Source organism: Carcharhinus amblyrhynchos, chromosome 3, assembly GCF_965287045.1.
Source record: "Carcharhinus amblyrhynchos chromosome 3, sCarAmb.v2.hapA, whole genome shotgun sequence".
NCBI classification, from domain to species: Eukaryota; Metazoa; Chordata; class Chondrichthyes; order Carcharhiniformes; family Carcharhinidae; genus Carcharhinus; species Carcharhinus amblyrhynchos.
In genome coordinates, this window is record NC_137326.1 from 94,883,605 (window position 1) to 95,112,721 (window position 229,117).

At 42.4% G+C, this 229,117-nt stretch overlaps 1 protein-coding gene across 4 annotated transcripts; it reads right to left on the minus strand.

Moving 5' to 3' along the window:
• Positions 1–10,195: 10,195 nt before the first annotated feature.
• pxylp1 (2-phosphoxylose phosphatase 1) lies at positions 10,196–176,634 on the minus strand. Of its 4 annotated transcripts, XM_080186414.1 has the most exons (8): positions 176,527–176,581; positions 169,424–169,517; positions 166,516–166,648; positions 92,569–92,691; positions 57,569–57,730; positions 39,936–40,062; positions 16,047–16,186; positions 10,196–11,723 (listed from the first exon to the last, which is right to left on the minus strand). In XM_080186414.1, exons 2-8 carry the CDS (start codon positions 169,454–169,456, stop codon positions 10,792–10,794), a joined length of 1,650 nt encoding a protein of 549 aa, XP_080042540.1. In that variant the 5' UTR covers positions 169,457–169,517; positions 176,527–176,581; the 3' UTR covers positions 10,196–10,791. The 4 variants fall into 4 exon arrangements, with proteins under 4 accessions (XP_080042540.1, XP_080042541.1, XP_080042543.1 ...); XM_080186415.1 differs by lacking the exon at positions 169,424–169,517 and having other exon boundaries at positions 176,527–176,634; XM_080186417.1 differs by lacking the exon at positions 92,569–92,691.
• Positions 176,635–229,117: the final 52,483 nt, after the last annotated feature.

Genomic DNA, 229,117 nt, shown 5'->3' on the forward strand with positions numbered 1-229,117 from the left:
CACGGGCTTATCTCTAATTCCTATACAACGCACACACACACAAGAAAGACGCAGTGAAAAAATTTCACTTTGATAAATATTAAAACCAAACAGAATAGCTGGTAGTTCACATCTTTGTAAGAGTCCAGTGAGAGGGACTTTTACACTCGGGAGCTGAATTTCAGAGGAGTGCAGAAAGTTGAAGTCAGGATCCTGTAGAGTTCCTTCAATATAAAAAATGCACAGCAAGAAGACAGCATTATCAATACTCGTAGCCAGAGGACCAATTTCCTTTTTCCAGGTAAACGCAGAAACTTTCAGAAACATGTTTTAAAATTTTAAGCCTTGTAGCTTGGTAGAAGGCTAGATGTTGTAGTCTGATTTCAGCAGCATTCATAGAATCACTACAGTGCAGAAAGAGGCCATTCGGCCCATTGAGTCTGTACTGATAGTAATCCCACCCAGGCTGTATCTCCATAACCCCATGTATTTACCCTGCTAATCCCCCTGACATAACATAAGAACATAAGAACATAAGAAATAGGAGCAGGAGTAGGCCATCTAGCCCTTCGAGCCTGCCCCGCCATTCAATAAGATCATGGCTGATCTGTCGTGGCTCAGTTCCACTTTCCCGCCCTCTCCCCATAACCCTTAATCCCCTCTCTTATCAAGAACCCATCAACCCGCTTCTTAAAAATATTTAGCGAGGCAGCCTCCACCACTTCAACGGGCAGAGAATTCCAGAGATTCACCACCCTTTGAGTGAAGAAGTTCCTCCTCAACTCCGTTCTAAACCGCCTCCCCTTTATCTTGACACCAATGGTCAATTTAGCATGGCCAATCAACCTAACTCACACATCTTTGGAGTGTGGGAGGAAACTGGAGCACCCAGAGGAAACCCATGCAGACACAGAGAGAATGTGCAAACTCCACACAGACAGTGACCTGCGGCCAGAATTGAACCCGGGTCCCTTGCACTGTGAGGCAGCAGTGCTAACCACCGTGCCACCGTGATGCCTTGTATTCCTTCTGATGTTACTCCTGAATCCTGCAGTCTGCTGTTTTGGCCACGTAATTGCTACACAATGACAAACAATCAATAGCCTATTCAACAACAAAAACAGAAAATGCTGGGAAATCTCAGCAGGTCTGACAGCATTTACGGGGAGAGAATAGAGCCAATGTTTCAAGCCTAGATGACCCTTCATCAGAGCTGAATAGCCTATTCACATTAACAAAGGACTTTCTCCCTCCCTTAGACAAAAACCATCAACCATAAAAGCGGATAGGGATCCTCAGAACTTCCCTTGTGCGTAATCAATTTTAGTGATTCTTCTTTGTTACCTGGTAGCCCTGAAGACAGAAAGTCTGAGGCTTTATTGTCCTTGTTTTGGGAAAATATTGCACAAAAACAGGTGCAACATTTTACCAGGATATGATCTATGCACTTTCATTATAATCCACCTTTCAGAAGCTTGGTCATCTTTCAGTACCAAAATTCAGGTGATTTGTAGAATCATAGAATACCTACAGTGCAGAAGGAGACCATTCAGCCTGCACTGTCAACAATCCCACTCAGGGCCTATCCCCGTAACACCATTACTTGTGGTAGACATCTTATAGATCAGCAGTGGGCTTTTAGTATAAACAGGCATACAAGTTATTATAATTGCAGTGGCCTTATACCTGCTCACATGACAGTCTTTACCACCCCAGTGAAAAGAAAGAAATTACATTTCAATTTTTCATTGTTCCTTTGCAAAGTAAAAACAAAGATGTATATATTAAATTTTCCATTGCGCTGAAATGTAAATGCATGTATAATTGGCAGATGCTTCCTGGTGCTTTAGAACCATTGAATCCTACAGTGCAGAAGGAGGCTGTTCAGCCCATCGAGTCTACACTGACTCTCCAAAAGAAAATCTTATCCAGGCCACTGCCACACTGCCACCCAACACTACCAATCGCCCCCACCACCACCTCCTCCCTCCTCCCCCGCAACCCACCCACCCACCATAATGCCATAATCCCATGCATTTACCATGGATATTCTACCTAACCTACACATCTTTGGACACTAAGGCAATTTAACGTGGCCAATCTGCCCAGTCCGCACATCTCTGGACCGTGGGAGGAAACTGGAGAACCCGGAGGAAAACCACACAGACATGGGGAGAATGTGCAAACTCCACACAGACAGTCACCCAAAGCTGGAATCGAATCTGGCTGGGTCCATGTGCCACCATGCTGCCCTCAGAATAGGTCTTCAGCAATGACATTATTCTTTCTTGTAATGTGGGTGACCTTTAGACTGAAGACTTATACAAGCAAACTCTGGCATTGGTCACTTTGAACTTTTTCTGAAACCTTCAATGAGTTATGTATGACCTGTGTTCATTAGAGCCACTCAGTGCCCATGGTTAACATAGACCTTGAAATGCTCGAGAACTAACAAGAAACCTAAGGTTATTTTTTTCTCAACTGTGGAGTCAGCTTTTCTGGTGCATGTTGAGATTTTTTTGGAAAAACAGTCAATTAGATGCTTAATTCTTGAATCATTTTTCTAGATATGGATAGCTCTTACCCCTAGATCAGTGGTGCTGGTGGCCACCCTGAACCATTCACTGCATTTTGGGGCCAGTAGCATTTACCAGTAGCTTTTAACGTCTCAAAAATCTTTTGGTACATCATAATCTATGTTACCTTGGAGTTCTTCTTTAGTTCACTTGTTAGTAGGGCATCTAGGTTGCTAAAGTTCAGAACAACCTTTTGGTAAAACACATAAACCCTAAAAAACCATTTGATTTGCCTCTGGGTTTTGGAATCAGGAAATCAGTTAGGGCTTCAGGGAAAGCACCTTCTCTTGTTCCACTGAGTGCCCCAGGTGAGTCATCTTGGTCTCAGCAAATCTCCCTTTATCCAAGTTCACTGTCCTTTGCAGCTCCTGGAACCACTGCTTCCAGATGATCTTAATGATTTCCCCCCTTCCCCTGTCCAATCCCACACCACCACCCGTAACCGAAGGTATGCTATTATGCCGAACAGGCACTGGTGTGTGGCGACTAGGGGAATTTCACTGTAACTTAATTGCAGCGTTAATGTAAGCCTTACTTGTAACGAATAAATAAACTTTACTTCATGCTGTAAACTAACAGTTCACCCATACCGCTGTAAACTAACAATTCATCTACAAATTCACGATTATTGAGTCTGCCACTGCCTGGTTCAGCAACCTCTGAAAGGCTACCATGACATTTTTAAGACTGCATGCCATATCTTACACTGGTTTAAGCCGTCATTTTCTCACTGTGGGTATCATGGGGACTTGCCAGTACCCTTTTAAGAGGTTGGCTTTGCTGAAGTAGACAGCAAGATCCATCTTGGCTATACAATTCTCAATGCAAGGGATTAGATAAGAGTTGGTCCTGGTCACTGCATTTACTTTCCGGTCATCAATGCCAAGCTATTTGGATCCATCTTGTTTTGAGATGAGAACATTGAGGGAGCCCAATTGCCCTGGCTGAGTTTGAGTTTGGGTTGATCTTGGGTTCATGTCACACTATCAGTAACCCCGACAAGTTGCCTGGACTTGCAAAATCTCACTGACTGTCCTGGCTGGAGACAATAAACATCTCTTTAACCTGTGCTTAACGCTCTCTCCAGTCACATTGTCTGTACCTTTAAGACTTGATTACCTGTAAAGACTCGCATTCCGATCATTATTCTGTAAAGTGAATTTGTGTCTTTATATGCCCTGTTTGTGAACAGAATTCCCACTTACCTGGCGAAGGGGCAGCACTCCGAAAGCTAATGGTGTTTGCTACCAAATAAACCTGTTGGATTTAACCTGGTGTTGTGAGACTTCTTACTGTGTTTACCCCATTCCAGCATCAGCATCTCCACATCATGAATTTGATTATGCCATTGTTCAGCATGTGCTAGATTTCCAGGGCACAGAGCCATCTTGTTAGGGCTCAGCCTATAGGTGTTATAACCTCTACATCCACATCATTGTTTGTTAAATGGGATTAAATCCTGGCTGATTTCAGCAGATTTCTTTAAATTTCTTGAGCAGAGTTGGCTACATCCTTCCACTGCTGTTTTGTCAGGTATGTTAATTGACCATCTAAATCGTCCAGAATATCAGTGCTTGCCAGCTTGATAGTCAGGGTTTTATCTAGTCTCCACCCTGCAACTCCCCTCAACCCCCTTCTCATCTGACACCTCCTGGCTGCCCTTGGAATTTTCTACCCTCCAGTAAACGCTTGCTGGTTGACTGAGCTCTCAGCTGTCATGTCTCTTCAGCATGTTTAGGTGACATAATTGGTGCTGTCCTCCTCCTGTCAGGAGTTTGAATCAAGTAGTTGACTCCAATAACTTTGGGAATTTTGTTTGATTCTACCAAATATAAGGCAATATTTGTAAAGGGGCTAATTTCTGCAGCCTGGGCCACCTCCTGGTCTATTGCATCATTTACAGGTGTATCCTCGTCGGAACGAATCTCGTGGTATCCTATAATGCCCATAAGTTTCCCATTGAGCTTCCAGCATTCAGACCTGGAGTGTCCTATTTATTGCACATGGGTCTCTGTGTCATTTTGATTCCCTATGCTCTCTATTTGAACTTGAGAAGGATTTCTCACACCTTTGTTTTTAATCTCCCTTCCAGCGGGCAAACCATTTCTTCCCATCCTAGCTGCAAAACTCCTGGGGATGATTTTGGAAGCTTTTGCTTGTGTTACCAGACCCATGGGTGAAAACAAACCCAGCAACAATGACTGCTGCAGCCCTGACTATGGTGGCTGTTTCCTCCCCCAGGTATATCCATACATTGGTGGGAAGGCAGTTTTTAAACTCCTCCAGCAATACAGTTCCCTACATTCCCAGTGATGTGATCTATTTTTAAAATGTGGAGGCAATGTTCAGAAGATATTTGGCTTAGTCTTTCAAAATCTAAATAGGTCTGCATAGGTTTCTTATGGGTATTCTGGAAACGCTGATGATGTACCTCCAAGACCAACTTGTAAGCACTAAGGATGGCAACCCTGCGTCTGTTCTGTTACCTGGCAGGCATTCACAAGATAGCAGAGAATAGACTCGGTCAGTAGATCCTCCACCATAAAAATTCATGCTTCTTGTGGCCATTGTAGCTGATCTGCTACCTTCTCAAAAGAGGTTAAAAAAAACAGGATATTCTATATCACCCTCTTCAAATTTGTGAACAAACATGGAGAATTTCAGGCTGCCATACTGGTTTCTGAAGATTTAGACTCTTCGGTAGAGTGAAATTTTCCTTAGCAGCCTCAAGCTGAGATCACAAAAAGATCAGCCACGATTTTACTGAATGGCAGAACTCAAGGGGCCGAATGGCATACTCCTGCTTCTAATTCTTTTGTACTTATGGCTTAGGTCTCTTTACTTCTGTACCTGTTACAATATTTCCGATTTTCAGAACAGGAAAACCCTCTCTTGCTTTTTGGTTTGGTCCTCTCTTACTTGTTCTACCTGTTCCTCCCTTTCTCTCCGGGCCTGAAACTCTAGCTCTATTTTCAGCTTTCCCAGTTTTATTTTGGCGAGAGTAATCCAATTGATTTCAAGTTCTCATTTCTCCTCTATCTATTTTCGATCTTGTCTGAGACCTAGATGCTCATCCAGCCTCTGGATTAACTCAGATATCTTTGTTGTACTGGGTAATTTTAGCTCTACTTGCTTAGCTTTCAGCTGCTCAATGATAAGGGCCATTGGCCAGAACTCTACCATCTTGCCCACCATGGAATTGGCACAGGGCAAGGGTCCAACAATGGAAATCTTTGTTGAACCTCGGGCAGGAATTTTCAGTCTTGCCCATGCAAGGTTGTAAAATCCCACCCTAATAATTTTTTCCCCAGTCAAGTCCTCTTGTTCTACAAATATCTTTGCATCAAAACGTTACTTTTAGAATTAGTTCAGAAAAATCGGTAGTTGGTTTGTTTTAAAAACAATTTTAAACACTAAACTTTTTGATTTTATCTTTCAATTGATTCCTTTTATATTAGATTCAGCTTGTTTTAGTGCGATGGGTTCAAATTTGGTTAATTTGCAATAGATCAAACCCTGAGGCAACACTTAATTTCTGTTATGGACAAGGGAGAGCGGCAAACTAAAATCGGATAACTTTCTAATCTGGATCAGGCTAAGGTGTGTTTCCAAACCCCTGTTTGTGTGTTGTCAGATTTTACAAAGTCTCGAACAGCAGTCTTCAAGGATTTTAAAACCAGGCACATTATTTATTCATACAGATTTCAGTTGGAAATACTTATCACTGCTCCACACAGACCACATACTCACAAGTTACAGTAAAGGAGTTTTACTTCAATGAATATTAAAACCAAACAGAATAGTCTTTGGTTCAAGTATTTGTAGGAGTCCAGTGAGAGAGGCTTTTCACTCAGGGAGCTGAAGTTCAGATGGATCTAGTTTGAAAATAGGATTTTGTGGAGTTCTTTCGGAATAAGAGATGTACAGAAAGTAGGCAGTTTTGATAACACTTGTAGCCAGAGGACCAGTTTGCCTTTTCTAGTCAAACACAGGAAATTTCAGACATAGACTTTCAAAGGAGACCATAAAATATATAGGCGGTAACTCTTCCAAAAAAACTCAAAGTGTCAAATTCATGGGGAAACTGGAGCACTTCATGTTGGCTTGTTCAGTGGGAATTCAGAGGCCATCAGCATGAATATCATTAAAAACTAGGCCTATCCCCACTGGAAAGGCTGAAATCAGTGTGCTGAGTGAGCCACTGGGCATATGCCGGTGCTGAATCAGTGCACTTGCAGTGGCCCCGCACCGCTGGCCTCCCAATAGCTCCCAACCCTGCAACCCCCACATTGATGGCTCTCAGGTCCCCCACAGCCCAATTGCTAGATCCCAACCATTCCCAGCCTGCCCAATCTCCAGCCCCCACCACCTCCCTCTCCCTCAGCCCCCACAGTCCCAACTATCCCTCATAGTCTCGACCACCCCCAGCAGGCTGCCCCCCCCCCCACCTCTCTAGCGCACCCTGATTGCTGGCCTCCCTCCTCCCCAACTGATCCCTATGCAGAGTGAGACCTCCAACCGATCCCCCTAGGTCACACCCCTTGGAAATGCCCTGTGCCCAATGGGAAATGCCAAGATGCCCCCTGGACATTTGCACTTTGCCCCTTGGGCAGTGATGGAGGTCCAGGCTGACTCTGGCCAGGGCCCAGGGTGCCAATATCAAGGGGGCACCTCCCCCAATCCCAATCATCTCAGGGGAGGGGTCACAATTGCCATCCTGTTCACTCCAGCAGTGTTGGGGTGCTAGCTCCCTGAAAATGAGGAGCTTCATCCCACTGGAGTGAAACACTCTGGCAGGGAGGAGGGAGATGCAAGCAGGCCCAGAGACCTCAGTCCAGAGACTGCTAATCACATTTAAATAACATTAAAATCTCCCCATATACATGATGCAACTCCCTGCGCTGACGGCACCAGAAATCTGGCACTGAGAGAAGCGCTTGGGGCCAGACACCCAGCGCAGATTGCACTAATCCAGCCCGCTGAAATCTCCTGGCCTGCTGCACTAGAATAACAGGCTTTCAAATATCAAAGAGTTTTGGCCATGAGACAACTGGCCATTGGTACATAATGGAAAAAAATCTATACCATTCATATTAATGAAACAGTTTCCACCGCCAGTGGTCAAAAGCCATCGACATACAAAAGATGCAGAAAGAGGTCCTTAGCACTTATTTTGTATGTAATCACTTTTGTTTTGTCCTAGGTCCATCCATCTTCAGCAACTTTATCAAAAACTTTCTTTCCATCCTAATGTCAGAGATGGTAATGTTTGTTGATTCTTGCACAATGTTTAGCACCATCCGTGACTCCTAAAACACTGAAGCAGTCCATGTCCAAACACAGAAAGATCCAGACAATATCTAAGCTTGGGCTGATAAGTGGCAAGTAATAGTCAAGTGCCAAGCAATGACCATCACCCCTTGATAATCAATGGTGTTACCATCACGAATCCTCACTATCAAAATCCTGAGGGTACCATTGATCAAAAACTGAATTGGTTGAGCATATAATTCCTATGGCTACAAGAGCAGGTCAGGGGCTAGGAATCCTGCAATGAGTAACTCACCAAAGCCTGTCCACCATCTACAAGACACTGGTCAGGAATGTTATGGAATACTCTCCATTTGCTTGAAAGTGCAGTTCCAAAACAGCCAAGAATCCTAACAACATCCAGGACAAAGCAGCCTGCTCGATTGGCACCCCATCCAGAAACATTCACTCTCTCCATCACTGATGCACAGTAGCAACAGTGTGTACCATCTACAAGGTGCCCTGCAGAACTCACCAATACTCCTTAGGCAGCACCTCTATTCTGCAATGATCGTCATACCACAAAAGGTCCGGTCCTATAATTCTTTGTGTCCTCTTCACAGGTTTCATCACTACCTGGTTTTGTATCACCTACAAATTTAGATACATTACCCTGTCTCTTCAGCTAAGAATAGATTAAAATAGATTGAAAATAGCCAAGGCCCCAGAATTGATTCTTCCGGCACTCCACTATTTATTGTCTGTCAACTTGAAAATGTCCTATTAGATTCCCACTCAATTGTAAGTTGAAAAAAATCGCTTAACTAAATCACTTGAAACTTACAATTCAATCTTTTCCTTGTATTTCAAAGGAAAACTTTCCAACATATTTCCACATAAGGTCCATAATTTTACTTTCATGAATGATGTCTGTATAATTAGGAAGTCTTGAAATTTATTCCAGTTTACTTGTGTGTTATGTAACAGCTCATTGTACCATGGAATATTTCAAGCTCAACTTCATTTGAGATTTAACTGTTGAGATGCCTATTTCTCTTCCAAATGGTGTAAATCATGCAAGTCTCTTTGGACCATCAGATACCAAATTATTTGAAATTAGCCACCAATTGACTCAGAGCTCAAAGTTAAAGGAGACCACAACTGAACAAAGAACAAAGAAAATTACAGCACAGGAACAGGCCCTTCGGCCCCCCAAGCCTGCACTGACTACGTTGCCTGACTTAAAAGCCCCTACCTTTCCTGGGACCATATCCCTCTATTCCCATCCTATTCATGTATTTGTCAAGATGCCCCTTAAAAGTCATTACCGTTTACAGTACTTCTACCAGCAATGAGTTCCAGGTACCCATCACCCTCTGGGTAAAACAACTGCCTCATACATCTCCTTTAAACCTTGCCCCTCGCACATTAAACCTGTGCCCCCTAGTAATTGTCTCTTCCACCCTGGGAAAAAACTTTTGACTATCCGCTTTGTCCATGCCTCTCATAATTTTGTGAAGCTAAGCAAAAACACAAATCTAAACAACACAATCACTAAAGCGCTCTGGGTCATAGCTTTCTGATTAATGCCACCATCGGACTCTCCATGTCACTCTCATCAAATACATCAAATAATTCAATGGGTTTGTCATGCAAGGCTTTTCCTTCTAAAATCATGTTGACTATTCATTACACTCTTACTTTACAGATATTCTTCTATTTTGTTCTTTAATAGAGGTTTAATTCTTTTTCCCTTATCACTGTTGAGTTGCCTAGTTTATAGTTCACCTGGGCACGATCTATCTCCCTGCTTAAATAAAACCAGCTCGCTGAAGATTATCTGAACCTACACCTTTTCCTCAAAAATTTTCCTAAAATAAATCTAAGTGCTTAAATAAAACCAGCTAGCTGAAGGTTATCTGAAACTACACCTTTTCCTCAAAAATATGGGGTGCAGTTTTCCTAAAATAAATTTAAGTGCCGAACGGATGGGAAAATGGAGGTTTTCCCACCTGTTTTTTGGACTAGCTGAGATAAATGAATTTACAGTACTTTGTGCAATCAGTAATACAGGGGCTGTCAAGAGATTCACACCAGTATGGAGGGGACAAAGCCTAAACTCACTGGAGAGGCTGGCAGCTGCGTGCTCAGGGGCTATCAGGCTTCCGATGGCTGGCCCTGATCCTATCTCAGTCCCAACCCCCTGATGCAGAATCCCCCTTTTCCCTCCCCATCCTTCCTCTGCTACCTCTCCCTTTCCTTCCTCTGCTACCTCCCCCCAATGTGGCTCCGCCCCCATCTATTACCCCCCTCACGCTCCGCCCCTCCCTTGTCACTGCCCATAGCAGTGTAGCACTGCCCCCGCTCTCCCCCCCCACCCCGATCTCCCACGGGGCCTCAATGGCCTCCAGTCCCACCAGCTAAGCCATCACATCTGATCTCCTTTGCTGGGGACCAGGTGTGATCCCCACTGGTATGGACCTCCTGCAGCAAGGTCGAAAATCCAAGTCAGCCCGTACAATACTGCCTGGAGCTCGCTAAACAGTGTGACGCTGATAACGTCATAGAGAATGGCCTGGGAAGATCACAACCGGCCTCCTGCTGGCATTTCCCATCCCGCTACGCAAACAGCGAAGCAAGGTGGAAAAATCGTGCCCATGAAAAATGTGTAATAGTGCCTCTATCTTGTCCCTGGATTATTTTAGAAAGCTTTAAAACTATTGGGCCTATGCTTATTGCAATGGAATTTGTAATCCAGAACATGATGATGTCGTCCCTTGAACACAGTATTATATGATTGGATTACACATGATTGGATCATGAAATTCGTACAATCCACATTATAATTTATTGTCATTGGAAATAAAACAACTCTGCTTTTGGGAAAGGAATGTTCTCATCAAAATATAACATCAGCAGTTCAAATCCACAATATTTAAGACACACAAAACACAGCTTAACACTGAGGCTGCAGCAGCTGACATATTCAAAATACCCTCCTGTGGCATGCATCATAATAATTTGTGCTGTTAAAAACTGCAAACATGTCCTTTCTCACAAAATTCAGGAAACTCTCCAAAGGACAGAGGAGTTGTTTGGAATATCCTTTTCGCCGAGAGCAGAATGAGGTTTGGAATGTGACATCATCGCCATTATAAAGAATGCGAATAAAATTCTGTCTTTTGTCTCTTCCATTTTTCCAGAGTTCAAAGATTATTCGGGCACCAAATCGTGGAAAACTGGCATCAGGAATGCCCAACGCATTTAGCAGGGGTGCCACAGTAACATCATGAGCAGAGTACAGAGCAAAAATCTCTTCCTTTTTTCCTTGAGCAATTTGTTGCATGCGAGTGACAGTCTGGTTTAAAATAGGATGGGTTGCAAGTAGTGCGTATTTATAATACAGCTTCTTCCTCTGCCGGTCTCGTTCATCCTCCAGCTGATGCGTCTTGATGACTTTAAAGTGGTTCAAGTTAATGCAGCCATTTTCTGTGCATGGGAATGAGACATTGTGACAGAAATGGCACAGTAGGGAGTCAATGGGATTAGCTGCTCTTAACCGTCTTGTAGGAATCCCCACGATTTTTGCCATGTCTATGTATGTCTGCTCCAGTAGGCCATTCTTAACCCGCAAGTTGTACTGGCGTCGCTGTTCCTCCTCCAGATAGTGATTACGCATTGGGCAATCACAGCTGTTTGAGCAGAAAATGGTGCTCCACTGGTACCGGATGTGTATCTTTCCCCAATCAAATTTTGGCAATAGACTGTACAGCAGAGCTAGTCCACTCTGTAGCGTCCGGCTTTTCCCTGTTGATTCCACGTACAGTTGTTTTGCTGTCCAGTTGTCAGGCAGCAGTTTGTGTTTCTTAACATAAGTGTCACGCAAATGTTCACCATTGAGCAGATGCTGGACAACACCTGCAAGCACAAAACAGAGACTGAAATAAGCCATGCATGGTTTGTTTTTTTTTAGACTTTGCCATGTTCTACTGGCAGCCAGCAAGCAACAATAACAAACAACAAATCTGAATGGCGGAAAGTATGTATACGTACTCTGCATGGTAATCATTCATTAGGACATGGCCTAACCATCATGTATCTGAGTAATCAAACTTCTAAATGTTTGCAAAACTACCAAAATTAATGGAATGGATTGCAGCCATAGAATCATTCAGCACAGAGAAGGCCACTCAACCCGCAGTGTTTGTACTAGTTCTTTGGAGTAGCTAGCAAATTAGTCATACTTCTCTGCTCTTTCCCCATTGTCCACCTTCTGTCTCACACACACAAACACACACACACACATTATCATACTCATCTAATTTTCTAACACAATAAGATACTCCAACAACACACAGAATTTATGTTGAATAGATGATAACTAGTCCCAATGTGCATTTTCTCCTCTCCTTGAGCAAGGCATAAGCTGTTAAAAGTGCCTGAAGGCAGTGAATTCAATTCTGTGCTTCAATAAATCATGTGTTGCTTCAAACATTTATTTTTGTCTTTTGCTGTCCAGGTAACAGGATATCAGCAAATAAATTCAATTCACAAGACTCGACTCAACACATTCCCTCCATTTTCAAATGATATATCGGCAGTTTGAAGTGATGACTGTCACAAACAGACCTTTAAAAGCACGATGATCCAAACAATGTTTCCAAATCAATCTCTGTTTCCTCATCATCACACACAACACAAATAGAAAATGAAGTATCCATACATCTCCTACAATGACAGCAAAGCAATGTCAGAAACATGTCAGTCCATCCACAGAATCAATCTTTCCTCTTTTGGAATTTTATGGATTGCAGCATTTCTCAGTTATAAAAGGATAACTGCTAATTATCTGTTTTTTCATGACAGAATGTTTTTGGAGTGCTCCTGCATCAGCATTTTCCTATTATCATCGGTAATGAATCACTCCACAATGCATACATGCCCCATGGATTAAAGGTAGAAGCTGTAACCCTCCAATTCAAGAAAGCAGGGAGAGCCTCTTCTGTGCTGCCATCAGATGTTTGAATGGATCCACTTCATATTAAGTTGGTCTTTCTTTACACCCTCGCTATGACTGTAACACTACATTCTGCACCCTCTCCTTTTCTTCCCTATGAATGATATGCTTTGTACAGCGCGCAAGAAACAATGTATACTAATACATGTAACAAATCAAATAATAAAAACAGTAAACTGGATCAGTTAGCCTGATATTGGTAGTAAGAAAAATGCTAGAACTTATTATTAGGAACAAGGGAGCAGGGCCATTCGAAAATCATGATATAATTGGACAAAGTCAACATGGTTTTATAAAATGGAAATTATGTTGACAAATCTGTTACGGGTTTTTGAGAATGTAACAAGGGCGGATAAGGGAAAACCGATGAATATAATGTATTTGGAATCTCAAAAATCAATCTCTATAGTGAAAGGGCTTGATACACAAAATTGAGGCAGCACGGTGGCTAGCACTGCTGCCTCACAGAGCCAGGGACCCGGGTTTGATTCCCGGCTTGGGTGACTGTCTGTGTGGAGTTTGCACATTCTCTCCACGTCTGCATGGGCTTCCTTTGGGTGCTCCAGTTTCCTCCGACAGCCCAAAGATGTGCAGGTTAGATTGATTGATTGTACTGAGTTGCTCTTTCATGTTAGAGGGATGTCGGGGGAATTATTGGCGTAAATATCTGGGGTTACAGGGATAGGGCTAGAGTGGGATTGTTATCGGTACAGGTTTGATGGGCCGAATGGCCTCCTTCTGTACTGTAGGGATTCTATGATTCTAGAAGGCTCATGGGTTGTTTAAAACACAGAATAAGAAGTCTTATTTAAAACACAGAATAATAAATACAGTAAGAAGTCTCAACACCAGGTTAAAGCCACAGGTGGCTTTTGCTACCAAATAAGTCTGTTGGACTTTAACCTGGTGTTGAGACTTCTTACTGTATTTATCCCAGTCCAACGCCAGCATCTCCACATCATAAAAGATAGAAGACAGACAGTAGAAACAAATGTGTCATTTTTGAATTGGTGACCTGTAACTAAAGTAAAAGTTTATTTATTAGTCACAAGTGGGCTTATATTAAATACTGCAATGAAGTTACTGTGAAATACCCCTAGTCACCACACTCCGATGCCTGTTCAGATTGACACACCTATCTAGCATGACTTTCACATTGTGGGAGGAAATCGGAGCACCCAGAGGAAACCCACGCAGACACAGAGAGAATGTGCGAACTCTATATAGACAGTGGCCCAAGCGGGGAATCAAACCCAGATCCCTGGTGCTGTGAGGCAGCAGTGCTAACCACTGTACTACCGTGCCACGCAAGGTGGAAATCAATAAGGATCGTTGCTTAGACTTCAGTTATTATACTTTATATCAATGATTTAGATGAGGGAGTGTAATGTATTTTCAACATTTGCCGATGATATCAAATAGACTGTGAGGAAACAAAGGTTGCAAAAACATAAATAGATTGAGTGAGTGGGTAATAAAGTCCCATGCTCTTGATTTCGAAATCTGAACCACAAAGTGACTTACTGATTACAAGGTGTAGTTTACTGAATGGCACTTTTCACTCAACTCCATGCCATTAGGTGAAGCAAATAAACACCATTTATTTCAGTGTTTATTTATTTCACCTGAGACACACCCATTTTAAACTTGGCTGTCTTTATGAGTTCAAATCATGTTAACATTTCCCTTGGGTCGAAGTATGCAAATAAATAATTTCTTTTTATGCTGATAAATATGCACAATTATTCGATACCAGAACAACAGGATAAAAATACATTTATATAAAAAAGAGATTATTAGATGGCTAAAGTGAGGAAAACATGTATAACAATATATGAATACTCTCTTTCCACATTATTTACTCAAAGCCAACTTTACTTTGAGGTCAATTCAACAATGTGCAAATATCAATTACTCCCAGAATGTTATATCATGTTGGATCTGTTACAATAATTGATATTTAGATTATAAGACATAGGAGCAGAATTAGGCCACTCAGCCTATCGAGTCTACTGTGCCTTTCAATCATGGCTGATTTTTTTTCTCATCCCCATTCTCCTGCCTTTTCCCCTTAACCCCTGATCTCCTTATTAATCAAGAACCTATCTATCTCTGTCTTAAAGACACTCAATGACCTGACCCCCACAGCCTTCTGCGGCAAAGAGTTCCACAGATTCACCACTCTCTGGCTGAAGAAATTCCTCCTCATCTCTGTTTTAAACGATTGTTCCTTTATCCTGAGGTTGTGCCCTCTGGTTCTAGTTTTTTCTACTAGTGGAAAAATCCTCTCCACGTCCACTCTATCCAGGCCTCGCAGTATCCTGTAAGTTTCAATAAGATCCCCTATCATCCTTCTAAACTCCAACAAATACAGACCCAGAGTCCTCAACCATTCCTTCTATGACAAGCTCTTCATTCCAGGGATCATTCTTGTGATCCTCCTCTGGACCCTTTCCAAGGCCAGTAGATGCTTTTTTAGATATGGGGCCCAAAACTGTTCTCAATACTCCAAATGGGGTCTAACCAGAGCCTTGTATAGCCTCAGAAGTACATCCCTGCTCTTGTATTCTATCCCTCTCAACACAAATGCTAACATTGTATTTGCTTTCCAAACTGCTGACCGAACCTGCATGTTAACCTTAACAGAATCTCGAACAATGACTCCCAAGTCCCTTTGTGTTTCTGATTTCCAAAACATATTCCCATTTAGAAAATAGTCTATGCCTCCATTCCTCCTTCCAAAGTGCATAACCTCACACTTTTCCATGTTGTATCCCATCTGCTACTTCATTGCCCGCTCTCCTAATCTGTCCAAGACCTTCTGCAGCCCCCCTGCTTCCTCAATACTACCTGTCCCTCTACATATCTTTGTATCATCTGCAAACTTAGCAACAGTGCCTCCAGTTCCTTCCTCCAAATCCAAATATATAGAATAATTGTGCATATTTATCAGCTCCAAAATTTAGAAAGAGAAATTTGTAAAAATATAAATGAACTATGCCACTGAAAGCAGTTCTCAAACTCATACTTTTGCACCAAAATGGCATCAAGTGCCCTTCATAGACACACATTTTACACATTTTTACACAGCAGTTTGCACCTCTCTCCCTTATACAATTGGGACAGCACATGCACACTTCCACACTGAGACAAGGTTTGCTGCTTGCCCTATTAGAAAATTCAGTTTAATCTAAAACAGGCTCACAATTTGTTTGGTGCTTTACCTATTTGTGTCAGCTCCCCCATCTCGCACACTGTGTGACTGGGGAGGAGTGCAATATTGTTCAAGGGGCCATCCAGTTGACACGCAGAAGCAATGTTCTTGTTCTTGATAAAGTTTTCCAGCAGCCTGTGAGAAGGTTCCCTTACAACAGAGGAAGAAAAATGAAGTTCAATACTGGATGTGAATGGAGATTTTAATAAGCAGTAACATTTTAATTCACAGGCACGTGCTCTGAAAAAGCTCATCTTCCCTCCCCTACTCTACAGTAATTAGCTCTCACGTTGCTGGTAAAGCAGAGAATTTCTCAGTTTTAAAACTAATTATCTCCCTCTCCATTCTCCAAAAGAGAATCTGCTTCCCTCAATCTTTTAGTCATGCATTCCACATCACCGCAACTCACTGCTTGATTGGTTTTTCCCCGTGTTGCCCAATTATTTTGCCAATTACCCAAAATTGGTATAGTTACTGATCCGTCTTCCATCAAAATCAGTTTTTCTTTATTTACTCTACCAAAACCCTTCACAATTTTAAACACCTCTATTAAATCTCCCGTTAACCTTATACACAAATGAAACATGGCAGAGGCTGGAAATACAAAATTTAAAAAAAATATTGGAAAATGTAAATGTCTGGTTGAATCTTTGGAGAGAGAAGCAGGGTTAACTTTTCAGGTCAATGGCCTCTCAATGAAACCCTGATGAAGCATTAACTCTGTTTCTCACACTCTACAGGTTGCTTGCTGTATATTTCTGTTTTTATTTCAGATTTGCAGCATGCACAGTATTTTATTTCTTCACCATTATGTCTGGATTTGCAGTCCAGGAGAGAAATGAAAATATTTCTGAGATCACAGAATCAAGAGCATATCAGTTATTGAAAGCCAACTAAACTGCTGTCCAATTAGTTTGTGAACCCATCCATTCATCATGACCGATTGTGGAGTGCGATGTATTTTAACAAGAACAGTCTAATTCCGTTGATTTGAAATAATCAGTATTGTTAATTATATATCAGTTGTGTTTAATCATAAGCAGATGGAGGGCATTAATTGAGTTTTCATTTGAGCGCATACAAAGAAACATTTTATGGTGCGGTTCAGTTTGGAGATGTACGTTTGTAATGTTGCACTCTGCAAATATGTATATTTGTCTAATAACTCAGGAAGCCAACTGGAAAGGAACAGTGTTTTATTTTATAAAGCAAAAGTTAAACCACAACACTGTGGTACATGTGCACAAGTCCCTTTGGGACAATAGAATATGGGACCCACTCAGGGGCCTGTCTCTAAAGGACTCAGGATACAAATTCCACTTGTTTAGGTAATTACTTATTACCAGGGAGCTCATATTCTATGAATCCTACTGGGAGGCCAATCAGGAATTTTGCATTTAAGTTCTGACGGTTGTCACAAATACTGAGTGAAAAATGGCTCCAGGACTAACCTTTAGCACTTAGCCTTCTGGAATAGAACAAATATCAATTTCAAGTATATTTAGGTTTATGCAAGGTGTGCACGTTTATCATTCAGCTGCAGCCTACTCAACCCATCTGCATTTATAATGAACCCTTATCAGATAATGGCCGGAACATTACCACCCTGCCCGCCACAGGAATTGGAGTGGTAAGGGGGTGGCACAGTGGTTAGCACTGCTGCCTCACAGGTCCAGGGACTTACGTTTGATTCCAGCCTTGGGTGACTGTCTGCATAGAGTTTGCACTTCCTCCCCTTGTCTGCATGGGTTTGCTCTGGGTAATCCGGCTTCCTCCCAAGTCCAAAGATCTGCCAGTTAGGTTGATTGGCCATGCTAAATTGTCCCTTAGTGTCAGGGGGATTAGCAAAAGTAAATACATAAGGTTACGGAGATTGAACCTGGGTGCGATTGTGGTTGAGGTGGACTCAATGGCAGTTCTGCCATTTTAATTTTAATGGGAAGGTCCGTTGGCCTTGGGTGGGATTTTACAGTTTTGGGACAAGCAAGGCTGTAAAATCCCATCCACTGTGTTATTCTTGGTGAAACTGTCAAATGACAGATTTTTAGGTGTTGAATTGTTTATTAAATAACCAGTTTTAAGTGAAGCAAGATGATTCACCATCTTACTTGATGTAAGACTGATTCACTGAAGTGGGCTGTTGTAGCATAATCATACGTAAAAATAATTTGTATTCATGAGAATAATTGAATCCACTGTAATTGTTTTGTATGTCCACCCAATGGGAAATAAAGCAGATTATCAATTCATAACAATGCTTCCAATGTTCTCTTGGCCTGTCTTCAGAGATACTGAAGAAACACAAGTACAAAAGACATGAGCATCTGTTCCAGATCGTAAGGGGATGTTGTTTAAAAGTCTACTTAAAAGTAAATATAGGCCATGGGAGTCAACTTTCAGAAAATTAAAATACTCAGACAATTTAAGTGAGTGATTGGTAACAATTAAACTAAGAAGATATCTATGGCAAACCCAAACTGATGAAAGCATTCTTTACTGACACTATTTCCTTATTGATGCAAAATCAGAGAAGTGCAGTAGCTTTGTGTCAGAATATATTTTAAAAATTGCCAAATAGGGTTCTTGGTGGAATTTATCTTAATGTTTTGTTTTGATTTGCTGGTTCCCAAGTTAGGTCACATTTTTGAAAAAGACAGGACAATTTCACATATGGAGTTGGTAGTTCTTGGCAATAATCAGTCTCAGCCTTTGATGAACCTGTTTTTTTGTCTGTGGCTTTGTTACCTATTATCTCAGCCTTTAAGCAGTGATATTCCCATGGAAACCCTGAGGTTTTTTCACACTGTTTTCCGTGGGTGAACTACACTATATACTACTTGTCGGCGACATTAGGCATATTAAATCCTTATGCAAATTAAATGGATAATAATCACTGTCATTAAGGCACAGTATTTGACAATTGCATTGATAATAATGACAAAACTTGCACCAGTAATAGAATTATCATGCTTCTTGAACTCCTCTCTCGAATGTTCTAGGATTCTTTACACCCTGACTTCTTGTGTTGTGTCTTGTTTGCAAAAGCTAGACTGCCTGTGACAGTGTCTATCTTTATTCATAGCACACTCTAAAGGAGATGAGAAATCTTCCCTCACATTTTGCGTGAAGCCATTATCAATCAGTGAGAAAAGCTACTGAGTGCTTCAGTCAGCAAGGCAACAAAATGAAAGCTGGCTCAATAGCACCTGAACTACCTTGCATCTCAGGCTTAACTTTTTTTTTATTCACCTGGATATGCTGAGGCTTTAAAAACAACTAAAAGATCCCAAACTGCAAGAGTTATTTCAGGGACTTTAAATAAAAGAAACACAATTCATGGAGTGGCAACAGTTTTAGATTAAATCAGGCCATTCACAACCTTGGTGTCACATTTGATCATGAAATGAACATTTGGTCTCACGCTTGTGCTATCACTAAGACCACCTATTTTCATCTCTGTAACAGTGGCCTGACTTCTCCACTGCTTCAGCTCATCTGCTCTTCTTAACAGTGGACCTGATTCTTCCAACAAACTCCCGGCTCGTCTCCCACATTCTACCCTCTGTAACCTTGAGGTCTTGACTGTCTGTGTGCTGAATGGCTGAATGTCCATCCTGGCCTGGGCTCGCAGATCTAAATTGACTCCCTGTCAAGCAATGTCTCGATGATAAAATTCTCATCCTCATTTTCAAATACTTCTGTGGCCTCACCCGTTCCTACGTCAAAAATCTCTACCAGCCCTATAATCCCCTGAGACATCTGTGCTCGTCTAATTAAAGTGTCTTGTGCACCCTCAATTTTAATTGTTTTGACATTGGTGGCCATGCCTTCAACTGCGTATAGCTTAGATTCTGGAATCACCTCCTTACTCCTCTTTGCTCCTCCACCTCAATTTCCTCTTTTAATACATACCTTAAAATCTACTTCACAGAATCCCCACTGTGCAGAAGAGGCCACTCAGCCCATCAAGTCAGCACCGACTTGATGATAGATTGAGTGGAGATGGGATAATTTGTTTTAACTGCAGGATTATAATCTTCATGACAGGATCTCAACCACAATTTCACCTGTAAAGGCCAGAAGCTGTGAACCTCCTTTATCTTTAGTGAACCAAGAGATAATCCTTTAGGTCGGCTGCATTTCAACCACCATCTGAATAACTGTTTGAAGAAGTGACCTTTTTATTAACCTTCTCATTTATGTGCATGTTAAATCTTTCAATATGATCTTTTCTTGCCTGTGTGTCTGAGAAATGGATGTTTGTTGTGTTTAGATTTGAAGTATTGTGAAAAATCAATGTTGACTTTGATTTAAACTGAAGAAAGTGTGTTTTGCCGCCCTCTCTTTAGAGGCACAGCTCTCAAGGAGTTAAAACACTCCTTCCACACAATGCATAATGTTATGGTCAGTTGAGAGATGAGAAAAGGGGAAAATTATCCACATTTCTCTCGTCCATAATAAAGTAAAGAAAATAAAGTGAGGGTCACTGACCACCCCATGCCTTACTAAAACTAATTTACAAAAGTAACACCTCTCTTGGGATTTTATATGATTTTTTCTCATTTCATAATAAATAGAATTCTACATCTATAAATTTAATTTTGTATACTAGTGTTCCCAGTTGCTTAGCAGCATAATAAATGGCCAATTTATGACTTTGGAAAATGTTTAGAAAATACATTTTTTTTTTGGATTTCAGTCCTGACTGGATGTTGCTCTGTTGGCAACAATGAGGTCAGGCATCTCATTACAGTTCTTTGCACCCACTGACATTCTTTGGGATGTTGATTTAGAATTTAGCATCGACATTATGAAACCAAAATAGTTTGTGCCCTTTATAGGGATCTTTGTAACAAGACAAGAGACTATGTATCTCCTCAATCAATCGAATTAGAAAACTATTAAACAGTAGCACAGCGTTTGAACTAATGAACTGTCATTTAGAATATTTAATTAAATTTCAAATCTGGGACAGAAATCAAAATGGATGAAATGGAAGCTGGGATTGAGACAGAGAGGGTCATAGGACAGAAACTTGCTATTGTTATACCTCCAACAATGAGTAAAACCTAAAAGAATGAGACTTCACACAGGTGGCACTGTGGTTAGCACTGCTGCCTCACAGCACCAGGGATCCGAGTTCGATTCTCGGTTTGAGTCATTGTCTGTGTGGAGTTTGCTCGTTCTCCCTGTGTCTGTGTGGATTTCCTTTGGGGGTTCCGGTTTCCTCTCACATTCCAAAAAGATGTACGGGTTAGGTTCATTGGCCATGTTAAATTCTCCCTCAGTGTACCCAAACAAGCACTGGAGTGGGCGACTAGGGGATTTTCACATTACATTACATAATGTAAGCCTACATTATGTTGAAACCATAGAATTAACATAATGTTTGCTCAAAGAACTAGAGGCGAAATGAAGAGAAATTTCTTTATGTAGGATGTTCTTAACATCTGGAACACACCACCTGAAAGAATGATAATATAACACTCTATAAGGTCTTTTAAAAGACAATTAGATGTTTGTTTCATAGAATCAACAGTACAGAAGGAGGCCATTCGGTCCATTGAGTATGCACCGCCCACAATCCTACCATGCCCCTACTCCTGTAACCCCGCATATTTACCCTTCTAATCCTCCTGACACTAAGGTCAATTTTAGCATGGCCAATCAACCTAACCCGCACATCTATGGTCTGTGGGAGGAAACCAGAGCACCCGGAGGAAACCCACACAGACACAGGATGATCATGCAAACTCCACACAACACCTGAGGCCAGAATTGAACCCCGGTCCCTGGTGCTGTGAGGCAGCAGTGCTAATCACTGTGCCACCGTGCCATGAAAAGGGCTAATTTACAGAGAAAAAAAGCTGCAGTGTGGGAGAAAATTGAACAGTTCTTTGAAAGAGCTAGTGCAGATATGGAGTTGAATGGCCTCATCTTATGCTGTAAGATTGTATGATTCCACACTGTTCTAGTGTTTTCATGTATAAATCTTTACAATTTGTGAAATAATAGCACAGGAAGATGTATGCAATGTTTGACAGGAACAGCGAGAGAGAGAGAGAGAGAGAGACTAAGAAAGGAAGAGAATTGTTGATACATGTAGTAAAAAGAGACATAACAGAATGTGCACTGCTAATGTCATTCCTCCATGCAGAAGTAGCTCGGAGGGACCCACATGGAAATTCACAGCAGTTATAATTTGTTAATGTAAACGGTGCATGGATGAGTAGCACTTCTATGAAATTTCTCCAGTGGAAATCTTGCAGAAATAGCACAAACAGCCACTTATGCCATATCTCGGATGTTTTGCCTGAAGTTACAGTGGGAGAACAGAACAGCTGCTGAAATTCCCCAATCTGTAACAAAACACTTTGCAGGACAATTTTGTACAACCACCAGGGGGCAATCTACTGCTGCAGATTCATCGGAGCCAACCCAAATGCTAGAATTTATTTAAGTTCACAGCTATCGACCCAACTAAAATAGCTAGTGATAGCATTATGTCCCAAAAATTCTTCATCATTGCTACTGTCTTTTAAATTTTAATTAACTGGCTCAATGGCATGTCTTTTAAACTTCATAGAGATAAGGTGTCCACGATGGCTGATAGGTAAAGATGCCACCCTTTCTCACAACTGTGGCACTGCCCAAGGGTCAAGCTCACATGTGAAGTCCTCCACAGTCAAATTTCTGAATGACATTCATAGGCAAGATCCAGAGATGAATAAAGAATATGTGGATGTGAGATAGTCGAGAGATCCCTCAGAGTAAAGCTGTACACGAGCAGTGAATCAGTACTTGAGGAAAGGAGAAAGGAACTGGAGAGAGGAATTTGAGATGGATTTAAGAGTAACACTGCAAGATCCTGTCACTACATCACCTATTGTAATTCTGATAAAATAATTCACTAACTCTGCAGTTCCCGTTAGAACAAGAGCAGAAGGACCAAAGAATCTACTTGAACTGATATAAATAACACAAATATAGTAGCCATTAATGTTAAAATAAATCAATAAAACCAAGCAGAGATGGAATGCAGGTTCAAGCGGACAGCTTTTAAGATGTTGAATGAGTAGAGTCAGAGTCAGAAACAGGTAAAGGTGACTAGAAAAGAAAAGCATCCGAATTTGGAGCAGAAAATGAGAAACAAATAAATGGCAGCTCAAAGTGAGATCTGTTTTTGCTCATCTTCTCATCCTTACATTCTCCAAACAATTTCACACTTCAATTGTCTTGCTTTCCCCATGGCACTTCGGAAGCAAATATTAAAATGGAAAGGTCCATTTAACAAAATAGTGAGTGCCTCCCTTTGTCTCAGATTCATGAGTAAGTATCTTCCTCTGTCTCAGATCTTTCAGTGGATCTGAAAACAATGATCCCCATTGAAGTACCCTATCAAAGTCCTCATCTGAGTTGTCTGCAGCAGAACCCCTGAGTGTCATCAAGTGACGGTACTTCATCTGTCTCTTGTTCCTCTTGCACTCCATATTGTCTCATGAGGACTTGACCAGGTGACAATTCTGGGGCAAGTTAATGATAACCAGAACCGTCCCCTTCATGAGGGTGAGGATATCGAGCCATGCTTGTTTCCTGCTGGCTACCTGCTGCTATTGCCTATTACAGACCATTGTGCTCTGCAACATAGAGGGAAGTGTGCTACTGAGTGGTGCAATCTGTTGCAGTGATGTGCCTTTCATATTTGAACAGCTTGCATTGTGAGCAAGCTATGAGATGTAAATATGGGGCTTTAGAACATAAGAACATAAGAAATAGGAGCAGGAGTAGGCCATCTAGCCCTTCGAGCCTGCCCCGCCTCGAAGGGCTAGATGGCCTACTCCTGCTCCTATTTCTTATGTTCTTATGTTCTAAAGCCCCATATTTACATCTCATAGCTTGCTCACAATGCAAGCTGTTCAAATATGAAAGGCACATCACTGCAACAGATTGCACCACTCAGTAGCACACTTCCCTCTATGTTGCAGAGCACAATGGTCTGTAATAGGCAATAGCAGCAGGTAGCCAGCAGGAAACAAGCATGGCTTGATATCCTCACCCTCATGAAGGGGACGGTTCTGGTTATCATTAACTTGCCCCAGAATTGTCACCTGGTCAAGTCCTCATGAGACAATATGGAGTGCAAGAGGAACAAGAGACAGATGAAGTACCGTCACTTGATGACACTCAGGGGTTCTGCTGCAGACAACTCAGATGAGGACTTTGATAGGGTACTTCAGAGAAAAAGGTTTGGTGGGTATGCAAATGAATGCTTGGCACATTAGCAGGCCTGCCAGGAAGCTTGATATAATTGTCAAGAAGCATGGGGTACTTGCCTTGTGCATTGTTATGCACAGAGTTTGGAGCCCATCTTGTTCAGCACGCAAGTGTTGGCAAACTCCATTAGAACATTTGCAGATCAGATCATGATCAGTTGTGATGGCCACTGTCTCAGCTTCCATTGGAGTACAACCAGAGGTCACCCACCCTCTGAATGCTGCAGTGATGAGGTACTGAAATCACTGCATGCCCAGCTTCATATCTTGCAGGCTCAGATTACTGCCATCCTAACTGTGGACACAAGAGCTCAAGTGGTCCTGCAGGGTTTCAGCAGTCTGTGTTCCAGTAGGTTACTAACATTGCTGAGGAATGGTAGTGGCTCTGTGCAACACAACCCTAATGTCCTTCCTCAGGGAGACACCATTTGCCTTCCCACGAAAGCCACATGGTCCTTGCCCTTGCTGTTTTCTGTCAACCAGCCAGAGCAAAGTGCTGCATTCTAGGCTGAGGTGTCGTAACCTGAAGCCGGGCCTTCTAGCCCACAACTGCTCAAAGGCATCCAGCAAGGTCATTTGCTGTCTCCCCCACTGAAAGGTAGCAGGTTTTCACCAGCTATGTAGAAGCCCATAGGAGAACTAGATCAGGCAAATATACTCACAACACAGACAACTCGACCATTGTAAGGAATATTAAGATGGTTAGTTAGCTATAAATGTTTCTGAATGATTATTGCATGACTTTTATATTCCAGATGAAGTGGAAATGCACAACAACTTCAAATTTCCAAGTGTCCAGATCACCAACAACCTGCTCTGGTCCATCCACGCCAAAGCTATAGTTAAGAAAGCCCAGCAACACCTCAGCTTTCCCAGGATGCTAACAAAATTTGGCATGTCCACTCTGACTCTCATTAGTTTTTACAGATGCAGTACAGAAAGCATACTTTCTGGTTGTATCACAGTTTGGTATGACTCCTGCTCTGTCCAAAAATCACAAGGGACTACAAAAGCTTGTGAACAAAGCTGAGTCCATGACACAAATCAGCTTCTCATTCATTGACTCCACTACATTTCCTGCTGCCTCAGATAAACAGCTTGCATAATCAAGGAGCTCACACACCCTGGACATACTCTCTTCCACAGCAGAAAGATACAAAATTCTGAGATCACGTTCTAACCAATTCAAGAACCATCTTCCCTGCTACCATCACATCAGACTTTTGAATGGACCTATCTTATATCAAGTTGATCTTTCTCTACACCCTAGCTATGACTGCAACACTACATTCTGCACCCTTTCCTTTCCTTCTTCACTATGTACTTTATGAATGGTACGCTTTGTCTATATAGCGCTCAAGAAATAATAGTTTTTACTTTATTCCAATACATGTGACAGTAATAAATCAAATCAAGAATTGTGGTCAAGAGCCAATGTGATGGTCCATACAGCATAGAGTAGGTAAGGTGTGGGTCTGTTGTACAATGGAGATTTGGGATTCTGTTCACAGGAACTGTCTGAGGTGATCATGGACATCCTGATCAGAAAGTGAATATATTGCTTTTCTCATTCTTCTCCTGGTTCTGAACCGGTGGCACAGCTTGTGCACTCATGGTGACTGGTTGTGAAGGACACAGCAAATCGTCAGGAATCGAGACACGTACTCCCGTGAGTACTGGAGAGTACCTGCCCATGTGGTGACCCAATCAGCAGAATAATTGCTTCAGTGCTCCATCAGTCTGCTTCTGACTGTGTGTGTTTGGGTTTCAGAGTAGTGTAATGAGGTGATACGTGGAGAGCCCTTGTCATTCAGCAGCCATCCTTATGTTTGGCTTAATGGCTAATAGTCTGAGAGACAATTGTTGAAAAATGAAAGCATGATGACTGTTGTTGGGATAGTCGGTATCTACCGGCACGATAACATGTGGAGCGTGGTCGCATACTAGCTGATATTCAGCAAGTTGGAACTTTTGTGGTTCTCATACATCTCAGAACTTAGGTGCATTTTCTGCAAAGGTATATGTTTATAGTCAATGACACCTTGTCTCATAAAGAAGTATACCACCCTGACAAAGTCATGTGTATACTCCATCTGCTTCTCCCTATTCAGATAGAACGCAATGAACACTTCTATCCTTGCACAAAGATTGACTGTCACCTCACTGATGCAGCAGTAGACAACAAACTGGGACATGTCGCAGATATTGCACGGTGGTACAGTGTGGTTAACACTGCTGCTTCACAGTGTCAGGGACCTGGATTCAATTCTAGCTTTGGGTGACTGTCTGTGTGAAGTTTGCATGTTCTTTGCATGTCTGCGTGGGTTTCCTCCAGGTCTCCAATTTGCCCCCACAGTCCAAAGCTGTGTAGGTTAGATGGACTAGCCACGGCAAGTGTGTGGATTAGAGGATAGGGTGCGGGAGAGGGCCTGGATAAGATACTCTGTCAGAGAATCAGTGCAAACTCAATAGGCCAAACGGCTTCCTTCTGCACTGTAGGGATTCTATGTTGCCTGCTTCAGCCTGGAAGGATCCCAGCACAAATTCACAACCACAATCACTTTCATAACTGCAGTCTTCACCTCGCTCTGTGGCCACAGCTCTGCAAGAGGTAGTAGAGTTCTGTGAGCACCTCCTTCATAAAGCAATAATGACATGCAAACTGGCTCTGGCTGAGGTGGACTACGAAAATTGTTTAATGTGGATAAAGATGCCGGCTGACAGCCCTCCTCTCTTTCCTCCTTCCAACTCTTTGAACAGCTTGTCTTCATCTTTACTGTCTCTGTTCCAACTCCCTGGGTGTCCTTTTTCACAAGTCAATGAAAAGTAACATGCAGGTGCAACAAGGAATTAAAAAGGCAAATAGTATATTGGCCTTCACTGCAAGAGGATTTGAGAACATGAGTTGTGTAGTGCTGTAGCACAGTTTTACTCTCCTTACCCAAGGAGAAATATACTTGCTATAGATGGAGCGCAACAATGGTGCACGACTGATCCCTGGGACAGTGAGACGTCACGATGTGGAGATGCCGGCATTGGACTGGGGTAAGCACAATAAGATGTCTCACAACACCAGGTTAAAGTTCCACAGGTTTATTTGGTAGCACAAGCCACAAGCTTTCAGAGCATTGCCCCTTCATCAGATGCGTGGGAGTTGTGTTCACAAACAGGGCATATATAGACACAAACTCAATTTACAAGATAATGGTTGGAATGTAAGTCTTTACACGTAATCAAGTCTTAAAGGTACAGACAATGCGAGCGGAGAGAAGGTTAAGTGCAGATTAAAGAGGTGTGTATTGTCTCCAGCCAGGTCAGTTAGTGAGATTTTGCAAACCCAGGCCAGTCGTGGGGGTCATAGATAGTGTGACATGAATCCAAGATCCCGGTGGAGGCCATCCTCATATGTGTGGAACTTGGCTATCAGTCTTTGCTCAGCGATTCTACATCGTCGTGTCTTGTGAAGGCCGCCTTGGAGGCCAATGCAGAGAATGGAGGTTGAGGGTAAGTCAGAAAGAGAGGCTGGGTCATGGAAGTTCAGATGGTCAGAGAGAAGTCAGAGGTCAGCAGCAGAGTGGATAGAGCTTCAGGAAGTCAAAGTTCCTGAGGAAATCATGGATGCATGGTCAGTTTGTGGGTAAGTGCGTGGCAAAGGATGTCTGTGCAGTGGGATATGATTGCAGAAAAGGACACAAATTAGTTTGGAGGGCCAGGGGCCTTCAATCTGCTCAACCGCTTCAAAATCTGGCCATTTTATTGACGCAGTGAATTTTTCCATTTTTACCATCTGTAGTTCTTCCACACTTTAATTGTATCACACTGTCATCCAGTGCGTTTCGTATGTGTACTGCAATGCTCAGTTCAACAAGAAATTCCTTTTTTTTAAGTATGTTTTTCATCAATGTTTCCTTCTGATTTCAATTGCAGGTTGTCTGGATATGTAACAAAATATGATACATCAACCTTTTCTTATCAAAGTTAGTTAGAAGTGCCTGAATCCTTAACAGTGTAGAAAAGCAGCCTTAAATCCAGGTTTGCACTGTGTATATCTCCTCTGAAGACAGGATCAAAAACAAAAGCTTCTGTAAATTCATACTAAACATCCTAGCTGCACAGTTATTGTAAAAATACAGTTGTCTCTCAGCAAAACAATCTTTGATCTTATACAGGACATACATTGACCCACTGTGCATAGATACCTTTTTATAACATGCCTCTCACTACAGCAGACTTCCACAGATAGCCTTACAGACTAAACTCACTCCATACATCTTGGATGGGATTTTCCATGCAACTCATTGTGAAACAGAGGTAGCCTGCCATTGGCCGGCGGGGGGATCATTTTGCATGTTCCACAGTTGTCAACGGGGTCTCCTTCTGAACGCAAACCCACTCTCCCCAACCCCACCACTGGGAAGCCCATTACTCAGGTGGGCCATTAGTGGAACTGGAAGATGCCGTGGCCAGTCGGAAGTTCCAGCCATAGGTAGAATAAGGATTATCAGCCACAGAAAACTAAGTGGCTGAGCCTTGTTTGATGTACATTTTCCATATCCTAAATGGTGAGCAGAAACATTGAGACAGGCAACCAGAAATGGAGAAGGATGCATCAGATTAAGGAGAGAAAAAGAATGGGAAAAGGCAATGTGAAAAAGGAGAACAAATGAAGTGTGAGGCAGTGGGAAAGGAGGGGATGGTAATAGTTAAGAACATAAGAACATAAGAAATAGGAGCAGGAGTAGGCCATCTAGCCCTTCGAGCCTGCCCCGCCATTCAATAAGATCATGGCTGATCTGTTGTGGCTCAGTTCCACTTTCCCGCCCTCTCCCCATAACCCTTAATCCCCTCTCTTATCAAGAACCCATCAACCCGCTTCTTAAAAATATTTAGCGAGGCAGCCTCCACCACTTCAACGGGCAGAGAATTCCAGAGATTCACCACCCTTTGAGTGAAGAAGTTCCTCCTCAACTCCGTTCTAAACCGCCTCCCCTTTATCTTGAGGCTGTGCCCCCTAGTCCTACTGTCTTTTTTGAGCGGGAAGAGTCTCTCCACCTCTATCCTATCCATCCCATTCATCATCTTATACGTCTCAATGAGATCTCCCCTCATTCTTCTAAACTCTAACGAGTACAAGCCTAGTTTATTCAGCCTCTCCTCATAGCTCAATCCCCTCAACTCCGGTATCAGCCTAGTAAACCTCCTCTGCACTCCCTCCAGGGCCAAAATATCCTTGCGCAGGTGCGGCGCCCAAAACTGCACACAGTACTCCAGCTGCGGCCTCACCAATGCCCTATACAGCTGCAGCAAGAGTAACATAGAGTAAATGTAAAGTTTATTTATAAGGCTTACTTATAGGCTTATATCAACACTGCAATGAAGGTACTGTGAAAATCCCCTAGTCACCACACTCTGGCACCTATTCGAGTATACCGAGGGAGAATTTTGCACGGCCAATACAGCTAACCAGCACATCTTTGGACTGTGGGAGGAAACCAGAGCACCCGGAGGAAATCCGCGCAGACACAGGGAGAACGTGCAAACTCCACAAAGACAGTGACCTAAGCTGGGAATCAAACCCAAGTCCATAGAGCTGTGAGGCAGCAGTGCTAACCACTGTGCCACAATGCCGCCCCTCCAAAACCAAAGCTTTGGTTTTGAATCCTGTCTTTGGAGGAGACACACACACACTACAAAACTGGATTACAGCTGCTTTTTCACACTATAAGCGTTCAGGCACTTCTAACTAGCTTTGATAAGAAAATGTTGATGCATAATAGGGCATGTAAAAGGAAACAGAGCTTAAAGAGAGCACAAAGAGAACAGTGTGGTCAGAAACGAAAAGAAGTGAATAGATTGAAAATTCATTTTATAGCAACATTCCTCTGAGTTATGCTGCCAGTTCTGTTTACCTAGAGCTCACAGTGACCTCGAGCTCTAATCCTGCATGGCTGCTAAAAGAGCATTGTGCAAAATGTTGCATCCTTGTTCTAAGTTAATGTTTAAGTTTATTTATTAGTGTCACATGTAAGCTCCCATTATTACTGCAATGAAGTTACTGCGAAAATCCCTTAGTCGCCACAGTCCGATGCCTGTTCATCTAAGCAGCATGTCTTTTGGACTATTGTGAACATTAAGGGGACCTGGAAATTAGTTCTAAATATACACAGTTGCTGACTCCTGTTAGGAAAGTTTCCACATTCTAGTTTGTTCTGCACAGCATTCGAGTACAGTCACGCTGGCAAACAAAAATAGACATTACCAGCTTCCGATCTCAAACATTCTGTAATGCACATAGTTGGAGCAACGCATGAAAGAAGAAGTCACATTACATGGACAGAATTATTTTACCCAAAACATTGTAACTAATGCCTTGACTTGGTGCGGGTAATGTGTCAGGCTGGCACTAAAGCCTGGCTCAGGCCACAATGTCATAGCAAGTCAGTGCAGTTGTACCTGTTCCTCTGAAAATGCGTTAAAGTCTACAATACCATAATGGATCAAGAAATTCCTTTCTTTTAAGAATGTGTACATGTTGATGCATGGGATTCAATCCACAAGTTCTCCTTGTCTCTCTTCCTCACCTTTTTATCTTACAGAGCTCAGTACAGTTGGTGACTTAGTGTCTTGGCCCCCTGTTAAATCTGTATAATTACCAGCAAACAGTTGTGTAACCGCCATTTAGAATGTTGGCAAAAGTCCACTTATACATCAAGGATATGGAGGCATCATTACACATTGACAGATTATTTTGAAAACACTGTGTCTGCAGTGTATGAATTTCAAAATACTTTTTACACCATCTGGTAGGTGGATTTAACATCTCCTGCCAAGTTTTTCTCTTGCTTTAGGATAGATTTTTTAAATTTATTTTGTGATATTGCTTGCCAAACTGTTCCCATGGTGGTGTGGAGATACGTTACTGGATTAGTAATCCAATGAATGTCAGTTCAAATCCCACAATAGTATTTTGAGAGTTCTGATTTAGAGGCTGTGCAAAGTACCAGCAGAGTTGAACTCCCCCAACACTCAGGTTCTGTTACAGTTAATGTTCTAACTTTCCCCAAGTCACTTACATACGAACCCTCAAATTCCCAACTCTTTAATTTTTGGCCATTCATCCTTCATGTCAGCTATTGATTTGCAATTTGCACCTCTAGCTATGTTCTATATCTCCCCTCATTCCCTCTCTTGAGTTCAATCTGTTGAAAAGACCCACCTCTTGCTCACTGGGCCCTATTCCTATTGACCACTTCCCTTCATGGCTGCTATGTGATGTTACTCTTGTCTTTCTAGTGGTGTGCCTCAGGGATCAGCGTTGGGACCGCAATTGTTTATGATTTACATAGCTGATTTGGAGTTGGGGACTAAGTGTTGTGTGTCAAAATTCACGGATGACACTAAGATAAGTGGCAGAGAAAAGTGTGCAGAGAATGCTGAAAGTCTGCAAAGGGATATAGATAGTCTAAGCGAGTGGGTGAGGGTCTGGCAGATGGGGTACAATGTTGGTAAACGTGACATCATCCATTTTGGTAGGAATAACAGCAAAATAGACTATTAATTAAATGGTAAAAAATTGCAGCACGCTGCTGCACAGAGGGACCTGTGTGTCCTTGTGCAAGAATCACAAGGAGTTGGTTTGCAGGTGCAGCAGGTAATTAAGAAGGCAAATGGAATTTTGTCCTTTATTGCTAGAGGGATGGAGTTTAAAAACAGTGAGGTTACGTCTCAGCTGTATAAAGTGCTGGACCACACCTGGAGTACTGTGTACAGTTTTGGTCTCCTTACTTGAGAAAGGATATACTGGCACTGGAGGGCATGCACAGGAGATTCACCAGATTGATTCTGGAGTTGAAAGGGTTGGCTTATGAGAAGACATTGAGTAGGCTGGGGCTATACTTATTGGAATTCAGAAGAATGAGGGGAGATCTTAAAGAATCATATAAAATTATGAAGGGAATAGATAAGATAGAAGCAGGTAAGTTGTTTCCATTGGCAGGTGAAACTAGAACTAGGGGGCTTGGCCTCAAAATAAGGGGAAGCAGACTTAGGACTGAGTTGAGGAGGAATTTCTTCAAACAAAGTGTTGTGAATTTGTGGAATTCCATGCCCAGTGAAGCAGGTGAGGCTACATAGAACATAACAGCGCAGTACAGGCCCTTCGGCCCTCGATGTTGCGCTGACCAGTGGAACCAATCCAATGACCCTCTAACCTAAACTATTCCAATGTTATCCATATGCCTATCCACAGACCATTTGAACGCCCTTAAAGTTGGCGAGTCCACAACTGCTGCAGGCAGGGCATTCCACGACCTTACTGCCCTCTGAGTAAAGAACCTACTTCTGACATCCGTCCTATAATTACCACCCCTTAATTTAAAGCTATGTCCCCTTGTGTTAGCCATCACCATCCGAGGTAAAAGGCTCTCACTGTCCACCTTATCCAATCCTTTGATCATCTTGTATGCTTCAATCAGGTCACCTTGTAACCTTCTTCTCTCCAATGAAAATAACCTCAAGTCCCTCAGCCTTTCCTCATAAGTCCTTCCCACCATACCAGGCAACATCCTGGTAAACCTCCTCTGCGCCCTTTCCAATGCCTCCACATCCTTCTTATAATGTGGCGACCAGAACTGTACACAATACTCCAAGTGCGGCCGCACCAGAGTTTTGTACAGTTGTAACATGACCTCACGGCACCGAAATTCAATCCCTCTACCAATAAAAGCTGACACACCGTACGCCTTCTTAACAACCTTATCAACCTGGGTGCCCACTTTCAGGGAGCTATGCACAAGTACCCCGAGATCCCTCTGCTCGTCCACACTACTAAGAGTCCTTCCATTAGCCCTATATTCTGTACCCCTGTTATTCTTACCAAAGTGAATCACCTCACACTTTTCCGTATTAAACTCCATCTGCCACCTCTCGGCCCAGCTCTGCAGCTTATCTATGTCCCTCTGCAAACTATAACATCCATCCTCACTGTCTACAACTCCTCCAACTTTGGTGTCGTCAGCAAATTTACTAATCCATCCTTCTACACCCTCATCCAGGTCATTTATAAAAATGACAAACAGCAGTGGCCCCAAAACAGATCCTTGAGGTACACCACTTGTAACTGCACTCCAGTTTGAATATTTCCCATCAACTACCACCCTCTGTCTTCTATCAGCTAGCCAATTCCCGATCCAAACTGCTAAATCACCCTCAATCCCATGCATCTGCATTTTCTGCAATAGCCTACCATGGGGAACCCTACCAAACGCTTTGCTAAAATCCATATACACCACGTCAACTGTCTTACCCTTATCCATCTCATTGAATGTTTTTAAGGCAAGGATAGATAAATTTTTGAACAATAAAGGAATTAAGGGTTATGGTGTGCGGGTGGGTAAGTGGAGCTGAGTCCATGAAAAGACCAGCCATGATCTTACTGAATGACGGAGCAGGCTCAAGGAGCCAGATGGCCTACTCCTGCTCCTGGTTCTTATGTTCTTTCAAAGATCACAATTAAATCAGCTAGAATCTTGTTGAATCAAGAGGTTTCTATGAGTCAAAGGCCTACTCCTGCGCTTATTTCTTAGGATCATACATTCACTGGGCAGGCAGTCCTCTCTGTACTCTTGCCTGGTTGAATTTGATGAGTTTCACACAGCTCAAGAAACCCATGTTCTGGCTGTGAGTGCTAACATTTTAGCAGAAATAATTGCTTCGTTGACTATTTCAGATACTTGCCCAACTGATCCATGGGGATTCCTCACTCACCTCCAAATCATTCTGTTGGAGACTGTAAATGGGTGGGCTCATGTCAGCTTTCCAATCCAACATCACTTTTGAGGCTTTAGTAAATGCCACAACCACACCCATGCCCCAACATCAACAGTTTAGATTCTGCCCTAGATTTCCGTACCTCTCTACCTCTCTGTGCACATTTAAGACACTCTTTAAGACATAAGAACGTAAGAACTAAGAGCAGGAGTAGGCCATCTGACCTCTCAACAGCTCTGCTATTCAATAAGATCATGAATGATCTTTTTGTGTATTTAGCTCCACTTACATGCTCACTCACCATAACCCTTAATTCCTTTACTGTTCAAAAATGTATCTATCCTTGACTTAAAAACATTCAATGAGGTAGCCTCAACTGCTTCACTGGGCAGGGAATTCAACAGATTCACAACCTTTGTGTGACGAAGTTCTTCCTCAACTCAGTCCTATATCTGCTTCCCCTTATTTTGAGGCCATGTCCCTAGTTCTAATTTCATCTGTCAGTGGAAACAACTTCCCTGCTTCCATTTTAGCTATTCCCTTCATAATCTTATACATTTCTGTAAGATCTCACCTCATTTTTCTGAATTCCAAGAGTATAATCCCAGTCTACTCAGTCTCTACTCATACGCCAACCCACTCAACTCTAGAATCAACCTAGTGAATCTCCTCTGTAACCCCTCCAGTGCCAATATATCCTTTCTAAAGTAAGGAGACCAAAACTGTGCACAGTAGTCAATATGTTTTTAAACTCCATCTCTCTAGCAATGAAGGACAAAATTCCATTTGCAAGACCAACTTCTTCGAGCTAGTCATTTGGCCTAATATCACCTTTTGTTCCATAATGTTCCTGTAAAACATCTTGGGACAATTTATTATGTTAATAGTAATGGATGCAAATTATTCCTGTTGTTTTTGATCAATAGAATTGGGAAAGTTTCTTGGGAAATTATGGCTAAGTAGGAATTTCTGTGGCAGGTCAGTAAAAAATGCCAATTGTTGGACTTGCCCTTCCATCCATTCAATTTATTCTGCAAGTGACCGAAAATGTTCTGGCACCCTCAGCAGGACATAATGGATCAGAGTGTGGGTAGTGCAAGCAACTGCATGTTGTCTTAACCAATCATGCTGAAAGATTTGGAAATGAATGGCAGAATGGCAAAGGAAGTGTAAGTTAGAATGGTACAAAGAGAGTAATCGAGAGAAGGGAAGAAAGATTGGGTTAAAAGGGAAAGAAATGAGAATTTTATTTTTAAAAAATCTCCTATACCAGTTAAAACGTGAAAGAATGAGACTCTACATTTATAATAGATAATTTGCAGTGCCAGAGTTGTTGACTGGCAGTAATTAGCACTTATCACAGTGTTAAATGGTACCTCGACTTGGAATGACTTTACTTTCTCTTAAATCATATCCAATGTTAAAGTAAAGGAATTTCACACATTTCAATGCATTTGAATGTAGGGCCAGGGAGTGAGGTGCCACTTTATACAGTTAATTTCAGAGATGTGCATCTTTAACTGTAACTTCAAAACCTCTACATTTATTCACCTATCTGCCCTTGACTTAAGTTGCTGTGGCATTCATACTTAAATAACAGTCAACACTATTCTTCTCACCATTATTTTGACATTAATATTTGGTCAATGTTTTTGACATTAAAGTTCAGTGTTCAGTTCACTTGTTATTTTAGGGGATTTTGTAGTATTATTTACGAAGAGCCAGGAACTAATACTTATGTGAATATATATCCAAAGGTGCCACATTTAGTGTTGTATGCAGGCATCTGTTGAGTGAGTTTATCAGTCCACCAGCCATATAGAAAGTTAAAAGAAATACACTCAATGAGCATTTTGAATTTAAAGTGTGAATATTTCTAACTTATGGGAACCAGAAGACACAATATGGTGGCACTAGGTTGTAAAAACACAAACGTTTTAAATGAATTTAATGCTGAGTTAGATAGAAAAATCAAACTGAATTAGTGCCAGAGAGAGAAAACAGAATGACTATTTCAGCAACAAAAACACAGTTCCAGTCCAAGTTTAAGTTTATTTGTGAAACAAGTAGGCTTACATTAACACTGCAATAAAGTTACTGTGAAAGTCCCCTAGTTGCCATTCTGTGGCACCTGCTCAGGGACACTGAAGGAGAAATTAGCATGCACCTATCCTGCATGTCTTTCGGACTGTGGGAAGAAACCAGAGCACCCAGAGGACACAGAGAGAACATGCAGACTCCACATAGTCAGTGACCCAAGCCGGGAATCGAACCCTGGTCCCTGGCACTGTAAGGCAGCAGTGCTGACAGCTATGATACACTGGGAGGCTGCTAATGTTGTAGAGAGATTTGAGAAGTATTGAATGACATTCAGTAGCTTTCTAAAAGACACAAGTGAAGAGGAACGCGTCAGCGACAGCCTTTTGTGGGCAAGAGAAAAAAGTCATTAAATTTGTTTAATGGCTGGGAGCTGAGTAAAGATAACAGTAAAAACCTACACGGTATCTCTGAGAAATTCAGCATACATCTCCAGCCAAATTCAAATCATCACATCTATTGGTGTGAATTCCAAGACCTGAGGCAGGAATCAGGTGAGCCTGTTGACAATTTCAGAACAGGATTCAAAAATGCTGCCAGAAAATGTAAAGTTAAGGAAATAGTTGACAAGCTGCTAGATCAGCTGACATGGGGCTCTGTGCACCCTGAAGCAAGGACAAGGTTGCATTATCACAGTCTGTAGACATTGCCAGGGCACACAAAGCGCCAAGCTGACCGATGAAGATGCTAATTGCACACATGGCTAACTTTCAGTTAGGTTAAGAGAAAGACAGAAGGATTGATGCAATGAAAAAAGAAACAACAAAGCAATGAACACCAGACAGAGGCAGATATGTGCAAGAGCTACGGATGATCACGTGTGCTCACAAACAGAAGAAAGTATCCAGCATATAGCTAAAAAGGAAGAGCTTGTGGAAAGCCAAATCACTGGGAAAAGTTGTCCAGAACAAAGAAAGAAAATGGCAATGGAATCATCAGAGACAGAGCAACAGGATGAGTGAGAAGCAAAAAAAAACAAGACATCTATACCCAGGAAGATGACAATATTGAGTACACGATAGGCATAGCAACCACACAGCAACATGAAATGTCTGGATGTGACAGTTCCCAAAGAAAAGAAATTGACACAAACATTCAGATCAAAAAGAGTGAGAAATAAACCTATGATCATAAATCTGAAGCTGAAGTTTAACGTTGGAGCATAGAGTAAGATCACTGCTCAGGTTCTAGTCGAACTTTTGAGAAAATTTGAAGAAAAAGGGTTACCCAAAGAAATCTGCTTTGACACTGTGCAATATCTTGCTAATGGAACAAGGGGGAGATTTGACAGCTAAAGGAACCCAAGTCAGAGGGACACACAAAGGAATATAATGCTGAAGTATCACCCAGACCTCGGTACAGTGTGGGAGATAATTTATTCACAGACAATCAAGAATGGTATCTTATATTGCAGACTAATATACAAAGTTTCTATTTTTCTTAAAGGTGAAGGATCTGAATGTTACAACAATGGTCACAGCAGTAATTGTTCTGTTCAGTGAACAAAGGATCTCTGAAAGAATAAGAAGTGACAATGGATCTTCCAGATAATTTAAGAGCTTTGCTGAACAGTATGGCGTCAACATCATCACCTCATCACCTCTTCCTGGGTATAGATGTCTTGTTTTTTTTACCCATTACCCATATGGATTGTAGAAAGACACGTCCAAACAGGTGAGCAAGCCCTTAAGGAATGCCAAGATATAGAAGAAGACAAACCTTGAATTGTTGTCACTCCAATCTGTACTTCTCAAAGTTGACATGAACTCATCTGCAGAGCTGTTGAATGGAATAAAGTATAAAACTCTGCCAGGCAAAATGCTCTCTCTCAGTGACCACGGGAAAGCAAGAAAACAATTCATTGATGTACTGGTGGAAGATCAGCACTTCATCAAATGTGCTAAAACCCCTGCCTGAGTTGTTGAAAGAACAACTTATCCATGTCCAGGATGCAGTCAGAAAAACTGCGAGCCCAGATAAGTATGTTGGTGAAGCTGAGACTTTAAGATCATACATCATCTAGGCAAAAACATGGAAGCAAATAAGAAGGAACAGAGTCCATATTCAACCTACACTTGAGCTGGAAAAGCAGAAAGGATCATCAACAACATCAGCGACATCACCAACAGGCAGTGAAACATCAAAATGTCCCCAGCAAGTGACACAATATTTATTACATCAAACAAGACTCCTACAACATCAGGAGCAACATACACAACATTGCCTGTGCAGTATGCCAACTCACCACTGAGAGGAATGAATGAAATATCTATGAGATGGAGAAGCATAACATTCTTCCACCTAAGTGACACTGAGTCATACTTTGAGAACAGGAAACCAGTTATAAAATGCACTTACTTGAGATGTTCAGTTTACTTATAAAAGTAGATTTTTAGTTTAGAAAAAAAAGTTAGTGACCGGAATAATTATAGAAATCATAGAAATCATAGAAATCATAGAAACCCTACAGTACAGAAAGAGGCCATTCGGCCCATCGAGTCTGATTATATTGATATATTGATATAGAGACATCATATATTTTTAAAGATAGAAGGAAGCGATATTGTTATTTTATTTGTAAAGAGCTAGGAATTAATTGTTATTGAATGTATATCCACATATGTGTATGTGTGCATAAATCATTGAAGATATCAGGACAGGTTGAGAGCATGATGAATAAAGTTTACAGCATACTAGGCGCTATTAACAGGGAGAATATTAATATAAAGGCAAATAAGCTATGTTAAACTTGTACAGAACAATAGTTATGCCTCATATGTAGCATTATGTCCAGTTCTGGGTGCCATGCTTTAAAAAGATAGACCAAGTTCAGAAAAGATTCATGAGAATAGTCCCAGAGATGAGGAACTTCAGTTATAAATGTAGATTGGAGAAGTTAGCTGGGTAAATTGAATTAAAGTGTATTTTGATTTGTGTGAATCACATTCCTGATTTAATTCCCTTTTCCTTTCCAACATCCACTCCCCGATGCCAATATTTTTCTATTTCCTGACCTTGTTTATTTTTCATTCACCTTTCCCGCACTGCTAGTTACTGTCTATGAGGACATTGGCCCTGAAGATCATCTGTCTTGTGCAGACAAATTCCCAAGAGTCTGACCTCCCACACCACCAAGTATTTATTTGCTTATTCCTGCATTGATTACGTTGTGATACTGAGGGTTCTGGGTAAGTCCCAAGATTGCTACCCATGATACCCTGCTAACATCCTTCTAATCCTCAGAATTCTCTTTGTCAGACCTCAGTGACTTACTAATACCTTTGGCTTCAAATTAATCATGACTTCTAGCTGTTTTACTTCCCTTTCCAAAATATTTTGCACTGATTCTGTGCTACAATATTGCCTCTTCCTCAGTACTCTAATGTCTGCAATTCATTACCCACAGGACAAATGTTCAATGCTGTACCATCACGGGCTGTACCTTTGAGAGGACATGTCTGCTGCTGTCATGTAATAAATCAAGTGTTTGCTGTTGCCAAATTGACCAAGAGTCTCTTCTAGGTTGCAAACATTTCCATTTGCTTTTCAAAATGAAGCTCTATTGGAAAGTTCCCATTAACCATAGTTTTTTTGTCATACTAAGTCTTTCATGTTTTCTAAAACTTCTAAATAATGATCTCAGCGTTGTATTTTTAGGGGAATCCCCTCTATTTTAATCTGGTGGCATTTCTTTCAATCACAAACACAATTCCTCCATCACAGTCTAATATTATATAAAGATGTTCTGCAAATGAACTTACCTATTGGGGATCAGTGTACAGTCAATGGGTGGTGGCTTTGTTTTCGGAATGGCATACAGGGGGTATCTGTCACCATGGCGAATCATAACATGCACCGACAGCAATTTATAGTCTGGTGGTGCATGGCCTAAGAACACAGGAATAAGTTACCAGTTAGTACATAAAAATTTGAGTAGATTAAAGTTGTCATAACAAAGAACCAATATATAGTATAATTTCATAGTCAACTTATTAAAATAGAAAACAAGGTAGATGGATTCCAGCAGCTTCTAGTACTTTATGACTACTCTATTACCACCACTGACCATCGCTTGTCCTCTAATTGCTTGCCAGGAAACCCAAACAATCCTGCATAAACCAGGAGACCAATGCAGCCAGTGATGTAGGGTGCATCAGCTTCCAGAAGGGTGCAAATGAATCCTTTGAAGGAAGTCCAGAAGTGAAAGTGGCTGGGATGCTTGATACAGGAATTTTTTTCAAAAGTTTCACAGGTGGTAGGGGTGGAGATGGGGAGAGATGCAGATATTCTCCATAGACGGTGGCCACAGAATTTTGGAAGCCCATTTTCACTCTTTTCCAACCTCACTCCATAACATAAAGACTTGCATAAACAACTCGCTATATGGTTTGCTTTTGCCCAATTATATTGAATTAAGCACATTAACCAGGAGGAAGTCTTCCAGGCAATCTTTTTGGGAATTTTCTGAGCTCCTTGACTGAAATGTTACAGAATGTATTGGTCTGGTAGCTGTGCAGATACGCAAGAAGGTTTAGGAAAATTTATGGTGTGTGGTAACTTCAAGCTTCCAAAAAATAGGCGGCCATTACATAGTTGCAGTTCTCCTAATTACCGCTTTGTATGTCATTACTGAGACTTGAGCTCCAGTATATAAAATCAAGAATCCTTACAGTGCAGAAGGATGCTATTTGTCCCATTGAGTCTGCACCGACAACTATCCCTGTAATGCCACATGTTTACCCTGGTAATCCCCCTGACACTCTGGGGCTACATAGCATGGTCAATCAATCTACATCTTTGGCATGTGGTAGGAAATTGGAGGAAACCCATGTAGACACAAAACGTGCAAACTCTACACAGTAACCCTGGGTCCTTGGCACTGTAAAGCAGCAGTGTTAACCACCATGCCACCCTATTGATGTCCCAGGTTTGACACCAGAACAAGAATCTTGTGGGAACAAACTGATGCAACAGTGTTCTTAGTTAGAGCTATACCAAGATTTACTGATGGTCAGTTTGTTTTTGGTAGCATTCTAGGCTGGACCACTGGTTCCCAAACAGTGATTCCCAAGGTAAGACATGCCAAAAGAATCTGCAATTACATTGAAAATTCATTTAACACATTGTAAATGAGAACTAAGTTTCATGATGGGCTGAGCGAGTCTTTTACTTCTGGTTGACAGAGTTTAAGGTTGGTTTGAGAACATCTTGATAGCAGGCATCATGCTCTATAGTTCTGGCTGAGGGTTTGTCCCAACATTTGAGGGTTTGTCCCCTGTTGAGCCACAGGGAAAACCAATAGCTGAATAAATGGAGAGAAAGACAGAGGCAAAGACATCACCTTACAGGTTAAGGGCACATCCAATCCTCCAAGTTACTCTCCTTAGAAGATTATACAAGAAAGAGTGAAGCTCAACAGCAGCCAAGCAGACAAAGTGGAAGTGCTGGCAGTAAAAGGCATTCACCATGGATAAGTCATGGGGACTCCAATGAAAAGTGGCACTGTGCCATGATGTTGTTCCTTTCATTGTGAGGATGAATAGAAGATGTAGATAAGTAATGCATACCTACACTAATGCCAAGAGAAGCACAGATTTATGTATAGATATACGTGGAGTACATGCGTAAACTGATGGCACCTCCTTGGGAATAGTTGAAAAAATATATGAGTGTTGGCACTGGGGGCCCACATTTAAGGATGGTGGTGAAGGCATGGGGTAGCTGGAATACAGAGGCATACATGGTTGCTTAAATCAGGGGCTGAAGACTTGCTTTTAAAGTGACAGCATGCAACAGACTTCCAACTCAAGACAAGTATTGGAATGCCAAACTGAATGCCAATTTAACTTCTGTGATTGGAGCTCCTGGGCAAAAATAATGTCAGCAAGATGGTTACCAAGCCAGTGTTTAACTAAAGGAAAAAGTAGTCAGAAAATTATGCACCAACCTCAGCTTGTTGAGTTAAAACGAGCATGGCATGGTGGAATAGTGGTTAGCACTGTTGCCTCACAGGGCCAGGGACCTGGGTTTGATTCCAGCCTTGGATGACTGTGTGGAGCTTGCATGGCTTCCCATGTCCATATGGATTTCATCCCACACTCCAAAGACGTGCAGGTCGAGTTGATTGGCTATAATTGATGTGTGGGATTGCGGGGATAGGGTGTGGAAGTGAGCCTGGGTGAAATGCTCTTTTGGATGATCGGTGCTGACTCGATGGGCCTAATGGCCCCCTTCTGCATTGTCAGGATTCTATGGATTAGGACGCATGGCTCAAAAATTTGGCAATCTAACACTAAGTTTTAACAGCTTGCCATTTTTCCAATGACTATTTGATACAGGCACATAACAAATGAAGAATCCTCCATCAAAAACATTTGGGTGTCAGGCATCAGACCAATTTATGTTAATTAACATTGTTAAGTGGAATAGTAAGGCCAGTGTTGCCTCAAAAAACAAAGTTTGTTTTCTCCAAATTCACAGTTACATAACTGGCTTTCCTATATTTGGGGTCCTTTAAATTTTGTTTGGAACAATTATCATTATGATTTTCCAAAATATGGAACAAACTCTCTATTTAAAATAACACAATTATAAAACAGTGCAAAACAAAACTGTTGTAAGTTCTCCTAAGACCTTTGATAGTTCCCTTCCCAAATATTTCGTCAGGGTAAAAGAGCAAAGCAGGCTAACATATCATTAGATTTGTATTTGGCAGTCAGATAAATATTTAAATAATAAGTATTTCTTTCACATGTTTTCTTTCCGATGCAACTGCTTTGTCTCTGTACATTTCTTTTGTAATTCTGCCAACTTTCCTGAAATAAAGGTTTCTCCTTCATTCTCCACCTGCTCTTCTTCTTTATTTACCACCTTGTCAAAGTTTGTTTCTGATAACTGAACCTCAGCCTCCTAACCTTTACTCCTTGGATTCTCCTCCTCCTGTTTCAACCTGTGGCTTTCTGATCTTGTTTTCACACAGTCCAGAAAGGTCCTAGGATACGCTTCTGATTTTCCACTAGCTTTCCAACCACCATATTTATTACTCCCCCTTGTAATTGAGCTATATCCATACCCAGGATAAACTGTAACCCAGAAAAAGGTAATTCCTCCATTACTCCTCCCACCACTTCACCACTTTTCACCAGACTCTCCAACCATCCTTACATAATGGAACACTAATATGTTCATCATTAATTTCACATATTTCCACTTGTTCTGGCAATATTTCTTCAGAACTACATAAGTCCTCAACTCTCACCATTAAATTTTGACTTGTTCCAGTATTTTGCAATATCTTAACATCTTTATCTACTCATCCTCGTAGACATGAGCAAACCATACCACGTAAATAAATTCTTTTAACAGACCTGATGCTTGCTTATCAACCAACCCCTGATCAGGCTAAACACTCTTTTGTACTTCTTTTGCTTCAACCGTGATTTCCTTTGCCACTTTAACAAACCCCATTGGCTTATCTTGCTTTATCATGTCTATCTTCCCAGTGTTTTTCTTAAGCCACCATCAATGGCTAACCAGCAGTGGATAGCACTACTGCCTCACAGTGCTAGTGACCCAGTTTCAATTCTGGCCTTGGATGACTGTGAGGAGTTTTCATGTTCTCCTTCTGTTTGCATGGGTTTTCTTTGGGTGCTCCAGTTTCCCCTTACGGTCCAAAAATGTGCAGGTCAGGGTGATTGGCCATGCCCCTTAGGGTCTCAAGTTATATAGGTTAGTGGGGTAAATACGTGGGGTTACGGGATAAGCCTTGGTAGGAGTTGGTGCAGACTCAATGGCCTCCTTCTGCACTGCAGATATTCTATGAAATCTATGAAATTGCTGTGACTTTATTAATGAAGCTAAATGAGCATTTCAGGTCACCATTCAGAGGTGTGCGAGCTACAGCCGAGAGGTAATTTGGTGTAGAGGCCAGCCTCCTTCCCACTGTACTATCATGCACCTGTTTCCCTCACATACAGAAGTCCAAAATCTGCTCTTTAGTATGAGTGAAGCACGGTCTATTTCAGACATGTACATCACTGTACATACCAATACATTAAACCATTTCCAATTCATTCCAGTTGTGCATAGTTCCTGATATAATTACACCACTTAAATAAAATAATTTCATTCTTGAGTTTAAAATACTGAGCAGATTCAATACAATCAATCTGCTTCCATGGCAAGACAGCCACATATTTTACAAATCTAACCACAGTTTATAAAACGCTTTTTAATTGTACTGTCCATTCATTCGCTCTGAAATCCTGACGACTGCCTCATTTATGGTTTTCTTTTAAACATGAGAATGGTCAAGGCCTCTGCAGGGATCTCAAACATCAAATATACACTCAGAAAAAATCTCGCCTTTGTTCTGCTGCATTAGGAAAGTACAACCTGCAATTATTTTTAAAGAATGTGTATGTGGAGTAATCAATGGCTCAGGGTGTCACAGTTTAACTAGGCCAAGGCCAAAGCTGAATGGAGATGAGGGTGAAAAAAGAAGATGGATAATGCCTAGAGTTCCGAGGTATTCCTGGCTGTTAATGGATCTTGTTAGAACACCGTGATAACTAATGTATCAATAATGCAAAATGCTAAATAAAAGAGAGAAAACAAAATGTTATTTTAAAAAATTATTTCACTAATAAATGTGAGGGCTGCAGTCAAATCAGAGCCTCATGGGTCAGATCAGGGCTTCAAACTGGCTACATCAGTGGCTTGGAAAATCATCCCATTTCTGGTTTGTATTTGAGAAATTTCCAGACAGCTTCCATCAACAAACATAAAATCCACCCTTCAGCACATAACGTCTGCAGACTCACAGGAAGATCTGCTAATTATAGCTTGAACAGAGCAAGATAAAATGGTGTCTCTAGAGGCAAGTTACTGTCACTATGCCTGAAAGAATACATATTCAAACAATGCAGGTTTCTCTGAAAAATGATGATGACTTCGTGCATAATTGTTGTACTGTCCTTTCCAGACTAGCTTCATCTTAGATTCAACCTTTGGTTTGCACTGAGTTACCTCACAAACTGAAGATTTCTACTGCTTAGCCAGGAGGTGCAAGGAGTCACCATTAACTCCAGCATTCCTGCAAGTCACACACCTGATTTGAATATATATTGCTATTCTTTAATTATTGCTGAGTTAAATTTTGAAACCCTTTGCCTAAGGCATTTGGCTTTACCAAATGGACTACAGCAGTTCAAATAGTACTGAGCGACATGGTGGTACAGAGGTTAGCACTGCTGCTTCACAGGCACCCAGGTTCAATTCCAGCCTTGGGTCACTGTTTGTGTGGATTTCTTCCAGGTGCTCCGGTTTCCTCCCACACTTCAATGATGTGCGGGTTAGCTTGCTTGGCCATGATAAATTGACCCATAGTATCAGGGGGACTAGGAGGATTAATATGTAGGGTTATGGAGATAGGACCAAAGTTGGATTGTTGTTGGTGCAGGCTCGATAGGCCAAATGGCCTCCTTCTGCATTGCAGGTTCTATGATTCTATGAAATCACGTTCCTGAGAGCAATTAGGGATGGACAATAGCACTGTTAGCAAAGCCCACATGGGTGATGGGGAGAATTTTAACCCTAATAAAATGTGTTGTTGTTGGAACAGATGTTATAACTTTGAAAATCTTCAACCCGATTACAACCTGCCTAAACAGTCCAGCTCTCTCAAGATTCAGCCCATGTATTTCAATATAAGTTACTCAAAATGCAGAGGCCCCACAGGATGAAAAGCTGCTTTGACATTGTTTGAACTAATTCTGGCAGATCATGAACTGCAAGGTTTGTGCAGCTGGGTAAAAACCAAAGGAAATAGACAAAGGTTTTTTTGAGGTTTGCAAGACTGTGGCATTTCCGGGAATTGGTGGCATGAATATTGTGGGTCTTGTACAACCCTACAAAGCAGCTTAAGAGCCACATTGTTTTGGACCTTTGCAAGCTGCAGTCAGATCTTTAGTTTGAATTAGAGAGCCACATTCTTCCCTTTTATAAACAGGAATCATCACAGATCTCCAGCCTTTAAGCGCATGACGAGACAAAATGAGAACATTAGGACAATCAGAAAATGGAAATCATGATTTTGCATGAGGACAGCTTCCCCAGGATGCACGCCTATAGCATAGGATTTCCTGTATTTATGTAAAATAGACTCATATTTCCCTGCTCAATGAATATGCATTCCTGATGTAAATTTGCCTGAACACTGCAATAAGCATTTCAGACCTGCCATGTTGTCAAGGTAATAGGATCAAGCACGAGCTGGAAGGCTGAACTGCACTCAAGGAGCTATTCAGCTAATGTTTAGAAATAAATTCAATATTAAAAACAGAATAAACACAATATTTAAACTCCTGAACTTGCAATTTCAATGCTACAAAAAGTGAAAATGACGAGTAATATGTGCAAATTTTGTAACCTTCAATGTCAGGAAAGTACTTCAGAAATATTGGTTTTAAATGTATCATATCACTTCAGAATCTAGTGCCATTCTTAATGCTTAATGTTCTAATTCTGGCCTGTTTGAATCACACTGTGAATTCAGTTGAAATATCATGTACGCAACAGCATCTGTGCTAAGTGCATGAATGATCTGCATCAAGCTTGAAACTCTTCTGAAAGAAAGGTCAGGCAAGGAATGCAGCGTTTTTTGGGTTTTAGCAGATCAGTATTCTAAATAACTGAATATTCAAGGTTACTAATTTTCAAAGACACAAAAGACTACAGACAGTACATACAAGGGCAGCACAGTGGCACAGTGGTTAGCACAGCTACTCGGGTTCGATTCCTGGCTTGGGTCACTATCTGTGTGGTGTTTGCACATTCTCTCTGTGTCTGTGTGGATTTCCTCTGGATGCTTCGGTTTTGTATCGCACTCTAAAGATGAGTGGGTTAGGTTGATTGGCATGATAAATTGCCCCTTAGTGTCAGGAGGACTAAGAGGGTGAATATGTGGGCTTACAGGGATAGGACCTGGGTGGGATTATTGTCAATGCAGGCTCGATGGGCCGAATGGCCTCCTTCTGCATTGTAGATTCTATGATTTTATGAATTCTCATCCCAGGTAGTGCCTTATGTATCAAAATCTCCCTGACATGTGAACTCTGGATGGGTTCCACAGCCAGTAGCCATTTCTTTAAATGTGGGCAAGCTTCACAATGGATTGTCAATTTACCAACTAAAACCTCAGGGTAACTGGTAATCATATTTAAATTGAACTCATGCTATTATTATTTAGAGTACCAATATCATTACATCACAAGAAATAAAGGAGGTATTGTTTCTAAACCAACAGACTGTAACAAAGTATGATTCTCTTAATTAATCATCATGAACTGCAGCCAGGAATGCCACTAGCAGATTCCAGTTCAAAATGGTCTCACTCAAAGTTTGAAAGAATATCTAATTATACTGCTGGATAGGTTTTACACTTTGCTCCCAGCATCAGTTTATCTCACAGTCAGAGAATGTTTTGCAATTCAAATGAATGCAGCATAAAAATTTCATCTATCCAGCCATCAGTCCACTCTATTGAAATCCAAGTGACTACAAATACAGCTTACCACTGATGGACAGCCTTGCTAAGAATTATATGGTGCACACATGAGCATGGTGTAAAACCAAGCGATTTTGCTGCCAGTACAGCATTTACAGTCATTTTGCCAACTTCATAACAGAGCATTTATGTTGCTATTCAAATAGACATGAAACAAGTAAATTATCCCCTTCTCTCAGAATCACTGACTCACGTTGGAACACAGTTCCACAGACCTTCTTCAATGTTAATCCTGCCAGAACTGGCAGAGTGAACACGGCCCCAGCCCATTCCTCATCCTGCTGACTGGAGTGGATTTTTCCTGGTTTGGCTAATTTACAAATTGCTCAGTAAGTCCTGGTGGCCGTCCATCGTAGTCATGATGTGGGTATGCCGGCGTTGGACTGGCGTAAACACAGTGAAAAGTCTGACAACACCAGGTTTTAGTCCAACCTATTTATTTGATAATATACTCACAAGCTTTCGGGGTTAGCCCCTGCGTCAGGTGAATGGAGAGTTCTGGCCTCAGACAGAACATATAAAGCACAGACAGTTTAGAGATTACTGATTAGAATGCGAATCCTTACACCTAACCTGCTGTTCAAGACCTGAAGTGGCTGATAATGTGAGTGGAAGGAGCACTGATCACAGTTTAAAGAGATGTGTATTGTCTCCAGACAGTACAGTAAGTGAGGTTTTGCAAACCCAGGCAAGTCACGGGGGTTACAGATAGTGCGACATGAACCCAAGATCCCTGTTGAGACCGTCCTCATGTGTGCGGAACTTGGCTATCAGTCTCTGTTCAGCGACTCTGCGCTGTCGTGTGTCGTGAAGGCCACCTTGGAGAATGCTTACCCGAAGGTCAGAGGCTGAATGCCCGTGACCACTGAAGTGTTCGCCAACAGGAAGGGAACAGTCTTGCCTGGTGACTGTCGAGCGATGTTCATTCATCCGTTGTCGTAATGAACATCGCTCAACAGTCACCAGGCAAGACTGTTCCCTTCCTGTTGGCGAACACTTCAGTGGTCATGGGCATTCAGCCTCTGACCTTCGGGTAAGCATTCTCCAAGGTGGCCTTCACGACACACGACAGCGCAGAGTCGCTGAACAGAGACTGATAGCCAAGATCCGCACACATAAGGACGGTCTCAACAGGGATCTTGGGTTCATGTCGCACTATCTGTAACCCCCGTGACTTGCCTGGGTTTGCAAAACCTCACTTACTGTACTGTCTGGAGACAATACACATCTCTTTAAACTGTGATCAGTGCTCCTTCCACTCACATTATCAGCCACTTCAGGTCTTGAACAGCAGGTTAGGTGTAAGGATTCGCATTCTAATCAGTAATCTCTAAACTGTCTGTGCTTTATATGTTCTGTCTGAGGCCAGAACTCTCCATTCACCTGACGAAGGGGCTAACCCCGAAAGCTTGTGAGTATATTATCAAATAAATAGGTTGGACTAAAACCTGGTGTTGTCAGACTTTTCACGGCCCTCCATCAGACAGCCCATCTCTGGCAAAGGCTGGACACCTACACAAATGTAGCAGCAAAGTGAATGGAGTTGGATCAATTGCTTCTGGACAGCTGAGGAATGAAGAAAATGTTTTGCAAATTTAAAATTTGGCATGCTTGTTGAGTGCAAACAATTGCATTAAAGATTGGCTGCACTCAACTTTCAAGCTAAGTTAAATTGAAACCTGCACAACCCCACCATGGTTTTGAGGTTATGTTGAACACTGTTGGGTGATAGCATTGCTGATGCTGCACTATCAAGAGACACCAATGAAAGCAAATGCACTAGATGATGCCTTTTCATGCCATGGGATGTGAGAGATACTGGCAATGCCACACTTATTCGTGATCATTAATAGTTTCCCGAGAGGTTGGTGAGCCTATTCCTTCAATGCCTGAAGATCCCTTGGTTACCCTCACAATGGCAATTTTGCAACATGTATTCTATTTTATAACTGGACATTAAGAGTTAACCACATATAGTAGGATACCATGCAGAGGTGCAGGTGAAGAACATTAAAGACTTGATTCAGAGAAGCAGGTGGACTGAGCATGCCGCATTACAAGGATCACAGAATTTGTCATGGTGCAGGGTGGTATTGACTGCAAGCATCTCTCTCCTACATCCACTTCCCCTCAACTCACCACTAGACCACAACTGAAAGGCAATCCTTTCCCTCAACGGCTAGCTGGCATGTTAGCCTGTGTAGCATTTCAGATTATTGCATCATGTACATGCACGGGTGGCATGGTGGCACAGTGGTTAGCACTGCTGCTCACAGTGCCACAGACCCGGGTTCAGTTCCAGCCTTGGGTGACTGTGTGGAGTTTACACGTTCTCCCTATGTCTGCATGGATTTCTTCCAGTTTCCTCCTGCAGTCCAAAGATGCACGGGGTAGGTGGATAGAATATGGTAAATTTCCCCTTAGTGTCAGGGGGATTAGCGGACTAAATATGAGGGGTTTCATGGATAGGGTTTGGATGGGATTGTTGCTGGTATGGGCTCCATGGGCTGAATGGTCTCCATCTGCACTGTAGGGATTCTATGATTCCTTCATTCTGCAGCAGCCCACTGTGAAACTCTATTTCAGCCACGATGACAAACCACAGGGTGGATACAGGGCAACAAGGGCTATTCCCTAGGCATTGACTCATAACACCAAAGCACAACACACCCACGTGCAGACAGCTTGCACGTAATGAAAGCCCTGCAGGCACAGAAAATGTGACAGAGCAGATTGTTTGCATCCTTAAACAGTGCTGCTGCTCTGGAGGAACTTTGCACTACTTGCCAAAAACTTTGCCAAGATTTGTGGTAGTCTACTGCACAACCTCATTATGATGCAGACCTTGCCACCAACTATATGGAAACCAGCTGAGCAGGAAGTTGGGGGGGGGGGGGTGGAGGGTTGGAAATATCATGACCAACTCATGCTACTGCATTATCAGTAAACTCCATTCACCAGCAGTTCCAAAATCTTATTTCTCTGGCCATGACCATCACAGCATCATCTCCTATGTGAAGAATGGTTACTTCAAAACCTACTAAGTGCACCTACACAATACTACCCAATGGCTGCAGCATAGCTGATGGAAAGCTGCTAACCTATGCTGAAAGCGACTATAGATGGTTTTGGAATGACCTTAAAAGTCCCAGCTTTGGATTGCACCATCTCAGCAAGGGAGGCAGCAACCTGGATTGGCTGCCCGTCAGAGGACAGCAAGGACATTTGTGGATAGGCACCATGGATACAGCCATCCTGATTACAGTAAGTTTGTGCCTATAGTGCCACTATCATTACTCCTGCCCCTGGATGGCACCACAATAATCCAAGAAGTGTCTTGGATCACAGATTACTGGGTCTCTATGAGGCACTGCCAGCATCTTTGTACAATTGTATCCATATGGAGGCAGCAAGCTGAGCTTTGCATGACTTCAGCCTGAGCTTCCATTGCAGCACCCAGATATTGGGCGGCTTTTGCTCAACGAAAGCTGAGACATCAGCCAAGAGACACTGGATCAAGTATGTGAATGGAGTTGGCCACCATTTCCACACTGGAAATGTCCATGCTAATATATGAAGAATGGAACAGAAGCAAGCTTTTGATGTATTGCTAGCACAAGTGCCACAATACTGAAATAAGTGTTTGGCCTTTATCAAAAACTCTCTCCTAGAGAATCAAAGAAAAGAATGACTTTGGTTTTGAAAAAAAGAATTGGGAAAATGGGCCAGAATATTACATTGCTCAGGTTGGCATGGGCCTGACCTGGGAGTCCATGAGATCGTGGGAGAAGACATCAGACATTCACACAATATTTTTGTTGGCGGGTGTGTGTGAGATTTGGAAGTGTACCTGCTGATAACAGACCGGGCAATTTAGCCATTAAAGGGCCAATGGAACACAATTTAACATGGCCTGATGTTACAATTCGTGGGCAGGCCGATCGGTCAGGTGACCTTTATGTTTAATCTGCAACCTCGATCCAGGGCAGGATGAATTGTTCGGCCTGAAATATAATTAAGTGAGGTGTCCAGGGACTGAGGTTTGTGTTCAAAAGTGCTACCTAGACACACTTATGTCAAAAGTGCTACCTAGGCACACTTATGTCAAAAGAACTACCTAGACACACTTATCGTAGCTTTTCCATCACAATTTACTTTTTTATAAGTCTGCAGCTCCCTAAGAGAGTTCCACAATGGTTGCCTATGAGGCAGCATGCTGGAAGCACCAGTCAGCACTCTCTCTTTTCTTAGCACCCACCCTTTCCAGTACCTCTCAGCCTTTTCTAGAGCATACTCCATGCTAGCTGCTTGTTAACTGGCCAGTCAGCATGAAGTTGAATCCAGGTGCTGCTCACTGATTGAAGAATGTTTTAGAATTTTACAGCAGATTCATCGAATTCCTACAATGCAGAAGGATGATATCTTGGGGTGTTAAGGGGCAATTTGGCATGGCCAATCAACCTAATCTGTGCACCTTTGGACTGTGGGAGGAAACCGGAGCACCTTTAGGAACAGTGAGAACTCCATACAGAGAGTGACCCGAGGCCGGAATTGAACCCGGTCCCTGGTGCTGTGAGGCAGCAATGCTAATCGTTGTGCCACCATGCTGCCCTTGCGCCTGCTTCTGGGCTCGACAAGTGTATGCTTCCAATGGACAAAAAATTCAGGCCATGAGTAATTTGTCTGCTCCCCAGTTGCAGGTGACGAAATAACAATGAATACTTAGCTAAAGAGATGCCATTAGATTTGCTATTCCTGTACTGCAACAGCTGGGAAACAGTTGTATTAAATTGAATGTAAGAATGCACACCTGCTGCATTATTAATATGCCTTTAGAAGTTCTGCTTGGGGACCAAGCTGCTTTAGGTTCTATATGGGCCTCCACACACATTACAAGTCTGGATATCTTCAAACTCATTTTATTTTAGTCAAGTAAGAATTACCTCCAAAAAACTCTGGCATTGCCAAGTATCCAAATTGCAATTCAGAATCACTTAAGTATTATTAACAACATTAAAATCTTGTTTCATAATTGTTTAAGGTTATAAAGGCAAATCTGTACAGACCTTTGGATTCAAAAGAAACCTTTCATGGGATGTGGTTGTCACTGGCAAGGCCAATATTTCTTGCTCATGCCCCCATTTAGCCTGAATTGAATAGCTTGCTGGGCCAGAGTGCCTTTCACACTGCTATGAATCTGGAGACACATGTAGGCCAGAGCTGGTAACATTAATGAACCAAATGAGTTTTTACAATTGATAGCTTCATGGTCACCATTACTGAAATCAGCTTTACATTCCAGGTTTTATTAACTGAATTTAAATTCCACCAGTTGCCCTGCTGAGATTTGAACTCATATCTCCAGAGCACTAGGCTGGGTCTCAGAAATGCTAGTGTAGCAACATTACCACAATGCCACCATCAGCCCATAAATTAAATTTGAGAACAGAGCAGCTTGTACTGAAGAGTTACTGCAACAAAACAGTCTATTTAAAGCTCCAATTAGCATGCAAATCAAATTACTCATGACCATTATTCTCTGAAGAATTGACTGCCCCAAATGGTTTTGCACCAGTAACCAGTAAACTGAAGCTTTACTTTGTATTGAATGGGTGGGTAGCTCTTATGTAAGAATCTGTGTAATGTTCTTAAGTTTATTTTTCAGGAGAACACTCACCCCACATGCTGTGTATTATCATCCAGGATTTCCAAAATGTAGGAAATATATTCAATAATTTGTAGGTGTTCACAATGCACATAGCACACAGTTCATTTATGCAAAGGGAACTAGCAGGTGAGTGGAAGGATACCATTGTAAGCAAATGTAGTCACCATAGAAATCAGAGGAAATCACAGAACTATTGAGACAGTGTAGGAGAGTAAAACTAACTGGGCAATTATTTTTCAATGAGTTGACACAGGCACAATGGGCCAAAAGGTTACGATAAGACCATAAGATATAGGAGCAGCATTAGGCCATTTGCCCACTGAGTCTGCTCTGCCATTCAATCGTGGCTGATATGATTCTCATTCCCCATTCTCCTGTCTTCTCCCTGTAACCCTTGATCCCATTATTGCTCAAGAACGTATCTATCTCTTGTCTTAAAGGCACTCAATGATCTGGCCTCCACAGCCCTCTGTGGCAATGAGTTCCACAGATTCACCATCATTTGGCTGAAGAAATCCTCCTCATCTCAGTTTTAAAGGAGCGTCCCTTCATTCTGAGGTTATGCCCTTGAGTTCTAGTCTCTCCCACTAGTGGAAACATCCTCTCCATGTCCATTCTATTTAGGCCTCTCAATATTCCGTAAATTTCAATTTGATCCCTGCACATCCTTCTAAACTCCATCGAGCATAGTTCCAGATTCCTCAACTGCTCCTCATATGGCAAACCTTTCATTCTCTTCTAGACCCCCTCCATGGCCAGCACATCCTTCCTTCGGTATGAGGCCTAATATAGTATGATATTTTACAATTCTGTGAGTCTATTGTTACATTGGTGAGGTTATAAAATAACTTTGCTTTCAGGTTGTATCACTTTATTTATAAGATTATTATATTTTCTAACTGTGTAGATGAAAGGGGTCATGTGACTGATGCTGGCATCTCTCTGCCCCCAGGGCCTCTCATGTTTTCAGTGATAACGTATGTTCTTTTGCCTACGACCGAAGATCCCTCAAACACCCATGCCAGCTAATGCCCTTCACCCACCCCATGCCCCAATTAGATCTCTAATTATCAGAGATCTGAGGAATACTTAAAACTGTTTTATTGAGAGGGAGGTGCACGGTATTTACACTTGGAAAGAATGCCAGCAGTTACTGGGTATATCATGAAGAGACCCTAGGCTCAGATTTCCAGGCAAGGCCAAAATGGTGTTGAGACCCTGAAGTCACCCAACCCTCCACCCAGTTTAGACTCCCTACAATGCAGAGGGAGACCATTCAGTCCATCAAGTCTATACCAACCATTATCCCACCCAGGCCTGCTAGTCCCTCTGACACTAGGGTCAATTTAGCATGGCCAATCAGTCTAACCCACTCGTCTTAATTTCTGACAGATCCCATTCTCACAGGTGGGAAGTTGGGATGGGATGTGAATCAATTTGAAATGAATAAAGAAGTTGTCCAGGGGTTTTATGTGTAAAGGCCTGACAGCAATGAGATCTCAGGATGATGCAGCCTCAGTAAGAACAGCACTATTAGCCTTGCCAATCCCTGATTCAGAAAGTAATTATAATGTCTAACATTCCCGAGACTCGTGCTCGTCAAACCAATTGGCTATTATGAGTTAACCCTTAATAATGTCAACCGCCCATAGTCTCAAAGTCAATGGGTGAAAATTTATGTTTCAATCGAACAAGGTTGGGTGCAGGGGATCGAGAGGGAATATGTAAGCATTATTGCGGGACCCCAGGCCCTGCCATAGAGGATCCATAATCCCTCAAGGTACACATAAGCATCCAGTTGACCATGCCCATGAGGGAAACAGCCTGTCAGGAACTCCAGTGATGTTGATATTAGGAGAGGGACCAACAGACAAGAAGATACAGGTTACTGTGAAGGGACAAGGGCATTGATTTGGGCCAATCAAGCGGTGAAGCTGCAAGGTATGTGAGTGATTGCTGGTCACCAGATAAGGCGAGGGATGGCAGCTTCTAGGACTGGGATCCCATTATTCTGGCCGGCAGGAAAGTCTCAACTGAAGCTGTCCATCACCACACTTAGTCTCAAAGTGGGAGAATTCCGCCCGTTACATGATCTCACTCCACAGGTTTGGTCTGACTGCTGAATATTCCAATGCTTTTTGTTTCTACATAACTATGCCTTTTAACAGAACTATTATGAACATGATTCTTTAACAAGTGAGTCAAAAACAAATCAATAAGACTAAGAGAAAAAGCAGTACTAATAAAAATAATTTGAACCTAAACATCCACTTCACATCCTCAATATATTAAAAGGTCTTTAATAGGCAATGCGTTACTTATTTTAACTGGGCAATCCCTGTTTATTTTGTAAGCAAATCCAGCAGCTAATTTGCACACAGCAAGACCCCATAAATATATGATCAATTTCTGGTGCCATTATTTGAGAGATGGTTACTAGCCGGAGCCTTATGAGAACCCCACTAATCTTCTTTAGGTACAGCCATGAAGTATTTTGTATCTAGATGAGAGGACAGATAGCAGCATTAGAAGGTGATAATAGGGGGAAGCACTATGGTGATGGTCTCATGTTCAAATAGTTTTATTCTGAAATTCCTGTGGTCTCACTCTGGATCATTGAGTGAGGAAGTCTTGTGACAAAGTGGTAGCGTCCCTACCACTGGCCCAGAAGCTCCAGGTTTGAGTCCAGTGCCAAGACTTGTTTGCCATGGAAGGAATGTTCATAACTTTGTTCATGGGCTGATAATCAGTTTGAGATTCATTCCACCACTTCCCACTATTCCACCCAAAAAAGTGTGGGTGTGAAGATACATAAGAAAAAAAAAACCTCTGGATCTTAGCAGCCGTGAAGCAGAAATTCTACCCACCATATCACAAGGCTGAAGGACAAATCCTAAGTCGCAGGAATGGTGTCATTCACAATGCCAGGAAAGTTCTTGGTTCCTGCCAGAAAATACCAGTAGGGTCTATTCCAACTTGCTTCAATCAACTTTTACTGAGAGTACCCACAGCCACTCCACCTGCTATTCTTCCTGATGCCCAAAGTATTTTGTTTCTTTGATTCCCAGCTCGAGTCACTGTCTGTGCAGAGTTTGCACATTCTCTCCACGTCTGTGTGGGTTTCCTCTGTGTGCTCCGGTTTCCTCCCATGCTCTAAAGATGTGCAGGTTATGTTGATTGGCCATGCTAAATTGCCCCTTGGTGTCAGGGGCATTAGCTAAGGTAAATACATGGGATTATGAGCAAAGAGCCTGGATGGGACTGCAGTTGGTGCAGACTCGATGGGACGAATGGCCTCCTTCTGCACTATAGGATTCTATGATTCAGTATTCTGCTCCAAAAGGAGCCATTTACCCTCCGCACTTGGTAGTTTATTGCCGGTTTACTTATTCCACACAGGCAATCCAATATCTCTAAAATCTGTCATAAAATATGCCCTTCACCTGCCTATGCAAAAGGCATTTTTTAAAGTTTATTTATTTATTATTCACAACTAGGCTTACATTAAAATTGCAATGAAGTTACTGTGAAAATCCCTTAGTCACCACACTCCAATGCCTATTCAGGTATACTGAGGGAGAATTTAGCATGGCCCATTTTAGAAGGCCACATGGAAGACTTCAAAAATAGCCCAATGCATTTTTTCAGGCACATAATGCTGAAACCTGTATAGGATTATTGCACCTTTTCACATCCATAAAATGGACACATGAGACCTAATTTCTCTCCCAAGGAATCACTTAAAGAAGCTGCGCAACTTAAAGATTTCACTTTGAAGTTTCGCCTAAAACACATCTCAGTAAGTTTTTTATGCTTTCAATTATTCTGTGCTAAGGAGCTGTTATTGCACATCCTGAATTATAAATGCAATCCTAATTGAGCATCATCGACTGACAGGTCCACTGAGGAATCTGGTGGATCTACGTTGGAGCTCAGACTATTAACATTTACTCAATTATTACCATGCGCTTAAATTAGTTCTCTCTCCCTTTGCAGCACTGTGCTCGATAAGTAATGACCAATATGACCTAATCTCTCTCTTGGTTCATCTATACAGATAGAATAATATGTTTTAAAGTAATTTGATCAAGAAATTTCAAAATTCATTATTAATCTATCATTCGGCTTTACTAAGTTGCAGGCTCTCTTTAATATCATACCTTCCAGGCCACGGTCAGTTTTATTTGGCACATTGCAATATTGATAGGCCTCATAAATCGGGTCCAATCTTGGTGGGGCAGTGTACAGATCGACCAATATTCGTTTTCGGGTTTTAGCAACCATTCCATCCTCCTTTGGTTGAGTCACAGGAATCAAGTGCACTGGAATAAAGTATCAAAAGATAACTTAGTTGCTTTTCAATTCAAATGTCACAAAATTTGAAGAAATCTGAGAAAGAATGGATTAATTCTGGTTTAGCAACAGAACAATGCCATTTTTACTGGTAGAGTACAAGCATGTACTCCGATGTTATAGCAAAGATGTGTTTCTCTATTTATTAAGTATGGGAAAGCTAATTTTCGCTGTTGACTATTCTTCTTTCCCAATTGGCAGGTGTTCTTCCCGGAACTCAATTCCTCAGGCATTTACACTCATTAATAGATGCTTCAGTCAAGTAGCTGTCTGCAAGTCTGAACAAGATTCTAAACATTGATAGAGTATTAAAATGTTAGGAATACCACAGTTATATAAGTCCCTGTTCTCACTTGACATTTAACAACATCTGCAGGATATTGATTGGAAAGAGGAACTGGGGTTGATTTTCTACCTTCTAGCCAAGGCCTGTGAGAATGATTGTCCTTCACTGTGCTGAGAGACACAGTGGCACAGTATTTAGCACGGCTGCCTCACAGCACCAGGGACCCGGGTTCAATCCCCTGTTTGGGTCACTGTCTGTTTGGAGTTTGCACATTCTCCCCATGTCTGTGTGGGTTTCCTCCAGGTGCTCTGGTTTCCTCCCACAGTCCAAAAATGTGTGGGGTAGGCGGATTGGCTGTGTTAAATTGTCCCTTAGTGTTATGGGTACTAGCTAGGGTAAATGCATGGGGTTATGGGGATAGGTCCTGGATGGGATTGTGGTTGGTGCAGACTCGATGGGCTGAATGTTCTCCTTCTGCACTTCTGTGTTTCTCTATTTATTTAGTATGGGAAAGCTAATTTTCACTGTTGACTATACTTCTTTCCCAATTGGCAGGTGCTCTTCTTGGAACTCAATTCCTCAGGCACTTACACTCATTAACAGATGCAGAATTAATTGTGCCCCTGGATAAGCAATTCCAGTGTAGCTACAGAAGTAGTATCTACACAACAATGTGGGAAATTGCCCAAGTATGTCCTATCCATTTTTTAAAAATTTGATTTATTATTGTCATATGTATTGGTATACAATGAAAGCATTATTTCTTGCATACTGTACAGACAAGGCATACCATTCATAGAGTACATAGGAGACAAGGAAAGAAGGGGGAATAGAATGTAGTGTTACAGTCATAGCTAAGGGTGTAGAGAAAGATCAGCTTAATACGAGATAGGTCCATTCAAAAGTCTGATGGCAACAGGCAAGACATCTAATTGGATGTGGATTGTAAACTGTTCTTGAATCAGTTAGTGTAAGATGTCAGACATTTTGTACCTTTTTCCCAATGGAAGACATTGGAAGAGAGATCGTCCAGGATGTGTGGGGCCCTTAATTATGTTGGCAGCTTTGCCGAGGCAGTGCGAAGTGTAGACAGAGTCAATGGATGGGAGGCTGGTTTGAGTGCTGGACTGGGTTTTGTTCACAGCCCTTTATAATTTCTTGCGGTCTTGGTCAGAGCAGGAGCCATAACAAGTTGTGATACATTAGGAAAGGATGTTTTCTATCGTGCATCTATAAAAGTTGATGAGAGTCATAGCACACCTCTACTTTCTCAGGAGGCGAAAGAAATGTCCACTAAAGCAAGTTATATCCAACCTAGTCAAATACTGTTCCATAAGCTTACTCTCTATCAGCAAATGATGGACAGAGTTGTTGACGGTGCTGTCAAGTAACACATACTAAATTAAACCCTCAATCTGGTTTCCAACGTGGAGTTCCATAAGCGTAGACAAAGGTTATGGGTGGAAGAGGGAACTCACAATGTTAAAATGGCGGCACGGGCTCATTGGGCCGAAGGGCCTGTTTCCCGTGCTGTGTTGTTCTTTGTTCTTTGTTCTTTATACTCACCAATAACCTGCTCACTAACGCTCAGTTTGGAATCCAATTCTTGAGTTTAAACAATTGAACTAAATTAAATAAATTGAGGGAGGAAGCAAGAAGGGCAGCCCCAAGTACACCAGTTCCAAATAAAACCATACAGCTGGGAATTGGCACTTTGCATCTTTAGCAGTCCCAAGCTGGCACTGCCATAGTGACAATACCCAGGCGGAACCCCCCACAGCGCCCAACCCTCTGGGGGCCTCGATGGCCCCCCTGTTCACTCCAGCTGGATTGGGCTAACAGCTCCCTGCAAGTGGGGAACAATACTAAAGCCCACTGGATTGAACCACTCCTGGCAGCAGGGGAGACGCTTCAGTCCCAGGCCCATTAATAATATTTAAATTGCATTAAAATTATAATTTAAATAATATATGCAGCTCCGCACTGGTTTCCAACGTACAGCTGATGGCACTGGAAACCCAGCTGTCGAAGATATGCGGAGGCCGTGGCACTGAGCGGGGAGCCATTGAAATGGCCTCTGCTAGATTCTCCCAGCCGATGCACGACAAAAGTAGCGCATCAGGCTGGGACAATCGCCCCCACAATCTCCACATGACTATAGGTTGAGTGAGATTTTCAATTTCTCTCAGTTTTCCCTGAGTTTTTGAAACTCAACTTGAACTCGTTCACCTTCATGGCATCTGCAAACTACTGGCTTCCCTTTATCTGTTCCATTTTTACTGCTTATTTAATACCTTCCAAATTAGAGTGACAGCTACTTAAACAGTTGTGTTTACTGTCTGTCCGTTATGACAGCACTTAGTGGCAATATGATTAAAATGGTGCTTTGGTTTTACTTTGCCCCTTAGATTTCTGAGTGGTGGACATGCCATATATTTGTTAGCATTTGGTAGTAGGTTGTTGTAGGTTCATCCAAACTTCTTAAAGACTACAGATCAAACTCAATCCGAGACATGGGGCCCGATTTTACCATTGTGTTGCGCCGGTTTTTGGGTGCAAAACTTGTTAAAGTCGGGCGTGAGGTGATTCTGCGCCAGTTCCCCTTTACTAAGGCCCAAAAATGGCCGCAATCTGGACCATGCCCAAAACAAGCATGCCAACCATTTAAATGCATTTGTTTATTAGAACTACTGTTTATTAGAAATAACGGAGCTATGGGGAGGTGGGGAGAAGGAAATCTGAATACCTAATCCATGGGCTCTATTTTATCATTTTGATTCTAAGTACTGGGTGGAGTTGAAAGTGGGAGTGTTTCAGATTCAACTTTTAGACCCGTTCTCAGGCGCCTTCATACGCACTCTGCCTGCAAAAATATCAGCAATTCCAAAACGCCCTGCAGAAGCCTCTGGGAGGGGTTTAATGTGCTCAAAACCTGTAGATGCGATTGGCGCCTCCAACTGCGCATGTGTACAAAAAGATAGAATGCTGTTCCCCTGTCACATCCCTCCCAGGCCACATAATGCATGCCACTTGCCCCCACAGACATTGCCCCACCCCTATAATATTACTGATCCCCTTTTTCCACCATCACCCAGATCAAACGTGGGTCCCTCCTCCCCCTTCCCCCCCTCCCACTGACTTCAGACAGACTGGCAGCAGACCCCATTCCCTTCTATTGATCTCAGGTAGAGTGGCAGTGGACTCCCCTTTCCCTCTACCAATCTCAAGCAGCGTAGCACCTGACCCACCTTCCCAACACCACCCCCCCACTCCCCCACCCTCCGCCACCCACTGATCTTAAGCAGAGAGCCGTTGGACACTAGACACCTACCTCCTCACTAAATGGAGCACCTGAATTGGATTTGTATGGTCTGTTTAGCGCCGATTTTGGATGGGTGAATGCGGTGGTAAAGGGGGAAGTACCGGCAAAGTTGGGCGTGCAGCCCATTAAGTCAAATTAAATGCACACAAATGATTTAATTGGTTGGCACGCCTGTTTCGGGCATGGTCCAGATTGCAGCCATTTTTGGGCCTCAGCAAAGGTGAACCGGCACAAAGTCACCTCACGCCTGACTTTAACAAGTTTTTACGCCTGAAAGCCAGTGCAACACAATGGTAAAATTGGGCCCCATGTCTCGGATTGAGTTTGATCTGTATTCTTTAAGAAGTTTGGATTAACCTACAGCAACCTACTACAAAATGCTAACAAACATATGGCGTGTACACCACTCAGGAATCTAAGGGGCAAAGTAAAACTAAAGCATCATTTTAATCATATTGCCACTAAGTGCCGTTATAATGGATAATAAACAACTGTTTAAGTAGCTGTCGCTCTAATATAGAAAATATTAAATAAGCAGCAAAAATGGAACAGATAAAGGGAAGCCAGAATACGGAAGGAAATGCATAATATATGTGTTTAAATTAAAAATAGGACATGGTTGCTTGAATATCATTAACATGAAATAATGCAAAGCTTAATAAAATAAATTAAAGGCATTGACGAGACAGAGGGAAGGTGTGAAGACAAGAGCTGATGGGCATAGAGAAGGCAGGTTTATTATAAGAAATGCTGGCAAAATGGAGTAAAATCCTACATCCAGAGGAGAAAGAAAAAGCAGACCAAGCTTCAGGCTAAAGGCTGCACTTACTGGCATTGTGTTCTGACCATGTTCTGTTAACTTAAGGACAGAAATTTGTGTTTGATTCGTTCACAGTGACTGAATACTACTGAAGGAGGCAAAAGACATGTCAACTGCTCATTTCCCTAAACCAATTTTAACTGGAAAGAAATGTAAATATATATATATATATTTCCTTCTAGCTAAAATAGGATTAGGGGAATCAGCAGTTGATATCTGTTTAAGTATAATTAGACTTGCGTATATTGCAGTAAGCCTACTTCAGGACAAATGTGGAGTCAGGAACAAATGGGAAATTATTAATGATTTGCTTGAGTGGTGAACTGACTAATGATGAATTTACCAGACTTGCGTACAATGGATTACAATGGATTGAAGGGCTCTATTTCTCATAACTAATAACCCCTTTGAAAAGATTTTCAGCTCCAGTTATCAGTTCAGCTGGGTATAAGATTGAATCACACATGGATTTCAGCATTAATATAAACTAAGAAAATGTTGCTTTTCAAATGGGTTAACTGCCAGATTTGTTACCATTCTATCCACCACAGGCTGATGACAGAATGGTCTGTGTGGATCTGGGTAAAACAGAGATTTCATCATTAAAGGAAGTCAATTGCTGTAGACTTCACTGGTAATCTGTTGATCTGAATGCCACATAGAAAATTGGTTCAAAATGGAGCAATTCTTAAAAGATTCTGAACTGTAAAATATGGGTATTTCTACAATCTTTGAAGCCACACTAGATAGATTCATTATAGTTTATTGCAGGTATTTCATGCTCCTGTTGTTCACTACACATTAGTGGGGAGGTGATGACATAAGAACATAAGAAATAGGAGCAGGAGTAGGCCATCTAGCCCTTTGAGCCTGCCCCGCCATTCAATAAGATCATGGCTGATCTGTCGCTGCTCAGTTCCACTTTCCCGCCCTCTCCCCATAACCCTTAATCCCCTCTCTTATCAAAAACCCATCAACCCGCGTCTTAAAAATATTTAGCGAGGCAGCCTCCACCACTTCAACGGGCAGAGAATTCCAGAGATTCACCACCCTTTGAGTGAAGAAGTTCCTCCTCAACTCCGTTCTGAACCGCCCCCCTTTTATCTTGAGGCTGTGCCCCCTAGTCCTACTGTCTTTTTTGAGCGGGAAGAGTCTTTCCACCTCTATCCTATCCATCCCATTCATCATCTTATACGTCTCAATGAGATCTCCCCTCATTCTTCTAAACTCTAACGAGTACAAGCCCAGTTTATTCAGCCTCTCCTCATAGCTCAACCCCCTCAACTCCGGTATCAGCCTAGTAAACCTCCTCTGCACTCCCTCCAAGGCCAAAATATCTTTGCGCAGGTGCGGCGCCCAAAACTGCACACAGTACTCCAGCTGCAGCCTCACCAATGCCCTATACAGCTGCAGCAAGACCTCCTTACTTTTATATTCAATCCCCCTCGCTATGAAGGCCAGCATCCCATTCGCCTTCCTGACCACCTGCTGCACCAGCAAGCTGGGTTTTTGCGACTCATGCACAAGGACCCCGAGGTCCCTCTGCACCGTCGCCTGCTGCAGTTTTTCGCCCCGTAAGTAATAGTCCTTCCTACCATTCTTCCTACCAAAGTGGACCACCTCACACTTGCCAACATTAAATTCCATTTGCCATTTCCTGGCCCATTCGCCCAGCCTATCTAGATCCTTCTGTAGACTCTCCACACCCTCCGCACAGTTTGCCGTTCCCCCAATCTTGGTGTCATCAGCAAATTTCGACACCCTACACTCGGTTCCCTCCTCCAGATCATCTATATAAATGGTAAAAAGCTGAGGCCCCAGCACCGACCCCTGGGGCACTCCACTAGTCACCATCCGCCAATCCGAATAGCACCCGTTGACCCCCACTCTCTGCCTCCTATTTGACAACCAATCCTCTATCCACGCTAACACCCTACCCCCAACTCCATGTCCCTCGACCTTCTGCAATAACCTCTTGTGAGGTACTTTGTCAAACGCCTTCTGAAAATCTAGAAAGACCACATCCACCGGCTCTCCTCTATCCACCGCCCTAGACACATCCTCATAGAACTCCAGTAAATTTGTCAGACACGACTTCCCTTTAATGAAACCGTGCTGCGTCTGCTCTATCAAGCAATTCCCTTCAAGATGCCTCGCAATTTCCTCCTTAATGACAGATTCTAACATTTTACCTACCACAGAAGTTAAACTAACCGGCCTATAATTCCCCGCCTTTTGCCTGGCACCCTTCTTAAACAACGGCGTAATATTAGCCGTTTTCCAATCATCCGGCACTTCCCCGGAATCCAGCGACGTCTGGAAAATAACCACCAAGGCATCCACTATCACCTCCGCCATTTCTTTCAGAACCCTCGGATGCATTCCATCCGGTCCTGGGGACTTGTCCACAATCAGCCCCTCCAGTCTGTCGAGCACCGCCTCTCTAGTTACAGTAATGTCATTAAGACCCTCCAGTCCTACCACCTTTCCATCGCTAACACCCGGCAAATTATTCACGTCCTCCTCCGTGAAGACAGAAACAAAAAAGTTATTCAATACCTTAGCCATATCCCCATCCCCTACCACTAGGTCCCCTTTCTCATCCTCTAAAGGACCAACATTCACCCTAGCCAGCCTCTTCCTTTTTATATATTTATAAAAACTCTTGCTATCCTTTTTTATATTAAGCGCCAGCCCAGCTTCATAGTTTCTCCTACCCTTCTTTATCAACTTCTTTGTCAATCTTTGTTGACATTTAAACCTCTCCCAATCCTCTTCTCGCCCACTACTCTTAGCTACTCTAAATTCCTCCGCTTTTAGTTTAACACTTTCCTTCACCTCCTTCGTTATCCATGGCTTATTACCTTTCCTCCTACTATCCTTTTTGACCATCGGAATAAATTTCCGCTGAGCACCAAGATCTCCTTAAAGATCCTCCACTGCTCCTCAACAGACCCTCCCTCCAACGCGCTCCCCCAGTCCACATTCGCCAATTCTTCTCTCATCCTACCGTACTCCCCTCTATTCAAACAAAGGACGCGTGTCCGGGAACCCACTTTCTCCTCCTCCATCTGCACCAGAAACTCCACCATACAATGATCACTCTCCCCAAGAGGATCCTTCACCACAAGGTCCCTAATTCCAGGCTATTAATCCAGAAACTCAGCTGCTGTTCTGGGGACCCAGGTTTGAATCCAACTATGGCAGGTGGCTGAATTTGAATAAATTTTTTTTAAAAATCTGCTGATGGCTATGATATCATTGTTGATTGTGGGAAAAACCCATCTGGTTCAACAATGTCCTTTAGGGAAGCAAATCTACTGTCCATATCTGGTCTGGCCTACATGTGACTCCGAAGCCACAGTGATGTGGTTGACTCTCAACTGCCCTCTAAAGTGGCTGAGCAAGCCTGTCAATTTCATTGGCAACTAGGAATGGTCAATTGGCTAAGATCAAATGTGGTATCGACAGGCTGTGCTTGGTTGAGGTCATTAGGTTACATTTTAACTTCATTTGAAGCAATTTTTAAATGTGGCATCTCGGCCTTTTGGCTAAGATGCAAATGAGATAAAGCCTTGGAGGGGGAGCTATGCCTACTCCAATCAGCTTGGATCATGTAGATCAAGCCCAGGTGAAAGCCCTGTCTTGTCAGCTTGGATCGGGAATGTCTCAACATGTTGAGACTCTGAATTGGACTTGATTTGATTGAATTGGAATAAACAAAAAATGTGCTGGCCATGTTTTACGAATAAAACAAATGTTATTCCAGATATAGGGAATGTGTTTTAAAGTGTAATGCAAGTGACTGGCAGGGTAAAGTGGCTGATGGTGGTGAACTCACACATTAACTTTGCTGATCTTGTTAACTGATACAGATGACCTTTAATTGGAACTTGCACCATAGCACCATTTTTCAAGGTTTTCATATGCACAAAACAGTAGATTTTATGAACTTGCATTTGAGAGCTTTGTGCACCAGAAGTGCAGATTGAGAACTCAGGTATGCAGGTCAGCAAGCCTCTCAGGATTTTCTGTCAATTAAAAGTTAATAAATGGAAAATCATGTGGGGCCAAGTGCTCAGCGTACAAATTCATTAAATCTACCTTGTGCTTCCCTACTTAAAACTAGCGCTACAATAAAGTATGTAGGCTACAGACTTCAATCACAGGTGATTTGCTACAGAACAGAACTGGAAACGTTAACAGTATCTTCATGGCAACTGGTTATTGGATTCAGTATTCAATTTACAATGCACAATGAAAGTAAGAAATGTGATGTCAAAAACAACCAATTTGCCCATGATCTATGTGTGCCTGAGTGTGCCATATTATTAAGAACTACTCCCTAATTGTGATATTGATCGCTGGATATCATAAGGGCTAACAGCCACATTCTTCTTAGTCTCTTGAAAGGGAGAAAAAGATGTGCTGTCAGATCAATGTGCGCAGGCCAAAACTAATAGCTTTATTTATAGGCAGAACATGGAGCCATTGGGAAGGCAATGTACTTAAAGTGCAATACTTGATGTCAATAGAAGATACTATCAATCCGCAAGGAGATACTAAGCTGTTTGGTAGAAAGGTGTTTCTTGTAGATTTTTCTCATCAAACTTTTAAAGTGAGATTCTGTGAGAACAGATGCTAGGGAAGTAGATCTAGTGATTTGCAGATCCATGACACCTCAGCAAAGACAATTGCTTTGATTTTGCAGGGGGTCTTTGACAATAACATTTCAGTGTTCGCTGTCACTCTATCTCCAAAACTGACTGCAACTTTGGGATTTAATGCGGGTAAGGTCAGTACAAAAATCCCAAAGTTTTGGTCTGTCGCTCATTGCCCAACCCAGACCTGATGAATCAGTTACTGCAACAAAGACCTTCCCTTTTCACTCTGATTGCTCTTTGAAGTTCCATAAAAAGTGATACTTGGTCAATCAGATGTAACCTATCTTTGCACAATAAGTGTAAATATTCTTGTGAAGTAAACATCAGCCAGCCAGCGACACCATGTCCCACAAATGAATAAAAATAAATACGTTTCTATGATGAGAACTTTGTCTCAATCTGCAATTTAATGTAGCATTTTTTAATAGAAATTTTGAACATGGAGTTGCAGTAATAGCATCAAACTGTCCCCAAGCAGCCAACCACATTAAATAATTTTATGGATATGCAATCAAGAAAAGAAACAACAAATGTGGTCCTGAAAAGGTAGTTTTATATTTCACAAGTGTTGCTAGCTACATGTTTCCACTATGATTAATTACTGGAGTATTTAAAGTAAATTTTTAAAATAATTTTCAAAAAAATATTTTTCATGATATTTCAGGTTCTACCTTCTACCCGATGTGTCTATCCCATTTTTATTCTGCTCCATGTATTTTTTTTTGAAAAGTGATTTGATTTCATTGTCTGTCTGTGAGAATTATTTGATGTAATTGGCTGCTTAACGCTATTACTGCAGCTCCATGCTGGAAATTCCCATTAAGGAATACTACAGTCAGTTGCACAATGGGACAGTTAAAATCACAGATCATGAGATCTCTTGGTCAGTTGTTCTTTGAGGTCACTGGGAAGCCCCCTTGCTTTGGCATTGATCTTAAAATCCATGTGTACTATCTTATGGACAGTCCTTGACTCCTTTTATTGGTCCTCCACAGCCAATTGCAGTACTCAGAGACTACTGAAATGTTTATTGGCATACATTAAGAGCAGATTAAATTGGAAACTGCTGACCATTGTTTTTGAATTATATTGGGTGCTCTTCCTTTGATATAAATTAAAATCCTTTTAAGAATCAATTTCTTCTCCTCAGCTAAGCCATTCCAATTTATTACTTTTTAAGCATTTAAGAAAACTAAGTGTTTGTTGTAGTTTCCTTGTTTCTGAGCAGATATGTTAAACACAGGCAGTGTAGGACATGTATTTCTTAATAAATTTACTGAATAGACTTCCAGCAAAATTGGATAATCCCTGAAGACAGGTGTAAGTAAACACCATGCAAGCTTCATGCTACGTGTTTAAAGTTAAAGTTTATTTATTAGTCACAAGTAAGGCTTACATTATTGCAATGAAGTTACTGTGGAATTCCCTTAGTCACCACATTCCGGTGTCTGTTCAGGTCAATGCGCCTAATCAGCATGTTTTTCAAACTATGGGAGGAAACCAGAGCACCCAGAGGAAATCCACACGGACGTGTGGAGAACGTGCAGCACTAAATGAACTGTTGATTATCTGCAAGCTTGTCGGGGGCTCAGGTTTATGCACATTAAAGCTTGCCTGCGCTACTTTGTACACCTCGGAAAACAGGAAGAGCACTCTACTTGCAACAGATGCTGGAAGTGGCTAAAAAGACTGTCCAAGCAGGAGAAACATTTACCTAATAGCACAACAGGACAAAGAGAGGGCTTCAAGTTTCTTTGACACAGAATTAGAGCCTTGGTGCAGGAGGCAGATAGGAGCTTGGAGGTTCTCTTTCCTCAGAGGACAAACAGGCCCTCTGCATGGGTACTGTGAAATCTGTGCCAGCATAGATGTCATGGTCAGTGTCAACATTGCAGTGCCAAGGACTTGAATACAGATGCTGAAGAAGTTCAATGATATCACATGAATAGGCAAGGTCAGCACATGATTTTCCAATATCATTTTATTACAATGAGCCACTAGATCACACACTGTGTATCTCAGACTTAACACTTACACTCACCTGTCAACAATCTCCATCAACCATGACTCATACCTCACGCACTGCCAGTTATTCAACCAAATCAGCCAAATACATCGCACCTTCTTGCAGAAACAAGTAGTTCATAACGGGAGGCAGCAAGGGCTAACCTGCAGGGGACTTGGATAGTTGTATGTCCTCACCCCTAGAAGATAGCATTCACCATCACTGGAACGGCCATCACTGAGGTCAGCAGCAGGGCTGAAGCATTCAGGATGACAGTATGATTATACTTAAGATAAAAGCAAAATACTGCAGATGCTGGAATCTAACAAGAACAGAAAATGCTGGAAAAACTCAGCAGGTCTGACAGCAACTATAGAGAGAGAATAAAGCCAATGTATCAAGTCTGGATGACCCTTTGTCAGAGTTGACGATCATACCTAATCTGTCTTCCCACATTGCATTTTCTGGGCAGCAGCATTGCTGCTTCACAGCACTAAGGACCCAGGTTCGATTCCTGGCTTGGATCACTGTCTGTATGGACTTCACATGATTTTCCCGTGTGTGCGTGGGTTTCCTCTGGATGCTCTGGTTTCCTCCCACAATCTGACAGGCGTGTTGGTGAGGTGCATTGACCCAAACAGGCACTGGAGTGTGGCGACTAGGGGAATTTCACAGTAACTTCATTGCAGTAAGCCTTACTTGTGCCTAATAAATAAACATTACTTTTAATCTTTTCTGCTTTAGAAGCTGTGGATAGTACAAACATGCTCTTCTCACTTTCCCACTCCTCCATCCTCTAGCCTCTCCTCACCATAACCCTACCTTTGCTCCTTTCCCCTTCCAGAAACCAAGAAATACTACCTGGCCTGGTGCAAATGCAAGTGGAAGGAGCAGAAGAGATTGATGTTGAAGGAACACCATCACTAAATCTTCACTTACAGCTAACTGTTCAGACACCAGCATACTTCAGAAAATAAATGATACAGGACCTACATATGATGATATACGAGACATGAGTAGGCTGCAGTTAGAACAGAGGGAAAAAGTAGCACAGTTGTCAACTCATCAGAGGGTTTCTTTATTCTTTAGTAAAATGTGGATGTTGCTGGCAAGATTTGCATTTGTTGCCATCCCTAATTGCCCTTGAATTGAGTGACATACTAAGCCATTTCAGAGGGTCGTTAAGAGTCAACCATATTGCTGAGGTCTGGAGTCAAAAAATATGCCAGACCAGGATAAAAATGGCAAATTTTCTTCTCTATACCAGATGGGCTTTCACAACAATCGATGAGAGTTTCAAGGTGACCATAATGGAAGGCTGCTTTATATTCCCAATTTAGTAACGGAATTAAAATTCCACCAGTTGCCAGGATGGGATTTGAATCTGCTGTCCTCAGAGCGTTAGTCTGGGCCCCTGAATTACTCGTCCAGTGACAATACCATTACATCATTATCTCCCCCTCAGGTGAAGCGCTATATGACTTCTGATGCAAAGGGCTTAAATTAAGACATGGATGGATCAGTGTATGAAGAAAGCTGATAGATGTGCACACAGCAATGTTAGGTGTGTTAGGAAATTATCAAATAACCTGCTGTCACTGTAAATACACTAGTCTTGCACAGACCTTTGTGTAGTATTTGGATCTCATTTTTTCCATCACAGAAAAGATGGCCAACTCCATGAGAACACTTGTGGATCCAACCATGATGCACTGTCTGGTGGCTGATGTCTCACTTTTCTCACCAACAGACCCAAACATCTGAACACTGCATCATATTGTTCCATATCTTTCTTTTTTACTTTCATTGAAAGCCCAGATTAAAGTCATGCAAACTCATCTTGCTGCCATGTGACTATGGATACCAGTGCTCAAAGGACTTGCAGTGTCTCACATCAATCTGCTTGCTGACCCTGGTGGAATTGTAGTGGCGCCAGGGAGCTTGAATCTGCTGTTCTCTCTAAAGGATGAATAATCACATAAGTTTAAAATCACATAAACTGCTTTGAAAGAAAAGGGTCTTATCCAAGTCTTCCCAGAGAAGCACCAAGGCCATTAGTCTGAGAAAATTCATTAAATCAGACATCTGGAACTGGAAAAAAGGGAGTGATATCCACAGACACAGGAAGAAGCTAGGCTAGTGAAAACTTGTAACAATAATGGATTAAGTATTCATGCCAATTGGATATTAAAATTTAGCAAGTGTAATGTTTTACTATCTGAATGGTGTAACCTTAATCAATAATTCTGAATGGGTAGAGATAATTCCTAAAATGTGATTGGTATATGCTAATTATTTGTAATCAAATTTGAAACTAATTGCTTGTGTATTTCTGAATTCTGCACTCTGGCCAGTTACAGACTGTGACCAGTGACTTTCCAGGGTCCAAACTTTATAGTTTGATTAAAACAGCTGTTTAAGGGAACTTTGTGACTTGGTTTGGTTACTTGAACGGTAAAGTTATAAAAATGACATTAAAGCCCACAGCACCCTCTGTGGATGACAACATTTCTCACCCCAACATAACCACTCTACCAGTGCCTTTGTTGTTGCCTGTCAGCAAACCAAACCAGACTGCTATCACCCTTTCAAGATGGTGTTGTTCAAAGCATAGACTTGCAGAGTCAAAGTTATGTGAGGTTGTTCTAATGACAATATTCCCTGGAGGAGAGTCAACTATCCAACCCCCAGCCAAACTGCTGCCAATGGGTAGAAACAACTGGACAGTCAAAAGCACACAGACAATAAGCCAACATGGCGACATGGTGGCACAGTAGTGAGCAATGCTGCCTCACAGTGCCAGGGACTCAGTTCTCCCTGTGTCTGCGTGGGTATCCTCTGGGTGCTCCAGTTTCCTCCTACAGTTTGAAAGATGTGCTGGTTGGGTGCACTGACCTGAACAGATGTCAGACTATGGCAACTAGGGGAATTTCACAGTAACTTCATTGCAGTGTTAATGTAAGCCTTACTCGTGGCTAATAAATAAATTTCAACTTTAACTTTTTAATGTACGAGGGTGATTAGTTAACCTTTGTGTTGAATATTGATTTGTTTGACAAAATTAGTTTGGAGTGATTTTTTGTGGTGGATTTTGTTTCACCAGAAGTGTGTGGGTGGCATGGACTTTCTCTTTGATGCCAAATAGCAGCTCCTGCTGCAAAAATTCAGGCTCTATATTCCTTAACATCAAAGTAAGTTGAGGGGATTGAGCTATGAGGAGAGGCTGAATAAACTAGGCTTGTACTCGTTAGAGTTTAGAAGAATGAGGGGAGATCTCATTGAGACGTATAAGATGATGAATGGGATGGATAGGATAGAGGTGGAGAGACTCTTCCCGCTCAAAAAAGACAGTAGGACTAGGGGGCACAGCCTCAAGATAAAGGGGGGGCGGTTTAGAACGGAGTTGAGGAGGAACTTCTTCACTCAAAGGGTGGTGAATCTCTGGAATTCTCTGCCCGTTGAAGTGGTGGAGGCTGCCTCGCTAAATATTTTTAAGAAGCGGGTTGATGGGTTTTTGATAAGAGAGGGGATTAAGGGTTATGGGGAGAGGGCGGGAAAGTGGAACTGAGCCACAACAGATCAGCCATGATCTTATTGAATGGCGGGGCAGGCTCGAAGGGCTAGATGGCCTACTCCTGCTCCTATTTCTTATGTTCTTATGTTCTTATGTTCATATGATGAAAAGAAGAGGACAGGTATAAATCCCTGGGGAACTTCACTAGACACATCTCACCAATCAGAGTAATCTCTTGACTCCTATCTTCCAACCAATTACCAGCCCACAACTTTATCACAAGGTTACCTCCAATTCCATATACTCTCATTTTTGCTGACAATCTCTGCAAACTCTCATCTAATTCCTCTTGCAATCTAGTTAGACAACACCCACAGACACTCCTCTGTCCACTATATTTACGGCCTCCTCAATAAAGCCTCAACTCACTTTGTCAAACATGACCAACCCTTCGCAATCCATGCAAACTCTCTTTGCTGTCTCTCATACTTCTCTGAATGTTCAGTCACTCTGGACTCCAGTGACCTCCACACAACTCGTGTTAAACTGAGGGAGCTGCAGTTTCTTGGTTCCTCTCTCCCCCTATTTTAAATTAAACAGAGGTAAAGGATTGATTAACGTCTTTAAATAATTTAGACTGTGCTGATCAAACAGAAAAACACAAGATTCTATGTCTGTACAACCTCAATTTTCTATTGTCCCAGGTTTTCAAGTTTTATAATGTCACAAATTCCCGGGCATTGTTTTATTCTGTATCCAAGATTGTTGCCAGTTTTTCAGTTTGAACTAAAAATTTTCTGAAGGTAAAATAATCATAATCTCCTTTTAAGGGTTTCAGATTTTAAAATACCCACTTTAAGATGATGGCACCAACATATTGTAGCTCGTTTGGTAACACTGAGTCAGAATGTTATGGATTCATGCCCTATTCCTTCAGCACAAAAATCTAGGCTGACATTCGACTGCAAAACTGAACAAGTGGTAGTCTGTTTAAGATGCGATATTTTGGATGAAGCATTATACTGAAGCCCATCTGCTCTCTCAGATAAAAGATTCATTGCCATGATTTTGAAGAGGAACAGGGGAGTTATCCCAAAAATTGATCCATCATTAAACAGCATACTAATGTAGATTATGTTGCTTTTGTCACATTGCTGTCTGTGGCAACTTGCTTTATGCAAATTGCTGCTTAAGTTACAACAGTGATGACATTTCAATAGGCCTTGAGACATCCTGAGGTCGTACAAGGCACAATCTTTCCATCTTACTTTCATTGTCACTGGCCCGCATCACAAACTCCATACCTTCACAAACAGCATCCTTTCATGGCTAAAGTAGACTGTTTACAACCTCGGTCCTACTCAACTCCAAGTTAAACTTTAGGCCTGATATTTTCTCCGTTACAAAACCTGTCAGCATCCACCCATGTCTCAGCCCATCTGTTACTGAGACCATAATTTTAACATTTGTCACCAGTTTCAAACACAAACTGCTCTCCCATCATGCACCCTCCATAAACACCAACTCATCCGAAGTTCTGCTGCACAAAAACTCATCTGTAACAAGTCCAATTACCCATCACACTCACCTTTGTTGATCTATGGTACCTCTTGTTTCCAAAAGGGCTCAAAGTTCAAACATTTATTAGTGCTTAGATCTCTTCACAGCCTTGCCACTCCCTTTGTCTATAATCTTCTTCAGCCCTTTTATTTTCCAAACGTTGCTGGATTCCGGGGAAGTGCCGGAAGATTGGAAAACGACTAATGTTACACCGTTGTTTAAGAAGGGTGGCAGGCAAAAGGCGGGGAATTATAGGCCGGTTAGTTTAACGTCTGTTGTAGGAAAGATGTTAGAATCCATGATCAAGGAGAAAATAGCGAGGCATCTTGAGGAGAATTGTTTGGTAGAGCAGACGCAGCATGGTTTCGTTAAGGGGAAGTCGTGTCTGACAAATTTATTGGAGTTCTATGAGGATATGTCGAGGGCGGTGGATAGAGGAGAGCCGGTGGATGTGGTCTTTCTTGATTTTCAGAAGGCGTTTGACAAGGTGCCTCACAAGAGGTTATTGCAGAAGGTCAGGGGGCATGGAGTTGGGGGTAGGGTGTTAGCGTGGATAGGGGATTGGCTGTCAAATAGGAGGCAGAGAGTGGGGGTCAATGGGTGCTATTCGGATTGGCGGATGGTGACTAGTGGAGTGCCCCAGGGGTCAGTGCTGGGGCCTCAGCTATTTACCATTTATATAGATGATCTGGAGGAGGGAACCGAGTGTAGGGTGTCGAAATTTGCTGATGACACCAAGATTGGTGGAACAGCAAATTGTGCGGAGGGTGTGGAGAGTCTGCAGAAGGATCTAGATAGGCTGGGCGAATGGGCCAGGAACTGGCAAATGGAATTTAATGTTGGCAAATGTGAGGTTGTCCACTTTGGTAGGAATAATGGTAGGAAGGACTATTACTTACGTGGCGAAAAACTGCAGCATGCAACGGTGCAGAGGGACCTCGGGGTCCTTGTGCATGAGTCGCAAAAACCCAGCCTGAAGACGCAGCAGGTGGTCAGGAAGGCGAATGGGATGCTGGCCTTCATAGCGAGGGGGATTGAATATAAAAGTAGGGAGGTCTTGCTGCAGCTGTATAAGGGCACTGGTGAGGCCACAGCTGGAGTACTGTGTGCAGTTTTGGGCGCCGCACTTACGCAAGGATATTTTGGCCTTGGAGGGAGTGCAGAGGAGGTTTACTCGGCTGATTCCGGAGTTGAGGGGGTTGAACTATGAGGAGAGGCTGAATAAACTAGGCTTGTACTCGTTAGAGTTTAGAAGAATGAGGGGAGATCTCATTGAGACGTATAAGATGTTGAATGGGATGGATAGGATAGAGGTGGAGAGGCTCTTCCCACTCAGAAAGGACAGTAGGACTAGAGGGCACAGCCTCAAGATAAAGGGGGGGCGGTTTAGAACGGAGTTGAGGAGGAACTTCTTTACTCAAAGGGTGGTGAATCTCTGGAATTCTCTGCCCGTTGAAGTGGTGGAGGCTGCCTCGCTAAATATTTTTAAGACGCAGGTTGATAGGTTTTTGATAGGCAAGGGGATTAAGGGTTATGGGGAGAGGGCGGGAATGTGGAACTGAGCCACGACAGATCAGCCATGATCTTATTGAATGGTGGGGCAGGCTCGAAGGGCTAGATGGCCTACTCCTGCTCCTATTTCTTATGTTCTTATGTTCCTTCAATCACTCTTTTACTTACCAATTCACAAATATTTGCATTTTTTCATCCTTAAGCCCCATCCTGAAAGGTCCTGCTCTCTGGAATCCCCTCCACATCAAATCCTTTGCTTTCTCCACATTTCTTTTCTCCTTTAAGACCTTTCTTAAAGTCCGCTCTTTGACCAAGCTTTTGCTCTGCCCTTCTAATCATTTTTTCTTTGGGTTAGTGTCCACTTCCCTCACATTTCTGTGAAGGATATTGAGATATTTTTCTCAGTTGGAGGTGCTGTATGAGACAAGTTGTTATTGTGAGTGAGAGGATACTGAGATGCTCAAAGCAGGTTCAGAAAACAAAGTTTTATTTTAAAGGTAAAGGCATAAAGACAGACCAGTCATGTCACCAACAACAGAAACATAAAACTGGAAACTCATTATTATGAGCTGCAATATGATGCCAGATTACTATGATTGCCTGTAAACAGTGAAAGGTTTCCTTTTAAGACATCGTAACATCCAGTAAGGGGCAATGATATACAAAAGTCAAGAGGAACATTGTTTGCCTGCGACCATCTACTTCATGTGAACCGTCTCAGGATGCTCCTAAGATTTCAAGCTCTAAGCTATATGGCAGAAGATTCCAGAACAGAACTTGGTGCAATGGTTTTGATTGAGCTTTATTTGTTCCTTGATTTCCAACACCATTATCCTCCTTGTATCATGATTGATAGAAACCTGAAATTCTTCTCGCAGAGAATTTCCAATCTTAGCCATGTGTCATTTACAATACTCCAGGTATCACTCTTCAAGCTTGGTAATTATTCATTCTGGATTTTAAAAAGCGGTATATTTTGATGCATGTCAATCTGAAGAACAAAATAGCTCGATACATTTACATTGTCTGTATTCTGTGTCACTTTTGTTCATAATTACTCTGATCAAGTTTAAATTTTCTTTACGTTCCTACTGTCCTGAAGCATAATTCCTGGGCACCCTCCAATATTTTCCCCAAATACATCTCTTCAAGAATAAGACTTGATAGCAGCAAGCTCTTTCACTACTGGGGAAGGCACCTCACACTCTTGCTTAATCTTGCACTCATTTAATATCCATTGTGTTAAGTAAGAGTAATTAGAAAGTGATTAGGGTGATAATGCTGTTCGTTTCTAATCCAGAGTTTGAGGTTATTATTACATACCTGCCTCATGTTATCTGAGATATGTTAACTCAGAACAGGGTAGCAATTAAAGTTCATATTTTTCTGCTCTCATTGAACAATTGCAGAGTTGTAAGTGTCATCCAGAATATTTCTACAATTCACAGAGTTTGTGCGCAACCACAAATACACAAGCGGATGAGCCGGCAAATCAGCGCAGTCTCTTGCAGCTAACTCCTTGTTTAGTGAGTGAGAGGCAGGGATGAATATTCTCCACAGCAAATAAGAGTCTGTCCCTGCATAAACCTCCCTTAGTACCCAACACAGCAAATGTTGAGAGCTGTTTATGAAACTGTTCAATAGCCTGACCAATACTGCCAAGTGTAATAACATGGCTCCAACTTGTTTTTGCAACAGATGTTGCCATATATTCAAGGCAGAGTACCAGTTCATTCATAGTACCAGGGACTAAGAGAAATTCCACATCTATTGGACTACATATGCTGCATTGTTACTGGAATTATACTGATACTGACCTTAAACTGTGTTAAGCATTAAACCAGATGTCTTCACTCTTTCACAGTCCCTTCTTACAATACTTGTCTGGACTAGCCATAGAAATAACAAAATACAAGAGCCGTTCAGTTGCTGGCAATGGTAATTCACCTTCTGACTCCTCAAATCTTGTCCAGCATCTACAAGGCTCACGTCAGGAGTAGAATGGAATATTCTCCAGTGCCTGGATAAGCACAGCTCAGGTAAGACTCGAAAGCTTGACATCATCCAGGGCAAAGCAACCCACTTGACTGGCACCTCATTTATCACCTTACTCCATCACTAATGCATAGAAGCAGCAGTGTGTACTGTCAACAAGATGCAATGCACCAAGGCTCCTTCAGTAGCACCCTTAATATCCACCACCTAGAATGGCAAGGACAGCAGATGCATGGAAACACCACTAATTGAAAGTTTCTCTCCAAGCCAAACACCATACTGACTTGGAACAATGGGCAGAATTTTATGGTCTCACTTGTTCCCAAAAGCCACCCAAGATCAACAGACCTTTCCATGGTATGGCCCTCGTATGCTCTGATCGGTGTGGTGGGCTGTACGGTAAGATTCCAGCTTATATTATTAATTTTTCACTGTCACTGGATCAAAATTCTAGAACTCCCTTCTGAACACTTTGGGTGTACCTATACCAGATGGACTGCAATGGTTCAACAAGGCAGCTCACCATCACCTTCTGAAGGGCAATTACAAATGGGCAACAAATGATGGCCTGGCCAGCCATGGTCACACCTCATGAGAGAAAACAAACAAAATCCTATTGTTTCAAAACTAATAAAGTGGGAATCAACAAACCTCAATATTAGAGATATATATATATCATACAGTTTTGCACAGAAAGAGGCCCTTTGACCCATCGTGTCTGCACAGGCCATCAAGCACCTATCCATTCCAAGCCCATTTTCCAGGACTTGGTTTGTAGTCTTGTGGGCTATGGCATTTCGAATGCTCACCTTAAGGCTTCTTAAATATTGCGAAGGCCTCTACCACCCATTCAGACAGTAAGTTGCAGATTCCCACAGCTTTCTGGGTGAAAAAAGTTTTTCCTCAAATGCCCTTATTCAGGACAACCTTAGTGCTCTGTTACCTTTCTTAGGATACACCGTCACAAGGATAAAAGGACCAATATTAAAGTTACAGTAATATTTGCCTTGCATTCCTGATATTGTTATTTTAGAACAATTCGGGTTTTGCCTCAAGGACTATTCATGATTTTCCATCCTTCTTTCCTCCGTGGAGCATACAGGTCTTAACCATGAAAAGGAATTTAAATGTTTGATTACTAAAGGAGGTTATTGTAAATGTTTAATATACATTCACCCAATGCTATCTTGTCAGGAAATCTATTGATTTATCTCTTTGGTGAATTCCAAGCAGAAACTTTGGATCTCCAAGATTTGTCAACATTGATCCAATTGCATTTTTCATGGTTAAAAGAACTTAAATATTTTTGACACAACTGAAGTGAGGTTCCCACCTGTACCAGAAAGCCAGTTTTAGTGCTGCGGTTGGCTAAGATGATGAAGGAACGGCTGTCTGTATCAGTCCTCTGGAGTCTGTAGATTTGGAGTGGGGATGCTTCTGACTGATGAACTGAAGAGAAGTCTGAATTTTTCAAATATTTTGGAATTTCAGGGAGTCCTAAAATTGTTTATATTCACGATGCAAGCTTTATAAAACTTAAATGCCATAGTAGCACTTGACACCAGTAATATGCTGATATCCCCATTGTTACTCCAACACTAATAATAGGGGGTACAATGCCATAATACGATATTAAATAGGGCTGATAGGAAACTGCTCTGTGCTGAATTGGATTTCACCATTTGATAAAATAGAATCTTAGAATCCCTACAGAGCAGAAGGAGGTCATTTGGTCCATCAAGCCTGCAACAACAATGATCCCATCTAGGCCCCATCACCATAACCCTACATATCTACACCGCTGGTCCCCCCGACACTAAGAGGCAATTTTGCATGGCTAATCAACCCAACCTAATCTTTGGAGTGTGGAAGGAAACTGGGGCATCCAGGGGAAACATGCACAGACATGGGGAGAATGTGCAAACTCTACACAGACAGTGACACGAGGCCAGAATTGAACCCAGGCCTCTGGCACTGTGAGGCAGCAGTGCTAACCACTGTGCCACATGTTTACAATGAACATAAGCAACACACTGTTTATATGAAACATTCCTCCATTTGCTGGATTTAGGAAGTATAGAAATGTTTTTCCCAAGAATGGCTGAAAGGTTTGATTGTCATATTTGCACTTTCTAGACCCAACAATTGTTGTCTCCACCTTTTGATTTCTTCAAGCAACTTGAGTTCAATATTAAGAGGTATCTGTTCACAACTTCAGTTTGCTGACATTTTTAATGGTTTCAGTATATTCGAGGTTTCTGGAGGCACTGCACTGGAATTCTATGACCTCTTTCATAGAAATGCCTCAAGTGCAACCACTGAAGGTTACTTCTTCGGTGCAGGTCTGAGCTTTATGACTGTGGTAATGTTTCCCACACCACACTGTGTCGTTGCCAAAGCCTGAGCTGCTTTTGCAGGGTGCTGTAATATAAAAAACCCTTTCAGTCCTGTTTTTTCTTGTTTTTACTGATTTAAAATTATCTCAGTCATCTATTTGCCTTCAGTAACTCATCTATGTGCGCCTTATTTCTGTGAGTGACAGGGTTCATGTGCCATTCAATTAAGTGGAAGCACCCTGGTCTTAACCAATATCCACTGGATAGCAATTTATCCACAAACTGATTTCTCCCATCATCCATAAACATTGGGACCAATTGTAACACTCACACCACCAACTCAGCTACATCAGATAAGGATGCTCAGACTGGATTTAGGGCTTTGCAATCTGTACAGCCCACTCAATAAACTCATTAAGCTATTATGGAAATTTACTGCAGCTTTTCCAGAACAACAGTAAACATTATTCAGTTTGCAGTGCAGAAAAATTGTATTTCCATCAGATTTCCTGGCAGACATGCGTATTTTTACAAGTCAATGAATCTTGGTTGCTTCTTTGAACTCTGACGATGCCATGAGGAAGAAACAGGCGGCACAGCGACATAATGGTTAGCACTGCTGCCTCACAACGCCAGGGACCCAGGTTCAATTCTGGTCTTGACTGACTGTGTGGAGTTTCTCCCCGTGTCTATATGATTTTCCTCCAGATGCTCCGGTTTCCTCCTACACTTCAAAGATGTGCTGGTTAGGTTGATTGGCCTTGCTAAATTGTCCCTTAGTGTCAGGGGGACTATCTGGGTAAATATGTGGGGTTACAGTATTAGGGCTTGGGTGGGATTTTTGTCGGTGCAGACTCAATGGGTCAAATGGCCTCGTTCCATACTATAGGAATTCTGTGATTTTATGAATTTGTGCAGTTTGCATATCTTTGCTGTGCTGCTTAATGCCATGGAGATGGAAGAAGCTGCTATAGACATAAAAATACATATGAAATGCATTTCCACTCCAACAATGTCCCAGTTGAGAAACAAGCTGAGTCTCACAGACCGAGAAGTAAATTGCTGAGTTAATTGACATCAGGAAGTGTACCAGTCGGACTACGAAACCTGATCGGAATTTCCACGCGTGAGGGAAGGGAGACAGAAAATCAGACAGTCTCCATTGGAAAATGTACACTTGTTAAGGCAGATGAGAACAGGATTTCACCGAGTTGTGATGCCTTTTGTCAGGTAAACTGTCAATGCTCACTGACCGAATTTACACATAAAGAATTTCCATTAGCATAAGGCGCTTAGCTGATTGACATCTACGGAGTTATACCCAAACAAGCACCTTCAGGAGAGGAATAAACATTTTTCATTTGAAGGCAGACTGTAGATTGGTGAAAGACATGTTGAATTTTATGCAAACACAATGCTTTGGTACTAATGGAACTACATACTATTCAACATTACTTTTCTACGCAGAAAGATAACAAAGCTCTGCTGCTCCTATTGCAGACCAATATCCTCATATATAATGTTAAACTATATAGGCTGGAAGTTCCCAGTTTCAATTCCTGGCTGGTGCTGATCCAGTAAAACAGTAAGGGGATTGAACCGCTCTCTTTTGGTAATGGGGGAAGGTGTGAGGTGCATCCTTTATAAGAACATAAGAACATAAGAAATAGGAGCAGGAGTAGGCCATCTAGCCCTTCGAGCCTGCCCCGCCATTCAATAAGATCATGGCTGATCTGTCGCTGCTCAGTTCCACTTTCCCGCCCTCTCCCCATAACCCTTAATCCCCTCTCTTATCAAGAACCCATCAACCCGCTTCTTAAAAATATTTAGCGAGGCAGCCTCCACCACTTCAACGGGCAGAGAATTCCAGAGATTCACCACCCTTTGAGTGAAGAAGTTCCTCCTCAACTCCGTTCTAAACCACCTCCCCTTTATCTTGAGGCTGTGCCCCCTAGTCCTACTGTCTTTTTTGAGCGGGAAGAGTCTCTCCACCTCTATCCTATCCATCCCATTCATCATCTTATACGTCTCAATGAGATCTCCCCTCATTCTTCTAAACTCTAACGAGTACAAGCCCAGTTTATTCAGCCTCTCCTCATAGCTCAATCCCCTCAACTCCGGTATCAGCCTAATAAACCTCCTCTGCACTCCCTCCAAGGCCAAAATATCCTTGCGCAGGTGCGGCGCCCAAAACTGCACACAGTACTCCAGCTGCGGCCTCACCAATGCCCTATACAGCTGCAGCAAGACCTCCCTACTTTTATATTCAATCCCCCTCGCTATGAAGGCCAGCATCCCATTCGCCTTCCTGACCACCTGCTGCACCTGCAAGCTGGGTTTTTGCGACTCATGCACAAGGACCCCGAGGTCCCTCTGCACCGTCGCCTGCTGCAGTTTTTCGCCCCGTAAGTAATAGTCCTTCCTACCATTCTTCCTACCAAAGTGGACCACCTCACACTTGCCAACATTAAATTCCATTTGCCATTTCCTGGCCCATTCGCCCAGCCTATCTAGATCCTTCTGCAGACTCTCCACACCCTCCGCACAATTTGCCGTTCCCCCAATCTTGGTGTCATCAGCAAATTTCGACACCCTGCACTCGGTTCCCTCCTCCAGATCATCTATATTAATGGTAAATAGCTGAGGCCCCAGCACCGACCCCTGGGGCACCCCACTAGTCACCAACCGCCAATCCGAATAGCACCCATTGATCCCCACTCTCTGCCTCCTATTTGACAACCAATCCTCTATCCACGCTAACACCCTACCCCCAACTCCATGTCCCCTGACCTTCTGCAATAACCTCTTGTGAGGTACCTTGTCAAACGCCTTCTGAAAATCCAGAAAGACCACATCCACCGGCTCTCCTCTATCCACTGCCCTAGACACATCCTCATAGAACTCCAGTAAATTTGTCAGACACGACTTCCCTTTAATGAAACCGTGTTGCGTCTGCTCTATCAAGCAATTCCCTTCAAGATGCCTCGCAATTTCCTCCTTAATGACGGATTCTAACATTTTACCTACCACAGACGTTAAACTAACCGGCCTATAATTCTCCGCCTTTTGCCTGGCACCCTTCTTAAACAACGGCGTAACATTAGCCATTTTCCAATCTTCCGGCACTTCCCCGGAATCCAGCGACGTCTGGAAAATAACCACCAAGGCATCCATCAAACTCAGTCATGATGCACTCCATGACGGAACATATTTGTAGGTACTCATTGTCTAGACTCTAATGATGAAAAGTGACTTGGATGAGACAGTAACAAGACTGAGTAAAAGTACGGCATGGTGAACAGCCTCAGATCCTGCCACATGGCATGAGCCAGCCCTTGATATTTTGGTCAAACTACAACAAAGCTGCTTTACTGGAGAATGTTGCAAATGCAGCATAGTAACTGCTCAGGAAAGCTTAAAGGCATCAGAGCTGTGCTGTGTTCTGCTCATAGACAAAAGTGAAACTAAAACTGGATTGTATGACACACTTCCTTTTTAGTGATGTCATACTGTTTTCTCTATTAAGCATATTTAAACAGTGGAGGGTTGCTAACATATGTGGAACTATTCTTCAGCAAAAAGTAGGGGGAGGGGTGAAGTGGAAACATTTAAAAGGAAAATTAATGAAAACATTCAATTATGAGTGTAACAGACACTGGGCGCTATCCTGGTCTTTTTGAAAACGTTACCTGTGATTCTGAATGCCACAAATGAATGCATTGTTGCTGGGGGAACATCATGCATACAACTTACAGCCAAATCGAAGTTATTTCTCTTTTTACCTTTCATTCAAAGCGGGGGAGAAGGGAGGGGCAATCTTACCAAAAAAAAATTTAAGTGCTGAACGAGAGGGGAAAAAGGAAAGAACGTGACTTTTTTTTGGGTGAGTTAAAAATCAAATCTTGCCTCACTCTGTGAAAAGATAATACAAGGTCTGTTTCCTGCTAGCAGTGGGAAGGGCTGGGGTCTAAGCTTGTTGATTGCAGCGGAGGTCACCATTGCGCATGCTCAAATCAAGATGCATCTGTCACTGCCTCTCCCCTTCATGGCTGATCACCATCCTACTCCACTGAGTGACTGCAGCTTTTTGCTCCTTTCCCGTTTTTGAGTAGGTGCGCTGCTACTTCTGTGACCTACAAACTGCACTGTGTTAGTTGTTTTTCTCCATAAAGTCTCCTTATCGTCTCAAATAAATACATAATTTTTCTTCCTCATTTTTGCTTATCTTGTTAACTACATTGCCTTAAATAGCAAAAAGTCTTCCCTCAACTGCAGAAAATGTGATAAATTTTCTCCTAAGGCTTCCACAACAATGCAGTCCTGAATTAATTCACCTTCAGGGATCCATATTCACAATTCTGAATTAGTTAATATGAAGAGTTAACGATGAAATCTATACAGTCTCCTGGTCTTGGGGATGTCTATTTACTTTACCCATTCTATGATGGTGCTCCTTCTAAGGCGGAAGTATCAAATGTATTTTATAATCATTATTGTATGTCAGTCTCTTTCTTTATGCCCTGTCTGACTATCACATTGTCTGCACTACTGTCTATGGTGTAGAGAATGATACTGGCCCATTACTTACTAGACTTCTTTGCTTGTCCTGGAGCAGTTCTGCACCTGGTAAACCTATGACAGGGGAAACAATGGCCTAGTGATATTCTCGCTAGACTATTAATCCAGAAACTCAGCTAACATCTGGGGACCTGGGTTCGAATCCCGCTATGGTGGAATTTGAATTTAGTTAAAACAAAATGTGGAATTAAGAATTTACTGATGACCATAAAACCATTGTTGAATGTCGGAACACTAATGGTTCATCTGGTTCACTAATGTTCTTTAGGGAAGGAAATCAGCCATCTTTATCTGGTTTGGTCTATCTGTGACTCCAGTGCCGCAGCAATGTGGTTGTCTCTTAAATGCCCTCTGAAATGCCATTCTGTTCAACGGCAATTAGGGATGGGCAATAAATGCTGGCCAGCCAGTGATGCTCTCATCCCATGAACAAACAAAATAAAAAAAAACAGATCTTCCACTTCCTGGCTTAATCAAGACCTTCCACGTAGTTTAAGTACTCTGATAAAGGAAGGATTTTCTCCAGGGCTTTCCCTCACGATAGTCTTTCTTCAAGTTTGATTGGTGTTCTTCCTATGGTGTCCTTGTCTCACAGCTGTTTCTTTCACTGTTTATCCGAGTCACTGAGCTCTTTACTTGATGCTTTTTCCATCATGTTTTCCACTGTCACTATTTGTTATCATCGTTGGGAGCCTAAGAACAGGTTGCCCATGAGGGAATTTATAGATACAGCTGGAAGCAAGGCTGCTAAACTTAACCTTTTATTGAACACTGTGCTTCCTATACCGTATAGTAACAGGAGGCTTTAAATAGAATTATTGGTCAGCCTACTCTGTTGTCATGTGATTTTACATCACTGATTATGTCTATTTCATACTTAAAATTAATCCTTCACACTATGTTAGTTTATTTAATATAAAACATTCAGTATCAGAAAACTGCAAGAAAAGGAAGAATAAATATGAAGACTGAAGATATGAGGAGAGAAAACATATAAGAACACATGGATGTATGAGAAAGTCCACATATTACCCGATCAATGATAAACCTTCCTACCTTGGTTGCCTCCATTGTCATGCTAATCAGTGATTTATTCATTTTTAATTCAGGGAACTTATAAACAAATGCCAGAACTGATTTTACAGGTTCACCAAGGAAACCAGCATAGCAAACACAAAAAGACTTCCACAGCTAATGAATGTTGAGGGCTTTATTTTTCTGTGCAGACTTATGGGAAATTCTATCATAACAGTAGATAATAAGCTGACAGTAGCAATTGTACTTATCCTATTCTGTAAATGAGGTCGTGTCTGGAGAAGGAACTGTGGCTGCAGCTTAAAATTGGGTTTTAAGGGTCTTGGTCTAAAGACATGCAAGTCCCTCAAACAACACAGCGAAACACAACTAAGTGGTGCCAAGACTTATTCCTCTCAGGGATTTTGCAGTCCTATCGAAAACCCTGCTGGAGCGGGAGAAACTGCAATTACATTGGAAGGAAATTGCATTATCAAGTTTCCTTCCTGCCATAACTCTGGCTCTGCCTATATTGGAGGAATGACCCTTTATATGAGAACAGTTGTAAGATATTTCTAACGTGGATAAAATCCACCAGGATTACTCTTTCTAATCAATTACCTGGCTGTGGTAGACTCTGAATGTGGGTATGCCGGCGTTGGACTGGCGTAAACACAGTAAAAAGTCTGACAGTAGTCATGATGTGGGGACTAACCCCGAAAGCTTGTGAGTCTATTATCAAATAAATCGGTTGGACTAAAATCTGGTGTTGTCAGACTTTTTACACAGATTCTGAAAGCAGGGTGCTCATTCTTTCAATAGTACCAGGACAGTATTTGTGCGAGAGCACTGATGAACGATCCTGGACTGCTCGGGTTCCCCTGCCGAAGTCTGTAAAGATTCCTCACTTGTTTGTGAAAATTGCCGTTTGCTCCATGGTACTCTACACTTCTATAAATTCTGTAGAATCTTTCCACAGGATTGCAATCATCTTTGTGATATATTTTCATTGACAGGTTCTGCAGACATATAGTTGCTTCAAAGATTGTGGTGTAAGTCTCATTTAAACGTAGAACATAAGAACATAGAACATAAGAAGTAGGAGCAGGAGTAGGCCATCTAGCCCTTCGAGCCTGCCCCGCCATTCAATAAGATCATGGCTGATCTGTCGTGGCTCAGTTCCACATTCCCGCCCTCTCCCCATAACCCTTAATCCCCTCTCTTGTCAAAAACCCATCAACCCACGTCTTAAAAATATTTAGCGAGGTAGCCTCCACTACTTCAACGGGCAGAGAATTCCAGAGATTCACCACCCTTTGAGTGAAGAAGTTCCTCCTCAACTCCGTTCTAAACCGCCCCCCCCCTTTATCTTGAGGCTGTGCCCCCTAGTCCTACTATCCTTTCTGAGCGGGAAGAGTCTCTCCACCTCTATCCTATCCATCCCATTCATCATCTTATATGTCTCAATGAGATCTCCCCTCATTCTTCTAAACTCTAACGAGTACAAGCCTAGCTTATTCAGCCTCTCCTCATAGCTCAACCCCCTCAACTCCGGCATCAGCCTAGTAAACCTCCTCTGCATTCCCTCCAAGGCCAAAATATCCTTGCGTAAGTACGGCGCCCAAAACTGCACACAGTACTCCAGCTGTGGCCTCACCAATGCCCTATACAGCCGCAGCAAGACCTCCCTACTTTTATATTCAATCCCCCTCGCTATGAAGGCCAGCATCCCATTCGCCTTCCTGACCACCTGCTGCACCTGCCAGCTGGGTTTTTGCGACTCATGCACAAGGACCCCAAGGTCCCTCTGCACCGTCGCCTGCTGCAGTTTTTCACCCCGTAAGTAATAATCTTTCCTACCATTATTCCTACCAAAGTGGACCACCTCGCACTTGCCAACATTAAATTCCATTTGCCATTCCCTGGCCCATTCGCCCAGCCTATCTAGATCCTTCTGTAGACTCTCCACACCCTCCGCGCAATTTGCCGTTCCACCAATCTTGGTGTCATCAGCAAATTTCGACACCCTACACTCGGTTCCCTCCTCCAGATCATCTATATAAATGGTAAATAGCTGAGGCCCCAGCACCGACCCCTGGGGCACTCCACTAGTCACCAACCGCCAATCCGAATAGCACCCACTGACCCCCACTCTCTGCCTCCTATTTGACAACCAATCCCCTATCCACGCTAACACCCTACCCCCAACTCCATGTCCCCTGACCTTCTGCAATAACCTCTTGTGAGGTACCTTGTCAAACGCCTTCTGAAAATCCAGAAAGACCACATCCACCGGCTCTCCTCTATTCACCGCCCTAGACACATCCTCATAGAACTCCAGTAAATTTGTCACACGACTTCCCTTTACGAAACCATGCTGCGTCTGCTCTATCAAGCAATTCCTCTGAAGATGTAGGTGCTGCAGGATGCAAATTCATTGACAATTTAACAGTATTGGCTCAAAGCTTGTCTAGATCTTACTCCTTTGTCTCCTACCAAATTCACTTTTAACTTTAGATCTGTAATTTGTCATTCACCCAGCGCCCTTGCCCAAACTCTGAATGCAAACCACTCAGTCACTCACCCACACACTCAGCCACCCACTCGACTACTCCGTCATCCACTCAGTCACTCACCCACTCACCAACTCAACCATTCACTCATACACTCATTCATTACCAATGCTTTATGTGCCACTCAATTCTTGTCTTTCTGAGTTTTCTGCAGCTCTTTACTTCCATGACATTAACCAAGCCCAAGCTTTACTTAAATTCAAGCAGGTTTCTGGCTGCTCTGTAATTCAGCAGCTAAAGGGTCCATTACAGAGTGCAGATTTTCCTGTCCACATAGCAAAGTTTTTTTTCCCTCTCTGGGCAGAATGCAGTATTTACTTAAAGTGATTGCTTAACTATTTGCTCAGACCAATCTGAGGGCTGATTTGAGACAGTATTTAATTGCAGCAAAGGTGGAAAATTGGATGTTTAATTCTGTTCAATTATGTAAAAGTACATTCGGAGTTGCCAGCAAGTTTTTCTTACGTCTACACACTTTGTTGTCCATCTAATTGTTAAGCACATATAACTGTTCACATTGTCCAATTTACACTAACTGGAGGTACACTTTCTCCCACAATGGCAGCAGCATTCGAGACACAAGTTTCCACATCTTTGCAATGCAGACTTTCTTAAAAAGGGGCTGCACTGCACTCATTTCTCTCTGAAAGCAGCTATTTCATTAAGAACATGGTTGGGAGATTCACTTTTCCTAATATTTTTTGTGGAATGTTTGGAATGTTCCCCACATTTTCTCTTGCTGCAGAAATTTCACAAGCACACTTAAATCTCAAATATTCCTCAGGCAAGAGACATTTTTCTACCCCTCCTCCAGTTAATTCTTCCCTTAAGCTCCAAACAATCTTAGCTAGCTCCATCAGAAATTATTTTAATAAATATATTTTTCAATTGATCTGAACTTTTTCACAGATATTTTCAAGGATATTTGAAGCCTCATTGGCCAAATTAACATATTTCACAAGTATCAAACACAGGGAAACATGATGCAAGGATTTTTAAAGTGTATTAGTCACAAGTAAGCTTACATTCACACTATAATGAAGTTCCTGTGAAAATCCCCAGTTGCCACATTCTGGCACCTGTTCGGGTCCACTAAGGGAGAATTTAGCATGGCCAATTCACCTAACCAGCACATCTTTTGGCCTGTGGGAGGAAACCGGAGCACCTGGAAGAAACCCAAGCAGACACAGGGAGAACATGCAAACTCCACACAGAAAGTGACCCAAGACAGGATTTGTACCCAAGCCCCCAGAGCTGCGAGGCAGCAGTGCTAATCACTGTGCCACCATGCCACCCTGAGCTTGGGTTTGGTTAATGTCATGTTTCCTCTGAGACAGAACAGTTGGGAAAAGTGTTTAGTGTATAACTTTATAACAACAACTTGTACTTCTATTCAACATTGAGCCACAAGAGGGGATATTAGAGCAGATGACCCAAAGCTTGGGCAAAGGTATATGTATAGGAGCATCTTAGAGGAGGAAATAGAAATAATAATGCAGAGAATTTAGGGAGAGAATTCCAGAGCATACGATCTAGGTAGTAGAAAGAACAGCGGCCCAGAATGGAATATTAAAATTGGGAATGTTCAAGAGGACAGAATTGGAAAAGATCTAGTTGTAGAATTAGAGGAGATTATAGAGATAGGGAGGCATGAAATCAAGGATGAAGATTTTTAATCACAGCATTGCTCAGAATGTGACATGGGAAGTGATGGGTGAAAGGAATTTACTGCATGTTCGGATGCTGGCAGTAGAGTTTTGGATGAGTTTAGGTTTGTGGAGGGTGGAAGACAAGAGGTCAGGAAAATGGTGCAACATTAATAAACTTTAGGCAAGCACCATGTGGCTAGATGCATTTGCAGTCTTGTTACACAGATCACTAAAATGTCATGAACAAATACAGAAAATAATTAAATTGGCTAATGTACAGCTGGACTTTATATCAAGATATATTCACACACAGCCCTGCTTAGACCAACATGGAATACTGGGAAGGGGAGACTGAGCTTGGGAGAGTGCAATATACCAGAATGATAACTCAAATTTATATGATTAAATTACAAGAAAGGACCACACAAGCTAGGACTGCATTTCTTGGAATTTAGGAGGTGATTTGATCAAAGTTTTCAACAGATTAAGGGGGACAGATAAGGTGAATGGAGAGAAACTATATACAGATTAGGACTAGAGGACATGAGGTCTTCCAGGACTGAAATTAGGAAACACTTTGGCATACAAAGGGTGATAGAAATTTGGAGCTCTGTTCTGAAAAAAAGCAACTGCACTAGCTCAATTGTCAATTTTAAAACCAAGATAGGTTTTAGTTAACTGGAGTATTAAGGGAGGTTTTTTTTGTTCATGTGATACGGGTGTTGCTGGCTGCATCAGCATGTACGGCTCATCCTTAATTGTCTTTGAACTGAGTGGCTTGCTAGGCCATTTCAGAAAGCATTGCTGTTGGTCTAGAGTTGTATATATGCCACTCCAGGTAAGGAAAGCCGATTTCTGTCCCTAAAGAGCATTAGTGCACCAGATGACAGTCATCATTGGACTTTTAATTCCAGATTTTTATTGAATTCAAATTTCTCTGTCTGCCATGGCAGGATTTAAACACGAGTCCTCAGAACTTTACCCTGGGTCTCTGGATTATTCGTCTGTGGGGAGCGGCATGGTGGCATAGTAGTTAGCACTGCTGTCTCACAGCACCAGGGACCTAGGTTTGATTCCAGCTTCAGTGTGGAGTTTTCACATTCTCTCCGCGTCTGCGCAGATTTCCTCTGGGTGCTCTGCTTTCCTTCCACACTCCAAAGATGTGCGGGTTAGGTTAATTGGCAATGCTAAATTGCCCCTTGGTGTCTGGAGGATTTGCAGGGTAAATATGCGGGGTTACGGGAATAGGATTTAGGTGGGATTATTGTTGGTGCAGGCTCGATAAGCCGAATGGTCTCTTTCTGTACTGTAGGGATTCTACGATTCTATTCTACGACAATACCACTACACCACTGTCTCCCCGTGTGCCACCACCTCCATCGGGGGAATGTCAGGTATATGGAGTTAGGTCACAGAGATTAGCCATGATCTCAATGAATGATGGAACAGGCTTGAGGAGCTAAATTGCCAAATCCTGGTCCTGTGTTTCTAAACCTCCAGTAGGCACCTGACTAGGGGTGAAAACCTTACTCTTGGAGGGTTGGTAACCCAAATGCTTTGTCAATGTTGATACATATTGCCAGCATGTGGCTGCCCCTGAATCTGAACTCTTGCTGCAAAACTTAATTTAAAACTATTATTTTTAAATTTAATTACACCATTTAATTTCAAGGCAAAGTAGTCAAAAACCCTGACGTATGACACCCACCCTAATACTTCCTGGTCAAACAAATTCTTCCTCAAATTTAGAAACTGCTATTTATTTCTGGCCACCAGGTGGCAATAGCCTCTAAAATACATTGCAAGGATCAAAGTTGCTTGCTTTCCTTTGTTCAGTTCCAATTTGTAGTTCGGCCCAAGCAAATTATACAACTGTATAAATAACATTTATAACCAGCGCACCTTAGCAATATTAGAAATATTAATTAATTACCCTATAATCATTAAACTTCATTAATATTTATTATATGAAGGTCATTCACTGCACATTCATACATTCTTTCCTCAAACATAACTGTTTGAGGGAAAGAAGAATCTGCAAGATCAAGGAGGGGAGAAATGGCACTCAGAGGGCCAGTGCAGACATGAAGAGCCAAACGGCCTCATGCACTGTACCAATTCTGTCTATAGTTGTTTTTCTTTTGCAAATCAGATTTTATTGACTCAGAAATTTCTTTCTTTATATAGGTAGGCAATTGTACACTCTACCTTGAGATCAAGACACAAGGGAGATACTCAAGTTCAAAGAGTTGCGAGAGAAAAGTCACATGGCATTCCTCTATGGGTGGGGAGATTAGAGAATCTTGGGCTTCTCAGGCTCCATAGTGATTGAGTTATGATCTTACAGAAGTATATAAGATAGCAAACAATGTGGAAAAAGTCAAAGTTAAATATTAATAATGGGACTGTATGACATAGAGACCTCCATTTAAACTAGAGTCAAATTTTGGACTGATGTCAGGACTTCCTCGCACGGTGATCAATACATGCAAATTGGAGGCGGAAAGCTTGGGATTAATTCAGAAATAATTAGCTGCCTATCTAGATTAATTGGATTAAAGTCTTGCGGGTTCCAGGATAGGTGGATGAACTACTTTGCCACATTACCAACTGTGTGGTAAAAGTGAAAACTCTTACATACACTGCCTGCTTCTATTTCGCAACTGATCAAGGCTGCTTTGAGATCAAGTCCACAGTTACAAATCTGAAGTAGTTAGGACTCAATGTTTCTTCGCCATTGGGAAAAAAAACTATTTCTGAAAAAGAAAGCAATACTGGTTTTTGTTTAATCTATTTTGAGGTTCTGCTGGTCTGGCTGAAGGTCTCTGAGTCTCAATCCTGACCCCGTTCATGCTGAGCATTCCAGCTTTTGTACACTATACGATCTCTCTCATCTGGATGAGCTAACAGCTCAATCTCCTGCATTCTGTTATTACAGTGGATAAGACTGCAGTTCAGTCTGAGAGAGGATAAACGCACCTGCTCCTGAACCATTCCTGCCCTTTGGTCTCTTCTGGACTCTCCACCGTGGATCTTCCACTCTCCTCCCTCTAGCTCTATCTCCAGCTGGTCCCATGCTGACTCCGCCGCGCACTGTGACTGCTGCGCATAAACACAAACATGCTATGTAAAAACTAATGGTACCATTTTTTTGAAAGATCATCTTGATTCAAAAGGCCTAAATAACCTGCGGCACAGTAGCACAGTGGTTAGCACTGCTGCCTCACAGCATCAGGGACCTGGGTTCAATGCCTGGTTTGGGTCACTGTCTATGCAGATTCTGCATGTTCTCCCCGTGTCTGTGTGGGTTTCCTTCGGACCCTCTGGTTTCCTCCCACAGAGTGAATGACATGCTGGTTAGGTGCATTGGCCATGCTAAATTCTCTCTCCGTGTACCCAAACAGGTGCCGGAGTGTGGTTACTAGAGGATTTTCACAGTAACTTCATTGCAGTGTTAATGTAAATCTACTTCTGACACTAATAAATAAACTTAAACTGAAAAATCCTGAGTTATGAAGAGAAGAAATGAGGATTAAGTGTTTAGACACTACAGGAAATAGAGCCTTATTTCACCTTTTCTCGCCCCTTTTCTGGCAAGAGGAATAGAAATAGGGTTCTCTTTTCTATACTGGTGCCTTTGTGATTTTGTAATTGTGCTGACTTTTACTGAAGTTTGAATGCTAAACAAGAATGAAGTACCGGGTGGAATTTTATAATCTTGTCGTGCCTCTTGCAATGGAAAAAGTCATAAAATCAGGCATGGTGCAACTAGCGGGAATGACGCCCGCATTTGCGCCCATTCCCATTTCACCACCAAATAAAAATCGGCATGATCGGAACCCAGCCCAAAACATTGCTTTGCATTTTTTGGCATTCATTGTAATTAGTGAGCCTCATTCTCAACTGTCCCAGCTCACCTGCATTAACCACCTCATTCGCTGCAACTGGATCAGTAAAACGCCTCAACTATAAAAGTCAGTTTCAGTCACTTGAGCACTGAAGGTGAGTGAGGAGGTAAGTCTGCACTTTCAAACTGCCCTGCCCTATTGGGTCAAACTTTGGACTCTCAGCATGGACCTGGGTCTGAGTGCTGACCTCAGGTCTTGTCACCGAATTTGGACCCGAGTGCCAGTGGGGGATGGGCTGGAAACTCTCTGATGCATGTACGTGAAGGAGGTCACACATGTCCTGTATGCCCAGACTAGCCAGTGTATTAAATTTGACCTGGACCATGCCCAGCAGGAAGCCTGGGCTGCAGGACTTGTGGCCATCCAAATTTGCAGGGGGCTATAGATTGCACCCAGATCATCCTCAAGGCCCCACTGCAGAAGCCAGGAAGATTCATGAACAGAAAGGGCTTTCATTCAATAAATGTGTAGTTGCCATGTGACCAGACACCCTGGCAACTTTCATGACAGCTTCACATTGAGGAGCTCCAATCTCCTGGAGGTTTTGGGAGGAGTTCAAGATGTGTAGGGATTGCTCATAAGGTACATGGGTTACCCACTTTGGACTTGGTTGATGCATCTGTGTTGAAGCCTGAGATTTGGGCAGAGACCTGATATAATGAGGTCCATGTTGTCACCCATTCAATAATGGGGCAGTGCACAGGGCTGCTCAAAATGTGGTTCAGGTGCCTGGATTGCTCTGGAGGAGCCCTTCAATACAACCCCCTGATATTGTCCCACATTGTGTTTGTGTGCTGTGCCCTTTGTAACCTGGCGCAGCAGCAAGGAGGCCTTTTGAAGGATAAGGACATGGAGGCCAATCAGCCGGGCATCGCTGGGGAGGAGACAGGGGAGGAGAAAGAGGAAGAGGAAGGAGGGTGTAGAAGGAGGACAACAACAAGCAACACCACCCAGGTGCTGGAGGGCTGGCGGCAGCAAAGGTCAGGCATGTGAGGGAGGCCATGAACACCACATGCTTTGGTCGCTAAGGGTCTGTGGTGTTGCCCTGTGTAGGTTCCATCCCCCCTTCCCTGTGCAGTCCTATAATCTCCTGCAGCATCATCACATCAGAGTGATGGGCCTGGGTACTCTGTGTTAGTGAGTTTCTGTGGCAGGCAGGAGGGTGATGACAACTCACTATGTACCTTTGCGACGATGCCCTGGTGGAAAGTAGTCTGACCCCTACCTGAGCTCCACATGCAAGCTGGCTATCTGAGCCCACATCTAGGTGGTGGATAAAGGAGAACAAAACATCCATGCAGAGCCCTGGGGAGTTGGGGGGGATGGGAAACTCTCCTGGGTTCTGGGGATAGCAGGTGTTGTAAGTTGCTGCCAATGCATGGCACCCACTGTAGCCTGTGAATTACTTGATTATCACAGTAGCTGTGCGCTGAGGGGCCTCCCCCACTGATATCAACATGCAGGTAAGTACATTCCTAACAGTGGCTAATCAGAGACAAATTACACAGGTGTGGGGTGAAATAATGTAAGTGATAATATTAAAACATGTTAATATGAGACTTTAAAGAGCCTAAATATTCTATCTAACTGGTGTTGCCCTTTACCTGTGCCATCTTAGTGCCACCGCAACTTTACGTGGCCTACCAGTACCTTTTGGCACCTTCCCGGGATGTACATCAGATGTGGAGGTGGCCAGTTGTCTACTGCACCCCATGGTCTGTTATGCCCTTGTCGACTGCCTTCTGGAGGGCCTGGACCTTGAGGGTCCTGGCCAGCATCCAGGTGTCAGGGACATATCCATGAATCCTCTTCACCTCACTGCCCTGAGGTGCCCTGGTATCAGGGTGGTGGGGGGGCATCAAAGTTGTAGCCCTGCTGCAAACTCCTGGGTGGAAGGCCCCAGCATGGGCTTGAGTCCTTTCTCCTCTCTTGGGGCTCCTGTGGGCCCCTGGGTCACTCCATAGGATAGTGCCATTTCTGCATTGAACTTCAGAAGCTCCAGTGCCACCTGGCCCTGCCAGTCCTGGAGGATCACCAGTGTCCTATCCATGGTGCTTGAGCCCTCAGTGATAGCTACCTGAGTCAGAGGCCACCTATCAATGGCAGCGGTAAGTGCCCTCTGAGATTGGACCACGCTCTGCAGCCCCTCAGCCATGACCCCTGTAACTAGGCCACATTCTCAATGGTTACAGCCATAGACCACCGTGTCTCGGTGTTGTCCCACTGGATCTACTGCAAGCTCTCAAGCCTCTCATCCATGGGCCACAGAATCTCAAAGCCTGTTCAGTCCCTCAGCTGTGCCCTGCTGTGAGTTAGCCATTGCCTGGAGTCTGCAACTCATGGTGAGGATTATCTGCCCTGGGCTTTCCACCGCAAATGCCACTCTTTCTGTTTTGGCCTAGGAACCACGCAAGACAGGCAAGAGCCAATCTGCCTGAAACCTTTGGGACTCCTCCCAATAGCTTTGCAGTTGGTCCAGAGTGGCCACCAGCCCCTCCTGCATTCCCTGCTCTGTAGCTGCCTTTCCAGCATCTGATGGAAAAGTGATCTCAGAGGCCCAGCATGTAGCCCAAAGCCAGCTGAGTCCTCACCTCCAGGAGGCCCTCGTATGCCAGAGGCCTTGGACATTCCCACTCTTCCACTTGATGTACATCAACAGATGTGCTGTGCACAGCAGAGAGTGATGATTCGCACTAATGACCCACCAACATGAGAGTCTCTGGGATGGTAAATTGTAAGGTGGAAGCTGATGCAAAACTGTTGTCGGACTCGGAGATTCCACATCAGCTTCCTCTGACGAGTCTTCTGAGCTGACGGGTAGAATATGTGGGAGCCGCACGCCAAATGGCCCTGGCACATCACGGTCCTTTTCTGCAACACATGACACAAGGTTAAGTGCAAGGGAGTGAGAGGAATCTGGGCTGCATTAATTTATATGAGATATCTCATGAGTGGAGGATTGGAGGGTGCTCACTTCTATGTTCCAGTCTGACCACACACCATGCTGTCACTAACAGTGTGGATCCTCTCCCACAAGCTTCAGTGCCCGCTCTTCAAATGGAGTAAGAGTCTGAATCTCGGGCATAACACTGTCCCCCGTCTTTGTCCTCTCCCACTGATAATGGGCATTCTTCTCCTGTCACGACAGAAGGAGTCATGTAAAATCTGATGGCACGAGTCCTTCCGGGATCAGGGGATGGCCTTCAGAGGGATGCTGTTGTGAGGGTGGGAGGAGGAGGGAGGTGCTTGAGGGACAGAGGCTGGAAACATGCAGGGTGCTGGGGGTGGGGGGATCTAGGGGTCGTTTAGGGGAAGATGCTAGATGACGTTAAACACTCATCCATGCTGCCCAGATGAGGTCATTCAGTTTTTTGTGGCACTGGTTCCCACTTCTGGCCAATACCCTGGCACTAACACATGCCACCACCACCTCCCACGCCACATTTCCATCCCTTCTCCTGGAACGGCGTCCTGCTGGGAGGAAGAGAATGTCCTGCCTTGCCTCCACCGACTATAGTATCCTGGCCAGATCAACATCAGAAAAACGGGGAGCTGTCTTCCTAGAGGCCATTTCTTCCTTCACTGCCTGCCTGTCTGTCCATCCTTGAGGTTTTTATGGAGCGCTCCCATGTTAGCGCAGATCAGCTGCAGGCAGTTTGGATGAGTCACACACACATTAGAGCATTCCAGCGAGTTTAATGCAGTTTGCCTTGTTACCATGGAGGGGAAGCCAAGTCATTTCTTGCAGGTCTGTGATGGAATGGGGGGCAGATTTGTGCCTGTGTTGATCAAGGGCGGAGGAGAGAAAAGATCATATCAGCCAGCCATTGGGGCCAGGGGGTGATGAGGGGGCCATGCACATGGGGATTTGGAGGGTGGACTTGGGGATCAGTAATGGTTGGTGGGGGGGAGGCGGAGAGGAATGGTCCGTGATGGGAAGGGTGAGACAGTATCTGGCTTGACGGGGGGTTGGGGCGATTAAGTTCCACCCCACTGCCTCTAGTGGCTAGAAATCGTTTAGCCAATATTTTCAAAGGCTGAGTGCAGAAGATTCGGCATGAGAACCCACCCGAGAAACAGATTAGGAACTCTCCCGTTTTCACACTAGTTGGACAGTTGGAAAAAGTCTCGTAAAATTCCGCCCACTAAGTCTAAGAAATAAAACAAACAAAGAAGACTTATAATAATTAAATCATAAATATTCCAAACAGAGTGAACAGTTAAAGGAGAAACGAGAGCTTGATTTAGGAAGTGTGTAAGGATCATGTGAAGATTGGATAGGGAGTTTGCTTAATTCATCCCTGGGTAATTTGAAGAAAATCTCATTCTAAATATAATTTAGTTTCAAATAATCTTTGACAAGCTACTTTATAATATTTTGCTTAAAGGTTGGGTTTTGCAAAGTGCACCTTAGAAATTTGGAATAATTTAGCAGCACCCTGAATGATAACACCTCTTCTTACGGTGACATAATGGCTAGCACTGCTGCCTCACAGCACCAGGGACCGGGGCTCATTTCCAGCCTTGGGTCACTGTCTTTGTGGAGTTTGCACACTCTCCCTGTGTCTGCATGGGTTTCCTCCGGTGCTCAGGTTTCCATCCACATTCCAAAGATATGTGGATTCAGTTGATTGGCCATACTAATTTAACTCTAGTGTCAGGGGGATTAGTGGGGTAAATATGAGTGATCACAGGAATGGGACCTCTGGGATTGTGGTCAGTGCAGACTCGAAGGGCCAAATGGGCATCCTTCTGCACAGTAGATTCTATGATCATCTATTGTGAAATATTTTTGCACATTACACTCAATTTCCCATATAAATTACCAGCTTCTGCCCACATAGTTTCTAAAAATGTGTCTAATGCCAGTGCCACTAACAGTCCATTGGGAATCATCATTACAGTGAATACTGGCATGAGGCAGGGATACGTGCTGAATCAGTTTTAAAATGTATATGATTTTAAATGATTGACAGAAAATAATTATTCTGAACATATTTCAAGCTCGGGTAATGTAGAATCATAGAAGCTAGAAGCAGGAGAAGGCCATTAGGTCCTTCGAGCCTGCTCCGCCATTCATTTTTATCATGGCTGATCATCAAATTCAATATCCTGATTCCCCCTTCAACCCATATCCCTCGAACCCTTTAGCCTCAAGAGCTTTATCGAGTTTCTTCTTGAAATCAAACAATGTTTTGGCCTCAACCATTTTCTGTGGTATTGAATTCCACACATTCACCACCCTCTGGGTGAAGAAGTTTCTTCTCACCTCAGTTCTAACAGAACATAAGAAATAGGAGCAGGAGTAGGCCATCTAGCCCTTCGAGCCTGCTCCGCCATTCAAAAAGATCATGGCTGATCTGAAGTGGATCAGCTCCACTTTCCCACTTTCTCCCCATAACCCCTAATTCCCTTGTCTATCAGAAACCTATCTACCTGTGACTTAAATATTTTCAGCAAGGTAACCTCCACTTCAATGGGCAGAGAATTCCAGAGACTCACCGCCCTTTGAGTGAAAAAGTTCCTCCTCAACTCCGATCTAAACTGCCCTCCCACTTATTTTGAGGCTGTTCCCTCTAGTTCTGCTATCCTTTCTAAGCAGGAAGAATCTCTCTCTACCTCTACCCTATCTAGCCCTTTCATTATCTTATATGACTCTACAAGATCCCCCCCTCAGCCTTCTAAACTCCAATGCATACCGACCCAATCTATTCAATCTCTCCTCATAAGCTAGCCCCCTCATCTCTGGTATCAGCCTAGTGAACCTTCTCCTTATCCTCAAACTATGACCCCAAATTCATGACTCTCCCACCGTTGGGAACATTCTTTCAGACTCTAGCCTGTATAACCCTGTTAGAATTGTATATGTTTCTGTGAGATCCCCTCACTCTTCTAAGCTCCAGTGAATATAATTCTGACCGACTTAGTCTCTTCTCATATGACAGACCTACCATCTCAGGTATCAGCCTGGTAAACCTTCACTGTTCTCCCTCTATAACAAGCAAATCCTTCCTCTGTTAAAGACAACAAAACTGTACACAGTACTACAGGTGTGGCCTCACCAATGTCCTATACAATTGCAAGAACATTCCTATCCCTGTACTCAAAACCTCTCACTATGAAGCCAAAAACCATTTGCCTTCTTTGCTGCCTACCGTACTGCGTGCTTATTTTCACCGACTGATGTACGAGGACAACAAGGTCTCGCCAATTACCTACCACTCTGAATTTACATCCATTCAAATAATCTGCCATCCTATTGTTGCAACCACAGTGGATAACTTCATATTATCCACATTATACTGCATCTGCTTTGTATATGCCCAGTCACTCAGCCTGTCCAACTCATGTTGAAGCATCTCTGTATCCTCCTGACAGCTCACTCTCCCATCCAACTTTGTATCATCTGCATATTTGGAGATAATACGTTCAGTTCCCTTTTCCAAATCATTAATGTACAATGTGAACAGTTGAGATGCTAGCACAGATCCATGAGGAACTCTACTAATCACTGACTGCCAATCAGAAAAAGCCCCATTTATGCCAACTCTTTGCTTCCTCTCTGCTAACCAGCTTTCTGTTCTGTTTATCAGAAGAGGCTGGATGTGTGCAAAGTGGGAAATTTTCTGATAATTAATTTGCACAGAAACACACAATTTTGATAATTTGGGAGTGTTGTCAAATGAATGCATCACCATCACATGTAACAAAGTCAGTGAAACTACATTTAATGTATCAAATAGCTATATCCAGAATGGCAATAATATGTTTTTGATGATGAACTTAGTTTATTTTAATTAAATATATGTGCTGCTAATGTTTGTCTTGGAGGGTGCGAAGGAGCTGGATATAATAATTGTGTAATGTGACAATTGGTCAAATTGTATCTATTGATGTCAACTAATACATTCATCATCATTAGCTCATATGTACAAAGTTAGCAATGTCACACCTAAGGAGTTTGGACCTCTTTGTGTCTTTTGTGCAGGAGAAGAAAGGTGATTTTTTTTTTAAGAAAAGGTGTAACTTAATTTAATTTGTTAGATTTTTTGGTGGTATGGCATTGCTAAGTTTCCATGGTGACATTTCTTTTTTTTTCATTCATTCGTGGGACATGGGCATCTTTTGCTGGCCAGCATTTATTGCCCATCCCTAGTTGCCCTTGAACTGAGTAATTTGTTATACCATTTCAGAGGGCAGTTGAGAGTCAGCCACATTGCTGTGGCTCTGGAGTTGCATGTAGGCTAGACTGTCTAAGGATGGCAGATTTCCTTCCCTAATTAGTGAATCAGATGGGTTTTATTGACAATGGTTTCATGGTCATCAGTAGATTCTTAATTTTTATTTAATTCAAATTCCATTATCTGCAGTGGTGGGATTCAAACTCCAGTCCCTAGAACATTAGCTAGTTTCTGAATAATACCACTGGACCATTGTCTCCTACAACAGCTATTACATTTTTCAGTAAGCATCCAACAGCCAAAAGAAAGGCAATGGCATATTATTGCTTGTGCTTCAGGAAGAGCAAGAAAATTATTACTTCACAGCCAAGGACAGAAACTCTTTTCCCTAGGCAACAAAACAAGGCAAGCTGATCTGCAGAAGAACCAGAAGGAAAAGAGCTATCACTGAGGAACTCATAGCAGGTCATTGGAGGCCTTAAGATCTTAAAATGAGACTGAAGAGGTGAATTTACATTTGGCCTCACAGGCTACCTACAGCTCAAAAATCTGAGTAGTTTCTTTCACAAAGGGAAAATTTTGTTATGGGTAGACATGCGTTAGGCAGTTGCAGAGTCTCAGATATTGAGAAAGTCACTTTGTGACAAAAATAGCCTTAATAGAATTTTTAACCTTTTCCCATTAACGTTTAATATGCAGAATGTGTTTCCTGTTCACATTAACCTTAATTGTCACAATTTTTGAGCAACACTTTTTTATGCTAATATTTCAAATGGGAAATAGCTGAGACTATGGCCAGACCTTTTTGGCCATTCACATGGGCAGGATCTTCCTGTCCCACTGACGGCACACCCCCTCTGCAGGTTTCATGGCAGTGAGTGGTGGATTCAACAGGAAACCCCATTAACAATGAGAAACTAGAAGATCCAAAGGTGTGTGGGTTAGGTTGATTCTCCATGCTAAATTGCCCCATAGAGTCAGGGAGACAAGCAGGGTAAATATGTGGGGTTACAGGGATAAGGTGGGATAGCTGTCCATGTAGACTCAATGGACCGAATGACCTCCTTCTGTACTGTAGGGATTCTATGGCTCTATGAATCACAGAAAAAAATACACAAAATGATGGTGAACAGACAACAAATTGAGCTTGAACTTTCACATTCAACCTTAAAAGTAAAGCTGAAGCAATAGCCTGCACTGTTCCATTTAAAACATGTCATTCTGAGTTCAATCTGCCACAGGCAAGATGTATCTTATAACCCCCTTCTGCTCTGACAGTCAGTGAAAGGATAATAAAGTCTATAATTCGACTAGAATTGGAGAAACCTGATCAAGCCAACATTCCTGAGAATGCATCTTGATGAGCTGCTATATTTCACATATGTATATGAATACATGAGAATGGTTATCACTCTGAGGTGTAGATGTTGAGAAATGTACATATTTTACTTATTTTAAATCTCAAACTCTAAGTACAATGGTCATCCATAAACAAAAAGTGACTTAAGCTTTGCATTTATTGATTAGAATCAGCACTTTATCATGCTTATAGAAAAGAACCAGCAAATTTTACTGACCATCATTTTCAATCCATTTAATATTTTGGCTGCAAATTCAAAAAGGCTCAAAAATGGGCATGGAGATCTCAACAACAAATTAACCTACACCCACTGATTTTGATGGAGGCAGAATGCAAACTCTGCAGTGTCTGATGGCTAATGTGTCAACATATTGCAACGCAAGCAGTTAGGCACTCACTCATTGTCCGGCTGCTGCTGGGAACTCAGACTGAAGTTATGCAACCTCCGTGTGCTCCCGTGCAAGCTCGGATAGCTGCCATCATATCTGTGGAGATCAGTATGCAAAATGGTTTGCAAGGTCTCAGAGCAGACCAGCAATCTGTTCTCCAACACGTTGCAAGGATTGCTAAGTTTTCACCTCAGGGGACTGCCAGTGTTTCTGTGGAGCACAAAATTGCCCTGTTCTCTCAGGACAACAGCCTTCCTCCTCCCGACACTGCCATTCTACCACTGCTTTTGCTGTCAGTGGGACAGCTGCCAACCCTTTTGAAGTTGTGCACCTTGAAATCAGCATTCTTGGGACCAGGGCTCCTCGAGGTCATTCTGCAAGGTCAGCAATCTTGCCATCAGTCCTGCTGCAGTCACTGGGGTAGCATTCTGGTCCTTGACACCCTGTAGACACACTCTGATTTGTGGAGGTGAATCAAATGCTGATGGTACAGCGGACTGACACAGAATGAAGACATTGTGACCACGGCCAGAAAATTTGACCATTTACCTGCACTTGGTTAGTATGGACACACAACAGTTGGAGAAGAACACTGGAATCCTTGCCAGTTTTTCTAGACCTCAGAATTTAGGTGCTGCCCATGTGCAGTCAAATACACCATGCACCACAGGGAAACTGCAAACCTGGCAAAACTACACACTTGACCCACCTATTTTTCATAGGAAAGAGTGAATAAACTTGTTCAGCTCTCTTTGAATACTGTATTAGTGAGACCACATTTGGAATATTATGCACAATTTTGGTCCCCTGACTTGAGGAAGAACGTAATTGCATTGGAGGCGGTTCAGAGGAGGTTTACGAGATTGATTCCTGTTGTGGGGCAACCTAGAATAAGACATAATAGTTTTAAGTTAAGGGGATGCAGATTTTAAACAGCGATGAGGAGAAACTACTTCTCTCATATGGTCGTGAGTCTGTGGAATTCAATATCCCAGAATGCGGTGAATGCCGGGACACAGTAAATTTAAGGAGGAGATAGATAGATTTTTAATTAATAGTGGCTTGAAGGGTTCTGGAGAATGGGCAGGAAAGTGAAGTTGAGGCTGAGATAAGATCAGCCATGATTGTACTAGATGGCAGAGCAGGCTCGAACGGCTGGACTGCCTACTCCTGTTCCTAGTTCGTTATGTTCTTATTCTGCAGGCTGGGGGAGGTGGTTAGTAATGACTGCACACATGACTTGGAATAGGTGGTCTTAGCAGAATGTTTGAAGTGAAGACTTTCACCACGTACCAATCCCTGTAGCCTTCAACAACTTTAAATAGCAATATAAAATATCAAACAGTTCTACTAACATAGCAGCTAGTAAAAATCAATCAGCAACGAAAATCCCTTTAATTATTGTTGCTGAGAGTGCTCCTTCCTGCTGCTGAATACATCTTCAGTTATGAGAGATGAAGAGAGGCTGTTAGTTGGAATAGTAATGCAGAAAATGGCATTACTGACTTCAAATCAATGTTACACATTTGGCTGACGTCACTGTGCTGACCCTGCATACTTCAAGTGCACACTCCGTGCACCCATATCAGCACCCTTATCAAAATTGCCTCTGACCAGCAGCAGCATTGTGTGCATTTAGCACTTGTGCCATTTTCAACCCGAAATGGCACCTCTGATACTGAAAATGAGGGCATCACACAGCTCAGTTGTCAGCATTGTGAATTTTCCACACAGTCTAACACTTACCAAGTTTACCATTTTGGAAGATGAAGACAGTTACAGCAATTTTAAAAGAAAACAGTTCCTTGTACATTGTTGACCCTATAAACAGACCGGCTTTTTGAATTTGAGCTAAGCAGTTACATATTGGATATATCAAAATACAACTGCTGACCTGAAAGCAAATACAGCTTTGGTTAATGTGAAATTCTGAGATATACTTTTCCATCTGGAAAATTATCTAGCACGGACGGACAAGGCCAAACAGAGAGTTCCTTTCACCAAAGAAGAGCAAGATCTTCCCTTTTTCCACCTGGCACTGACCAAGAAAACAATTTTCAGATTCGGAACAACCTCTGATGATTATGGGACCTGTGGTTTTGGTTGCTAATGTGAAATGGTACAGCCTTCAGCACAGGCGACTTTACAATCTTAAGCAGCAGCGTAGGTAGAACATTTCAAACACTGGATTTTAATTATTGAATACGATAATTATGTTCATCACCCATTTTTAAATAGTCCTTCAACTCTAAGCAGTTGAGTGTGAAGATTGGGCAAATGCGCCAGGCGTTGGTTAGAATGTTTAATTGTTCTGCTGCAGGCACATCGTTAATGTGAAAGAAATGTGGACCTTTGAAAATCGTACCTAAGAAAATGAAGATTGATCCAGCATTCCTCCAGTGGTTTAGTAAACAAACATACAACTTGCTGTGATACTAAGCCATTCAGTTCAATGTTTCAGACGTGCCAACTGTTCAATTTGATGCAGACAGTCAGTGTGTTCAAAGTGGTGCAGACATATGCTTTCAGACAGAAATCAGTGCCACTTGGCCTTCTCTCATCATATCATCCAGGACTTCTTCCTTCTGTTCATCGAATCGTAGAATCAAGAATCCCTACATTGCAAAAGGAGGCCATTTGTGCCTGCACTGACAGCTATCCCGCAACCCTACATATTAACCCTGCTAATCCCCATCACTAAGGGGCAATTTAGCACAGCCAATCAACCTAACCTGCTTACCTTTGGACCGTGGGAGAAATCTGTTCTTCCCTGGAGGAAACCCACACAGGGAGAATGTGCGAACTCCATACAGTCACCTGAGGCCAGAAATGAATCCTAGTCCTTGGCGCTGTTAAGCGACAGTACTAACTACTGTGCCACGCTACTGGTGCCCCAAGTTTGAGGACTGGAGCAAGAACCTTGTGGAAATAAAGTCCTCACAAACTGATGCAACTGTATTCTTAATTAGAGCTGTATCAAGATTTACTGATGGTCAATTTGTTTTTGATAGCATTCTAGGAGGGACCATTGGTTCCCAAACAGTGATTCCCAAGGTAAGACATGCCAAAAGAATCTGCAATAACATTGCAAATTCATTCATGACATTGTAAATGAGAACTAAGTTTGATAGGCTGAGGATGGGAGGGAATATCAAAGATCTACATATATATTCCAAACAACTGAAAGAAAAGTAGTTGTCAATAAGTATTGTGTTATTACATCATAAAACAGATTTCGATATGCACATGACAAGATAATTGACCAATGCTATTTTGCACATCTATAGGGAAGAGAACGATCAAAACCACATGCCTTTAAAAGAACAAGTGAGAGCAGATTCCAAGAACAAAGGGTACCAAACAATGCATTGACTTTTTCCATTTATATCTGTTTTGTTCCTTTATGAAGTAGTACAGATAACAAGCCAGGACCTCTAATTGCATAAGCTCCACAATGGCACTGTCACTTTGGCACTTGTAAGTAATGAATGCAGTTATTACATTAGACTTTTCTTTCATTGCCTACATTCACCAGTGCAATGACTTTCTGTCTCTCTCATTTCAGTGAAATTCTTCTTGAAGGAAATTCCCCCCAGGGATACATTCATCCTTATGTACAGCTCCTGCAGCTGATTGTTTCTGATGAGAAAGAGCGCAACGTGATTGAGCTCCAATATTGAAAGATGTCTGATAAAGTGAACAATAAGAATGAAGGGATTATATTTGCTTCTCCTAGGAATCAAATCTGTACAGTTTGTTTATCCATCATTTTGCCATCCATCATCGACACTAAACCCGTTATCTCTGAAAAGGCGTACTCAAGGGATTATGGCCAATGGATAAAATAGAACAGCAAGTCTATTTAGAAATATATAATTAAATGTTTGAACATGGGTACATTCAGTTCCAGAAAGTTCTGGGATTAGAAGGTTGATGTTATTTCACCTTTCATTATTCTACTTTTAACTTACTTAAAAAAGGGAAAAAAAATAAAATACGCAGTCAATGGAGGGGGTAGGGGGAATCTTATCTGTAAGTAGACTGGGAGCAGATGTTGTGAGAGAAACTCTGGTGGCATGTGAGAAGTTTTGGCTTCCCCGTATCTGATAGGGTTTTGACTTCAAAATGTGCGTATTCTATCATTGACAGGCTGCCTGCACAGCGAGGTGACACAGAAGAATTTGAAAAGAAGCTTTCAGGTGATGTCTCCATAAATAGTTAAGCATTTCTCATTGTTGCAATATTAATCCTGCTCAGTACGAGAGGAACCACAGGTTCAGTCATTTGATGTATGTGCTTGGCTGAGGAGCAAAACAAATATAAATTCTCCATTTTGTCCATGTCAGGGGTGCACTTTGTGAAACTGTGCAATCTCTGCATTTCATTTCCCACCCATTAAAGTTGATGGAAGAACGCCCTTCATTTTCTGTCCGCTAAAGTTAATAGATATAAAATCACAAGGCTAGGGCACACAATTTCACGACATGCAGTCCCAACTTGTGTTCAGAATACAGAGAAGGGTTATGCAACAGTGTCTTCCTTATTCAATGCAGCTAAAAAGTAAAATACATTGCAGTGTTTTTTTTTAAAACTGTTTGTTTATATGAATATTTGTTTTCTAATCAATAAAATAAAAGGTAGCTGGTCACATTGTTTAAATATTATATGGGGTATAACACTTGCTCATCAGTCCAGTTATTTTTTCGCTTTTCATTTTTTTAAATGCTGGAATTCAAAATAATAAGAAAATGCTTAAAATACACAGTGGGTCTATAAACTTGCCTATGTACATGTGAATTAGGAGTAGGGGTAGGCCACTCGGCCCCTTTGAGCCTGATCCGCCATTCAACGAGTTTATAGCTGCTCCGATTGCAATTTCAACTCAACAATCCCACCTACCACTCATAACTTTTTCAACCTCTTGCTTGTCAAGCTCTGCCTTAAAAATGTCCAAAGATTCTGTTACCACCACTTTTTGAGCACGGGAGTTCCAAACATTCATAGTCCCTTTGAGAGAATAAAATGTCTCCTCTTCTCTGTCCCAGGAGTGGCACGGTGGCACAGTGGTTAGCACTGCGGCCTCAGAGCCAGAGACCCGAGTTTAAACGGCTTTGAATAACTGTCTGTGTGGAGTCTGCATGTTCTCCTTGTCTGCGCGGCCGCTCTGGTTTCCTCCCACAGTCCAAAGATGTCCAAGGTAAGGTTAGGCCATGTTCAATTCCTCTTAGTGTCAGGGGATTAGCAGGGTAAATACTTGGGTGACAGGGTATAGGACTTGTTGGTTGTTCTTGGTGCAGGCTTAATAAACCAAATGGCCTCTTTCTGCACTTTAGGGATTCTATGATAATTGGGCGACCCCTTATTTTTAAACTTTCTCCCTCCTTTCCACATTCACCCTGTCGAGATCCCTTTGGATCTTATATGTTAGAAGGTTAAGAGCAAAATTTGGAATAATAGGAGCATATGGGTCTGCTGTATATTTCTATCATTCTCTGTTTGTGTTCCCTGAACGTAGAACCCAAAAAGACTATCTCAGAAAATGCGTTTTTTGTAAACTTGCCTTCAATTTTTTGTTAACAGGTAGATTCAGCTTAGTGTCATTATGGCTCAAAAGAAGGCTATTTGCCTCATCGAATCATTGCAACATGTGGCAGAGCTCGGATCTGACATTCTGCTGTAAAGGCAGTTCCCCAGAATAGTTTCTAAATAAGTTCAACAAGCTGCAGATATGGGTTATGGCGCCTTAGCCGCTGTACCCAATCAGACATTCCTGGTCAATAATGACACTGATATGCCTTTTTTATGCAGTAACACGGATATCACAAGATACGTTCCAACCAGAGCACTTTTCTAGAACCATCCAACATTATGATTAGTAAAACATTCACACATCATAGTGACATTGTTAATGATCAGTTGTAATAGTTCCTGTTGAAAATAAGGACCTCCATCAACTGTGCATCTAGATTCACCTCATTTATAGATGCTTATACTCAGAAGCTGGAGGGAGAGCATCTCTCAGATCAGCTAAATTGTAAAGCAGTGCCGCTGTCATTCACAAACAGTAACTGTCAGAAGCAGGATGAGATTGCAATTATCAAAAATTTAGATTGAGGCACTCCATTTGCAGGTTTATTGTGTTGAATTTTCACTTAAGAGCATAAGAACTGGGAGCAGGAGTAGGCCATCTGACCCTTCGACCCTGCTCCGCCATTCAATAAGATCACGGCTGATCTTTTTTGGGGACTCAGCTCCACTTACCCCCTGCTCATCATAACCCTTAATTCCTTTACTGTTCAAAAATTTATCTGTCTTTGCCTTAAAAACATGCAATAAGGTAGTCTCAACTGCTTCACTGGGCAGGGAATTCCACAGATTCACAACCTTTGTGTGATGAAGCCTCTCCTCAACTCAGTCCTAAATCTACTTCCCCTTATTTTGAGGCTTTGCCCCCTAGTTCTAGTTTCACTCGCCAGTGGAAATAACTTCCCTGCTTCTCTCTTAACTATTCCCTTCATAATCTTATATGTTTCTATAAGATGTCCCCTCATTCTTCTGAATTCCAATGAGTATAGCCCCAGTCTACTCAGCCTTTCCTCATAAACCAACCCTCTCAACTCCAGAATCAACCTAATGAATCTCCTCTGCACCCCCCCACCCCCCGCCCCACCACTGCCAGTATACCCTTTCTCAAGTAAGGAGACCAAATCTGTACACAGTACTCCAGGTGTGGCCTCACCAGCACCTTATACAGCTGCAACATAACCTCGCTGTTTTTAAACTCTATCCCTCTAGCAATAAAGGACAAAATTCCATTTGCCTTCTTAATTACCTGCTGCACCTGCAGACCAACTCGAGATTCCTGCACAAGGACACCGAGGTCTCTCTGCACACCAGCATGGTGCAATATTTTACCATTTAAATAACAGTCCATTTTGTTTTTATTCCTACCAAAATGGATGACCTCACATTTACCAACATTCTACTCCACCTGCCAGACACTCGCCCATTCACTTAGACTATCTATATCCCTTTGCAGATTTTCAGCATCCTCTGCACACTTTGCTTTGCCACCCATCTTAGTGACAACTGCGAATTTTGACACACTACACTTGGTCTCCAACTCCAAATCATCTATGTAAGTTACAAACAATTGCAGCCCCAACACTGATCCCTGAGGCACACTACTAGTCATTGATCACCAACAAGAAAAATATCCATTTACCCCCATTGCTTTTGGTTAGTTAACCAATCCTCTATCCATGCCCGTAACACCGTGCATCTTTATCTTATGTAGCAATCTTTGGTGCGGCACCTTGTTAAATGCCTTCTGGGAATTCAGATACACCACATCCACAGGTTCCATCGATGGGGCAGGGGAACATTTCACAATGCACCCAATTTTTACTTGCTTTGAATACAGTGGGAATGAAAGTCAGATAAAGCGTACAACTGCCAGCTGATTCACCGTCACCTGGTGAGTAAAATTTCACCTGGGTGCAAAATAGTTTGAACAAAAGAACTGATGCCATAATTTAAAGCACAGAACAATAAATACAATGAATGCCACATAATGACAGTGCTGTACAAAAGTGAAGACAGACACTGAAAGAGAGTTAAACAATTTGTTTCCTACTGTGTGATCAGTTTCAGATTCTGTGCTTCATGTTGAAACATCTGAAAAGTAATTCAATGACAATAATGAACTGTGAGTATCACCACCCCTATAGAAATTGCTCCTCCGCAGAGCCATTATCCCAGTTTTCCATTCCAATTTCTTTAATAACATCTCATTTCACCAGACTGACTATATTCACAGCTCATTGTGTCCTGCCAAACATGGGTTCTCACTCCACACTATGCACAATTGAAGTAACTTCTACTGAGCGCTAAGTGAATTTAAACTGCTGCTGATGTTATCCCAGTCGCTCAGTCGCTGTTTATTTTCAGGTTACAAAATAATCCTAGACCCATCATATTTAAGTGGTTATTTAAATGGTAATAATTGGTCCATTTGTCAAGACAGATATTCGCTGCACCAGATCACAAACAAAGGTGGGGTGGAATTTTCCAAAAGAAATGAAGTGTATTTTTGTGAAAATCAGTGCAATTCCTGTCAGTGCAATCTGAACCGCAATTTTCAGGTACTTTGGAAATGATTTTGCCCCCATGTGAGAAATGCCACGTCTGAATGTGAAACATCTTATTCGCCTGTCCTGGGGGTCATTGGAGCATTTCAATAAAGCGGCCACTGCACTTAAATGGCTCCACAGCACTTGCTGTCATTCAAGCCAGGAAGGATGTCAGCGAGGAAACCAGCTCCTCAATGCTGGACACCGGAGAGGAGAAATGGGCAACTACCCTCAGGCTGGCAGCAGATCCTCCAGAAAGGTGACGAATCCCACCTGGCAGACAGTTGCAGCACTGTCAGTACCAGGAACCTGACCAAGGGGATAGGGGTGCAATGTCAGAAGAAGATGAATGAAGTAGTCTATTCTGCTAGAGTAAATGCTCCCAGTCTCCTCTCAGCATTCCACTTTGCCATCACCCCTCAGAAGGTTACCTCAGGAGCAGCACAGAAGCACAGTGGTTAGCACTGCTGCTTCACAGTGCCAGGCACCCGTGTTCAATTCCCGGCTTGGGGCACTGTCTTTGTGGAGTTTGCATGTTCTCCCTGTGTCTGCGTGGGTTCCTCCGGGTGCAGTCTGAAAAACATGCTTTGGCCACGCTAAATTCTCCCTCAGTGTACCCGAACAGGTGCCGGAATGTGATGACTTGGGGATTTTCAGAGTAACTTCTTTGCAGTATTAATGCAAGCCTTTCTTGTAACTAATAAATAAGTGAACTTTAAACTTCAATCACGCATGCTGCCACCTCGCAGAGTCCCAGTACCCAACCTCCCACAAGTTTCCCCCCAAGCACTCCTCATCAGAACCCCTCCCTGCTTCTGCGCAGTGCCTACGCATGCCAGGCATCATCAACATCTGAGCCAGTAGGTCGTTAGCTCACATCATCCCCATTTGTGTTCCTGCAGGATAAGCTTGCCCACAATCCCTGCAAGTGAGAGGAGATGGGTGGGCGATTCGACGCCCAAGCTCAGGATCCTTCTGAGGAGAAAGCCATGGAACTCTGTGAGGGGGAGCAAGAATGGGCCTGTGCTGAGAGCGAGTTGGACCTACGAGAGAAGCAACTGCACCTTCATCCAAACAACCAAACTCAAGTGAACTCTGTGTGGTCCAAACCCTTGACCAGGCATGTGCAAAAACCATCTTCAGATGAGATTAGTCATGGTAAGTGTGTGGGATTACAGGGATAGGGCAGGGGAGAAGGCCTGAGTAAAACACTCTGTTAGAGAGTCAATGGAGACTCAATGGGCCGAATGACCTCTCCCACACTGTAGAGATTGTATGATTGAATGTTTCAGACAGTGTGGGCCCAGAACTGAACACAATACTCCAGCCAAAGTCTTAACGGTATTTAATACAGGTTTACCATAAATTAATTTTGCTTTTTTACTCTCTGTCTCTACTTATCACCAGGAAGAGGTCTCACAACACAGGTTAAAGTCCAACAGGTTTATTTGGTAGCACAAGCCACAAGCTTTCGGAGCGCTGACCCTTCATCAGGTGAGTGGGAGTTATGTTCACAAACAGGGCACATATAGACACAAACTCAATTCACAAGGTAATGGTTGGAATGCGAGTCTTTACAGGTAATCGAGTGTTAAAGGTACAGACGACGTGAGTGGAGAGAGGGTTAAGCACAGGTTAAAGAAATGTGTATTGTCTCCAGCCAAGATCGTGTCCACTGCAGAGCCAGGTTGTGTAGGTACAGCAGGCTATGACAATGCGGGAGATCCATGGGGGCTGTAATGGAGGGCCCCATCGGACCTGTTGAAGGCAGCCAAACAGCATCTTTAACGGGCCAATGCATTGCATGATTACAGATCGGGCAGCTTCATGAATATCATTGTACTTGGTCTCCACTGCAATCTGTATCTCCACACTGGCATCATCAGGCCACGACCTCTACTTACCAAGTCATGGATCCTAAGTGTTTCATTAAAAGTTTTTTCAAATTGTCCTTCCACCATGAATGATTTAAGTACGTACTGCCCCATGCATCGATTTCCCTCTATCAATTTAAAATTCTAATACTTCATTATTCTGGCTTCTCCTCACTCTTCCTGCCAAAATATATCACTTGTAAATTCTCAGCTGCCAAATCGATTTGATCAGTTTGTCTATGTGCTCTTGAAGTCTGTTATTATCTGCTTATTGTTTACCACATTTATAAGTTTTATATCACCTGCAATCTTTGAAACTCTACCTAAGTGCAAGTCTTTAATATATATCAAAAAAGAGCAATGGTGATAATTCTGATCCTTGGAGAAGAACACCACTGTGTGCTGTCTGAAAAACATTAACTCACAACTACTCTCTACTTCCTGGCGCTTAAGCAATTTTTAAATCCACTCTGCCAATATCCCTTTACTCCTATGAGTATTTTTTTGTCAACATGTCTATTATATGCTATTTTGTCAAATGGACTACCTTCATCAACTCTCTGCTGCTTTCTCAAATACAATCCAATTAATCAAACATGATTTATTTTAGCTAATCAATGTTTGCATTTATTCACCCATCTTTCACCAAATGCCAATTGGTTTTGTCCCAAATTATTGTCTGAAGGTTTCTGACATTAGGCGAATTGGCCTGTGCAATGGTCATTGGATTTATCCCTATTTTTAAACAGGAGCTGCAATCCTCCAGCTCTCTTGAACAACCCTGTATTTAACTGGAGATAGATTGTGACCTGAATACCTGCAAGTTCCAACCTTACTGCCTTTAGTAACCTAGGATGCATTCCCATCCTTACCGGGTGGGCTTGCTACTTTGAGGGCTGGCAATTTTTTCTACCCTTTCCAAACATCATTCCTGTCTCCTTGTTTACTGCTACCTTGACAGTGTCCTTTTCTCTAATGAAGACAGTTCAAAGTATTCATTTAGTGCCTCATACATAGTGGATGCCACTGATTTGCAGGTGAGGAGAGGGGTGTGGGGCGGAGTCAGTGACTGATCTCTTCTTTTGCACAGAATAGAGTGGAAATGGGAAAGATGTTTCCATTGATAGATGAGACTCGGATTCGCTTGTGGGGGCTGCAATTGGGCCATGGGGGGAAGCAGCATTGTGGACATCCCGGACTGGCCAGCGATCGAGCTAGCCAGCAAACGGGAAGACTGATAGATCGGGGCCACTGCGCACGCACAGAGTTCCAGACCTGTCAGACTCTGACATGAATAGGCCCCGCCCCCTGAGCTTTTAATAATATTCACGTTGTGACCTCTGCATTGCACAGAGTGTGGGAGACTCGGGTCTTGACAGAGAAAACAGTCGTGATTGACACCAGTTTTCTCGTCAATCGCCACCTCCCCCCCCCCCCCCCCCCCCCCCGCCACATTTTGAATCAAGCAGCCTTCACTGTATAAAACAAGCAGTATTAAATTAAAATTTTTTTTTGTAATGATTTAGTTTTCAAACTCAATTTTACCTTTAGTGTCACCCAAGACTTTCCTTACATATTGCAGAATCTTGAGGGTTCATTCACTTCTCCTGACACCAAAGCAATAAATGCTGCAGCTCACCAAAATTTACTTTGGTTCTCTTTAGTGTTCCAGTATCCTCTGAGGTATGAGGTTTCTTGGGGCTTGTTCCACTAAATTTTGGCTGCGCAACCCTCCATCTCTCCTTCAAGATCTCATGATTAAGGGCTCCTTAGCCGCATTCATGCTTAGTGGTTTCACATCAAAAAATCTTTGTGGTTTCTAATAGACCTCTGCTCTGGTTTCACAACTGCATTTTAGCTGATTCTGTCTCTCTTTCCTTTCTCCAAGCTGACTGTCTGTTTTCTGTGAGAAAACACATAGATAAAAACCAAAACAAATGAATACCTCTCTTCACGGTTTATTTTCATTTCAACGTAGCATTCTTTGGGAGGCTCCAAACAGAATTGTAAACTGGCTATATTTTACCTTCAAAACAACCCTTTGATTCTAGGATGCACACCAAAAATTTACATCTCTAATGAACAGAGGGCAATTCTAGACTTACAGTTTCTTATCAATAGCTCAGGGGTGGGTCACCCATTGTTTAAGGTTATCCCACATCCAACTCTAACCTGTAAGTGTACGTGGAGAGGACTCTTTGTGTATAAATACCTTACTTACAATTTAATTTCCCCTTTGAATTGCAATTACCCTGAGCTCTGTTTGATTTTTATTTATTTTAGATCCATTTACCAGTTCCTGAACCAAGGTTTTCATTTATTACATAAAAAAAGTTAATTCCTAAATTAAAATTTATCCTTCTGAAACATAGGAATTATGTAATTAAATGTACACCCACAAAATACACAAATTTCTGGGGTCACATGATTTAAATCAGTCACATAAATTGAAGTACAATAATTTGTATTAGCAGTGTCTTTAACATAGTTACATTGTAAAATGGCATGATATTTGAGCGTTGCCAAACAAAATTAGAACAAACTTTACCTGGTGTGTTCTACAGCAAGAGTAAAGTTGAGCTCCCAATTATCTTGGGCAAAGCTGCCATATCTGAGCCACAGTTTGACTCTTTCCTCATCTATTTTGCATCAACTAATCTCAGCCACTACAGTGACATAAATGCTATAATTGGCTGTAAATCATAGGTTGGTTGAAGAAAATATGACCAAGGTTTTCACTCTAGAGCTCTATGCAGCTTATTAACGGTATAGAAATTTTATGTGATGGACATGAGCTAGGGTTTCACTTAAGCCCCATAGAAACAGATACAGAATAAAACTGTGGTTATTGGCTAAGAGATGTATATTTGTCATGTGCAAATCTGTGAGCAAATATAAATGTGTTGTAAAGAATCCTTTGCCAACTGATTTCTGGAATAGAACACAGCAAGTCCCACCAACAGCACTGATGCAAATGATGAGTGACCAAGCTTGGCTGTGATATTATCTAATGATGATTCTTTCCTGGCATGAGCTGTCAAGGTTCATATGTGATTAACGTTCACCTAGGTAAGTTATCAGAGGATAAGCTCTTGGGAGTCTATCTCAGTGAAGGGATCAATCCCTTCAAGAAGGAAGAGTGGGAAGAAAACTGAAAAATATGCTGAAGAAAAAATAATAAACAACGCAATGGAATAATCTGGAGTGCTGTCGTTGCCATCCCCTCTTGCCTGTGCAGTTGCTTGTATGAAGTGGGAAGGATCTTAAGGTAGGTGACAAAATTATTTCTGTTGCGCATCATCTGAGGCTGAAGGGAGCTGCATCTGATTAAAGTTCACATTTATTTTGAGTGGTATTAATTTGATGTGGGGCTCTTCTGGGCTGCTATAATCCTGGGCTCCTGGTCCTCTGTGATCACAAGATCATTGCACCTCCCAATCCTCCCCACACACACACAGGCTTAATTTGCTGTTAAGTATTTGGCCTCAGGCATCACGATATTGCACCAGCTCAAATCCAGTAAGGTCCTTCAGGAATCCCATTTAAGCAGACACTTCACCAAGTTCTAGTTAAATAACAGCTAATACAGAGTGTTCTGTACCCCTCACTGCGCATCCTGGCAAGTAACCAGACTGAATATAATGAAGGTTCGACTCCATTTTATTTTAACCTTACAAAAATAACTTTATTTGACTTTTAACCTGAGGGAATAGACTATAAAAAGTATTTTGGCATAAAGTGGGAGTTTGTCAGCGGGGCTAAACTATAGGTTAACAGAACAGTTGAAAAAGAAACTAGAGTGGAGGTGGTACTGGTGGCACTTAGAAGTTATGAGCAAATTTTTTTCCTATTCACCAAGATTGCAGAAATGTTTTTTTTTAAATGACTGTCTCCAGTTAACGAGTGGAATTTCCCAACCATGATTTTAATGAATTACAGCTTGTCTGACTGTAAAAGTGAAAGATTGGAATGTCCGGATTGTGAGAAAGCCATTTTAGGGAGTGGTTTGAAACTTTTCTCTCCCCGCCCCAACCTGTTATGACAAAACACAAAACAGTATTCTGGGGAAGTTAGATCAACTGATGACAGCCAAACTAATTGATCACAATGTACAAACTAGCTATGAGCTGTGATTTTCTTTAAGTAGTAATGTTTCCTTTCATAGCAAACTGGACAAGCACATTCACAACACTGTCCCATACAATATTAATCCATCAGAAAATACTGCTGCTGACTGCATTTATAATGCTGCATCAACAACTGCCCTCCCTTCTAAAGTTACTTATTTCATTTCCACTCATGAAGATCATCCACCTTTTAAAAGAATAGCTTGACATTTTGAAGGTCTGACGCCATAACATCCAATTGATTTTTATTTGATTTGATTTATTATTGTCACCTGTATTAGTTAGTATACAGTGAAAAGCATTATTTCCTGCGATATACAGACAAAGCATTCTATACATGGAGAAGGAATGGAGATGGTGCAGAATGTGGTGTTACAGTCATAGTGAGGGTGTAGAGAAAGATCACCTTAATATAAGGTAGGTCCATTCAAAAATGTGATGGCAACAGGGAAGAAGCTGTTCTTGAGTCATTTGGTACGTGATCTCAAATGTTTGCATCTCTTTCCTGACGGAAGAAGGTGGAAGAGTACATCCGGGTCGTGAATGTATTGATTAAATATGTCCTTAAGGGATTATGGAAAGATGTTGAAAATACCCAAGCCTTTTTATTGCAGAAGACAATCTTTCCTTAAACCCCTGTTGACCACTGGATTTATGGTGGGTCCCACTGAGCTCAAATTTCCTTATCACATTGACTATGAACGGCACTAGTTCATAGTTAACGTTGCTGAACCAATAGATAGTACTCATGGTCATTCTACCAAAGCAAAATACACCCCTTTCTCCTAAATATTCTGCCATTTTCATGCTTCCAACTACAGATATAATAATTTTGGGGTCTTCCTCAGTCATGGGAGTAACTCTGGTCCTTTCTGCTTAGCACAGTAAAAACCTTTGAGATAATGGGTTTAATTCACTCTTCATTAAGATTGAAGACTTTCTATGAAAGTCGTAGAAGAATTCAGCAGTCCTGTCTTAGGTATTAACCAGCATTTCTCAAACTTATTTCCTATGAGCCCAGGTAGACTGGATCAATTGGAAGGCCAGCAACTGCTATCGGAAGTTGTTGTATATTTTTAATTCAAAGTAATGAATATATATCTATGTTTGTTAACTTATAAAGCTTAATACTTCCGACATAGGCATTTTCTCTAAATTTTAAACTTTCCTGACTGCATTAATATTGTACATAACATTACATTGGAGGTACAGCACAGAAACAAATCACCCAGCCTATTGAGTCCACTCTGGCGTTTATGATCCACTCAAACCTCCTCCAATCATTGAATAAAAGCAAATTACTGCGGATGCTGAAATCTGAAACCAAAAGAGAAAATGCTAGAAAACCTCAGCAGGTTCGGCAGCATCTGTAAAGAGAAAAAAGACCTGATGTTTCGAATCCAGACAAATCTATAACCCCATGTATTTATCCTGCTAATCCCCCTTGCCTACACATATTGGGACATAAAGAGGCAATTTACAATGGCCAATTCACCTAACCCACACATCTCTGGACAGAGGGAGAAAACCCAGAAAAACCCACACAATCACGGGGAAAATGCGCAAACTCCGCACAGTCACCCAAGGCTGGTATCAAGCCAGAGTCCCTGGCACTGTGAGGCAGTAGTGCCAACCACTCTGCCACCGTGCTGCCCATATTAGGCCCATTAACAAGAACATAGTAAAAGCAGATGACTCATACCGCAATTCACATGATTAAAATATTTTAACTCTCAGCTTACAGGCATAACAATTTGGCAGGATTTATCACCCATTTGAAGTAAGGACAGGTCAGCTTCACCCTTCCTGCCAAATACTGCTTATGAATATCTCCGCTTGTTTGCTAAAACCTTGCGTAATCCAAAATGCTGTGCACCTTATGGTGTTTGAGGCACACTTCAAATAGAGCAGCAGACTGCCATTAAAAATAAAGTTCATTTATTACTATTATTTATTATTTATTAGTGTTTAATGTAAGCTTACATTAACACTGCAATAAAGTTACTGTGAAAATCCTCTAATTGCCACACTCTGGCACCCTGTTCAGATACACAGAGGGAGAATTTAGCATGTCCAGTCCACCTAACCAACACATTTTTCAGACTGTGGAAGGAAACCCACTCAGACACTGGGAGAACGTGCAGACTCCGCACAGACAGTGACCCAAGCCAAAAATCGAACCTCAGTCCCTGGTGCTGTTAGGCAGCGTTGCTAACCACTGTGCCATCATGCCGCCCCACGATAACCCAAGATGGAATATGCAATAACGTGCATTAGGAGGAGGCTGATTGCAATGTGGACTGATCTGAAGCTCTTCTCAAATCCAGAACATCAATGCAGCACATTAAAAACCAGAAACAAACTTCAAACCAGCAAAATGTAAAATCAGCACACAATATTTGTATTTTTGTAACAAAACACATATCTCTATTTCATTTATCTGTTGATATTATATAGACTATGAAAATAGAGAAGCTTTTGTTTTAAATATTGAAGTGCAGAGTCTAACAGTTAAGTAAACCAATAAACCTTTTCTAATGATTTAACTGAGCTCTGGAAGGATTGTGGCAGTAAAGTTGATCAAGTATCCTGCTTCTAATTGTACTCCACTAACAGTCACATATGGATATTCATGTAAGTCAATGTCACCTTGGCTATGACACTCTGAGCTGGGAGGGATTGGCCTGAATTTTGCAGTCAATGGTTAATGAACAGCATCAGCTGTTCATTAGACTTACACTTGCTTATAAACCTTCAATAGGATTCCGCACTGGAAATAGTGTCGGTTAGAAATCTTGAACAATACAAAGCCTTCCCACAGGGGATTTAGGACCTGTGTGAACTGATCAAGCAAATATGTATCTCCTTAACCTATTAGACTGAAGAATTCTTAAATGACTGGTGCAGAGTCTAAACCAGGAAATACAAACTTTGAGTATTTAATTCAATGCTTGTACTATGTTCAGAAAGAGAAACAGAAAGTATAATAACTCCAGGAGTCAGCTGTAAAGGTACAGTGCTTTACTGCGGAAAGCAAAAGCAAAAGCAAAAGCCTGAACACAAATAGATCCCAACCAAGACAATACAACAATGGACCCACTCAGGGGCCTGCTTTATAAAGGCTCAGCATACAAGCTCCACCTGGTAAGATAATTACCAATCACCAGGGAGCTTGTATTCTATGTGCCCCATAGGAGGTTAACCAGTGATTCCCTATGCAAGTCCTGGGGGGTTATCACATAGAGGGAAAGCAAAACGAGGTTAAAACAGACAAAAGGAAATGTAGTCATTCCTTTAAACCACCAACATTAAGTAAAATCCACATTTGTAAAGGTTCATTTTCAGTGTTAGAAGTTGCAAGGCAGTAATTAAGGCTGGGATTCCACTCCTCCCACAGCAGGTTTTCAGATAAGCCACTGGCTGTCAGTGGAATCTTGGGGTCCCACCAATGTCTGTAGTCTATTGCATGGCTTGCCAGGGGCACTGCTTCAGCGGGTGTGGAAAATCATGCCAGCAGGAAGGACTGGCATATCCCACCCTATCGTACCGTCAAAAATCCTCTTGCACTAAAACGGACAAACACAACTTTTTCTGAATTTTAAGGATTTATAGCAGATACAGTAACTTCATACATTCCACGTATATTGATGGCAAGCCTGCTGGTGAGATACTGGTAGCAATGTTTCTGGAGAAGTAGGGCAACTCAGCAAATCACCAATTACTGCATTTAAGTTTGCATATTCAGTCGCTATCCAGTTTCCTCTTTAATCGGTAAATGCTTTCTACTTACCATTATTTTTACCAAATCTTGATGAATATTATTCCCTGCCCACTATCAAGATACACATGAAAGCTGGTCACAAGGGTAAGGTACTGATGTGCGCCATGCTAGTGAATGAGGTTGAAGAAATCATCTTCAGAAAGTAGAGGCAATCAAGGTATTAAAGTGAGAAAGGGAACTTCAAATCAGGGTTGTATTAGAGAGTTGGCAAAAGTCCAATGAGGTTTGCCCTTGTATAAAAGTCTAATGAACAATCAGACAGAACAGGGCCAGGTTTTAATGATGTCTGAATGCACAGACAAATAAAAATTGCGTGTCACAGTTGCGTCATGTTTACAAGTTGATTGTCCCTAGGGAAAGAGACACACTCTCTCTCTGGCAACAACAACTTGTATATATAATGGGTGGCATGGTGGCACAGTGGTTAGTACTGCTGCCTCACAGCGCCAGGGACCCGGGTTCGATTCCCAGCTTTGGTCACTGTGCAGAGTTTGCACGTTCTCCCCGTGTCTGCGTGGGTTTCCTCCAAGTACTCTGGTTTCGTCCCACAGTCCAAAAGACATGCAGGTTAGGTGCATTGGCCGTGCTAAATTCTCCTTCAGTGTACCTGAACAGGTGCCAGAGTGTGGCGGCTACGGGATTTTCACAGTGTCTTCATTGCAGTGTGAATATAAGCTTTCTTGTGACTAATAAATAAAATGAAGTTGGCACAAAATATTTTGCAGAATCCCTGCAGCACAGAAAGAGGCCATTCGACCCAGAAAGCCCGCACCAACAACAATCCCACCCAGGCCCTATCCCCATTATCACTCATATTTACTCTATTAATCCCCCTGACACTATGGGGGAAATTTAGCATGGCCAATCAACCTAACCCACAAATCTTTGTACTGTGGGAAGAAGCCAGACCATCTGGAGAAAACCCCCACAGTCACGGGGAGAACATGCAAACTCCACACAGATCCGTGGCCGGAATTGAACTCAGGTCCCTGGCACTGTGAGGCCTCAGTGCTAACCACTGTGCCACCATGCCACCTGCTTGTTTTAATCAACATTGAAAGATTTTTAATGGCCCTGTTTCTCGAGGTTCACAAAGTCTAGCCAATGAGGTCTACATATTAGAACATTGAGGGGCACTCCCAGTCTCTGCAGTTCCTCCTGACTTCAGCCGATACATCGGTGTTTGTAGACAGGATAACTGACATCAGCATCCATCAACAAGGTGAGATATAATCATTGCCTCAGGTTCCCATTCCTGATCATTGCTCAATAACCCCAGCGATGGATATTGGACAAGGCTACGATGGGACTCAATGTGCTGTAGTTAAAACATTTGCTACCATCAAGGCTCAAACACAGATGGCTACTTAGGGAAAGTACAAAGAAACCCGCAGAAAATTCTCTTGCTAAGGAGTCATTGAGGGGAGGAGAAGCCAAAATTATATGTATGTACAAAATAAATTGAGTAGGTGGAGCTCCACCATCTTTGTTTAGAAAATTATTTCAAAAGCATTCAAAATAGCACCCAGCATTCTAAACAAGACAAACTATCTTTGCAAAGTGAAAACCAATAAGTGCAAAACAACATAAAATATACGCCCTTGACTTTTAAAAGTCTAGTAATATTAAAGATACATTAGTGAGTATTTCCTGCTTTATTATGCAGGGTGATGCAGCCATGCATTGTATTGCTTCTCTCCCTCAGAACTGTTATCGGACAACAAATTTTATGAAATTGGGCACACAAAATGGAAGCAAACCAAAGCTACCCTCAGAGCCCCTCCATTAAGAATCACAAAGTAACAGACACCAATCAGTAGGCAAGAGCATGCTTTTAGAATGCAAATGAGGACTAGCACATAAGGGAAGCTGGACAGGATGGCACCTACAGGAAGTAAATCTCCACCCCATCAAAATCAGCACCTTTCAAACAGTCAAACAACCCATGGAGACACCTAAAATTAGCATAGTTAAGGAAACATTCCTGGCCCCTCAAAACCTCTTTTGAGATCAATGACACGCCTATGGTTCAAACCCCGGAGATTCTAGACTATCAAATAACCAATCAGACAAAACAATTAACACACACCTAAAACAATTTCCTCAACACTTGGAAACATCGAGACAGGATGGCTAAGGTCGAATACTGTAAATAAAGTATTAGCATTTGAATCGCATACTGCACCGAAGTTCAAGTATAACTATAGCCTGCTGTGAGGGACGGGCAGAGAGCTTTCGGGACAGTCCGATCGTATGTCCTGACTGTGCTTCTCCATCGACATAAAAGAAAATAAAGCTGTGCCGTTATTGAACTTCACCCTGAGTCCGGAGTTGTCGTTTCGTCCACTCGCGCTAACAGAACTATTCATACCAAAATGTGTTCATTTTAAAAATACCATTTAAAAATGACTGTGCCCTTATTCTTTTCTGTTTCGTCTCTCCTCGTGAATCCCATTCCACCCAGATAGAAAACCTTGTAAAACTTGGAAATGATTGTTACTGGTCCGAACTGTTGTTCCATTTTAAAGTATACAAGTCCAGTTCGGATTTTAACTTTATCACAACTGCTAGGTAGTATCAGCTGTCATTCTGTGCTAAAGTAGACTATTTTTATAATATGATTTATTTCAAATGGATTATTTTATTCTTTATTTATGGAATGTTGGTAACACTGGAAAAACATGGATTTATTGCCCATCATCAATTATCCTTGAAGGTGGAACTGTTTTGTAGTCAAAGTAGTTAATGTACTTCACCGTATTGTGAGATAGGAAATTTCAGAATGTTGACACAGTGACAACGAAGAAATGGTGATATAGTTCCAAGTTGAGGGATATAACTTGGAGAGAAACTTTTAGGTGGTGGTGTTTCCATGTGCCAGATGCCATTGTCCTGCTAGGCAGTAAGGATCAGAGACTCAGGAGGCATTGTCAAGGAAGCCATGGCAAATTGCTGCACTGCATCTTTCACATGGTACACATTATAATCAGGGTCCACCAAGAAAATGGAGCAAGTGAATACTTAAAACAAAAGATAAGGTGTCAGTCAAGTGTCCTAGACATGCCTGAATACACTCATCCAGACAAGTGGAGGGCATTCCATCATATTCCTGACTTGTGCCTTCTAGGCATTTGCTACCAAATAAATCTGTTAGACTTTAACCTGGGTGTTGTGAAACTTCTTACTGCGTTTATCCCAGTCCAACACCGGCATCTCCACATTGTGCTTTCTAGCGCAGTCTTTGAGGAGTGAGGAGTTAAGTTACTCACTGCACGGTCCATAAAGTTAATGAAGGCACAAACATGAACAATAACAAAAATAGCTTGATTTGTTTTGACAGTGAAAAGTTGATTTTCCAGACCTGAAGAACTTTACACAAGAAATATTTGCACAGTTTTTAACCTGTAAATTGTTACCTTTTTCAGTTAAGTATCAGCTGCCAAACACTTCAGTAATTTTCCTATGACTACTATAATGATAGATGCTTACAGACTTTGTCAGGAACACAAAGGGTATTTATTAACAAGAAAAAGCTGTACAGAGCCCCCCTCTACTACTGCTCTGCTCCCATCCCCCACCCCCACTTGCCCTGAAACAGTCCACCAGCTGCTCCAGTTGCTACATGTCTTTTACATGGCTTCAGACTGTTTTCTACCTAAGAAAAGACACCCCGCCCCAGGGTGATTATGCACTCTCAATCCAATTGATCCCCCAAGCCAGATGACCCTTAAAGAGACAATCTATGTGGGCCTTAAAGAGACAACACAATCATCACAGCCACATATAGGTTTACAAACCCCTGTGAAAAATTATCCCAGCTTTCATCTAAAAAGCACCATCCTAACTGAAGGCATTATCTGATGAGTCACTGAACGTGGCAAATTCACAAAAAATAAAATACTGCAGATCGTGGAAAACTGTGACAAACCTATCCATATTCTTACAACCCACTGCACAATGAAATTTCTCCAAACCTCTCTTTGCATTTACTTAGTAAGAATTACATAATTGGTGATGCCCCTCATCATTGTCTTTCCCTATCCTGTCAAATCCCTTTATAATTTTGAAACCATGTATTAAAGGCCTTCTTAGCAGTTTCAACCTCAGTCATAATAGTTCCAATGACATAACTATGTCTGCCCTCCTAATTATAATTTTCCATCCCAAATATTGTGGAGATTAGCTCAGCCACCACAGAAGATTGATGGTCCTTTGTGCTCTGCATGTTTCACTAACATTCCAGTGGGTGTATCTACCCACTGAGATACCATGAGTCAATTAGACTTTTCAGAAACTTGGTGGCAGTCTTTCATTAACATACCTTAAGTAATGGTAGGAGCCTAAATGTAAATTTTAAACATTGCTAGACCTCTGAATATAAATCCAGAACTAAGAGGCTTACAATTTTAGCTGTTAATTTTAAACATAGATATGGAATCTCAGAAATGAAAGCTTTTTAATTGAATACATATATTATATATCAAATAATACAGACCTGTAAACCCTGTACATGCTAAAACATGCCATCCAAGTATAGAGAGAGAAAAGGAATGCAATCGGGGTGTGTACAAGGACACCCAGATTCCTGTGTACTGCAACATTCTGCAGTCTCTCTCCATTTTAAATTATATGTTGTTTTTCTGTTCTTCCCAGAAAGTCCCACGTTGTACTCCACTTGCCAAGTTTTAGCCCATGCAAAGGGATTTAATCTAAATCCCTTTGCAGACTCTTTGGACTGGATTCTTGTTCTCAGTTTGGGACACTGACGTCATTGGTTCAGGACCCTGAGATCATTAACACTTTTCAAGTTCCAGCCCCTAGACTCCTTCGGCTTTGGACACGTCACCATTTTGAAAGAGAAGGCCACTACCTAGCTCTGTGTTGAGATAACCATTAATGAGGTGTAGAGCAAGAGGTAGACTTTGCAATCAACTGACCTGATTTAAAGGGCAAAAGGTAGTCATTATTGTGGTGACTGTTCCATGCAGAAAAGCAACAGAAGGGACAGCAGACGGACAGCAGCAGCTCAGACATTCTGCAAGGAAAATCCAGAGGTTTTTCTGGAGGAGGTGGGAGCAAAAAGTAGCATTCTGTTTCCTGACAATCACAGGAGCCAGCCACCCAAACAAGGAATGACTGGAGGTGGCTCAAACTATGAGTAGTCATGGTGTTGTGAGAGGAAGTAGATTCTGTACCACAACGTTTCAGTGACCTTCTTAGGTCTGGTAAGGTGAGTGAGTGTGATACTCAGATGAGAGACCTCCAGATCTATAATCACAAGTATGCACAAAAGCTAAAAGCAGCCTGAGGGTGCACAGCATTCTTGAACATAGGAAAAATGTGTGCCCTGGAATATTTTGAACCTGAGGCAAAGCTCATAACCCTAGCATTATTGTGGTGGAGGCAACATTGAAATCTATAACATCTCACATATTGTTGCATGTGAAGTGGGTTTATGAGGGCAGCTTTGACTTCACTCTCACCTCCTTGCCTTTGCAAGGGAAAAGAGCATGCACCACCAGAGAGTGAAATTGCTCCAATCGTCATGTGCCCCAGCTTGCTAGTCTTACTTCCAGCGAGTTGGAGAGATTGGATTCTGTCCAAGGTAGGGAGAGTTCATTTTTAAAATCTCCAGTTGTCAGGGATGAACTGCACTCCTCCTGAGTTGATGCCAATGTATCAAGTGTAATGTCATGCTTCAACTCTGCACAGACATCTGCTAATGGAGGAGTTCTCATGAAGCAACATTTCATGAGATTGATTCCTGGAATAAGAGGGTTGTCAATTGGGAGGTTGAATAGAATGGGTCTGTACTTTCTGGAGTTCAGAAAAATGAGAGATGATCTGACTGGAACCTATAAGATTCTCATTAGGCTTTACAGGGTAGATGCTGAGAGGTTGTTCCTACTGACTGGAAACTCTAGAACGAGGGCACATATTTAGGATATGTCTCAGGCAAGCTTCTCTCAAGTTTTAGCAGTTTAGGATTAATGCCAAGGATTCCATGATCCCCATTCATACATAGAAACAAAAAACTAGAAGCAGGAGTATGCCATTTGGCCCATTCGAACCTGCTCTGCCATTCATTATAATCATGGCTGATCATCAAATTCAATATCCCAATCTCACCTTCTCCCCATATCCCTTGATCCCTTTAGCCCAAGACTATATCTAACTTCTTCTTTAAAACACACATTTTGGCCTCAACTACTTTCTGTGGTCATGAATTCCACAGAATCACCACTCTCTGGGTGAAGAAATTTCTCTCAGTTCTAAAAGGTTTACCCCTTATCCTTAATCTATAACCCTCTAGTTCTGGACTCCCCTACCATCAGAGGCATTCTTATTAAATCTACCTTGTCTAACCATATTGGAATGTTATAAGCTTCAATGAGATCCCCTCTCATTCTTCTAAACTCCAGTGAATATAATCCTAACTGATTTAAGTCTCTACTCATGTGACAGACCTGTCTTCCCAGGAGTCAGCCTGGTAAACCTTCGCTGTATTCTGTCTACAGCAAGGACGTACTTCCTCAGATAAGGACACCAAAATTATATACAATACTCCAGGTGTGGCTTTTCCACTGCAGTAAAATATCCCTATTCCTAGACTCAAATCCTTTTGCTATGAAGGCCAATATACCATTTGCCTTCTTTACTGCCTGCTGTACTTGTTCGCAACTGGTGCACAAGGATATCAAGGTCTTGCTGAGTATCCATCTCTCTCAATTTGCAAATCTGTCTTGATAATATTGCTACTTCACATTTAGCCACATTATGCTGCATCTGCTATATGTATACCCACACAAGCAGCCTGTCCAAATTACGCTGAAGCATCTCTGCATCCTCCTCACAGTTCACCCTCCCACCTAACTTTGTATCATCTGCAAATTTGGATACAATATATTTAATTCCTGCTTCCAAATCATTAATGTATAATGTGAATAATTAGGGTCCTAGGACACATCCCTGTGTAACAGCACCAGTCACCGCCTGTCGATTAGAAAAAGACCCATTTATGCCAACTCTTTGTTTCCTATCTGCTAACTAGCTTTCTAACCATCTCAAGACATTACCTGCAATCCCATGTGCTTTGCATAGTAGCCTGTTATGTGAAACCTCATGTGAAAGTCTAAATAAACCACATCCACTAGTTCTCCTTGGTCAACTCTACTCGTTACATCTCAAAGAATTCCAATAGATTTGTCAAGCATGATTTCCCCTTTGTAAATCCATACTGACTTTGCCTAATTATACCACTGCCTCCTCAGTGCAGAGTTCATCAGTCTGTTTTTCTAGTGTTGAATCATTGAGTATATTCATGCTGAGATAGGTTGATAGCTGATCAAGGAACATGGGGATTGGACAGGGAAATACAACTGAGGTCAAAGATCAATCACGAATGTCACAAATTCCTGAAGGGGCAGTATAACCCACCCCTGCTCCAATTTATTGTATAACCAATTAATGCAAAAGTCTTCACTTTCACTGCTGGATTGGAAAATATACTGCAAATCTGAAAGCAGATGTGTCCCAATAATATTGACAGTTTTTATTTAAATGTAAACATTTCACAATTTCTGCTAGCAAAAGCACTGAAATCTGGTCAATGGTAGCATGCGCATGAAGACACATCTGGAAAGGCAGCTTTTTCATCAGTTTCTGATTGAGAAAATGGATTGAAGTATACACACATCAGCCACCTCATTTCAAGAATGTTAAAAAGATTTTTAAATCTTTGACTTCAAAAAGTACATCGTTCCGATTTTTTAAAGCCCACAGACTTTACAATAACTTTTTTTCTGCCGTAATGCAAAAGGCTTAATTGCTGAACAAATATAAAGAGTAATGTTTACTTTTAAGGGATCATATTTCTTCATGCTCCGGAACTTTTTTCTTCCTGGATCCTTGTGGTTGTCAAATACATGCAAAGGCAGACACACCCTTCTCTGCCAAGGGAAAAGAGACAGATATTTGCAAGCAGTTGTTTGAGAAACATGAGGATGGATCATTGTCGGTGAAACCATTTCTCTCATATTGCCTGGCTGATCCTAGAAAATTGTGAAGTAGAAAGACCACTTGGTTTATTTTCCTGCTGAACCACCCACCCTAGCAATTGTTAATATACTCGTGAAGCAAGAGTATTTGAGAAGTAAACAGCTCCATAGCAACCAGAGAAAAACCGCATTTAGATGGGTAATAAAGTCTTGCTGCATTTGTACAAACACAGCCTCGAATCAAAATAGAGAATGGAAGACCAAAAAAACCCAGAAAATTTTCAGTGGCTGAAGTGCCTGATGTAGCTGTGGCTATTTCAGTAGTTACTGTATTTACCAGAGTTACAACTGGACTCCAAACATAATACATTTTTCCACAACTTGCTTCCATGCAAAAAGAACAGGCAAGAAAATACAACATACTAAAATTAAACATAGACAGATTGGCATCTGAAAATGACTTATTTGACCTTTGTTAACATACATAGGCCACACTGTACTTATAATACTTATAATGGTGTTAACGGTAATCCAGTGTGGTTAATGATGCAATGCTACCAAGCTCAGAGACACAATAGCAACTTAAGAGATGGTTTCCTCTCAACTGAGTTCAAGGCGCAATGTGAACAATTATTATTTTTAAACAACTGCGTGTGCAATTGCTTTCTTGTTGTAACAAGTACTTTAGAATTTCTGCAATAGAATGAAAGAAGCAAGCTAGCAACACACGGCGAGTTCGCCCACCTTGCCCACAGCAGGTGGTGGGCAGGAGTGGAGAATCCGTTGGGAGCCAAAAACCCAGAAACGTGCCAGCATAAAACAAAGTTTAAAATTCTGCCAATGACAGATCCATTCTCCCATTGCCTGCTGGCCTGAATGCCAACGGCACATCATGCATGCTCATTAAAACAGCTAGTCACTGGAATCCTGTCAGGCCTTCCAATCTTGTGTCGCACCAGCAGGAAATCATGCCAGCCTCAAACCTGTTTGAAAAAGAGTGGCATGAGTAAGTTTGTTCGAGGCCTCAAGGTGAGTGCAACATACATATCCTACCTGCCACAGTGCTGCGCTGCTCCTGTTGCACTGAATGCCACTCTGCTGCAGCAGCCGAGCTTTTGTCCTCCAGCTCCATGCCGAGCTGGTCTTTATGGAGAGGTGTGGATACCTCAAAAGTGATGGGCTCAATGGGAATGTGGGAATATCCATCAGAACAACAATTAGATCCAGAACCTCTGCAGGGATGGTTGCTGGGGGATAAGGGCTGTCTACTTAAACAGTGATTCTGGTGCATTGTCCTCAGACTCGTGCAGAGGAGAGGAACAACATCGCTCAGGGCTTCGCACGCTCCCTCATAGAGCTGGCTATAGGACTTCTGAAGAAACAGTACAGGTATGTGGACCTCTCTGGAATATGCACCAGGTTGGTTTTCCCACATGACCATAGTTTACTGTGCCCTCACAATCTGGTTATGCAAAGAGAAGATCAGAGGACGGAGTGTGAACAACATGACAGATGGGATAGTGGTGATGTGAAAGTGTCCATAAGGGAAGGAGTGCTGATATGTGTCCCTCACGAATGGATGCACGAGATCCATGAAGTCGCCATTTGAGAACATGATGCCATGATAAGAATTTGATTGCGGAGGGAGCTGAGAAAGGATTTATCCTGGTGGGGTAAATTAGATTATTTATCTGCTTCCTGCCTGCATGGTTCTACTAGCACAGTTACCAGTCACACTGACCTCCTGGGCTAAAGCCTCCCAGGCCAGGTAGTGCAGTTATTGTGCTTCCTGGAGCCATCCTTGGGATAAAGGACATGCCCGGACACCTTGAGTCAAAGCCTCAGAGGCCATGGCAGTTGAAATGGGAAGCAGACCTCATCTTCAGACGGCTAGCCTTTGATTCTGGGTTCCAGACATCCTGCATTGTCTCATGCAGACAGGTAGCTGGACAGAATGATACGAGTGTCCTGGACTGGCGTTTACGTATGGAGCCCAGACCTTCAAATTTGTCAGCTGATGGTGGGCAGATAAATCAGCTACTACTTGCCAAATTATGCAGAAAGATGCATAATCAATGAGCTCAAAGCGTGGAATCGGGCCATTCGGTCCATTGTGTCTGTGTTGGCTCTCAGCAAGAGCAAAAATCAATGCCACTTCACTGCTGTTTTCCCATAACCCAGCAAATCTTTCCTCTTCTGATAATAATCCAAGTCTCTTTCACAAACTGTGAATGAATCAGCCTCTACCAGCGCTCCAGATCCCTGTGCAAGAGGTTTTTCCTCACATCACCACCCCTTCTTTTGTTAATCACCTTGAATTGGTATCCTCCATATATCAATCCTTCCACCAGAAGGACCAGTCTCTCCCCATGTGCTCTGTCCAGACCCTTCGTGATTTTGAACATCTCTGTCAAATCTCTTCTCAACCTTCTCCTCTCCAAGGACAACAGCCCCAATTTCTCCAATTTACTTGCACACCTGAAGTTAACTCATCCACAGAAACAGGAACGTTAGAGATAATTAATGCCTGCTAAAATTGTGTGGTGCTGCAACTATTTAGGACAACATTGTTAAAAAAAAGCATTTGTGCTTTCTAGCTCACAACACAAATTAATTCCCCACCTAGAACACTGAAAAAAACACTGTGATCATAATGATTGACAAAGTAGTTCATTCAGTTATTTTTCTGGAAAATTAAATACAGGAGTGTATAATTCTTTCTCTGTACTTGGAGCTGACACGTTACATTCCTGTGGCTCAAAATCCCTAAAGGCAAAGATCTGACAAGGGTTTGATATACTCACAAATTAATTTGAAAATCTCTGGATAAGGTATGACAAAAGTAACAGAACACATCATGGGGGTAATTCTCCCAGGGCTGGCCAGTGATCAAGCTGACCAACAATCAGGAGGCCAGCAGACAGGGACCACTGCGCATGCGCTGATCTTGGCACTGACAGATCAGCACATGCGCAGTGGCCCACTCGGCACTATGCTGCCGGCCTCTCTAGTGGGAATAAACCCCATCCATTGATTTTTAGCGTGATTCACACTAGTGTGTTCAGCAGTGCACAGCATGTGAGAGATTCATTTTGAAACTCCCCCTTAAAAATACCAGCATGTAGGGAAGGTGATGACCTAGTGATATTATTGCTAGACTATTAATCCAGAAACTCAGCAAATGGTCTGGGATATAGGGTTCAAATCCCACTACGGCAGATGGTGAAATTTGAATTCAATACAAAAAAATCTGGAATTAAGGATCTACTGTTGATTATGAAACCATTGTCGATTGTCAGGAAAACCCATCTGGTTCACTAATGTCCTTTAGGGAAAGAAACCTACCGTCCTTACCCGGTCTGGCCTACACATGACTCCACAGCCATACCAATATGGTTGATTCTCAACTGCCCACCAAGGGCAACTAAGGATGGACAATAAAGGCTTGACCATGTCCTATGAATGAATTTTTAAAAAATTATTTACTCCAGTTTTTACGCAAATTCAACACTGAGAATATTTTTGGGAGAATCACCCCCTCCCACTCCCATAGGTGGCAAAGACTACAATATCCTTGAATGCAGTCTCTGCAGGTGCTGAGACAGATTCAGGTTTGCAAAATCCATAAATTTCTAAAACTTCATTGAAAATATGTAAATTGAATGTGGTGGTAACATACAATTTATTGGTGAAGCTAAATAAAAAACATGCAGTAAATATTGCATTTCGAAGGCGGATACACTCAGCATTGCTATCTATGCATGAGTGGAAATAATGAGACTCCATTTCATAGAGTTTGATTTTTTAATTAACTCAGCGCTCCCCTGAGAAACATATTCAACCATATTAGCTTTCACAAAGTCTGCTGAGATACACCTAGCCTGGGAATCGGTTATAGCAAAATCAGCTTCATGTATTAAGCCTCCAAATCACTCATCATTCCCTTCTTCAGGAATGTCAGCACTTCCAACTGCAACATCCACTGAAGGCTTTTACAAATCTCACTAGAAGGAATATCTCATTGGGCTTACTGCACCTATCAGCGCAAATAGACACACAGGCCAGAATTTTACCATCCCGCCCATCACGGGAATCAGAACAGGTGAGGGGTGGACCATGGAAAGGTACATTGATCTCAGGTGGGATTTTACAGGACGAGCGAGGCCATAAAATGCCACCCATACAGATACAAGCCAGTTGAAGTCAAAAGTATGATAACAGTCTTTCCTTACAGAAAGCATTTATTGACTTAGCACGAAGCCATTTATTGACTTATTACAGAGTCATCCATCCCCTGACCAGTGACCCAGCTATCCCCATTTAGAGGAACATAAATACCTGTTTAATAATGTAAATGCCATTAAACTTTAACAATCTAATTGCCATTGAACCACAGCAATGTAAATGTTAATAATTTTGACACAACACAAAAAAATGTATTTTTGTTTACATTTTTTGCAGTTTTTAATGTTAGAATTACATATAATAGTTCAGTTTGTAAATGCAGCAAGTTATATGGCTGCTATGAAAACTGAGAAACATACTGTTCGGTTTGCTTTTGGTTACTCTCCTACTCCACAACAAAGAAAAAACACTTTAGGGGAAATTTTCACAGAACAGGAGTTAAATTTCAAGTCAGGAGTCTCTTGTTCTTTTGCTACCTGCAGCCATTTTAGCATCATTTGTTTTTAGACTCAGGCGAGTACCTCAGAATACACAATGTCATTTTCAATGATCTAATAAGCAATGTCAGCCATGGATGCTCCCTCATGTAAATCTGGTTGATACCCAGCAGAGGGCCAGTTCAAAATCATTTCAAACTTGTCTCTTGGAGCCAGCAGGATTATTGCAGATGAGCTGCTTCTGATTGTTGTTTTGGATGACAAATAGTCTCAGGACCAAACCTTCCTTCCATAGAATCCATAAAATACCAACAGTGCAGAAGGCCATTCACCCCTTTGAGTCTTCCAAGACCGTCCTAAAGAGCTCTTAACCTAGGCCCACTCCCCCTCCCTGTCCTCGTATTCCCATGCATTGATCGTGGCCAATCAACTTAACCTGCAGATATTTGGTCTGTAGGAGGAAACCCACACAGACACAGGGAGAATGTACAAACTCCACACAGTCATCCAAAGCCAGAATTGAATCCAGGTGCCTGGTGCTGTGTGGCAGCAGTGCTAACCACTGCGCCACCGTCCTAAGCTCTCCTTTCTCACATTGTCTGTATTCTTGATCGGGCATGGGTAATGGGTCAGTGCATGGCTACTGAGAGCCATCCATTAAAATGAACAAAACATCCCACTACCTTTCCCTGACTGATGCCTGGCAGGTTTTCTACCCAGAAGTTAAAATTCTTTCTTTAGCACCCAAAATAATGCATAAAGTCTGCTAGGAAGGTACTCAAGAGCTGAATTAGCCAATAAATTTTATCCCAGCATAAGGTACTGTCTTTCAGAGAGATAAATTTAAGACTGAAGTCATCAAAATCCCACTCCTGTAGCGTGTAGGTAATGTAGGCAAAAAACTGGCACTTAAAAGTGACTGGATATTGTCGTAGGTGAACAATAGCATTTAATAGTCCTGAACTTGAAGAGACATGTCAAAATTTTTTGTCTTGCACTCATCAGAACAATTCACAAGAATCCTGGTAGCAGGGGAAAGCAACAATTTATACTGCATGAGAAGAGAGTGCTGATTGATTGACAAGTGCACTTGATTGATAGAGGTGTTGCCATGGAGAATGCACCATATGATGGTGACTGACAGATAACTGTCAAGCATTATTTGAAATTTAAACTAAGCAACTTGACCTTCATTGGTCAGAGCATTGCCCTGGGCTATGATTCAGTGATGGCTGTCACTTATTTCATTTAGGTGAAACAGGCAGAATGCACGTACCTGTTTTTTATGTTTGTATAGAATGAGGCCTTGTGTATTAAGATACGTAGCTTCTAGTACATGTGAATACACCACACTACGAGCCCAATTTAGAATTTTAAATTGGTGGTCAGTATAATTCTTAGCACACCGAGGATTATTTAGCAAATGTTGACCAGTTATGGAATCACATCTAATGTTGGAAACTATGTTTTGAGCTTTGCAAACAAAGGCTGGTTGGGTACAGTTCGTATGTTGTTCATTGCAAACAAGAGAAGGGACATACTGTTTGATGTGATCTGCAAGTCTTTGGGACGTAAGACCTACATACCTAGTATCACACTGATACTGAAATTCATGCACCACATTACTTATTTGTGTGATAGGCAGAATGACTTTTTGGCTTGATGGCAGCAACCTGTTAGTGGCAAATACCACTTGTGATGCTACTGCATAAAATATGAAACGACTTTTGCTGTTGCTCAAATGTTTGAGACAACTTGGCCTTCCAGGGAAATGAGGTAGTCTGTGCACTTTACAGGGCAAAATATAATGGCTTAAGCTCATTCATGAGTTTAGGCAATGTATAGTGTGAAATAACCATTATCCTACAGGATAACTTTGATGAGCCATATTTCAGCATCAAACTTGTATGGTGCGCCAATGGCTTGAGCCCTATGTATGAAGCTGCTGCTCAGATCAATCTTACAGCACAGGGACTTGTAAGAGGCTCTATGAACAGTGAAGGCAGGCTTCTGGTAGACCATGGTAGAGAACCCTCTGCCAGATTTCTCACTTAACATGTAAAAGAGGGAATTCAGCTGAGGAAAATTTGGGCAGGATGGGGCATATTAAGACACAAGAAGAAATTATTACGTGCAGCTACCGATTTAAATATAACAAATGTAACAGAAATATGCAAGGAGTAGGTGGTTAGGTTTCATTCCATCAAAAACACAATTCTCGTGTAACTCAACAAAGATACTTGTGAGAGCTGGGCCGAGAGGAGCACTCATGGCAACACCATCTACTTGCGCAAACATGGTGTTATTAAAACTGAATTCAACTCCATGAGTTGCCAGGCTCATAAGTTCAATGAATACCGTTTCACACAATGGTCGTGGGCCTAGGTTGCCATAATATAGTGCTATAGCAAAAATATCTATGGCTTCTTTAAGTACAACATTGATGAATAGACTAGTAATTTCAAATGAACACGGACAAAGTATGGCTATTGATATATAAGTCGTGTGTGATCTTTCCAAATGTGAAGGAATCCTTCTTTGTGCATGTGGTGCATTCTCCATGGCAACACCTCTACCAATCAGAGTCCATTTGCCAACCAATCAGTATTGTCTGCTCATGCAGTATAATCTATTACTTTTCCCTCATGCTGATATTCATGCAAAGTGGTCTATGAGTGCAAGACAAAAAGCTTTGACATCTCACTTTTTTACAGCAATTGTAGCTATGTTCTGAATGAGTTGGGGGGGCGGAGTTGATTGTTCCTCCTTATCCATATCTGCAATTTTCATCTTATGAGGAAGTAAGATAAAACTGGTAAACGTGTTGCATTGTTACACTGAAGTATTTTTATCATCCAGGTGAATGGCTTGCCATTGTCCCAGTAAATGCATCCTATCACTCAAAGGGGGCAAAAATATGCAGCAAGGAAAGTCAACTTCTAATGACATCAATGGGCTGAATCTTATCTCTGAAAAAAAGGTAGGTGGAGGTTCAGTCAGATGTTAAAATGAGGAAAATCTGGAACAGAAATCCAATTGCCTTCAAGCTGCCAACTCAGATTTTAATCCCGGGCAGCTGGGTTGATCATTTGAATATTAACGTGAGGGCTGTCTACCTTCATTTTAAGAGTCCTTCAATGAGCAACCTATTTCATCTCAGGAAACCGGGTAGATAAGAGACAAGAGAAGTAGAATCCATTGCCTAAGCATCTTTGTAGCACTGCTTATGGACCAAGATGAGGAGCAGTGATTCTTCCAGGTCAACAAGCTACCCTGTATATCTCTCCAACCTACAAATGTCCGCTCCATTCCACCATCCTTGTCACATCATCATCAGGTCTTTCCCCAAGAAAGCAATCCCCCCGACTGCATTTGAAAACTCCCTCCTGCTGTCCATGGTTGGGAAACCATGATCATTTTCAATCCTCCACTCTTCCTCGCTCTCATGGGCTGTGGCCTTGCGAAATAGACCTCCCACATGAAAGATCATTAGTCTGTCATTCAGGCTGCCCGTGGATGGGAATCTGACAGAAATAAGATTGAAGAAGCTTACAGAAAAAATTAATTGGATATTCAACTAATCCGTTCTTCTCCCACTAAAAAACAACTACCATATGAGGCAACACTGTGGCACAGTGTTTAACACAGTGCCAGAGACTTGGGTTCAATTCCAGCCTTGAGTGACTGTCTGTGTGGAGTTTGCACATTCTCCCTGTGGCTGGGTGGGTTTCCTCTGAGTGCTCCAGTTTCCTCACACATTCCAAAGATGTGCGGATAATGTTGATTGGCTGTGCTAAATTGCCCTTAGTGTCAGGGGGATTAGCAGGGTAAATATGTGGGGTGACGGGGATGGGATCTGTGTGGGATCAAACCCTGTGTAGAATGTGTACCTGGGTAAAGTCTAGGTGAATATCTTTGGAACATTGGTCTATAAATCACTGCAGATGCTGGAAATCCAAAACAAAAGTAAAAATAGCTATAAATATTCAGTAGGCCCATAACCGGAATGAGAACAAATCAGTTAACAATTTGGGTATAGTTGCTCCGTCCCGACTGCATAGTTCCCAGTAAGGTGGACCTTTAAAATATTTTAATGTTTCGGGATTTCATATATCTTAAAGAGGAATTCTTTAAAAAAAAGATGAATTATGGTTTTTAGCTGCATTCAGGATGGTAATTCTTCCAGGTTTCTTGGCCTCAAGACAGCAGCATCTCCACTCCTGCACAGAACAGGCTAAAATCCAGGCCACATTTTCTCTGACTGTAAATTATTTTGATGGTGAAGCTATTACTATATTGCTTGAGAGACAGTGAATGATTACTACTTACTTAGACTACTATTCTAAAACTGAATTAGACACCTCACTATTTAGAGAAATACAGCTGCATTTTACTAATACCCATAACACGAACTACACCATTGCAGCAAATTCACAACGCTTTGTAATAATCAACTTCGAAACAATATTATCAATATGTAATTTAGGTTAACATGATTTTAGAGATCATGTTACCGAGAAATAAGATCAATATCCCACATCTGATCAATATTAAGAAGCAGACAATACCATTAAGATATCGGACCAACAAAACAGAAACTTCAGAAATCATCAAATTTAAACATAATTATCTGATTAATCTAAATTGTTACAAAAACGGTCCACACTTTCAACTTGGTACATATTGGTAAAACATCTCTATGAGGCAGAACCTTTTTGCTGTCCTGCCAGTAGGTGGAATTGGCCATTTCCCACCCAGCTTCGATTTTCACACTGGCAACAGAAGTTTAGGGGCAAGGGGATGTTTGAAAAATAACTCTGCTTAGCCTCAGGTGGGAAGGGTTGAGGATATTGGGGACATTCCATTGGTAGCCTCCTTTCAGCAATGGGTTCCGCTCTAATATTCCTGGCTCCTTCAGGTGCTCTCTCCTCCCCCAGTCTCTCCACCAACATTCCCCGCCCTGCTGCCCATTACCCTGGGTCTCATCCCACCACTCTGCTCTGAGATCCCACACTTATCTGGTCTTGGGCTTCCAGGACTTAGACTCTGGTGGTTTCTTGCAGTCCCAGTCCTTTCATGGTAGCTTTTGTCTCTGCAAGGACTAATGAGCTGTGGCCAGTCATATTGAGGGGTAAAAGTCCAGCCTCCAGCCAGTTACCACTTGTTGAAGGGTTAAATGGCAAGCAGTAGCGGAGGGAATGTCTTCACCATTGACTCCTCAGCTGGTGGGAAAGGAAACTCCGCCATCCTAAAATCCTGGTAAGGGGCCATTTTGTCTGCAATGCCTCTCTACGTGTCTGCAATGCCTCTCTACATGTTTGTAATTCATCTCTAATTCATCTCTGCATGCCTGCAATGCCTTTCTACATGTACATAATACCTTGCTACCTGTCTGTAGTTCATCTCCACATATCTGTAATTCATCTCTACAATGTGACACGATTTAACTAACTCGTATATACCTAACTGGCTTTTGCATCTTAAAATGGATAAACAGTCGACTAATTTGGCTGTCAAAGGTTGATCTCAATAACAGAATCACCCTTTGTTACTGGGACTTTGGTGAATATAAAACAGCCATGGACAGTCTATCAATGTGAATATGATAAACAGTTTTACAGAATTGGCTGATTGTCACCAGGTGCTTATTTTAAGTTTAGTAGATTAAATTCTAATCTAATACAAACTCATTGAAGCAAAATTTCAGCTGTGTTATTGAACCATCAAAATGACTGAATTGTTAACAAAAGTTCCCATTGAGGGGAACTGGGCTTTTTTCTACTCAATTTTTAATAAACTAATTGGCTTCTATTACATTTCATTAGCGACTTACTCTGCTGATATTTTTATGAAAACATATTGTAGACATAGTAATGTCAAGCATTACAATTCATCTTAATACAGGAGACAGCAAGGGAAAACGTTACTCTGAAAAACCACATTACTGCCTATTATTTCCCACAGGACAATGAAGAGGTGGCACAAAGTCCATGGAATTCCATTTCACGTTACACAAAGCATCATATTCCCCTGCAACCCTAGATCACCTGAAAGTAATCTGTTATCAAATCACTGATGTGTCTTCATTTCCAAAGCAATTTATAGTTTACTAATCTGGAGTATTCACATTCCAGGGTGTTCTCCTGATCACATGGTTAGTCAAACATGAATATTCTAAGAGAATCTAACCGCTGGAAGCAATTACAGCCTAATCGTCACTCGCTCAGGGCAGCACAGTGGTTAGCACTGCTGTCTCACAGTGCCAGGGATCCTGGTTCGATTCCCAGCTTGGATCACTGTCTGTCTGGAGTTTGCGCATTCTCCCCATGTCTGCTTAGGTTCATCTGGTTGCTCAGTTTCCTCCCACAGTCCAAAAGACGTGCTGGTTAGGTGCATTGACCCAAACGGGCACCGGACTGTGGCGACTAGGGGAATTTCACAGTAACTTCACTGCAGTGTTAATGTAAGCCTTACTTGTGACTAATAAATAAACTTTTACTTTACAACCAGTGAGCCTTTTGAAAATGTATATATACTTTTGTGTATACAAATCTACCAGTGTTAAGGAACTCTAATCTCTCAGCAAAAAGCAATAAATCAACAGAATTGTTATCAGCTTCACCTGGGAATGGAGCAAGTGTTTTGTCACTAATTCAAATGTACCATTACATTTATAATAAAATGATTACGGTAGAAAGGCAGACAAATTGGAGTGGGAGGAGCGGGGAGGTGGTAGGGCTGGATTAATAAGCAATAAGTCTCCTCCAGCAGTGCAGAAACAGACAAAGGAACAGGGACATGGGCAGAATTTTATGACCTCATCATGCCCGTTTTGCAGTGGGAAAATGTTGTAAAATCGAGCGAGATGTGACTAACAGCAATAGAGCCCATTTTCACGCCCATTCCCATTTTACCAATTTTTTAAAAAGTCAGTGCAATCGGGAGCCCACCCAAAGCGGGTGAAATGTCAAATTTCATTTATTTGTATTCGTCATAATGTAATTCACGAACTTCACTCCCAATTGCCCCAGCTCACCTGCCTTAACCATCTCGTTCATTGCAGCTGGATCAGTCAAGAAAATATCTCAAGTATAAAAGTTGCTTCACGTGCTTGAGCAATGAGGGTGAGCAAGGAGCTAAGTCTCTGCTTTCAAATTGCTCCATGCATGGACCTGGCATTTGTAAAGGGCAGCTTATCAAAAAAAAATCCAACGGACACAGAACACCCCTGCCTCCATGGATAGGGAACCAACCTCTTCTCCCATGGACACAGAGCACCCCTCCCCCAACCCTCGATCCATATACCATGGACAGGGAATGCCCCCCTTTTCCCCATGGATACAGGACTTCCCACAACCGATTTGGACCTTCTCCAATGGAAGCCCCCATGGCATTGCCAAGGCAGGATGTGGAGATGCTGGCTGGGGTAAACACAGTAAGAAGTCTCACAACATCAGGTTAAAGTCCAACAGCTTTATTTAGTAATAAATGCCACAAGCTTTTGGGTTTATGAAGGGGGTACTGCCCAGGTATGACCCCCTCCCCCTGGGTTTTGTACTTATCTGTGCACACCGGCGAGGACCAGTTTCCAAGTTCCCACTTTGTCAAGACCTGTTGTAAACCGCGTCAGGGAAATCCTTATGTGGGGGGATAATACAACAGCGAGGCTCACTATAACACTTGAATGTACATTAATGGGGTCCTAATCTTTCATGGCAGGAATTCCATTATGTCATTGGTGGAGGGCAAGACTATCCAAACTGCAAATTCCCCCAGCGTAAATGTTGATTTGGGACCCATGTTGGATTCACCAAATGAGAATTCAACATGGGTCCCATACCCTCTCAGGCTTTCCCATCCCCTGTAAACAGGCAGAAACCCCACCCCCCGCTAAAAAAATGGTAGAGTGGAATTTCTCATGGATTCAGTTGACTTCCCACTCATGGCAATCTCCGGGACCTTTAACAGCACAACTTCTGACAGTGTAGAATCATTGACAGCAACTTCTGGACTTCTGTGTTATTCTGTGCATGCATGGACTCCAAAAGCTGCTGTCAGCTTCAATGAAATAATGATACTGAACACTGATAGTTTCACCATTATGACTACCACAAAATCCAGGCTGATAACTATTCATGTGAGTGCTTCAATCAGCAAGTACCAAGAATTGTTTGGCAGTGGGATTGTCATCACATAACCACATGTGCCTACCTCCAGCAAGAACTGGTTGGCCAGTTACCAGGAAGAAGAACTTCAGCTAATTTGCCTCAGTATAACCTGAGGTATTAAGGCCAACCATGGCCTTAACCCAGCTGAGATCATAATACTCAGTATAAATCTTGGGACTGTCAGGACCAATTATTTGCTTAATAAACTTACTGAGTCATTGGGAGAATATTCAGAAATTCTTTTACTGGTCCAAAGTACTTCTGTGAAATATGACTCTGACGCATCTTAAGAGGTAGACAAGCGATTTGGATCTGTCATCCTATTACAGCATGCATTCTATGAATCTCAGAATTGACCTTCAATGGCTTTCCTCAGTCAGTGGCTGCCAAAGACTGAAAGAAAAAGGGATGATTCAGTGGGTCATGATGGTCTTTTTCCTGTAATTTCTGTTCTTCAACCTACTGGCCAAAATTATCTGTCCAATCCTGCTGCTGGGATCTTCCGGTCCCAAAGATGACGACGGCCCCTCACCGACACCCCCCGCCCCAAAATCAACACCCCCTCACCCCCAATGACCCCACACCATTCCCCCACCACCACCCCCTACCCACAATAAGACCATAAGATGTAGGAGCAGAATTAGGCCATTCAGCCCATTGAGTCTGCTCCGTCATTCAATCATGGCTGATATGTTTCTCAACCTCACTCTCCCGCCTTTTCCCTGTGACCTTTGATCGCCTTGTCAATCAAGAACCTATCGACCTCTATCTTATAATACATTCAATTCCACAGCCTTCTGTGTTAATGAATTCCATAGATTCACCACCCTCTGGCTGAAGAAAGTCCTCCTCATTTTGGTTCTAGCTGCATCTCTTCAGTTGCAGGTTCCCTGCTGGGAGAGATCACGAACAACTAGAAACATTGACATCAGCAGAATCTAAAGATCCTGCCCCTGGCCAGTGGTGGGTTGCCTCTGTTGCCAAAACCACGCAGGGGGATCAAGACACGGAAAATCTGCTAGACCAGCCCAGGGAGCAGGCTGCACACTCATAAAGGCACAGTAGGTACTGATTTATGCTTAAACTCTCTCCCATTCTGGCTCAGCATCCATTTTTCTTATGACAATTTATGAAACAAACTTCCTTTACATTAAAATCATTGTATAGCCATCCATTGTTTGCATAATAGTTCAAATTAACTAGATTTCACCATATATATAGATGTGGGCACATTCCAGAATTGAAGCAGCAACGCTGCAGGTGTGTGTATGGAGGTACAGAAAGTACTTTTTTTAATTTTGAAAAAGTAACTCAAATTTAAATTCCAATTTCAAGATAATATGCAGCTTTTTTGAAGTCAATTCCTACTGTACCAAATAGTTGAAATTAGTTTTACAACAGTAGAATATCAATGAAACATCTTCATTACAAATTATACATTGGAGACCCTTACAGAAGTAACCACCATCAGTCAGGGACAAAAGAGATCATTTTGCTTTTACTGTTAAGAGAAGGGCCCATGAAAATCCATAGGCTTTTAATGGGCAGTTTCTGTGATTGTTGGGAACAGCTGGAACAAAACTGAGAAGCCAAACAAGGGAGGTATTGACTCAGCATTGTGGCATTCACTAAGTATTTAACAGAGTAACGAAACCTGAAATATGCCAGGGAAAATATATAAATGTTGCTCATCAGAAAAGCCAGCATCCATTCAAATATCTGGTCTCACTGCAGGCAACCCATGGTGAAAGGAGTCAGAAATCTTTGAATGAACAAATAAGCAGTGAACTAAAATTTCTAATCGAAGAGCATTCCAAGTTTATCCAGGGAGTAAATGCATCACATAAATGACAAAGGTCTACACCAACTGAATTGATCTGGGGTGGCACGGTGGCACAGTGGATGGAACTGCTGCCTCACAGCATCAGGTTCAGCACAGTACTTGATGTTGTAAGACTTCTTATCGTGTTTACCCCAGACCAGTGCCAGCATCTCCACATCATGGCCTCACAGCACCAGGGGCCCAGGTTCAATTCCCAGCTTGGGTCACTGTCTGTGCGGAGTTTACACATTCTCCTCATGTCTGCATGGGTTTCCTCTTGGTGCTCTGGTTTTCTCCCACAGTCCAAAGATGTGCAGGTTAGGTGCCATTGGCCATGCTAAATTCTCCCTCAGTGTACCTGAACAGGCGTCAGAGTATGGCAACTTGGGGATTTTCACAGTAACTTCATTGCAGTGTGAATGTAAGCCTACTTGTGACTAATAAATAAACTTTAAACTTTACTCAGACGGGACAGGATTGTATCAATAAGAAACAGAAAATGCTGCAAATACTAAGCAGCTCAGGCAGCATCTGAACAGACAGAAACAGCATTAATGCTATATCAGAACTGGGGAAGTTTCTAAGTGTAATAGATTTTAAGGAAGGAAGAGGGTGGGGCAAAGAACAAGAAGGAAGGTCAGTGCTAGACAGGAAAAATTCAGTGACCAAAAGGTCAATCAAGCAAGGCTGAAGGGAGCTGCAATGAGACAAATAAAATAAAATGTATCTCGAGAAGAGATGAGTGACAGAATGATGAATGTGCTGCTGCCCAAAGGCAACAGAAGACAAAAATAAAACCAATACTTGCAAAGGAAAGGAAATAGAAGCAGAAGTTGTTGAAATGATAACATTGCATCTGCTATAATGTAACCAATGGTAACATGCTGTGAGGGTCAACTGATCAGATAGACAATATAACCAATGAGAAAAATGATGTGATGATCAGCTAATCCAGTATAAATAAGAAGCAGATGGGAGTTGCAGGGAGCTTGTATGGCCCATGGTGTGGTCTCAAGTGTTGGACTAATGGAGTTTCTTTATTAAATCTTTCTCTGATTTACTTTCTGAAGTAAGTTCTTTATATTGCTTGCAACTGAAGAATTCCTTCTGCTGGATAAACAGAAGTAACAATTTGAAATTGTTGAACTGAACATTGAGCCTGGAAAGCAATCAAGTGCCAAATAGCAGGATGAGATGCTGTCCCTCGAGCTTCATTGCAGAAAGCTAAAAACAGAGAAATCAGCTTAAGAGTAAGGTTGGATAATTAAAATGACAGGCAACTGAAACCTCTTGATCAAAATCGTAGACTGATGGAGATGGTTTGCAAAATGGTCACCAAATCTGCATGCGGTCCGCTCAGTGAACAATAAACCTCACAGCAAACGGAGGATACAGAATGCTAAATTGAACGAACTACACATAAATTGCTGCTTCACTTGGAAGGAGTGTTTGAGACCTTTGATGGTGAGGAGGGAGGAGGCAAAAGGGCAGGTGTTGCATCTCCTGTGTTTGTTTGCTAAGGTGCCATAGGATGGGGGTGACTGAAGAGTGAACCAGGTTGCTCCAGTAGAAATGGTCCCTTCAGAATGCTGAAATCGGAGGAGGTGGGGAATATTTTTTGGTGGGGCATCATGCTGAATTTAACAGAAATGGTGGAAGAATTGCTATTTAGACATTAAGTGTCCTGGTTTAAGAAGAGGGAAAAAGCCATGGATCTCACTCTTAATCATTGTCCACTGACTCCTCTTCTGGAAGTGTTCCATGTAGAGAACTTTATGCATAATAACAGATTCTATGAATCTCACAGATTTCTATGTAAGTCACGACCAAAACAGTTAATGGTACATGAGAATGGCTGATTGATAAACTCACTTTCACAGTCAATATTGGAGAGAAAACTGGCCAGCAGCATGAGTAAGAAAAGATTATTTTACTTGAAAATGTCTAGCTGAATGAACATTAGATTTTTTTAACAGCATTTTTGGAGTATCAATACTTCTCAGAATTCATGGCACATGTAGTATTCTGCTAGTCCAAAACTCTTTCTAGGATTTCCAGAGGCCGGACTTTGTTTAATGAAGGAAGTGGAGTCATTAGCAACCTGAATGACTGCTTTTGTAACTGTTTAGTGAGTTTTATCATTGCAAATTTGTTTCATTCATATCCTGAATTAATCAACAGTATCTAAAACCAGAGGAATGTGCTCTGAACTAAACACTGAAACTTGGAGTTCTCCATTAACAGAGAAACAGAATGTGTGCTGAATTGAGTTGAAAGCAATAGTTTTCTATTAAAGTGCTCATCACAGTCAATGCGTCAATCACAGAATAACACATCCTTGGCACTTTTTCTTACAAAGCTGTGAAATTTTAGTTTTGTTAAGATTGCTTTGAGTAAATCTATATTTGCTGGGGCTGACTTCTGATTCAGAAACAGTAACATGCCCGTGTTCATTTACAACAACGAAAAGCTAGGACCTTAATAGTCAAGTTGATGGGGCAGTCGGAGGTAGACTCTAAATAGTAAATGGCCTCCTGCTCAAAAGTGTATTTTTGGGATATTGTTTTCAGCAGCAGTGGCCTTCAGGAAAAAGAAAATAACTTATCAATAATTAGTGGCTGATTTTTCAAGTTCACTAATGCCAGCCATATTGGAAAATTACACAACACAACCCATTTCCACACAATAGAATGAATTGATGGAAAATGATGAGCAGCAGAAGTTCAATTTCCTGATGTGCTGATCAGTGAGATTCCCTGCAGCAACACAGTTGAAAAATCCATTCTTTATTGTCCACATTCCCATATGAAGTATAGCCAAAGGGGTAATGCACTAAAAGTTTTCGGCACTCAAGGAATTGTATTTGACCATCAGCCATTTCCCTCAGGAAGGAGCTGCAACGTATAAATTACGCTGTACAATACTTCTGTGGTTAAGATCAATGAACTTAAATGACATGGCTTGTAATTCCTTTGCACAACTTTATAGGATTTCTGATGGTTCTGAGTTCAGTTCAGGACTTTAGGAAGTGCAGTGGAGGACATGTCCCTGTCTACATTGAGGACGGCATGGAAATGGTCAACAGCTTCAAGTTTCTAGGTGTCCACGTTATCAATAACCCTTCCTGACCCTTTTACACTAACGCTATAGTTAAGAAAGTCCACCAACATTTTACTTCCTCAGGAGGCTAAAGAAATTTTGTATGTCCACTTCAACTCTCTCCAACATTTGTAGCTTCACCACAGAAAGCATCTGTTCTGGTTGTATTACAGCTTGGTGTAAGACCACAAGAAACTACAAAGGTTTGTGAACAAAGTATAGTCCTTCACGCAAACCAACCTCTCATCCATTGACTCTGTCTACCTTTCCTGCTGCCTCAGGAAAGCAGCCACATAATTAAGAATGCCATACACCCTGGATATATCCTCTTCCACCTTCTTCCAGTGGCGGGGAGGGGGTACAAGAATCTGAAATCAGCTGCCATTCTCAAACATCCCTGCTGTCAGACGTTTGAATGGAACTACCCTGCATTAAGTTGATCTTTCTCTACACCCTAGCTGTGACTGTAACACTACATTCTGCACTCTCTTGTCTCCTTTTTTATGAATGGAATGCTTTGTCTGTACAGCACGTAAGAAACAATACTTTTCACTATACAAATACATGCCAATCAAATCCTTTCAGGTATACATTTTCAGCTGTAATTTAGTTTATTTATTAGTGTCACAAGTAGGCTTACATTAACACTGCAATGAAGTTACTGTGTAAATTCCCACTCCAGCACCTGTTCAAGTACACTGAGGAAGAATTTAGCATGGCCAATGCACCTAACCAGCATGTCTTTCAGACTGTGGGAAGAAACCAGAGCACCCTGAGGAAACCCACACAGACACTGGGAGAATGTGTAGACATCGCACAGTGACCCAAGCAGGAAATCAAACCAAGGTCCCTGGCAGTGAGAAGCAGCAGTGCTTGCCAGTGTGTGTGTGTAGAATGAGTAGCGTGAGTGTGGAATCCAGTAACTGCTGTACAAAAAGTTCCTTAAGTTTGATGCGTACTGAAGACATTGCTGCTATTTTTATGCTTCTAACAGATTGCAAATACTCCACTCTCCCTCCCTAGTAGGCCCTCAAAGCAAGGAGGGAGCTTGCCATGGAGTTCATTCCATGACAAGAATCTGCTCATGGGGTCTTGCAATTTGGGAAGGCTGATGTACTACAGCTACAACACGATCTTGGTTGACCAGGAGACTTGCACACTCTTCAGACAGAATTTTCCAGTCTCACCAGTGGCAGCAATCGCCGCAGACAGAACTGGAAAATCTGTGATGTCTGAAGTCAAAACTCCACCAGTGGGTGTACAAGTTGCAATTTTTCCCCTTGGCACTTTCATGGCATGTTTGTGGCAGGCTACCTTTACTCTGGTGATTGTAATTACATGTCATCAATACTCATTAACAGGGCTACAGGGAATCTATCGCCTCCATGAAATCTTCCGCCTCATCAGACTTTTCTGTTTCCCAATCTGCAAATGTGGCACATACCCAATGTATGAGATATTCTTTCACATATTGCAATACTCTTCCCCAGGCTAATAGTAATGTATCACACAGCAGTTGACAAATACACGGAGGGAGATTGAAACACTCAAAGGAAGGGAGGGGGCTCGGGAGGGCAATTCTGCAAAAAGGGGCCTTTTAAAAATGGCACCTAGTAGTGAGGGCAGGATGGTTCGCTGCCTGCCCATACCAGTATGAGATTTGAGGTGAACCTTACAGCTGCATAATTAATGAGCTTAACACTGTTCAATGTTCAGTGAGTATACCCACTATGCTCTGCAGCAGGAGTCTCTCCAGATTCCCACCCCATAGCCACAGAACTTTCAGCCTGCCATAAGGATTTGGAAGGATTTTCAGGTTGATGAACCTGCTTGGCCAAGTTAGGAACACACTTTCCATAGCCAACAAGTCCTGGAGTAGGACACAAACCCAGTGCTTCTGGCTCAATGATAAAGACACTACCTATTGAGGCTCAAGACCTCCATTGTTCTTGCATAGCAACTGCTTCAAATGACACTTCCTTTATTTTAAAAGAAAATTGTGAAACGTATTGAACTTGTATTAAATTATTTTCTTTGCATCAACTTCTTAGTCTTAGTGGGGTACAGGTCACAATTGTAAAATTTGCAAATGGCACAAAACTTGGAAGATTAATAAGTAGTCAGGAGCCTAGTATGAGTTCAAGAGGGAATAAATAAATAGTGGAATTGACAAACAGGTGCAGATGAAGTTCAACACAGAATAGTGTCAACCATTACACTTCAGCAGGAAAACTGTGGAAGACAATACATGCTAAATGGTCCCATTCTTAAAAGGTTGGAAAGAGTACAGAGACCTGGGGGTGTTTCTGCACCAATTATTAAAGCTGACAGGTTAACAAAGGAGCTAATAAAGCAAGTAAGTTTCTAGCTGGGCTTTATAAATGGGCACATTGATGTACAAAACACAGGCAGTTATGCTAACCTTGTATAAAGCATGAGTTTGTCTTCAATTTAAGTGCAGTGATCAATTCTGGGCACAAAATGTAGGCTTTGGAGAGGGTACAGAAGAGATTAATTAGAATGGCACCATAGTTGAAGGATTACAGTAGTGAGTTGACTGGAGAAGCTGGTGACGTTCTCCTTGCAGCAGAGAAAGCTAAGGGGACATCCAATAGATGCGCTTAAAATCATGAGGGGTTTAATTAGAATAAATGAAGAGAAACTGCAAGATGAGAAACACTGTTAAGTGGCCAGGATTTTGAATGCTTTCTCCAATTCGTTAGCAGATAGTTTTAACAGCTTTGGTCAAAATGCTTCAAGGAGAAAAAAATTGCAGGGCTGTATGGAAAGAGAGAGACATGGGTTAAACTGAATTTTTTTTTTATTCATTTGTGGGATATGGGCATCTCTGGCTCACCAGCATCTTTTGTACATTCCTAGTTGCCAGAGGGCAGTTGAGAGTCAACCACATTTCTGTGGCTCTGGACCAGATAAGAATGGCAGATTTCTTTCTCTTTCCCTTTCCACTGGTGAACCAGATGGATTTTTCCAACAAGCGACAATGGTTTTGTGGTCATCACTAGATTCTTAATTCCAGATTTTTTAAAATGGAATTCAATAAAATTGCTCTCTAACAGAGCCAGCTCAGACTCAATGGGTCATGATGACCTTCTGTACAATATTACCATGTTATGGACAATTCCATAAGAAATCAAAAAAAAATTAAACATTTTAAATTTTTTTACCAAAATACAATGCAAAGCAGTGTCATTATAATCATTTTCATTAAATAGAAAAATTATTAGCATGGTGTTTCATATAGCAGCAAGATAAATTTCCTGCTGGAAACTGCTGTGTTTATAGGTACTAACACCACTCCATCTGAGAGAGTTCAAAAGACTCAGCTTGTAGTTATTTGTGGGGATTTTGCAAGATTTCAGATGGTTCTAAAAAGCTGACTTCAGTTAAATGTATACTTGGAGTAAGTGTAGAACCCGTTGATTATATCAGCAACCCAGAAAACAAATCTTTCCTCGAAATTTTAAGGAGTTCAGAGAGATTGCAGTACACTTGGTTAGAAAGAAAATCTCAGAAAGTAGGAGCATTCTGATGTTATCCGGAAACTTGATGAATTGTTTGTAATGACCAGTTTGCACCTAACCACTTTATGAAAAGAAATATTTTAAAAATAGAAGCAGCAGGTGGCTATTCGGCCTTTTAAGCCTTCTCTGCTGTTCAATCCAAACATGGTTGATCTACTACTTCAACTCCATCTTCCCATATTATTCTACATATATCCTTAATTATAAGCACATAGGAAATAAGAGTAGGCCGCACACTTGTCATGAAAAACTATGATGCGTGTAATCCATGGCTACCCTACACTTGCCACCCCATGCAACAAATGCCTCTTTCTGAAGGAAAGATGAACAAGGGTTACTCCTGACAAACAACGAGGCTGTATTTTTGTTCTGGGGTATCTGGTGGGCGTATTTCTGTGGTCCAATCCTCGTGTTGTTTTGAAGCATGATGTCCTCCTCACAATTTCTAACAAACAGGCAAATCAGTGGCCAGGATGTGCACTCACCATTCACTTCAGGATGGTGGGTGGGTACCCAAAGCTGGAGGACCAGTAGGAGGCCTTCAAGCATTGAAAGACATGGGAGCTGCTGATGTAACTAGAAGAGAGGGTGTTCAAAATGAATATGGCCCATCTGGATTTTAAGAGGACATCACAGCTGCCAGACAATCATCATGCGGAAGAAACCTCTCTACCAGAATGGCCTGCATCTGTGACCTTTTCCAATTGTGGCCATGGAGGGGGTGTGGGGAAGGCAGTTGGGATAAATGGTAAATGGAGCTGTTTTCTCCCAGGAGTTCATTTCCCCTGCATTCAGCCTGGATTCAGTCACAGCAGACGGAATGGAAACTTCTTGCACCAAGGCCATGATAGGCCGTTTATAAGATCTTAATTGATGATCTGCTGCTTGCAGGCAGCTAACCATAACATACCCATCCCCAAACAGCCTCTTTCAAAATGGGTCCCTGGCAAGAACATGCTATCAAAACAACATGTCAGCTGGCAGAAAGAAATTGTGGGCGTACTCACACCTAATCCCATATCTTTGCAGCCCTTCCAAAATCCAACCCCAAGTATCATTTAATACTGATGTGCAGTGCAACCTTCCATATCTGAACCCTGTTCCCTATGGATTGGAATGAAAATTCACACCACAGTAATGTTGCCTGCAGGTAATTCGACAGAAAACGTGCAACTCTTGGGTTGTTTGTTACGTTGCAGAAATGATAAAGACAAGACTCTTCTGGCATTTCCAATCATTGTGGATATTTCTACAAATGTGAATCTAAGTGTAGTGGCAACAACAACAAACTTGCATTTATATATTGTGTTTAGCATAGTAAAAGGTCCAGAATCATTTCAAAGGAACGTTACAGAAACACAGAAGCAGGAGTAGGCCACTCAGCCCAGGATCATGCCGCACCATTGAACTGGACCACAGCTGTTCCTTTACCGCAACATCACCTTCCCGCACTATCCCTGTATCCCATGATGTCATTAGTATCTAGAAGTCTAACAATCTCTGCTTAATGACTGAGCATCCACAGACCTTTAGAGTAGATAATTCCAAAGAATCACCACCATTTGATCTGAAGAAATTCCCTCTCATCCTGATCCTATACGCCCCACCTCTTATTCTGGGACTGTGATCCTGGTTCTAGACCTTACAATCAGAAGGAAAATCCTTCTTGCATTGACACTGTCAAGTCCTGTAAAAAAAATTGTACACTTGAGGAATCACCCATTCTTCAATAATCAGTTTCTGAAAAGGAAGAACTTACTCTTATGTAGTACCTCTTCATGCTCTTAAGGCAGGGGAAAGTAACCTGTTCATACTTGAAGAGCCTATTAGAAAGATGTTCCCAAAATAGATTTGCGTGACCTACGGTGAGGCAGTCAGGACCTCTAACACAAAGTCTGCCTCTGCCCCTATTAAGTCCCTTAAGTAGCCATTATTTTTCCCATTTAGGCTAACAGTTGCCCGATAACAGAGTGGACAATTGAAAATATCTCTCATTTGATTGGAGGAAGGGGGGAGTCAATTAGAAGGCTCTTTTGGACGCGGGGTGTCCATCGTTAGGCATTGGGGAGACCTGACCATCCCTCTCCAAATACCATCACAAGAGTATCCCCCTGATACCCGGGTTGCCCTTCACCTGAACACCAGGGCTTCTGCTATACTCCCCAGGACTACTGACACTTACAATAAGTGTAGTGCCATGATTTAGGGTGACATTTTCCCAGAATTCGGCAAAGACCAATGGTGTGCGGGGAAAGTGGTGGTGAAGTCACTGATGGCAATGGCAGCTTTCTCCATCACATTTCAAACAAAAATTTCAAGAATCTGGTCCTATGACATATCTGTATTGGGATGGACTCTGCCCAGTGACCTAGGAACGCTGGGATTAGGAATATTTTTAAAGGTCATCCCAGCACACAGCGACCAAACCAGTTAACCCTGAAACCCTACCTGGCACCCCCCAGCGTTGCCCATGCAGGGTCAGGGGCACACAGTTGGTGCTACGGCAGTACCCAGGCATAATCCTCTCCTCTCTGAGCTGTGCACTCACCTGAGCTCCCCTGGGCAGTTTGCTCACAGGTGCAGTACTTTGGAGATGAGTTGGGCTTCACACCATTCAGTGTCGTGGATGGATCTTTTGGGGGCATACAGGCCTGATAATCTAGTGATATATTCAAATGTGATATATTCGGGAAATGTGTCCTGTCACTGAAGAGGATAGGTGACAATCAAGTCATGCATTCACTCCAACGTAAAATGCAACTTTGAATTTCCCGCAATATTTTCCACTCCCATCGCCAAATCTGCCTAATGCAAATAGGAGTGGAAAATCCCAGCCGCCTTCTCAGGCACAGCACTGTAGTTCCTCTTCCCGACACTGCAAAACTGTGCCTCGATGGGCTTGAGAGCTGTCAACCGTTCTGACCAATCAACAGCTCTCCACAGTGAAAGACTTGTCACTTGCGGATAAAATGGCAAAGGCCTGTTGGAGTTGGTGGGATGTGTTTCCTGCCGACTCTCAGGATGACAGGCACCAAGTTCTCGCCAACCTGAAAATTTAGGCCCATGTGCCTGAGATTTTCAAGCATCTTGAGTGTCCGTATTGAACGTCTTCTGAAAATGTATATATTGCATATCTAATACATTCTCTTCATCTATATTGTTGTTCACTTCTTGAAAAATATATTAAATTTTTTAAATCTGACTTGTCTTTAACAATTCCAATGCCAACTGCCCTCTTTTACCTATGCATTTCTAAATGCTCGTGAACTCTATTGTAAATTATTAATTGTAGGAGTTCATCCACAACCAACACTAGACTAACTGATCTCTAGTCACTCAGCTCTATCCTTCTCTTCCTTCTGAAACCAAGTGTTGCTACTAACTTATTTGCATATTTAAACAAGACTGAAGATTTGCAGCCAGTGTCTCTGCTATCACCTTTCTTTCAACAGCCAAGGATGTATGCCACTGAGATTCAGTAACTTAACCCACTCATCAATTTCCTTTAAGTGTCCTCAATCATCCCCAAGTAGCCCTTTAACTATTTTTCTATGTGTTAATATGAATTGAACCCCTTACTATTTCCTTTCCTTTCTGAACATACTCTCTTCCATCTTCTTCCATCAGGAGAAAGATACAAAAGTCTAAGGTCACGTACCAACTGATTCAAAAATAGCTTCTTCCCTGCTGCCATCAGACTTCTGAGTGGACCTACTTTATATTAAGTTGATCTTTTTCTACACCCTTGCTATAACTGTAACATTACATTCTTCACTCTCTCGTTTACTTCTCTTGGAACAATATGCTTTGTCTGAACTAGAACATTAAGTTCTCAGGCTGCTCCAAACCTAAGGCACATGAGAGCAAATATACCGTGTCCCTCCATGATAATTGATAGTTTTAACTTTCCAATTTTATTTTGAATGCTTTGTACATTCACGTACATACCACTGAACTCTGACTCCAATCCTTTGAAACATAAATCTTCATTTATTTTACTGGTATTTCATTTAATTTTTAATATCTCTTGTCTCTTCCAAAACAATGTTATTATGTCCGCCAATCTTATTGTCTCTTGCTTTCTATTCCTCTGTAGATAACATTTTCTCATTATTCATTTCAGTTCTGCTTCTATTCTAATAGTTTTTTTCAATTCTGTTCTTCTTTGACAGTCTCACAATTTGACTATACACAGACCACGCCACATTAGCTTAAGTCTATTCCACTGTTCTTTTACCCTCTGCACAATTACTTTGGCTCTGTTTCGGTTCAGGTGAAGGCCATTCTTTTGATTACAGCCTCCGCTTGTTCCAGAACTCACTTCAGTGTCCCGCGAATGTGAACTCTTTCAACCTGTGCCAGCCCGGCAAAAAATACCTTCTTAAACTTTCTATCTTTAGCACTGGCACGTGTCACAGAAAAAAGAAAATTGGTGATTACGACACATCAGTTTCTGCCAGTTGAATCAACATCACAAACTAATATCTGTATTCTGCCAACATTTATTGTTTTAGGTTTATTTATTGGTGTCACTAGTGGGCTTACATTAACACTGCAGTGAAGTTGCAGTGAAAATTCTCCCAGGGTAATGCTCTAATTAAACCAGCCGTGACCTGCTGAGATGGTAGTTCTGATTACAAACTTTCAAATGAAAATGAAAATAATCTGCAGGAGATGGCCAAATGGTATTATCACTAGCTTATTCATTCAGAAACTCACCTAATGTTTTGGGGACCCAGGTTCAAATCCCGTCTCGGCAGATGGTGGAATTTGAATTCAATAAAAGGTATCCGGAATTAAGAATCTACTAATGACCGCAAAACCATTGTCAAGTGTCAGAAAAACCTCGTTGGTTCACTGATGTCCTTTAGGGAAGGAAATGGTGGGGCAGCACAATGATTAGCAGTGCTGCCTCACAGCTTTAGGAACCCGGGTTTGATTCCAGGCTTGGGTCACTGTCTGTGTGGAGTTTGCATGTTCTCCCCGTGTTTGCATGGTCCACTTTGGTAGGAATAATGGTAGGAAGGATTATTACTTACATGGCGAAAAACTGCAGCAGGCGACGGTGCAGAGGGACCTCGGGGTCCTTGTGCATGAGTTGCAAAAACCCAGCCTGCAGGTGCAGCAGGTGGTCAGGAAGGCGAATGGGATGCTGGCCTTCATCGCGAGGGGGATTGAATATAAAAGTAGGGAGGTCTTGCTGCGGCTGTATAGAGCATTGGTAAGGCCGCAGCTGGAGTACTGTGTGCAGTTTTGGTCGCCGTACTTACGCAAGGATATTTTGGCCTTGGAGGGAGTGCAGAGGAGGTTTACTAGGCTGATGCCGGAGTTGAGGGGGTTGAGCTATGAGGAGAGGCTGAATAAACTAGGCTTGTACTCGTTAGAGTTTAGAAGAATGAGGAGAGATCTCATTGAGACGTATAAGATGATGAATGGGATGGATAGGATAGAGGTGGAGAGACTCTTCCCGCTCAGAAAGAACAGTAGGACTAGGGGGCACAGCCTCAAGATAAAGGGGGGGCGGTTTAGAACGGAGTTGAGGAGGAACTTCTTCACTCAAAGGGTGGTGAATCTCTGGAATTCTCTGCCCGTTGAAGTAGTGGAGGCTACCTCGCTAAATATTTTTAAGACGCGGGTTGATGGGTTTTTGATAAGAGAGGGGATTAAAGGTTATGGGGAGAGGGCAGGAATGTGGAACTGAGCCACGACAGATCAGCCATGATCTTATTGAATGGCGGGGCAGGCTCGAAGGGCTAGATGGCCTACTCCTGCTCCTATTTCTTATGTTCTTATGTTCTTCCAGGTGCTCTGATTTCCTTCCACAGTAAAAAGTCTGACAACACCAGGTTTAAGTCCAACCGATTTATTTGATAGTACACTCACTAGCTTTCGGGTTAGCCCCTTCGTCAGGTGAATGGAGAGTTCTGGCCTCAGACAGAGCATATAAAGCACAGACAGTTTACAGATTACTGATTAGAATGCGAATCTTTACACCTAACCTTCTGTTCAAGTCTTAAAGTGGCTGACAATGTGAATGGAAGGAGCACTGATCACAAGTTAAAAAGATGTGTATTGTCTCCAGACAGCACAGTAAGGGAGGTTTTGCAAACCCAGGCAAGTCACGGGGGTTACAGATAATGCGACATGAACCCAAGATCCCTGTTGAGACCGTCCTCATGTGTGCGGAACTTGGCTATCAGTCTCTGCTCAGCGACTCTGCGCTGTCGTGTGTCGTGAAGGCCACTTTGGAGAATGCTTACCCGAAGGTCAGAGGCTGAATGCCCGTCACCATTGAAGTGTTCGCCAACAGGAAGGGAACAGCCTTGCCTGGTGATTGTCGAGTGATGTTCATTCATCTGTTGTCGTAGCGTCTGCATGGTCTCCCCAATGTACCATGCTTCGGGACATCCTTTCTTGCAACTTATCAGGTAGACAACGTTGGCCAAGTTGCAAGAGTATTTATCGTGTACCTGGTGGATGGTATTCTCACGTGTGATGATGGTATCCATGTCGATGATCCGGCATGTCTTGCAGAGGTTGCTGTGGCAGGGTTGTGTGGTATTGTGTCACTGTTCTCCTGAAGGCTGGGTAGTTTGCTGCGAACAATGGTCTGTTTGAGGTTGTGTGGTTGTCTGAAAGCAAGAAGTGGGGGTGTGGGGATGGCCCTGGCGAGATGTTCATCTTCATCAATGATATGTTGAAGACTCCAAAGAAGATGTCGTAGCTTCTCCGCTCCGGGGAAGTACTGGACGACGAAGGGTACTCTGTCCACCGTGTCCCGTGTTTGTCTTCTGAGGAGATTGGTGCGGTTTTTTGCTGCGGCGCATCGGAACTGTCGATCTATGAGTCGAGCACCATATCCTGTTCTTGTGAGGGCATCTTTCAGCGTCTGGAGATGTCTGTCATGATCTTCCTCATCTGAGCAAATCCTGTTATATGGAGGGCTTGTCCATAGGGGATGCCTTCTTTAACATGTTTAGGGCTGAAGCTGGAGAAGTGGAGCATTGTGAGATTGTCTGTGGGCTTGCGGTACAGTGAGGTGCTGAGGTGACCGTCCTTGATGGAGATGTGTGCGTCCAAGAATGCAACTGATTCTGGGGAATAGTCCATAGTGAGTCTGATGGTGGGATGGAACTTGTTGATGTCCTCATATAGTTGTTTCAGTGATTGTTCTCCATGAGGCCAAAGGAAGAAAATGTCATCAATGTATCTAGTGTATAGCATCAGTTGAAGATTCTGTGCGGTGAAGAAGTCTTGTTCGAACCTGTGCATGAAGATGTTGGCATATTGAGGTGTGAATTTGGTCCCCATGGCTATTCCGTGTGTCTGGATGAAAAACTGGTTGTTGAAGGTGAAGACATTGTGGTCCAGGATAAAGCGGATGAGTTGTAAAATTGCATCTGGAAACTGGCAGTTGTCGGCATTGAGTACTGAGGCAGTCGCAGCAATGCCATCGTTCTGGGGGATGTTGGTGTAGAGCGCCGAGACATCCATGCAGACGCTATGACAACGGATGAATGAACATCGCTCGACAATCACCAGGCAAGGCTGTTCCCTTCCTGTTGGCGAACACTTCAGTGGTCACGGGCATTCAGCCTCTGACCTTCGGGTAAGCATTCTCCAAGGCGGCCTTCACGACACACGACAGCGCAGAGTCGCTGAGCAGAGACTGATAGCCAAGTTCCGCACGCATGAGGACGGTCTCAACAAGGATCTTGGGTTCATGTCGCATTATCTGTAACCCCCGTGACTTGCCTGGGTTTGCAAAACCTCACTTACTGTATTGTCTGGAGACAATACACATCTCTTTAACCTGTGATCAGTGCTCCTTCCACTCACATTGTCAGCCACTTTAAGACTTGAACAGCAGGTTAGGTGTAAAGATTCGCATTCTAATCAGTAATCTGTAAACTGTCTGTGCTTTATATGCTCTGTCTGAGGCCAGAGCTCTCCATCCACCTGACGAAGGGGCTAACCCGAAAGCTAGTGAGTGTACTATCAAATAAATCGGTTGGACTTAAACCTGGTGTTGTCAGACTTTTTACTGTGTTTACCCCAGTCCAACGCCAGCACATCCACATCATTCCTTCCACAGTCCAAAGATGTGTGGGTTAAGTTGATTGGACATGCTAAATGAACGCTTAGTGTCCCGGGATATGATAGGTTAGAGGGATTAGCAGGGTAAATAAGCAGGGATAGGGCCTGGGTGGGATTGGTGTCGATGCAGACTTGATGAGCCGAACAGCGTCCGTCTACACTGTAGGGATTCTATGCTTCTATGAAATCTGCCATCCTTACCCAGTCTGGCTCCAGATCCACAGCAATGTGGTTGACTTTCAACTGCCCTCTGAACAAGGGGAACTGGGAATGGGAAATAAATCCTAGCCAGCCAGCGATGTCATGTCCTACGAATTAACATAAATAAAATCTGAAGGTGTGTCGTGAAGATTTCTAGTGATGGAGCTGTGACTTTCTTTTAACTATTTGTTCCACTGTGGGATTGTCCTTGGGAAGAAAGGTCATTTTCCTGGAAACAAATGGTCTTTGTAGGTTGTGTGGATGATTACCTGATGTTGTATCATTGCCCAAAAGCCCCACATACTTGTCTATATCATTTCCTGCCAGCCAAAGAACAAAGAGAAGTACAGCACAGGAACAGACCCCTCGGCTCTCGAGGCCTGTGTTGGTCGTGATGCCCTAACTAAAAAAAAACCTTCTGCTCTCACTCGGTCTGTATCTTCTTATTTCCTCACTAATCATGTGCCCATCCAAATTCGTCTTAAAAGTTGCTAATGTGCCTGCTTCCACCACACCCTCTGGCAGTGTGTTCCAGGCACCCACCACTCACTGCATGAAAAATTTCCCCCGCACATATCCCGAAAAATTTCCCCCCTTTCCACAAATCTGTGCCCCCTTTTAATTGGAAAAAGCCTCTGACTATCCACCCTGTTTATGCCTCTCATAATTTTGTAGCTCTCCATCAGATCTCTCCTCAGCCTCTGTCTTTCCGATGAAAACTATCCTAGTTTATTCAAACTTTTCTCATAGCCAACACCCTTGAGACCAGGCAACATCCTCGTGAACCTTCTTTGCACTCTCTCCAAAGCTTCCACATTTTCTGATAGTATGTGACCAGGACTGCATGCAATGCTCCCAATGCATCCTTACCAAGGTTTTATATAGCTGCAACATGATTTCCCAACTCCTGTACTCAATGCCATGGCCGATGAAGGCAAGCACGCCATATGCCTTTTTAATCACCTTGGCCACCCATGTTGCCACTTTTAAGGAACTGTGGACCTGCACATCCAAATCCTTCTGTATATTAATGTTCCTAAGGGTAACTTCCTATGGAAGTCCTTTCCATATTTTATAGAACATGACCGGTCTATTTTTCTTCCTCCTTTGCTTTACTGATTCTCATTCCGGATCTTTGATCAAGGATGTGACATTGATGTATTTCCTATACTGATTCATGCAGAATTGTGCAGCACCTCTTTGAATAACTTCAATTTTATTTGTAACTCTTATCCTATAAGGTCCCTGCACACAGTATGATTGGACGAGCAAATATTTGTGAAACTATAACTCTGATATTTTTGATTCCACTCAGAAATTCGAGAACCCTGTTTGCTTTGGATATTGTCTGCCAAATGTGGAATCCCCACTGAGACCTTGTTTTCCAATTTTTTAATTTAAAATCCCTTCTGCAGAACTTAAAAGTTATTTCTAGCATTTATGGTCCACACTTGAATCACTTTAGCCACTTTAATTAAGTTTTCAGCCTATTCCATAACATCCTTAACGCTGGCACAGGGTTGCAAAATACCATTCAAATCTGCAAATAAAAACCATACTCCTGATTACAAAATCTCTCGTAACAACGGCCGAAATCTTTTATCCCAATTCATGGCTAGATCTTCCAGTGCCGCTGAATAAGAATGGACTTTTGGCTGGAACACCAAATTTTCCATTCTCGCTCACAATAAGTCTCACCATTACAAGACCAGAGAATCCTGCCCATCTAATTTGATTTAGTTTTGCCTGTTGAGTATCAATGTTAGTCAGAACAATGGGAGTGCTCACTGCTCTTCTTTAAATTGTCCGGCTTTGAAAGAGGCAAAGTCCTTGCTCAAATTCAGACAGAGGAAGAACAATTAGGGCAGTGATGAAGAAGGTGCATTGTCACTCAGTGTCATACCTGCAGCCACAACTCAGTGGCACATTGTGTGATTTAGTGCATGGCATAGAGGCTGAATATGCAAGTGGTGAGACAATAGACATGAGTGGGCTGCAGCCGGGACAGGGGGAACAGATAGCATAGGTGCCAATTTGGTAAAGGGCAGGATCATGCAGAAGTTCTGCTGCAAAAGACCCAGATGAGGACTCTGATAGAGCAGCCTACAAAAGAGCACTGAGGAATATGCACAACAACTGTTTGGTGCTTTGGAAAGCCTCGAATTAAGACCCGATTCAATGTCGTGGAGCATGGAGGAGTCCAGCAGCAACTTCCACATGACATTTAACATTGTTTGGAGCCTTTCCTTTCCAACGCTGAAGTGGTGGTCAATTCCATTAGTACATTTGTGGACCCAATCACATTGTCTCAGCTTCCACTGAAGCACAAGCAGTAGCGAACCAACATCTTAAGTGCTGCACTGGAAACTCAGACTACTGGCTCCATGGTTATAGATTATAATGGCCTGGAATTTGTTATCCTAGCGGCAGCAAATGCTGTAATATTTGTCACTACAGAGGGCCACCATGGCATCACAATTTCTGATGATCATGCTTGCACCAAAAACTAAAAGCTGCAGTGCGCCACATTGGATTATGGAGGTGTACACACTGATGGTCACAAAGCAACAGGGACCTGTAATTGGACAATTAGGGCTACTTACTCTGATTTTCATGCAGATTTATTGAGGGCTAGTATCAATAGGTGGAGAGCCTGTTCAGCACATCCACAGCTATAAACACCATTCAAAGAAATATATAGCTTCTGTTTAACTCTTACTTAGTGCCTTCACTTGATTTTCAAAGTGCAAATGCAAGATTTTTTTTAATTCTTCAGAACAAAATTGTAACACATGGATACAAGAGGCAGATATTGGTGAATAAAACCAAAAGGAGGTTCAGTGTTATCCAGGAATGGGAGGTGTGAGGGGTACAGAATTATTTCGGTAATCTTTAGAGATGAGAATGGCTTTTGATTCTGAATTGGTATTTGAAATACCACTGTCATGGCGATAGTGACAATTCTCTGTCTCTGGAAAAGTGACAGTGCTGAGTGGATGACAAAATGCTCTTCATCAATGCTGATATATTTACTGGGCTGCATAGTGACACAGTGGTTAGCACTGCTGCCTTCCAGAGCCAACGACCTGGATTCAATTCTGGCCTTTGGTCACTGTCTCTGTGAAGTTTGCACTTTCTCCCCGTGTCTGCGTGGGTTTCCTCCCACAGTTCAAAAATGTGTGGATTAGGTTGATTGACCATGTTAAATTGTCAATCGTGTCAGGGGGTTTAGCAAGGTAAATATCTGGGGTCATGGGAATAGAGCCTGGGTGAGATTGTGTCAGAGCAGACTTGATAGGCTAACTGACCTTCTTCTGCAATGTAGGGATTCTCTGATTCTATGACTATCAAAGTTCCAGTGTGCTGTGGATTATCAATGGCCGAATACTTGAAACATAAGTTATGAAAAAGATTCTCCGATGTAACCGTAATTTGCTACCAATTTGCCTGTTGTTTGGTAAGATTTTTGATGTTAGACCTTTAATTGAACAAGTTTTTGCTGTCCCCTTTCAATTCACATAATTCCTGCAGTGTAGAAGGATTTGGCCAATCAAGGCCGCACAGACATGAATCCCACTCAGGCCCTATCCCTGTAACTCCACATATTCATCCTTGCTAATCCCTCTGATACTAAGGGGCAATTTAGCATGGCCAATCAACCTAACCCGCACGTTGTTGCACTGTGGGAGGAAACCGGAGCACCTGGAGGAAACCCACATAGACACAGGAGAATGTGACAACTCCACACAGATAGTCACCCAAGGCTGGAATTGAACCCAGGCCCTCAGAGCTGAGAGGCAGCAGTGCTAACCTCTGTGCTCCCATGCCCAAATCTGCTCTAGTCTGATTCCTGTAATATGTTAAGATTTTTGCATTAAACTAATGATTTGTTTGATGGTTTCTTGAGCTCAATGGTCTGTGTGTGTCACAACAGTAATAGGGGTGGCACAATGGTTAGCACTGCTGACTCACAGCACCAGGGTTCCAGGTGCAATTCCCGGCTTGGGTCATTGTCTGTGTGAAGTTGCACGTTCTCCCCGTGCCTGGGTGGGTTTTCTCTGGGTTCTCTGGTTTCCTCCCACATTCTGAAAGATGAGTTGATTAGGTGCATTGACCCAAACAGGCACCGGAGTGTGATGACTAGGGGAATTTCACAGAAGCTTCATTGCAGTGTTAATGTAAGCCTTACTTGTGACTAATAAAAAAATTTTGTATTTTGCTTTTTAATAACAGGATCAGAGATCAGTGTTTTTCCAGCTCCAAATGGATGATGTGATGACACTTTGGGTCTAGAATAGGAAACAATATCTATGGCAAAGGGGAAAGGAGGAAACCCATATTTATGATCTTTTATAAATAAGGAAATCTGAATCACCATAATTGGAATTACGAAGTGTTTCTATTTTATGTGATAGATTTTAGCTTAGCAACTTTTCTCCCACTACGCGGACCGGTGCACACCCTGTTTCTCAGCTAATGACAAAAATTCTCTCTGTTCTCACAAATTTGCCTTCAACAGCAGTGGAAGAGATTCCATTGTAGCTTTAAGGATGTTATTCTGCTGAAGAAGTGGAAAAGGTCAATCGCACCGGTGTATAAATACTTAATGAGGTGCTAAAGCCTGCCTGCTGTAATTGTGCAGGCATTTTTTTTAAATGTTTTCTCAAGCCATCTATAAATGCTCACTGCAACAGTTAGTGCCATGCCATAATCAATTTACACATCTTTGTTTTTTTTTTGTTTTTATTCCAATTCAATCCAATCAAGTTCAATTCAGAGTCTCAACAAGTTGAGACATTGCCGATCCAAGCTGACAAGACAGGGCTCTCACCTCCTGTCTTGGGCTTGATCAACATGATCCAAGCTGATTGGAGTAGGCATAGCTCCTCCTCCAAGGTTTGATCTCATTTGCATCTTAGCCAAAAGGCCGAAATGCCACTTTTAAAAATTGCTTCAAATGAAGCTAAAATGTAACCTAATGACTTCAACCAAGCACAGCATGTCGAAACTAAACTTTATCTTAGCCAAAAGGCTGAGAAGCTAGGTAACTATAAATTAACATTTCAGAAAAAAAAGCCATGCATGTTTCTCAGTGCTCGTGGCATCCAGCAAATCCAGCTAGGCCTCCAGCGAGGCCCCAGCATCACAGTCATTAACCAATTCGATTTACCCCATTTACTACTAAGAAATGGCTGAAGGCACTGGATGATGTGAAAGCGATGAGCCCCAAAGGCTAGTGCTGCAGAATGAACCACACTCAAACACATGCCGTTCCAGTATCATTGAAGAACCATAGAATCAGAGGATACCTACAGAGCAAAAGGAGGCCATTTGGCCCGTCAAGTCTGCACTGAATCTCCGAAAGAGCATCTTACCCAGGCACACCCTTACCACCCATCCTATCCCAGAAACCCCAGCATTTATCATGGCTAATCTGTCTAACCTACATATCTTTAGACACTGACGGTTAATTTAGGATCGTGAATCCACCTAACATGCTCAAAGTTAAATTTTATTTATTAGTCACATATAAGGCATACATTAACATTGCAATGAAGTTACAGTGAAATTCCCCTAGTCACCACAGTCCCGCCACCTGTTCGGGTCAATGCACCTATCCAGCACATCTTTCAGGCTGCGAGAGGAAACCAAAGCACCCAGAAGAAACCCACGCAGACACAGGGGGAACATACAAACTCCACATAGACAGTGACCCAAGCCAGGAATCGAACCTGGGTCCCTGGTGCTGTGAAGTAGCAGTGCTACCATGCTGCCTTTGGAGTGTGGGAGGAAACGCCTAGAGGAAACTTACGTAGACATGGGGAGAATGTGTGCAAACTCCACACACAGTCACCCAAGGCTGGATTTAGTATCAGGTCCCTGGCGCCATGAGGTGCTAACCACAGTGCAATGTAATGTTACATCACTAACATCGACGTAATAAAGTGGAAAAATTCACCAAATGTGTCTTGTCCATTAAAAATAGACAAATCATATCTAGCAATTAGCACCATCAATCATCAGAAAAGTGATGGAAGGTGTCATCAAATGTGCAGTTGATTCCAGACCACATTACAGCCTTGGTTTAAAACTGGACAAAAGAGCTGAATTCCAGAGTAAATCAAGAGTGAATCCCTTTACATCAAATATGGCATCAAAGAGCCCTAGTAAGGTAGGGGAGTCTAAAACTAGAGGGCATGGGCTTAAGGTGAGAGGGGCGAGATACAAAAGTATCCAGAGCGGCAAGTTTTTCACACTGACAGTGGTGAGTGTCTGGAACAAGCTACCAGAGGTAGTAGAGGCAGGTACAATTTTGTCTTTTAAAAAGCATTTAGACAGTTACATGGGTAAAATGGGCATAGAGGGATATGGGCCAAATGCAAATAATTGGGGTTAATTTATGGTTTAAAAACAAAAGGGTGACATGGACAAGTTGGGCCAAAGGGCCTGTTTCCATGCTGTAAATGTCTTTGTATATGTCTAAAGCTGAAGTGAATGAGAATCTATGGGAAAACTCTCCATTGGTTGGAATCATACTTAGCACAGAGGAACATGTTACCAATTATTTCAGCCCCACGATAGTACTGCAGGAGTTCCTCAGGTCCTAGGCCCATCCATCTTTAACTGCTTCGTCAATGATCTTCCTTTCAGCATAAGATTAGAAGTGGAGATGTTCGCTGATGATTGCACAGTGTTCAATTCTATTCGCTACTCCTCAGATAATCAGCAGTCCATGCCAACATGCAGTGACAATATCATCCACGATCATCCTCAACACTGGTGCCCCACAAGGCTGTGTCCTGAACCCCTTACTACACTCCTTATACACCTATGACTGTGTGGCCAAATTCCTTTCCAATTCCATTTTCAAGTTTGCTGATGACACCATCATAGTGGGTCGAATCTCAAACAATGACAAGACGGAGTACCAGAAAGACAAAGAATCTGGTGAACTGGTGCAACAACAATAATCTCTCCCTCAATGCCAACAAAACAAAGGAGAATTGTCATTGACTTTAGGAAGTGTAGTGGAGGACATGTCCCTGTCTATATCAATGGGGACAATGGTCAAGAACTTCATGTTTTTAGATGTCAAGATCACCAATAACCTGTCCTGGTCCCCGCACACCGATGCTACAGTTAAGAAAGCCCACCAATGACTCTGCTTTCTCAGAAGACTAAGAAAATTTGGTACATCCCCTATGACTCTCCAACTTCTACAGTTCACCATTGAAAGCATTCTTTCTGGTTGTATCACAGCTTGGTATGGCTCCTGCTCTACCCAAGACTGCAAGAAACCACAAAAGGTCTTGAACGAAGCCCAGTGCATCACTCTAACCAACTTCCCACACATTGACTCTATTTACACTTCCCGTTGCCTTGGAAAAGCAGCCAGCATAATTAAGGACTCCACACACCCTGGACATTCTCTCTTCCACCTTCTTCCATCGGGAAAAAGATACAATAGTCTGAGGACATGTACCAGCCGACTCAGGCTTCTTCCCTGCTACCATCAGACTTTTGAATGAACCTACTTCACATTAAGTTGCTCTTTCTCTACACCTCAGCTATGACTTTTTTTTTATTTATTCATGCCGCTGGCTGGCCAGCATTTGTTGCTGATCCCTTGTTGCCCTTGGAGGGCAGTTGTGAGTCAAAACCATTGCTGTGGCTCTGGGGTCACACGTTGGCCAGACCAGATAAGGACGGCAGATTTCCTTCCCTAAAGGACATTAGTGAACCAGATGGGTTTTTCTGACAATCGACAATGGTTTCATGGTCATCAGTAAATTCTTAATTCCAGATGATTTTTATCGAATTCAAATTCCACCATCTGCCTTGGTGGGATTCGAACCCGGGTCCCCAGAACATTAGCTGAGTTTCTGGATTAATAGTCTAGCAAAAATAGTACTAGGCCATCACCTGCCCTGTAACACTACATTCTGCACTCTCTCCTTTCCTTCTCTATGAACGGTATACTTTGTCTATTTCGTGTGTAAGAACTAAAACTTTTCACTGTATACCAATACACATGACAATAAAAAATCAAATCAAAGTCAATATTCTGCCTTGGATTGTTAAATGGCAAGTAACATGTGCGCTACATAATTGTCAGGAAATGACCATCTTCAACCAGAGTAAATCAACCCAACTCACCTTGACATTCAAAGGCATTTCCCATCATTTACATCCTGCGGGGGATGGATGGGTTGGTAGAGAGGAGGTTACCATTGTCCATAAAATTAATTGGGCCAACCACATAAATACTGTAACTACAGGGGAGGGAAAAGTTACCTTCTGTCTCCTGAAAGCCTGCCCAATATCTACAAGCCAGAAGACAAGAGTGTAATGGAATAATCCCTAGTTGTTGAGATGACAACAACTCAAAAAGCTCAACACCATCCAGGCCAAAGCAGCCCACTTAATTATTTTCCAACCATACTAATTTCCACCATTGGAACTAAGTTGAAGGTCCGTAATAGTGCTTGGAGGCTTCAGACAATGGCACACCAGAAGCAGAAAAAGGCTATTTTCAGAGTGTGCTTTTTATTTCAATGTCTCACATCAGTAGTGTTAAATGGTTTCGCTTATTAATCAGAAGTAAATCACTGGGAGCAGTACTTACAGAACTGCAGGCTGAGGCTCAGGACAGCGAGCAGGGCAGCTACAGCCAGCAGGAATAGAAATCGGCTTCGAAAAAACATGGTCACACACATTTTCACACTCCCATTATGAGTGGACCTCCAACGTACTCTCCCCTGAGAAAGCAAATGCAAGAATAGAGTCAGGCACAAGAAGGAATGAAGAAGTCAATTCTAATATACAGCAGCTGAATTATTTCACTGGGAAGAATTCAAAGCATGAAGCTACTGTTACTATGGCAATTTTCCTTCTTTTTGAAAAGGTATTTGACTTTGATTAATGGCTTACAGTTACTCCTGGAGAATAACTAGCAATCAAACGGCCCTGTTGAAATAACCGTTTTTCATTACAGTGTTCTAAAAAGGGTGTAGTTACACAAATTTAGCCAACTTTTGAAAATGCTGTTCAATGCTAAGATCCTGAACATTAAACAATTATTACAAAGATACACTGTTAAAAGACTGCCAGAACCTTTTAAAACCAAAGAGAAATTATTGATATATTTCATCTATTACTATCAGATTTAGACACCTCTAATTCTCTGGAACATGTTTGGACAAGCAAGCTTTCACTCAAAGATTTTCCACTGACAGTCGAAAGACAAGACAATGCACACTTCAGCATGAGACAATTGCAAAACATCAGAAAGGAAGCCAATAATTTTCAAATGCATTTCTCTGAACTGGTTAAACAATGAAAAGACGAAACAACATACTGCACATAGTCAAGATATTTCTCAGTGAAAGACAACCTGATAAATAAGGTTTGAAAGTGTGATAGACGCTTTTGGGTGAAAAATAATATCTGTTGACTGTTACTTTACAAGCACGTTAGGCTTGGGATTTTTGATATATGAGCTCCTATGCTAAGTGTTAAGAAGGTAGGTTCAACACCGTGTTGTTGCAATCAGAATTTTATTATTATTAGTGAGCAAGGTCTGATATTATAGGATTAAATGATAAAGGACTAGTAACGAGTTATCCAGTTTGGGTATAGAGAAATTGCTTTTAAACTTCAAAAATTAAATGTCATATACTCAATTTTATTTGTTTAATGAGCTTTATTCTCCTTTATCCCTGTTCAACAAATGCTGAAGTAAAGACAGCAGTTACATGTGGATTAAGTTGGTGATGGTTGTTCAAACAGAGTCAATGACAGAACAGTAGAAGACTTACACTCTTCTACTGGTAATAAGGAGTAATAAGATTTAATGATGATAAATAACAATCTCTTTTGCTTCGAAGGCACTGATTCATACTGAAATTATATATGCAGCAACATTCCTCCCATACCTCATTCCAAAATAAAACATTAAGGCCACAAGGCTAGTCAAAGGGAAAAGCTTTAAGAAGTGTCTTAAAGCAGAGAACATAAGAACATAAGAAATAGGAGCAGGAGTAGGCCATCTAGCCCTTCGAGCCTGCCCCGCCATTCAATAAGATCATGGCTGATCTGTCGTGGCTCAGTTCCACATTCCCGCCCTCTCCCCATAACCCTTAATCCCCTCGCTCATCAAAAACCCATCAACCCGCGTCTTAAAAATATTTAGCGAGGTAGCCTCCACCACCTCAACGGGCAGAGAATTCCAGAGATTCACCACCCTTTGAGTGAAGAAGTTCCTCCTCAACTCCGTTCTAAACCGCCCCCCCTTTATCTTGAGGCTGTGCCCCCTAGTCCTACTATCCTTTCTGAGCGGGAAGAGTCTCTCCACCTCTATCCTATCCATCCCATTCATCACCTTATACGTCTCAATGAGATCTCCCCTCATTCTTCTAAACTCTAACGAGTACAAGCCTAGTTTATTCAGCCTCTCCTCATAACTCAATCCCCTCAACTCCGGTATCAGCCTAGTAAACCTCCTCTGCACTCCCTCCAAGGCCAAAATATCCTTGCGTAAGTACGGCGACCAAAACTGCACACAGTACTCCAGCTGCGGCCTCACCAATGCCCTATACAGCCGCAGCAAGACCTCCCTACTTTTATATTCAATCCCCCTCGCAATGAAGGCCAGCATCCCATTCGCCTTCCTGACCACCTGCTGCATCTGCAGGCTGGGTTTTTGCGACTCATGCACAAGGACCCCGAGGTCCCTCTGCACCGTCGCCTGCTGCAGTTTTTCGCCACGTAAGAAATAGTCCTTCCTACCATTATTCCTACCAAAGTGGACCACCTCGCACTTGCCAACATTAAATTCCATTTGCCAGTTCCTGGCCCATTCGCCCAGATCCTTCTGCAGACTCTCCACACCCTCCGCGCAATTTGCCGTTTCCCCCAATCTTGGTGTCATCAGCAAATTTCGACACCATACACTCGGTTCCCTCCTCCAGATCATCTATATAAATGGTAAATAGCTGAGGCCCCAGCACCGACCCCTGGGGCACTCCACTAGTCACCAACCGCCAATCCAAATAGCACCCGTTGACCCCCACTCTCTGCCTCCTATTTGACAACCAATCCGCTATCCACGCTAATACCCTACCCCCAACTCCATGCCCCCTGACCTTCTGCAATAACCTCTTGTGAGGTACCTTGTCAAACGCCTTCTGAAAATCAAGAAAGACCACATCCACCGGCTCTCCTCTATCCACCGCCCTAGACACATCCTCATAGAACTCCAATAAATTTGTCAGACACGACTTCCCCTTAACGAAACCGTGCTGCGTCTGCTCTATCAAGCAATTCCCCTCAAGATGCCTCGCTATTTCCTCCTTGATGACGGATTCTAACATTTTACCTACAACAGACGTTAAACTAACCGGCCTATAATTCCCTGCCTTTTGCCTGGCACCCTTCTTAAACAACGGCGTAACATTAGCCGTTTTCCAATCTTCCGGCACTTCCCCGAGATCCAGCGACGTCTGGAAAATAACCACCAAGGCATCCATTATCACCTCCGCCATTTCTTTCAGAACCCTTGGATGCATTCCATCCGGTCCTGGGGACTTGTCCACAATCAGTCCCTCCAGTCTGTCAAGCACCGCCTCTCTAGTGACAGAGAGAGAAGTAGAGATGTGTAAGAAGGAAATTCAGGATCTGAGGCCTTGGCAACTGAAGATACAATCACCAACAGTGGAGAAATTAAAATCAGGAATGTTTATGAGGCCAGAATTAGCAGAGTGCAGATACCTAAACAAATGCTCGCTTCAAGGGTAATAAATCATAGGAGGGAAAATAGATAATAAGCACAGACATGGATCTAACTGAATAGGTTTTCCAAAAAGCCAGCTTATGCCCTTTGGACCAAATGATCTCCTGGGCTGGTGTGAAATTTTGTCCAGTAACATTCCTGTAATATGCCTTTGGACATTTTACTTTGCTGGGGGTTATATAAATGCAAGTTCTTGTAGTATAATTCCATACAATTCTTAGATTAGCTTAATTTCACACTTGCTATTTTTCTTACATGCTCAAGGCCTAGAAATTGCATGGAATTGTTCCAAAATGTATTTATTTAACCGCTGGACGAAACAGTTAATTGCATTTAAGGGACTTAATTAAAGATCTAGCCAAGGGTTGGAAGGTGGAACAGTTCTTAATCCACAAATTGTCAAATAGAAGCTAGCAGAATATAATTACATCTCCTGATATATTTCTGTCTTACAGCGATATTATTTAGCTTACACTTCATAACATGATTTGAAGAAAAGCATATATTGACAGCAAACTGAAAGCATTGCTGATACTGTTCATTGTCATTTATTGCCAGTATTTCACATTTTGTAATCCATTCCCCAATTTCTTGAGCACTACTTTCTAAAAATATCCCATTTGTCTGAGCATATATTCTAAAATATAATGTCCAGGATGTTGTACAATGATTTTAAGGATGTTCCAAAGTTGTTGAATCTCATGTAATTACTTCACAAGTAATGGAAAATACTTTAATAAAAACAGCAAAGGCGAAATATCAAATAAACCATCCAACCCTCACAACTTGAAGCTACTGTGTAACTTCTTTAATGAAACAAATTTATAAACCATTCACGTACGCACAGTTTTTGACTAAATTCACTTGTCACAGTATAATTATGACACATATTCCTAAGAGTGTGAAATTTCTCTTGCTGTACATAGTCATCATTTCTCCATGTGTGAAACTGTGAACCGGAATTTAGAAATTGTTGCAAAGAACAATCCATGTGCTGGTATAGTTGGGCAGTAGGCCCACAATGTTTTTCCGATACCGGGCCTCAGGTCTCACTGACAATGAAGTCAGCAAGCTGCGCACACTTTCTGGGCATCCCCAGGCAGCTCATCGACAGAAGGATTTCAAGATTGGACTAAGCATTGCCAGCCCTCAGACCCTGCGAGTGAGCGATCAATAGTAAATAAGTATAAAGCATCTGCTTCTATAAGGTCAGCTGATCAATTGTTAAACTGCAGGTGTGGAAATTAGATCCTGTGACATTATTCAAAGAGATTTCTCCTCCTATCCTCCCCAACATCAGCAACCCCAAAAACAGATCAACACGTCATTCACCATTAGCTGTTTGTGGAACCTTATTGTCTGCAAATTGACTACCATGTTTGCCTACAAAACAAAATAGCTTCAAAGGTAATTAACTGTCTGCAAATCTGCTTTGCTGAGGTCATGAAAGGTGCTACATTAATGTAGTTATTTCTTTTCAGCCACTGAGCAGATGTTTTCCTAAGTAACTACTCCTAATAATTGCTTTTAAATTCAGGTAGAAAAAAAACAGATTTAGAATAATCTCAATTGTTGGAAATGGATAGAACACCTATTCTGAATGCTGACAACTGGTGTATCATGATACATACATCTTTCTTGCAAACTGCCGACAAAATCATGTTTCTTGACAAATATTTTAATGCTCAAATATATCTGAACAGCAGAGGCAGTAAGGAGTCTCCAGCAATGGAATTCTAGCTCCTTTATTATACTTAAAAGTCACATGGGTTAAATCATGGCAAGGAAGGAAATGTGCACTCATATTTTGTATTTTCAAATAATCAGAGTTAATGGGAATTGGTCTGACACATTGGACTTCTATATAATACGAGTGAAGGGGAGGTGGACTGACAGATCTTCAAATATTTAACGGGGTGGCACGGTAGCACAGTGGTTAGCACTGCTGCTTCACAGCTCCAGGGACCTGGGTTCGATTCCCAGCTCAGGTCATTGTCTGTGTGGAGTTTGCATATTCTCCTCATGTCTGCATGGGTTTACTCCGGTTTCCTCCCTCAGTCCAAAGATGTGCGGGTTAGGTTGATTTGCCATGCTAAAATTGCCCCGTAGTATTCTGGGATGTGTAGGTTAGAGGGATTAGTGGGTAAATATGTAGGGATATGGGGGTAGGGCCTGGATGGGATTGTGGTAGGTGCTGACTCGATGGGCCGAAGGGCCTGTTTCTGTACTGTAGGGTTCTATGTTCTATTTATCCCAGCACCTTCAGATTAGCAGAAGTAGAAAGTAAAAGTAACATTCCTTTAAAGTTTCTCACAAGCTACTTGGTTTCCATATTCCTGAACAGACTGGTCCAGAGGTTCCCCAAAAAAACTAATGCCTTTATGTCTATAAAAATAGAATACAAATCAGTTAGAAGTCATGCTACAGTTATACAAAGCTTTGGTTAGACCACACTGAAATTTAGAAGGTTAAAAGGTGAATTGAGTGAAGTTTTTGAGATATTCAGGGGAAGAGATTGGATTGATTAGGAAAATAGATTTCATCCTCCAGTCAATCTGGGACAAGGAGATACAGATAAAATAATGGACTTCTTTATGCAAAGTGTGGTAGAGTTTTGGAACTCTCTAATAAATGGCAATTGATACTATATCAACAGGGGTGGCACGGTGACACAGTGGTTACCACTGCAGTTTCACAGTACCAGAGACCCGGGTTCAATTTCATCCTTGGGTCACTGGCTGTGTGCAGTTTGTGCATTCTCCCTATGTCTATGTGGGTTTCCTCCAGGTGCTCTAGTTTGCTTCTAAAGTCCTAGGATGTGTGGGTTAGGTGGATTAAAATCGGTAAATGCTTGGAGTTATGGGGATATGGCCAGGGTAAGATGCTCTTTCAGTGAGTTGGTGCAGACTTGAATGGCCTCCTTTTCCACTGTAGGAATTTTATGGAAATGTTGATAGGTTTTTGTTAGTGAAATTAATAAAGGAATATGGGGAAAAGATGGGTATATGAAATTTGGTCACAGATCACCCATGATCTCAGTGAAAGGCAAAGCAGGCTCATGTGACAAAGTGGTTCACTCTCATTCCCATGTCCCAAATATTTTTTGCTAAGCCTTCCTTTGGAAATCCACATCCACACAATCTTTCTGTGAACGAATCGGATGAATTTCATTTTAACTATTGGGCAGAAAATGGGTGGTGGCAAATCAGGTACACATTTCACACACCCATGTCGACAGCAGCTTAGTTGGTAAAGTTCTTGCCTTTCAGTCAGAATGTTCTGTGTTAAGTCCCAATCCTGTATTGGAATACAAAGGTCAAAACCGACGGTGCTCTGCAGTACTGGAGGACTGCTGCATTACTGTGGTGCCCATTTTTGGGTGAGACATTAAATCTATGTCCCAAATTCCCTCTCAAGTGGATGTAAAAGATCCCATAGCACTATTTCCAAGAAACTGGGAATTATCCCTGGTGCACTGCTTAATAAATATCCTCCCAATCAATGCAGATTATTTAGACATTATCAATTGCTTTTTGTGGGAGTTTGCTGCATGGCTTCCATATTTCTAACACGACAATACTTAAGGAGTATTTCATAGACTGTAACGTGCTTTGAGATTATGGGTGGCATGGTGGCGCAGTGATTAGCACTGCTGCCTCACAGTGCCAGGGACCTGGGCTCGCTTTCCAGCTTGGGTCTTTGTCTGTGTGGAGTCTACACATGCTCTCCATGTCTGCATGGGTTTCCTCCGGATGTTCCAGTTTCCTTCCAAAGCTAGGTGTATTCTCTTTCAGTGTACCCTCACCTCAGTTCTAAGAAATTTCTTCAACCAGAGAGTGGTGAATATGTGGAATTTATTCCAGCTGGTTACCCAATTGGCTGAGGCCAAAATGTGTGTTCATGACTCACTGCCGTCAGAGCAATCCTAAGAGGAAGCCTATTACTTAGCTAAATTCTATAATTAAAATAAAGCAAAGATCAAAAACGTATGGAATTATGATCTTTCCAACTCAGATAACATTAGCTCATGGCTTCCTTTTATTTATTCAACTGGCTTCATTTCCATATCTTTACTACTATATTTTTCAGGTCTTGGGAATCTCAATGGTCACCAGCAGTGCTTTGTGAGTATTGAAATTGCAAACTACTTGAGAGACATAGTTATTTTGAATTGTCAGCCAGTATAGTTCTACTGAATCCATCCATATGCATTCAAAATACAGAATCCGCATTACAGAACTCGATATCAGCATCAATCCAGTGTCCAATCAGGTCACCAGCTGGAATAAAACAGTGGCCATCTTGGTTTACAAATAAATAACCTATAAACTCACAGAAACATATTTGAATTGAAATTCCTTTGCATGTCTTGCATTATTTTTTGAATATCCTAATCTACATCAAGCCCCACTTATCCATCCCCCTTGTGTTTGCTGACTTACATTAGCTCCCAATCCACCAATGCCTCATGTTTAAAATTCTCATCCTCATGTTCAAAACACCACCGTGGCCATGTCCCCTTGATCTCTGTAACCTCCTCCAGCCTAACAAACCTCCAAGAGCTCTGACTTCTTCAAAAAGCCTCATATCTGGAGCAGCAGAACTGACAGATCTCAAGATCCAATATAAAACCGTGAATAAGCTTTTAGTCTCCTCTTCAAGTATCTTATTTTTTAACTCAGTGTCAATGTCTGTCCAATTGAAATGCCCTGTGAAATACCTTGGCGTATTTCTTACATTAAAGGCACTATATAATTGCAAGGTGTTCTTTTTGTAATCTCTGTTGATGTTTGCAGTGGAAATATTGTGTAAACATGTCTTTCATTCTAGGCTACTACTTCAGTGCAATACAGAAGGACTGTTGAATTGACTAAATGACACATTAAACTGAGGCCACATCTGAAATCTAATAAACTTTTAATTTTCCCACAGCACTACTTGAATAGAATCAGGGTGAGTTCTCAACTGTGCCCCAGTTAGTAATTAACTCTCTGCCAATATTGCTAAAAACAATGACCCGCTGATCATGATCACATTGCTGTTGTGGGACCTTGCTGTGTTGAATTTGGCTGCCATATTTTCTACATTACACCAGCCTTTAAAAGTCCTTCATTTGCTTTAAGGGTTTTTGGGACATCCTAGGATTGTCAAGAATGTTATGTCTTTCCTTTCTTTCATAAAATACACGTAAATTTACTTCCTTGACAATTCAAAAAAATATATTATTTATCTCACTTTCAATTTCTGAAAATTGTAATGTAAAAGTTTTCGGCGAAACAGTTATAGCATTTGTTGCCACTCGGTATAGAGGGTATGGGCCAAATGTGGGCAATTGGGACTAGTTTCACGTTAAAAACTGGCCAGCATAGATAAGTTGGGCCAAAGGGCCTGTTTCCATGCTTTTTGATTTTGATTTGATTTATTATTGTCACATGTATTAGTATGCAGTGAGAAGTGTTGTTTCTTGCATGCTATATGGACAAAGCTGTAAACCTCTATAACTCAATAAACTCCTATCAGCTGCCAGAGGTGCTTTGGCAGACTGGCATTCCGAGAGCTGGTCCCACCCAGAGACATGTACAGAGGCAATCTGATCCTTCAAGAGCAGCCACAGGTATTACTGGCTCACGTTTCAAATTCACCCATTGTAATTCACCCTGTTTCTCAATCCTTTCTCTTGGCCAAAAAGAAATGTATATTTTCAGCATATGTTGACTGGGCTGAGTTTTCCCATCATTTTCTATGTCTCAGGAAATGTGGGCGTGTGTGTAAACAGTGGTGAGGTGTGGCACTGTTCTAGTACAGACGAACTTTAAATGCTTTTTGTTGCCTAGTATAGAAACTGATATTCACATCAATGGGATTGAGAAATATCACAAGCAAAGTAGGCCAAATACATTGTAGAAGCCACCCGATAGTTCCCATAGTGCTGCATTCCAAAATTGATCTGCAGGTCAATTCAGGGAATTAAACTTTCTGTAAATTTTAAATCATAGAAAAAAGCATCCAACCAAATCCTGAATGTAAATCAATAAATGGCCACTGGACACCATGACCCACAATAATCTCATGTTGTACAACATAATTTGGAGTAAAATATAGAAATAACTATAGCAAATAGGTGTGAACAGCATTCAGCTAATCCTTCTCAATGTTAACGGAAATAGAAAAGGGCTGAGTACAATGTTGCCTTTTCATCAAAGAGCCCACAGCCATACATTGCCAAGAGTCTCACACGCTAGCTAGCATCCTTTGTTATCAGTGTGGAGTGGTAATCCTCAGATCCATCGTATTGTGTGGCGAGGAACATCACACAGTAAAAATATAAACTGAACTGTGCTCACTCGAAGCCAATCTGTGGGTGGCTTTTATGCTCATATTGCCGGGGTTCAAAAGCTGCCTGGTGCTCAAGAAAAACCGCTTTTGTTTCAGCTTCAACCTACGTTTCACTATTGAAGAGGAAACTCTTTGTACAACAGTGCAGATCGGTTGAAAAGGGGGGCGCTTGCCCTTCGATCACTTCTTGGAAGCAGTTCCCGAGTCTGAGTCCTTTATCTTGTGTGTGTGTGTTTGTGGGCAGTGTGGAGCGCTGACAACGTTGCTCCAACTCTTTCCCTTGGACAAATGGTGAGTGGCAAATCAAACCCTGGGGGTGGGGAGCTCTGCCTCTGATACTCACACTGGCGCCGATATCTCTCGTATCCCCCCCGACACACACACACGCTCAGCCAACACTTGCAGTAATGTAGGAAGGAGAGATTTAAAAATATCCCTTCCTGCTGTGTATCTGACCCCAGGCTGTGAACATTGAAAGCTTCCCCCAAAGTAACGCCAAAGCTCACTCACCTGTCCGGCCAGCTAGCAGCCTGCTTCCCCCACTCCGAAATCGAAGAAAGTATTTTGTTCCCTTCCTTTCACCCAGTTCCTGGGGAATGTGTTCCAGAACAAAAAAAACGTGTAATCAGCCGCCATCTACTGGTTGAGAGAAGGGGGAGGAATCGACTCAATACCACACACAACCAGACACACAAGGCAAGCTGCTTCAGCTCAAACAAAGCCGTGTCAAAGATGTGTCTGATGTTCTATGTTAGTGCACACAGGCATTAACTCCAAATGACTGACTTTATTTTTGATGATTTAGTGTTTCCAATGTTCTCCTCAACTTTCACTGGACTCTGCCAGTCACATGTGGTTTGCCAATCCAGCCTGTGTCATCAGGAGTTGCTGATAGAATTCAGAATTTCCTGCCTTCAGCTCCATTTGTACCCAAGTCCCGCTGCAAATGGTACTTGTCCTGCTGTCTGCATGAGTCCTCCTGTGAGAATGGGAAAAGATAAAGTTTATTTACTAGTCCAAAGCAGGCTTACATTAACACTGCAATGAAGTTACTGTGGAAACCCCCTAGTTGCCACACTCGGGTGCCTGTTCGGATACACTGAGAGAGAATTTAGCACGGCCAATACACCTAATCAACACGTCTTTCACACTGTGGGAGGAAATCAGAGCCCCCGGAGGAAACCCACGCAGATCCAAGGAGAATGTGCAGACTCTGCACAGACAGTGACCCAAGCTGGGAGTCGAGCCCAGGTCCCTAACGCTGAGGCAGCAATGCTAACCACTGTGCTACCATGCTGCCCTTTCCAGCCTACAATATGCAGCATCACATTCAGCTGTAGCAGAACTCAGGGAACAAGAGTGTTCAGGGGAGAGGGGAGTAAGGAATCGTGTGGTGAATTTTCACAATGGGGATGAGAAGCAGGAGATGTGATTGTACCCACTCCCAAGGGAAAACAGTCACTCTTTGGGATTCTCATGGTGGAGCCTCCTAAATTGGATGGGGAACAGATTCCTACTCTAATTAGTGGGCAGGCTTTCCAAGCTGCATTGTCAACTAGAGGTCTTCCTGCTTGAGAGGAGCATGAAAATAGTTGGTCAGTAACGGAGAGGACACTTCAGCATGGAGGAACCCTCTCACCAACTTCTCTAAAAGTTCAAATGGCAGGAGGCATCTCTCTCCAGGGTGGTGTTTGAGCTGCACCCACAGCCAGGCAGGCAGGCATGGTAGCACAGTGGTTAGCACTGCTGCCGGTTCAATTCCTGGCTTGGGTCACTATCTGTATGGAGTTTGCATGTTCTCCCTGTGTCTGTGTGGGTTTCCCATGGCTGCTCCAGTTTCCTCCCACATTCTGAAGGACATGCTGGTTAAGTGCATTGACCTGGCAGGCATCAGACTGTGACGACGAGGGGAATTTCACCATAATTTCATTGGAACGTTAATGTAAGCCTTACTTATGACTAATGAATAAACTTTAAAAAAAGGAATGGCCTCTAGGCCTACCTGGCACAATGCCTGTGGCTACTAACACTTGAATCAGAACTGAATATCGCTGTAATTCATATGAATTTCTTGAAATGTTGGACGGAGCAAACACATGTGGAGTTGGTGACAAAGTGGTATTGACACTGGACTAGTAATCCAGAGACCCAGAGTAATTCTCTGGGGACCCAGGTTCGAATCCCACCACAACAGATGATGAAACTTGAATTCATTTAAAAAATCTGGAATTAGAAGTCTAAGATGCCCACCATTGTCAATTGTTGTAAAACTAATTTCCTTTAGGGGAGAAAATCAGCTGTCCGAACCTGCTCTGGTTTACATGTGATTCCTGACCCACAGCAATGTGGTTGACTCTTAACGCCCTCTGGAGTGGTCCAGGAAACCGTTAGTTCATGGGCAACAATAAATGCTGGCCCAGCTAGTGACATCTCCATCGCCTGAATGAATAAAACAAAATGGCAATGCAAGGCTTGATAGAAATAATTAAACTGCTATATTTTTCATCAGGTGAATATACGAAGTAAAAGTTATGATTTCATTTTATTAATTTCAAACAGTTTTTATTTGCACAGAAGTATAAGAGTAGTGCATAAGCTACACTTCCCAATCACCACACCAGTGGGTTATCAGGCCTGTCCAACCTTATTGGAGCCACATTTCCATGGTTTTCAGAAAGATAAGGTTTGCTGCTACGTTAAACTGAATTTCAAAACCAGTTGAGGTATGAAGAAAATAAATAGCTAGCTGAGTAAAAGGAAAGCAATGTTAAAGCAATAAATTGAGATAAAGAGTAATGAATAAAAATGACTATTAGAGTGTGAGAGGGTCCGTGTGTATGTGTGTTTTTTGGATTACTCCCAAACTCAGGGTGCTCGCTCATTCATCCTCACTCAACGTGTGAGTGGCTGTGTGAGATTGACTGAGAAACCTGAGGTGAGAGTAATGCAAACACACACCCTCTCACATGCACATATGGAGACACACACACACACCCTTAAATACGCACACGCAGACACACATATCCTCTCACATATACACACACACACACACACACACACATCCCCTCACATACACACATTGAGACACACACACTCCCTCACATACACACACGTAGACACACATATCCTCTCTCACACACACACAGACACACGCATCCCCTCACATACACACATTGAGACACACACACGCCCTCACATACACACACATAGACACACATATCCTCTCATACACACACACACCCGCTCACAGGCACACACACAGGCACATGCACCCTCTCATGTACACACATGCCGACATACACACCCCCTCACATACACATACGCAGACACACACACCCTCTTACATACACACATGCAGACTCACACACCCTCTCACATACACACACACAGAAACACACACCCTCTCATGTACACACACACATACAGACTCGCACCTTCTCACATACACACACACAGACACACACGCACTCTCTCTTATACACACATGCAGACATACACGCCCTCTCACATATAAGAACATAAGAACCAGGAGCAGGAGTAGGCCATCTGGCCCCTTGAGCCTGCTCCGCCATTCAATAAGATCATAGCTGATCTTTTCGTGGACTCAGCTCCACTTACCCACCCGCACACCATAACCCTTAATTCCTTTACTGTTCAAAAACTTATCTTTCCTTGTCTTAAAAACATTCAATGAGGTAGCCTCAACTCTTCACTGGGCAGGGAATTCCATGGATTCACAATCCTTTGTGTGAAGAAGTTCCTCCTCAACTCAGTCCTAAATCTGCTCCCTCTAATTTTGAGGCTATGCCCCCTAGTTCTAGTTTCACCCACCAGTGGAAACAACTTTCCTGCTTCCACCTTATCTATTCCCTTCACAATCTTATATGTTTCTATGAGACGCCCTCTCATTCTTCTGAATTCCAATGAGTATAGCTCCAGTCTACTCAGTCTTTCCTCATAAGTCTACCCTCTCAACTCTGGAATCAACCTAGTGAATCTCTTCTGTACTCCCTCGAGTGCCAGTATATCATTTCTCAAGTAAGGAGACCAAAACTGTACACAGTACTCCAGGTGTGGCCTCATCAGCACCTGATACAGCTGTAACATAACCTCACTGTTTTTAAACTCCATTCCTCTAGCAATGAAGGACAAAATTCCATTTTGTCCATAATTACCTGCTGCACCTGCAAACAACTCCTTGTGATTCTTGCACAAGGATACCCAGGTCCCTCTGTGCAGTAGCATGCTGCAATCTTTTTACTATTTAAATAGTAGCCCATTTTGCTGTTATTCCTACCAAAATGGATGACCTCACATTTACCATCATTGTACTCCATCTGCCAGACCCTCGCCCACTCACTTAAACTATCTATATCCCTTTGCAGACTTTCAGCATCCTCTGCACACTTTGTTCCGTCACTCATTTTGGTACTCTATACTTGATCCCCAACTCCAAATCATCTATGTAGATTGTAAACAATTGTGGTCCCAACACTGTTCCCTGAGACACACCACTAGTCACTGATCGCCAACCAGAAAAACACCCATTTATCCCCACTCTTTGCTTTCTGTTAGTTTACCAATCCTCTATCCATGCTATTACATTACCCATAACACCATGCACCTTTATCTTATGTAGCAGTCTTTGGTGTGGCACCTTATCAAATGCCTTCTGGAAATCCAGATATACCACATCTACAGGTTCCCCATTGGCCACATTGCGCATGTAATGTTCTCAAAGAATTCCACCAAATTAGTCAAATATGGCCTGCCCTCATGATCCCATGCTGCATCTTACTAATAGGACAGTTCATGTCCAGATGTCTCGCTATTTCTTCCTAGATGGTACGTTCAAGATTTTTCCTACTACAGAAGTTAAGCTAACCGGCCTATAGTTACCCATCTTTTGTCTTCCTCCTTTTTTAAAAAGTGGCGTCATATTTGTTGTTTTCCAATCTGCAGGAACCACCCCAGAGTCCAAGAAATTTTGATAAATTATGATTAGTGCATCTGCTATTTCTCCTGACATTTCTTTTAGTACTCTGGGATACATTCCATCAGGGCCAGGAGACTTGTCTACCTTTAGCCCCCCCCCCCCCGCCCCCCCCATTAGCTTGCCCAACACTACCTCTTTCATGATGATAATAGTTTCTAGGTCCTCAACTGCCATAGCCTTCCTGTCATCAATTTTTGGCATGTTATTTGTCTCTTCCTCTGTGAAGACTGACACAAAATACCCGTTCAATGTCTCAGCCATTTTCTCATTTCCATCCCCTTTCTCATCCTCTAAAGGACCAATGTTTACTTTAGCCACACTTTTTCATTTTATATATTTGTAGAAACTTTTACTATCTGTTTTTATATTCGGAGCTAGTTTACTCTCATAATCCATTGTTTCTTTATAGCATTTTCGGCGGCTTTCTGTTGACTTTTAAAGATTTCCGAAATTTTGAATTTCCCACTAGTCTTTGTCACTTTGTAGGCATTTTTTTCAATTTGACACCCTTCTTTATTTCCTTAGATATCCAATCCTTCCTTATCATTGGTATATATGTTGCTGAGCACTGTGAAAAATCATTTTGAATGTCCTCCGCTGTTCCTCAATTGTCCCACTATGAAGTTTTTGCTCCCCGTCTACCTTAGCCACCGCCTCCCTCATCCCATTGTAGTCTCCTTTGTTTTAGCACCAGACACTGGTATTGGATTTTACCTTCTCATGCTCCGTTTATATTTTAAATTCAACCATACTGTGATCACTTCTTCCGAGAGGATCCCAATTGTAAGATCATTAATTATTCATATCTTATTACACAGAATCAGATCTAGGATAGCTTGCCCCTTACAGATTCCATTACATACTGTCCAAGGAATCTATCGCAGATACATTCAATGAATTCCTCCTCAAGGCTGCCTTGACCAACCTGGTTTGACCAATTGACATGTAGATTAAAATCCCCCACGATAATTGCTGTACCATTTTTACATGCATCAGTTATTTCTTTGTTTATTTCTTGCCCCATCATGATGTTATTATTTGGTGGCCTACAGACTACGCCTATCAATGATTTTTTCTCCTTACTATTTCTGATTTCCACCTAAATAGATTCAACCTCTTCTTCCATTGAACCTATATCATCTCTCAACATTGCCCTGATGTCATCATTAAATATCAAAGCCACACCACTCCCCTTACCTTCCTATCGGTTCCTCCAAACAGTCTGATACTTCTGGATATTTAACTCCCAGTCGTAACCATCCTGCAACCAAGTCTCTGTAATGGCCACCAAATCGTACTCATTCACAATGATTTCTGCCATCAACTCATTTACTTTGTTTTGAATGCTACGAGCATTCAGTTAAGTGCCCTTATGCTAGTTTTTGTACCTTCTTTTTAAATTCTAATACTTCCATTAATAACATCTGAGTTCTCCTTCCCTTTAACTTTTTTTTGATTTTTAATGTAGTTGGAACCTTTTCCCCACATTTTGTCCTTGCTCCCTCCTGCTCAGACTCCTTACATAGGTTCCTATCTTCCTGGCATATTAGTTTAAACGCTCCCCAACCATTCTGGCAAACAGTCCCCCTAGGACATCGGTTCCAGTCCTGCCCAGGTGTAACCCATCCAATTTGTACAGGTCCCACCTCCCCCAGAATCAATGTCCCAGGAATCTGAAACCCTTCCCCTGACATCATCTCTTCAGCCATGTATTTATCTGGTGTATCCTGTCGTTTCTACTCTACACATTTCTACTCTATATACACACATGTCCGCTCACAAACACACATCCTCTCACGTAGACACACACACACCCTCTCAAATAGACACACAAACACTCTCTCACATCGACATACACGCATACTCTCAGATAGACACACACACACCCTCTCACATACATACACATACACATCCTCTCACATACATACACATACTCACATACATACACATAGACACCCTCTCATATACATGCACATCCTCTCATATGCAAACGCACACACTCTCACATACGCACTCACACACTCTCACATACACACATACACACCCTCTCACATACACACATGTAGAGCCACACACCCTCTCACATGCACACACATGCAGATACTTGCATCTTTTCACATACACACGCATGCAGACACACACACAGAGACACACCCACCCTCTCACATATACGCACATGCAGACACACACATGTAGGCGCACATACCTTCTCTCACACACACACATCCTCTTACATACACACACACTCACCCTCTCACATACACACCCTCACATACAGACACACACACATACATTTATTGCCTCACACAAACTCACTCTCACCCTCTCACTGTCACTCTCTCTCTCCCTCTTTTTCACATTTTCTCTCCTCCCAAAAACCTCTTTCCCCATTAAACTCACTGCCACTAGTGTTTGCTGCTCTTCTAATCAGAATCTGTTTCCTTCACATATTTGCTGCCAATAGGCTCGCTGGTGTGAGAGAGACACTCTCTGATTGGAGGAGCAGCCCTTTTCAGCTTCACTTCACTGTCTTACCAGCACCCTGAACAGCGGTTCTGGGCCCATATAACAAGGTTTAGTGGGTTGTATCCAGCCTATGGGCTAGTGGTTGGACAAGCCTGATTTAAATAGAATACGAGTCATGCTTTGTTTGATAGTGCTCTTTTGAAACACCTCAGGGTGTTTCCTTACATTAGGGGCTTATATCAACGTAAGTTGAAATTATTGTTGCACCCTTCTTTCTTTCTGAGCCTAACTATTCAGGTCTTTCTGCCTCAACAGTTCTCCTTTAAATGGGAAAGAGATAGGGACAGGATTCTAGAAGAAATGAAAAATGCCTAAACATAAATGATATAGCAAAAAAGAATACAGACAGTTAAACATTAAAGTGAGAGCGTAAATGGACATAGAATAACAAACAGTAGTATAAAAGGATTGCATATAGGATAAACAGTACAGAAACAGGTCATTCAGCCCAACTAATCCATGTCAGTGTTATGTTCCATCAAAATATACAACCTCATATTTATTTATATTGAATTTCATTTGCCAATCATCTGCCTCTACTGCAAGTTTATCCATGTCCTTCCTGTAATTTGTCACAGTATTCCTCAGTCATCATTGGAGGCGAAGGTCCTCAAAATCGAGGATGACATCCATCAGGCTTGTTGAGTCTTCAAATGACTGAGGAACAAGATGGATCCACAGGTTCTTCCGTAGTGGGGCATGTTGTTGTGAGTGGAATTTGCAGCCCTGCATTGGCCTGCCTCTCCTTCCTCTGCTGCCACCGTTCTGCCTTGCTGTCAAGTTGCTGAGCCTCGAACCATGGTAGACCAGGAGGAGCCATGCCAAGGGGTCCACAGCCTTTTCCTCCCAAGCGGTGTGGTGTTAGTGCCCCCATACTTTAGAGCAGCCTTTAATGTAGGCTTACAAATCTTCCTTTGCCCCTTCCCCTAGAGCTTTGACCTTCCTCAGCATTGATTATTCCCCACCCCCAATCCAACATCTGTGAATTTAGAAATTGTATTTTTGATTCCAAAGTTCAAATTACTAATGCAAGACAATGGACCCAGCACTGACCCTTGTGGAACACCTTCTGCCACTCTGAATAAATACTATTACACCTATTTTTTACCTTCTGTCTTGAAGCCAGCTAGCAATCCATTCTGCCACTTGTTCCCTAACTTGTTCTCAACTCCAGAAGGCTGTGCAAACTCAGTCACTGAGTATTTTCAAGACAGAGATTAAAAGGTTTCTAGATTTTAAGTGGGGATAGTATAGGAATGGCATTGATGTAGAAGATTGACCTGGTTGAATGGCAGAGCAGGCTCAAGGGGCTGAATAGCCTAAAAGAGAGAGAGGAAGGATGAAGAATTATTTTCTTGTGGATTCTTTTTTCTTCTTCTCACAAGATTTCAGTGAAATGGCTCAGTGATGGGAATTACAATTCAACGAATACCAGCAGCTTAGTAAGTGCTCATTTTAGTTAGGTTAGCAATGATCTATTCAGCTGGCAACCAGACTCAGTGTCAACCAACACGTATACATTCAGCTTTCCAATAAAAGTCATTTTTTCGTATTCAGAACCAAAGCCCAAGGTAATTTTACCCTATCTTGATCATTACTAGCCCAGATACACATGGGCTAATTCTGGCAGCCTCAACTAATATCAGTCCATTAAGCATAGGCCAGGGATAGAAGTTGGGATCTAGCTAGCTGAACTGCCCAGTGCCAGAGTAAATAATCCAATTAAGCACTAAGCCATTAGATGAACGTACATTTCAGTATTTGAGTAAATGAAGTGCTTATTTTTTTTATTTCATTCATGGGACATGGGAGTTGCTGGCTGACCAGCATTATTGCCCATCCCTAGCTGCCCTTGAACTGAGTGGCTTGCTTGGCCATTTTAGAGGGGAGTTAAGAGTCAACTACATTGCAGTGTGTCTGGAGTTACATGTGGGTCAGACCTGGTAAGGACGGCAGATTTCCTTTCCTAAAGGACATTGGTGAACCAGATGGATTTTTCCAACAATTGACAATAGTTTCAGGGTCATCAGTCGATTCTTAAAATTCTATATATATTTTATTGAATTCAAATTCCACCATCTGTCATGGCAGAAATTGAACCAGATTTCCAGAATATTTGCTAAATTCCTGGAATAATAGTCTAGTGAGGCCAATATCTTCTCTTTTCCTTTAAAAATGCCACTTGCAATTTAACACCATTAATACAAACTTGCGTTGGAATTCCCCAATGCTGTATGCCCCACTACTGTTGGGTGGTATGATGACACAATGGTTAGCACTGCTGCCTCACAGTACTAGAAATCCAGGTTCGATTCCCGGCTTGGGTTACTGTCTGTGCAGAGTCTGCACATTCTCTTCGTGTCTGTGTGGGTTTCATCCGGCTGCTCCCATTTCTTCCCACAGTCTGAAAGACGTGCTGGTTAGGTGCTTTAGCCGTGCTAAATTCTCCCTCAGTGTATCTGAACAGGTGCTGAAGTGTGGCAACTAGGGGATTTTCACAGTAACTTTTATTTCAGTGTTAATGTAAGCCTACTTTTGACACTAATAAATAAAATTTTGTTGTCAACGAGAATGGAGAATTTGGCATTTAGCCAAATCTCTATTCATAGCAGTGGGACCGGAGAATATCAGCCGCAGATAAGGTCAGAGAATTTTGACCTTAGTATTCATTTAGCAGATTACGTAAATCAGGTTGACGTTAATGAAATGTTGCAAAGGACTACGGTGTTAGTGTTTACAATCATCTGCTAACACACTATTTTTAATTTCTGTTTGTATTCTGCTAATCAAATACAACATAAAGAGTGTTGCTGTTACTCAAATAACATTTTAAAGATGAAACATTGATTTAGGAACATTTTGGGCAACAACTATTAAGTCGGCTGCAATTAGCAAGTAAACATGTCATCTAATGTTACTGGGAACATCTGTGGTATAATGTCATTTCCTTCCAGTGCTGAATAACATATTATACTCAAGACGGTACAAATGACAAATTCAGTTGCAGCAAGCACTGCTAGAGGGCAGATTTGCTCTCTGTGTTTCTCTGAAGTGGAGATGCTGGCTTTGGACTAGGGTAAACACAGTAAGAAGTCTCACAACACCAGGTTAAAGTCCAACAGGTTTATTTGATAGTAAACACCACAAGCTTTCGGATCACTGTTCCTTCGTCAGGTGAGTGCAGAGTTCTGATCAGAAACAGGGCATATAAAGGCACACACAGTTTACAGAATACTGATTAGAATGCGAGTCTTTACAGCTAATAATAGCATATTAGCTGTAAAGCATATTATCTGAATAGCAGATTAGCTGTAAAGACTCACATTCTAATCAGTATTCTGTAAACTGTGTGTACCTTTGTATGCCCTGTTTCTCATCAGAACTCTCCACTCACTTGACGAAGGAACTGCGTTCCGAAAGCTTGTGGCATTCACTATCAAATAAACCTGTTGGATTTTAACCTGGTGTTGTTAGACTTACTGTGTTTCTCTGAAGTGCAAGTAGTTTCACATAGAAATATATTACATTGGATTACATTGAATATTTGGCACAAAAACAAGCCTTTCAACCCAATCAGTCTATGCTAAGGTTCAACTGTTTCACTTGAGTTTCCTCCCACCCTCCATCATCTGATTATCAGCATAACTCTCTAATCCCTTCACCCTTCCATATTTGTCTAGCTACCCCATTGAAGCAAATATATTATTCACTTCAACCATTCCCTGTGTTAATGATTTCCATAATTTTGTGTGTTTCTAAGAAGTTTCGACAGAATTTCCCGTTTAAGAATGTTAGAAGTAGGAGAGACCCAAAATCTATATCAACCTTAAAAATATTAAATAATGGAGAATCCACAAAGATTCTGGGGCAGACAATTCCAAAGATGCAGAATCCCCTGAGTGAATAAATTTTTCCTTATTCACTTTGAAATGATTGACCCCTTCTCCTAAATCCTCTTATACTGCCCTCCATGTTCTGAATTCCCCAATCAAGGGAAACAACTTCGCAGTGTCTGTTCTCTCAAGTCCCTCAGAATCTTGTATGTTTCAGTGAGGTTGTCTCTCATTTGCCCCATTTACTCAACTTCTTATCAAAGGAATCCTCTCAACCGAGGTGCCAATCTAGTGAACGTTTGCTGTACCACTTCCAATGCAAGTATGTCCTTTCTTAGATATGGAGATCAAAATTGCACACAGCACTCCAGGTGTGATCTCAACAAAGCCCTTGAATTAAAAGCCAATATGCCATTTGCCTTCCTAATTGCTTACTAGACAAGCATGCTAACTTTATGTTCCTTCTATGAGTGCATTCATATCTCTGAGAACACCAGTATTTTTAAGTTTCATGCCTTTTAAAATATATTTCTGTTCTTTCTACTTTATAATTCCCCACATTATACTTTATCTGCCATTTGGATGTCCACTCATTTGATCTGTCCATATCATTTTGCAGCCCCCTTGTCTTCCTCACAATTTATATTTCAATGTAAGTTTGGCTGTCAGCAAACATAGACACATTCTGTCTTTTCGTCTAAACATTAACGTAAATTGTAAATAGCGGAGACAGCATCACTGATCTTTGTGGCATTCCATGAGTCACAGCCTGCCAACTTGAAAACACTTCATTTGTTCCTACATTCTGCTTGCAAATGATTAACTAATTCTCTGTCCAAGCAAAATATGAATCCAAATTCCATGAGTGTCAATCTTTCATTTTAATATTTTGTGTTGCACCTTATCAAAAGCCTACTACATCTATTAACTCCCCTTTATCTATGCTACTAGGTACATCCTCAAAAAAGCTTTAATACATTTAGAATCATAGAATCCTTACAGTGCAAAAGGAGACCATTTGGCCCATCAAGTCAACACCAACCATAATCCCACCGAGGCCCTATTTCCATAACTCCACATATTTACCCTGCTAGTCTCCCTGACACTAAGGTCAATTTAGCACAGCCAATCAACCTAACCCACACATCTTCATAAATCTATGGTGACTTTGTCTGATCATACTCTGTTTTCCTAAGTTTCTAAGTATTGGGGCTTTCTTTATAATTGATTTCAGAATTTTCCATATCACTGATGTTAAGCTAATTGGCCTGTAATCCCTGCATGCTTTCTGCCTCCTTTCCTGAACACCAGTATTACTTGTATGACCTGCCAATCCACTGTAATCTTTCCAGAATCTAGAAAATGTTAAGTTTTTTTGATTTATTGGTGACTATCTCATATTGATAGCTTTTAGTTTTGTTCTTCTCCTCAAATGGAAACACTGTAACACTTCATTCACAGATACTCTATCAAAACCTTTGTAAGATCTCTTTTAGGTTACCTTAGGTTGTTGTGCCATCATTAGAGAAAAAGTACTAAGCAAGCTATTAGAAATAAAGGCAGACAAGTCCCCAGGGCCTGATGACTTACATCCTGCACTCTTAAGGGAAGTGGCAGCAGAGATAATGGAGGTATTAGTTATAATCTTTCAAAATTACATGGATTCTGGAAAGGTTCCGTGGACTGGAAAAAGGCTAATGTAATGTCTCTGTTCAAAAAGGGAGAAAGGCAGAAACCAGGAAGCTATAGATCAGTTAGCTTAATGCCTGGTTTTGGGAAACTGTAGAAAATTCATTACTAATGAAGCAGTAATGGAACATTTGCAAAGTCAAAACGTGATCCATCACAGTCTGCATGGTTTTATGAAGGGTAATTTGAATTACTAATTTGCTGGAGTTCTTTGAAGATGTAACAAGCAAAGTAGATAACAGTGGTCCTGTAGATGTCATGTATCTGGACTTCCAGAAGGCATTTGATAGGATGCCATACAAAAGGTTAATACACAAAGTAAGATCCCACAGATTTGGGGGTAATATATTAGCTTGGATAGAGGAGTGGCTGACCAACAGAAAACAGGGTGTGGGGATAAGTCAGTCTTGGTTGGCAAACTGTAACTAATGGGGTGCCATAGGATTCAGTCCTAATATAGATATTTACAATCTATATTAATGACTTGGATGGAGGGATAAAATGTAAGTTAGCCAAATTTGCAGATGACAATAAAATAAGTGGAAAAGCTAGTTACAATGAGCAAGTAAGAAATTTACAAATGGATATAGATAGGTTAGGTGGGTGGGCCAAAATTTGGCAGATGGAATTTAATGTCGATGTGTGAGGTTATCCATTTTGGCTAGAGGAATAAAAAGGCAACTTATATCTAAATGGAGAGAGACTTCAGGGTGCTTCAGTGCAAAGGATCTGGGTATCCTTGTGCACAAATCACAGGAGGTTGGCATGCAGGTACAACAGGTAATAAGGAAGTTAAATGCAATTTTGGCATTCATTGCTAATGGAATAGTGCATCAAAATGGAGAAATAGGTAAGTGTATAGGACACTGAAGTGACCATATTTGGAATACTGTGCACAGTTCTGGTCCCCTGACTTGAGAATGGATATAAATGCATTAGAGGCGGTTCAGAGAAATTTTACTAGATTGATTCTAGGGCTTGTCTTATGAAAAGCAATTGAGCAGTTTAGGCCCATACTCACTAGAATTTAGAAGAATGAGAGGAGAACTAATTGAGGTACATAAGATGCTGAAGAGTAGACGTAGAGAGGATGTTTCTGATTGTTGGACGTTCTAGAACAAGAGGCCATAATTTTAGGCTAAGGCATGGCAGATTTAAAACAGAAATGAGGAGGAATTATTTCATTCAAAGGATTGTGAATCTGTGGAATTCACTACCCCAGAGTGCAGTGGACATCAAAACACTAAATAAATTTAAGGGGAAGATAGATATGTTTTTAATTCGTAAAAGAATGAAGGGTTATGGGGAATGGACAGGATTGTGGAGATGAGGCCGAGATGAAGTCAGCCATGAATGTATTGAATGCCAAAGCAGGCTCAAGGGTCTGAATTGCCTACTCCTGCTCTTAGTTCTTATGTTATGTTCTCAGCCTTCTCTTTTTCCAAGAAACAGCAGACCCAGAGTGCTCACCGTGTTCAAATGATATAATCACAAAGTTCAAGCATCATCCTTCTAAATCTTTTTAGATAAAAGGCACCCTCTCTGGTGCCTCTCAATCATTTCTGCAACAGTGCAGTCCAAACAGGAGTGGCATGGTGGCATAGTGGTTAACACTGCTGCCCCACAGTACCAGGGACCCGGGTTCAATTCCTGGCTTGGGTCACTGTCTGTTGGAGTTTGCATGTTCTCCCCATGTCTCCATGGGTTTCTTCTGGGTGCTCTGGTTTCTCCCACAGTCTGAAAGACATGCTGATTAGGTGCATTGAACTAAACAGGCGCCAGAATGTGGCGACTAGGGGAATTTCACAGTAACTTCATTGCAGTGTTAATGTAAACCTTACTTGTGATTAATAAATAAACTTTAACTTTAAACAACATTCAACCCAATTTAACAAAGCCTCTCCACCGTCCCTCCAGAAACAGAACAGGTTGGCCTTTGTTGTGGTCTTATTGATCTGCATCACAAGTTCTATAGGGGAGAAATTGGGTCTCCTTAGCAGCACCACACAAACTTGTTTTGAACATAAGAACATAAGAAGTAGGAGCAGGAGTAGGCCATCTAGCCCTTCGAGCCTGCCCTGCCATTCAATAAGATCATGGCTGATCTGAAGTGGCTCAGTTTTCAGTGGCTCAGTGAAGTGGAAATCAGTTTTGATTTCTCCAAGTATAGTTTTTTTTATTTACGAGTGTAACAAGTAGGCTTATGTTAACACTCAAAGAAGTTACTGTGAAAATCCACTAGTCGCCACCCTCCGATGCCTGTTCAGGTACACCGAGGGAGAATTTAGGTATGGCCAAAAGCTTCTAACTAAAATGTTTTTTGGACTGTAGGAGCAAACTGGAGAACCTGGAGGAAACTCACACATGGGAGAACATGCAAACTCTGCACAGGCAGTGACCCAAGCAGGGAATCAAACCTGGGTCCCTAGCATTGTGAGGCAGCAGAGCTAACCACTTTGCCACCATGCTGCCACATTTACCATTTGAAACTGCTCAGGTATTGAAGCAGTCTGTGCCAATCTGCAGCAAGACATGGGCACTATTCCGGTTTAGGGTGATATGTGGCAAGCAATGTTTATGCCATACAAGTGCCTGGAAATGGCTGTCTCCAACAAAAGAGAATCTAACTAAATAACTTGACATTCAATGGCATTACCACCACAATCAACTTCTTTGGAGGTTCCCATTTACCAGAAACAAAACCGGGACAGCCATATAAATCAATTGGTTACAAGAGCAGCTCAGAGACCGGGAATTCTGCGATGAGTGACTCACCTCCTGCCTCCCCAAAACCTGTACAAGGCACATGTCAAGAGAGTGATGGAATGTTCTCCACTTGCCTGGAACACCCATTGAGCATGACAGCATCAAGAACAAGTAACCTGCTTGTTTGGCACCCCATTCACCAACTTAAACATTTAATGCCCCCACCACTAAAACACATTGGCAGCAGTGTCTACCATCTACAAAATTCAACTCACTAAGTCTCCTTTGACAGCACCTTCTAAACCTGTGACCCCTACCATCTAGAAGAACAAGAGCAGCAGAGACATGGGAGCATCATGACCTACAGATTCCCCTCCAAGCCACACCCTCTCCTGACTTGGAACCGAAAGTAGAATTCCCCCAAGTCCCTGCAGATGGGTTCAATGGAGAGGGATAGAATTCACTAGGAGACCCAAAAGTCAATTTTACACCAGCATGTATTTACAGCAGGATTGTCCGCTGGTGCCTGCCACGATAGATCAGGAAACCCATTGGAGACCAGCATAAAACTCATTTGAGTCCTTCTAATGGGATGCAGATGAAGATCCACCCAACCACGCCCAATTCACCACAGTGGGAAACATGTTCGGAACAATATGCCATGCAGATGTTGGGATTTACCTGGGGCTACTTCTCGAGTTCAGGATGGAGGCTGCTGGCAACCCTGGAGCCTGGAACATCACAGCAGTGAGTCGGGGCAGCATCTATTGATGGACCTTCCAGATTAAAAAAGACCTGACTACACTAATCCAATTTTGTAGCGCTTAGCCCATAGTCCTGGAGGTTATGGCAGTGCAAGTGAATAAGTAAATACTTCTTAAATCTTACAAGAGTTTCTGACTCAACCACTCTTTCAAGCAATGAATTTCAGAGTCCCACCATCCACCGGATGAAAAAGTTTCTCTTTGACTCCCCTCTTAATCTTCTACCTCTTACCTTAAATCTATGTCCCCTGGACATTCACCCCTGTGCTAAAATAGGTGCCTTCCTACCCGCCCTGACTATGCCCTCATAACCTTATATACCTTTATCGGGTTCTCAACCCTCTCAACCTTTGCTGCTCCAAGGAAGACAGCCTCAGCCTAACAAATTTTTCCTCAAAGCTTAGCCCTTCCATCTCAAGCAGCATCTTGGTGAATCTCCTCTGCACCCTTTCCAGTGCACGCAGTTCTCCAGTTGTGGCCTAACCAGCATTATATTCAGTTTCAACATGACATCCTTGCTCTTGTGTTCTATGCTTCAGCTAGAAAAGGCAAGTATCCCATGTGACTTCTTAACCACCTGCAGAGAGGTAGACGGAGGTCAGTGAGAAGGAGGGCCAGGAAGCAAGTTGTGTGGTGAGCCAAAGAGTCAGAAGCAGGATTGGTGGCAAATTGTAAGATTATGGAGCGGGAGAGGCAATAGTCCAGAAGTAAGTAGAAAGTGTTTGTATGTTTCTAATTAATTTTTTAGTTTTCTTTATTTTAAAAGTTATTTCATTCACCAATGTAGGAGTATAACAGTGTAAAGTATATCGTCTTACTTGGTATAATGTTTCAGTGATTTTTTTTCCTTCATAAAGAGGTCCTACAGAACCTACGTACAATATTTACACTGGTTGTAATGGGAAAACCTGCTTTGCTTAAAGTTGCTTCATTTAAAGGTGTGCTTTTCAGAAACATGACAGCAACTTTAAGTGAAGATTTATTTATGTCACCTAACTGTATAAGAAGACATTAGATCAGTGGATCAAAAACATGATCAAGGTGTTAGGTTTTAAGGAGTGTATGAAAGGAGGAAAGATATGGAGAAGAAATTTAAGACCCAGGCAATTGGAGGCACGACCACCAATGGTGAAGCGAGCAAAGTTGCTAATGCTCATGAAGCCAGAGTTAGATTAATGCAGATACCTTGGAGGAGTATGGAGCACAAGGTAGCCATTTGAAAGAAAGGGGTGAGATTTTCAGATCCAGAGCTAACACACATCAGCAAGCACAGAGATGATCGAGGAATGGGACTTGGTGCAAGTTACATTAAGGGCAGCAAGTTTTTGGCTAAGGGTAGAATATGGGAGACCTGCCAAGTGTACACTGGAATAGTCGATTGTAGAGAGTGCAAAAGGCATGAATGAGGGTTTTCAGAAGCAGATGAGTTGAGAAATGGGCTTAGTCAGTCACTGGTATGGAGCTGGTAAAAGGAGCCTTTGTGATGGCATGAATATGGATTAATTAACTTTAATTCAAACAAAGAAACATTCTGATCTTCTGAATTAAGTCTATATATACATATGTGTATGTAGATGGTATAGATTTTATCACATGCAAGTGGCTGAGTCCTTAAGTGCTTAATATTATGCTGACAAGATGTCAACACATTGTACTCTATAGTATCCTTGTCACCAAAGTGTAAAATGACTTTGTATCTTTTGTCCTATAATGTCTTCTCTTTCTTCCTCTATGTACTTAATACTATGACAAACACTAGTTACTTAAAATTTGAAGTTTTTTCAAAAAGAACACATTTTCATTTAATTCCATCTTTCTCCACTGCATGGCACTATTTCCTCAATAAATTGGCAGCCAGAAGTAATGCTGCCACACTCTGTCAATCTTGCTCCGAAACTTGGAAACTCAGGAAAAATAAGGATTCTCAGGGCCCATTAGTTGCTAGCGAGAATGGTGATGACCTGGAGAACCAGGTATCAGGCAAGAAAGCTCCCAGCCCACACTGCTGGCCTGGATCGTGTTCCTATCCGTAGTTGCAGGAATCCATTAAATATTCAAATTCACTACTCTACATATTATTTGCAGGCTTGAAACCTGATGCAGTTCCCTCCCACTATTCACCGACCTCCCCATTGGATCTGCATCAGGTGGACTTTCCTACAGGTCCTCAAAAGCGAAGACCTGGCACATTGTCATAATATTAGGGGCAGCACAGTGGCACAGTGGTTAGCATTGCTGCCTCACAGTGCCAGGGTCCCAGGTTCAATTCCAGCCTCAAATTATTGTCTGTGTGAAATTTGCACATTCTCCCCGTGTCTGCATGGATTTCTTCCGGGTGCTCCGGTTTCCTCCCATGGTCCAAAGATGTGTGTGTTAGGTTGATTGGCCGTGCTAAATTGAACCTAGTGTCAGGGGGATTAACAGGGTACATATGTGGGGATACGGGAATAGGGCCTGGGTGGGATCGTGCTCAGTACAGACTTGATGGGCCAATTGACCTAATTCTGTACTGTAGGGATTCAATGATTCTATTTCCTCTCTAGGTCTGCCAATTCCTGGAAGGATTTGGTATCTGGTGCCTCTGGAAAAGTTAAGCTGCGAATAATGGCAAGTCCACAAGCGGTCAGAAGAATGACCTGTTGCTTTTCATCTGTAATGATGTTGTAAGTCCTAAAAAAGTAACATATGTGTTCCACATATTGGGCCTAGTTCTGCACAGTAGGATATGACAGCTGAAAATGGCTTATCACAGGCGAAGCCAGCTATCAACAAGCAAATTCCTTAGGATCGTTCTTTTTCATCATTGTCACTGAAATAACTCTCCAGAAGTTGGTGTCCCTCCACCAAATTCCCTTTATTTACAAACTCAATTCCACTCCTAAGAGTGCTTGAGATACCAAGTCAGAATCTGGAGTGTTAGTAGCTTTGACATTGTGAGATTCCTGATTGGGCAGGCAGTGATTGCCAATCTTTTTGGGCATTAATTACCTCAATCAAGGAGCTCATAATCCATGAAGCCAACCTCAATCTCATGGGCCTCGTGAAGATCATTGCAACACATTTGATCGCTATCAATTTCAACATACTGTGGTTTGAAAAAGACCTCCATTGATAGTCAGTGGATTTCTATTTGTGTCCCAGTCATTTATTTACACTTCCCTTCTTGCTTGAATGCATCTCAAATGACCTGAACCACAATGTTTACATTGTAGATGCTAAGTCTGATTGACAACCTATGGTTTCTTCAGGTGGAGTAAGTGACTTAACTCCCACTTTTACGCTTTTGAGGAGGGGAGTCTCAGGGGAGAGGGAACAGGGGACTGAGAGCGGAGGCTGGGTCGAGTAACCCTCACGCCTGCATGATACTGAGGTGGGTGGTAGGAAGAATGCCCCTCATTGGTGAGGGTTGGTGGTGCTCCTCTGTTCAGTGTGTGGGGCAGCATTTCATTTTTTGTGGGCAGTAGGACCTGTCTCCAAGCACAGAGATCAGGGCACACTTTAAAAATAGTGCCCTGATATTGGGGCTGGTTGGGGGGTTTCTTAAAATGAGATCATTAGCATCTTTCAGTTGGGAGAATCCCACCTTACAGACACTCCCAGCTCCAGCAAGAATGTTTGCTGTTTTCTCCCTGACGTGGGCACTTAGTCCCAATTCAGGAGAATCATGGCCAAGAGCAATTAAGAGTGACTCATCCATCAGAACTTTTAAAATGGCTGTGAGCATCCAAAGAATTATACATGTACAGAAGAGGGGCTTCCCACTCAAGAAGCCACGACAACTACTTCCATTTATGTAGAACCTATAATGTACTTATATTCCCCAAGGCAAGAGTACAATCAGACAAAAATTGAGCCAAGGAAATGAAGGTGACCAAAAACTTGGTTAGAGGAGTAGATTGGACAGCGAGTCTTAAAGGGGGTGACAGAAAAGTGACGAGGATTAGATATGGAATTGCAAACTTGAGGTCAGCTGAAGGCACAAAGCCAATGATAGAGCAAAGGAAATGGGAGACGCATAAAGAGCCAGAATTGCAACAACATAAGAACTCATAGAAGGCTGCAGAGTTGACAGAGGATCTAGAAAGTTGCAAAGGCAATTTAGCCAAGCTTTGTATTTATTGGCTAGGAGAGAATTTTATTTCGCTTGTATGCATGCATTCCATTTTGTGTGCACTGTTTTCCAGAGTTGGCATTAGAATACTGGACTCCCATGGATCTTCTTCTGGCAGATCAGTGAAAACTCCACAAAGGAGCACAAGAGAACTAGTTGCAGCGAGTTCACAATTCTGCATTATAATGTCAGAGGCAGAACAACCATCCATCTATTAAAAAGCAAATAACAAATTGAGGTAGGGCCAGGCGGCAGAGACTTCCGAAGAAAGGATTTCCTGCTACTCACTGTCAATCTGGATTTGGGATTTTCAGTGGCAACCAGAATTTGTAGAGAGGTGGGACCTGACACCTGTATACACCTTCATATAACTGGCTTCCTAGAGCACCCGTGGGTAAAGCCTAGGGAGGGGACCAGGGAAATTCTCATATTCATGTGTTATGTTCCCAATTGATGTTACTACTGGACAAATCAGATCCAGGAGTGCAACGTGGCTTGCTAGATCCTAACAAATTTTTAGAAACCATGCGAAGTTGCTGAACAAATTCACAGGAGTCTATTTGAGACACAAATAATAAAATATTTTATTAAAACAAGAAAATTAACTGTATTACACCAAACAAATAGATTGGAAAGCTCGCAATGCTAACACAAGAAAATGATTCAGATCACACTATTTATTTACTGCAGCAATATATTTACAGACATATAAATTTAGGCAGATAATTTTTAATATTATGTTCTAATGACCAGGTATAGAACTGCAGCCACTAATCTTTGCAACTTTCTATTTTCATATTTTATTTTGGCTTTGCTCTTGATTTTAAATATGTATTTAATATTTAAAATTAATTTCCAAACCTCGTGTGATTGTGCTTTGATTAAGTATAAAATAATTAATCAATAATGATGTGTTTTCCCGATACTTTGTTTTCCATATTGACCATTCATAGCTGGTGCTTGATTTGATTTGATTTATTATTGTCACATGTATTAGCATACAGTATCGAGTTAGAGGCGAATTTGGCCACACAGTCATAGGTGTATAAGGAGTACAGTCAGAGGCAGAGAACACAGCCTTGTAGGGCGCTGGTGTTGAGGATGATCATGGAGGAGGTATTGTTGTCTATCCTTACTGATTGTGGTCTATGAGTTAGGAAGTTCAGGATCCAGTCACAGAGGGAGGTGCCAAGGCCCAGGCCACAAGGTTTGGAGATGAGTTTCATAGGAATAATAGTGTGGAAGGCTGAGCTGTAGTCAATAAATAGGAGTCTGACATAGGTGTCCTTGTTATCTGGGTAGTCCAAGGTTGAGTGTAGGACTAGGGAGATGGCATCTGCTGTGGACCTGTTGCAGCGTTAAGCGAAATGTAGCAGATCCTGACAATCTGGGAGGCCAAAATTGATTTGTGTTATGACTAACCTTTCAAAGCACTTCATAATGATGGACATCAGAGCCACCGGACAATAATCATTAAGGCACGTTGTCTGGCTTTTCTTTGGTACCAGGATGATGGTTGTCTTCTTGAAGCAAATAGGGATCTCAGATTGGTGTAAAGGCAGATTAAAAATGTCTGCGAATACGCCACCAGTGATCCGCACAGGATCAGAAAGCACAGAAAGCATTCTTTCTGGTTGTATCACAGCTTGGTATAGTTCCTGCTCTGCCCAAGACCATAAGAAACTACAAAAGGTCGTGAATGTAGCCCAATCCATCACGCAAACCAGTCTCCCATCCATTGACTCTGTTTACACTTCCCACTGCCTCGGCAAAGCAGCCAGCATAATTAAGGACCCCATGCAGCCTCTTTCATCTTCTTCTGTTTGGAAAAAGATAAATAAGCTGAGGTCACGTGCCAGCCAACACAAGAACAGCTTCTTCCTTGTTGCCATCAGACTTTTGAATGGATCTACCTTGCATTAAGTTGATCTTTCTCTACATCCTAGTTATAACTGTAACACTGCATTCTGCACTCCCGTTTCCTTCTCTATGAACAGTATGCTTTGTCTGTATAGTGCACAAGAAACAATACTTTTCACTGTATGTTAATACTTGTGACAATAATAAATCAAATCAAGTCAAAATCAAAAAAAGGATCTGAGTACTCATCCGGGTACCCCACATGGGCCAGTCACCTTCTGTAGGTTGAATTTCGAGAAGGCTGCTCTGATGTCTCCAATGGTGATTTCAGATATAGATTCAACCGAGGTTCCTGGATGGAGGGCATGCTGTCAGTGACCTGTTGCTCAAAACAGATGTAGAATGTCATTGGGGAGGGGTGCATTGGAACCTGCAATTTTACATGCCTTTATCTTTAGCCTGTTATGTCTTGCAGATCTTGGCATAGTCAGTGGGAGTCTGTGTGGCTAGCTTGATCTATTATTATCTTTTGGCATCTTTGATGGCTCTCCGTAGATTTCTTGTATGGGTCAAGGTCGCCTGGCTTGAACGCCTCAGACCTGGACTTCAGCAAACAGTGGATATCCCTATTCATCCATGGTTGCTGGTTGGAAACAAGCGGATTTGCTCCTTTAGCACACAGTCTTCTACACATTTGCTAATGAAGTCAGTTACTGTAGTGGCGTACTCGTTCAGGTTGTTTGCTGAGATTTTAAATATTGACCAGTCCACTGACTCGAAGCAGCCCCCTAGGAGATCATCCGATTCCTCAGACTATCATTGCACAACTCTGTTTAATGGATTCTCCCATTTCAGTTTTGCTTGTAAGCCGGGAGCAGGAACACAGCCTTGTGATTTAATTTGCCAAAGTGTGACTGGGCAGTAGTTTGGTCCATATCTGCGTTCCCTTTCTAAATTGGACTACTAATATCAATTTTTTTTTTATTTATCATAAGACATTTTTTACTGCATTCAACTGACCAGGATAATGAATAGCCTTGCACGGAATGGGCAGCTGTCGTGTAGAATCAGGAGATGGAGTTTGATTGATGGACATACAACTTGACTGATGGCAGATGGGAAACAACATCAAAAGATGCATAAACAACTTGAAAATGGTAAAGTCTATTAAACCTTGCAGCGATTGTGAAGAGAATTGATAAGGATTCATGTTTTTCCAAGCTCATTATTTTGAGAAACTCTGAGTGAAAACTTGAAAGGATGTAATGGAGCCAGGAATTTGGCTTAAAAGGACACTATGTCCAGGATTCACTGTTGAAATTGGAATAGTGGATGGGCTAGGAATGGAGTAACTGACTAAGGTGCCTACCTGTGTCAGCTTTTTTGAAGATGTGGTGACATAGTGGACAGTGTCAAAGGTTATCTAGGATTGCAATGGGATCCTGATCAATTGGGCCAGTGGGCTAATGAATGGCAGATGGAGCTTAATTTAGGTAAATGCGAGGTGATACATTTTGATGGATCGGACCAGGGCAAGACTTATTCAGTTTATGGTAAGATGTTGGGGAGAGTTATAGAACAAAGAAACCTCCTTGAAAGTGGAGCCACAGGTGGACAGGGTGGTGAACAGTTGGCATGCTTGGCTTCTTTGGTCAGAACATTGAATGCAGGAGTTGGGAAGTTTTATTGAAGTTGTACAAGACATTGCTAAGGGAACACTTGGAATACTGTGTACAGTTCTGATCAGCCTACTAAAGAAAGGATATTATTAAACCAGAAAGACTGAGAAAAGACTTACTCGGATGCTACCAGGGCTTGGTGGTTTGAGTTATAAAGAGAGGTTGGATAGACCAGGATATTTTTCCCTGGAGTATGGGGGGTTTAGGAGTAATCTTACAGAGGTATATAAAATAATGTGGGATGTAGATAAGGTAAATAGTCAACAACTCTTCCCAAAGGTAGGGAAGTCTAAGACAAGAGAGCATAGGTTTATGGTGAAAAGAGAGAGATACCAAAGGGTGCAGGGAGCAGCTTTTTCACACAGAGGGTAGTGAGTGTCTAAAACGAGCTGCCAGAAGTAATAATAGAGAATTTTGTCTTTTAAAAAGCATTTAGAAGTATGTGGGTAAGATTGGTATCGAGAGATATGGGCCAAATGCAGGCAATTAAGGCTAGCTTAATGGTTAAAAACTGGGCGGCATGGACAGGTTGGGCCAAAGAGTCTGTTTCCATGCTAAACTTCTACGACTCTTACATACAAACCAAAAGGAATTTTACTAATGTCCGCACACATGCACATTCCAGAATGCGCCACTGGATGGCAATCAGGAGTAAGAATCCTGGCTGACTTTATCTTCTCTTCCGCTAACGATATTTTCACTGCCGAATACAAATCATAGATCTATCACAGATACTCTTGGTGAGTATCATATTTGAACATAAGAACATAAGAAATAGGAGCAGGAGTAGGCCAACTAGCCCTTCGAGCCTGCCCCGCCATTCAATAAGATCATGGCTGATCTGTCGTGGCTCAGTTCCACTTTCCCGCCCTCTCCCCATAACCCTTAATCCCCTCTCTCATCAAAAACCCATCAACCCGCGTCTTAAAAATATTTAGCGAGGCAGCCTCCACCACTTCAACGGGCAGAGAATTCCAGAGATTCACCACCCTTTGAGTGAAGAAGTTCCTCCTCAACTCCGTTCTAAACCGCCCCCCCTTTATCTTGAGGCTATGCCCCCTAGTCCTACTATCCTTTCTGAGTGGGAAGAGCCTCTCCACCTCTATCCTATCCATCCCATTCATCATCTTATACGTCTCAATGAGATCTCCCCTCATTCTTCTAAACTCTAACGAGTACAAGCCTAGTTTATTCAGCCTCTCCTCATGGCTCAACCCCCTGAACTCTGGCATCAGCCTAGTAAACCTCCTCTGCACTCCCTCCAAGGCCAAAATATCCTTGCGTAAGTACGGCGCCCAAAACTGCACACAGTACTCCAGCTGCGGCCTCACCAATGCCCTATACAGCCGCAGCAAGACCTCCCTACTTTTATATTCAATCCCCCTCGCGATGAAGGCCAGCATCCCATTCGCCTTCCTGACCACCTGCTGCACCTGCAAGCTGGGTTTTTGCGACTCATGCACAAGGACCCCGAGGTCCCTCTGCACCGTCGCCTGCTGCAGTTTTTCTCCACGTAAGTAATAATCCTTCCTACCATTATTCCTACCAAAGTGGACCACCTCGCACTTGCCAACATTAAATTCCATTTGCCATTTCCTGGCCCATTCGCCCAGCCTATCTAGATCCTTCTGTAGACTCTCCCCACCCTCCGCACAATTTGCCTTTCCACCAATTTTGGTGTCATCAGCAAATTTCGACACCCTACACTCGGTTACCTCCTCCAGATCATCTATATAAATGGTAAATAGCTGAGGCCCCAGCACCGACCCCTGGGGCACTCCACTAGTCACCATCCGCCAATCCGAATAGCACCTATTGACCCCCACTCTCTGCCTTCTGTTTGACAACCAGTCCTCTATCCACGCTAACACCCTACCCCCAACTCCATGCCCCCGACCTTCTGTAATAACCTCTTGTGAGGTACCTTGTCAAACGCCTTCTGAAAATCCAGAAAGACCACATCCACCGGCTCTCCTCTATCCACCACCCTAGACACATCCTCATAGAACTCCAGTAAATTTGTCAGACACAACTTCCCTTTAAGGAAACCGTACTGCGTCTGCTCTATCAAGCAGTTCCCCTCAAGATGCCTCGCTATTTCCTCCTTGATGACGGATTCTAACATTTTACCTACAACAGACGTTAAACTAACAGGCCTCTAATTCCCCGCCTTTTGCCTGGCACCCTTCTTAAAGAACGGCGTAACATTAGCCGTTTTCCAATCTTCCGGCACTTCCCCGGAATCCAGCGAAGGTAAGTACATTCACCTAGCAATTCACTTAGTAGACTGTATATTTGCATGTAGTACACAACATACTGTCAATGTAGCCAACAGGATTGCCCAATATTACTTTTGCCACAACTTAGATTTATGTTCCTAACATTATGTAAAAATATATGTCCAATTCCAACATATATCTTACATATGCACACTAACACATACCACTACGTCAATTGGAGAACCCAGAACTCATCTCTACAGTCTCAGGAAAACAGATCAGCCATTTTGGACTGAAACAAGAGATTTTTTTTCACTCTGATGGTTTTGAACTTTTGATATTCTCTACCTCCAGAGAATTGTGTTTTGCTCAGTTGTTGAGTACACTAAAGGTTGAGTTCAATCATTTTTGAACTCTAAGAGATATGATAATCAAGCAGAAAAGTGAGGTTGACATCAAAGATCAGCCATGATCCTATTACTGCAGCTCCTATTTCTGATGTTCTTATGTTCTTAACCTTTAATATCCCTGACCTAACAAAAATCTATTCACCTCATTTTAGACATTTCCAATTGACCAAGTCTTAACAGCTTTTTAGTGCACAAAATTCCACATTTCTAGTACCTTCAAGACATCATCCCTGAACGACCTAGTTCTAATTTTAATATTTTGTCCATGTCGCCTTGTTTAGGACTCCCCCATCAGGAGGAAGATTTTCTGTCGATTGGTATAACCAGCTAAGAAAGAGTGCAAGGATTACAGCCTTTGACCCACTTCTTAGTTGACTGTGAAAGAGTTATATTTCATAATGCGCCAATTCAGTGCATGCACTCAACTATTTACCTGCTAATCGCAAATAACTCAGTCTGACAGGTTTTCTTGAGTTTAAACATGTAAGGAGATGGTTTTTACTGTGTTAAAAACCCACTCAGGTAATATTGTTAAAAAAGATTATATATCCTGACTGATGCACGTGCACACACGCACACGCACATCCACGCACATAAAAAAATGCAAGTTACAAGTAGAGGCTGTAAATTTTTGGCCAAATGCAAATTCAGCAAGAAAAGGCAAATAATTTACAGTTCACTGATTGCAAGTTCTTCAATGTTGTTCATGGCTGACAGAGTTCTTAAACTGCAGTCCTTCATTTTTTCCTACCGTTGAATTTGGGTTTTTTTAGAATTTCTTTGCCTGCTGCCCATACATGATATAATCAAAACCAGGGTCCAAGTTAGTTGAGAGAGAGAAAAAGAAAGAGGCAGGCAACCAGGCTTTTTGTTGCCTTCAGATATTCATTCCTAGACTCCTCCAAAGCAAACAAGATTTTTGTAATAAAAGGCATTTCAAAATGGTGATCCTGACCACATGACTGCTTCCATAATGATTGTTTCAACTGTTAAATTGTCTTTTCTTTTAAAATTCCATACGAAGCCCAGCAGATGAAATTGACATTTAATATTTGACATCATTTAGGGCGGCACGGTAGCACAGTGGTTAGCACTGCTGCTTCACAGTGGGTTTGATTCCTGGCTCGGGTCACTGTCTGTGTGGAGTTTGCACATTCTGCTCGTGTCTGCGTGGGTTTCCTCCGGGTGCTCAGGTTTCCTCCCACAATCCAAAGATGTGTGGATTAGGTTGATTGGCCATGCTAAGAAATTGCCCCTTAGTGTCCAGGGATGCATAGGATAGAGGGATTAGTGGGTATAATATGGGGGCAGGGCCTGGGTGGAATTGTGTTCGGTGCAAACTCGATGGGCCAAAGGGCCTCTTTCTGCACTGTAGAGTTCTATGATCAACACATCACTGTACCATTATCTACCCTATCAATTTATTTAATCATCTTTAAAAGATGTTTGCTGATGATTGCACAATGTTCAGCACCATTCACGACTCCTCAGATATTGAAGCAGTCCATATTCAAATGCAACAAGATCTGGACAATATGCAGGCTTGGGCTGACAAGTGGCAAGTAACATTTGTGCCACATAAATGGCAAGTAATGACCATCACCATTAAGAGATACTCTAACCACCGCCCCTTGACATTCAATAGTGTAATCATCACTGAATCACCCACTGTCAACATCCTTGGGGCTACCATTGACCAGAAACTCAACTGGACTCACCACATAAACACAATGGCTACAAGAGCAGATCAGAGGCTAGGAATACAGCAGTGACTAACTCATCTCCTGACTCCCCAGAGCCAATCCACCGTCTACAAGGCACAAGTCAGGAGTGTGATAGAATATTCCCCACTTGCCTGGATGAATGCAGCTCCAACAACACTCAAGAAGTTTGACTCCATTCCAGGACAAAGCAACCCACTTGCTTTGCACCACGTTCTACAATTCCTCCACCACTGACGCTCAATAGCAGCAGTGTGTACTATCTACAAGGTGCACTACAGAAATTCACCAAAGATCCTTAGACAGCACCTTCCAAACCCTTGACCACTTTCATCTAGAAGGATAAGGGCAGCAGATAAATGGGAACCACACCACCTGCAAGTTCCCCTCAAAGACGCTCATCATCCTGACTTGGCAATGTATCACCATCTCTTTGCAGTTGCTGGGTCAAAATCCTGAAATTCCCTTCCTAACGGCATTGTAAGTCAATTCAGAGAACATGGACTGCAGTGATTCAAGAAGGCAGCTCATCACCATCTTCTCAAGGACAACTAGGGGTGGGCAATAAATGCTGGCCGGCCAGCAACGCCCATATCCCACGAATGAATAAAAAAAAACTCAATTAAATGACCTTTTAATATTTTATACTAAAGGGAATACAAATTTAGTCTGTTTCCCCTGTCCTTATAATTTACCTTCTTAGTCTCATTTTCATGTATCAGCTTTGCATCCCCATATCCTTTCTGGTAGATGGCTGAATCTTCAGGTCCCAATGTGGATGGCAGGCATGCAAGTTAACATCAACAGCCAGCATGCCAGTTCTCCAGCTCCATCCCTCCAGGTTATTTTTTTGAAGCGGAACACAGGATACTTATATCTGCCTACAAGTTTGTTAACGGCCCATTGTTGGAGACCAATTGTAATTTTCCAGTCAACCTGTAGGTTCCAGGAAGTTTTGAGGAATAGTGTCGCTGCCTGGAAGCAACTTCTGAATGCAAAGCTATTTGTGGGGCGGGGCGGTGGTGGTAGGCAAGCTCCAGCCAGCCTTAGAGATCTTTGTGCCTGCCAGGCTCCTGCTGAGGCAGTATTTATTGCCCATCCCTGGTCACCCGAGGACAGTTGAGCGTCAACCACATTGTTGTGGCTCTGGAGTTATATGTAGGTCAGAACAGGTAAGGACAGCAGATTTCCTTCCCTAAAGGACATTAGTGGACCAGATGGGTTTTTTCCACAATCGACAATGGTTTACCTGAAAAGATAGCCTATATTGACAGTGCTGAGATTTCCTATTGGCCTTCCAGCTGCAAGTGCCCACCCAACCTATCGCCATCTTTAATTGAATGGCAAACCTGCTGTCTGGCCATTAATTGGCCAATTAATGGAAAATCATAGCCAGGTGACTGTTCCCAATGCAGTCTGACACCCTTTGGTCCGTGACAGCAGAGTTCTGAAGCTCTTGAGGGAAATTATTCCCTTAGTAACTAAAATTGTTATTCTAAATAGGGTCTAAACCCAGAGCTTTATACATTAACATTTGGCAGAGGCAATGGCTTAGTGGTATTACCGCTGGACAACTAATCCAGAAACTCAGCTAACGTTCTGGGGATCCAGGTTCAAATCCCACCATAGCAGGTGGTGGAATTTGAATTCAGTAAAAAAATCTGGAATTAAGAATCTACAGATGACCATGAAACCATTGTCAACTGTGGGAAAAAACCTATCTGATTCACTGATGTCCTTTAGGGAAGGAAATCTGCTGTCCTTACCTGTTCTAACCTACATGTGACTCCAGAGCCACAGCTATATGGTTGACGCTCAACTGTCCTCAGGCAACCAGGGATAGGCAATAAATGTTGGACAGCTAGCAATGCCCATGTCCCACAAATTAATAAAACTGCAATGTCATCCTCTGTATTCTAGACCCTTTGAGGTAAACATTCCATTAACCTTTTTTAATTATTCTTTGTACCTGTCTATTAACTGTATGTGTACCCCTAAATCCCTCTTCCCTAACTATTTCCACTTCTCACCTTTTCTAGCTTATCTTTTTGCAGTCTAAAAGGAATGACCCCACATATCCTCCACATTGGCATAGTTTTGACAACTCACTTAATCTATCATATTACTTGATATTATTTAGTGAATTAAACTGATAATTTAACTTTTTCTTTGCTTAAGACCTTCCCCATTTTTTCTGGTGCCCTTTTCTCCTTTTCTAAGAGAGCATTCTATTAGAATTATATGAAGCGCTATTTTCTTTGCTGGCGTATGATTAAATAGGAACAAGCACTTTGTTGAGGTATATACTTTTCTATTGTAAACCCAGATAATGTGCATCAGTTGCCCAACTTCACGCAAAGCCACATCAAATCCTAGCATTTAACAATATTCATATTTGTACACCTTGCAGTATGGGTTACTGAATAGTGATCTGAAACTGGAATTCAGGTGCTACTGAAGACAATTATGTCATCTCTGCTTCTTTTGCACAAATTGCTATTGCACTGCCAGCACAGATCATGATTCTCCTGGAGCATGAACAGTGCTTTTAACCTGATAAATGTGAAATTCTTTGCAAAAGTGAACCTTCACAATTATTATTGCATGTAGCTAAAACAGTGTTGCTATAGCCACACATTTGGCAAGTCAACAATTTCTACTGGTCAACATTGCTTTATATCAGTCTATTATAACTGCACACAGTAGATTCTACTCCATTATTTTAAAACATAAAATTCATCAACTTAAATTACATGCAGTGGAAAGACTACATATCCCATTTGATGCTTGGCTCAACTGATTAAATCAGATATGTATGGGTTCAATTTCCAGTCCATGAGTTGAACACATTTGGATTGATAACTTGTGTAGAGAAAATGTTGGAAATGCTACACCCTTTTTGATTTTGAGTTTCTGAGCCATATCCTCTCACTACAAGACCTCATATCCACTTCTGTAACATTGCCCATCTCTGTCCATTGCCACAATGGCTTTACATGGGCATATGTGATCATCTTTAATTTCATTGGCTGGTCAAATATATTGAACTGCTTTAAAAGGACTTTTAAAAATAAAACAAATACGTTGACTAAAGTTGGCTATCACAAGTCACTTGGCATCTGGTATTACAAGTTGATCAGTTTCAGAATGTTTCCATTGTGAATTACAGTTGAGACATGTCAAGACAATTTCCTATGGAATTTCACAGTCCGATATCAAGAATTACCTCAAAAGTAAAACTGAAACTGTACGGACCTCACAAGTTGCATTACTATAAAGATACTGTGCAAGTAGAGGCAGAGGCAGGATTTTCCCGCCTTTCTATTGGCAAGATCTTCCTGTCCAACTGTTAGCCAATTGTGAGCTGCCTCTACTACCAGGAAACATGCTACAGGGAGCAGAAAATTCTAGCCAAAATATTAACTGGGAAAATGGTTATTTAGAAAGTGTTCTTCCTATATCATCATAACAAATCAGGTGACATTAGAGAATTTAATGGTCTCGGCCATAAAACAATAATCACAGTCTGTCCAGATGTGACCTAATCAATTACCTTCTGAAATCACTATGGGGAGAAAGGTCATATGATTCGAATAATCACATTGAAATGTATTTTATTAACACCCAAGCTGCTAAGACAAAATAAATCTGCCAGTGGATCAGTAATATTATCTCTTTGCCCCCTCTCTCTCAAGCTCAAGTCTCTATTTTCGTTACAGTTTGAAATCCAGCTTGGAGATCGAGAATGTCCATTGAAAAGAAGATACAATATAATCAACTATTGTAAATGGCAAACTGTATTTAAAAACAGTAAGACTGCAACGTTAAACTAAACTTACATCACCTTCAACTCAATGGAAATTTCAAGATCACCATGGAAAGATTTTGAGTCAGCCATGGATGGCAGCAAAAACCTCATAACCAATGAACTATTTCTATCATTCAAGCTCAAATTTGGCCAAAGAGCAACTTCCCCCTGCAGAACTTGTAATTTTGCATGTTTGTATGTATGTTGCGAAAATAAGGGCATGGGTTTTAGTTCGATAAAAAATCTTTTTATTTTGTGTTTTAAACTGAAGAACACCTGCCAGAATGATTGTTTTGCAAACAACACAAACATGGTTAAACACAGACATTGAATTCATACCTCATAAATTACAAAAGAAAACCTGCTACGGTTAGACCTGAAGTGGTAGAAAAGTGAAGTAAATTTTATCACTCCTCATATGGTCATAACATCATGTCACAACTTATTTTGCTACTAAAATCCTCCAGGCGTGTCTATTCTAATGCCTTCCCAGTTAGCCCCATATCTTCCACTCTCCATAAACATAAATTCATTCAAAACTTTACTTCCGATATCCCAACCTATACCAAGTCCTATCCATCATTATCAGCATGGTGCCACTGACTGACATTGCATCCTGTTCCACCAGCATTTAATTTTGAAATTCTCTTCTGCCTCTAATCATCAAATGCTTCACTTCTCCCTAACTCAGTAACTTCCTCCATGGCCTCAGTTCTCCCTGTCTCTAAAACCTTCCTGTCATAGAACCATTCAAGAACCGCACATTCTTCAAACGTCTCCCTTCACTCTATTATTGATGGCTGGACCTTCAGACATCTAAGTCCAAGGCTACGGAATAACTTTCTTAAACCTCTTTGTCCCTCCACCAATCTTTGCATTCAAGATGCTCCTTAAAGCCACCTCTTTTACCAAGCTTTTCAGCATCCATTCTGATAACTCTTGATTTGGCTTAGTGTCTTTTTTTTTGTTCTATATCGTTCTTATGAAGTACCATAAGATATTTTCCCACATGGTAGGTACCATTTAAATTGTTGACTTTGATATTTCAGATGAGTCATTAAATTGTGATCCCATATCTATTCAGGTGAATGGCGCATTTTGAGGTTATGTTCTTCCATTGTTATCACCAACATTGATCCCTCAACCTACACCAGCAAATCATTTATCTCATTGTTTTGACAGCATGATATGTAAAAATATCACAACTGCAGTACAAATTCAAAATCTGTAAAGCACTTTGCGATATCTGAGGTCATGAAAAGCAATATTTAAATGCAAGTTATCTTTCGCCCTGCATTAACATGAATTCATCCAAACTTTATTTCCTATTCGCCAAAACATACCAAGTCCCATCCATCCTTATCATCCCTGTGCTTTATGACATACAATGCATCCATTCCACCAACATTTTGATTTTGAAATTCTCTTCTGCCTTTACTCATCAACCACTTCACTCCTCCTATTCTGTTCTTTTCTTTACAATTAGCCAATCTCTAATTTGAATACAAACCAGCCAAGTTCAGGCATAAACCTATAGCTTTCAGCACACTTTTGTGATGCTAATCATATGGTGAGCTTTCATTGTGAGCAACTGATTTGGTATAAAATTTTTCACTTCTTCTTCATGTACCTATTTCAATACTTCTCTGTAGTAATACCTTATTTATCCTAATGAAATTCAGTGACAATTTAGAATTGAAGATTAGATTATCTGAATTGAATTAGTTTAAAAACGGAAATAATTACAAAGCTCTGACATAAATTTGATTCGCAGAATGTGACTTTTATCTTAATGTAAAATTTGGAGCACTTGCTTTACATTTAGACCAGATAATCTAAGTAAGGATTGGCAAATGATGCTAACTCACATGAACATCTTTTTATTGGAAACACATTGCTGATAATACCAGAAAAATGAAAGATTATATTTATGACTTATTTTAGCTCATTGAAATGTATGCTTTGAGCACTTAAGCTGGAATTTCTGATCTGGCGCCAGGTTTTGTTAGGGCAGGGGGAAGTCATCCCAAAAGCCAGCCTGATCTGTCAATGGGTACAATTAAAACCATTAAGTGGCTCATTGTGAGCTTTTTAAGGGTCATGTTGAGATTTTGGTACTGATGCACAGACTGCACACTGGGCCTCCACAACTAGCAAGCTTTACGGTTACCAACAGATATGCAAAATTCTGTATTGAAGGCAAATCTGAAGCCACACAGTAATGGACAATGACCTTGAAATTTCCTGGTGCCTGCTCAGACTGGAAATATTAGTGGGAGATAAGGGAACAGGGGCCAAGGGAGAAAGACCTGCATACAGGGTCAGAGGCAGACCAGCTGCACAGCTGTAGCAACACAGCAGGTCACATTCATTCCATGGGGGGGTGGGTGTAAAACGGAGAATGGTGCAGAGGCAGGCTCAGGCATTGGGCACACTGGTACCATCAGTCTGGAGTGTTCAGCAAACACTCAGGTTGTGGAAGGCATTGTCATCCTCCTGGTATTGCAGGACATAAGAGAAAGGGATAAGGCTTTCAAGTACAATTGGGAGGCACCTAAACATTAGAAAGGCAGCAGCTGACAATGTGAGCAAGGGTCTCAGATTTCAAATCCTGTGGTGATGAGAAACAACAGCTCCCACAGAAGGCAGAATGCCAAGCATCAGGATAGAAAAGGAGAAGGGCAGGAAGGACATGGGTGTCCTACCCTCAACAAAGGCCTACCGCTGAAGGTGAAGTTACTTAATTATGTTTGAAATTCTGTGCGGCAATAGACAGAAACTCTCCAGGCAGATGGTTACAGAGCTTTGTGCCCTTCTTGAGGAGGACCTCAAACTTCACAGCCTCAATGTCACTGTGGCCTTGAACATTGTTGCTTATGGCTCTGTCCAAAGATCAACCGCAGATCTTAGTGGTGTCTGACAAATAATTACATACTATTGCTCCTCACAGGTTATTGATGCCATATTTGTGAGAACAGAGCAGTTTATTCAATCCTTCCCAGCTGCAAAGGACAGTGGGTTTCAGCTCCATTGGTGAATTCCCTCCAGCTGCTGGGGATCATCAATTTTACCCATGTAGCCATCGAATTGTTACTGTCCACCCAGTTAGACTCATCAACAGGATGGACTTCCATCACCTCAGTGTTCAACTAGTCTGTGACCACAACAAGTGCCTCCTTTATGTATGCAGCTACTTTCTACCAGTCCAGGGCACCACAACTCTTCATTCCAACCCTCAAACACCAGCAATTCCTGATGGTTAGGGAAATAATTTGAAGAGATAGCACTCATCCCCTGTTGCGACCCTGAGATGGAGCCACTGAGGTACTAGATCTGGAGTCAGCTGCTCACAAGGATGAGCAGACCATCGACCTTCTCAAGATGCTGTTGAGTTTCTTGACAAGTGGAGTGGCACCCTGCAGCACACTCCTGTAAAGGTCTTGTGCATTGTGGCGGGTGGTCTGCAGTGCTCTCCATTTCATGGAGAATTCAGATATGTTTCAGCTGAGCCCTTAGCCCTTAAGATGGCATATTCTGGAACTCATTTTGAGCTGCCAGAGGGAATGCTTCCAGTGAAGATGCAGCCTCGATTGCATCCATTCTTATCACCAATGAAAGAAGCACATTTTCTCAGAGATTACATTGTGTCACCACCTCTCTTTCCTCCTCCTGCAAACTCATGATGAGCTCATCACCCTATCTAATCACTCACAGGGATCCATAAAGGTGACTGTGGAGGGTGCACTTGCGTGATGTAACTTGCTCTTAGGTCTCCTCTGGCAACGCTTGGCCAGGTCATAGTTCAGGAATCAGTTTTTCTATCTTGATGTCAGAACCTGGGGGAAACACAAGGATAGAGCATGATCACTATAAATTAGCACCTCTATATCTCCACTGATCTTTTAGTCATCTAGGTAAGTGATTCCTGCTGTTGGAGCTATTTACACCTGATTTGTTTTGGGTACCTGCTAATCTTGCTACTGGGAAAGGTTGCATGTCATCATCCCTTTGAATACTTGTTACTGCTGTCGCTAGGCAGGTTATCTGTTGCTGGGTGCATCATATCCTATCATGCATTGTTAAATTTTTGTCCCTTGCTGCTCCTAGGCAAATCCATAACAGAAGTTATAGTTGCACAGTGTGGGAACGTGTGTTGTTAGCCACTTGTAGATAACGAGCACTTATGTCAGTATGTGGGTACTTTTGCAATGTATTAAGCCTAAGTTCTTGCACCCTCTTGATGCCGCCCTGCTCTCATTCCATAACTTCAAACTTGCTGCATACACAATGGCATGCATCTAACTCACAAAGGCTGGATGCTGACAAACAGTGCCATCTCCATCTTGCAACTGTGAAGATGTCAGCTCACTGATTGCCAGTGTCACCTTGGCCATGAGGACCCTCACTGTATGGTCAATCTCACCACTCAACCAATCATTTGGGAAAGTCTGATCTCAGCACAAAGAACCTAGTGGCTACATCCTTGTGAGAGCTATTCCTCTGGCATCAATGGCATAGATCCTCAGCAACACCCTAAGGAAGAGCCTATATCAGGATGGATGGCTCTGTTCATGTATGACCACTCTGGTATTATCCTGGTCATTGGGAGTTCACAAGCTGTCTTCAGCCAGACAGGACACAGTCATTCACAGTCACCCTTTGAGGATCAGAGCTCTGTCCTCACTGTAAGACATCATCATCCTCCTGCATCATGTAGACCATGGGCATCCACACCCTTCCCATGACAGGAGCAATATCAGAATGTGGGTCATACTGCCACCATAGGGTGAGAAAGATCTATGATAGTGCATCAGTGCCCACCATAGTCCTGGTCATCTATGAAGCAAAAGGCTATCAGGACATCCTGAGCTCTCCTTCACATTTGGGCCCTCGTTTTCACCTGACAGCCTTCTTCTGTCTCCTCCAGGAGTTCCCCCTTCGCTCCCTCCTTATAGTCCTCCTCATAAGAACATAAGAAATAGGAGCAGGAGTAGGCCATCTAGCCCTTCGAGCCTGCCCCGCCATTCAATAAGATCATGGCTGATCTGTCGTGGCTCAGTTCCACATTCCCGCCCTTTCCCCATAACCCTTAATCCCCTCTCTTATCAAAAACCCATCAACCCGCGTCTTAAAAATATTTAGCGAGGTAGCCTCCACCACGTCAACGGGCAGAGAATTCCAGAGATTCACCACCCTTTGAGTGAAGAAGTTCTTCCTCAACTCCATTCTAAACCGCCCCCCCTTTATCTTGAGGCTGTGCCCCCTAGTTCTACTGTCCTTTCTGAGTGGGAAGAGCCTCTCCACCTCTATCCTATCCATCCCATTCATCATCTTATACGTCTCAATGAGATCTCCCCTCATTCCTCTAAACTCTAACGAGTACAAGCCTAGTTTATTCAGCCTCTCCTCATAGCTCAACCCCCTCAACTCCGGCATCAGCCTAGTAAACCTCCTCTGCACTCTCTCCAAGGCCAAAATATCCTTGCGTAAGTACGGCGCCCAAAACTGCACACAGTACTCCAGCTGCGGCCTCACCAATGCCCTATACAGCCGCAGCAAGACCTCCCTACTTTTATATTCAATCCCCGTCGCTATGAAGGCCAGCATCCCATAAGCCTTCCTGACCACCTGCTGTACCTGCAAGCTGGGTTTTTGCCACTCATGCACAAGGACCCTGAGGTCCCTCTGCACAGTCGCCTGCTGCAGTTTTTTGCCACATAAGTAATAATCCTTCCTACCATTATTCCTACCAAAGTGGACCACCTCGCACTTGCCAACATTAAATTCCATTTGCCAGTTCCTGGCCCATTCGCCCAGCCTATCTAGATCCTTCTGCAGACTCTCCACACCCTCCGCGCAATTTGCCGTTCCACCAATCTTGGTGTCATCAGCAAATTTCGACACCATACACTCGGTTCCCTCCTCCAGATCATCTATATAAATGGTAAATAGCTGAGGCCCCAGCACCGACCCCTGGGGCACTCCACTGGTTACCAACCGCCAATCCGAATAGCACCCATTGACCCCCACTCTCTGCCTCCTATTTGACAACCAACCCTCTATCCACGCTAACACCCTACCCCCAACTCCATGCCCCCTGACCTTCTGTAATAACCTCTTGTGAGGCACCTTGTCAAACGCCTTCTGAAAATCAAGAAAGACCACATCCACCGGCTCTCCTCTATCCACCGCCCTAGACACATCCTCATAGAACTCCAATAAATTTGTCAGACATGACTTCCCCTTAATGAAACCGTGCTGCGTCTGCTCTATCAAGCTCATCAGTGGAGATGTGCCATTCATCCATCTCGTCCACTGTCAACAATTCACCCTGCAGCAGCGCTGGGTTGTGGAGGGCATAGCACACAACAACGATGCACAAAATCCTCTGGGGACTATATTTGAGATCTCCACCTGACCAGCTCAGGCACCAAAACCACACCTTTAGCATCCCATTCGACTGCTCTACCAAAGTGCAAGTAGCAATGCGAGCCTCATCGCAATGGTCTGTACTGCACTCTGTGGTCTCTGCACAGGCGTCACCAGCCATATCCTGAGGGGATACCCATTGCCCTTGAGGATCCAACCCTGTAGCCGATGAGCTCCCTCAAATATCTCCAGTATCTGAGAGTGGCCAAGAATGTAACCGGCATAGACACTCCCCGAAAATTAAGCACACACCTGAAGGATGCACTTGGCATGGTCGCCGATGACCTGGACATTCAGGATATTACTTGAGAGACCCTCGGGTCTCATAAAGGATGAAAGCATGAGGTCCATGGGTTAACTAAATGTGCAAACCTCGTGGGACAGGAGGATGGCCTGTGAGGATGCCATAACAACAGCACATGTTGGAGCTGGGTGGTCCGGTGAGCTCTGAAACATTTGTCCCTTGTGTCAGATGCAATACATTGGCTGGCCTCACAGGTAACTCTGCAGGCAAGCCTTTGAATTCACTGAATGGGGAAGGGTTAACTCATGAGCACCAATCAGTGGTGCTAGCATAATTGCAACTAAGTGACTGGGCATAATCAGCTCATCTAGGAATGTTAATAAGTAAGTGGGCTCCTACGTGGAAGGCAAGGATGAGTTCATTGCTGTCACGTCTCCATGTTAAACTTAACAGAATCAGATAACCTCACTAGTAGTTTCCCATCACCCAAAGTTGTGGCTCTTACAAGCCTTGTGTCATGGAAACCCACCCACCCAGTCCAGATGATGAGGCTTTCTAGCCCAATGCCAGGATATTTGAGATTGAACAGCCCTTCAATTGTAGATTTCAGCCTCATGGTGAGTAAAATTTGTTAGTGGCTTTGTTGCCCTGAGAGAAAATATTCTTGTTCCCTTATAAAGACAGACCCCTTCTCAGACTTACGTCAAAGATGGTCCCCCAAAACTGCCTCCCAGTCCCACTCCACTTAGGGACATTGCATTTGCTCCCAGTGCTGCTATGGTGCTGGCTCCAACCCCAGATCCAGCAACTCACAGATCAAAATTCTGTCTCCGGACTACACCGCAAACTTCACAAAGGTGCTCTGTTCTGGGGCTGGCCTTTCAGGCCTCAACTGAACCCACCCACAATGGTTCCCATTCTAGGGTTGACCTCCCTGGCCTGCAAGCACCTCCCCAAACCCCCAACTCTTCCCCAAACCCCCATGCAACCCATGTGCATCCTAGTTGAACCTACAGGCATTCTTCCCGAATGTGCAAGCAATCCCTTTGAACCTGCAGGCAACATCCCCAAACATGCCACCCGCTTATCTAGCTCCCCCTTCCTTCATCTCGCATTGAGTTCTCCAGCACCTGATGTCCCCATAGACTCCCTAGTGGATAACGAAAACCTGCATGCTCATCTCCAAACTCCCCCTCAGAGGTGAGGTTGCCAGATTCATGTTTCTAAAAACCTGTTGCCAAGCAAGCAAGCATAACAACATGCCAGCGAGGTCAGAATTTATAAAGTCAGGAGGTTGAGGTGGTCCAGCAAGTGTGAGGTGGTCCACTTTGGTAGGAAGAATGGTAGGAAGGACTATTACTTACGGGGCGAAAAACTGCAGCAGGCGACGGTGCAGAGGGACCTCGGGGTCCTTGTGCATGAGTCGCAAAAACCCAGCCTGCAGGTGCAGCAGGTGGTCAGGAAGGCGAATGGGATGCTGGCCTTCATAGCGAAGGGGATTGAATATAAAAGTAGGGAGGTCTTGCTGCAGCTGTATAGGGCATTGGTGAGGCCGCAGCTGGAGTACTGTGTGCAGTTTTGGGCGCCGCACCTGCGCAAAGATATTTTGGCCTTGGAGGGAGTGCAGAGGAGGTTTACTAGGCTGATACCGGAGTTGAGGGGGTTGAGCTATGAGGAGAGGCTGAATAAACTAGGCTTGTACTCGTTGGAGTTTAGAAGATTGAGGGGAGATCTCATTGAGATGTATAAGATGGTGAATGGGATGGATAGGATAGAGGTGGAGAGATTCTTCCCGCTCAAAAAAGACAGTAGGACTAGGGGGCACAGCCTCAAGATAAAGGGGGGGCGTTTTAGAACGGAGTTGAGGAGGAACTTCTTCACTCAAAGGGTGGTGAATCTCTGGAATTCTCTGCCCGTTGAAGTGGTGGAGGCTGCCTCGCTAAATATTTTCAAGAAGCGGGTTGATGGGTTTTTGATAAGAGAGGGGATTAACGGTTATGGGGAGAGGGCCGGAAAGTGGAACTGAGCCACGACAGATCAGCCATGATCTTATTGAATGGCGGGGCAGGCTCGAAGGGCCAGATGGCCTACTCCTGCTCCTATTTCTTATGTTCTTATTATGTTCTTATGTTCTTATAGTGGGACTATCTGCTAATTCAATGATAATGCATTCAGATGAGGTTCTAAATCTTCCTGAGCATGAATGTCATGACGTCACCATCACGTGGGCGGTAGCATAGCGAGATCTCACTGGGGAGATTCTTCTTTCTTGCCTCTCATGACATTTTGCCCTATGTCACCGTAAGTGCTTGTGACAAACACAGGTACAAATTCACTACTGGTGTTTTTCCATCCCACCTCAATGCTGGCCACTGGGGCCACTAATATGCTGCCCAAACTGCCCTACAACCCCACCCCTGTGAAAACTGGGGACTCTGACTGCTTCCCTCTGGGTGGGATTGAAAAGTGGAAACAGTCTCAATGTTTGTTTCCAAACCCAGGAAAGAAAAACTGACCCTCAATTTTTAATCCTTAACATTTTTATTTCAGTTTTCTTTGATTTCCAGTTTTTCTCCGTTGCAGTTAAGAATGGAATAAACTCTAGTAGGGGTCCAGGTGATATGGTTTGCAATCTTTTTAAAATGATCATTTACCCCAATATTCTTCCTTACGCTTCCTCTCCTAAAGTTGCCAAAAATGAGATATAATTCTTTGAACACTAGGTTTCAACCATGAGTTAGCTGATGTCAACTAATCTAAGAACGAATTTTACAGACAAGATACAAATCTGCAAGAGTTTGACCAGTGAGTACTGCTGGAATCTACATGTGCATGTTAGATAAAGACAGGATTTATTATCTTCGTTAATGATTTGACAGGGAGAATTAAAGGAACCATTCACAAAACTGGCAGATGACATGAAAATGTGGAACCGAGTTGGGAATTTCAGCCAAATATAAATAGATTCCACGCTGAATTGAATAATAGACCCCTGTTCAGGGTTAATCCTTCAGTGTAGAGAAGTAGATTGTTAAGCATTTGTGTTTGCAACACACCCGGCGTTTATATACAGGTCAGAGGTTTTATTAAAGGGAACTTAGCAGCGTTGATAAATAATTCAAGATAGAACATAGAGAAACTACAGCACAAACAGGCCCTTCGACGCACAAGTTGCGTCTAACATGTCCCTATCTACTAGGCTTACCTATAACCCTCTATCTTACTAAGTCCCATATACTTGTCCAAAAGTCTCTTAAAAGACTCTACCGAATCCACCTCCACCACCACTGCCAGCAGCTGATTCCACGCACCCACCACCCTCCGAGTGAAAAACTTACCCCTGACATCTCCTCTGTACCTACTCCCCAGCACCCTAAACCTGTGTCCTCTTGTGGCAGCCATTTCAGCCCTGGGAAGAAGCCTCTGAAAATCCACTCGATCAATGCCTCTCAACATCTTATACACCTCTATCAGGTCACCTCTCATCCTTCGTCTCTCAAGGGAGAAAAGACCAAGCTCTCTCAACCTATCCTCATAAGGCATGCCACCCAATCCAGGCAACATCCTTGTAAATCTGCTCTGCACCCTTTCTATGGCTTCCACATCCTTCATGTAATGAGGCGATCAAAACTGAGCGCAGTACTCCAAGTGGGGTCTGACCAGGGTCTTATACAGCTGCAGCATTATCTTCCAACTCCTAAACTCAATTCCTCGATTGATGAAGGCCAGTACACCATATGCCTTCTTAAACCACATCCTCTACCTGCGAAGCTGATTTGAGTGTCCTATGAACCCGGACCCCAAGATCCTTCTGATCTTCCACACTGCTAAGAGTCTTACCCTTAATATTATATTCCATCATCCCATTTGGCCTGCCAAAATGAATCAACACACACTTATCTGGGTTGAAGCCCATCTGCCACTTCCCCACCCAGTCTTGCATCCTATCTATGTCTCGTTGCAACTTCTGACATCCCTCCAAACTATCCACAACACCTCCAACCTTTGTGTCATCGGCAAACTTACCAACCCATCCCTTCACTTCTTCATCCAGGTCATTTATAAAAATCACAAACAGCAAGGGTCCCAGAACAGATTCCTGGGGCACTCCACTGGTGACCAACCTCCATGCAGAAAAAGACCCACCTACAACCATTCTCTGCCTTCTGTGGGCAAGCTAGTTCTGGATTCACAAAGCAATGTCCCCTTGGATCCCGTGCACCCTCACTTTCTCAATAAGCCTTGCATGGGGACCTTATCGAACGCCTTGCTGAAGTCCACATAAACCACATCTACTGCTTTTCCCTCGTCAATGTGTTTAGTCACATCTTTAAAAATCTCAACCAGGCTCGTAAGGCATGATCTGCCTTTGACAAAGCCGTGCTGACTATTTTTCATCGTACTATACCTCTCCAAATGCTCATAAATCCTGCCTCGCAGGATCTTCTCCATCACCTTACCAACCACTGAGGTTAGACTCACTGGTCAATAATTCCTTGGGCGATCTCTTCTCCCTTTCTTGAATAGTGGAACCACATCTGCAATCCTCCAATCTTCCAGAATCTCTCCCGTCTCTATTGATTACGCAAAGATCATCGCCAGGGTCTCTGCAATCTCTTCCCTCACCTCTCACAGTAACCTGGGGTACATCCCGTCCAGTCTGGGCGATTTATCTAACTTGATGCTTTTCAAAAGCTCTAACACATCCTCTTTCTTAATGTCAACATACTCAAGCTTTTCAGTCCGCTGCAAGCCTGCACTACAACCACCAAGATCCTTTTCCACTGTGAATACTGAAGTACAGTATTCATTGAGTACCGCTGCTGTTTCTACCCGTTCTATACAAACTTTCCCACCGTTACATTTGATAGAACATAGAACATAGAACATTACAGCGCAGAACAGGCCCTTCGGCCCACGATGTTGCGCCGACCAGTTACAAAAACAATGACCCACTAGCCTATACCAATCCCTTTTCGTCCATAAACCTATCCACAGATCTCTTAAACGCCCCCAAACTAGGCGCATTTACAACTGCAGCAGGCAGGGCATTCCAATCCCTCACCACCCGCTGGGTAAAGAACCTACCCCTGACATCCGTTCTGTAGCTACCCCCCCTTAATTTAAAGCCATGCCCCCTCGTGCTAGCTTTCTCCATCCGAGGAAAAAGGCTATCACTATCCACCCTATCTAAACCTCTAATCATCTTATATGTTTCAATAAGATCCCCTCTTAGCTGCCTTCTTTCCAATGAAAACAACCCTAAATCCCTCAGTCTCTCCTCATAGGACCTCCCCACCATACCAGGCAACATCCTAGTAAACCTCCTCTGCACCCTCTCCAAAGCCTCCACATCCTTCTTGTAATGTGGGGACCAGAACTGCACACAGTACTCCAAGTGCGGCCACACCAGAGTAGTGTACAGTTGCAACATGACGCTGCGACTCCTAAATTCAATCCCCCTACCAATAAACGCCAAGACACCGTACGCCTTCTTAACAACCTTATCTACTTGATTCCCAACTTTCAGGGATCTATGCACACATACACCTAGATCCCTCTGTTCATCCACACTATTCAAAGTCCTCCCGTTAGCCCTATACTCGACACATCTGTTGCTCCTACCAAAGTGAATTACCTCACACTTCTCCGCATTAAATTCCATCCGCCACCTCTCGGCCCAGCTCTGCAACCTATCTAAGTCTCCCTGCAGACTATGACACCCTTCCTCACAATCTACCACACCTCCGACTTTGGTGTCATCAGCAAATTTACTAATCCACCCAACTATACCCTCATCCAGATCATTAATAAAGATTACAAACAACAGTGGCCCCAAAACAGATCCCTGAGGCACACCACTCGTAACCGAACTCCATGATGAATATTTACCATCAACCACCACCCTCTGTCTCCTATCTGATAGCCAATTCCTGATCCAACTTCTTAGATTACCCACAATCCCATACATCTGCATTTTCTGCAGAAGCCTACCATGGTGAACCTTATCGAATGCCTTACTAAAATCCATATATACCACGTCAACTGCCTTGCCCCCATCCACCTCTTTGGTCACCTTCTCAAAAAACTCAATAAGGACCTAGGTCCTATTCCTTCACATCTCATCCTTTTGCTCTTCACATTCTTGTAGAATGCCTTGGAGTTTTCCTTAATCTTATTTGCCAAGGCCTTCTCATGACCCCTTCTGGCTCTCCTAATTCCCTTCTTAAGTTCCTTCCTACAAGCTGTATACTCCTCTAGATCCGTAACATTACCTAGCTCCTTGAACCTTTTGTACGCTTTTCTTTTCTTCTTGACTAAATTCTTTACAACTTTCACGCACCACAGTTACTGTAACCTACCAAAACTTCCCTGTCTCATCGGAACATTGTCGTGCAGAACTCCAACAAATATTCCTTAAAAATCTGCCACATTACTTCTGTGCATTTCCCCGAGAAAACCTCCTTCCAATTTATGTCTCTAATTTCCTGCCTGATGGCTTCATAATTCCCCTTACTCCAGATAAACACTTTCCTAGCTTGTCTGATTCTATCTGTCTCCAAAGCGAGCGTAAAGGAGATAGGGTTATGATCACTATTCCCAAAATGCTCTCCCATGAGAGATCTGACACCTGTCCAAGTTCATTACTCAACACCAAATCAAATACTGCCTCTCCTCTTGTAGGCTTGTCCACATACTGTGTCAGGAAACCCTCCTGAACACACCTGATGAACTCCTTCCCATCTAAATCCTAGGGAGAATCCAATCGATATTTGGGAAATTAAAGTCTCCCATCACAACAACTCTGTTATTATTACATCTCTCCAGGATCTGTTTCCCTATCTGTTCCTCAATATCCCTGTTACTGTTGGGCGGCCTATAGAAAACACCCAGTAAAGTTATTGACCCCTTCCTGTTCCAAACCTCCGCCCACAGAGACTCCGTAGACAATCCTTCCACAGCATCCATCTTTTCTACAGCCTTGACACTATCTCTGATCAACAGTGCCACTACCCCACCTCTTTTGCCTCCCTCTCTATCCCTCCTGAAATATCTGAAACCCAGCACTTGAAGTATCCAATCCTGTCCCTGAGTCATCCAAGTCTCTGTAATGGCCACCACATCACATTTCCCAGTCGCGATCCACGCTCTAAACTCATCCACTTTGTTAACAACACTCCTAGCATTAAAATAGACAGATCTCAAACCTTCGGCCTGAGCACTCCCCTTGTCCGTCACCTGTCTATCCTCCGTCTCACACTGTCAACAATCTCTCTCTATTTGCAAGCTAACCTCCTCTCTCCTTGTCACTTCATTTCGATTCCCACTCCCCAACCATTCTAGTTTAAAGTCTCCCCTGTAGCCTTAGCAAACCTTCCCGCCAAGATATTGGTCCCCCAGGGATTCAAGTGCAACCTATCCTTTTTGTACAGGTCATACCTGCCCCTAAAGAGGTCCCAATGATCTAGGAACCTGAATCTCTACCCCCTGCTCCAATCCCTCAGCCACACATTTATCCTTCACCTCATTCCATTCCTGCTCTCACTTTCTCATGAGATTTCTACCTTTGCATTCCTCCTTCTCAACTCTCTACCTAACTCCTATATTCTCTTTTCGTGATCCCTTCCCTTTTCCTACTTATGTCAGTAGTACCAATATGTACCATGACCTCTGGCTCCTCTCCCTCCCACTTCAGGATTTCTTGGATGCGACCAGAAACATCCCGGATCCCGGCACCAGGGAGGCAAACTACCATCCGAGTTTCCTGTCTGCCTCCACAAAATCGCCTGTCCGACCCCCTCACTGTAGAGTCCCCTATCAATACTGCCTTCCTTCTCCCTTCCTTACTCTTCTGAGCTACAGGGACAGACTCTGTGTCAGAGGCACGGCCACTGCTGCTTCCACCAGGTGGGCTGTCCCCCCAAACAGTACTCAAACAGGAGTACTTATTGTGAAGGGGCACATCCACTGGGGTGCTCTCTAGCACCTGACCTTTCCCCTTCCTAACCATGACCCACTTGCCTGTCTCCCCTGCCCCAGTGTGACCACCTGCCTGTAACTCCTATCTATCACCTTCTTGTTCTCCCTGACCAGGCGAAGGTCATCGACTGCAGCTGCAGTTCCTTAACATGGTCCTTGGGAACTGCAGCTCGATGCACCTGGCACAGACACAGACGTCTGGGACGCTAGGAGACTCCAGGACCTCCCACATCTGACACTGAGAACAACAGACTGGCCTCACACTCATAATTCCCCTTTTCTTCAAAGAACACAGAAAAAGAAACTAAGAATTAAACCCACCTTGCCTCGCCCGTTTCCGCCTAAGCCTGTTGAGCCAAAGCCCTTTAGCTCTCATTTTGCTACCTGCTCACTCCACTGCCCGCTACCGATGCTGCCCACTGTATAGTGTGGCCTGCTTTTTAAACCTTGCATGCTAAAAAACCCTTCCCACGTCACCCTTGGCCCACTTCCGCTTTACTGTTAAAGTAACTTGTAAAAAAGAGAAACTCCGCGAAAAACTAAAAAATAGTCAATCGCTTACCTTAACACTCCCGCCTCAAATTGATCCTCCTCTCAGCTTGCTCTGAAGAACAATGAGAATATGACAAGCTAATTAGGAAGGCAAAATGGGTTTAAGGTCATCCTAGGCAAACATAGCACAAAACCAACAAAATCAAACACTTGGTATGGTCACATCAATTCCAGCCTCCCAGATTGCCTGGATCCATTACAGTTCACATACTGCCACAACAGATTCACAGCAGATGCCATCTCCCTGGCCCTGCACTCAACCCTAGAATACCTAGAAACAAAGCCACTTCTGTCAGACTCCTATTATTGACTACAGCTCAGCATTCAACAGCATTATTCCTACGAAACTCATCTCCAAACTCCATGGCTGGGCCTTGGTTCCTCTCTCTGCAACTGGATCCTGAAATTCCAAACTCACAGATCACAATCAGTAAGGGTAGGCAACAAAACCTCCTCCATGATCATCCTCAACACCAATGCCCCATTGTGTTCTCAGCCCCCTATTTATACACCAATGGCTGTATGAGCCAAGTTCTCCTCCAACTCGATTTTCAAGTTTACTGATGACATCACCGTAGTGGGTTGGATCTCAAACAATGATGAGACAGAGTACAGAAGAATCTGGTGAACTGGTGCAATGACAATAATCTCTCCCTCAATGTCAACAAAATAAAGGAGATTGCCATCAACTTGAGTAAGCACAGTGGAGAGCAACTCTGTCAATATCAATGGGGACAGAGTAGAAATGGTCGAAAGCTTCAAGTTTTTAGGTGTATACATCAGCAACAACCTGTCCTGGTCTCCCCATGCTGACACTATAGATAAGAAAGTCCACCAATGTCTCTACTTTCTTAGAAGTCTAAGGAAATTTGGTACGTAAGCTACGACTCCCGCTAACATTTACAGATGCCCCATAGAAAGCCTTCTGTCTGGTTGTATCACAGCCTGCTCTGTCCAATACCACAAGAAACTACAAAACGTCGTGAATGTAGCCCAATCCATCATGAAACTAGCCTCCCATCCATTGATTCTGTCTATACTTCCTGCTCACTTACGTGGCGAAAAACTGCAGCAGGCGACGGTGCAGAGGGACCTCGGGGTCCTTGTGCATGAGTCGCAAAAACCCAGCTTGCAGGTGCAGCAGGCGGTCAGGAAGGCGAATGGGATGCTGGCCTTCATAGCGAGGGGGATTGAATATAAAAGTAGGGAGGTCTTGCTGCAGCTGTATAGGGCATTGGTGAGGCCGCAGCTGGAGTACTGTGTGCAGTTTTGGGCACTGCACCTGCGCAAGGATATTTTGGCCTTGGAGGGAGTGCAGAGGAGGTTTACTAGGCTGATACCAGAGTTGAGGGGGTTGAGCTATGAGGAGAGGCTGAATAAACTAGGCCTGTACTCGTTAGAGTTTAGAAGAATGAGGGGAGATCTCATTGAGACGTATAAGATGATGAATGGGATGGATAGGATAGAGGTGGAGAGACTCTTCCCGCTCAAAAAAGACAGTAGGACTAGGGGGCACAGCATCAAGATAAAGGGGAGGCGGTTTAGAACAGAGTTGAGGAGGAACTTCTTCACTCAAAGGGTGGTGAATCTCTGGAATTCTCTGCCTGTTGAAGTGGTGGAGGCTGCCTCGCTAAATATTTTAAAGGAGCAGGTTGATGGGTTCTTGATAAAAGAGGGGATTAAGGGTTATGGGGAGAGGGCGGGAAAGTGGGACTGAGCCACGACAGATCAGCCATGATCTTATTGAATGGCGGGGCAGGCTCGAAGGGCTAGATGGCCTACTCCTGCTCCTATTTCTTATGTTCTTATGTTCTTATGTTCTTCAGCAAAGCAGCCAGCATTATTAAGAACTCCATGGACCCCAGACATACTGTCTTCCACCTTGAGAAAAAGATACAAAAGTCTGAGGTCACATATCAACCGATTCAAGAACAACCTCTTTCCTGCTGCCAAAAGACCTTCGAACGGACCTACCTCACATTAAGTTGATCTTTCTCTACACCCTAGCTATTACTGTAATATTACATTCATTCTGCACTTCTGCACTCTCTCCTTCTCTATGAACAGTATGCTTTGTCTAAATAGCATGCAAGGAACAATACTTTTCACTTTATGCTAATACATATGACAACAATAAATCAGATCAAAAATCCTAAGTCCGCTCCATTGTGTCTGGCAATATTCTGCTGATACGTGAATAATTTGGACTTCAGTTTGAGAATCAATGTCCACTCTGAATAAAAGTAACTATTTATTTGAGTTTCCACTATTCCCTATAAAATGCTGAAGTTCTTTTCTTCCGTATTAAAGTTTTAAGATATTAAGAGCATTCAGCATGTCATTACTTTCTTTTATTATTTTCTTACCTTTCAACACGTACACATGAGAAGAATACACATAGTGTCACAAATAAGACACTAAAGAGCACAATCGCAATCAACCAGCTTCTTCAGAATTGTTATTTCATTACAATACCTTATTCTCCAAGGGCAGTATTGCATGTATTTTACAACTTAGCATTGCCATCTAATTTTGAGTAAATTAAAAATGATATGGACACTATAGTATATATCCCATCACAGAAAATTCTGCATCAGGAACATTAACATTTCCCCTGTATGTATAGGTGATTTTATTGCCTCTAGGGCACTTCATTCAATCATATTGCCTTTATCACTTGAGGGGGTTGACTGGGCGGCTGGTTATTGAGGTGGAGCAACGTCAACTGCGCGGGTTCAATTCCTGCACCAGCTGAGGTTATCCATGAAGTGATAGCCTTCTCAACCTTGCCCTCGCCTGCAGTGTGGTGACCCTCAGGTTAAATCACCACCAGTCAGCTCTCTCTTTCTCAAAGGGAGATGATTGGAAAAAGGGAGAGCAGCCTATGGTCATTTGGATGATCAACTAATGCACAAAGAATAGGAAATGAAGCCAGAAGCTTCTTTGTCTGCAAAGGCCAATATCTCATTGCATATTTACCTAAATAATCCATCAAGGCATTTTATGTGGGTTTCTAAGAAATTAGCTTGGACCAGAATTTACAAGTACATTTTTGAAATTTGTAAAAAATTTGACCTTTCATAAATGAATTAATTATACAAATATATTAATTTTATCAAGCCTTTCACTGTTGTCACAGTTAAATGGATTTCTGCAGTTTCTGTCTCCTAAATTTAATTACTCTGAATACACCATTTATTTAATTAACTCAAACATGTATTATCTCCTTGATGAATGTGAACTTCATTATGTTATTAAATTTGGAGTGATTATCATTATTTCACTTCTGGGACTATTTCCTTAGTTTTCTCTTCCTCTTCCAACTCTACTGTTTTGGAGGCCAATCATATTGTCCCCCTCCAGTACCAGTCTTCCATTGTCCAGTTTCACTGGATGATCCTTGCTTGGCTTGTTCTTATCTATTCAATTGCAATTAGAACATCTCTACCAATGGTTTCTCTATTCACAGCTGCATGATAATATTGCAGTGCTGGAAGAAACTACCTTTAACCCCTTTCTTCTTCAATGCCTCTGTGCAATTCCTTTCCCCAGTGCCACCACTCCATGGCCTTTCTTAGCCACTCTACTGCTTCTCTGTTGTTAGACCGATTGTTTTGGAAAAATGTTGACATTCTCCAGTGACACATTGATAAAACTGAAGCCTTATTCTATAATACCTGTCACAAACTTTGCACTCTTGCGGCCTAATCCATCCTCCTTCCCTGCCAGTGTCTCAGACTGAACCAAGCAGTTAGCATCCAATTCAATATAGAGCTGAGTTTCCAATCATCACAAAACATCTATTTCCATCCCTGTAGAACTGTCTAGCTACAACTCTATCACAACCATGCTACACGGAAAACCTTCCAGATGTCTTGTCACCTCCAGGGTTGATTATTCTAAGGCTTTCTTAGCCATTCTTCTTTCCTCCACAATCAATAAACTTCATCACATCTAAATTTCTGCTGCTTAAATTCTATCTAACATCAAGCCCCTCTAATAAAACATGGCTCTTTTGCTGACATCTATGGTTCCACGTGCTTATTTGGTTATCACAGCCCAGTGTTTGATAAGTGTCTCGTGAAGCTCCTTGGAATGCTGCACTAAGCTGAAGGCATTAGATTATCATGAATATGTGCTTTATGTCAAATAATGATTTTTAATTCACTGGCTGGAGACCTTGATTGAACTTTTAAAAACAGAGTCTTTTAAAAACAGAGACCAAAAGTGCCTATCCCAATTTGTATTATACTACATTCCATTCCATTTGAAAGGAGACAACATGCCTGCAAAACCCATCAATATAAAGATCTACTGGGAAATATGAAGAACCCACATTTTCTATCCCATTAGCAAGGCACTATGGTATTCAGCTGAGATATTTAACTGTTGGAAACAAACCGTTCAGTCTTATCATTTGCTCAATGAGACCCTGGCTGGGACAGCTTCCTAGAAATGGTCTAATCAAATTACCTTTGGAATGCACTAACAATGATCTTATTTGCATCCGCTGAGCCGTTGGTGAGAGAAAAATCATATGACAAACCAACTCGTTGTATGCTTAAGCACTTGTTCCTTTGCACAACTTGGGACAAACAGCTGAAACACTGCGAGGAAAGGCCTGAATGGGGTACTTCCTGCCTCCCTTTTTCTCCTACCCACAGCTTTGCACCCTATTTGCTGACCTTGAACATCTAGGGGCACATGTGCTGCAAACAATTCTGAAAATAATTCAACCCAGCACTTCCGTCTCCAGAAGAAGAACCAAATCAACCATCTACATCTTTAAACCAGAAGTATTGAGATGGCTGAGTTCAACCTGAAGCCAGTCAAGTCACCAAACTTCAGATTGTATATTTCTTACATTTTATGAACTCCATTTGATCAACCTATCCTTCCCCATTCTGTAATCTATATTTTAGTGAATGCATGTGTGAACTTCAAGGATTGAGTTTCATACTTGGTATGCACACTCAGTTAGCGGGCCAGGAAGTAGGTATAGAATCTATCCCTGGGTGAGATCACATTCTCAAAGCAAATTCACACAATTCACACAAAGCAAATCCAAGATGAGATGCTGCATTCTCTGTAGTTGGAGATGCTCATTGCCTGGCGCTTGTGTGACACAAATGTCACTTGTCACTTATCAGCCCAAGCCTGAATATTGTCTGGGTCTGCTGCAAAAAGGTGTGGACTGCTTTAGTGACTGAGGAGTCTCAAATTATACTTAATGCTGTGCAATCATCAGCGAACATTCATAGTTCTGACTTTAATGTGGGGGGAAGGTCAGTGATGAAACAGCTGAAGATGGTTGAGCCTGGGACACCAACCTGAGAAGCTACATTTAAAGAGCTACATTCACTCTTGTATGATTCCCCTTGAGACCAACAACTTTAAAAAAAATGTTCAAGTGAATGACTGATAGGAAGACACAAGAGGATTTTGTGTTTTAAGAATTTACAACTCCAAACTCAAAGCAAGGTTGACTAATCACTCTTGACCAAAAATCTCTCTCCATTGTTATACTTTACTCTGTTCCTTAAATAGACATTGTATTCTCCAGGAACCAGTCCA

Coding starts and splice junctions, on each gene's coding strand:
- pxylp1 (XM_080186414.1), bottom strand. CDS start 169,456: ATGCATCCAAGGGTTCTGAAAGAAATGGCGGAG. Junction 92,692..166,515: donor GAGCCTCAGCCTGCAGTTCT/GTAAGTACTGCT, acceptor GTTTATGCGCAG/CAGTCACAGTGCGCGGCGGA. Junction 11,724..16,046: donor GGGGGAGCTGACACAAATAG/GTAAAGCACCAA, acceptor TTGTGCTTGCAG/GTGTTGTCCAGCATCTGCTC.